At 37.3% G+C, this 220,419-nt stretch overlaps 13 protein-coding genes and 3 long non-coding RNA genes across 25 annotated transcripts; 7 read left to right on the top strand and 9 right to left on the bottom strand.

The window, feature by feature from the left end:
* Positions 1–2,620: 2,620 nt before the first annotated feature.
* LOC135071858 (uncharacterized) lies at positions 2,621–54,412 on the bottom strand. The gene is made up of 8 exons (XM_063965699.1): positions 54,204–54,412; positions 45,862–47,633; positions 20,543–20,607; positions 7,812–10,192; positions 7,264–7,389; positions 7,012–7,093; positions 6,415–6,579; positions 2,621–4,216 (listed from the first exon to the last, which is right to left on the bottom strand). Exons 2-8 carry the CDS (start codon positions 47,571–47,573, stop codon positions 4,053–4,055), a joined length of 4,695 nt encoding a protein of 1,564 aa, XP_063821769.1. The 5' UTR covers positions 47,574–47,633; positions 54,204–54,412; the 3' UTR covers positions 2,621–4,052.
* A 7,706-nt stretch (positions 54,413–62,118) lies between these two features.
* On the top strand, positions 62,119–71,970 carry LOC135071820 (neuronal acetylcholine receptor subunit alpha-7). 3 transcript variants are annotated; one of them, XM_063965657.1, is made up of 11 exons: positions 62,119–62,200; positions 63,303–63,442; positions 65,683–65,727; positions 65,965–66,074; positions 67,802–67,982; positions 68,169–68,244; positions 68,326–68,520; positions 68,750–68,946; positions 69,241–69,449; positions 69,763–69,865; positions 69,942–71,970. In XM_063965657.1, exons 1-11 carry the CDS (start codon positions 62,122–62,124, stop codon positions 70,092–70,094), a joined length of 1,488 nt encoding a protein of 495 aa, XP_063821727.1. In that variant the 5' UTR covers positions 62,119–62,121; the 3' UTR covers positions 70,095–71,970. The 3 variants fall into 3 exon arrangements, with proteins under 3 accessions (XP_063821727.1, XP_063821720.1, XP_063821734.1); XM_063965650.1 differs by having other exon boundaries at positions 69,241–69,482; XM_063965664.1 differs by lacking the exons at positions 62,119–62,200; positions 63,303–63,442 and adding an exon at positions 63,770–63,776 and having other exon boundaries at positions 65,682–65,727; positions 69,241–69,482.
* Positions 71,971–73,771: 1,801 nt separating this feature from the next.
* On the top strand, positions 73,772–79,344 carry LOC135071767 (acetylcholine receptor subunit beta-like 1). The gene is made up of 9 exons (XM_063965567.1): positions 73,772–73,833; positions 74,743–74,879; positions 74,966–75,120; positions 75,200–75,290; positions 75,366–75,713; positions 75,793–75,986; positions 76,309–76,467; positions 78,063–78,330; positions 78,611–79,344. Exons 1-9 carry the CDS (start codon positions 73,773–73,775, stop codon positions 78,773–78,775), a joined length of 1,578 nt encoding a protein of 525 aa, XP_063821637.1. The 5' UTR covers position 73,772; the 3' UTR covers positions 78,776–79,344.
* Positions 76,911–77,935, bottom strand: LOC135071772 (uncharacterized). Its single transcript, XR_010257320.1, has 2 exons — positions 77,706–77,935; positions 76,911–77,400 (listed from the first exon to the last, which is right to left on the bottom strand). It is a non-coding gene; the product is annotated as an uncharacterized LOC135071772 (long non-coding RNA).
* A 3,789-nt stretch (positions 79,345–83,133) lies between the features above and the next one.
* On the bottom strand, positions 83,134–91,014 carry LOC135071760 (DNA-directed RNA polymerase II subunit RPB1). Its single transcript, XM_063965553.1, has 7 exons — positions 90,908–91,014; positions 90,334–90,603; positions 89,582–89,888; positions 88,929–89,220; positions 85,418–88,845; positions 85,129–85,314; positions 83,134–84,708 (listed from the first exon to the last, which is right to left on the bottom strand). Exons 1-7 carry the CDS (start codon positions 90,986–90,988, stop codon positions 83,588–83,590), a joined length of 5,685 nt encoding a protein of 1,894 aa, XP_063821623.1. The 5' UTR covers positions 90,989–91,014; the 3' UTR covers positions 83,134–83,587.
* Positions 91,015–91,629: 615 nt separating this feature from the next.
* LOC135071751 (potential E3 ubiquitin-protein ligase ariadne-2) lies at positions 91,630–94,997 on the bottom strand. Its single transcript, XM_063965543.1, has 9 exons — positions 94,928–94,997; positions 94,568–94,833; positions 94,241–94,490; positions 93,930–94,105; positions 93,651–93,836; positions 92,745–92,930; positions 92,453–92,569; positions 92,216–92,368; positions 91,630–91,959 (listed from the first exon to the last, which is right to left on the bottom strand). The coding sequence occupies exons 2-9, from the start codon at positions 94,787–94,789 to the stop codon at positions 91,786–91,788; spliced, it is 1,464 nt and encodes a 487-aa protein (XP_063821613.1). The 5' UTR covers positions 94,790–94,833; positions 94,928–94,997; the 3' UTR covers positions 91,630–91,785.
* A 280-nt stretch (positions 94,998–95,277) lies between these two features.
* LOC135071725 (ATP-dependent 6-phosphofructokinase) lies at positions 95,278–118,934 on the top strand. 3 transcript variants are annotated; one of them, XM_063965508.1, is made up of 15 exons: positions 95,278–95,362; positions 95,479–95,787; positions 95,981–96,185; positions 96,274–96,428; positions 100,081–100,189; positions 100,826–101,014; positions 101,463–101,606; positions 102,028–102,162; positions 103,021–103,184; positions 103,703–103,844; positions 105,405–105,587; positions 105,859–105,928; positions 111,909–112,133; positions 116,269–116,470; positions 117,107–118,934. In XM_063965508.1, exons 2-15 carry the CDS (start codon positions 95,507–95,509, stop codon positions 117,246–117,248), a joined length of 2,346 nt encoding a protein of 781 aa, XP_063821578.1. In that variant the 5' UTR covers positions 95,278–95,362; positions 95,479–95,506; the 3' UTR covers positions 117,249–118,934. The 3 variants fall into 3 exon arrangements, with proteins under 3 accessions (XP_063821578.1, XP_063821586.1, XP_063821595.1); XM_063965516.1 differs by lacking the exon at positions 100,081–100,189 and adding an exon at positions 97,820–97,928; XM_063965525.1 differs by lacking the exon at positions 100,081–100,189 and adding an exon at positions 97,596–97,704.
* On the bottom strand, positions 96,924–112,492 carry LOC135071744 (uncharacterized). The gene is made up of 2 exons (XR_010257317.1): positions 112,420–112,492; positions 96,924–97,310 (listed from the first exon to the last, which is right to left on the bottom strand). It is a non-coding gene; the product is annotated as an uncharacterized LOC135071744 (long non-coding RNA).
* A 2,414-nt stretch (positions 118,935–121,348) lies between the features above and the next one.
* Positions 121,349–122,722, top strand: LOC135075729 (uncharacterized). The gene is made up of 4 exons (XR_010258102.1): positions 121,349–121,648; positions 121,733–122,043; positions 122,145–122,208; positions 122,416–122,722. It is a non-coding gene; the product is annotated as an uncharacterized LOC135075729 (long non-coding RNA).
* Positions 122,723–123,174: 452 nt separating this feature from the next.
* Positions 123,175–129,168, top strand: LOC135071714 (translocating chain-associated membrane protein 1). Its single transcript, XM_063965499.1, has 9 exons — positions 123,175–123,285; positions 123,370–123,526; positions 123,631–123,819; positions 123,903–124,056; positions 124,297–124,474; positions 124,782–124,897; positions 126,806–126,951; positions 127,908–128,022; positions 128,160–129,168. Exons 2-9 carry the CDS (start codon positions 123,392–123,394, stop codon positions 128,252–128,254), a joined length of 1,128 nt encoding a protein of 375 aa, XP_063821569.1. The 5' UTR covers positions 123,175–123,285; positions 123,370–123,391; the 3' UTR covers positions 128,255–129,168.
* Positions 129,169–132,578: 3,410 nt separating this feature from the next.
* Positions 132,579–143,160, top strand: LOC135071850 (dachshund homolog 1-like). The gene is made up of 4 exons (XM_063965688.1): positions 132,579–132,685; positions 133,777–133,935; positions 137,018–137,141; positions 142,169–143,160. The coding sequence occupies exons 1-4, from the start codon at positions 132,634–132,636 to the stop codon at positions 142,293–142,295; spliced, it is 462 nt and encodes a 153-aa protein (XP_063821758.1). The 5' UTR covers positions 132,579–132,633; the 3' UTR covers positions 142,296–143,160.
* On the bottom strand, positions 143,157–144,299 carry LOC135071840 (uncharacterized). The gene is made up of 2 exons (XM_063965677.1): positions 144,136–144,299; positions 143,157–143,950 (listed from the first exon to the last, which is right to left on the bottom strand). Exons 1-2 carry the CDS (start codon positions 144,170–144,172, stop codon positions 143,388–143,390), a joined length of 600 nt encoding a protein of 199 aa, XP_063821747.1. The 5' UTR covers positions 144,173–144,299; the 3' UTR covers positions 143,157–143,387.
* An 8,766-nt stretch (positions 144,300–153,065) lies between these two features.
* On the bottom strand, positions 153,066–158,075 carry LOC135071705 (collagen alpha-2(I) chain-like). Its single transcript, XM_063965488.1, has 3 exons — positions 157,953–158,075; positions 153,522–157,337; positions 153,066–153,241 (listed from the first exon to the last, which is right to left on the bottom strand). Exons 1-3 carry the CDS (start codon positions 158,053–158,055, stop codon positions 153,225–153,227), a joined length of 3,936 nt encoding a protein of 1,311 aa, XP_063821558.1. The 5' UTR covers positions 158,056–158,075; the 3' UTR covers positions 153,066–153,224.
* Positions 158,076–164,017: 5,942 nt separating this feature from the next.
* Positions 164,018–177,243, bottom strand: LOC135071696 (serrate RNA effector molecule homolog). Its single transcript, XM_063965476.1, has 16 exons — positions 177,007–177,243; positions 176,312–176,563; positions 175,954–176,139; positions 174,983–175,049; positions 174,688–174,883; positions 174,526–174,611; positions 174,296–174,443; positions 173,878–174,209; positions 173,613–173,753; positions 173,269–173,475; positions 170,147–170,431; positions 169,315–169,428; positions 169,062–169,205; positions 168,470–168,582; positions 166,742–166,855; positions 164,018–164,169 (listed from the first exon to the last, which is right to left on the bottom strand). The coding sequence occupies exons 1-16, from the start codon at positions 177,144–177,146 to the stop codon at positions 164,094–164,096; spliced, it is 2,601 nt and encodes an 866-aa protein (XP_063821546.1). The 5' UTR covers positions 177,147–177,243; the 3' UTR covers positions 164,018–164,093.
* Positions 177,244–183,364: 6,121 nt separating this feature from the next.
* LOC135071796 (uncharacterized) lies at positions 183,365–199,306 on the bottom strand. Of its 3 annotated transcripts, none has more exons than XM_063965627.1 (5): positions 199,177–199,306; positions 185,566–186,631; positions 185,281–185,481; positions 185,065–185,184; positions 183,365–184,540 (listed from the first exon to the last, which is right to left on the bottom strand). In XM_063965627.1, the coding sequence occupies exons 2-5, from the start codon at positions 186,590–186,592 to the stop codon at positions 184,311–184,313; spliced, it is 1,578 nt and encodes a 525-aa protein (XP_063821697.1). In that variant the 5' UTR covers positions 186,593–186,631; positions 199,177–199,306; the 3' UTR covers positions 183,365–184,310. The 3 variants fall into 3 exon arrangements, with proteins under 3 accessions (XP_063821697.1, XP_063821711.1, XP_063821703.1); XM_063965641.1 differs by lacking the exon at positions 199,177–199,306 and adding an exon at positions 189,367–189,467; XM_063965633.1 differs by lacking the exon at positions 199,177–199,306 and adding an exon at positions 188,503–188,626.
* Positions 189,633–214,714, top strand: LOC135071777 (sphingomyelin phosphodiesterase). 4 transcript variants are annotated; one of them, XM_063965608.1, is made up of 13 exons: positions 189,633–189,947; positions 207,404–207,490; positions 207,664–208,148; positions 208,949–209,180; positions 209,361–209,521; positions 209,703–209,875; positions 210,125–210,319; positions 210,944–211,197; positions 211,601–211,710; positions 211,839–212,023; positions 212,381–212,572; positions 213,357–213,435; positions 214,306–214,714. In XM_063965608.1, the coding sequence occupies exons 2-12, from the start codon at positions 207,427–207,429 to the stop codon at positions 213,385–213,387; spliced, it is 2,082 nt and encodes a 693-aa protein (XP_063821678.1). In that variant the 5' UTR covers positions 189,633–189,947; positions 207,404–207,426; the 3' UTR covers positions 213,388–213,435; positions 214,306–214,714. The 4 variants fall into 4 exon arrangements, with proteins under 4 accessions (XP_063821678.1, XP_063821659.1, XP_063821686.1 ...); XM_063965589.1 differs by lacking the exon at positions 213,357–213,435; XM_063965599.1 differs by lacking the exons at positions 189,633–189,947; positions 213,357–213,435 and adding an exon at positions 198,821–198,840.
* The last annotated feature ends 5,705 nt before the right edge of the window (positions 214,715–220,419 follow it).

Raw genomic sequence — 220,419 nt, 5'->3', positions numbered from 1 at the left:
CGCCCGCGTGGAATTTTGTCTGTCACAGAAAAACTTTATCGCGCGCGTCCCTGTTTCAAAAACCGGGATAAAAACTATCCTATGTTCTTTCCCGGGACTCAAACTATCTCTATGCCAAATTTCATCAAAATCGGTTGCGAGGTTTAAGCGGGAAAGCGTAACAGACAGACAGACAGACAGACAGACAGACAGAGTTACTTTCGCATTTATAATATTAGTTGGGATAACTTAACCCATCGATATAACTGGCTCCTAATAGAATTTAAACAATAAGTACAATAACAATGTATTAGCTGCACAACAGCCAAATCTTTAACTAATTAATAGGTGCTATCTCAAATCTTCTGATATAGAGATAGCACCATGTCGTTTATTTCACTAAATGATTTACACACAAGCAGATCTTTCTAAAAATAGGTCCATTGATAGTTCGTTTTCTAAAATAACATGTACTTAGGTAACGGTTTAGGTAAAAACATAATGATGATTAACAACGCTTGTAAAGATTGTTGGTCATTTTAGAAAACATCAGGCAGCTGCCGTTAGTAAAAGTATTTTGATTCTGTCTGTCTCATTAAATCGTACAATTATAACTTTTTTTTAAGATATAGAAAAAGTGATATGAATGAATGCTCTATTTTATCTCGACTTTTATCATGTACTATGTTCTCAAATTACTAAAAAGATTTCATAGGTATAAAGTTTATATTATTGTCTATTTTTTAGGGTTCCGTACCTCAAAAGGAAAAAACGGAACCCTTATAGGATCACTTTGTTGTCCGTCTGTCCGTCCGTCTGTCAAGACCCTTTTTCTCAGGAACGCGTGGAGGTATGAAGCTGAAATTTATATCAATTACTCAGGTCTACTGTCCCTTGAAGCTGTGAAAAAATCAAACTTCTAAGCCAACGCAATCAAAAGATACAGCCGTTTATGCCGCAAATTTTCGACACTTGCAAGGGAATCAAAACCTACAGGGTGTTTCCCGTGAACTCAGAATCTTGAAATTTGGTACGAAGCAACGTCTTATAGCATAGATAAAGGAAAAATTACGAAAACCATAAATTTTTAGTTACATCACATAATATATATTTTTTTAATAATTTTAAACTTACTACCCATTTCCTCATAAACGCGTAGAGGTATTAAATTGAAATTCATACCAAATACTCAGGTCTATAATACCTTTAAGCTGTAACAAAATCAAACTTCTATGTCAACGCAATCAAAAGAAACAGCAATTTAAGCTGCATATTTTGAAACTCGCAAGTACTAGCAAGGGAATCAAAACCTAAAGGGTACTTCCAGTCGACCTAGAATCTTGAAATTTGGCATGAAGCAACGTTTTATAGCACACATAAAGGGAAAATTCCGAAAACCTTAAATTTTTAGTTACATTACAAAATATATATTTTTTAATAAATATAAACTTATTACTTTTTTCCTCATGAACGCGTAGAGCTATCAAGTTGAAATTCATATCAAATACTTAGATCTAATTGCCTTTAACCCGTGAAAAAAAAAACATAGTTATGACTCGATTGTCGTAATGAACGAACTTTGTAAACCTTGCAGGTTTGTACGGAACCCTCGGTGCGCGAGTCCGACTCGCACTTGGCCGGTTTTTTATACATATACCTTGATCTGACTAAATAAAATATGATTTCTATCAATTTTGCGCCCCTTGGATAGTAGTTTCGTAGGCCTCTTTAGTCTCTAATGTAAAACTTTTATATCCGTGCTACGGTTGTAGTAAATTAATGTTAATTTTAACATTAAAATATTTTTGCATTTGTCACAATATACAAACAACCTTCTAACGCTGTACAATAGCTTTAAATAATTTAATAAATTAGCACTTAACAGTTTTGTAGGTTTTTTATTTCATTACTAGCGGCCGCCCGCGACTTCGTACGCGTGGATCCTGTTTTACCCCCTTTTCCCGAATTTTCTTTGCTATAAACCTCACGGAGCCCGAGACCTTTCCAACGAATGTAACACCGTGGAAATCGGTTCGTGCGTTCTGGAGTTATAGCGTCAGGGAGGAAAACCCGACTTATTTTTATATAGTAGATGATTAACTTTGTGTCCTTCCGTGGTTCCGTACTACGTAAGCCATCTCCGGGCACACCAACGCCGCCAAGACAACTAGGAGTCGGAGTGGTCGCCATGGCCGAAATCGGTTGGATGGATCATCATCAACATCACTACTATGTAAGTAATCTTATACGACCAATATGTCACGTATGTGTATATAAGTCAAGTCAAGTCAAACAGAAAGAAACAGAAAATCAAGAAGCGAGAAGAAAAGTCCACATGGCGGTATCTCTGCAGACCATACGAAGCTCAGATCATCGGAGATACGAATAGACTGATGCTGTTCTGAAGCTGCTCACTGCTTTATAATCAAAAATGATTTTTTTTTATATAGACATCAGGCCTCCCTAATCCGGCTGAAAAACGTAGTGGTGACATAAAGCTAAACCCTCTATTTGTATCTAGTGTAGAGAGGGTCGTTTCTGTTCGTGGTAGTGGTCGCCTCACGATCGTCTTAATAACCTGATGATGATGATGATGATGATCTTTTTATTTACCCTTCGTTTTAAAATAAGAACAGCCATGTTCATGTATAAAGAGTATATTTTATTTCAATCAGAAATACAGATATTTTATATTAAACAGGTAGATAATAACATTTCGTTGATGTTCTCGATGTTAAAAGTATACACAGACTATAACTATGACAAGAATTAGTACAAAACTAATAATAAAAAAACAAATATTTACACTTGCCAACTTATAAATAGCAGATTAAAATAAAGTCTAAGATTAATAATACGATAAAATATATTATGGTAAGATACGGCTTTTTATAATTTAATCATGGCATAAAAATATTGAATGTGTACTTCCCCTACAGTATGCAAGCATAAAAATACATTATGTATCAAATATTTTTTACTTCAGTCCTACAAAGTTTAGTTTCACTTCACTTCAAAGTTCACTGAGAAAGCTCAAAAAAATTATGTGTATAAGTATTATGTATTGATTTGTCTTTATAATAACTGAATAAACATAAACAAAATATCTACCAATAATATCGTTCAAAGGAATAATATATTAAAGGGTTAAGAGTGTAACATAAATTTTATTCATGTTCCACACTAATGTAACGAATAGCACCAATTTACAATTATTTTTATGTCTTGACTATTGTAGGGTATTTTTGACTATTATTACACTATACACAAACTTATTTAGATATTTATGAAATGTAAATAAGTATCTGTATGTATACGTTCATATATTGTTAGTCTATACGTTACGATTTTGCATATTATTATGTTTAGGCATACATGGAATACATTATTTATGTAGATGTATCATTATTTTATTATATTAGGTTGAAAAGGAATGTAAAAGGCATTCTGAATTATAATTTAAATAATAACTTATTAGACCAATATAATCTTTAATGTAGTTCGTTATGAATTACAAAAATGTCCTTGCATTCGATTACAGATCTAAAAGTGATTTTTGTAAAAGATGGCACTCAAAACTACATCAAAGAAATTTTGAAACTCGTAGTGTACTTTAAGTACCAGCGCTACGTCATTGCAGCTAACTGCTGTAACAGCTACTGTCCCAGACTAGTACTAATTCTAACGAATTTATAAATAACTCAACAAAAAGATTAGACGCAGTCTCAGTCTCAATTTGTTTATTCCACTTACTCGAGGCAAGGTGTAGCGCGCCAACCCGAGCACCTTATTGACTAACGAAGTGAGGCTGTAGGTGCGATTTACTGGAGCGTTTGCCGCCTCTCTCGCACTTCGCCAAATTGAACATTGTTAGCAATCAGCATTTTCTATCCTTCGGCAAACATTCGCAAACAAATGACTCTTGTTAGTCTGAGCGTTAACGAAATTCTGAAAGGTGTTCACGTGTCACCGGGCTAATTCGGCCGTGGGCGGGCGGAACAGTTCCGTGTAATTTCGGCAGTCGAAAAGCTGAATCAAACCTTCACGTTTGTCAGTTGTTTCTGATGAATAAGTTATGTGGTCTTTGGGTTTCGGAGCACGAGCGTGACGGGGCCGACTGGGAGTGACTTTAGGGCGGCCCAGGCCTGTGTTCTGGTGAACCCTTCCATGGATTGCCCGCCCGCCGAAAGCAACTCCGCACCTACCAGCACTCGGCCACACTGGGCGGCGGCACCTCCTGAAATTCAATAAGTAAGTTTAAGAAAACATAAAAAAAACAACTGAAGAATGGTTTTCGATTATGCATTTACTCGTATAACAAAGTCGTGCTATGTGCGAGATATTAATATTTAAACTAAATAAATCATTTTATTACCTATATCATCTCTTCGCAGGATTTAGGCAGCACAAAAAAGATACGACATTGAATGATGTTAATTATTCCAAGATTTCATTTAAAGATACAATAGATGAAAATTCCAGGTGCATTTTATTAGATCCTACCTAATATTCTTAGTTATTTAGAGGTAGAGTCTCCCTAGACCAGATAGGAATGTCATTTTGTAGATATTGCTTTTCCAATTTTGATGCTTTCTGCGTACCTACGTGTACTTTAGAGCGACTTAGAAACGATAGCTAGCATTTTCCATATCTAAGCATGATTCCATAAGTATCTGAGCATTGCTTCAGGTAAGACACGAGCCCCTGATATTCTCTTTCTTATACACAGCGAACAAATATTCTAATAACAATGTTTTAAATTAATGTTTTATAATAACCGAAAAGTTTCAAGAATATCAAGTTACCTATCAATTAAATAGAAAATAAATCTCTTGTAACGCTTCGTTACACTATTCTTAAAAACTAAAATCGAAATTATTAAAAACAACTATTTTATAATTTAAAAAAAAAGAAAACAATAATATACAATTAAATCAGAAAAATACTAACATTTAATAAATTATAATATTTATAGAAAGAACTGTTTTTGTAAGCAAACTGCGCGATACCATTGTTATTATATCTTTGGAGCGAACGAACGAACGCCGAATGAATCAAGGCGCGGCGAATGCTCGCAGCGATCGCGAATCCATCACTGTGTCTCGCGAAACATCCGTACGCAGACACGTACCACTTTAACTGCAGATTTTTTAAATATAAGGTTTACGAACTCGTGAAGTTTTTACGCCTCAGAATCTAATTAAGTCTGTGTACGTCACCCCGATAACGGGTAAGTGTTGCAAATTAATACATGATAATAGTACTTAGTGCTTGGTAAATTTATTGATCACCTACCTGCCAAAAAAATAATTAAATATACTTCCTATGTATGCACTACATTTAAGTATTTGAAAAGTACATAATAATATCTTAAGGTTTTAGAAAGCAGAATGTTTAATAATAAAATAATAGTCGTTTTTACTTCAATATGATAAATACAAAAGTAAATGTCATGCATACATGACCTTACATGACCTTCAACGGTCGTTGTTAATTATTATGTTAGGAAATTATTTATCTTTGATTAGATTAAGCTTATTGTAGTAATATTACTATAGTTATGCACTTAGAACTGTAATTCATTAGTGGTAATTTTGTAAGATGTTTGTGACTATTTAATTACATGTTCATTATTTAGTACAAACATCGCATTGTTTAGTCTAAGGATGATTGTGTATAACTGCCACATCATTAATCACTATTTATTGCCATAATCATTACCATATCCGCTTCTTCTTCTGATCCGCTTGTCTTCACTTCCGGTTGATGTGGCAGTCACACAAATGAAATCAGACTTTTTAAGAAGTGTCCGATTTCCGGAATTCCAGGGATCCAGTACCGGATTTCGATTGCTGCTCCCGGCTCACTCTCCATAATCAGGCTTACGGCGGAGGTGATTGCTTCATTTTTGTCATCGGACTACCCTAGGATATCACAACTTCGTGACCCCAACTTCGTGTCAACGCTTCTCCACGGATAAAAGGGCAGTGGTTTTGATTGAGCTTAAGACTGGTGATTCTTCGCGTTGCAATTGTTTATCCACTCCCTGAAGAGTCGTAATTAAACCTTTTTGTTAAATTTAAAATTACTTTTTCATTTCTATAATTTTTATACCTCCCATCTAAAATGGTACGGTACACTCTCCATGATTTACCTAGAGCAATGACGACTTTTACATTTCTCTTGTCTAAAGGACTGTTTCATCACTTCCTGTTATGATCCTGATAGCCTATTAGAAAGTTATCAGTCAGATATTTTGCAATTTACAAGTTTTAGTCTCAGATAGAGATTTCTCGCAAATAAAGACGGCAATCAGCAAACTTTATTTGCAAAATAACTTTGGACATTAGTTTTCATTGACATTCTGCAGGCAAAAGTACATAATGTGTACACAGAGCACCACCAACACTGACGTAATATAGTATGCGTATCTACCTGCAAACAGTTTCTTGATCGTGAGCGGTCGGTCTCCATGCGGCGAGTCGCGGCCTCCGTCGAGGCCGAAGCCTAGGCCTGCGCCCCCTCCGGCCTTTTCTAAGACCACCGACACCACTCCGGCGCTATCCTCAGCCTCCTCCTCTTGTCGGACCTTCGACTCCGCTAGAATAAGAATGTCAAATGATTATAAATTAATTACTATGACAATGACAATGTCATTTAGGCTCCGCTCCAGGAGCACGACCCACTACGTTTGTCTAGTAGGTAAATAGTAGGTAGGTACGCCTGTAGTATATGGATGCCTAACTTGGTAGATACAGGTGAAAATATGTATAAGATAAATAAGTCGCACAATATAAGGTATTGTGTTGGTAAACTAAATGTGTAGGGTATACACAAAAATATAATAATATTTTAAGTACATAGCTTATAAATTGTATCAAGTAATCGGCAAATGAAAGGTGCGTCAACGTGTTCTAAATGAAAAATGAAACTATAGATGCTATTTTATCATTATAAAATCTCAATAAGCATGGATAAAATTATTTTCAGATTATTTAAAGTTTAATAAATATAAATATTAATATGAATTACCATTTTCAGAGCCGCACCCTGTTCCTCTTGCGATTTCTTGAGTTTCGTTCTCTATTTCAATAACAACTTCTGTACGTTGTTCCTGAAAAATAACATCAAAAACATTAAAATCGCAGAACCGTCATACAATGTAATATTATCGGTATCTAAATAGCCATGAGTAGATTGTTATTATTATGAGATCATCTGTAACTAAATAACTGGACTGAAGACTGTGGTTAGACTATAACGTAACTTATAGGCATTAATTACCTTTAGTATAGTAACAGACTGAGCATGTGTTATTCCAGTCATAGCGAAGCCATTGATACTTCGCACTTTAGCTCCGCGCTTTAGTCCGGCCTTTGCTGCGATGCTATCAGCCAAAACTCTATGAACCTGTAATTTAATTTAAAGTATTGTTAGCATGTGTTATAAGACGTAATGTACCGAATGTATTTGAAGAACAAATAAAAGACGGTTGAAACAGTGTCGTATTCATACAAATTGTGTTTGAAAGATTAAGCTGGACCGTTTGCTAAAAATAATGTAGTTAAAACATGATATGATTACAATCCATAAATAAGACGCTAATGAGAATAAAATGTGTAAATACATAACAAATGACAATGTACACAAATAAACTAGTTATTCATGGCTAACAATTTATTATGCTTAATTATCAGTCAAGAAGACGTCATGTCGTTTAGGCTATAACAAACCGACACTGTGACAGAATGTTTTGCAATTCACTATAAGGTAATAAAAGATAAATGTATATCTTACTTAATTACATGTTAACTATTAAAATATGTACGTACCGTAACGTCCTTAGCTTCACAATCTATTCCACCAGCTAAAATAAGACCAACGCCAGTACCGGCGCCACGCTTTAGTCGTATCGTATGAGTCTGTATCTTAATATCTTCTGCTGGGCCGTCGATTTTGTCAACAGCAATGACATCGCTCTTTTTGTTTACATGTACTTTTGTATCCTGCGGTAATATAACCGGTTTTTCAACATCATTTTGTTTATTTTGTATCGGAGTGTCAATAATTGCAGTCTTTTTAATCGTTTCTTGCTTCGTTTTTGTCATACTCTGCTTAATTATGGGCTCATTATTAATTTTATCTGCTGACTTAGTAACCTTACTGTTAAAGTTGTCCAATCCTGCTTTTTTGATTTCCTTTATAATTTTCTCCGAGATAACTTTAGGCCCATCTTCTATTTTCGGTGCTTCTGAATTAATCTCGTTTGGTTTAGCTTTATTTGCTGAACTTGAATTCCGCTTTAGTCTCGTATTTTTAAAATCAGTCTTTCTTTGTCGAACATTGATATCACAATCACTATCAGAATCAGATTCGGCTATTATTTTGTTACGTCGTCTATTTTCGCCTTTATTAGATACGGCACTCACTGATGACGTGAGCGTAGAAAGGCGATCAGAGACTTTATCGGTCGGACTTGGAGACCTGTCGTACGACTCGTGTGAGAATTTAGTTTCAATAACAGGAGATTTGAGCTTCGCGTCTCTACCACTTCGACATTTTGCTGAAGCTAGAATATTTCTCCTATTTATTGTATCGATATTATACGTTTTTGAAACTTTTCTCTTATCTGAGTCAGCAACAGAACTTTCAAGGGAACTGCAACTAGCTTGGGAGCCGGAAGTCGCTGCTGATCCTGCTGATGAGCTTAGTGATACATTCGTATCAGATGATACAGATCGACAGACTTTTCGCTTCATATATTCCTCACAACTCTTCTCAACTACCGAAGACTTAGTGGGAGCGTCAGTTTTGATAAGTGAATAAGGCGTGTAATGTGATATTCTTGGAGAGAGACGTGAACTATCAGATTCAATGGTGTCAAGATTATGCATGGGTGATGATGCTGATGATCTGTAGCTAGACTGTGTTGAACTCATTGCAGAATCATTGTCACTATCTACAACATCAGTAGCTGTACATATTTTAATCTCAACATTTTTATAATCTCTCACATAATTCATTATATCTTTATATTCTTTTTTTGGCATATTACCAACATTTTGCAATGTAGTTTTTGAAGGTAACGTAGATGAACCTAACCTTACATGTTCACTGTTTACATCAAACGACGTTCTAAAAGGCTTTGCTACATATGAATGAGTATTCATTTTATTAATAAGGTCCACCTTATCATTAAATTTACGTTCTGGCGTAGATTCCTTTGATAGTGAGGATGGAGTATACACCTGTAAAGATTTTCGTTTAAACGCAGGTGAATACTTGGGCAGATTGTTTGGCAAAAGGTTTGCTTTCCATTTTATCTCATTTGCAGTTGCCGGTGTGTTGTTATTCGCTTTACTGTCTTGGTTGCTAATGTTAGTTTGATTAGGCTTAGCAAGGAATGACTTCGTAAAAGTATCTTGAACTTTAATTTCAGGTAAATCGATTATTGGAGTTTGTACTTCAGGTATCACTAAATCTTTTAGTTTTGACATGCATTTTTTCCTTTGCTCAATTAAGTACTCTAAATTCGATTTATGTACAGAAGTTTTTGCATTTGTATTATCATCACTTATGCTTCGTGCATGGTAAATTGGTTGTTTAAATGATGTATCTATACTCGATGGTAACGTAGTGGTACTCCCATAGAAGAAAGGTTTGCTTTCAACCTGATGAGATTTATTATTTCTTGTCATGTTGAAGGTGCTCGCTCCCGTGCTTTCAATGGCACCTAAGACTTCAGGTCTATCTACAGATATCTGCTTCTTATAAGATCGAGGTGTTTCATCCAAATTATCCTGTGACTTTGTAAGTCGTCGGTCTAAAGATGAAACTTCAGGATAGCTGCTTGTATAAGCGACTGTACTTTTTCTCACAGTGGAAAGTACTCGTGTGGGTAAGGTTCCACATTTATCCAAGCGTTCCGAAGAAGTGGCGCGTCCGTTTGAGAACATCGCAATTTTGTCCTTAACGCTTGCTTCACTCCTTGCATCTTGGGATCTTGATGAATAAGAATAACGGGATCGTGTGCCAGTGGCAGTGGGCCACCCAGCTGTCAGGCGTGGCGGTAGACGCGTCGGAGGTTCAAGTATCTTCTCAACGGCATCTGATGGAGTTTCCACTCCATCGGGTGGCTGCCGCGGACACGAAGGTAATGGTGTTTCATCATTTGAGAGGCTTTTGTCTTCCGCATCACTTTTGTTGATACGATCTGAAACAAACAAACATTTAATGTCAACATCTTTCTAAATATACAAGCAATATTGAGAGCAACTAAATTACTATAATTCTCCAGGGTTACTTCTCGGGGCGCGGCTACCACGTTTGAGCTATTATCAGCACGCATGGTGTGTCTGCGCGATGTCTACAAAGTCAGCTGACGTCTGATTTTATAAAAGTAACCTTTTGTAAACTTTTTACCAGCAAAAACGTGATGTTTTACGTGATTTAAGAAATGATATCACACAGAATGACAAGTCACATCCCTGAAGTCATAACATTATGCGAAGGTTGTGTAGAGGTTTTCAACAAAGAGACTGAGATAAAATGAATCATGCATTTCGTGTCCTATTACATATGACCAATATGTACGTAATATTAGCTTAAACGATGCGTCATCTATTCCATCGAGGCATAGATACGCATTTAGCTCAATTAACGGATGATAAAATACAAACACCATAATTGAAAGTAGAAGTGATCATCCATCCGCTCTACACTACACTTTTTCACAATACTATGATTGAGATATTAATAAGTAGATATAACTAATTTGTCTAATAACCTTCCCTCTCTTCTTCTATCGGATGCAAACAACGGGAATGACGAATTTTCACAATACTGTATGATGTCGTGTCTAGCACTATTACATTTTGCGAATACATCACAATTTAAACAAAGGCTAAATGCTTACTTGAAGCAGTATTGAACACAACTGCTGTTTTTCCTAAAACTGCGTACATTATGTAGGTACCTATGTACGTAATCTTCAATAAGTTTATTCAGACATGGCACGCTTTATTTTATTTGCTCAGGTGTATCTGAAATTTAGCCTTACATGTGGCCGTGGACAGGCTACAGAATTTCCAACAAATGAACAGTTTTGTCATAAAAATTTAACTAACAAAGACATTGAATCAGTTTGATAAGTTGCACTCCAGAAACTGAATTTAACATTTTCCACTAACTTTAGGCATGTCAAGACTATTCAAAATAAAATATACAAATATTGAGTATTAATCCAATAACTTTAAAGTAGAGATGGGCCGACTAGTCGCCGACTAGTCGGGAAAGCCGACTATTCGGCATCATTTGTAGTCGGCCGACTAGTGACGACTATTCGGCAAAATATGCCGATTATAATCGGCGCATTACAAAATTAAATATGTGAATGAAATAAAACTCATAATCACCAAGATTATTATGAGGTAGACCAAGGGCGTTTGTCTAAACCACTTTTGACTGAAAAAAATCAGTAAAAAGTGGTATCACCATGTTTAAAATTTTGCCAATCAGTCTAAATTTATACAAAGTTAAGATTAGTTAAAATTACCAGGAAATCATCAAAAATGTGTAAAGTTCATGTAATTTGTCCATATAAAAATTGTCTTTTTTTTTCGGGGAAAATTTATGTATGGAATTGCATACATATCATGCGGGGAAGTTGTAGATTATGTGGGGCTCCTCTCATCGGAAGGATGAGGAATACCCACATAAATAATAGCCCTTTAGCTCCGTCGATCGCCTAGAAGAACTATGGGAATCCGGACAAAGCCATCAACTATCACAGTCCGTCCCGGCAATCGCCCACCTGTATGGCGGGCCCTGCCTATCTGACGGTGGTGGTAGTCTGTGCTATGCAGGCGGGGGTACTCCCACGCCCCCAGTTCGCTGACCATCACCGTGGAGGGTGGAGACTGGAGAGGAATCAGTGGGCCTAGGATGCGTGCCGCTATAAGCGAAATTTTATGTCGATAAGTAAGAATAATATCGTGGAGGCGATCATATTGTCACCTCCTCTGACCCCTCCACCGTCGAAAATTATGACATCATTGACATCTACCTTGATTGTAATGTTGCTTTTTATTTTTTCTCATATTAGAGAAATCTCATTCTCAAGAAGTTACATTTATCTCTTTAGATAAAAAAACTAAAAACTCATAAAACTCATTTATTTTTGCAAATAGGCTTTTAAAAAGCACTTTTACACGTCCCAATATTAACCCTACCACTGCTTCGGGACAATAAATGGGCCAGTGCTGAGAAGAAGCAGCGCAAGTAACTCAGTCACTATTGTCAGCCTCCTTTTCAAGTCTTTAACCCATTTAGACCTACCGTACCCTATGTGGTACGGTATCTTTTTGAAAATATTTTGAAAAACCAAACTGTTGTTATTTTGTAAAAATGATTGTGACAGTAAGCTTAAAGTGATTATTTTACATAAAAATATTTAAAAATACGTTTTAACAAGTGGTTTCGGAAATACTTTTGAAATTCCTAGACAGAAAACAAAAAAAATATTTACAATGTATTCAAGAAGGCATATTTCATATTATTTATGGTAAATTATATTATTTATCAATTTTTTTTTAAATAGAGTACAAATAGATATCACGACTACAAAAAAAATATTATTGAGATTATTTTTATACTGTTTTTTCTAGTCTAAAATAGGTGTACCGTATAAGGTACAGTAGGTCTATGCATAAGCAAATCATGTTAGAAAATATAATTTATTTTTTATTATTTTTCTTTATTTAGGCTAATGATGCTTCACAGTATTGCCATAATTCTTGAAAAAATAGATAATTTCAGCAAACATAAAGCAATATTGGTATTTTTCTACTGCTGTTTTATCAGATGACTGCTAATGATGATCAGACTAACGAAGATTCAGGCGATAAAGATAATGTCGATGTAAATAATTACCCTCAGAGTTTTCTGCGATGGATTAGCTAATTTTCCGTCATCGTATTGTTAAATGCGGTTATTGATAGCAATAAACGTAACAAGTCAGAAGAAGCCAAGCCTTCATCAGCTATCCTCACTAACTTCGGAAAAGGTAGAAAAAAAGAACCAAATGTGGTTAGTGCCACAGAAAACGTCTTAAAAGGTATGCCAAGTGTGATACTAGTGATTATGTGATTTTATTTTTATTTTATATCATACAAAAATAAATAAAAAACTTCTATGAACAACTAGTATATTTTGCATGCATATAGACCTACTGTACCCTATATGGTACGGGCTCCCCACGGCCCCCTTTTTTAGAATAATTTTTTTAAAAATTTTTTCATGATTTTTATGCCTTCCTTTGTAAGTTCTTGCTGAAAAATCCATTTTAATTTACAAAAATAATTATCGGTCTAAATGGGTTAAAATATACAAATTATAGTCATAAGTATTGATGCGAGCTAGGTAGTTAAACATTCCAAATATTTTTATCTTTTATATACCTAATCATCAACTTTATAGTAGCCCTTTTTCATTAAGGTGCTTTTGATATGTGCTTTAAATTTATGAATGGGCAATTCTACAATAGTTTGTGGTAAATCTAGATATTATAAAAGAAATCTAGATATTCTTATTTCTTTGAGAAATCTAGATATTATTCTTCGGACAAGTATTAGAATGATCGGCATTGCCGATTAGTCGGCCGACTAGTCGGCAATTTGAAAACCGATTAGTCGGCTAGTCGGTTAGTCGGCAAAGACCATAGTCGGCCCATCACTACTTTAAAGCCATGTTATCACTGCAGGAAGCAAAGTAATGTAAATAGAAATTTCGCAACATCCGTTCCAATTTCAATCTTCTAATAGGTATGCAAATAAACGATTTATATTCGATGTACACGTAACGTAAAATTATTATTGTGTAAGCTGAAATAAATATCAGAGATCGGGGGTCTTGGGAATTCCAATTCCTTCATTTATTGGTAAATCTTGTGGAAAATCCATTCTGAACGACTATTTAACCATAAAGCTACCTATTTATTAATCGAATAAAAATAAAAAGATTCGGAAATTCTAAGGCAATGTGTTAAGTCTAAAACAAAGACAGTGGTGTTGCATATAAAAGTTAATAATGAAAGTAAAACACAAAAGAAAAATAATTAAACTTTTCAACATTTCGAGATTTCAATTGTAAGAAACATCCCGTAAAATTGTTTTACCTACACAATATTCAATTTTAAACCTAATGAGATATAATTGTTATTTGTGATTTTTAACGAGTAGCTTCTACAAAAGCCAATAACTTTAACCATGTGCTTGGGAGATTTTCACATACCTAATCATGGTCAAGCATAGATCAAGCATAGAAAAGTTTTATAACGTTTACAAACCGTGAAGAGACATTGATCGCCTGGGCAACTTCCTCATCTCCAACATGATGAAAAATTACACACTGACTATCTATTTCATATCACAGCACTGTCATACGTTTTATCAAACCAGTTCTGGTTTCTGATCAATGAGAAAAAATATACTTTCATTGTACCATTAATAAAACTGTAACACAACGTAATCAACATCACAAGAACAAAAGGCAGTCCACTTTGTTAACCGGCAAGACGAATTCGGAGTTTCTCCCGGTTCGCGAAAAGAGGATCGAGTTAAGAATGCGGAACGTGTCCATTAACGACCGAAATAACAGTTATTTAACATAGGGCGGTGCGTGTGGTGTGCGCGTGCTTCGGTGGACGGCGGAATAGCGAGCGGCGTGCGCGGAGCCGCCGCGGCGGGGCGCGATGCACTGAGTCGCGGTGGACTTGCAGAAATTTGCAGCGTCGCCGCCCTTGACGGGGGCGTTGCTCCGAGCCAGGGACGGACACCGAGCTGCGCACGCGACGCTCCCCCGCATCCCACCGCCCGCCGCGGCGCCCTCTCCTCACCCATTTCAAACGCCTGTTCGCCGAGCCTCAATTCTAACTCTACCACAGCTAGTCCACCAAGATGGTAGCTTACATTCAAAATCCAAAAATAACCCAAGAGAACTACCTTACAACACGCATACTTAACGATGGTACTCTAATTTCAATGCTGTGTGGTTAGGTTTAGTAAGTAGTCGATTGGTAAATCTTAGGTTATTTTTAGCTCAAAGGCGTCGGGGGCGGCGACCGTAAGCGCTCGCGCAGAGCAGACGGTGTGCGCACCACAGATGTCAGGGTCGTGGCGCCCGCCATGCTCATCGCGCCCTACTTCCGATGTAGAGAAAGCCAGTTTTGTCCTCCCCAAGTTAAGATCCGGGATCTGTATGCGGAATTTCAGACGCGCTTTTCGAATTTTGCGATGAAGCAACAAGAAGCTTCGCGTAGTGCGGCGAGCTGCACGTAGGTAGATAGAGGAGTGACGTCGCCGCGGCCGCGGGAGGCTGGAATGTTGCCTGCGCCCTCCGCCGCCGCCCCTCGCAATCCGGACGCGGCCTTTAAACTGCTCCGACGTGTTTGCGGAGTTGTTTGCACATTTTTTTACATTCCCGTCCTTTTATTAAACTCTCATACAACAACGTCCATATATGCAACAAGAAAATACCGGTACGTAAGCTAGGCCACTGGAAACTTCTAAGACTGGATTTCATTTGTCTCGATCGATAGCCGTTCCTCAAAAGGAGTAGATAACAATATTCGTTTCGTGTCGTGAATTTGAAGTAATTTAATTTAATGAGTCCTAAATAAGATTGTTTTGTCTGAAGATGTGAATAAATTGACAACACCTTTTTGGGATCTTTTGAATAATCGATGGCTCGAATAGCCAAAGTATAAAATGGATAAGTGAATGAAAGTGCAATCGATTTCACTTTCAAAACTAAATTAACTTTCTCCAGTGACATGTCTTACGTAATATGAACAAGACAAGACAGTCATAACCACAACATTTGTATCTTGTAAAGGTCGTCGGGCAGCTTTTATTAATTCAAAACGTTTCAATGTTTTGTTACGTGATCATCTGCCGATTTCCGACCAAAACAACTTGTGAGAGCATTGTGCTCGAGACGACCTCTTGCCCAAAGAGTACCATCTTCTCAATTTTGTCTTATCCAAGTGGTATCGCAATAGTCGTGCCAGCCAAAGCTTAGCCAATTAAATTAGCCATTGTGAGTCTATTATAACAAGTACCACTTTATTCGGTTGCAAATAAAATGTTTTCTTAGATTAGGTGGAACTGTTACAATTTTATTGAATATCAATTGTTATGGCTATGAGAACTCACAAAGTGGTACTCCAATACACACATCCCACATACTAGAAGTTCGTCTACCTCCTACTCGTAAGTAATAATATTACCTATCTGACGATTTTTACGCAAAATTGTTTGTTCAGTGCTAATAGAAAATGGGCATCTGTAAATCAGCCACCAGGTGACCCGCTTGCTGGTCTAGCTTTTTCTACAAAAACTCACACATACAATTATATTAGCATAGCGGAAACTGTGAAGATGGAATTTCTAATTACCATCTCCTGGGAAAGAACCTGAGTGAATGACCGGTTCATTCACGAACAGAAAATATTAAACGATTAAAATGTGAACGAGTTGTCGCCGCAATAATTATTAAACTTGAATCGTCATGAGCACAAGGACTCGTTTGTGCGACTTTTTATTGAGATGCTTTCGTAAAGTGAATGGTGTTTATTATCCCAAATCATATAGGTAATGCCATTGGAATTCCTGTGCAGGTATTCGCTCCCCCTGGAATCCGTCAAACGATTCAACCGTTCCTGCCATCGCTTATGATAATCGACTTTATATGTACGACGGTTAGACCGCCCTACCTTGAACGTTTTAAAGGTTTTTGTTACATCCTTAAAGGAAATTCCAAGACTTGCAATTTTAAATGGCGACCAAATAAGTAAAAGACCATCAGCGCTTTTTGACAGCAACTCTCTACTTGATGCCGACGTTTTTTGTGGTTTCCGTTTTCATAATTTAACATACATAATTAAACTACAATCATTGTTTTTACTCAGAAATAGTTGTACTACATTGATTATTCAACTGTGCTACAAATAAAGAAAGTCTGTCAAAATACATGTATGTAAAGGGATGTCAATTTTCGATGATTCTCGGCGATTCTTGATAGGTACCTACTACCTAAGTAATTATAAAAAGTTATTGCAGTAATTAGTATTATTGCAATAATTATAAAAAGTTTTAAAACGTGAATTTGGTTTGGTAGTAAAAGAAAAATACATTCAAACAAAAGAAACCTTAAATGTTTATGGTTCAAAAAGTGTGATCAACTTTCAAAAGATGGCTGAACATTAAACGTGGGAATTTAAAGTAAAATTACTTAGATAATAATAACACTAAAAATAGAAATGTAAATCCAAGCTCTCCTCGCTCAGAGGCATTCAGCGAGGAATGTAGCCCACATCCTCAGCTGTGTAGTTTTATTCGGTCATTATTTTTAAATTAATATAAAACTCTTTTCATAAACTTTAAATAATGCTTTGACTTGAGGATTATCTCGATTTCACAAACGAAGACCCAATAAATGATTCCACATGGGTAATCGAAATGAATGAGAGTCATGCACATAATCGTAAAATGACTTCGATTCATAAAGTAAGTGTTTGAAATTGATGCCGTGGCATTCAAAGCGGTGGGCGAACAATGAAAGCTGATGGACAGGTCGCGGCAGTCATGACGTCGGGATGCCAGCCTGTCCGGCATACTTTCCACGAGGGAATTCATTTGTAAGCACACTTTATGATTGCAATATTTCGTTTCAGGCGAAACAAAGAATTTAAATACACACTCACATTCCCAGTGACTGGTATTTTGCGCAATCAAAATATTTATTTAAAAGCTTTATACGAGCTGGTATAATAAGGTATTGTCCTGTAAGTTCCGCGTTGGGCCGAGCACGATGCCCTACATGGTCACATTTTATTTAACTTACAAAAATGTTTTCTGTATTTTCAGGCTGCACTTGACTTTAGTTTTTATTTGACTTGACAGTTGCATATAATACACATTTTTAAGCAATTAGCTTAATGATTTAATCCAAGATTGATTAAATCAAATTATTATTATATCCTTGATGTCTTGTCATATGCCATTAGGTGGGAGTTTAATGATGCTTCAGGTAAAATTATTCTGAGATTTGGATTTGATTAATTATTTAATTAATAGCCTCCGGATAGTATTGAAGGATTGTTTAGATTTTGTCTCAGAATCTAAAATCTGTTTCGGTTCTCCACATTTAATTTATTCGAACAAGTAATGCGAATAGGAAGCGAGCAAAGGAATTTACCTGTCGCACATCTGTCACAGCGAGTTCAGTAACATCCCACAAGCGTTCATAAAATATTTATGGAAACAAAGTAGGGAAGCGAGATAATTGACCGTGGCACTTCAAAGGCTTAGCAGTCCGAAGGCATCCCCGCAATGCAGTCCAAGCTTGCGCCGAAACTGCATTACGCCATGTGCAAAGAATGAGCAGGTGCGACCAACGTCCGCAGCGCCCGCGCATGCAAGGTGCACTTTCACAACGACCCAAGGATTTCAACACAGCTATAATACTATACATAATATGGAAATGATAGGAATTCGATAAATATCCAATTTCTCTATGGGTTCAACAACACGACGACTATTAAGAAATTTACATAAACATAATTCTGCAACGATTATGCTTTTTCTAATAGTGCCCGCGAAACAAGTTTGTAGAGGCGTGCCTTAATACGCGCTTGCGCGGACATTTTTAAAATTGGATAATTAAAAACGGTTTATTTCACAGTTATAAAACCACCAAGGTTAACTTTTCTTAACAATTTTTAATAATTATCGCTATTAAGTACAACTGGTGCCTTTGGTGTGATTTAAGGACTAAAGTTATTACGAACTATACGGTATTCCTATAAATTAGATGTATGGTTGTCATCATCGTCCACCGACACCATCAGTTCAAACGTACGTGGCCTCTTCTATAGGTTTCTCCTATTGACTTCGAAGGTAACAGTCCATCCATGGCCATCCTGCATCTAATAGCGGAATCATAACTTCAAACAGGTCGTCTGTCTGTCGATCACGTCTCCGTGCTTTAAGGCTGTAACGGTTTCAAGTCCGCTTATATAATTGTGTCTTTATATCCAGTTATATAATTTGTATAATTACATAACCAGGTAATGATGATCACAAATGGAATGGGAAACCAGTATACATTCCCAAAGACGTGGAGTAGCATACTTGCATAGTTATATCCAAGTCGCTTAAAGCATTAAATATGAATAAATGTGTTCAAATTATATTAAGGGTAGAAGTTTCGTTTCTCAGTACCTATAAGTAATATTTTAATTATGAGGTTCTTTTTTTACAAAAGAGGATTACAAGGTCAAATAACTGCAACCAGGTGCATACGAATATTTGCATAATTAATTTTAGTAAATACTTGAATTCTGAAGGCAAAGTGACGGGCAAAATCGAAAGGTAAATATTTCTATATTCATTTTTATAAAAAACCTGAAACTTATTTTAATACCATCGTCAACTATTAAGTCTGCTCAAGCTGAGCTGACGTAAATACATTTTAATATAACTAACCGTTACGAGTAGATGTGTAATTGGTAAAACAATAAAATAATTTGCATTCGATATCCCCTAAGACTCCCAAGGCGGGACCATTACATATGCTAAGCGTTTAATACTGGCGCGTGCGCACGATTACTACGATTATCAAACAACTCTATCGGAATTCTAACGACACATTTGCAAGTATGATGCACTTGACCTTAAACGAAACTAATTGATTAGCAAGTACAATAATTTATTGTGATTGAGGGTGTTCCAAATCTTTCACAAACTTTCGTTAACTTGCATACAGCGCCTTCCTGTAACCTTTATAAGGGCATCTTGTCCACCTTGTGAGTTGCGGTAGCTTACTCTACCTAATTTTAGAAACTATACAGATTACTTCAGCGAAATTAATTTCATACATATTAAAACACCTTCCTGACTGTAAATCATTCTTAGCTGACTCAGTTATGTGATCTGTGGTCAGCTTTGGAATTACGTCAGCCAATCAAAATGTTGGCTATACCCGACGATAAGATCATGGACTGATACTGTAATTATAGGATTAGTATTATTTCATGTATAGTTTTTAACTTTTTAACCAAAGTTTACAGGCGTTACAAGATCCACATGGTACCTGTATATTTCAGTATAATTTTTGATATACTTATTAATTAAAGAATCGCTGTATATTCCAGACAGATATTTCGCTACAATTATATGATTGAGTATTTTTCTTTAATGTGAACTGTAACAATAAAGGTCATAACCCGTCAGAATTTATAATCCGACATGCATGAGATCATAATTTTATTTGCGGACAAGAAGTAACTTTATAAACATACAATGCTACTACCACACCTACCTACTGCCGTGTGGTCAGCCTAGAAAATGAACTCAGAACTTATGGTAATCTCAAAATCTCTCTTGATAATTATTTTTCATCTACTGAACTATGGAGCCCAGTGTTATTATAATGTAAGCCCTATAATGCAGACTCTCAATAATAAAATCATCATTCAGCGTTGCCGTAGCAAATAAACACTTACCTTCCCAAAAGCTCCTCTCGAACGTTTTTCTATCTTTCGTTTCGTTTTCTATCGCAATCGGTTTCCTGAAACAAATAAATGCAAATATGTAATAAATACCTGCATAAAATTTACATAATGGAAATAGGCGTGCTAGCTAAATTACAGGCATTGAACGCCTTCGTAAATAATCGTGACTTGCATAATAAGGACATTTAATATAGAAAATACACTACCTACTTGTAATAAAACTTTTTAGAAAGTAAGTAGCTTTATGTACCAGAAAAACTTAGGTCTTATTTGAAATCACGTCAAATTATTTACCTATTTGCTTTAAGTATCACATACAGGTATGGGTAAAAATAGTTATATAATTGCAGATAATGTTAATCCATTTCTAACATCTTAAAGTTTAGTTCAATTAGGTTTAAATTGTTGAGCACTTAATCCTCAATGTCGATAAATCATTTAACTCGACTCGTAATAACAAACGAATATGGAGAAAAAAAGTATCTGAGATAATCTATGTAAGTAGGTACCTTGTACCTTTATCTTTGCACCGTGATTGCCTTACGTTAGATTAATTAGAGCTATATAATTTAATTCTACAGATAAAAGATGTATACCTATAAAGTGTAGCCTATGAAAATGTCCTTACACTTAATCGTCATCGACTCTACTCAAACTCGAAAGGAAATAATTTGTGCCACACCACGCCCTTAACAAATTACATAAATTATTAGCACATATCGATTTCCGATCCGAGTGAGGTCTAAGCCTAGAGTAGAGCTATAGATATAATAATATAATTAGTAAATTGCCACTAATAGCCAGTTTAACGCTCAAACATAAACACTTTAAAATTAGCTTAATTTGATTTATATCTTAAGTATTGTTTGCGGACGTTGTTTATGCATTTAAATTATGCCTAGTGACTCACTGTAACGTAAACCTCAATGGCATAATAAGTAAAATTAGCGTCAGTGCTTTATTTGCAGGGCGTAGCTGTATAAGCGTCACCGGCGTCGCTGGCTAGTGATTTATCGCAATTCAGCTTAAGCTAAGTGACCAATTTCTTTAATAACGACGATTAGTGCACCGCCACCCGCCTCTACTCAGCACTTCCACTGAGCTTTGAACATAATCGTTAACCCCACAAAATCCCAGGCCTTAGAAAATGACAGGTTCATAGTAACTAATAGCGGAATAAAGTGTAGTACATTTGTGTAGTATTTTTTATAACCATCGGTAGGTACCTACTATTGTAGAGAAAAATAAAGACAATTGAAAAAAACGTTGTTTGGGAGAGTCTTCTAATGAGGCTTAAAGCTAATTTATCTAATTTTTTTTTCAAAGAAAATAACTTAAGTTATACAAACTTAATTATCGATATTTAATACATAATATTACATTGGTGGATAGTTTCAATTTATTTAATTGTACTAAAAACACGTGCAACCAATTAATTGGTAATTATTAGTAGAGTTAGTTTAACTAAATGAGAAACAAATAGGATATCTTGTTTTATGACCGTGTTTCAGTAACATTCAATTATTAGATAATTATTTCATTTAAAGTGTTTATAATCAAACAATGTAATGTTGCCAGACATTTTTTGTCATTTATGTTGGTACAACTTGTACAAAACATTTTATTATGAATTAGAAGTAAGGCTTCATTGTTATTTTAAATCATTTCCCATGTATTTATTATTCTTTAAAGTTGTTGACTTTCTCAGTGAGAAAAGTATTTAAAAGTTACATTATTTGCACTTAATTGGACTCGCTCCTTAAAAATTAAAACATTAAATATTATAATACTGATATTGCTTGCGTGATTTTAAAATGCGAACATTATAAACGCTTATATGACGCTTATGCAGACATTCTTGGGTGTCCAATTTCTTTAATGTCGACGATTACTGAAGCGCCACCGTCTTAAGCATTTCTCCGTCCGACAATGATTACTCCTTATTACATGTCATTAACCACATCAATTTACTCGTGTCACACATAAGGGGTCCGATCTCATTAGATGGCATATTTATGGGGGCAAATGAGCTCATTAATCAGATGAATTTTTAAACAGCAAAACTCGTAATTAACCTGCCCATATAAATTAACGCTCTTCGATGATATGCATGCGACTTGATTGGGTTTTTATTGAACTCTCAAATATTTGTTCGTTTTGATGAGCATATTTGCGTTTTGATATGGCCTATAAAACAACAGATAAAATAAAAGTTTCAAAATTAACGATAACTTCTAAACTACGAAAAATCGCAGAACAAACATGGTATGTGGTCCTCACCTTTCACCTGGCTTGGACTTGACACCTTACAGGAAACACGTGTTATACATATTATATTAATAAACATGATAAACGTGTACCCAATGTTACCTTAAAATAAAAATAATTGTGTAAGTTGATTAACGAAGCATCAGGCAACTAATTAGTGACCAAAATAGATATCATAATTAAAAGACAAATCAATTTGTAAACCTACATAATTATTTCTCGGTCTGTGTCACACAGACATCCCACATCATGTTATTATTAAAACTGTAGCATACAACAGTTAATGCATTTTATAAAACGGTTTTTATGACAAACAATTAAAGTGTTCAGACACACTTAATCACATAACATACAGAGTGGCTTATCTTTAACTTTCTGCTGACGTGACTGCAAAGAATGAGTCCATATTCATCTTCTCCTAGGGAAAAAACTGTTGGTACTGAGTTAAGTTAAATTAAATATTTTTCTGTTAGCAATAAAAAAAGAAATAAATTATTAAATGACATACCTACTGCGTGAGCAGATATTATATTTATTGATTTGTTATTAATGTCTTGTGTCTGCTTGCCCACACGCATGTTGTGGTTAACTGTTATTAATTTGTCAACCGTAAATGTTATTATACTTCGTATCTCTCCCGAAGATGATTACGTTTTACATGCAGCAGTACCTGGGATGATGCCGTCCTTATCACACTTTTAGAGAATATTTATTTAAAAATATAAGTTTTAAATATAATAAAGTACGTGTTTTGACACCTCAGCACCGTAGTACATTCCGCGGTCCGCCATATTTCTTGTCATTACTTGTGTTGGTGTTCGTCCGACTCACACGTACTTTTTCAAGAAAAATAACTTAGCGTGAAAATGGGATAAAGGAAACGATCAAGTAATGGTGATAATAGTGATATGGTGAAAAGTTTCTTAAGAAACCTCGTATGTACATAGACAACGACAAATTATAGTTTTATCTGATGAACCAGAAAAAACATCGTTGTCTCCATCGTGCAGTCACTGCAGATTTGCAGACATACATACATACATATTTAAAACATTCTGGTAAGTTGTGAATCGTGTATTTTGAAATTGTTATGAAATAATGTGAATAATTTCTATTTTTTTAAAAATGAATACTTTTAACTACCCTCCGTGGTAATACTTTGTGTCCCGACTTAATCGTGTGTGGATACTAAACTACACGTACAAAAATCGTGTTATATAAAATACATAAACATCCCGACGTATATCGTGTGTGGATGGTTTATTGCTTATCCCGGCGTATATCGTGTGTGGATACTAAACTACACGTACAAAAATCGTGTTTTACAAAATACATTAAACATTCCGACGTATATCGTGTCTGGTAACATTCTGGTAAGTTGTGAATCGTGTATTTTGAAATTGTTATGAAATAATGTGAATAATTTCTATTTTTAAAAAAAAATGAATACTTTTAACTACCCTCCGTGGTAATACTTTGTGTCCCGACTTAATCGTGTGTGGATACTAAACTACACGTACAAAAATCGTGTTATATAAAATACATAAACATCCCGACGTATATCGTGTGTGGATGCTTTATTGCTTATCCCGGCGTATATCGTGTGTGGATACTAAACTACATGTACAAAAATCGTGTTTTACAAAATACATTAAACATTCCGACGTATATCGTGTCTGGATGCTTTATTGCCTTTGAGCGTAATAATTATCCCGGCGTATATCGTGTGTGGATAAGACATTTTTAAACTGATTGCATTTTGCTTTGATTATTTTCCTAACGTATTATCTTATAACGTGGGTAGACGTATCAACACGTCGTAAAATAGTATAACATAATTATAAATATAATATACAATATACATGGGGTATTTTATAATTTGTTACCCTATCAAATACAAAAATCTTCATTGTGAAGTATCACTAAAAGAGCATACAATAATTACCTACATCAGACAAAAATACCGGGTATTTTTCAAGACAACGCCTTTCAAAGATTTTCACAAGGATCTAGCAACAGGTTGGAAAATATTGATTAATGGATTACCTACCTACAAATAAAAAGGACTTGATGAAACATTATTTACTTTCTAAAAATTGCGCATAATAATTACTTCAACAAAGGCAGCAATACAACTGAACATCTGATTCTGCTTCTGTTTGCTGTACGCATCCTTATTGCGACTGATTTAACCGAGCCTTCAATATGATTTGATGACCTAGCTATGTCACAAATGGAATTATATTCCGTAAGGAATTATAAAACCTTGAGCGATGCTGGCGGTTACTTTATGACACTCATTAGAGAATCAATGTCAAGAAGATACGCTATCACAAATTCCATTAGCAAGCAAAAAAAGAGATATCATAAAAGAAATTAAAACGAATCTCTTGTTTGGTTCAGATTTATCAGACCACTCGAAATGATCTATGACTAATATAATTCAGTAATACCAGCCCAGCACGTCTACAACTCATCAGACTTTAAACGCAAGGGGGGTATTGTGAGCGGCAGCCGCTGAGCAGCGAGGGAACCCCGGCCAGCCCAGCAGCCGCCGGCTCCGCCGCCGCCGCCTGCGCCGCGGGGCCGTCTCCGGCTAGCCCGAGACCCAACTATCATCAACCGAATCGGAGATGATAATTTTCTTCAGCAGATAGGCACCAAGGTGCTAGTAGCTGGTAGACTTAAATACTACTAAAATAAATGGCTTACCTAACATAACAAAATTAAATGATACTACTATTTTGTCCTGGATCAGGGTTATAAAATTCCATGTTATACTTATCCATGCCAAGTTGGAGTACCCCAATGTAGGTCACATACTACACCTGAGGGGAGTAGTAGGTATATTCGACAACTGTACAAAAACCAAATTGCAGACATAGATTTTATTCTAAATTTAAAGGAATTAAATAAATTAATTAATTTATTAACTATTTTAAAATGCAATACTACCACTGACTTTACATTATTCATTAGATAACAATATATTTTATTATGTGGAAACCTTAGATTTGAAAGACTCCTATCTTTTATTACCAATTGCAGAAAATGGATGAATTTGGCTTCGTTTGTCATGGAACTCCAAGCACTTTAATATTCAGTTGTTTGAATTTCTTCGTGATCGATCGTTTTTGTCTTACATCCGCACGGTGCCTTTTGTCTTTACAAAATTATTAAAACCAGTTTTACACATTTTGCAATCACTCGGCCATCTATCTGTACCAATACCTGTACCAATTTGTGTATTGGAACGGTCAGAATGCTGGAATAATATTCAAACAACGGGAGATTTATAAGAGCAACTAGGGTAGGAGGACAAAATAATTTTTATCCAATAAAAATAATAATGTTACATTTAATACGATAGAAATGAATTTAACTTAACAAAAGTGCAATACACTAGTAATGCTAAAAACTACAAAAAATATCATTCGAGTAATTTGCTTCATTCTTGGGGTTGCGTGCCCCGCCGTTAAAATTACGGCTGGATGTACACGAAGTTACCGGGAAAAACATCTTGGCACTCAATTACTCAAATAACTACAATAAACATTATAATGCATCTGCCAAGTATTTAAAACATAATTTAGCATAGTGGAGACTGGAGAGATTACATTGACACAGCACATCATGTACCGTGCAATCAAATGATTTGTTTCGATGCCTCAACCACTGGTCAACCTCAACCGCAATCGCGCAACGTGTAACAGCCATCGGAAATTGGTCCCAGTTACAGTTATTTTTACATTTAAATACCCTGGAATTTGATCTCTATGATTTGAACACTCTATGATCTTGAAACATTTGCATCTCACCTACTTATTAAGAATAGACAATACAACGGTTATTGCCTAATAAAGAAAAGGGGTAGTATACAGCACACAAATTTAAATAATATTGCTCGAGAGTTATGGAATTTGTGTGGTTGGGTGTGAAAACGTGGTCACAGATTTCGAATCTAGTCAATCAAATATAGACACGTACTATGAATTTAGCAGACTACGCATTTACAGAAATTACATTTTGGTATTTCAGAATTCGTCTTATTTGCAAGTACATTTACTATTCAAAATCACCAATGTTCTACGAATGCATCTTGGGAGTTAGACCCTATTTCCGAAGTTATTGATACTTTCACATTTAATGTAACTCTAAAAAGTTTTATACAAAACAAAAAAGAATGGCGCTAAGGGCATTGTAGTAGTACCATTCTGACCTATACTACCGTGGTACCTATTGTGGTCAAAGCTCCTCGTTTCAAAAGTCATACTTTTCGAACCTAACAAAAATCTGTTGTGTTCGCCCTTCAGAGTTGATCATCTTCTCCATGCGGATTTAACCCTGATGGTCGGCAACTTATCAGGCAATCGCTGTTGACGCGGGGCGCACCTACTAATTCTCCGGATATGTTAATGACATCTTTCTCACATAGTACATACAATATACTTCAGGTCTAAAATCATGGTTGTAATTCAAATTCAGCTCATTTATTGGAATACTCAACGGACAAATTCAATTATTCTGGTGTTAGTTACAGTACAGTACTCTCAATGGTTACCGTTTGACTTTATCTATACTGTTATTATTATATTGCTACTAATGACTGTATCAAAAGTTTTATCAAAAGCGTGTTTCGCCTCAGACCGCCTAAATATGACACTACTTGGTATTAAATTATCATTTCCCTGAAAAAATTTACAGTTAAGTGTATAACTCTTCTAGTTCTGGTTTCTGCACAGATAATGAATACTCCGAGTTTATCTAATAATATTACTAATAATATTTCATAGTATCCAGACTAAATATAAATTAAAGTAGGTATGAAATTGATGAAAACATTAAAACCGGTCTCGATTAATTTTATCAACCATTTATTATTGTACCTATATATTACCGTACATTATGGAAAACCTTGCACTGCCTCAACACTTAAATTTTACATTGACAGGACTATTGGTATACGCACAGATGATAATCTTTTTGTCAGTTACCAAAAACCACTTAAAAAGTGGTAACTCAGTAGAACTTCAAATTTGATAATATCGATTTTTATAGCGCTCATAATACCCGCCATTCGGGCTACGTCTGCGCCCACCGGGCTGGCGTTAATTTAATAATAATAATAAATAATTTAAAATTTGTAAGTCATTCGTAACGCTTGCAAGCTGGTGGACCGAATCCTGTCAAGTAGGCATTTCTTAAATATTAGACTAGAAACTTACTTAATTTAACTTTTTGTGTGATTGTGATTTTGCTAACTGTTCGTTTCAAAACCATCATTAATTATTACAAAAGTAAACAATGTTTTGTTTATTAACTAAAATACCTTGAACAACTTAATAGTTTCTACGGTTGTAATTTTTTCGATGCTCTAAACATCTGCATGTAAAACGTAATCATCTTCGGGAGAGATACGAAGTATAATTAAGAATCAAACGAACTTACCTGTGATGTTTGATATCTAATTATACGAGTGTCTTGACCGAAGATGATTACAGTCCCACCTCACCCGAGAATAATTACCCTTAACCGATCGAAAAAATTTGCTCTAAAATAATGACAAGAAATATGGCGGACCGCGGAATGTACTACGGTGCTGAGGTGTCAAAACACGTACTTTATTATATTTAAAACTTATATTTTTAAATAAATATTCTCTAAAAGTGTGATAAGGACGGCATCATCCCAGGTACTGCTGCATGTAAAACGTAATCATCTTCGGTCAAGACACTCGTATAATTAGATATCAAACATCACAGGTAAGTTCGTTTGATTCTTAATTATTCATAATCTCTATTAAAATAAATAGTTAATTAAATTAGATAGGTAATATGAATTTAGAATCAAACTGGGCAGCGATATTTAAAACAATTTTACGTTGCGCAAAGCAGTCATTCAATTAAAACAAAAATGCGCACTAAACATTAATGGAATGTATTCGGAAACATTTTACAGCGAATAACTTCGAATGCAGGTCATCGGGCGCCTCATCGAAATGTCAGGGTCCGCCGCCGGCATCGCAGCTAGTATTAAGAATGTCAACAGCTTCACCAAAATCTTGATGCACAACCTGTTTTTAACAAATCGATCGTTTTTATAACGAAGGTTATTTCAGGCACATTAGAATCAGTGACCGGCCTTCTACAAGTTGCTCATCGGACTTTAAAGTGGTTTGCGAGCGTTTATAGACTTGAAACTTGTGATCGGCAAAAAAGACAAAGCGATCCGCGAAAGGCAAGTTGTAGCGAGGCCTAGGCTAGCCAGGCGGAGCGCGTCGTGACTCCCCGCGGCCCTCTTTCCTCGGCGCCGGCGCACGGACCCGCGCCCGTCACTCTCCGGAAAACCTTCACGTCGCTATTCAGTTACATCGAGCTACCAGATCACCTAAACCTTTAGCAAAACCGGTATTTACGATCCAGTGCAAATGCAACCTTCCCTTTTGTTCCAATAGTTTTGAGGCCATGAAAGGCAATGCATGCTTCGATAGATTTCTCTCGACTTATTATTACTAATTGATTTCACCTTCATTTAATCAACGTATTGATTTCGACGTTGCTCATTTTAATAAGAGTAGTTGAGTAACAACCCGGCTCGAACATAATTATTACAGCGTATTAGCATAAACAGATAATAACAGTTCAACTAAGCAGACAGAAACAGTTTAAAAACCTTTCGTTGGCAATCGAAAAACTTGTTTGCTCTAGTATTGACTGACTAAATTCATAAGAAGAGTCCTCCCACACGAGCACACCATTAAAGCGTTCGGTATGCTAACCAGTTTATTTATATCAACACAAACACAGAACAAAAAACCCGTGAATTATTTCCCACAGAGACTGGACAGTCTTGTTCTCTGGATAAAAAGAACATCACACAAACACAAATATTGTTTTGTAGTAATTAATATGTGATTATTCTACATCCATACATTGGCGAGAAGCCGGTCAAGTTTTTTACTAATTTATCATCTCTGTACGATGACTCGTAGTTGACATCGTATTAACCTACAAAAAACCTTTCAACTGGACGTTAACCGTTCGTGGACTGGTAATTAAATGTGTGAATTCATTAGGCCGCAGCCTCTGTCGTAAATAAGGCATTGGTCTATAATTGTGGGAGATGACGATCAAATATAATGAGATAATAAAATACGTGGGTGTCTGGTCTCGTAGGGGGTTGCGGGTGGCGCGGCCGGGACGAGCGGTCCCGTTAGCGCGACACTTCGCAGAACCGCGCAGGGCTCATTATCTGCAGCCTGTCCGTACACGTATGCCCTCACATAATATAAGGCAGCCACTAACGAACACGCTTTATTTGTATGCGCCATACAGATTGATCTCAATTTTATAACTACACAACCCGTTCAAATAAACTATACGAGACGGGTTTACGTTAACATCTAGACGACTATTGCGGAGAGAATTTATGTGAATTTGCATATTTTGCAACATGTTTTACCTTGAATCTAGAACTTATTTGGCATTACACGTTCTTTGACATCGTTCGCGAGCACTCTACATTTCAATCCTGAACATTTTAAAACGCAATAAAGATATTTCTGTTTGTTTATATAAACTTGTCTGTTTTCAATAGACGCATTAAATTTATGTTAAGACGTGGCAGTGACTTTTTGCATTACAATAAGTTGTGTCCGCAAGGTCTACCTTAGGCCTGTTACACTGGTTGTATCAGATTTTTACAGCTCCCCTGTTATGGCTAGATGAACGAGAATATAAACTAATTGGGTTACCACTAGCGGCCGCCTGCCGCTTGAGCCACTCCGAATGTGTAAATAACTAAATAGCCCCTGTTATAAACAGGGCAGTGAATAAGTCGATAATGGAGACAGGGACGAGCGTGCGAATAGGGTCAAACGTGCCATTGTCACCGCAACGTCACTTCGCGATATTTCCTAGACGAGTAATGTTTGCAGACGATACCCACGCGCTTTTCATTGCATTGTATGCCAACTTTCAATCATTATCTACGCGCACGGTATCCATTTTAATTGCAATGTTGTAAAAGTTAACAGAACAACTATAGAGAAATTCATTTTTATTCATGAATACTACCTTCTAACCCTGGTTGTAACCGGTAGAGATTTATTTATGGAAACCAAAGACATGGTCGTAAACTACGTGCAAAAAGTTTAATACATATTAATACAAGTCCTAATGTCAGTTACTAGTCAGTCAGTAGGTATTGTTGTTTGACTGGTGACTAGTTTTTATGCCAGAACGTTATTTCCATAACAATAGCAATGTAGTATATCTACCGCGAGGAATTAGGAACAGTCTCTAATTCAAAGAAAATTTGTATTATGACATTCTTGAAGTGTGTGACACACACGGAACGTAAATTGTAGAAGATCAAGGCGCCCCAGCGACTTCCGCCCTCGTGTAAGGCGGTATACAAACTGGGCGTCATTTGAAGCGCAAGCTCTACAACAGTCAATTATTTTAAGTTGAAACGAGTACACACCTACTTAAAAAAGTAGGTGTGTACTCGTTTCAACAAATAATCTCTTAAGTGCCCAATGCCCATATACATTTTCATGCACGTCCACACGAACCAATTTGGGTCAGTCAGTATGTTCGTTATCTGGCTTATGGTTGGTATTCGGGATCATAAGCGCGCGTCCGCTTGACAAGATTCTGACAACACCATAGGACAGGCCATAAAGGACATTGGGAACTTTAATATGAGAAAATGCCCCACGGCGAACAAAGATGAAACGTATTTTATTTCAAAGCTTTATACTTGTAGGTATATTCACTTAAAGCGCTATGTTGTGACTTATGGGAATTCTGAGATATGACGAGTCTAAGTTGAAAATATATTTGTCTAAAATGATTTGATATTTTTACATGTTATGTTGTTTGGCATTGCAGAGTAACCAATAAAAGTAAATAAAATAATATAAATAAATAAAAAATATAAATAAAATATTATAAATACTTAAATTAATATTAGACAACATCTCATATATTACTCCAACCCAAAATAAGTAGCTAAGGCATTTGTGTTATGGAAATCGGGAACGACGAACCACAGCACACCCAAACCAGAGACAATGTGAAAAGATCGTTTTCTATATTGTCCCGGCCGAGAATCGAACCCGGGACCTCAGGATTGGCCCGGCACACCTTGAAAACCGGTGTTCTCTCCGCCACGGAGGTCGTCAAAAATGTTACCTAAATGTAAAATAAAATAAAATATTAAAACTTCATTTTCTCAATATTCCCATATAAGAGAGAAAAAAAAATGCACAGAAATTCATTGGATATTAGTATGTATCATCTGTGATAGGTTTCGTTTGTGTCCGCTACTTTTCGAAAAGTGGGGCAAAAAGTTCCCAATGTCATTTAAACGCGCATTAAAAACGCCCAACCCTAAGAAATTCCTTACATTGTAAAAACATCGATTGCCGTTAATTAAACGAATGCTCAAGTAAGTTTACTTCGTTATTAGCAGCCGCATTTCTGCAATAACATTATCTTTTCACTTCGGCGATTAATGAAAATTATAGTTACTTTAATTGCAATCATTATTATTTTTAAATCTTTGTAATGAATGAGATAGGAACATCAATAACGGTTCTACGATGAATAGATATAATTTGGTATCGTTACAATCACAAAACACTTTATTTTGTTTCAAATAATGTTTTTCATTCCGTTGCTAAATGTGTGTTAAGTGGTTAAGAAAATAATATCGGCATCGTTGCAGTGATAGATACTGGTGATTATCATCATACATGAGTGAAAGTATGTATAGAAAGAAAACATAAATTTAGTAACAGTATTAGATGTATTGGATTGCAGAGACATCGCTCGAGAGCTGCAGGGCCGATGGCTGCGGCGAATATACCGTTACCCGCGGCCGAGCATCGCCGAGCCGACAATACACGCGGAGATCAGACCAGTCAACCTACTTAATACCAGATAATCTAAGCCACCAATAATGTAAGATAACGTCTAAAACTTTGAGCGCCCATGATTTAACATGCAACCGCAAGAAATCGTTCTTGATCAAGATTGTAAGCGAGGCGATGCAAGACAGAAACTCTAGGTTTAGGCTATTTTTGAAATATCACTGAAATGAGTGTGCAAATTCCGTGTAATTAAATCGCAGTTTCATTTGCGAAAGCAATATCGGCATTAGAAGCGCTTTTGAAATTGATCAAACACGAACTACTCGTAAAGATTTGTCCGAATGTAGAGACAGTATACGTATAAATTAGAACGCGTACTCACACAGAATGCTTCGAAAACTAAGAAGATGGCCCGTTACAGAGCACACATGAATGTGCGACCTCGAGCACTGCTTCGTCACCTTGCCCGCAGTGACTTGCACGTTAATAAGAAACAAAACCGCGCTCTAATAGGTTAAATGCAACGGCCACGCCCAGCCGCATTCTGGCACAGAACAATATTAGTATAACGATCATTCACTTTAAATTACACGTATTAAATTTTATCAACCCATCGATTGAAAACACCGAAAGTTCACATTGCCATTGTCCCGCATTCGTTAATGGTTATGTTTTCTCTTTCAGATGCCATTAAGTGGATCATTTCGTGAACATTACCAGCGTCTATGCACAAAAACAAGTGGTTATGATCAAAATGTAGAACCGACGCAAATCAGTCGGCAACGCTCGTTAAGATTCCCCGACGGTTGAGCTTGTGATATAATCGAATCCATATCTAATGATCAGTTGGCGATTAACCAATACACCCAAAATGACCTCTGACATCGGATTCTCAAAAGTCATTTCACGAATACATTTGTGACGTTATTAAAACCTGAGAAAAGTCGGTCAATTGCTTATTAGGTAGTTATATCGAAATACAAGTAGAGTCATAGTCACAGTCATAGTTGTTTCACAAGATCCTTAACCTATGTCGTACATTACTTACTAATACTCTTGCAAGTTTCTTGCAAAATAGCAATATCTTCATTAAAAAATACTTACTAGGTTACATTTCTTAATTTGAGAAATTAAAATTGATTGCTATTTAGTATTTCTAAAAATAATGACATTTATCTTTCTGCTTGTTTTTTACCGAGTTTCCTTTTATAAACATTTATTTATTTTCAGGATACATACAGGGTGGAATTTTGTAATGCCACCTGGAGGGAAAGTACTCTTAATATTGTAGATAGAAAAAATTTCTCAAAGAAAACATTCCTTTATTTTTGAAAAGAAATATAACTGCATTCAAAGATTTCCAAAAATTTGCTTGCCACACCCGGGAATCGAACCAACTAAAATCTGTTAAAAATTACACCCTGTATTTTTATTGCATCGATCGTTAGGGTCAAGTATAAGGATGAAATCTCTCCAACAAACTTGATAAATCAAATGAAAGGAAATCCATAAAATCTTAAATTATTTTCGTAATTATGTATACAGAAAATTGTTATGATAGTGAATTTTCGAAAAAAAATTGAAAATCTATGAATGCAGTTCTCTTTCTTTTCAAAAATAAAGGAATGTTTTCTTTCAGTAAAATTTTCTATCTGCAGTATTAAGAGTACTTTCCCTCCAGGTGGCATTACAAAATTCCACCCTGTATAGGTCGATCAAGATCGGGGCAATCGTAAGTTTAGTACAAATAATGTCAAAGTTATAATGCAAAATGCAATACCAACGCACTTCTACTACATCATATAAACATGGCAAATATTGTACCAAATACCAATTTAAATTTTTGTTTCCGAGAACGGAATCTTCCTTTTAGTGTCACATGTATTTACGACACCTAACGTTATACGAAATAACTTACAACTGCATTTACTGCAGCATTTTCGAGTCTTTTTAGTATGGTTTGCCTTTTAAAGTATTTGGAATTTGCTTTTTCGTCAGAGTTACTCAGGAACTCCTTATTTTTAGTAATGGAATGAAGTCAATAGCCTGATTCTGATTGAAGCCTTTAAAACTGAATTAATGGCATTAAAATGCATTTGGAAAAAAATAACCGACGACCTTGGCAACTTCATTTATTAGTAATTGATGTTAATTTTATGAAGATTGCCTAATCACTCACTTTTTGCAAATGTTAACCTTAATTGTTAATTAATCAAAACTTAACACAGACAGTATAAAAATATCTACAACATTACAAAAAATAGTGGCACAAATGTCTCTCTCGATCAAGGACTTCATCAGTTATTGTCAAACTTTGGACCATCAATCCAAATCTTTACTTAATTTTCTTATTTTTAAACTTTTCGTCCGCTTTCATGACCAGAGTCTAATGTACTGTAATTAAACTAAAGTTTTCTGGGGCCATTACACTTGCCTACTTTAGTGGCACAATATAGTAGCCGGTCCTACAGGGATTGCCTAAAACTGGCTAACGACTAGCGCATTGCGGTAATTAATGCAACCGCATTCACCAGATATCTTTCAGCTATAATTAATCACTAGTGTGTTACGCCCACATTTCTTGATTATACTGTAATGAACTTCATACAATTTCAAATGTTAATAAGGCATAACTCTAATTAACTGACAAAATAATCGGTACAAGATAAAAGGTCGATCTTCCTCTTCAATCAAAAATTTTAATTCGGTGATATCAAAATATGCTACAGCACTTTCGAATAAGACTTAAAATGCCATTAGATGCTTTATTCCACTTTTAACACCTGTTAAGTAATATGTAGATGCAAAAATGTAACTGTAACTATATTATACCTATTCGTGTTTTTTAGGAAACTTTAAACTAAATAGAGAGCTTTTATAATGCCAAAGATGGAAAGCAACGGTTTTATTCAAGTTTTTTTAAAAGATTGTTCAAGAAGAACATCGTATCGTAAACGTATCATATTAATCACGTAAATAAGTTGACGATGTTTCACATAAAAATATACCTACAATACATTCAAAAGCTTCATTCAAACAGAAGACTGTGTTCTTGAATCAAGTGGCTTGAAAGTCTCCTGGCCTATTTGGGCCATTCAAACAATACCCCACTCTAATTTAGATGGAACATCTTTAGAAACATTATCTTAGTCACTAATATCGGCTTGTCATTCCTAAGATTCAAAGCGTTCTCAACTATCAAGTGCTCATTCATAATCTCTGACGACTGTCGCGAGAGAGTTTGATAAACAAAACAATTGAATGTAGATGGCAAGAAATGATAATAGTTATTATGGATGTTAAATGAGTACCGTTGGTTCCGTGGGTGTAACACGGGAGCAATTAGAAATGTCGAATTTAGTATGCAGTCGTTAAGTATGTATTCACACGGCAGCGGCGCGAGCGAACAAGTTTGAGCAAACCGCAGCCAATGAATTAGCCGTTAGCAAAGAGTTAGTGGAACTGTAACACAGAACGAGTATCACTGCCTAACCTATGTTATGTGCGAAACCCGCTCGCTTTTACCATCATTACGAACATTCTTGGAGAAAGCGATTAATCGATAACTTTTGCTCTTTTGTGTAAAACAGGACGCCTGTCATTATCATAGCCCGGAGCATGGTCTACTCTTAATAAACAAATAGCTGTTTTCTGATTTGATTTTTCTAGTTCATGCAAATATATTAGAGACTAATGAACACGAATAGTACCTAATTTTACACTTTTAGTAAAAGTAAACTGATAAGTCTGATACACATCCTCAATAAATTTGCCTTATTAATCACTTAACTTAGCACTTTATTTTCAATGACAAGAAAGTGGTTTTATGAAATAGTGTTATGGCAAACATTTTTTGATGTCGCAATTAATCAAACACGGCGTTTTGTATGGGTTATCTGTGAGCATATACATTTTCTATTTGTCTTCGCCGACGAGAGTCGACCCATAAAGATGAAACTTTGCACGCTCACTACATACAATTCCCAGTGCAAAATAAGTTAGCTTTTAACTTTCTAGTTTCCCAGAGAACGAGCTACCTGAATATGATGAGTTATGAGTTTTTAATTCGCTTTTACCTAAATGGTATATACTGCCGTGGTCGTAGCTACATCCAAGTTAGAAAAGTAAGTAGTAGGAACTTTTAGTAGTAAGGTCAAGTCAATAGTAATTTTGTTAAATGTAAGTTTTAGTTGGCATTTTAACACTTGAAACTATTACTATTTTATGATTAAACTAACAGTATACCTGCCTACACTGGTACATTAATTCTATCGATATAAAAACCGGAATTCATTTATCATACCGAATTGGCTGGTTCAACTGAAATAGATGGGCATTAACACTATTTATTGCTCAATATGTCATCTTATCTAGCTTTATTGATGTTTTGCAAGAATATTTTCGGACGGTAAGTTAATCACGCGGTGGAAAAAAAGAGGCAGACGCATCAATCACCTCGCGACACATGACCATAAGCGGGAGTGAGGCCTGATATCAAATATTTCCTAGTCATGATCTTCATAACAGGTCATTACGAGCCTCAGCTGAGGTTACGGCGATCAAACTTGCTCGATCCAAAAAAGATATTACTGTCGATTGACAGACGCCCCGCATGGCGAACACTGATTGCAACTGACTTTCTATTTCATGTTCTGAATCCGTGACCATTTTCTGTTTCTGATGAATATTCTTTTGCAATACATAATCGTTCAGATCGTGCAGTGCCCGCACTTGTTACGTGTTAAGGGTCAATAACTCCTGTTTGATACTTTGGAATTGTAATAATAGCTTGCTTGTTCGCGAACGCTCTCGGCAACATTGTTACTTGGCCTATTAAACTTGCAACAACACATTATTTCCATATATTCAACTGTGTGGATAGATTCTGATTTCATATAGGTACCTTTCTATTCTAAAATTTTGGTACCGGATTACGAACATCGATCGTCGTACGAACTTTGTTTGAAGATAGAAGCTAGGGCTGTTCAATTGGTTTCTGTGCACAGGATACCAAGTTCATTTAATTCTTAAAAACTCTATTTTACTTTAACCTACTTCTTGCCTTCAATCTTAACATAGAAAATCCAGTTCGCCTTTTTAATTTCATCCTTTTTTTAACATGTGACACAATATATCTAAATGGAACAGAGATTGAGAGACTTAATTTATGATCGTTGCCGTTAAACTATCTACTAAACTAGTGGTGTTAGAAGACAGATTACCGGAGTTTGCTGCAGCAAAAACATTACCATTATGGAGTATCAAGTGTGCCGTATCATATTTTACATGTTATGTAGGTACTTAGTATTATTTATTAGCATAACTTCTCTTCAATGAAAAAATATTTGGCAACAGCCATAGCTGGGCATTAACTCGTTAATCCTTTAATCGTTAATTAACGAAGTTAACATTTCTATTAACGAATTAACTTTTAAGTTAACTTTAAAAAATGTTAACGGACTCGTTAACTTCCGTTAAATTATCCTAAGTCCGTTAATCGTTAATCCAGTACCTACTATTTACCAAAAAGATACAGCAGGCACGCTGAAAAATGCGTTCTGACAAGTACGTTCGGGCTTCCAGAACTTCCAGAATCCAAAACAACAGTTTTTGTAACCAGATCACTAACGACACTTGTTAGTATGTGTGGGATAACTCTTGCAACTGAATTTAAGACCAGTTTTCCTTAACCGATTGAGCTGAAATTTGGTATACTTATGTAAGTACGATGACAATGCAATGTTATGGTACCATTGAGCTGGTCTGATGATGGAGTCATAAGGTGGCCATAGAAACTCCTAAATGAAACGGCGGCATCGCATCGAATTTGGGTTCGTTTGATTTGTCTATTCGAGCACTTTAGTACTAAATGATGTCCAGGGTCCTGATGATGGAATCAGGAGGTGGCCATAGGAATTCCTAAACAAAACGGTGGAAACTTATCGAGTTTGGGTTTGCTGGATTTGTCTTTTCGAGCACTTTGGTGCTAAATTGTATTGTAATTGAACCAAGGCTCTGAGATTGAGATACTACTAAAAACCGGCCAAGTGCGTGTCGGACTCACGCACAAAGGGTTCCGTACCATTGATTTATGAAATATATATTTTTTTAATTTAAGTTATTTGTATGAAAGATTACGCGGTAATAAGCGGTTTACGATTTACGAGGTATTAAAAAAACTACTTACTAGATCTCGTTCAAAACAATTTTCATTGGTAGTTTTTATAGTAATGTACAGTCGCGGAATGAAAAGGTTCGTCACCTTAGTGTCGGTTTTCGCTTGCACTTGGTACTGTAAGAGTCAAACCTGCCAACATAACCGTGCAAGAAACAGTGCTGCTAATATTTAAATAAATATGACGTTTGCTAACGAATAAGGTTTTACTTGTTTATTTTTCTATCCCATCAGTGCAATGTTACAAAATGTAGTTTTTTAGTAATGGCAGGTTGAACCAACAAGAAGGTTTTAGTTTATCAATCATAATAATCTTCTTGACAAGTTAAATCGTCAAACAACTTTGATCTGAATAATTTTGAACTTTACTGGCGAACAGTTAAAGATTATTTTCTCTAACTCGAGATTATTCTGTAACATAGTTTCAAAAGGTAATATGTGCTCGCGATTCGTTGAAGGAATCAATTTGAAAACTGACGAACCTTTTCATTCCGTGACTGTAGGTACATCATATTTTATGTTTTTTTTAGATTTTTCATTTTCTTATTTTAGAAGTTAGAGAGGGGGGGACCAACTTTTTTTCCACTTTGGAAGCGTCTGTCACGCAAACTATTCGGTTTAGAAAAAAAAATATTTTAGAAACCTCGATATCATTTTTGGTGACCTATCCATACATCCCACACGTATGTGTTTGATGAAAAAAAAATTTTTGAGTTTCAGTTCTAAGTATGGGGAGGCCCCCCAATATTTATTATTATTTTTTTATTTTTGCATCAAAATCTTAATGGGGTTCACAGAATACATCAACCTACCAAGTTTCAACAGTACCTACCTATAGCTCTTATAGTTTCGGAAAAAAATGGCTATGACATACGGACGGACAGACAGACATGACGAATCTATAAGGGTTCCGTTTTTTGCCATTTGGCTACGGAACCCTAAAAAGTGTAAAATAAATTTATAATAATTAAAAAACTTCTTTAAAAACTAGCTTTTATTCTGAAATGCAGTTGTACTAAAACGAAAAAAATAATTGTACTCATGCAAGGTTCAAATAATTTCGAAAGCTTGTAGCACAAACATAAAAGAGGAATAAATTCCATGCGCGACAGCGCGATACAAGCTTTCAAAATTATTTAAACCATGCATACAATTATTTTTTTCGTTTTATTATTATGTGTTTAGGATTAACGATTAACGTTAACTTGCGTTAAATCTTGCGAAATGTAACGTTTTAACGTTTAACGAAGTTAATTTTTTTGTTAACTGTTTAACGATTAACGAAGTTAACTATTTGATTAACGGTGCCCAGCTATGGCAACAGCTACCTATATTCAGGAAGTTTTTGACTGTAGCTTTCTTCGCCCGTATTCATTTCTTCAAAATGAATTTCATACCAATCCTTTATAGGCCAGTAGAATTAAACACAAAAATTGATTAAATCGGAAATAATTCCTACAAAAGATTTTTTTGCTTTAATGGCTTCATTGGTTGCCCATTAAGACTCTCCTAAGTTTTCGACTTCGACGGAGTTGTGCTTAAGTGGTGGGGGCCCCCGATAGCGGCGTTTTTTCGGTTTTCCGGTTATACCACGTAAAGGACTTACCCTATCGAAAAGTGGTCTTTATGACGGTTAAAGGGCACTTAATCCTGCATTGAATAAGACCAAATTCATATGTTTTGGACAAACCGTTCTCGCGCTTAAGTTCGGCAAAGTAGAAAATATACGTATAATTAATGACCCTCTCCACGTCCAATGGCTTGTTACCCACATGCTTCCAAGCCTTGTAAAGGGTCGCCTTAACCAGTGTAACCCTAACAAGGCTCACGAGTTTGATTCGCTTATCCTTGTTCGTCCCAGCCGTTCCTTAACTGCGGTTGCTGCACCTCTTCCTGACACTCTCCTGGACGACTCTATGTTACCTAATGTGGCTGCCTCTCTTCCTTGTACCCTCCTGTACGATTGCATTGCTTAGCTATATGCCTGGTCCAAGGTTCGACGCCACAAAATCAACTTTGTACGCGTGAAAATAGTTTAAATACTATTTTCCGTGCTTGCAACATTTTTCTTTACTGCTTCGCCTCTATTAGTCGTAGAGTGATTGTATATATCCTATAGCCTTCCTCAATGTATGAGCTATTCAACACAAAAATAATGATTTCAATCAAACTAGTAATTCTTAAGATTAGCGCGTTCAAACAAACAAACAAAAAACTCTTCAGCGTTTTAATATGAACTTGTTGTTGTTGATTTTTGGCGTCGAACCTTAGACCAGGCATACGGCTAGGCAACGTAGTCATGCAGGAGGATACAAGGAAGAGGTGCAGCCACAGTAGGTAACACAGAGTCGTTCAAGTGAGTGCCAGGAAGAGGTGCAGCAACCGCAGTTAAGGAACGGCTGGGACAAACAAGGATAGGCGCATCAAGCTCGTAAGCCTTGATAGGGTTACACTGGTTGAGGTGGCCCTTTTCAAGACTTGGAAGCCTGTGGGTAACAAACCATTGGACGTGGAGAGGGTCATTAATTATACGTATATTTTCTACTTTGCCGAACTTTAGCGCGAGAACGGTTTGTCCAAAACATATGAATTTGGTCTTATTCAATGCAGGATTAAGTGCCCTTCAACCGTCATGAAGACCACTTTTTGATCGGGTAAGTCCTTTACGCGGTATAACCGGAAAACCGAAAAAATGCCTCTTTCGGGGGCCCCCACCACTTAAGCACAACTCCGTCGAAATCGAAAACTTAGGAGAATCTTAATGGGCAACCAATGAAGCCATTAAAACAATAAAATCTTTTGTAGGAATTATTTCCGATTTAAAAGCTAATTCTACTGGACTATTAAGAATTACCTCAATCATCAAAATTTAAATATTTTCCCTTTCAATAAATAAGTACTACAAAAAGATAATATTATTATGTAGAACGATGACGTGCGTAGGGAGAAAGGTATTTTAGGTTAATAGTTTACAGTATCTTACTGAAATAAAAATTTCAGTCTTGAAAACGAATGAAGCCTTAAAAATAATAATAAGGCTTCATTCGTTTTCAATTCGTATGTCAGTAGTAGGTACGTACGTTAGGGTGTCCCGTCGTTGTATGGGAAAAATTTTTTTTTGAGCTACGGTTACGCAAGAGGTATCAAAAGTTGCGTTTTGAAATATAGATTACGATTAGCATTAAATTTAATGAGATATCTGTCATCTTGAGGCCTCTACCTGTCCTTAAAAAATTTTTAAATTGCTATTTTAGGGGTTCCTAACAAAAACTATTTATAATACAAAAATAACGTTTTTATTAAATTTGAGGGTACACAATGAGTCACATCAAGGTTTAAAATAGTTTAAAAACCAATAAATCCATAAATACTTTCAAAACAGAATTGGCTTTTTGACCAGAATTAGGCATTTACGCGCGCGATTTTAATGTATTCCTAATTAATCCATGGGTCAGCCAAGATATCGATTTAATTTGAGGATACTCAATTCCCTTCTTACAGCAGGTTAATAATTTTATTACGCTATTATAAAACAATGATTGGCATCTCTAAGTGGAATCTAACAAAAATGGCTGTCAATTTTAGAAAATCAACCATAACTTGAAAACCATTTGTCCGATTTCATTACTTTTTTATTTATATGATAGCTTTACGTGTGCGCTTGATATTTTGTGGTATAAATTGTATCGATAAAATCAACCTTTAGTTAGTAATTAAAGGAAAATTGAATTTTTTTACATTGTTGTGATACTACTTTTTAAATCATTTTTTTACAAAATGTCTTATACTCTACTAAAAGTTTTACATGAGCCAATGAAGTATATTAAATTGTCTTTAATTTGATATATAATATGTATGCGTTTCATAACTAAAAATATATTTTTACTTCCGTTGAAGTTCACTATTGGTAAAAAACTGCGTAGACAACAAAAACTTCAGCTAGAAAGTGTATATAACGTACATAAATGTTATTTATATTTAATAGTATGCTAAAACTATTTAACATGTTAATTAGTATTCTGTTTAAATATAATATTATAAAGATTTTTGGCTAGGTAGTTTTTACCTGAAAAACATCAAAAAGTATATTACTACCATATATTGCTAAATTTTTGTTAAATTTATGCTAAAAGTATGTAATATTATAACAATAAACTGCGGTGCGATACCTTACAGCAATAAAACCACAACAGAAATAATACCAACAGCTTCGCCGAAGGAGTAGAAAATTTGAGAAAAACAAGTCAAAATATGAATTCTGCTAGTTCGAACCAAACCTATTCCTCACTGGAAACAGTCTGTCATTGCCTGCAAATCATAATATCTTAGGGTTCAGCTGCCACTGTTATTACAAAATAAAATGAAATAATTGTGAAAAAAATATAATAGATGACAAACAGTGAAGGGCTGATTAAGTGATTTTTTGAGACATAAAAATGCCGGTAGAGCCCTTGAGACATTATTTTATATTTTTTTAATTATTTTTACGGTAATCTACATCTTATGACGCAACTTTTGAGGGGTCTTGTGTAGCGAAAATATAAAAAAAGACATTTCGGGACACCCTAACGTACGTACCTATTGGCGGCAACAATTGTTTTTTACTTTGTATCCATATTTGATGTGTTTCGCCGGCAGCCCTACAGACAGCTGCATTTTCAGCGAGCTACGAGGGCGGCGCAGATGGCGCCCCCGCCCCGCTGCGGCACCGCGCCATTGTTGCTGTACTTGTATGAAAATAGAGAAAACTCTCCATGTGTGTCACCGCTCCGAATAAAAAATTATTTTCTTTGTTTACACCCGTTGTTCCTGTACAACTGGTAAATGTATTGTTTGCAGAAAACAATGAAGACGTTTTTATCATTAGTTATTAGTCTTTTGAACCGAAAACTCATTTGGCACGAGCTATTGTTTATTAGGCGGTACAATGTTCTTGTAATTTTTAAGGTTGTTTTACGATTTTTTTTTTACAATATTTAATTTAAATCAAAAGCTCAGACACACAATCTAATTAAATTATATTGATATAATTTTTATAAATTGAAATTAATAAATGAAGTAACAAAGCTACCTATAGCTGGTGCGTGCATTGAGCTGCGCACAGAAAGTATTGTTTTTGGCAAAACAATTAACTCATTAATATTGAAATGTAATGAATGAATTCTACTTTCCAATTACGCTGATTTGATATTCCTACTAACATGCATTGTTATTCCATGTATAGAAAGATCTTCATTATCCATAAAAGCCATAAAATGCCGCAGTGGCGTATAAGCGAACTGTACATGTACGAGTATGAGTAAACCTTTTGCTCTCCAAATCTTCGAGTGTCAGACGTTACGCAAGTGCTAGGGGTCGCCAAACTTGCAGCTATGCTTTTATGAAACTTGAACGGAGCTTAGGCACTTTGTATTCAAAATGTTTTACCAAGTCTTGCATACTTTCTGTACCTCTAGCATGAACAACTTTCGTGTTCGAATCGTTTGCGTACTCGATAAAATTCAATACTTAACGATAACGTGACAATATTGATTCTCAAAATAAGTTTCGTGCAACCACATCTCATACTAAGTTCACTTTACGACACGTTCACAAGGGCGCTGTTGTAGTTTTCTTACTAAATCTTTTGATGGCGATTCGAGTACGCAAACGATTTGAACTCGAAAGTTTTTCGTGCTAGCCGTACAGATGTGTAGCTATTGTGAAGTCAGTTTTCATAAATTCCCGAGCACTTTTGCCAACTTTAATTAAAATAATTTTTAGTGTTTAAAGTTTGATACCGCTTAGTTATTTGGCTATATAAATCAAGAAAAACACAAGCGTATCTTCAGTAAAATATGTAGAGGTACTTTTTTTTAAACTGCAGAACTGCATATAGGCGGCTACAACTTGTATTAGTGATGGAAGCTAGGAAAATGAGTTTCTTCGGCGAGTAATAAGTTCCTAGTAAGTAAAACATTGACACACTTAGCCCCTGGGTGAGCTCATTACTGGCTCAAGCTGCCCGATGGCCGATGCCCAGTTGCATTACCTATGAGAACCAAGAACACATTAGCTCCAATCAGCTCCATCACCGTTAGAAATGGCCGATTATTTCTAACCACAGGCTGGAGTTTGAATGGATGTTTTCAAATGAGACTGGGCGATTACCTACCCTTGCTCATAATCAAAGTCCTCATAATGTCCATCATGGATCTCTACAAAACAGCATTATTAAATTAAATGCATTAAATATTCTATTTATCGATTATAATTATTAGTTCATAGCTTAATTATGTTAATAGAGTTCTTGATTGCACATCATTTATGGATTGATCTACTCGTGAAGCTACAAAGAATTACCCATTCTAAAAATTATCCATACCCTAAAATAATTTTATAGAGTTTAGCCATATGAACCTAAAATTAAGAGTATATTTTTTTACATGTAAAGTATTTTATGCTTGAATACCATAACAATAAACTTGAAATACTCTTCGAGATCCCTTTCATTTAATAATACCTTACATTACATACATACTCGTATGTGTTTTACAAAGAAAAACAAACAACCTGAAATCTGTGCTGTAGCATCCTCTAAACATAAAATATTCAACAAGGCTTTCATGCAGTATTATGTTCTGTTTACGAGAGACATATTCCATATCATTTTCTTTACGGCTATGTAAGAACACCGTGTGCCATACTAAAGTTTCTACAAGGAACACTTTATGAGAGAAACGACCATTTGCGGGGACGGATAGTCAGGTTTACGTCGGTTACGTCGGAATGACGGGAATTTGTTTTAACAAGTAAACGGACTCGGTGACGAACACACCGCAACAAATCCCTTGACGGCCCTGATTTGTCGCGCAACGATGTCCATTTTTCAACGCGGTTTGAATTTATTTTTACTTTTAGAATCACTGTTTCGCTTCAAAAACGTTTAATCTTCGGCTTAAATTTATTACGTCTATTAAATAATTTGAGGAAGTTGATGAAAATACTTACACGTTATCGGTGACGTCGATTGATTCATCCAGTTCACCGATGGTGTCGAGGGATGCCCCAGAGCCATCTTCCCGGGTCTCCACCGGAGGCGCTGGCGGTGGAGGAGGTGGTGCAGTGGTCGGCCGCGTCAATGGGACATCATTTGGCTCTCTCTCCTTGAATTGTGGCTTAGGCACAAAATCTATAAGCCGAGGTAAGGCTTCAGGCAAAGCGTTTTCTTCGACTTTCTCAATACTTTTATTATTCATTTCAGCTTCAGAACGTTGCAACCACGTTTCTATGCAATTCTTTTTGGTTGGAGTCAATAAAGGTTCAGGTACAGGAGGCGGCGGAGTTTCTGGCACGGGAATTGGTCTTAGCTTTTTTTCACTGACCGATCGCTCAACTTTTGCGTTTCTTGGCATCGGCTTAGGTTTCTCAATTAACGGTTCAATCTTTATTTCCTTTTTTGTTTGTGATTGATGAGTGACTTCAACGGGACTGGTATTCTGAACTAGAGTGTTGTTGTTGTTCTTGTCATTTTGCAGTAATTTCTTTGGTGATGGTATAGGTTCTTCTGAAATTTGTGACACTTGGTTTGAGTTTTCATGATTATTAAAACCATTTGCTATCGTATTTTTTTCTAATACTGTCAATTCTTTATTTGTTTGCTTTTCCAAGAACTTACTACTTGTGATATCTTTTAGAATATTTGAGTCAATATTTTCTACACAGTTTAAAACTTTTTGCAGATCAATTGTTTTAGGTTGCATGATTGGTGTAGAGGGTATACTATTTTCTACAGAACTTGCCATGGAACCTAAACGATCAACTACAGTTGATATTGAACTTCCAGTATCATCAGATTCGGCATCAGCAAGTAGAAGACATCGCTCCCACTCTGTTGACAATAAATCAATGTAGACTTCAGCTTCTGGAGGCATTGCTTTACCATCAGACAATCGACGTACAAGACGTCTTACTTCTTCAGGAGATCCCTTCTTTAGGCAAGCTATACCTTCCTTAGATTGGCGATGGATATGACTATCAAATGAAGACTTTCGTGATAATTTTGTCATTGTGGTCATTCCGTTGTGCTGGCCATTAGTCGTGGGCTCTTTTTCGCCAAGTATATGTACATCGTTATTTACAGTATTTTGTTCTCCTACAGTTTGAAGCGTTTGCTTGTCCTTAAATGAGTTTTTCTTGCCAAGTTTTCTAGGAGGTACTGGTGGAGGCAACGTTGTTGGTCTTACTAATTCTGTAACCACTTTCGTATTCGTTGCCATTTCTGAAATATCTGAATTATTTACTTCAGTATTTCCCGGAGACTCAAAGTGTCGCACCAAAAGAGTCAGTGACTCGTCAGAATCTTTAAGTCGTCTAACGCAATCTATTCTTGTCAACTCAGAAACTGATACGCCATCTATAGCTAGTATCTCATCACCAGGTATCAGTTTGCCCCAGGGCGTAACAGCATTAGCAGCAGGACTATCTTCAGCGCATGACTGTACCAAAAGCCTTCGCACTTTTTCGGCGGCCGCTGAACCACCTTCAAATTTAAGACCAAGACCAAGACGTTCCCCGCGTGATCTTCTCACCACGACCTCCGCCGCCCCTGCAGCGGCACCCACTGTGAGTACCGTGACGAAGGTGTTTTCCTTAGGCACTGGCCGGCCCTCGCCTACCGGAACTATGGTGACAAAGTCCTCAGCCACCACGTCCGTCGCCATCCCGCGAGAAACGCGCTCCGGCGCGTTTCAATGGGCTGCAGTCCGTTTTAGGCTCGCTATCTGTAGACAAAAAAAAATATTCATGAGGTTGCGTAAGAAAAATGCAATAATAGTTGAAGTTGCGCCCGCGACGAGCGGCACGCGAGGACTGCGCACGGCCTCTCTCTTTCACCGTTGCACTGCACTTGAACATTTCGAGATGAGCCAATATCGGAAACGCTCGCCGTTATTCTGGGACAATCGTACTCCGCCAAATATGGCCTCACGTCCACGAAAATAATTGGATATAATTCGACCATAATGTAATCAATTTCTGGAAACTAATAAAAACGGACACAGATTTGGGGCGATGACCATCGCTCGGTACGTTTTTGGTAGCGTATCTATTTACAATAATAAAATAGTTAAAATAATAACTATCATTTTTAGTCGTCGATGGCCGTACGCCTACATCCTACTTACGGTCATTGAGAACTTTCGTCGATCGATATGAAAGTATAACAAGCGTGTTTGGGAACGCGTTGACCACAAACAGTCGCATCACGGCGTGGCGAGATGTGGGTTAGTAGCACCAGAGGCAGTCTCGGCGTCCGCGGAGCCGGCGCATTAGCATATCGCCCGGGGCTGCGGCCCGGCCCGTTACTCCCGGGTCCCGTTCCGAAGGGCCACTCATTCTCACGGCTCTCGACAATTTTCGCGTTAAGTGCTTACCGACTAAATTCGCGGAACCCGACGCTGCATCATAGATGACATAAACGCCTAACAGTACTTAATGCAGATGCAAGCGGACTAGACGAAGCTATTTTTCAATTTTAGTCACTACTAAGAACTATGATAAACGCAGTAAGTACGGTACCACTAACGACTCTACCATAAGGACGTGAAGCATCCAAATGTCTGATAGAATTTGACGTATGATATTGAGAAGAAGTAAACAAAGAGCGGTTGCCCCATCGCTCAGTATTGTTCGGCCGTATCTTTAATTTGAATCTTTACTCTGTAACCTACTAAAATGAGTGAGGTCATGTTTATTGAACACACATTCTTAATTACACGAAAATTATAAACGATGAGTTTGCGTACGGAGCAAAAGTGAATGTGCCATAAATATGCAAAGGCAGGGTTCTCAATAAACATGAAATATATGAACATTAACAACATCCTTTTATTTTAATATTGTGAAACACTCTTATTTTCCCTTGAACTGACCATATTTGTTCGATTGATTTTACATAATATGTATGTACCTACCTATAGGTTCTTAATATCGTTACTTATGTACGTAAAAGTAGGTACCTAAAAAATGCGATGAATTGTAGAGCTCATCCTTAAATTGATTTGAAAAACATTATAAATGGGCGTTACATCACTAACACAATCATCTTACCCTATCGCGAATAATAATTAAAACACCGTTACATTATCATCATCGGACATATCATAAATAAAACCATTCATATAGTCAGATTAACGGTATACGAATATTCAATGTGCTCCCCGCTGTAATCTGGCATCATAAGTGTGTTATTAAACTTAGAATAAGAATAAGCAATTATTCAGTTTGTGCACATCTGGGTGAAGTGTAATATCCACCTTTTGTTTTGACATTTGTAAACAGTTATGAATGTAGCAAGTAGGTACTTAAGTAGTATAGCACCTGTAGAGTTATACGATTTTGTTTGTATATCGACAATTGTTTTATGTAAACAATCTTTTAATTCTAATTGGCTCACCACACTAAGAATTTCTACTGCAACAATTACAGTGAATGACTTATTATGTGCCCTAGTAACCATAAAATCTTATTTCTTATTGATCAGCTAAACCCATTCAAGCCTGCGATATCGAAAGCGAAAAACAAACCCAGAAACACCTCCTTACTACGAGTAACCACGACGAAAAATATCACAGAAGCGTTAATTAGAAAACACTATGTACCTAACAGAAAACATAACTTCAATTAATATGGTAAGGGTAATTAAACTTACGTTCTGTCTTAAATTTTAAAAATTATTCAGTTTGCAACACTCACTTTCTTGAGATTTTTAATACACATGACAATCACGCAATCTTCAAACTTTTCCGTTGTTTATTTACTTTTTATTTGTTTCTATTACACATAACATTTGTTCTAAAAACCGACTCTGACAAAAGGATCCGTCCCTAGTTTCCCAAATAAGTTTTATCTATTCTGTGGGCCACTCAGGTTATCATTTTATCAGTCATGCAAGCGGGCTTATCAGTAAAACTGCAAGATTGTTCTTAATAACGTGCTATCTTTAATCAAGATTATGTATTTAATAACAAATGAAGTTCAAAGCCTCCGACACCAGTACCGGTGACCGGCATAGATAAAATCAATGTGCAAATATTTAATAACAAAATGCACGTCTGGAGAAGATAGAGATATCAGGCATGTACATATATTATTGAAAATTACGAGCTAAGGTGTTTACAGAGTACTAAATGAGGTTCATGACATCCTTGCACAGGTGGTATTACCGTATCGTGGCTTAGAAATCACACGCAGTGCCAAACTGGCCATAAAATCGAGGTGGCGTTTGCGGGCTCAATTCGTAATAGGTACCTATAACTATGCATGGAGGTATAGGTCCTATCAATACCCTTTTCCTTGCATAAGGAGAGCAACTTCGTCATGATTAGGGATTAGGGATGGACCTAGTACTAATAATGCCTAATTTAAAGGATTTATCACACTGGATGCGGTCTGCGGTCATTCATATTTCAGGATAGGTATGTTCGCTCACAAAACCTTCTATAGGTGCCCACTAGTCAATCTATCTAGTGCCAGCTAAGAAAACTCCTACACGTAGGTATAACTAAGCAAAACCTTTAGAAAGCCGTAGCCGCGTGCAAATGTTTTGCCGATGACCGGTTGGTGCGCAACCGCCGCGTGAAAACAAACAGGACCACGCCACTAACAAAGCAATATTTGTAGTAAACAGAAGCCAATCGTAGTGGAACATCTAATTAGGCAACTTGTGCAAGCGGTATGGTAACAGCCGTTGCCGCCGACATTGCTCGCCTTATTTATTGTTCCACTCTTTGATAAGCTAAGCATTGCATTTGCAAGCAACGTTACGTTTGTTTTGCATCCATGTTTAAATAGTAAAATTTTGAATGGTAAGTTACTTTGTTCTGAAAAATGCCTGAAGTTAGCACTCCAAAGTTGAGTGAGCTTGTAAGTTATTTATAGCAAGAGCAAGAAAACTTATAAGCAATTATTAAGTGACACTCAACTTTAAATTAATATTAAATAATGATTCAATTGATTCCAACAAAAAAGGCTTTAATCTTGTTTTGAGCTTTAACTCATGAGGAGTTTGCACTGATGTAAATTTTAAGTCGAGATTAATTTCAGTATTAATCTAAATAAAGTATATTTGTATTCCTAGACTGTATATTTAATCTGAAACTCGGATATATTTAATAATATAGCATTTTGTTGGCGGAATCCTCAGTTTATTACCCACAGATGCATTTATGAATAATCTCGGTTCTTGAATTCTATTTTTAAAGATTGCGAAAACACTTCCATGTTCCGTTATCCGTATTATGTAAAATCATTTTCTACACAATTTTGCAATTTATATGTATTGACTTTCGAACCTATGACTCCATCGGCACGCGACATTTACATAGCGGCCCGGCGAGTCAACGCGTCACAAACGGCGGACGGCGGAACACAGTGCCTCACAGTTTATCACGAGCGCCCCCTTTCAAAGTTATCGTACACGAAATTGAAATAAGTCGGATAAAATCTTCTCTTTCGGTGAAGAGTCGGCCGCAAAAGGCGAGTGTCCCGGACGCTATCTAGATGTGTGTCGCCGAAAACAGCGCGCAGGGAGGCGTCACAACGATAGTCACTGATCGCGACCCCAGATATCCAAAATGAGCTCCGAAATGACTTTTATTTCGCATGAATTTTATAAAAGGTTAAGGCGGATCTCTTTGTAGTTGATTCTTTGAGAAGAAATTAACAATTAATTGCGAAAATATTTTACTGTTGGCTACTGTCCCACTTGTCATAATTGGTATGTTAAGTAGTACCTACTTCAAAAATTCATACTTGTAAGTAGGTAGGTACGTTATTCAAGTTTGTACTGAATAATTTATTGACGAGCAAGTAAACGAAAAGTTCGACATATTTTTTAATATGGCATTCTTCAGTTATCTTAAATATCATCGCGATGTTCGGTAAAATAATTTTCAAAGTGAAAATTTAATAAGATGGCGTCCTGCTGAGCAATGGCGCCCACGAATTTAGGAAGTAGCTATGCAAAATTAAATTGTGTCTACAAAAACATCCAATCTAAGACATAAAATATTAAGCCTTTAAAAGGTTTTTTAAATAAAATAACTTTATTAAACAGTAAAACCCATTACAATATTGGAATGTCGCCATTTTATATAGAAACTATACCTACTTACCAAATTAACAGTCAACATTAATTCAAGGTAACTTAGCAATAGTATTGCAATTTAACAGGTATATTGCACTGAGAATTAAACGCAATATTTAAAAGGCTGTGCCAAAATAAATAAAGTCAGGGCACCAATCAAAATATTGTTTCTTAAAAAGTTGTTTGTCGTATTGCTGAATTTTCATGAAGGTATCTATATAGCATGTGGCATTATTACCTAATTAGTACGTTAAAACATTCGTTTAAAAGTACCGTTACATTTTTATTGTAATGTTAATGATCTCATTCATGGCTGATATGAAGAAGATCACTAAAATGTAAATGACCATTATACTATCGCGAAGTGTGGTGGGCGGCGACATCGTTTGCATATGACATCAGAGGGACGCGGACGCCTCTAGAGGTTAACATCCCACGATAATCTGTGTCTAGCGAGCTTAAATCACCCAAAGCTACCAGCATCAAAAATCTTGTTAGCAGACTGCTATAATTCAAAATCTTCGCCGGCCCCGATAACCAGTCTTTAACGACTGATGTAGTATTTATTATCAATAAATTCGAAACGCATTATTCATTGTACAAAACGTGACGTCTTTAAATCTACATAAACAAATACATTCTATCCTTGTTTTTCTTTGTAATTAAAACATTTCGTGGAAAATACTCTTCAGACTGACATTAGAGAATATCTCCTTTCAGTCTCTCAGTATAAAAATAAAACATTATTATTGTTTTTGCAGCAATTATCATTACAAAGGCGAGAAAATTTTAAAATATTGTTAACTAGTTTCATGTTCGTTTTTAATCAGATCAACTTTGAAATACCTAAATAAAATAAAATACTTACTTTTATTTCAGACATGGGCCATAATAATCAAAATTCTTATCTTCAATTTGAAAAGAAAATAAATGCAATTTTTCATTAATTAACAAAAAATGTTCGCCAATTTGTCATCTCAAAATCTAATTCTTTTGTGAAAAAATTAGGCAGATAAGTATTTGACGTGTGTTGCGTTTTTTGTGTGAAATTAATGTTACTATTGCCTACAACACAAACCAAAACAAGACCACTTACTTAAAATGTTTGTATTTCTCTTGACGCCGTAAATTACAGAGAAAGTAAATTTTGAACTTTTTATTGCACGTAAACGTTTATCAATCAATTTAACGATAGAAAAGAAAGTTCCTACATCTAAATTCAATGATTATCTAATTTAAATCGTCTAATTATGGCAACAAAGGTACATAGCCGAAGCACAATTTGTGGGATCAATGCTTTCACTTTACTCGCAGACGCAAACGCGATCGACTACTGATAATATTTATTGTGTGGGAAATGTCAACGTTGTGAGAGTCCCGGCGGAATCATGATTGAATATATCAAAGTATAACAAGTAAACAAACTGAGCTGTGAGAATGAGTGGACGCGGGATGACTTCATTGTTGAAGTTCGCACTGCTAGACAACTATTAATTACTCGTACTTGATAAATCAGCGCACAAGTGTTTCCCTGATCATTCAACTGATAATAAACTTAAATATTTCGCACTTATGTCATTGAGAATGGTAGCAAATCAATTCTTGGTTTTATAATTATTGAAGAATTGGTACTTATCTAGCGTTTTAGTAATCAATAAACCTAAATATTGTGAAATAAGATTAATGTAAAAAGCGTTTAGTCATTAAACCTATAAAAACACTTAAATGACTTCATTAATTTGATGATTTAAAACAGGTAAGCAATAATTATTTAGTCACTTTACTTAAAGACTTTTAAAAACAAACAAACCTTTTCACAGTTTATTAAATTTAGATTTGAGTAAGCTTTAATTTCCCCAAACATCGTGTAAAGGTGTCCCTAAATAAATGTTAACAAGTATGCCAATATAGCAAAGCAAATACTAGTTCAAGCGCATAATCGCTAAAAGAACGTTAGTTGCAGTGCAAAGGCGGGCGGAAAACTGGAAAAGGGGTCGGATACACACGCGCTAGGGCGCGAGCGGGCATTCGGGCGAGCGCGGGACTCCGGGACGCCCCTAATCTCCTCGCATACCACGCGCGCCGCTGACCTTACCCCGCTTTACGAGAAACCCGCATAATGGCACCTTGCGCTTATACATTGTTTACGTCGTGACACAACAAATCCCATCGTAAGGTCGCAAGCAAAGATTAAAATTCCACTCACCAGGATTCCGAGCAGAAAATCGTTTACAACTCTCGTTTAATTCACCACTAAGCTACATTTAGGACCGGCACTGATTCAAAGCATACTTTTGTATTGTCTTTCACAAGATAGTTTTCGTAACGTTCCGTCAACAGAAAAGCGCGATTGCAACGTTGAGTGGGATGCGCGACCGGGTGTACGGGCGCAGCGCGAGCGAGCGTCGCGACGTCGGCGGCGCACAGCGGCGTGTGCGCGCGCGCAGCGGTGGGGCCGACCGGTCGCAACCGGGCCGCACTCTCACCGCGCCGATCGCCCTGCCACAATGTTGCCTATAAACGCACTTGACACCGTGCCGCATTCGAACTACAAGAAAGTTTCACATTTCTATGCCACTGACGCTAGAAAAATCTGTGATACCTAGATCTTCGCGGCCGTTTTCCGACTGCTCCGTTTGTCAACGCTGCCGCGTACGTGCTCGACTGCCGGCTGTTAAGCTGAGAGCGAAGCCAGCCCGGCAATTCTAATTGAATTAGGTAATTCCGTAACGCTATAATACCTATCTGGTAGGCTTCGTGCCGCACCTACATCGCGGCGACTGAGAACTTTCCAGGAACGAGGTGTTGACGGGCTGAAAGACGGTGAAAGTGCATACCTGCCAATTCTCGGCGTTCAGATAACACAAACGATAAAGTTTGAAGCCACTTTTCCTTCTTGTCATGCTAGACCATCATCTATTCAATCCATAATTCAATTATACAATACTCACTCATAGTACAAAATTGTATAGATACGAATAATTGCATTACAACTAAATACAGACGCTGTCTGTCATTCAATAAACGTACCGAGTAAAACGTCTTTATATAAAATTAACTCGAATTAATATTATTACTGTCACATTAAAGTTATCTTTAGTCAATTTACGTGCATTTAATTTTAAAGCTGATATACGATATGCACTTTGTCATGTTTTTACCGATATTGCTTTCTTTATTAGCATCTGATTAAATTAGTGTTATAAACACTTTTCGTTCACGTTTCTTACGTGAACGCATACAAATCATACTACTTATAACAGCGTGTAAAATAATGTCGAATAATTACAATACACTCTGTTACATAAAATGTGACGTATGTAAATACCCCTACATTATTAATGTTGATTGCTATTATGTTTTCAGTACAAGATGAGATATAATTATCATCGCGGCATATTTGCAACTTCACAACAGCATTTATACTTTTTTTTCTTATCTCACTGGTACATAGCTACGAGAATATAATAAAGCATTTAGAATTAGATGAAATATTAACGTGACAGAAGAAGACTAAGTAACATTCGAAATCGAATTCGTCATCCATCACTGTCGAGCGTTAGTGGAAAACTTCTAATATCCCAAACGCGTTCGTCTCCGCGCTCGGATCTGAGGGACGAATGCGTCGACAGCTGCATTTTTCTCATTTCAGGTTAATGAAAATCGCCGGCTGCCTTACCGGGCGCCGAGCCTCGCCCAGTTACCTCCGTAAGGCTACGACAAGCTTTAGCTCTCTACGTACGACATAGCTCAAGTTATGCCCTGATATTTACTGGAAACAACACATGCAACATATCTCTAGTGTGTGTTACATCGTATTTATTTATCCCTATTTGGTTTAGTAGTTAACTATTTGAAACTACATAATCACTTTTTTAGGCTTTATCCTTTTTGGATAATTAGTATTCCGTAATTATTGCAATTACTCTTCGCACTTTTCCTTAACGAAAGCTTACAATCGGGAAGAAAGTTGAAATATTCATAGCTCATAAATAATATGATCAAATACAGAAAGAATCGTACTTTCGCATAGTTTTGCCAATTACAATTATTCAAAATTACGCTCCGTCTATGATTTTTATGAAGTGTGACGTCGGTCGTCTGCGATCGTGACCGATCATAGATTCTATCTTATTGCTTATCTTGTTCTGCGGTATCCGCTGTCGATCCATAAAACTTTCGCTACGGCGGTCCTCGACAACAAATTTTGCTTCGTTTTTTTTTTGACATACCTAGTTAACAAACCATAGCATTGTTTAAGCCAAACAGAAAGATAGAGATCCTTTTTCATTATTCATTTTTTTCTGCACATTAATATTTTTGTTCTTGGAATCTGTTTTAAGTACACATACCTACTCATACATTGGCACACTTATGGCAAGGTTTTGCGATGTGCATATTGTACGTAAAACGACACAAATGACTAGGGTAAAATACGGTCCGTATTGATCGCTTTCGAAATGGAAATGTTTCTTGCAAACTCATGCACCAGGCCATAGTGTTAAGCATTCATTTTATGAACCTGTTACTGCGTTGTTAACTAAACTACAGTAATTTGAGAAGATTGAAGAAATGACTTTACGAATAATACACAAAAGTCACGTAAATATCTACCTCCATATATTAAACCTAAACCTAGAAAAGGATATCTGTAGACAATTAACACTGAAATGTTAGTCTTTGATTCCTACAGTAAATATATGAAATATGAATACAATATAAAAACGGTGATTTTCTTCAAACTACCTAAAGGAAACATAAACATAAGAAATATGTTTTCAGCTGTGTCGATTATCAATACTTCATAATGAAAGGCGCGTAGATCTACCAATATTTGCCATAATTATTTATGAAACATATGAAGAACAACTAAAAAAACTCTACATACCTAATACCTAATTAATTATTTTCGTGGTATTTGAATGGTTTGTGTAGTTCGTATGATTTTTTTTTAACAAATAAATAGGTACCTACATTTTTGAGTTACCTATTTATTCTATTATGTAAGTATGTTTATAATACAAACAATTACCTTAGAATTTAATCAATAAAAATACCTAGTATCTTGACTTGAAATTATTTTGAAAAGTCTTACTCAATAAATAAAATAACTGATCGATTTAATAAGGAACATAAATGTAACGCCTTAATATAAACATTTCCAAGACCAGAATCGTTGACTTTCTCACTAATCAAGCTTGAAAACGACGCCAAAATCGATAAGGATCTATTGAGCCAGGAACAAATAGGTAAGGTGGGTTGGTGGCTTTACCCACGTTTCATACATGTGGAAAATATTCAGTGGCCTGATTTTTTGACCGCTGGCATTTTCCCTTGAAGTTTATGCTCTCATTACAAGACGCTTGTAAAAAGGACATTTCATGGACTTTTATAAACTTTAAAACCTACATTTTATGATTTTCCTTGTCATATGAGCTGTATCAATTACCATATAGCTGAATAGAACTTAACATTGTGATGATGAAAAAAATTGTTAAAGCAATAAAATTTGAACTTATCGACCATTCTAAGTACACGTGTCTTATTGCAACAAATATTTAGATAACTTAATAATCTTATTTCCATTTCAATTAAATACGTGACGTGGAATGCGGCTACTTTGCATTAAGCCATAAAATTACATGGAACTTAAGCCCTTCGGTAGCTAACGTAAGCCTAATCTCTAATAGAGAAAGCTTTCCTTTGAATATTATAAAATTACTCTTTATTGCTTGATCGTGATCGCGTAACAATTTAAGAATTACATATTTATTTTTCATATTTAGGTAGGATTATTGAATCGTGATGCTTAGAGATTATAGGTATAACTTATAATCATTATATTTCCGTTCGTTTTAAGATGTATTCGTAACTTTGGTAACTGTTTCTTGGAATTAACGTTATATTGTTTCCTTTAATGCACTTACATTTGCTTTCACCATTTTAAAATTAATTGATACCTACCTATTAATTACTTAAAACTTATTAATGTTAGTTATATTTTGATTGGGTTTTTAATAGCAACATGGGATAACTTTGCAGCCTGATGCTGTTAAGATACGTTTATTAGTAGTTTGGTTTTGATGGTGCAGTAAATGCAGTCATCGTTTTATTTTAAACGTAGGTAGAGTCAACATAGTCTTTTCGTAATTTAACTTGACGAAAAATGAAAAGTAGGTAAGTTGAATACATTTAAATAGAGAGCAAAACGGCAGGTTTTAGGTCAAAAATAAATGCCGGCCAAATTTCAGCTCCAATTGAAAATCCAACGGCATCGACGGCCAAATCGCTAGCCAATGCAGTGGGTGACCTAAAAACACATTCCTGAAATAATTTCGTTTAGGAAAATAAAGGTTATATATGACTTTTACAGTGACACAATTTTCGATCCAGATTTATCAACGGCCGAGGGTCGGTGGTCCCGCAGTCATCAATAAGTAATCAGTGCTGCCCTCCTCACAGCTTATGTCGCCTCTAAAGCAAACTGTAATATTTTTTGCCCATGCAATATTGATTACGAAACCCTTCCCATTCTAGGAAACGTATTGGTTTTATAGTTCTCGCCATAGCGCATTCCTATTTCATAGGTGAGATGGAATGGAGGCATCCGTTACTCTATACAGTGCAATAAAGTAACAGAGGAAAATATACCCTTGATGCGTGAAGAGGATGAATTTTCCGTATTTCCCACAGTTTAGTCATTGATGTTTTCAGTTTGGATGTTGTTTTCAATAGGTATTTATTTTAATTTTATAAGTATAGTTTACAATCCGTCGTAAAATACAATTCAGTGAAGCAAGCAAGTAGGTCATTGGGGTGCCTATTATGCAACTGAATTTTACAATGGGTAGTATAGTGTGGTCGGTCAGATAGATAGGAATCTTGAAGTAATTTCGCAGGACTGTAAAAACTGTAACAGATTGTATGCTCGGCTCGCTATGAAGTAATCTGCGGGAATGCATTAATGGTCGCTTGCAGGCCGAACGCCGCGTGTAATGTGCAATTTGCAGCCAGCCATCGAGTGGTCACGCGACGCCGTGACGCCCGCGCTAGTGTTTCGCGATCACGATAACCTCAACCAGCATTTAAGAAAAATAATAAACAAACGACTCTCGTTATGCGGCCGTCCACTCGATTTTGTCAACATAACGGGACATTAGTGTACCCATTAATGAGGTAGACGCGGTCGATATGAATAGCGTTTTGATGACTTCCGCAGCTTCAACTTTTTCGGCGAGATTTCGTCTTAATCATGAATTATAATTTAGATATCATGTACTTTCATACGTACTTAATGTTAGTTTAATTTATAAAATGTATGTTTGTTTACCTAACATTAGATATCAAATGGCTTTATACATTAAACCTCTATGCACCGCCTACTTTAAGTGATCTGCTTAGCCCAAAGGTCAGCTGGGAGAGAATACCATATGGTATTAAGTTTGCCTTTGCCCTGTTCTGTGCAATAAAGTTTTAAATAAATAATAAACTCGTAAAACATACATGTTTTATTACAGTAACATCAAAGCTGCAATACAATCGATAAAGTTTGGGTCGTGAAGGTGTTTGAGCCAGCAGTAAATTCCAACTACCTGCAGTCAATGAACACATTAGCATTTTGCGCCGTGTGTATGGGCTTTTCTTGCATTTAGAGACAGCCTAGTTCGGATAACGTCTAGCGGCACGTTGGCATATGGCACTACAAATGCGGCGGGCAGTCTATTGAAACCGCGCCCGTGCACTCGTAACTTTTAACCTTTACTTTTGACATTTCACTCTGGTATAGGACGTTCATTATTTCGCCTAGTTTCTAGCAAATGAACCGCTTTTGTTCTTAGTGCGCCATTCAACGGCGCTCCTTGGGCGCTTTCTCCGAGTTTCGCAAACTTCCCGGTTCTGAACACATTTGCCATTTACCAAACACATCCAGCGCCTAATAAAGACAGAACTAGAGCGTGGTCTCCGAGAACAGTATTGTTCCCTCTATTGCTGTGGTTTAATTAATGATGTGCCAAAGTGTCTACTTTTGTCATTAAATAACGCTTCATTCATGTGACACGTACACTTTGCCGAAAGTGAATAATCGCACACATTTTAGAGACGAGCTTAAAAGGGCTCTATTTCTTAATGACAATAGCGATAATGGCATGTCTAGATTGGATTAAGTCCTTCAAGATAAATTGATCGGATCGTGTCATTTCTATTTTTTAAACTCTTTCTTGGTAAAATCTTCTTGACATAATAGAGTTTCTTCTTCCGAAAGTAGAAACTGTGTTATCGATGGTCACAGTCAGCGAAAACTGTTCTAATTGGTGTTATCATTATCGGGTGTGGAAAGTATGAACGGTAATGAGTGGGTAACCTTTATTAGCAGTTCTAGAACATTAGCCACGGCATGCATGAGCAGCCGCAAATGGTTTGTGAGTTCGCGATAGACATCGATTTTAATTTTGCAAACTTAACTACTTTTCTATCTTTAGTTTGTTTTCAATTGCGATATATGTACTTATACTTTATGTGTTTTAGTTTGGTATATGATGTAATGTTAATTATTACAACTTCTGATGGGAATTTTGATACAGCTGAGGGCAGATGTTAGTTTGAGTAGTTTTACGAGTCTTTCAGGTTTGTGAAAACTACGTCTATCCTAACATCATTTTCCAAATTTGTATCAAGCAATCAATATTCATGCACAAACATTAGGTACTGCTTGAAAAATAATGTCGGGTAAAGTACATCAAACACTTATCCTATCCCCAGCACACGCTCTATCGCTGATATTTTCACTACGGAAAACTTTGAGTGAAATACGAAATTGAGGATCAAGCCGAAGTGACGGCTGCGCTGAAATGATGAGCTACGGGTCTAGCCCTTACCAAGGATGTGCTATCAAATATCATTCGCCTCGTTAGCTGACACCTACAGAGGTCGAGGATCGAGTTCGAAAATTCGTGGGTGTCTGGTACGTAGAGTATGCGGGCTCAGCGGAGGAGAGGGGGGCGCAGAGCACCCTCATTGATCGCCGGCGCGCAGCATCCCCGCGCGGCCCGGCATCCCCGCAGCCTCCGCTGAACAACCACACAATACTTGAGCCTCTAATCGCTAGATTTCGAAAACCCATCACGGTCCTCGACCTACAAAATGGGCGCAGTAATATTAACAGTGTAAAGCCTCCGTACGAGCTCTACACACACTCGTAAAATGCGCGATGAAATAGTACTGACTGAAATGCTCTCTGATCTTCCTATTTCGTATCAGTCTGAAATATTTTCAGAAATTTTCCGCTAAAACCTATGTATTAACGAATAAATTGTTACATCAATTACGTCGCAATATTAACATAATTAACAAACTGTAATTAATGTAGTTCGATAAGTTGTAATAAGGTAGGGTAGGTAAGGGTATAAACTAGTGCAATTTTGAACAAACGAGATGCAAAAGACAATTTGTCTCCTAATTAACATTCATTTACGCGTTATCTTACGCTGTTCTAAACGTTTTTCAAGCAAAAGTGAAAAATGAGAGGTAGGCAAATTTTGAAAAGGGCCAAATAATTAGCATAATAATAGGCAGTGGCGGAGTTCGGTGGTGCGGGGGACGGGGATGTGATCGGTGCGGGTGCGGGCTCGGGCCGAAGACCGCGGCCGCGTGAGCCCGCGAGCGAGACGAAGGTCGGCGAGAGGAGCCGCGCGCGGCGGCGGGCGGCGGGCGGCGGGCGGGCGGGCGAGGGCGGGCGGCGCGTGAATGGGCGGCGGCGCGGCTGCGCGCCCGCGGCGCCTCCGCCAGTCCGCACACCGGCGGCTCCGCTGCCCCACGGTCGGCCGCACTCCGCTGAACAACAATGCTCAAATACGCGCCGTGACTCGAACCAAGTACGCGCGGCGGTCGGCGATGCTCGAGAATCGGACGGCACGCGTTGCCGTCGGCGAGCGGTCGTGAATCGTCGATATATGAAAACCGTAGGATTGATTTTTAAAACGATCGTTTTCGATTCCGAATAGGCGGGAGTGCGGCAAAGGGAGGCGGGGGTCGGTGTCGCGCGGTCGGGCGGGTGATGGCGCGGCGCGGCGGGGCGGCGGCGGCGGCGGCGGCGGCGCGCGGCGCGGCCCCCTCGCGGCGCTGACATGGGGTGGCGGGCGCGCCGCTCGCTGTTGGCGGCGCCCGCGGGCCTGCTGCTGCTGCTGGGCCTGCTCTGGCCGAGGGGTAAGAATGCCGACGATGTTACGACTACGACCCGTAGTTCATCCACCATCCTTCCCATCACATAAAACTACATAAAACAACATAAAATAAGTAATATAAAAAATCTGTTATTGCGCAGCCTTAGCATTATATTTATATTTAATCAATAATTAATAATAATATATAATTAGCTCTGTTTTTGTCAAAAATACATAGCAAGTCATAATTACCCACTCCTATTATTTGCTACATAAAACTGATTGTATCATTGTTTTAATGTCTCAATTTACTGAATAACATGCAATGTAGTGATATTTTCGCTATTCAACAAAAATATTATTTCCCATGAACTAGAAATCGTGGCTAAAACATTCCAATAATCGCATCTCGTTCATGTTCTCATCAGCAACATTTCAGCTTTCACCCCGAGCGTTGACACGTCGGGACTTGCAGACATTTTCCTTATCAATGCTTAGTCACGCACGAAAGATCAAAGAGTTTCAGCTGAAGGGGCCCGGCCCGAGCTACGTGCACAAAAGATCGAGCACCTCTCGAACCGCCATCGAAAAGTGAACAAGATCGCAAAAAGTTACAGCGAAAAGGTCTAAAAGCCGTACATCTAACGATATCACGTAATTCACGTAGCTAAGCAAAAACCAAGTCACTTGTAAAACTGTTACATTATGTCCAGTAAACTAGTTAATCCCACATTGTTAGGAAGCACAATTCATCACTGCCAGACACAATAAAATGATCTATTGCATGAAAATGCAAATGGTAACGTGTTCTATCGAACGTTTCTTCGGCTAGCGCTATTTATGAGCATTCATTGTTAAAATATTTTGTCTAATATTTATAGGTAACACCGACAACCGAAAAAGCGGTTTCTCTTAAATTCTTTGCTATATTTGAAACTAGCGACCCGCCCCGACTTCGTATGGGTGCTAAGTAAACATATGTATAAACCTTCCTCTTGAATCACTCTATCTATTAAAAACCGCATAAAAATTCGTTGCGTAGTTATAAAGATATTTTATAAGCATACATAGTGACAGACAGCGGAAAGCAACTTTGTTTTATACTATAATGATGAAAATACATCACAAATGAACTTTTCAACCAGAGGCTTGCGGCGGCTACCACGAAAAGCGGCTGCTGCACCACCTACTGGACCACTACAACGTGCTGGAGCGGCCCGTGGTCAACGAAAGCGACCCGCTGCAGCTCTCCTTCGGCCTCACGCTCATGCAGATCATTGACGTGGTAAATATGAGCATCAACACACACAGTCAAGTCACGAGAACATTATTATTATTATTGGTTTTGGGCCTTCATTTGCGCCAGCTCGACCAGGTTTGATCTATTGTGGCAGCCCTTGTCTTTAGAGTTCACTGCTTAGTCTGCACGAGAACATACACAGCCAAATAAAAAATAAACACTAAACACCACACCACCACCACGCTATATTAGGCCGGTCAATGAGTGCAGTTCTTCTTCGGACTCACTTTCACGATACATATAAAAACAGAACGTTAAAAGACAAGAGACATCTACTTCAGCTCTCCTTCGCTTTCATATTCATTCAGATCATTGACGTACATAACGTCATTCATCGCAATATCCAGGCATCGATAACACAGACAGTAGTTATCATACTAAAATATAATACATAGAAAGATCATAGAGATAAAAGCAGCTCTCGTTTCAGCGCCACGTTTTTGCATTACATTGTAGTGGTAAACACATAAAAAGCCTATCATAACACGAAGAAAGTGATGCAGTTCTTCTCAGTCTCCTTCAGTTTACACACATTCATGGTCATGAAAGATACTGAAGCACAGAAATACTTACTACAATGTATACAGCGCCCAGCCCCAAAAATGTATTGTGTAAGACGAGAGATTAATCACTGCAGCTTCCCTTTATGTAACATGCTTAAGTAAATCGTTGGCACTAACACAATTCTAATCAAATAAGACATGCTAACAACAAAAACCTGCGACAGTTGACGAGAAAACTCTACTCGGCATTACGCTCATGCTGATCATTAACGTGCTATATTATAAAAATACTTAGATTACACTAACACGATACACATTCGACCAAATAAGTATGACAACCAAACCCAAAAACGTGCGGTAGTAGACGAAATTAACAGAGATCCACTGCAGCAACTCTCTTTGGCCTGTTCATACATCGTTGACGTGGTAAGCAGGGATGTTATGGATATCCGTAACCGTAACCGAAACTTTCGGATATCCGAAATAAAAAAATATCCGAAACCGTAACCGTAACCGATTTAAATGTTTCGGATAGTTTCGGATATAGACAGTTTAAATTGTTTTTTGTATAGCATTATATAAAGGTATAATAGCCTGATTTACCTTTATACAGGGTGTTAGATAAATGGGTATATGAGCCGACACTAGCCCATGTTAACATATGCATATAAATGGTATGGTGAAGTCAGGATATCATCATTTTATTTTTTTAATTTTCATACAAAATGAATTTTATAAAATCTGATTTGTATGAAAATTAAAATAATTAAAATAAAGATATCAATTTTCTGACTTCACCATACCATTTATATGGCCATGTTAACATGGGCTAGTGTCGGCTCATATACCCATTTACCTAACACCCTGTATAATGCCATCTAGTATCAATTTTTATTTTTTTTATTACTTTTTATTCGATGTAAAGTGTGCGGCCGTGAATGAACCGTGTTGGAAAACTATTGCAAATTGCATTCTAAAGCACAGATATCCGTAACCGAAACTTTCGGATATCCGAAATAAAAAAACATCCGTAACCGAAACCGGTATAATATTATTCCTATATCCGTAACCGTATCCATAACCGCAACTAAATATCCATAACATCCCTGGTAAGATCTTCATGAATCTGTTCCACCTCCTTTAAACAATTGGAATTCAAATCGAACGATAAAAATATTAGTAATATCACAACACATAAACAACAGTTTCAGTCACAACTGTAAACACTCAATAAAACGAAAAATACCACAAAACAAATTACTATTTGGTTTTCACTTTGTTACATGGTAAATCGGTTAGTGTCGGTTTTGTAACAGGTAATTGGTTATGTTATAAAACCTATAATTACACACTTGTGGTGTTAGGATGAAGGAAGCTTTTGTGATTCTGGTTGTTTTACTTAATTAAAAAAAGTACATTGTGTAATTGTAGTTAATAAATATTTATTAGTTTCTACCTATAACTATATCTATAACAATGTACCTACTTCAGTGCACCTGTAACTTAACGTCTAAGGATGGGTTGCACCATCTTACTTTGACTTTAACAAACGTCAAAAATCTGTCAGACTCCATACAAAAAGCACCTGTTATCGTTAAAGTTACCGTTAAACACTGTATGTTTTCCGAACAAAATAAAATAAAGTTAGGTGGTGCAACTTAGCTTAAGTATGTATATTTAAATTATTAGGTGCGTTAAATAAAAAAGTATTTTCTTCTACAGGACGAGAAGAACCAGCTATTAATAACAAACATCTGGCTTAAGCTCGTAAGTATAGTGGCACAATATTGGCTCTGCAATTAACGTGCACCTCATCCATTAGCTGTGTTTGCACTGGATCACCTAACGTACTTTAACGGCACGATATTGTCATGGGGTGGCGAATCATAGTTCATTGTACTATTATACCCACAGTAATTTGAGTGATCATCATACTCAAACATAATTTAGGTACTGGAATATTTTTACGTACCATATCGACTTACACTAAATATTTTACTTCAGGAATGGAATGATATGAACGTGAGATGGAATACTTCAGATTTCGGAGGTGTAAAAGATTTGCGAGTACCACCCCACAGGCTATGGAAACCAGATGTGCTTATGTACAACAGGTAAATTAGCATTCAGAGAACTTCTTAACTTTAGGGCGATGCGACTCTTATCAAAATTTGCTTCTCATGTTGGGTACACCCATGTCACAGAAAAGTCTTAAAATTGCACGTTATGTGAAAACTCTTTATTTCTTACCAAAAACACAAATTAAGAATTTAATATCCTTAAATTAAAATCTTATGAACTCGATATAAATTACTACAGTACTTATTATTATTCTGTGGTACTACGAGGGGCGGCTGAAAAGTTTTGAGCCTAAGTATCTTCAAGTGTTATTATTGACTCGCGTTAAATTTAATTAATTTGCCAATAACCTCTTTAGTATATGTACAAAGTTTCATTACATTAGCGTCATCACGCTTTTAGTAATTAATCCGTAAACATCATCATGTCTCAGTCATCCGCGCAATGTACGAAATTGAAGTACACGGTTGTCATAAAATGCCTCAAAAAGAGGAACAAAACGCTAACGGTAGCATTTGAAGAGATATCTACAGTTTATGGGGAGTCTGGGCCTTCATTTGCCACCATGAAAGATTGGATCCGATAATTCAAGCATGGCAGGGAATCGCTAAAAGATGACCGCAAGTCAGGGCGGCCAGATTTCGCCATTAACGAATAAAATAATGAAAAGTTAAGGAATCTTGCTCTAGAGATCCGTAAATTAAGCCGTGACAGATAGCTGAAGCCATAGGCATTAGCAAGGAACGTATCGGCGATATTTTTCATACTCATTTGCACATGAAAAAGGAGTGTGCGCGATGGGTGTCAAAAATGCTCACGCCACTCGACAAACAGCATCGAGTCACAACTTCGCAGGAGTTTTAGGACATCTTTGGCCATAATCCTAGCATTTTTTTTTCTCACACTGTCACTATTGATAAATAATAAATCCGGCAGTACGATTCAGAGTCAAAACAAGAGTCAATGCAATGGATTGAAAAGGGAAAACGCCGCCGCGGAAATTCAAAGCGGAGCGATCGACACCTAAGCTCCTAACCACTATTTTTGGGATTGTGGAGGAATTTTATTTATTGACTACCTACTTAAAAAAAACTACAATAAACGGGGATTATTTTGCTGTACTGTTGATAAGAGTGCGTCAAGTGGTTGTCGAAATAATAAGAGGCAAACTGGCGGAAGGAAATCTGTTATTGCCAGACAATTCGCCCGTGAACACCGCGCATGTTGCAAGGCTTGCCCCGGGTAAAACTGGATTTCAAGAAATTAATCGCCTACCACACAGTTTAGTCCGGATCCTTAGCTTTATTTTCTAATTCTCAAATTGGAAAAATGACCTCCAGGAACGAAGATTTTTGAGTGACAAAGAAATGAAGGCGGCGTTAAAGGCTCATTTCGAAGGCAAAGATTGCGAATTTTTTTCAGTGGATTAAAAGCTCTTTTACACAAATGTAAGAAGTGCGTTGTAGTAGAGGGAGATTAAATAGAAAAATATATTTTTTATACTTTTCTATCGGCATTTTTAATACCCTAGGCTCAAAACTTTTCAGCCGCCCCTCGTACTACTGAAGCTTACTAATAATTGAAGAAATAGGATTTTAAAATATTCCCAATTGACAAATGCGTCTTAATCCTCACCGTTGGGCAACTAAAAGTGCAATTTAGTTCATCAACTATGAAACTCTACTATAGTAAATCTATGCATCAGTTCTTTCAAATTGAAGCCTTTTCCGTTACGGATTTCGACGAAAGAAATATTTTTCAGTGCGGACGAAGGCTTCGACAGCACTTACCCAACCAACGTGGTGGTGCGAAACAACGGCTCCTGTCTGTACGTGCCGCCTGGTATCTTCAAGAGCACCTGCAAGATCGACATCACCTGGTTTCCATTCGACGACCAGCGCTGCGAGATGAAGTTTGGCAGTTGGACTTATGACGGATATCAAGTAAGGCTGGGAATAAACGTAATCAAATTAGTGCCATTACAACTAAAACGAAATTACTTTAAGTAACCAATAATCTACGAAGGTAGAGCGTTTGACCATATTTATTCCCAGCAGGGTAAACCAATGGTTTAATATATTTTTACACATTTTGAAGTACCTATACTTACAAATTAACTACGATTTCAGTTGGACCTTCAACTTCAAGATGAAGGAGGCGGAGATATAAGCAGTTTTGTCACAAACGGCGAATGGGAACTAATAGGTTGGAAGCTTATTTTGAACTAATTTTGAGTCTTATTTTCGAAAACACTGAACTTTTTTCAATATGTTTTCTTTTGTTTAGGCGTACCAGGCAAACGCAACGAAATATACTACAATTGTTGCCCGGAGCCGTACATTGATATCACATTCGCGGTGGTGATCCGACGGAAGACGCTTTACTACTTCTTTAACCTTATAGTACCGTGTGTGCTCATCGCCTCCATGGCGCTATTGGGCTTCACCCTGCCACCTGACTCCGGCGAAAAACTGTCACTGGGTATGTGTTAAATTAATTTAATAGTAATAATTATGATCAGCGCGATACTGCATGTAATGTGTTAAAAAAATTTCTCACCTACGAGGGTTTAAGCTGGTCCAATATTATTATTCCAATCATATGCTCCACTTTACCTCTCCCTCTAAACTCTAAAGAAATCATATTATGAAATACCTACAAAAGTGTTTTACATAGAGCCACGTGTCGTCAAATGTGACTTCCATTACAGGAGTAACGATTCTGCTGTCGTTGACGGTGTTTCTGAACATGGTAGCGGAGACGATGCCGGCGACGTCGGACGCCGTACCGCTCCTGGGCACATACTTCAACTGCATCATGTTCATGGTGGCCTCCTCTGTCGTCTCCACGATACTCATCCTAAACTATCACCACCGCCACGCAGATACGCACGAAATGAGTGATTGGGTTCGTATAGGTTAATATAGGTTAGGTCCTAAGGGGATAAGTAGACCTGAAAATAAATAATAGAACAATTTTTACTGTTATTTATGACAGTGTGTAACTTTTGACAGCTAAGGCTGTCTCCTAATGTGACGTACCTATATGAAAAATATGGCGGTCAAATAAATAGCCCTGCAATATCATATTTTCTTGCAATGATACAATTGATGGCCCTTCACCTCGGTGCGCCAAATGCATTATACTCGTTTATGTAACTTATACGAACTGACTTTGTTCATAGTGAATTAATCTCCGTAGATTCGCTGCGTATTCCTGTACTGGTTGCCATGGATCCTACGCATGTCCCGGCCGGGCTCGGCGGCCACGCCCCCGCCGGCGCGCGCGCCGCCGCCGCCGGACCTGGAGTTGCGCGAGCGCTCCTCCAAGTCGCTCCTAGCGAACGTGCTCGACATCGACGATGACTTTCGCCATGCGCACGCGCAGCAGCCCTGCTGCCGATACTACAGGTCCCTCGACGATCTACACGAACACTACTCACCGTAAATAGCACGGTTACGATATTAAACCCCCGCCTCGAAAGTTCCGCAGTTAACCCGACCCTAACAGCTTTTACAATACGAATCATTCGATCATGGGACAATATCATACTCTATCTTAAATTACATTTCACTTCTCGGTAGTATCTTCTATGGGTCTGGTTTGATCTTGTCTACTTTGAACATTAACAGCATAACTCCCGTAGCGCCCTTCGTTCCTCGGCTCTACCTGTAGTATAGGCATCCCGTTTGAGCAGTCGCTACAGACTTTTGCCTGTTTCAGGGGGGGCGAAGAAAACGGAGCCGGGCTGGCTGCGCATAGCTGTTTTGGTGTCGACTATGAGCTCTCGCTCATACTGAAAGAGATCAGAGTCATCACAGATCAGGTATAATATTGGCCAAAACTTAATTATTCCCTTTTTTTGGTGAGATATTTTCTTCATCGTGTGTTTTCTTTTTTAGATGCGCAAAGATGACGAAGATGCGGACATTTCGCGCGACTGGAAATTCGCCGCCATGGTCGTGGACAGACTGTGCCTTATTATCTTTACCCTGTTCACAATCATCGCCACGCTAGCCGTGCTGCTGTCCGCGCCACACATCATGGTGTCGTAGCGACCCGCCCGCCTGCGGCTGCGCACGCGTAACGTTCTGTGATACCGCGAATACTTGTTAAGTTGTGATGTGCGAACCGGCGCGGGCGCTGACACCGCGACGAAGGAGTTGCCGCCGCTAGCCTCGACGCCCGCGCCCCCTGTAGATGTAAGTTACCGCTGACTGCCATCCCTGTGCGTTCAACCGAAAACTGCCTATCCGACTAATATCCTATAACCTCTGAGGTCGTCCTAATCGACTCCTATGCTACTTCTTCCATGTTATGACGAAAGGTCGTCACTATCAAGGGATAATAATATTTTACACGCAACTGGTCCCCAAAGAACAGCAGAGTCAGCAAATGTCTTAAACTACGTCAAGTGGTTTGGAGCAGTAGTTCCTGTCCTGGAACTGATAAGCAATAGCGGCAGTACACTGCCGCGCCACCGCCAGCGCCGTGCACGCTGGTCTTGCTTGAGAGGTCCACGCTAGAGTAGTCACCGTTTCAAATGGCCGTAAGTTACGATTGTGGCCGATACATGAATTTTAGCACAAAAACGTCTTCCTTCAAACCGTTAAACGACCTGATTCGCATTTAAAATTTAAACTTTGTTAGAACTTTCTTGATTCTTAAAATCTATTGTACAGTCTAGGGTTTGGGCAGAAACGCAAAGGCCCTTTGTTTCCTTCTTGTTCGATTCCGTGAATCGTGGTTATGATCCCTAACTTTATTTTCGGAAGTATTTGTGTCATTAGCTAGTATAGAACTTTACAAACAATGTTGATTCAATTGGTACAGGTTGTGATATGCCTCGTTGTGAACGGGTCGATATTGTTATAAATGGTAAAATATCCATGGCTATAGCTTAATAAAACGTTCGTTAAAAGTTGTAGTTAATCAAAGTATTATTTTGTAAAAGTCATACCTGGGTCTTTCGGAACGACTTATACAAATAAATTGAATTACATATTAATAATCAAGTTTGTACTTCTTTCCATACAGTAACAGTGAATTCATACGCTGAAATAATCTTAGCTTTATGCAAATTTTCTCCTTTATCAAAATCTTAATTGAGGCTAAAGTCATTTTTTCAGGTGTACATATTAAACATATTAATTACTACATGAAGTTATACATCGCCATCAAAATTATACAATTTTTTCTACTGTTGCATCAGACAATATTTATGGAGACAGTTAATAAAATATTATACTGTGCATTATTACTGTGAATCCAAACAGGTGGGTACTATTGTTGAAGCCTGTACAGTACAGTGCGCACATCCTTAAGTTTTACATCAGCCAGAACTGCCGCTCTCATCCTTTACTTACTGACAGACATAATTATTGATCTTTTAACCGAATTCATCCTACGGTTCTAATAGGTTGGACCTAAAAGCGAAACCCTGTCTTCATTTCGCCAGGGTTTATTACGCATTGATTTTGCGAAAACATTGTAAACCTCTCAGAGCGAAAACGTCCAATCGTCATAGCTCTTGCGCGGATACAACTACGGAAAATGTATCCTCGCGAAGCTCACACTATGTTTTCCTTCTGTGAGGTGTCATGAATAATTGTAGGCGGTCCTTTGGAAGTTGCGGAGCGACTATGATTATGAGCCGATGTTTTCTTACCTATTTTATTTATTGTTGTTCTATATTGTGTCATCAACCACAAGATAGCGGTTGTGTGCCGACCCGGGCGATGGATGCCGCGCATCGTGTGACGTAACAATTAGAAATCTAGAAACGAATTCTTCTAATATTGTTGCCGACAATGCGTGGCGTCTTTACGTCGACATTGGGAAGACCTGTTGTCTCCACGATTTGTTCAATTGTTAGGGTTAATACTCTGAATTGCATTTTGTTTATTAAATATAAACGAATGAAACAAATTAGACTTGTGTGTCATTTACTTCAATATTCCTCATCCCTAGCCACTTAAAGTCGGGGTAAAGTAATTTACGAAGTTAAATTGTGTTCATGCTAATGAAATATTCAAAAAGCTCATTCTGCCTCTCAAATTAGATTCTTTTATGAACAATGCATTCGTTGGAAGCGAGTGGGGAACCCTGACCTATATAATTCTCGGTGAGTTTGGTAGAGAACCGAACGACTGGAGACAATCGATGCTATCCCATGGGATAGCGGCACATGCGCACTAAATCCTGGAGTCAGCCTCTGGGAGGGATCGGTCACAGGAACTTTGTAATGCAAAATGAAACATAGCTGTTCTCCTAAATTCATATAATCATTGCTTTTTTACTAATTATAAAGGACCGGTAGAGTCCTTTAGATTACATAACAGTTGATTGCTTTTAACTTATTTGATAGTCAACTGTAGATAGTCACACAAATATGAGCTTAGCAAGCTCATATTAAAGCTCCTATTTTCTGAAAAATCTGAACAGCTAACAAAATCTCAAATCGATTTGAAATAAAACTCTAGGCGTGGCTAATATCTTTCCTCTGAAAGCTGAATATAAGTAGGTAGTTTGAAAATAAACATCTAATTAATGAAAGAAATACTCAACATAGTTAAATTCCACATAACTCACCAATATGAGAACATAATTATGGAAAAGTAGAATTTATGATATTGTTCGATTTCTCCAAACCTCTTTAGTTTAAATCAAATTTTAATCATCATACCAAGGTTAAATCATAGTAGCGTGCTATAGCTAGGTACCTACCTACTTGCTACTGAAAGAGGTTGTGTATCGTTTGCATCGGGCACTCACTTCCTGGCGATACAAAGCCCATGCAACCTGGCTCTTTATTAGCACGAGAGTGGGCGTGCGGCGGCATGCAGGTGAGTGCAGGGAGCGGAAGTGTGCGGAACAATCTTGGCATCACTCGAAAATCATTTTAAGGTTATGATACTTAATATTGTCTCATGAAAATACTCAATACCTACTATCTACGATTCGTTTCAATTAAAGTATAGGTTTACACCTATAATTATAACTACCTGGTTAGTCCGATTAGTTTCTATTGACCTAATTAAGACATATCGAAAAGTAACTTTGCCAGTTTTCCAAGAAATTCAGAGCAGTGTGAAAAAAAGCTTTTACTTACCTACCTACTAAATATTAGATAATTTTAGGCCATTTTGCTGACTCTTACAGCCACAGTGTTTCATCTCGACGTGTGGTCAAACATCATGGAGTGTTATTCAACTGACCAGGTTTGATTTTTTTTCATTGAAACATTTACTACATTACATAAAACAAGACAAGTAAGGAAAACACAATAAGAGACAAGTAATGAAAACATAATAAAGAGACAGTAACGAATACAAAATGACAATCGTTTAATGAGTAGTACGAGTACCTAATACTAAGGCCCAGTTTTTTGATTCATAGTTAAAATAACAAATTGTTAAATTTTGCTACTAATGGTTAAATATTAACAAAATGTTAACTAATAGTTAAAAAATGTATTAAAAGTCGAGCTAACCATTGTTCGAAAAACATTTTTTTCTGATATTTAACCACTTGTCATTTGACATCTGTCAAATTTGACCATTGGTTATTTTAACTACGAATCAAAAAACCGGGCCTAAGAGTAATTCATTTTCAAATTACCAAAATTTTTATATTATTTTAAAACGATAGAGAATAGTCGAGCGATGAGTGCATCGCCGCCCAGCGTAGAGTTCAGCTTGGGCGGGCGGCTGCGTGCGGCAGTCCGCGGCGCCATGTTGGGCGGGTCGCGTGCCTGCCTTCTGGCGGCAGCGCTGCTCACCGTGCTCTACTCAGGTACTTGCATTATACGATTAATAACAAACCATTAAAGGAAAAATAATCAAATCAAAAAATGGCTGCTAGAGTTGCACTTTTTATTTTAATTAGACAAAGTTTCTTCACAATATCTCTCATTTCAACTTATTAGAATTAATGATCAAAGTTATTAATTGAATTTGTGTTAATAACAACTGATTAAATACTTTTAATTAAATAAGCCGCTTCATAAACTTTAATTTATTCATTTGATGTCTCTGGAAAATCACTGCTTCGCGTATAAAATAAATCTTTCAGTAAAACCAGTATGCATTAATATTTGTAAGAGTCGCAACTGCACTGGTCTACTAATTTTACAGTCAGTTAATATTGTACAGTTATAAAAGTATTATTATTTAACGATTTAATGAAATTAAGCGATGTTCCGCTCTATAAAATGTTGACAAGTATCAGATGTGACATTTATCTCACGGCTGTTCCCTTATTGATCTGTCGTCGCCGCACAGCATCACGGGCGGAGGATGTTTTCTTACGATGTGTTCAAAATAATACTACGTATGCTGCTGAATTAGTTACCCCATCTTCGTATAAAATCGATCAATGATTCAGTTTCTCTTCTCTAGAGAATCTTTTGTTTTTGAATCATTTATTTTAGTCTTACGCAGAGCAATATAAAAGCTTTTCTGTTTTGTGATTTGAGTTTTGCTTAATTATTTTCATAATTTAAATTAGGTAGGTATACATACTTTCACATTCCTAGTTTCTATCGTAGTTTCTCTACACTCCCATATTTACTGCGAAGGTTTTTTCAATCATATTAAAATGTAAACTGCACCACTTTTCCCGTGGTTGTGCTCCTAAAGTGGCTACTAGCCTGGTGTTGATGATTATGAAAAAATCACGTAGCATATGTTTTTTTTATTCCAGGATGGTGCTCGGAAGACGAGGAGCGGCTAGTCCGCGACCTGTTCCGTGGGTACAACAAACTCATCCGCCCTGTGCAGAATATGACCCAGAAAGTCGATGTGCGATTCGGACTCGCTTTTGTACAGCTTATCAACGTTGTATGTATCACATTTGTATTAAAGTTGAAAACTAAACCTAAGGAACCATAACATAGCATGAAGGTAACCACATGCCTTATTTTCAGAACGAGAAGAATCAAATCATGAAGTCGAACGTATGGCTGCGTTTAGTATGGATGGACTATCAGCTTATGTGGGATGAAGCTGATTATGGTGGTATAGGCGTGTTACGTCTACCTCCCGACAAGGTTTGGAAACCTGACATCGTGCTATTCAACAAGTATGTGCTAATTACAGAAAGTTAATTAGCATTTTATGAATTTGATATTAAAAATCATTGGCCTATCTATTTGTTACAGCGCTGACGGTAACTACGAGGTGCGATATAAATCTAACGTTCTCATATATCCAAACGGCGAAGTGCTATGGGTACCACCTGCCATTTATCAGGTAATAAATATTCGATAGGTATTATTTTAACCTTATCTTTAATGCACGAGCTAACTACATTTATTTTTTTTGCAGAGTTCTTGCACTATTGACGTGACATACTTCCCGTTCGACCAGCAAACTTGTATTATGAAGTTCGGGTCGTGGACGTTCAACGGAGATCAAGTGTCACTCGCGCTGTACAACAACAAGAATTTCGTGGATCTCTCCGATTACTGGAAATCGGGAACGTGGGATATAATCGAAGTACCGGCTTACTTGAATATTTATGAGGGAAACCACCCCACCGAAACTGATATTACATTTTACATCATCATCAGACGGAAAACTTTGTTCTACACTGTGAACTTGATCCTGCCTACTGTTTTGATTTCGTTCCTTTGCGTCCTCGTATTCTATCTGCCTGCTGAAGCTGGTGAAAAGGTAATACTTTACCTTGCATCTGCCATGAAATGCTATTTTCAATTCAGAATTCAATTTGTTTAATACATTTATCTTTCAGGTAACCTTGGGTATCAGCATTTTACTGTCACTAGTTGTGTTTCTGCTACTGGTGTCAAAGATTCTTCCGCCGACTTCGCTCGTGTTGCCTCTGATAGCCAAGTATCTGCTCTTTACATTCATCATGAACACCGTCAGTATTCTTGTAACTGTCATCATCATCAACTGGAACTTCAGAGGTCCAAGGACACACAGGTATAATAATATTTATCACTTTTGTATCATGAAATTGAAAGTGTCGCTCATTTAAACGTCTATTTACAAAAATGTAAGCTGAATCATATCTAAAGAGACACAATAAACTTCACGCAACTCACCAATGCTCGACTAAGTACTGGGTGATACTGGTACATAAATTAAAATACGTTATCTTTTGGAATTACTATAAATAAATCTTCTAAGGCTGATAGATAACCACCGTGGTGATATTAAACCGCTACACAGCTGCTAACAGTAATGTTTTAAATATTTATAGGACCTGTTATGCAAAAGCCTTAGCGAATCATGATGTTCTCAGGATGCCCCTGTGGATACGGAGCGTCTTCCTGCATTACTTGCCCGCAGCGCTGCTCATGCGGCGGCCGCGCAAGACGCGCCTGCGCTGGATGATGGAGATGCCTGGCATGGGCGCTCCGCCCCACGCTGCTGCACCCCATGATTTACCAAAGCACATAAGGTTAGTTTTAATTCATCTTTATGTAAACTTACCTAAATAGTTAAGTTACACAGTGGTACTAAGCAATGCCCTATTAAGTATGGGTACGATCTCGCAATAATATAGCTTGACGTGACGTTTGTACCTATACCTATTTAAAAATAAAAAATGAATAAAATACAATTTTCAGGTTTAGGTACTACCATAAAGTTAATATTCCTTCGGAATAGAGCAACAATCACGAGCTGTCAAACGAAACCAAAAATGAGATGTCATTTGTGTGTGTAAATATAAATATGTGTGCATGCTAGTGATGTATGTCGTTACTTTTCACATGAATATCGATATCGATTTATATTAATTAACACCTAACAGTAGTAATATTAATGGAACTAAAATAGGATAGAATGTCCATATACAATCCGTATATGGGAGAGTGGAAAATAAAAATAAAACTCAGAAGATTAAAATGATTTAACTGATTTAATTGAAAGAGCAACAAACATCAAGACATCCATACAAACTTTCTGATTTCTAATTAGTAAGAGTAAGTCAATAATTAAAAATGATAATTCTGACGATAATGTAAAAAATAATGTAAAAATTTCATAGAAATCATAGTTTAATTATAACTTATAGTTAAACATTTTTTATCAAAACAATGAAAACAACCAGATCAAGGTAATAAATTGACATTACTAACCAACGAAACATCATCAGAAGAAAATGAAAATGAAAATATTTATTGCCAGAAATAGTATTATTTTAATTAAACTTACCGGAACAAACTCTGTAGGGATTGCACATTTTTTCAACGTGATTCTGGCTCCAATTTTTCGAAAACATTTACTATCAAAATGTTTGCTACATAAAGTGGCATATTTAGTTGGAATCCAATTTGGACGATTAATTAATTTGAGCCATGTTTTTCTTACATCTTCGTTAGTCGGAAATCTGAAAGATACTTTACTAATTAGTACCTATTATAATAGTCAGAAACTCATATTATTACATTCCCAGGTGACTGTGATAGACAGTGCACAAAATATATTTATCGATTGTGGTACAGCCCTAGTGTAAAACGAAAATTATTTCTTTACACAAAATATTCATAAATTCTGGATTATGTGCATGAAATCTTTGCTTACAACTTAAATTAATGTTTAAAGAACATAATTATCACACTTAGTGCTTAAAATTCTAAGCGCATTCACAAAAATAAAGCTAAAGTTTGGAGGTGTCGATTTCAATAAATTTACCTGTGAAATGAATATTTTGCGGGATTATTTCTCTGGTTTACATCACAATCAAGGACGGAACAGGTCACCATTGTATTACAATAAAAAAATTCCAAAACTATACAGGATTTTACGAAATTTTTAGAAAAAACTGTGATTTGAAATTCTGCTTTGTGCCTCTATGTGTCACTGCCTGTCAAATCTTTTGCAAAAATGGTTCTATTGACGTGACGATGATAGAATCACACATCTCTTTTTATCACACAGGGTTGCAGATAGTGACATCTCGCTCGCTCATTCTTTGTTGCTCTATTCCGAAGGAATATTAACTTTATGGGTACTACCTACTTTCATTCTTACCTTGTGTTTAATTTTTAGTGCAATTGGCGCCAAACAGAGTAAGATGGAAGCGATGGAACTATCGGATCTTCACCATCCAAACTGCAAGATTAACCGCGCAGCCGGTGGAGGTGGTGAAGTCGGAGCCCTAGGCGGCCTGGGAGCTCTTGGGGGCCTGGGCCTAGGCGGGGAGAGACGGGAGTCCGAGAGCTCAGACTCACTGCTGCTGTCGCCTGAAGCAGCTAAAGCGACTGAAGCTGTAGAGTTTATTGCAGAGCATTTGAGGAATGAAGATCTGTACATTCAGGTAAGTTTCTTTTTTATTGACTGACATTAAGGTAGTACGACTCTAGTATTTTCCATAATACATCGTTAGACTTTAGAGTCGTTAGAGTTCCGACTGGATAATTTTAAAGCTTTGGCACGAGATTACTTCCGGGTAAATAAGTATTTTTCCGTTCCTTGGTAGGTACAAGTACCGGTTATTGCCCCCAATAGAGATAGTAAAAATAAAACCAAGGCAAATGCCTGATATGGCAGCTTCAAACAACACAACTAATTGTAATACTTACCTTACAACTTTCCAGACGCGCGAGGATTGGAAATACGTGGCTATGGTGATCGACAGACTGCAGCTTTACATCTTCTTCATCGTCACCACGGCGGGAACGGTCGGCATCCTGATGGACGCGCCGCACATCTTCGAGTATGTCGACCAGGATCGAATCATCGAAATTTATCGAGGGAAGTAAGGAATCTCTCTCCAATACGGCTTCAATCTAGGCTTCCATACCAGTATTATTTTTAAGGAGTAAGAGTAAAGTAAAAGAAGTCATCCACCTACTACAGGAAAATTAAAGTATGGAAATCTTTAATTTGAAATGTATGCTTGCCAAGGTAGAGTTTTAGGTTTTTCTGTTGAATTATTTGAATTTTCAATTAAAATAAATATCTGGGTAGGTACATAACCACTAAAAAGTACCAAGCCTATGTCATTCTTTCTGAAAAAGTAACATATTTTTGCTCATGCGTATACTAATTTTGTATTTTCTTTAGTGAGTCTATTCTCTATCTACGTATTAGTAATACATAAATGTGTAAGAAGTAGATTAATTGGACAGTAACTTATAGAAACTAAAATGGCTGTGTTCGAGAATTAAAAGCACAATAGTTACGGGTGTATAAGTTGATGTAAATTTGTATTTTAACAACATAATATTGTTCATGTTAGTTAAGCCACATTGTAAATAGTTTACAATATTTTAATGAAATCGGATAAATCCTCATTATTTTAACCAATTCACAGAATTGGTTCCTCTTTATATATTTTTAAAATTAATGTGTTTTCTAGCTCAAATCGCTCAAGACATTGTTTCTGTTATAATATTTCTTAGTTTAAAGTTTTGTTAATTAAATTATAAGAATAGTTCTAGTTTAATTCAAATGTAACCTACGTAGTTAATACACAAAATGCACTCAAGCAGAACTTATCTTCCAAAACTATAACACACTAATTAAGATTTCAATGGCATTTTGTATCGGGCTAGGGTAAGTAATATTAACTGTTAGAACCGATTTCATAATAAATTGATTTGAATAAAAAGATGTATTTATTTTTCCTTTTTTAAATAAATTAATGGCGTCTAATGTTTGTCTTCTGCTTGGTTAGTTTTTTTCACCCACATGAGATGAAAATGAAACAATTCATATTCCAGTATATTTCATTTATTTAAATCCTTCACATTAATTGGTATGTTTTACAATCCCAACTAATATTATAAATGCGAAAGTAACTCTGTCTGTCTGTCTGTCTGTTACGCTTTCCCGCTTAAACCTCGCAACCGATTTTGATGAAATTTGGCATAGAGATAGTTTGAGTCCCGGGAAAGAACATAGGATAGTTTTTATCCCGGTTTTTGAAACAGGGACGCGCGCGATAAAGTTTTTCTGTGACAGACAAAATTCCACGCGGGCGAAGCCGCGGGCGGAAAGCTAGTATTAAATAAATGTACTCAGAAGAAAAATAAGAAGAAGTGCTCTACACCAAATGTTTGGTTTTTCAAATAAGTAAGGGTAGGTTTCAGACGTGAGCGCTTCTCTTTCGATAGCATTTTCGTGATCGAGTATTAAAGACACTTCAATATCAAGCCTTAATAGTTAAAAAGTTGAATACATTTAAGATACACTAATATCTGATCTACCTACTTATTATGTTCATTAGTGAAACAAGGGTTGTCTTATCAATCCATTAAATGTCGATTGAATTCCATGGTGCGACATTATGTAATATAGATGTTACGGCTAAAGATAGCTGTGAACATAAACTTAAGATTAGCCGGCTAAACTTAAGTTTATCTTCGACGAGGTGTTAATGTTAGTTTCTTCTATCTTTAGCCGGCTAAACTTAAGTGTAACCGCAGGCCCTTGGCTAAAAATGTAGAAGGAAATGGAAAAGGAAACAATGTAATAATGTTTACTATTTTGACACGAAAACTTTATTAACACGTTCCGACGCTGTACTCCAGTCCACTATGACACTAACAATCTTCACATAAATGTTTCATACACCTATATCTACCCGTACTGTTGTTCAAAATATTTTGCAACAACAAGTCTGCTCTCTATGAAACTCTAATGTAAAATCGACGGTTGTTGCCGTAGTGATTTTTAGATTGATTTTCGTGAAAACGGCGAGACCCGTACTGCCATAATATGAATGAATTCCACCTTTACTTTACCTATGTGCCGTCACCGCGGCGGAACGTGTTAAAAAATAATCACTTTCATTACACATACTTTTATGTACCTATGTAGGTAATAGGTATTCAAAATTACAATTATTACAATAACAAAATATTAATCACTTAAAACAATATCTACCTAATCATTAAAATAAAATAATAAGAAACCATTTGGTCATTACAATTGAATCTTCTGTAGGTATTTAAAATTACAAATTAAAACAAAGTAAAACTGCGCGCGCGTTGTCTCCCACCGCCCCCTCAAGCCCTCCGCCGGCCTGGGCGCGCCCATCGAATACATTTTTAGCCGTTTCGTTTTGGCTAATGTGCACATTAGCCGGCTAAAGATGGAATATCACGACGCAAACTAACATGCTATCGAACTTTAGCTGCTTCTCGAAGATAAACTTAAGTTTAGCCGGCTAATCTTAAGTTTATGTTCACAACTATCTTTAGCCGTAACATAGATACTGTTATAAACTACAGAATAAATGACACTATATCCTACCCTTAAACAAATAAAATGAGCTACTTTATGTATGTGACCGTCCGAATAAGATCACATTTACCTATTAAACATACTTATCTGTTAGCCTAGGCGCAGATCACCGACTTTTAGTTGGCCGATAGTTGGACCCGATTTTAATTTGTATGAAAAATCGGCCGATAGCAAATCGGTGTAATGTGCGCACTTTCATACATCTCCGTTTAACAGCCCGACCCAACTCTCGGCCAACTAAAAATCGGTGGTCTGCGCCTAGGCTAACATGGTTTTAAATTTCAAATACAGAGTTGTACATAATAAAACGCAATGGGCTTCTACCTAAGAAAAATCGTTAGTGTTCGGTTGCATCAAATCCTTTATTCATTTTTTTTAATTAAGGATTACAAGCTAAAATATGACACTTTCTTACGTAAATGTGTCTCTGGTTTTAGTCATTAAATTTTTTTTAAAAATAATAATGCAATGAATTTGTAATTTTAATTCACGATTTAAATTCGTAAACTAAAGTAAAAAAAAATTACAGTTAAAAAACCGGCCAAGTGCGTGTCGGACTCACGCACAAAGGGTTCCGTACCATTGATTTATGAAATTAATTTTTTTTTATTTTATTTAAGTTATTTGTATGAAACATTACGCGGTAATAAGCGGTTTACGATTTACGAGGTATTAAAAAAAACTACTTACTAGATCTCGTTCAAAACAATTTTCGTTGGTAGTTTTTATAGTAATGTACATCATATGTTTTTTTTAGATTTTTCATTTTCTTATTTTAGAAGTTAGAGGGGGGGGGGGACCAACTTTTTTCCACTTTAGAAGCGTCTGTCACGCAAACTATTCGGTTTAGAAAAAAAGTATTTTAGAAACCTCGATATCATTTTTAAAGACCTATCCATAGACACCCCACCCGTATGTTTGATGAAAAAAAAATTTGAGTTTCAGTTCTAAGTATGGGGAGCCCCCAATATTTATTATTATTTTTTATTTTTGCAACAAAATCTTAATGCGGTTCACAGAATACATTTACCTACCAAGTTTCAACAGTATAGCTTAGCTCTTATAGTTTCGGAAAAAAATGGCTGTGACATACGGACGGACAGACAGACGGACGGACGAACGGACAGACAGACAGACAGACATGACGAATCTATAAGGGTTCCGTTTTTTGCCATTTGGCTACGGAACCCTAAAAATGGGACAAAGATTATGAAGGTTATTTTTTCATGTTCGACGTTCACGTTGGAAACGGGAAGTGGAAAAGAGGGATTATGATGAAAATTAGAATACACTAAGCTAAAATAGTTAAAGTTAAATATAATACCTAGGTACATAGATTTCTAAATTCGTAAATGTAATCGTAATTTATATTCTGTGTAAATGACATCTTATAGGTTTCTCTCTCCCGCGTTTGATCCCAGGCGACGGAAAGGTGTACTATCGCCAACAGTGTTAACTGCCCATTGAAAGTCATGTCATCTCGTTCTATCGCAAAGAATCGCCATTTGTTTAGAGCGAGAGCAAAAACGGAAATGGATAGTTAACAGTGTGGGCGTGTGTACATTTTTAGAAGAGATTTTAGATAAAATATCGATTGCGGTCAAATACCTCTCATAAAAAAAATCCTGGATCCGTTTGGTGCGGGGATTTCGATGCAATTAATTAAAAATAGATTATGTAATTACGTCTTTTTGTCATAAAAGTATGACCAATGGCGTTAATGATATAACGCGTCCAAAACAAATTAGCAACGTACGGAAATAATTAAAACAAGTCCGATCTGGAAATACTACTTAAGTCAGTAAATTCTTTAGAGGCGCGGATAATAATATGGAAGAAGCTGACGGCAATATAATAGTAATAAATAGCCTTAAAAATATACGTATTGTTTATTCATAAACATTTATTAACAACATGTAATTATTTTCATTTAAAGTCATTTTTGGTCAAGTTCAAGAAGTCTTGGAGCATATTTATAAAATACGAATTTGGAAACCGTCTTTCGCACGGGCACTATCATCGGTAAGAATGATAAAATCACTTACATTAATTTTTTTATGTTTTTATTACTCTAAATATTAAATTATAATTACCTTAAAAATAAAGATAAATGAGAAGTGAAACATCACAAATGCTGAACCGTAACAAGGTAACAAAACAGGTTTACTTAGATTACATAAATTGTATAATGGATTTTTATAATGATTACATTATTGATATGCTCTACTTACAAGCTTATAAACATCGCGTTCAGTACATTACTTCATTTGTAACAATATCGATTATCATTATAATCAAGAAAAAATAGGTCACTAAAAAGCCGTTTAATCGTCGCCATCATCGTAATTGGGTGAAGTCGGAGTGTACGACGGAGAGTTGGGGGAATATGTAGAGGGCCCAGCGGAGGACGGCGAGTAGGCCGGCGACGACGGCGAGTAGTTAGGCGACGTCGGCGTGTACGTCTGCGACGTGGGCGAGTATTTGGTGGACGACGGCGAGTAGCCCGGGGACGACGGCGAGTAGTTCGGGGACGACGGCGAATAGTTCGGCGACGACGGCGAGTAGCGCGTGCTGCCCGGGTGCTGCGGCGACGACGGCGAGTAGGCCGGGCTCGTCGGCGAGTACTGCGGGCTCGTCGGCGTCGAGTAGTTGGGGCTGGTGCCGGCGAGCGACGGCGACTTGGGCGAGTAATTGGGCGACGTCGGCGAATACTTCGGAGAGGACGGCGAGTAGCTGTGCGAAGTCGGCGAGTAAGTCGGCGAAGTGGGCGAATACGAGGGACTGGTCGGCGAGTACCCGGGCGACGTGGGCGTGTAGTTAGGCGACGACGGGGAATAGCTGCGCGAAGTCGGGCTGTAGACCGGACTGGTCGGCGAGTAGCTGGGCGACGACGGCGAGTAGCCCGGCGACGCGGGCGAGTACGACGGACTGGTCGGGGAATACGACGGGCTCGTCGGCGAGTACGAGGGGCTCGTGGGCGAGTAGCTGGGGGAAGTGGGCGAGTAGCTGGGAGAGGTCGGCGAGTAGGCCGGGCTCGTGGGCGAGTAGCTCGGCGAGGTGGGCGAGTAGCTCGGCGACGTGGGCGAGTACGAGGGCGACGTGGGCGAGTAGCCGGGCGACGTGGGCGAGTAGCTGGGGGACGTGGGCGAATATATCGGGGAGGTGGGCGAGTAGTTGGGCGAGGTGGGCGAGTAGGACGGGCTGGTGGGCGAGTAGTGCGGGGACGTGGGCGTGAGGCTGGGCGACGCGGGCGCATACACGGGGCTGGTGGGCGAGTACGAGGGCGAGGCGCCGGCGGGCGAGGCGTAGGGCGACAGCGGCGGGCCGGGCGAGCCTGGCGAGCCGGGCTGCGGCGACCACGCGCTGTACGCCGGCGACAGGCCTGACGCGTCCGACGCTCCGGACGGCGAGAACGACGGCCCGCCGGGAGTCATGCTGCTGCCGACTGGAAACAAAGTTGCATGTTCAGTACTGATGCTCAATTCATTCCAGTCATTTAAATATTTTTTCCAAACCATTTATTATGTGTTTCAGATCGATCCAGAAATGAGGAGATCCGTAGGAGAACTAGAGTGACTGACATAGCCCGCAGAATCGCTAAAATCAAGTGGCAGTGGGCGGGGCACATAGCTCGTAGAGCTGATGGCCGCTGGGGCAGGAAAGTTCTTGAGTGGCGACCACGAGCCGGAAGACGTAGCGTGGGCAAGCCTCCCACTAGGTGGACCGACGATCTGGTGAAGGTCGCGGGAGGTGCCTAGATGCGAGCGGCGCAGGACCGGTCTTTGTGGAAATCCTTGGGGAATGCCTTTGTCCAGAAGTGGACGTCTTTCGGCTGAAACGAACGAAGGAACGATTATATGTTTACCTTGTCCAGGAGACCACACGCTACTGCCGTATCCCGGAGTGTTCTGCGTCGACCAGGGCGTCATGAGTGGCGTCATCGACGGGGTGCCGACACCGAAGTACATGCCGCCCGCGACTCCGACGCCTAATCCTCCCATTTCCATTCCGTGTTTACATTTATCAGCGTCGAGAAGTAAATCGAAGCATCCTGAAACCAAAGAAACGGCATTTAGAATATACAAACTTAAGTAAATTTAAAGCAACACGTTATACAAATCAATGTTACTAGAATATCAAAGAAAAAATCTTACCGGTTCCCATACGGGGCAATTGACCCATAATAATGTTCTCAGACACTCCCCTCATAGGATCGACTTCAGCGTGGCTTGCAGCGTCCAAAAGTACGTCGACTGTTTCTTCGAATGAACATCTCATCAAGGCACCAGTGTCTTGCCTGTTGATACCGTGACGAGTGATAGCCATAAGATGACCTTTAGCAGTCATGACGTCACAAAGCAAAGCGAGATGACGGTAGTTCACGTAAAGACCGTAGAACTGCAGCACAGCGTTCATTTCTTTCTCTACTGATTTTCGGACAGCCTCTATTCCCAGTACTGTGAATATCTCACAGATGTCGTTACTGAAAGTCCTAACGGGATCGACGTCGCGCTCAGACAATACTTTCATCAGAGATGTACCGTCAGTTTCCAACAACCATTCAGCGATGGCTTTGAATTCACCCTGCTCAGTGATGACGATTCGTTTCTTAGCTTCTGTCTGAGGCAGATGCATGTATACTTTAGCAATGGCCTCAATTCCTTGGAGTGTCATGTCAGACAACATATTGGCTTCAATGCACCGGAGGAACATGTCGTCTTCCATTTTGTCTACGGTTTCTTCGTCATTATCCTGGAATTTGTTGTCTTCATTGTTCATAATTCTTATACGCAATACCAGCTTCTCGGCATTATCGTCATTGAAGATGCAATTCAAGTCATCTCCAAACCCTGCATTGATCTTTTCTGCAATCTGTTCCATAGTCAATTTTTTGTCTGTCATTCTCTTGCGGTCTAATTCAATACGCAACAGCCACGGCGAAATTTTAGTGGGATCAAAGTCCGGCATTTCGTAGTAAACATTGACGAACTCCTGATCTTCAGCAATAACTGTATTTTGAGGATCAGGGTCATAGTAGATAGCAGTGTTTGCTGTCACTTTGCGCAATGTGGTATGTTCCAGTCGGCAGAGAACGTTTTTAGCTTTCTCGGCATCTCTGGCTGCACCTCCAGTCAAGAATACGGTTAGAGAAGGAGCCTTGGGTTTCTTGGAAATGTTGATGATTTCCTTTAGACGCGGCACACCGAGAGTTACGTTTTTGGATGACACACCAGCAAAGTGGAAGGTGTTCAGTGTCATCTGTGTAGCTGGTTCTCCGAGAGACTGAGCAGCCAACGCACCGACCATTTCGCCAGGGTTTACTTGCGCCTGCTGGAATCTAGTTTCGATTTCTCCAATCAACCATTCGAAAGCTTCTGTTGAAAGCCTGTACTCCTCTGACACAAACTTGGTGCACAGAGTAGACCGCACCAAGCACTGGAACAGCAATGTCGCGTTCTCATTAGCTTGCTTCGACAAACGATCATTTCCAGCTACGATCACGCACTTCTTCAGAAGATCTTTCACTCCTTGGATCACTTTAATGGGACTCAAGTCTGTGGGCATCCTCATGTTGATGTGGAAGATCTTTTGCACATTCCAAATCATTCTCTTGAAGTTGCATGGCAATACAACTTTAGATTCACCACTAGGGAAAATCTGTCGCAAGATTTCTCGATCTTTGCATAGCTGTTCCCATTCGCTTTCAAGGTCCGCAATAACGTATCCAGACTCTGTGAGCTCTTTGATGATATCCTCATTGAAAATTCTCTTCAAGTACCTCTCGTTAGATGGGTCGAATTTGAATTTCTTTTCGAAAGCTTTATTAGACAGTTTAACAGTGGGAAGATTCTGGAACTCGACAGTTTCACCGGCGAGACCGTCTTCGCCGTATCTCAACTGGATCAGTTGCCCAACAGAGTTACGGACTGTTCCGTCATAATGGACCATTACAGACTCCATAGCCTTTATCAGACGACGCTGGATATATCCTGTTTCAGCAGTCTTCACGGCAGTATCGATAAGACCTTCACGACCTCCCATAGCGTGGAAATAGAATTCAGACGGGGTCAGGCCGGCAAGATACGAGTTTTCTACGAAACCTCTGGATTCAGGACCATAGTCGTCTTTGATGAAGTGGGGCAGTGTTCTCTTACGAAAACCAAACGGAATACGTTTACCTTCAACGTTTTGTTGCCCTACACAAGCAATAACCTGAGAAATATTAATGTTGGATCCTTTGGAACCTGCCACCACCATAGCCTTGAGGTTATTATATTCTGTCAGAGATTTCTTAGCAGAACCACCAGTTTTGTCACGAGCGTCGTTTAGGATACGATTTACTTGATTTTCGAATGTCTGTCTCAGTGTATTACCAGGAGTGGGCTCCAACTCCATGTTGTGGGCTTTTTGAATGACCTCTATGACATCATCTTTAGCTTTGATGATAGCTCGCTGAATTTCTAAATAGGTTTGGGGATCAGCAATTGTGTCTCCGATTCCGATTGAATGGCCTTCTAATAGAAGCCAATTGTTGATTACAGTCTGAATGTTACCATAAAATCGTCCAGCAGTTTCATGACCCAACTCCAACATGCAGATGTGAAGCAGAGACCCTGCTGAGGCACCAAGTGATTTCTTACACAAAATACCCATAAGTAGTTCTCCATGTTCCACAACTACTTTTGTGTCTCCAGGTGAAATCCACTTGTATGGTCCATCATCTTCTTCATCTGGATGTGTAGAGTGGGTTCTAATCATGTTTACGTTTCCAGGAATGATCAAAGTAAATATCTGTTTGCCTGTCCAAAGTGGTTGAGGCTTCAAAATGCAAGGTTGTGGAATTTTACCATCCCATGTTGGCAAAAACATGAGAAGATTCATTACTTGTTCTTTGGTCAAGAATACATCTCTCTTGGTCATTTTCCTTACAGCAGTCAATGTGTCCTGTACAATACCCATGACGGGTTTGTTAGCTTGTGGCGTAATAATTTGTCGTGGAGTTATGTGAATATTTTCTACTTCAGCTCTGGTTTCCATAGACTGTGGCACATGTAAATTCATTTCATCTCCATCAAAATCAGCGTTGTATGGAGAAGTACAACTCAAATTCATACGGAATGTGGACCATGGTAGCACTTTAACCCTGTGCCCCATCATACTCATTTTGTGCAGAGTAGGTTGACGGTTGAAGATGACAAGGTCATCATCCCTCAGATGCCTTTCCACTTTGTAGCCATATTGCAGATGTAAATCTGATGGCTTAGGATGAAACCTCAAATCTATCCTCTCTCCATTTTCCCTAACAATGTATTTGGCACCTGGGTACTGAGCATTACCACGCCGTACAAGTTCTTGCATTCTGTCAATGTTGAAAGGAGTGACCAACTCTGGGAAGGTCAAATTTTGTGCAATAGACCTGGGCACTCCCACTTGGTCAATACGTAAATTCGGGTCGGGCGTGATTACAGTACGTGCAGAGAAATCTACACGTTTTCCCATCAGGTTTCCTCTGATTCTGCCTTCTTTTCCTTTCAGACGGGCTTTAATTGCTTTGAGTGGTTTTCCAGACTTTTGCATGGCCCTGAAAGAGATAATGAATTTTAGAAATATTCTTGGAATTAAACTCATAAACAATAAGTCATTTTATAGATATTATAGACTTACCTTGGCATTCCAGGCATATCATTGTCGACAAAAGTGGCAACATGAAACTGTAGCATTCTTATATTTTCAGCCAGGACATGAGCTGCTGCTCCTGACTGTTCATTTCGCATCAATTCATTGTTTGATTTGATGATGTCAGCAAGTTTGTGTGTCAAGTCATCCTGATTTTTAGCAGCCCCAAACATAACAACTGCAGGCCTTACTGACAGTGGTGGAACTGGGAGCACTGTTACGATCATCCAATCGGGCCTTGCAAATTTAGGGTCCATACCCAGTATGAAGGATTCTTCATCTATAAATTGAGAAAAACATGTCAGTTTACAACTTATCAACAAGGTTAAGAATGCAAAAATACTTGTTTAAGGAAAATACATTTTAATTGCATGTAAGGTTGCCAACCATATGTTTCAATTTAGGTTACATTGTAGTTTTCCCAAACATTTATTTTAAAAAACTTTAACTTTATTGTCACCATATTATGTGTGCCATGCCATGGAAACAAATATGTACTGTGTAGTGACTTCTGAAGAAAAAGGTGGTTCTTTTCAATATTATTCTATGCTTGCCAGTTGGCAACCCTAATACGTAATATACATAAGCATGATAATAATCATTATGCAATAAATAAGTTAGATTGAGCAGTATCAACACACCTGTTATGTGTTTGAGAATTTCCCACACTCGCTCTGCAGTAATTATAATCTTTTTTTCCTGTGTGTCTTCATTTGCATGTTTCCATTCTGCTGTGAGGTCTAACCCTTGCCGTCTGATGGAAGGCTGGTAGTGACCGCAACCACCATGACCAGAGCCTCTTTTACCTTCTTCACCCTCTTTTCCTAAGTCCATGTCTTCACCTCCTTCACAAATGTTTTTGCCTTTACATAAGTCATAGACGTAAGTCAGTCTTTTACGTGGCTGTCCTTTTGATTTCATAACCACTTCTTTTATCTTTGGATTTGTCTAAAATAAACAATAAAAATATAATTCCTAACATAATTAAATTCAGTTCATAAACTAAATATGAATAGTATTGATTGTTTTCTACAACAATATGAACTAGAACAGGAATTTAAAATAGACATCAACAAAAGTGAAAGGTCACATTTATTGAAATAATATTGCATCACACATGAGGTTCCAAAATTATGAAGGCAAAGAAAGGGGAACCAACTTTTGGGAAAATATTTGAAATCTCAATAAGTAAATAGAACAGTGTATGTCAAGGCAAGGTCAATTTCTTTTTTGATCTAAAGAAATAATGCAATGGCATTATTCATTCACAAAAATTCATTACAATCCAGCCTAATTATACACAGTATCAAAAATTCTTAAGGTTAAGTACCAAGATCAACATGTTGTTGTAACTAAACATCTGAATGATAAGGTTATTTATTTGTATACTTACTGGGCTGACAAGCAACTTCGAACAATAAAAGCATACACATCTTAGTATTTTTATTGTTTTTGTGATGAAACCAATATGAAAGACTGGTTTAGCTAAATCAATGTGTCCAAAATGTCCAGGACACTCAGTCATATTTCCTGCACATGTCTGACATCGGGAGCTCCTATCAATCACCCCTTGTCGAGGATCCATAAGGCCACCCAACTTTGGACGACCACCTTCCATCGTCTCGGGGAAGCGGATGCCCCCCTCCGTAACTGACATACGTCGCTGGAAAGTAATGTTATCTCAAACTTACTTTGGGGAAATACCACGCACATACTATTGAGTAACATTGAGTCACAAAACTAACACGAGTTTTGCTTACAAAATCCATGTAATGGTATCGTTTAGTTATTATAAGTAAAGATATGTAGTGTGTAGCCTTCACAATATTATTACAAGCCAGCACAGAACAATAACTGCGTGCCACTTTACACGAGCTTTTTCCTCAACGTGTTAGACATTACATGGTTTTGTTTTCATGCAAATAATTCATTAATTACATCATAGATGTAATAAATAAACAACTTACGATTTCATCTGGTGATAATATACCAAATTGCACTCTTTTTACTTGGCGCACAGGCGCCTTCGAATCGTTCGTGGTAGCCATTTTGATGGCCACTGATGACTGACCATAGACAAGTAGAGGTTTTGATTGATATACTAACTTGGTATTGCCATAATAAAAAAATATAAAACTACTATTTAACTTTAGTAAACCCTATAGCTCGTTAGCTCAATCATAGAATAATTAAATACAGAAGTATAATATGTAAATAATAAGGCAAATGTGGTAAAAGTGGCTGACTGACTAAGCTCATTATTTAACCAAGCCTGGAATACTTAACTAAAATAAATATTGTTTAAAATGTTTGTTAGTAAGTTGATAGTATTAATTTTGTATTTTATCTTACTATTAAGTATAAGTGAAATGTAATTTTCTTATGAGAATAAAGTTCTATAAACCTAAACCTATTTTATTTATTTGTAAAGTTCCTGTAATCACTCATCTGAGGTATTAAAGAAAATTGAACCTATTTAGTACCTACTTTCATTTAAACGGCAGTGTTGTTTTATAATTTTTTTAACCTGAAGTTCAGACCGGAAGTCACAATAAAATTTTCACAATTAGGTATTTCCGGTACAAACGCCTCTACATAAGACGTGATTTTACAGTGAATGCCCGAATAGCCCAAGTTGTTCCTATTTAATTTAATGACAATTTATCATAGAGAATTAAAACAAACACACTAATTATTCACTATTTTATTGCAAATTTAATGTTAATAAATATACTTTGGCAGAACAAAAAATCTAGCTTTTACAAGTACATAAACAACATGCTGGTTGATGTTCTTAGTTATGGTTATAAATGCGTTTTATTAAGGTTTCGAGATTTCTGGTTATTTACACCTTACTGCTACTGGAGGCAAAGTTTGTATTCAACTCTAGAAAGTCTTTCAATAATGTTGTACGTCTCTTTTCAGCTATATCCATTTGATTTTCTAAGTCTCCTCTATGAGTGGTCTCTGCTCTTTCTACTTTCCATGATAAATTTTCTATTTCAGCTTCCAATTGAGCCTGAAACACAAAATAAAACTGAAATAGATACAAGTACATACAACTAATGAGCAATAGTAGATTACAAAGTATACTTCAGTTAACTATGTCAATTGTTTACTCGTTAAGTAAACAAAGCATGTTGACAGTATTATTCACTATTTTTATTTATTTAACTATGACCAAATCACTTACAATCTTAATAAAATAGTATAGTCACTCATTAGTTAGACACCAATTAGTATTATTAACATAATGACAAACTGCAATAACAAACCTGTTGATATTCAAACAGTTCTTTTCTAGGTCCAACTTCCATATAATATGCAAATGGGTAAGTATATTGGAGGGTGTAGCGACAGCGTTTCAAGAGCCTAGCGGAGTCCCATAGGTACTGCCAGTCAATCCAAGTACCCTCTCCTGCCATAACCTGATATATTGGGTAAAATTATGTATAGCGTAAGTTTCATTTGGATTAATAGCTAAGTTTCATTTAGAAAATAGCAGTATATACCTTTTGATTAATGCGACTTTTGAGACTAGCTAAAGTCTGCTCTTCCAATTTCAAAGATCGAGCATGATTTTCCCATCTCTCATAGTAATGTAAATATTTTTTAAGAGCTTCTCGTGCCTACAAAAAATAAATTAGGTTAGGTATGGATATGGATATAAGTAGGCTATGTGTATACACATACACTTAGCCTAACCGCATACAGACTTTTTGTCGGCCAATAGTTCGGTCGGGTTGTTAATCAGTATGGACAAGTATCGGCCAACAGAAAGTTGTAGTCGGCTGGGAGTCATACTTGAGCATGTTGACTATCATTGGCCAAATTAGGGTCTTCTTTATAACGACTGCATTCATAATATTCCGAGCCATGCGCCTTCCAATCACCCAAACAAACCCAGCAGAAGTCGAATCTACAAGCTCCACATTGCATATGATTACAGCCACCATTTTTTTCTATGCAAATCTGACATTTAGGGCAGTCCTGTAAAACAAATACATAATAATAATAAAAAACAAATCCTACACTCGACATCAAATAAATCGCACCTCCCGCGACAAGCCCTTTCAAACGTATGCATCCCCACTTCTCACCAATATTGGCACCATTTAAAAGCCTAGTTCTAACCTTCATTTCATTAAAGGAAAGGTTTTTACCCCAAAAATGTGTCTTTAGAAGGATCCAGAGTCACTTCTTCAAAAAATAGGTAGTTACGCTTGAGTCAACTTTTATGGATATAAAACTGTTAATTTGGGATTAATCGCTATCCATCTGTTAAAGAGGACACGTGTGATCATTATTTGGTTTTATAACCATAAAATTTGGTCTAATTGATCCCAGAGGTGAGCCCAAAGTGAGGTCTTTTTTCAAGTCACATTTATGGTATATGTTAATCATTTATGAAAAAATTAAATGTGTTTTTCTTAAAGGATATTTGTTGGGCTTTCAAATAACACCAATATTGTTGGAGCACTATGATTGTGTCAGAAGAAAATCTTTAAAGTTCGCGTCGCGGAAGGTGCGGTTTATTTGATGTTGAGTATATTTCATCCTCTATGATACTGGGTAGCTGGGTACAGGCGATATTTCCAATAACTGAACTTATTTTTCTGGTATAGTCTTGTAAAATACGATTTGGAAAACATTTCAACAAATTGATGAAAAATTGCAGTTAAGTTCTATTTTCCGTGTGCTTTTACCTACCTTGGTGTGAGCACTGATATAGTTAGCAGTCTCTGAATCATCAGCACATTTGGTCAGCCAACGTCTGATCGTAGAGCAATCAGTAGGAGCATGATGAGGAGCTCCACATGAAAAACATGTCAGCAGTTCACAGCCACGACATTCTACACGGCGAGCACCTTCACGCACCCACGCACGGAAAATCCACTACAATAATGATAATAACATAATTGACTTAGAGTACTATTTATAAATTTTTCAAATATTTGCTAGTTATACCATCAAATAATTAAATTTTACCTGACAATTAGGTCCTGGACAAAATCTTAGTTGTGGATGAGATTTCACATGATCCTTAAACATAAATTGTTGATAGCGTTCACGCAGTGTTGATTTTGGAACATGAGATATAACAAAGTCTTCAGGAGCCCGTACTTCACAATCTTGAGCCATACACTGTATGGTATTTGACACACCTAAAATGTGCAATAAACATAGGTATACGAAAAATTTAAAACAGCTAAAAGTACAGCTTGAAGTACGTATGAAGTTGGACATAAATCATCAAGCTAAGAAATACGAATATGCAAGTTTTATGGTATATCTCTCACCTTGCATAATTTGTACTTCAAAGTGCATAGCCCAACAGTCATTGCAAAAATAATGTCCACAAGCTAAAGCACTGTATTTATGAATAGGAGGAGTGTTCGCACACACGGCGCAGACAGCACGACTTGCGCTGGCCTGCAGCAGCGAGGCCACACGGGGCTTCACACGACTATAAACCAACACTTCGTTCGCATTTTCCTTATACTTATTTATTATCTCTTGAGCATTCCATTCATATGCATGTAGCATTACCTGCAACATACACAAACTTAAGGAATTCACCGTGAAAAACAATTAACACATTATATTGAGCCTAAAATTATACAAACCTTGGCAAGTGAAGGCGTAACTTGAAGGCTGTTGCTGAGCAATTCAATCGATTCATTTAACAGCTTTTCTACCTCTTCCACTTTGAGACAGGAATATATAAAATATTCAGGATCCGATTTACTACGATCCACTGCTTCCATATCACAATCGTCCTGTTCGCCATAATAGTCGTAGTCATCGCCATCGTTGTCAGAATATTCCATATCAGATTCAGCAGACATTTTGTTTGGTTAGTTCGATTGAAAAATGCTAATATTATTGCACACTAGAACATTGACAAAAAGAGGATTTTTATAAAGCACCAAATTTTAAGAATGAATCAAACTAGAGAGTAAATAAATAACAATAAAATCTATTACTTGTTTTGTAAATAATAAAACGCTAATGAGTTTGCGATGCAATTAGAAAAACTACTAAAGTCAATTTTATGTTGCTCTACTAATAACTAAAATTTCTACTAAACATAAGTAGCTCATTACTAACTCTTTTTTTGTGATTTCTATAAAAATGAATTACATGCACAGTTTTTTAAGTAACTGAAATCGTTTTTTTAAACTAACAATGAAAGCTAAAAACCATTGCTAAAAACAGACACTGAAACTAATTTACCAAAAAATTTCTTGAAAGTAAAACATTGTTAAAACAGCTCTATATAGATCCAAGGAAAATTGGTAGAAAATATTAAAAAGCATTCATTATGTCAAAAAAACTTTTCTGTCATTGCTGTCATTGAAAGGTCACCTTGGTAAAGTTCAAGACAAATTCAAATTTGTAAGATTTCGAAAATTATTTTGGTACGTACAATACGTTAGGCTTTAAAAATGAGATAAATGTTTCTTCATCTCATTTCCTATACATTCGTGCAGTAGAATATTGTCTGGCACTAGTAAATACATAATTATATTTAAAGGTGTTGCGGTAATTTTGAACCCTCAAACATGGATCCTAGTACTCAGAGGTTTATTGAGCGTGGATCGCATAAAGGAAAAGGTTTAGCTGTCTTTACCAGCGGAGGTGACTCCCAGGGTATGAATGCAGCAGTCAGATCTGTAGTGCGAATGGGAATTTACCTGGGATGCAAAGTCTACTTCATTCGTGAAGGTTACCAGGGTATGGTAGATGGCGGAGACAATATTGAAGAAGCCAACTGGTCATCTGTAAGCTCTATCATCCACAAAGGTGGTACAATAATTGGCTCGGCACGTTGTATGGATTTCATGTATGTATTTTTATTGATGTTATGATGAAACTTTAATTATTTTATGTAACTTGATGAAACAGTGTATCATTCTGTTCTTTCTTTCTTTCTAATGGTTTTATTAGTTAATAATTTTTTCTCAATAAATATTTTTTTAAATGCATACTAACTAAAATATTCTTCAATATTTTTTAATTAATTGTCTTATTTTCAGCACTAAAGAGGGTCGCTTGAAAGCAGCCTACAATCTTGTGACTAGAGGTATCACCAATTTAGTAGTGATTGGTGGTGATGGTTCTCTAACTGGAGCCAACTTGTTCCGTGAGGAGTGGTCAACCTTGTTGGATGATTTACTTGAAAACAATAAAATTACTAAAGATCAGAGGGAGAAGTACAAGTTTTTGCACATAGCTGGAATGGTAAATAAATAATATACTTTTGAAAATATAAGCTTGTTTATGAAGTTTCTCATGCATTTACAAAATGTTTATTAATTTTAAATTACAGGTAGGCTCCATTGACAATGATTTTTGTGGTACGGACATGACAATAGGCACGGACTCCGCCTTGCACCGTATCATTGAGGCTATTGATGCCATTGTAAGCACAGCTTATTCCCATCAGAGGACATTTATTATGGAGGTCATGGGTAGACACTGTGGGTAAGTTTCAATTAGGGAAATTAATTTGACACAATTATATCACAATATTAACTTCTTATGGTATCCTTCCGTTTGGCCAAATTACTTTTCGCCAAATTTCACTTCGCAAACAACTTATCGCCAAAATTTCACTTCCCAAATGAACTTTTAGCAACTGTACTTTTCGCAACTAATTCACTTGGTCAAATTATCATTTGGCCAAATTTTACTTGGCAAATGTTTATTTAGCAAATGTTTTATGTTGCCAAATATTATATCCCAAATAATTTGTTTGGTCAAATTGACACTTCACATACTTACCCACCGTTACCCACAAATCAAAGCATAAGGCACATGATCATGGTTTTCACAATAATTTTATGTAAAACATTGCAGAAAATAGTATGGTTGCAAAAAGTAGGTATTGCAGAAAATAGTAGGTTAGGTTAGGTTAGAACAGTGACCCTTAATGCGCGAAGGTGAGCGAAGCGTGCCGCGGCAGCGGCCGCCGAGCGCTAGAATCACCTCTATTGTTAATGAATCATTTGGAAATTTCGATACAAAGAATGAAATAAGGAAATTAATGTAGAACAAATTTTATATTAACTCCCCACTAAACAAAATAATAACCACAAGCTAATTTGTATACCATTCTATGCACCAATCAAAATAATTTATAAATAGTTTATCGTGAAATATTTTTGCCTAATGAAACGTTTGGCAAACCATACTTTGCCAAACAATAATTTGCTAAACAATAATATGCCAAAAAAAACATTTGCGAATTAAAAGTTTGCAATAAGTTGCTTTGCCAAATGAGAATTTGCCAAATAAAAATTTGCGAAACGTTGTTTGCGATGTGATAATTTGGGAAACGTTTTTTGGCCAAACATTAGTAATCCACTTCTTATATGTATATTTCAAACATGATTTTGTTACTTTAAAATATACTGCCTCTGGTGGTATTTGAACCCATTGCTTTTATTTGTACTATTTATGTATAGTAAATTAACTTTAAATACTGAAATTATGCACAAATGTTTTACATATGTTTTGTTTTTTGTTTCATGAAAGGTGTTTTTTGACATTTTTAAGGCTATAGTTAGTTGCAGTTGATGAGTTGAAATAAACTAACTAAAGTTTGATACTGTAATAATGCTGGAATGTAATGACAGTTTGTTGGTTTAGATATCTCGCTGTGGTCACGGCTTTGGCATCTGAAGCGGATTTTGTCTTTATACCTGAAGCACCCCCTTCAGTTGACTGGCAAATTAAACTCTGTGATAAGTTAGAACAGGCAAGCTACATTTCATAAGCACCTTGCCCTTCTCATGAGTCAGTTGTTATGGATTGCTGAGTTATTGTATAGCCTGAAATCACTGTTCTCTTTCCTTACTCAAATATCATTTTAGTTTTCTTGCAGTATACACCTCCCTTTGTACGGATGCTACTTATAGTTTCATTTGCGAAGACCCAGCGCCCCTCAATTGGGAACATAAATTGTGTGCAAAAATAATAGAGGCAAGGACTTTATTTTGTTCATAATATGGGAGCAGGATTCACTTTTGTCATTTCACTTCTTTGGATTGGATTTTTCATTGATACTACTACTGTGCCTTAAAATCAGGGTTCGAAAATATCCGATATTTATGATATATATCCGATATATATCGGATATATATCATAAATATCCGATATTTATGATATTTATCAGATATGTATCTGATATATATCATAAGGATATTTTCGAACCCTAGGTTCGAAAATATCCGATATATATCCGATATTTATGATATATATCCGATATACAGGGTGGCCAAAACAGTGAGGTCTAAAAGAAAAATTTAGATTCCTTACATCAAGGTGTACCTAAATCACCCCTATGTATATTATACGATTGTGCTTAGTTTAGGAGATATAGTTAATTTTGTGATATTTTAAAATTTTATGACCTAGTAGGCTTCAAACATTTTTATCTTTTTTTTGGGTTGACTTTTTTCAGATTTCTTTTTTTCGACAGATTTGTTATGAATTGCAGATGTTTGAAAAAAATAATCACCTTTCTATCTTTGATTCAAGATACAAAAGTTTTGCTAGAAACATTAAAATTATGCTTTTATCAGAACACTATCAAATTTTCAACTTAAAAGTTTAAGTAAAAAAAAGAACTTCCATAGGTCCAACACCATTTTAAAAACTGCGCCGTTTCCTGAACATTCATAATAATACAAAAAAAGATCTACTTAATAGGCCACTATTTCCTATAATCGGTCCACTAAAGTGGTAAGTCGGAGATTCCGTTACATGTTTTTGTTTACATTACGTAGAACAGATTTAGAGCAGTAACTGGACAGAACTTGTTTTTATTCTCAACGAGGAAGCTCTTGCCCTTCATCACACCTGGTGGAAACTGATGATTATGCTGAAGGTGGAAGGGAACTTCAACTACAAAGGAACTATGGCTTCCTACCTTCAAATTCCGGAACACATTGTTATTTTAAGTAAGTTTTGATGAACATAAACCAAATATTCCTCCTTCTTCTTCTCACTGTAGTAGGTATTTCAAGGGTAATAGTAAAATGTAACAACTGCCTCTGTCTTCAAGTGGTAAGAGGTAAGCTTCAGAGGTCCCGGGTTTGATTGTGTGTGGCCAGTGGAGGTGAAATTTTCTGCTCGGTTTGGTTGGTGGTAGGGTTTGATCTAAGTCTGCCTGGCTAGCAACTCTATTTTCCTAAGTCTGTCACTATAACAATAATGTTAAAAGCATTACTGTATTCCGGCATTTGGAGGTAGGAAGCCATAGTTCCTCTGTAGTTGAAGTTCCCTTCCACCTTCAGCCTAATCATCAGTTTCCACCAGGTGTGATGAAGGGCAAGAGCTTCCTCGTTGAGAATAAAAACATGTTCTGTCTAGTTACTGCTTTAATTCTGTTCTACGTAATGTAAACTTAGAGGATTCCCAATATTAATTCACTCTAAGAAAGTCAAAAACATGTAACGGAATCTCCGACTTACCACTTTAGTGGACCGATTATAGGAAATAGTGGCCTATTAAGTAGATCTTTTTTTGTATTATTATGAATGTTCAGGAAACGGCGCAGTTTTTAAAATGGTTTTGGACCTATGGAAGTTCTTTTTTTTACTTAAACTTTTAAGTTGAAAATTTGATAGTGTTCTGATAAAAGCATAATTTTAATGTTTCTAGCAAAACTTTTGTATCTTGAATCAAAGATAGAAAGGTGATTATTTTTTTCAAACATCTGCAATTCATAACAAATCTGTCGAAAAAAAGAAATCTGAAAAAAGTCAACCCAAAAAAAAGATAAAAATGTTTAAAGCCTACTAGGTCATAAAATTTTAAAATATCACAAAATTAACTATATCTCCTAAACTAAGCACAATCGTATAATATACATGGGGGTGATTTAGGTACACCTTGATGTAAGGAATCTAAATTTTTCTTTTAGACCTCACTGTTTTGGCCACCCTGTATATCGGATATATATCATAATATCAGATATATATCCGATATATATCGGATATATATCATAAGGATATTTTCGAACCCTGCTTAAAATTGTACATGTCAAAATTGTTGCATCAAAATTCTTCATTGTCACCTTGTGATTTGGGCTCATGCATGTCTCATTAGCACCGGGAACTGCTTGTTGCAGTTATCTGGCATTGGTAGCCGCTCTGGCGAGCGAGGCGGACCAAGTGTTCATTCCTGAGGACCCTGTTCCCAATAATTGGGTTGAAAAGCTTTGCAAACGATTACAACAGGTATGAAAGCTTAATTGAGTGGCACTGTAATGTAACACACAATCTTGTACTAACTTAAAAACTAAATGAAGTGTCACTTAACTAATAACAAGCTGGTCACATGCTCTGGTGAGATCATTTAACAAAAAATCTTATTCAATTGCTGAATATTCTGTTGTCATCTCAATCAGTGTTTTCACATTGAAACAATTGAGATGCTGGCACTGATGCCTACAAGAAATATGATTGCTTTGATTGTGTGTTGGTTCTGCTATTTATTTCTGCTAATATACTTATCTTATAATTTAAAATATAATGCAGGTCATACTAAACAATTTCGAAACTCCAGTAAAGCTCATAGGGAACATTATGCCTTTGCACTTTGGACTTCTGCTTTGGTGGTCTCATGGTAAACAAACTGATCTTTCGTTGAACTTATTCATTTATATCTTTCATATTTCTTTTATTATATTAATTGACAGTGTTTTATCATATTACTTGAATGAACTCTTAAAAAACATTGAACTTGCATGAGGTGATGGTTTGTACTATTCTCAGTTTTTTGCAAAAAGTGTGTTGCAGTTATTGTAATGATAGTTTAGATTTGTTAGGAAAACTTTGGCAAGATATAATGTAATGTGAACTGTTTGGGTTTAGGAAAGGAAATCAGGCCAACGATTGAACATTATCATCGTGGCTGAGGGTGCGATCGACCGCGAAGGTAAGCCGATCACCGCCGAGCTGGTGAAAAAGGTGGTGGTGGAAAAACTTCAGCAAGACACCCGCATCACCGTCCTGGGTCACGTGCAGCGCGGAGGCTCGCCATCTGCCTTCGACAGGATCTTGGTAAGATCCCAAATAGTTACTCATTCAATTGATTGATAAATTGGTATGAATGATATTACAGTACAGTGTTGTTCACCTTGAAAATAATCACGCTAAATTAGCAATTTAAACAGTTAAGAAATCTATGTGTATTATTCTAATATAAAGTAGTAATAAACAATATCAATTTAAAGTTCAATAAACCGATTGATAAAAGATAAAACTGTAACGCGGGGGACTTTAAATCTATTTTTGTATTATTTTAATATAAAATGTCAATATAAAGTCGACAGGCGATAAATCCTCTTTTGCAAGATGGGATTGCCCTATAATGCCCTATGAAAAGTTAACTAAATGTCCTTCAAACAATTTACATAGGAATTTAGAACAAAGGCAATTAGAAACACACTTCTAAATTACGCGTAACGAATATGCGTTTAACAAATTTATGTTATAAACAATAATGTAGGGTTGCCGCATGGGAGCTGAGGCAGTAATGGCGCTAATGGAAGCTACTCCTACGACGCCGGCGTGTGTGGTGACCCTGGATGGTAACCAAGCCGTGCGTCTGCCCCTTATGGAGTGCGTGCGAAGGACCAAAGCCGTTGCTCAGGTATCAATATTATTTTAAACATATAATGCCCAATCTTTTTATCAAAATTGTAGCAAGTTAGGTATCTCTTAGCTTAGTACGAGGGGCTAACGGGACTATTAGTAATTTGTGCAATAGAAATTACTAATATAAAAAAAAATCGATCTATTTTACTTGTGATCTATCAAGGACACATACAATACAAATGAAATCATAATTAATATGTTCTTCAACATAGAAACTGTTGCCTAATCCCGTTGGCCCCCACCTACTGACATCGCGAAAAATGTACTGTATTCACTAGTGCGCGACGACGCCATTGAAATCTTTCCATTAACCCCTACTGGCGGACATAGGGATGAAATGAGCTACTTGTCCTTCAGTGGTGGATTAATGGTGGAAGTTCTCTGTGAAATAGCCAATTTTATTATTATATTTTTAGGCCATGGCTGACAAGAACTGGGATCTGGCAGTGCAACTGCGCGGACGCAGCTTCGCTCGCAACCTTGAGACCTACAAGATGCTGACCCGCCTGAAGCCGCCCAAGGAAGCGTTCGACCAATCTGGAAAGCCCGCTGTAAGATTCTATGATAGGACTGAAGGGTGTAAGACATTGTTGAAATTAATATTATTTGTTGTCAAAGTCCAGCTACAGACATTATCTAATCATCGTCAGGGAAGCAATTGTTATTTAATCACGAAGAATATTGCGATTGTGTGACGTCTAAAATCAGCATGAAAACTCATATGGTTTTGTATTGAGTTATTCGTCATCTCGCACCTCTAAAAATGCGAGTTGGCACGCCTCCTGTGTTTACGTTTTATATTCGCTTTCATACTTGGGATCACATGCAATTTTGCTGCCATGTTGCTGACCAATATTACCGATACATAAATAATTATACTTATCATTTGACCTGAAACTTTACAAGTGTCATCAGTACGTTGCTCACGCGAACAGCGTGCAACGACTCTGATTTACTCCGACTTTATAGTTATAGCAAAACTGCCAGATGGCATCAATATAATAGGTCAATGTAGCGTTCATTACTCCTGTTCTTTGACAGTTTCTCTCAGTTCAGAGGGTAGTTAATTAGTATCTGGAGTTGATGAACTGTGTCTGATGTATTCACACGGTCTAATTTACTGTAAACCATTGGTTCCCAAAGTGGGGGGCGCGCCAAGACCTTTAAAGGGGGGCGCGGGCCATCTGTAAGAAACCTGCGACCGCTGAGAGAATGCATTCCAGACTGCTCGATACGACCAATAAATAATCTTGATTGAAGGAGGGGGCGCGGAATTTTTTGTACGGTCGAAAGGGGGCGCGTGTAAAATAAGTTTGGGAACCAATGCTGTAAACTGTTAGCTATCCTAACATATAATACGCACACTCTTTTAAAATCTTACCTAAAATGTCCTACTTTGTTCTTTCTAGGAGGGTTACACGCTAGCGGTGATGCACGTGGGCGCTCCCGCTTGCGGTATGAACGCGGCCGTGCGCTCCTTTGTGCGCAACTGCATCTATCGCGGAGACACCGTGCTCGGTATCCACGACGGTATCGAGGGACTGATCAGCGGAAACATCGTCAAGATGGACTGGTAAAGATCGCCATTGTTTTACATTTGTGTGTTAAGTTTTGAGAAGAAGCAGAAAACTAGGAGTTAGCTGCTTTTTCCCATGTGATACTCTTAGGCAGCGGTTCCACCGGAGATGTGCGAGGATGCGTAGCGAGGGATGTGTTTGTAAAGAGCCAATAGAGTCACTTCATTTACCGAGGCGAGGTAAATGAAGCGATTCTATTGGTTCTTTTTTCTGGTGGAAACGTAGCCTTACATGGCCAAAACGGCTGACCTACTTAGTTCGTTAAAAAGGGTAAATGAAATGAAAAAACAAATTACCGTATTTGAAATACACTGTCCTTAAACACAGACAAAGTAGTGAAGGCTACAAAAAATATTTCGACTTGGTTGTGAAATTAAAAGTTATTTTTATCTTGTTTATACAGTTAGTATAACAATGACTATACATTTTTGTTGCAATATCGCACTTATTACAACGACAGAAGATACCACAATATTGAAAATATTTGGTTATTTAAATTGCGATCTTCAAACAGGTCTGATGTGACCGGCTGGGTAGCCCAAGGAGGCGCCTTCCTCGGCACCAAGCGCACCCTGCCTGGCGATAAGAAGGCCGACATTGCTGCCCGCATCAAGCAGTTTAATATTCAAGGGCTGCTGCTCATTGGTGGATTTGAGGTAAGGTTGTCTGTCTCATTTTGACAAGCTGGATGAATCAGTAGAAATTGGAAATCTCACTTAAAATTAGATTTGACAAATGTCAACCATTATGTGTAATATGCAATCACACATAATTTTATTGATACGCCTCTCTGTTCGCACAATAGCCCAATCAGAGGGCTAAGTGCGGAAAAGTAAAACTCTCTCTTTCCGTTCTCGTCTATGATTCGTGCCTGTACTCTACGGAAATTTTATAAAAAATGTATAAACCGAAATTACGTATCAGTATCCGCAACGCCAACACTATTTTACCTTTCAATCAACTATAACTTTTCAGGCAGTTTGGTGCCAATATGATTCGGTTACATTTCTTTGCAAAATTACGTGTATCTAACGGCAAACTATTTATCAAAATTCTAAAAGCGTCTTATACAGTGTGAGTCACGTTAAAGTGTACATATGAAAATAGATGAAACAAAACCTATTTTTATCGACAAAAAAGAGGTCAAAAATTTTTTGAGATTTTTTTTAAATTTTTTGTAGATTTTTTTTCTTCCAATTACTGATTGTAAAGAAAACGTAATAACTTTTAAACTAAGCGGTATATCCTGATAAAATAAAAACTGTAATAATGCTAAATAACAGGCGATACTAAAAAAATACATAAAATACACAAAAAATGCCAACAAATAATAAAAAATGATACTTTTTGAAAAAAATCTGCTTTTAAATTCGTGTTTTTTTGGTTATTAGATAAATTTCTCCAAAAAATGCCCCTATAACCGGTAGTTTTTATTACTTTGTATTATTCTCTATCGTATTACCTTCGTAAAACCAAAAATCTCATGTCTCTATCCCTATCACAACGTTTGCAATGATCGTTTGAACTAAGCCTCTCCGGGCGCGCCACTCAAAGCTTCGTTAACAATGAAACTGATAATGGCTCTTGATTTGTAATTTTGATAAAGACAAGTTAGATTTCAAATAAAAACAAAAGATTTCGAAGTATAATAAGCATTTTAGTTAAAATTAAAATTTTCTCTACCTGTAGCGGACAATTATGTTGTGGCAGGGCTTAGTTCAAACGATCATAGCAAATGTTGTGATAGGGATAGAGACATGCGATTTTTGGTATTACAAAGATAATACGATAGAAAATAATACAAAATTATAAAAACCACCTGTTATAGGGGCATTTTTTGGAGAAATTTATCAAATAACCAAAAAAACACGAATTTAAAAGCAGATTTTTTTCAAAAAGTATCATTTTTTATTATTTGTTGGCATTTTTTGTGTATTTTATGTATTTTTTTAGTATCGCCTGTTATTTAGCATTATTACAGTTTTTATTTTATCAGGATATACCGCTTAGTTTAAAAGTTATTACGTTTTCTTTACAATCAGTAATTGGAAGAAAAAAAATCTACAAAAAATTAAAAAAAAATCTCAAAAAATTTTTGACCTCTTTTTTGTCGATAAAAATAGGTCTAGTTTCATCTATTTTCATATGTACACTTTAACGTGACTCACACTGTATAAGTTTCATTTCACATCGTTCCTTTCTAAATATTGGTTTAGGCGTACCAAGCGGGCCTAGAGCTGTACGAGTCCCGCGCCCAGTTCCCGGAGTTCTGTATCCCGCTCGTGGTCATCCCGTCCACCATCAGCAACAACGTGCCCGGGACAGACTTCTCTCTCGGCGCCGATACAGCTCTCAACGAGATCACCGAGATCTGCGACCGCATCCGTCAGTCTGCTCAGGTATTACAAACTCCTATGTCAAAACGATGTTTTTCTTTTGTTTTTTTAATTAGATGTGGAACTTGATACTGGCTGTATGTGAAAACCATATGAAGCCATAATGAAAGAAGATTATATTAGGTTTGTGACATTGTGACTTCATCGTTTATTGGTGTCAACTGACCGAATTATCTTCTGGCAATCATTTACTGTAGAATTATTGTAAAAAGTGTTAATATCCTTATAATGTGTTCAACTCCATGATATTTACTATTGTTTCATTTCTGTTTAGGGTACTAAACGCCGTGTGTTCGTCATTGAAACCATGGGCGGATACTGCGGTTATTTGGCTACTTTGGCAGGTAAGATTTAATCATCGATATCAATCTCTTTAAAGAGTTTTAGACACCATTTTAAACGAGGGAGAGAGAGAAAGCAACAGACAAGCTTGTATGGACAACTTTACGGTTACTCTACTAAAACCGGCACTTATTGTTCTGCCTCAATTCCCTTTTATTTTTCAAGAACAAAAACACTGAAAGGACGAGTAAAAAGAAAAACAATTATGTAAAGGTTCGGCCAAACCAACGCGATCACACGCGATCATCCGGCGTGCAGCGATGGCGACCAGACTTAAATGCATTGATCGCCGTCGCTGCAACCCGGCTGATCGCGTGTGATCGCGTTAGTTTGACCGAACTTTTATTGGATACTGCAACGGGGCGTCTTAGCTAGCTCAGTCTGACACCCCGCTGTTTAGTACTAAGTCCCAGTTCGCCTTCTGCGATGAGGGATGTGTACCTATCCAGGATGCCTACAGGGATATTGACCAAGGAAACGCACAATCAATAACACAATGACACTTTGTATTTCTAGTTCCACAATGGTTCCTTATTCTAACTTCACTGACTCTAAATTTATTATTACTACGAGCAAGTACTTTACAGGTTATTCAACAATTATAAATCAATGGTAATGAGAGGTATAGCGACGCGCCCGGTTCGCGTCCCGAAACTAGTTTACGTATCCGCGAGAGGGGCGGCGCCCTGTGCGAGGTTTAGCGAGTATTAGTGGATACTTATAACTAGGGGGGTAGGACGTGTTTTCATACGCTACGACCAGAGACCTAAGTCGTCGGGGAGCTGAAACCGTTAGGGAAAGGCGTCGGACCTACGTGGCGAGGGGGTATGAAGTTTAGGATGGGTGGCAGCAGGATTGCTACCGCGGGTTCGGGATGAGTATCGCATGCACTACTCGGTAGGGATGAGAATAGGTAGCTATCAACGATAGAACGTTTCAACAGCAACACGAAGCTTTATGGCTCCGCGGAGGTAAACGAGGTATCGAGTCAAGCCAAGTTAGTGGGAACAGTGTGGGTAGCAATTCGCTAGGGACTCTGTGCAATGCAACCGAGGGAACAATAGACGCGCGCGCGAACGTCTGGTTGTTGCAATGGCTCCCGAGCGAATGCTAGGCGCCCGCGGTCGCCGCCGTCTCTTATATTAGCTCGGTCCGTGCGGCGTGCGGCCGCGCAGCCGTAGGGTTGTCAAAATCTCTGCGCTCGGTGCTAGGGCTGTCGATGCGTCGCGGGGCGCGTCACATCCTCCCTTGTTTTGGAGATTTTTACCTGGAAAAATCACAAGTCTGGTACATAAAGGTTCTTCAAGAACAACTAAAAGTCACGTCAATAATAAGTTATTTTTGGGTAACTTCATAACGAGTGAAAATTAAAATGTAAAACATGACTGAACTTGTACTTAATCGTTAGCCCAATAATAACTCTTTATTTAAAACATGACAGTACATTTATTTACTTATAATAATATTAGATAACTTGGTCTTGAAACAATGTTATTAAGGTACCCTTAATTTTTTTTTGCTTACAATGAACTAATCAAACGCTAATTATAGCTAACTTCGTTTTGAAACAATGTTATTAAGATACCTTTAATTTTTTTTGCTTACAATGAACTAATTAAACGTTAATTTTTGCTAATTTAGTTTTGAAACAATGTTATTAAGATACCTTTAATTTTTTTGCTTACAATGAACTAATTAGGCGCTAATTTTAGCTAACTTAGTTTTGAAACAATGTTGTAAGATACCTTTGACCTTTTGTTTACAATTAACCAATGAACTAATTAAACGAGTTGTTTACTTTGTTATTACGAGTATTCAATTTTTACTTGAAATATTTATTTAATACAAAAATAGTATGCATGGCACTTGTTATTATTATTTCTAGTTTACTAGTTTAATTATTTAAATTAGCATATTCAGAATAGGCATCTGATTAATGTTAATAATTTTTACAATTATTAAAGTTATACAAGACAATGGCAGTTAAGGGGTTAAGTTTTAGTTACAATAAACAATATTCCTAATGTAAATGGAATGCAGCCTGGCGCGGCGCGCAAACATTAGGCAGGTAAAATCTAGTCATGAGTCATGAGTCATCTAGTAAGCGAGTGCTGTTGATCGCCCGTGGCGTATAGAAAAAATGCGTTTCACTGATAATATGCAAATGAGTTCGCTCGGTGAATCGTTCTTACAATGTTTGTTTACTATTTAAAAGTTATCGAGGAACTGGTAGTACTATTGGCGCGTAACAAACCGGTTTGTTATTTATGTGAGTTTAGCTTGCGAGTTACGAGTAAATAACAATACGATTTGCTTCAATAGTTATTTAACGAGATTAAATAGAACAATTGAACGATTTAAACTATACAGGGTTACTATCTAATGATAATTAATACTTATAGGTTATTGATATGTGATATTTAACGAGATTAAATTCAAGAACTGAATGATCTAGACTATACAGGGTTGCTATGTAATGTTAATTAATACTTATAGGTTATTGGTATATGATATTTTAACGAGATTAAATTCAAGAACTGAATGATCTAGAATATACAGGGTTACTATGTAATGTTAATTAATACTTATATATTATTGACTTGTTTTTAAATACTGAGAAAGTTACTTAAACGAGAACTGACGAGACATTTACTATGTACTTTTTATCTATCTATTGGAAACCTAACTTAGGTATAAAGTTAAGCTACGAGTAATTAACGTTACTGGCCTTGTTCAGCTGGTTCTGGGTTTGGCCGCGCCTCTTCTTTCTCCCCGGCCGCCTCCTGGTCTGGTCCTCAGCTCGGGTCGGCTCTTCTCCAGGGCCGGACTCGCGCCAGTCCAGGTCTTGTGGGTAGTCGACGGTGTCGACATCGAGGATTTCGGTCCAGTCTGTGGACCGGTTTGATGATCTGGGTAGTGATCTACTTGGGTCTGTAGACACTGCGTTCCAGGGTTTGCGTGCGTTGCTAACTTGGCAGATTTTGCAGTTCTTGACGTACGTTGACACATCTCTGTACATACCGGGCCAATAATATCTCTGTGATATTTTGTTCAGTGTTTTTGCTGTTCCTAGATGGCCTGCGGTTGGTGTATCGTGGTTTTCTTTCAGAATCTGTTTTTTTTCATTGTTGTTTATGCATAATTTCCAGTCTGGTGATGTTTCTGTTCTTGGTCCGTATGCGTGATTTATTATTTTCTTGTATAATCTGTTGTTTGACATTTTATAGTCCTTGTTTCCGGTTTTTTGTATTTCTTGAATTTTCTTTTGGATCCAGTCTTCTTTTGTTTCTTGTTTTAAGCGTGTTACGTGTTTATTTATTACTTCTTGACATTTAGGGTTCCGTGAATAGTCTTTTTTCTTGATTGGTTTTTCGTGTGCGAGTTTAATCTTGTGTTTTTTCTTACTTGTCGGTGTTTCGGCCATTTCGTATGTAGGTACGATGTTGGCTTTTGTAGTTTTTCTTGACGTTGTTCCCACTTGTTCCCCTTGCTTGGTACTATCTTTAGGCCATTCTATTTTGGCTCCTATTCTGTTCAATATGTCCATGCCGATCAGTATAGTCGTGATTTGTGGATGATATAACACTTGGTGGTTAATTGTTTTTCCTTTTATATTAATTTGCAAGTCTAGTGCTTCTTTAATTCGAGTTGTGTGCCCATCTGTCATGCTAGCTGTTATGCTTACTGTTTTCGGTTTCAGATTTCTTTTTACGAATTTCTTGTATACTTGGTCGTTGATGTATGATCTTGTGGCGCCGGTGTCTACGAGTGCATGATATTTTTCGCCTAGTATCGATACATCTACGAAGGGACGGTTATCTTTAAGTTGCGGATTTGTGTTCATTGTCATGGACTGTGTGTACTCACTTGTTTTCTTACAACACTGTTTACTCATTTTGCCGATCTTGCCACAACCGTTACAAAATAGTATTTTCTTACTTCTGCAATCTTTCATAGAGTGTCCTTGTTTTCCACAGCTCCAGCAGCAAGTATTTGTGTTGTAATTGTGTATGTATGATGCCGTCTCCTTGTGTCCTTGATTTGTGCTTGTTTCGTGGTAGTTATTTCGTGGTTCTCGTTCTGTGAAGCTAGTTTGACGTTCTGCTGTGACATTTTCATAGTCGTTTGCCAGTTGTATTAATTTGCTTACCGAGTCTGCTTCTGATTTCTTGATATAGTACTTGTATTTTGCGTTCATGTTTTCGTAGATTCTAGTTATTTCTTCCTCTTTTGACATTTTTGCGTATCTGCGCATGAGTGTTTGTATTTCAATAAGGTAGTCTGTGAATTTTTGGCGGTGATGTTGCCTATAATTCACTATTTTAGCTAACAGGTCACTGTCACGGCTCACAAATGTCAACTTGAAGAGTTCTATGAATTCGTTCCATGTAGTAAACGAGTTTTTATTGTTTCTATACCACAGCACAGCTTTACCTTTCAGGAATCTGGGTAGCACTTTGAGCACTTTATCTGGCTTGACCTCGCCCGATGACATTAGTTCGTCCAGTTGCTCTAAAAACTCCACTGGGTCGTTGCATGTGTCAAAGCTTAGGTTCCATCTGGATGTTATGTTTTCGGTCTGATCCATGGTGTACGGCATGTTTGGTGCTTGGTGCATCTCTGTGTCTTCAAAATCGGTTTCTGACTCACTGTTTTCGGCGGATTTACTGGCGGACCGGATTGGTTGATGGGACTGCTTGGTTCTGAGTACTTCTGTGAGGTTCTGTCTTAGTTCTTGTACGGTTCTGTTCTCCGTTTTTATGTTTCTTCTTTTGCACTCGTTCTCAAGTTCTGTCTTCTTGAGTTTGTATATCCAAGATGTCGGTTCTGACATGTGTGATTATCAATTTGGTGCGAAGTTTTGCTTTCCTTTTGGTCTTTCGCTTCTCTAGCGCTCTGGTGATCCCTGTAGGTTCCGTGGGTTATTCAGTTGGGCGCCATTGCAACGGGGCGTCTTAGCTAGCTCAGTCTGACACCCCGCTGTTTAGTACTAAGTCCCAGTTCGCCTTCTGCGATGAGGGATGTTTACCTATCCAGGATGCCTACAGGGATATTGACCAAGGAAACGCACAATCAATAACACAATGACACTTTGTATTTCTAGTTCCACAATGGTTCCTTATTCTAACTTCACTGACTCTAAATTTATTATTACTACGAGCAAGTACTTTACAGGTTATTCAACAATTATAAATCAATGGTAATGAGAGGTATAGCGACACGCCCGGTTCGCGTCCCGAAACTAGTTTACGTATCCGCGAGAGGGGCGGCGCCCTGTGCGAGGTTTAGCGAGTATTAGTGGATACTTATAACTAGGGGGGTAGGACGTGTTTTCATACGCTACGACCAGAGACCTAAGTCGTCGGGGAGCTGAAACCGTTAGGGAAAGGCGTCGGACCTACGTGGCGAGGGGGTATGAAGTTTAGGATGGGTGGCAGCAGGATTGCTACCGCGGGTTCGGGATGAGTATCGCATGCACTACTCGGTAGGGATGAGAATAGGTAGCTATCAACGATAGAACGTTTCAACAGCAACACGAAGCTTTATGGCTCCGCGGAGGTAAACGAGGTATCGAGTCAAGCCAAGTTAGTGGGAACAGTGTGGGTAGCAATTCGCTAGGGACTCTGTGCAATGCAACCGAGGGAACAATAGACGCGCGCGCGAACGTCTGGTTGTTGCAATGGCTCCCGAGCGAATGCTAGGCGCCCGCGGTCGCCGCCGTCTCTTATATTAGCTCGGTCCGTGCGGCGTGCGGCCGCGCAGCCGTAGGGTTGTCAAAATCTCTGCGCTCGGTGCTAGGGCTGTCGATGCGTCGCGGGGCGCGTCACAATACTATTCACTTATTATTTCTTACTATCTTTATATCCTATTGTTAATAATTATCTGCCACCAAACCAGGTGCGACAACCACGACCACTCTGGCAAGAGTGTTGCGACCAAGAAGAAGAAGTTAATTATCTAACTCAAAAACGTGTCATCCAGGTTTGGCCGGCGGCGCCGACGCAGCCTACATCTACGAGGAGAAGTTCTCCATCAAGGATCTCCAGCAGGACGTGTACCACATGGCGTCCAAGATGACGGGCGGCATCCAGCGCGGCCTCATCCTGCGCAACGAGAAGGCCAACGATAACTACAACACCGAGTTCATTTACCGCCTGTACTCTGAGGAAGGGAAGGGACTGTTTACCGCCAGGATGAATGTGCTTGGTAAGGCGTTTTGCATATTTATGTATTTAATTGGTGTTATTTATTGGTCTAGGATGAAAATGAAGTAATGTATGAACTCTTATCTATTAAATGTAGTGTAGTTAAATGTAGTCCAGGGTTTCAAGCGATTACGTGGCGACTTAATTACCTGATGAGAATGATTGTATACCCAATCAAGGCTTATTTGCGCTCACCAATGAGGGTTTTCGCGATTGAAAAATCCGCCAGATGGCAATACGTAGACGCGAGGTCCAAATGCTGCATGATTGGTTACTTTTGACATGACATTGACAGATATGTCAAAATCCACCAATCATGCAGCATTTGGACCTCGCGTCTACGTATTGCTATCTGGCGGATTTTTCAATCGCGAAAACCCTCATTGGCGCCACTGTGGAGTAAGGTTACTCGCTGGTGGCGTAAACAGTGGTGTCAACTGGTGACCGAAGCGGTCGCGGTAGGAGGATTATCACATTTGCACTCACCAGTAGGCCTAAGATGCGCGCATCGACAATGACATGATATGATAAGACAATTTTCGATCACGTAGATAATTTTATCATTTTCCCTAACATGGGACCATCGATAGAAAAGTCTATCGACCGCTATCGCGTGATAACCCAATTGTTGCCATATTAAGAAAAATTTGCGTTATTATGTTGGCCAACCTTGAAATATTTTAGCTCATTCGTTCAATCTCGTTCATTTCTGCTATTAATTCGGCTGAAAAACATATCTTAAAGCAGTGAGAACGTCATTAAAAAAAAGTTATGTCAATTTTGTTGACATTACATGACTGCTTGATTGTATTTGTTTCTGTTTTTAAAATTGTATTTTTATATTTCCAGTCTTATTTTTAATATTTCTAAAGTACGGAAAATATCAAACGAAGAGATAACCAAGTTAAAGAAAAACAATGAAGAATTCCTAATCATACCGATAGTATTAAAGAATGAAGTCTTCAAAATTAACAGAATAACCGAACTCCACTACCTATCCCATAATGCGAGGTTTACAGTAAATTCAACGTACATGAAGCAGTCAGAAAGTTTATTGAGATTTGAGAAATAAAGTTACACTCATAAGTAGCAAAGTAAGTACCTAAAGTCTAAAATATTAGCTATACTCCGCACATCTTGATTTTCATAAGTAATAGCACCTGATAAAAGGAAAAATATCTTTATTCCTACAAATAAGCTTTCACCTTCTTTCCTATATTTATTTCACATAGTTCTTTCACTGTGTAATAATATTGATGATCAACATTTTGTATGTAAACTTAAAATACAAATAGGATTAAGTAAATGTTTGTATTTATGAACTGTTTATGTAATTGTAATAATTGTGTTTAAATAATATTCTTTCTTTTTTCAGACAGTGGATGAAGAAGTGTGGGATTATGGGTGATTATTTCATTCTAAAGCAGACATAAGCAAGTCTCGCTCACTGTCATGAAAATTCACAATAACAATCAGCAAAAAACTTCAAGGATACTGGCTAGTCTAACCAATTCATGGAATTCTGTTAGTGTTTGAAATTATCAATAGCTATTGTAAAACAAAAGTTTTCCAAATAAAGATTTTGTAAATAATGGTTGAATTATTTTGAAATTACACTGCAATAATGAATTTATTGCCTGGTTGGTAGCGACCTGTGTGATGTTGTCGGTCCACCTTGTGGGTGGATGTCCCACGCTGCGTATTCCAGTACCCGGCCTCCACTCCAGAACCTTGCTGCCCCATCGGGCAACATGGAAAGCATTACAGCAGTGGACGTCCTATGGCTGAGATGATGATGAATGAATTTATTATAATGGAATAAATTGTACAAGATTATCATCCTGTCACATTAAAGCCCTTTAAAAAGTCCAAACGGAGGAATTAGATTTATAGTAATGTGGAATGTATGTATGGTATCACCGTCAAGTTATAAAATTAGTAAAATTCATTTATTCTCATTGTTATTATAGCAATTTTTTATTGATTACATATCCCACCCAATGCTAATTTCTGACAATGACCTTGCCACTGTTTGAAAATAATGTAGACATAAGAAGCTCGGTCACCACATTCCGCCCCATTTTCAATAATTTTTACAAGATTATGTACAGATGACAGTAGGTACTTAAATCAAGCTAAACACTATGGGGTATCTCACGTCATTTGCAACTTAATATTTGTCTGATGTACCTACTGTTGTTGACTGCCTACCTAAGTAGGTAAGTAAGTAATGGTTATTTTACAAGGTAGGTAATGTAATAATTAAATGTGGGTGGGACTGTGGGAGCACTTAGATTTTGCAGTTAATGATTATAAACTGTCGCAAGATTCGCCTCACATCCATTGCAATAATTACAAAATGCTGCTTTTGATAAACTCTTGAACTAAAACTCAATCTCCACCTAGAAGTAAAAGTATCACAAAGGTGCTAGATTCCTTTCTTTGAATTTTTCTAGCCTCAAATTAATCGTAAAATGTCATTTACCATTGTAAATGATAAATAAATAAAGTTAAAGTAGCTTGCAAAAAAGTTAATCTCCTATCGTCTTGCTATCGTGGGCAAGGATCGAGGACGATAAAAACACCACATCCTATCCTATCGTGATGTCAAAATATGATATAGTTAGCGCTTCATGTTAGGGCTTGCCAGGTTTATCACAAAAAAAAAACAAATCTATCACTATCACATTTTGACAGATGACATGATAATTTTCGGGGTGCCATGTTAGCGCCGGTAGATAAAACGATATAGTGACGTCAAAATCGATATGACGCCGCGATAGCAGTTTATCACGGCGCGCATCTTAGCCCTGCAGGATGGCACCACTGTAAACTAAGTCTGAGTTGCACCACCTTATTTTAACCGTAACAATAGCAATAACCGGTGCTTTTTGTATGGAGTTTGACAGAATTCTGACGTTTGTCAAAGTTAAAGTAAGATGGTGCAACTCAGCCTAAGAGTAGGCGCACACCGTTGATTTTCAACCGACTTCAAAAAAGGAGGAGGTTCTCAATTCGACCCGTATGTTTTTTTTTTTTTTTTTTCTATGTTTGTTACGCGATAACTCCGCCAATTATGAACCGATTTGAACAAATCTTTTTTCGGCGTATAGGTAATACCTCAAGGGTGGTCCCAATTAAATTTAATAATAAAAAAAACAACCCCCAAGGGTGGAAAATTGGGGATGAACTTTTTTATACGCAATATCTCCGCCGATTATAAACCAATTTGAACGATTATTTTTTTGTTGAATAGGTATTATCAAAAGGGTGGTTTCATGCGAATTTGAAGAAAATATTTCACCCCCAAGGGTGGAAAATTGGGGATGAACTTTTTTATACGCAATATCTCCGCCGATTATGAACCAAGTTTTTTTGGTCTCAGTGTACTGCCTACCTTCAGTGGTAACATCAAGGTAATAATTAGTTAACTGAAAAGCAAGAAATAAGTAAAATTTTATAAAAAAAAATAAAACCGACTCCAAAAAACCTACACTAAAACGTAGAAAAATAATTACTAATTACCTACTTATTTATTAGGACGAATTATTAATATTTATGTAGGTATACTATGATTGATACTTTTGGAGTCGGTGCAGGCAAACTTTACATGTTTCATAATCTTGGCACCGACTCCAGAAGTATCAATCATGGTATACCTACATAAATATTAATAATTCGTCCTAATAAATAAGTAGGTAATTAGTAATTATTTTTCTACGTTTTAGTGTAGGTTTTTTGGAGTCGGTTTTATTTTTTTTTATTAGTTGGCCGATAGTTGTGCCCGATTTTAAATTGTATGAAGAATCGGCCAAATCGAATCGGCGTAGTGTGCGCACTCCCATACATGCCCATACTGATCAACTGCCCGACTAAACTATCGGCCGACGAAAAATCAACGGTGTGTGCCTACTCTAAGGGAGCGTGAGCAAGAGTGACTGACAAAACTGTTATGTCACTCACTTCGCTACGTGCGTGCACCTCCATACATCTTCATAGACTTGGTATGAGTGACGAAACAGTCACGCCCACAAAAGTCACCCGTGTTCGCGAGCCCTAAGATATTGATTCTCGCCAGTAGTGCCAACTGTTAAGCATAAAAACTATAATACTGACTAACCCCTATAATTCCACAGGTCACATGCAGCAAGGCGGCTCGCCGACTCCCTTCGACCGCAACATGGGCACCAAGATGGCGGCCAAGTGCCTGCACTGGCTGGTGGAGGCGCTGCAGCGCGGGCCCTCCAACACGCCCGACTCGGCCTGCCTGCTCGGCGTCGTCAAGCGCCAGTACAAGTTCACACCGCTCGAGGACCTCAAGGCGCAGACCAACTTCGCGTGAGCTATAATACTCCTCACCATAGAGATCTAGAGAGGTGCCAACTAAAGCGCTGAGTTCAAAACACAGTGTCGCATTACAAATTAACTCACACAAAGTAATCAAAATAAACACAATACATCGCGAAGAGTGTGTGTCATAGTAACTACATTCAATCAAACCGAAGAGCAATGTCCAAACCCAAGATGTGGGTCAAGTTAAAGAACAGCGGCGTCAGGCGACGCCGCACGATCACGCCACCGCTGACACCTCAACTCACCGCGTCATCGGCGCGTTTTCCTTCAATATTTCATTTTTATTAAACTTTATTTTTTATCTTAATCGATAGGGTCAACTAGGCTTAGCAACTGAGTGTCATGCACACATTACGTTAGTGCGACTATTTGTTCACATACCAGTCATTAAGATACTCCTTTAAGGCCCGATTTGACCTAACTTTTATCCGAGAATAACTCCTGGTATAACTGGCACATTGACAGTTTTCAGTATGGGAAATATGTCAAAATGACAAGTTTATTCTGAGATTAATATTTACTCTTGTTTGGTCCACCCTAATTCTTCTAGATCTGAGATTTTAATTGTTATACCTGCATACATGGTTTATAGCAACATTCAAATATTAATGTTGATTGCAGGCAAAGAATACCGAAGCAGCAATGGTGGATGAAACTCCGCCCCCTGCTGCGTATCCTGGCCAAGCACGACTCTACGTATGAAGAGGAGGGCATGTACATGACCGTCGAGCAGGGCGAGATCGACTCCGAGAGCGTCATATAAACGTTCCATATCAATGAGTAGCTTCAATGTTGTGCTATCACTTATATCACAAATAGCTATAAGAAGACTTCTTCGAAAAATTGCAAGATCGTCTTGTATTGGGCTTGGTTAAGATTAGCAACTCTTTGTTGATATTTGAACGTGTGTGGACATTATACAAAATAAAACCGCGTGCTATTGTGTGTAACTAGCGTCTCGTAAGCTACTTTAACGACATGGAGAATTACTCCAAGTCGTAAAACTTATTACGTACGAGCGATTTGTGACGACTTAATTTTTTTTTTGGTGCTGGTAACCTTTTATTGACCCGGGAGTTCATTAATGTGTGATGTGATTACCACTGGAAATGCGTCTTGCAATTTTAGGAATAAGCCGATATGATAAACACCATCGGTAGTTTGTTTGTATCATCAAAAACATTATGACTAATGAATGTTGCATTTTAGAAAATTTGCATGTAGACGTAGCATTAAATTGACAATGTTTTCGATGTGGAATGTTATTTCGAAGTAGATGAATTTATTTTGAATTAATAAATACTCCATTGAAGCGGAAATATTACTAGTAGGTAAACTATTTGTTGAAAGTAGCAATGGACTAGAATCTAGATAGGTATTGCGTGGTACATTTGTACCTAACTTTACCAAAATATACTCCTACAATCTTAGCGCAATGATGTGTTTGCCATCTTTCAGTAACCACAGACCAATGATTTATTTAATATTTTATTTAAGTTAATTTTCGTAAATAGGAAATGTTTAATAATTGTATGATAAAATTTATGAAACAATAGAAACAAATGGCTGTGGGTTGACATTGTACTTTTTTTATTTATTTTAAACTGATTCTGTAAACGACAATTTATTATCATAGAATCAGTTTATTTATTTTCAACCGACTTCAAAAAAGGAGGAGGTTCTCAATTCGACCCGTATGTTTTTTTTTTTTTTTTTCTATGTTTGTTACGCGATAACTCCGCCAATTATGAACCGATTTGAACAAATCTTTTTTCGGCGTATAGGTAATACCTCAAGGGTGGTCCCATTTAAATTTAATAATAGAAAAAACAACCCCCAAGGGTGGAAAATTGGGGATGAACTTTTTTATACGCAATATCTCCGCCGATTATAAATCAATTTGAACGATTATTTTTTTGTTGCATAGGTATTATCAAAAGGGTGGTTTCATGCGAATTTGAAGAAAATATTTCACCCCCAAGGGTGGAAAATTGGGGATGAACTTTTTTATACGCAATATTTTTAATTTTTAGTTTTTTTTGTGTTCACGCATTTGAAGTCGGTTTTTTTTTTTTTTAAAGTTAATTATTGAGACACATTTTTTGAATAGCCTGTATGTAATATTTCATAGAGATTATATCGGTGTTGCTTGCTGTTCGAATGGTGACAAAAGTAAAAAAATATAATATGTAGCCATAATTGATTTGTCATTTCTTAGAAAGTTTAGATAAATAGATTTTGACTGGATTGTATCTTTTTATAAAATAAGTTTCCTAACAGTATTTTTTTATTAAATTGGTATAATAACGAAATTATAAAGAAATTATTTTAAAAATCGTTAATATGTAAGCGTAAATGATGATTAATATTAAAGTTTGTGAAATTTTATCATCGCTAAATGTATTGGTATTTATTTACACACTATTAAAGTGAATGCACTTTGGCTTTATTATTAGTTTTTTATTGTATGATATCCCCTTATTAACACTTGACGGCTTGTTGGTATATTTGTTCAATTCCTAGTCATATTCAGGAATAACACGTACATTTTCTCCGAAAGGACGTGCCCACAAAATTGAGTTGGTCTTGCACGGATTCCGTACCAAACTTGCTAGAACTACGGCAAAACGTGCGCTGGAGACCCGGTTTATGTTGTAAGATTTCCTGTACATACAAATATTACGTCACTAGCTTTCCGCCGCCCGCGGCTTCGCCCGCGTGGAATTTTGTCTGTCACAGAAAAACGTTATCGAGCGCGTCCCTGTTTCAAAAACCGGGATAAGAACTATCCTATGTCCTTTCCCGGGACTCAAACTATCTCTATGCCAAATTTCATCAAAATCGGTTCAGTGGTTTAGGCGTGAAAGCGAGACAGACAGAGTTACTTTCGCATTTAGAAGTATAGATTGTAAATACAGTGTTTGCCTCAACTCTCGTTGCTCGACCTACACCGCACCGGTTCGCATTGGTTGGTCTATCTATAAAATATGTCGGCGCCGGACACAGATGCTGCAAATTATTATTGATGATTAATAGTACCAATCTTAATATTATGTTATCTGTATAAATCTGTAGAGCAGAAGGTTTGTGATTCCTAAACGTAACACCCGACTGATGCGCAGAAAAAGATAACTGTCAATCAGTTGTGTCATGTCAAGTGTGAGCAGGCGGCTGCGAGGTTATCTTTGAGAGCGTGTTGAGTTTGGTGGAACGTTAAATTGTAGGAAAAGTGATTGTCAACCATCCAAGATATTATCTCCTTGCCCGTTAACCCACGCCAATGGAGATTCCACCCCTAGAGTTCCTTCTGATAGAAAACTAGTGCCTTTATCAGAAGTGGGATTCGAAGGGCACTATTCAAAGGAGATGAATCTTTCAGCATGCACACCTACGCTACGCAACTCATCAAGTTTTACATGGAGGATGCTGGCTCAGACATTGAGAGTTGGTGCAGGTTGACGGAAATTATTGTGATTGACGTAAACTGGAAGGGCCTTTGTGAGTGAGTGAGTTAAGGGGGCCGGGCCAAGGGCGCCCGGGCCGCCCTGTTGCCGTGGTTGAAGGGGCTGTTTACGCCCGGGCCACGCTGATGTAATGTTGGTTTCCTGGTCGCATGGCTGCATGCCTGGATCAGCAGTAGTAGTGGTGCGGTTTGAGGTAAATGGTTGAAGGAGCCTTGGCTTATGCCTTGCGCGTCGGGCCATGTTACCTAAACCCTGGTTTCCTGGTCGCATGGCTGCATGCCTGGATCAGCAGTAGTAGTGGTGCGGTTTGAGGTAAATGGTTGAAGGAGCCTTGGCTTAGGCCTTGCGCGTCGGGCCATGTTACCTAAACCCCGGTTTCCTGGTCGAAGGGGCCTCACGCCCGGGCCAGCTGTAATGTTTTGGTTTCCTGGTCGGGCTTCGCGCCCGGGCCAGCTGTAATGGTTTGGTTTCCTGATCGAGGGTCATCACGCCCTGATCAGCTGTATTTATTGTGATTCTACGATCTGATATTCGCACGCTCTGTAGTCAGGAATGGACGAGCTGTGATAATGAGAAATTGAATGTTTACAGATGGACAAACCCTGGACTCAGCGCACGAGGCCGTGCGATAGTCAGGCTGGCCGTGTCGGCGCCGGACACAGATGCTGCAAATTATTATTGATGATTAATAGTACCAATCTTAATATTATGTTATCTGTATAAATCTGTAGAGCAGAAGGTTTGTGATTCCTAAACGTAACACCCGACTGATGCGCAGAAAAAGATAACTGTCAATCAGTTGTGTCATGTCAAGTGTGAGCAGGCGGCTGCGAGGTTATCTTTGAGAGCGTGTTGAGTTTGGTGGAACGTTAAATTGTAGGAAAAGTGATTGTCAACCATCCAAGATATTATCTCCTTGCCCGTTAACCCACGCCAATGGAGATTCCACCCCTAGAGTTCCTTCTGATAGAAAACTAGTGCCTTTAAATATATCTTTTTATCGATACCAAGCGAGCATCGATACTCTTTAATAAAACGGTACAACTAAACCACGGGGTGGAAACGCCATAGAGTTTGACAGCTCCATAGAGAGTGAATTTTTTTGACAGTTCCGAGAGGAAGTGACTTTTTTTATAGTTGTCGTTTGTATGCGACAATGGTCTTTTGCGTGTCTGGAATCAAGTTAGTAAACATTTTCGAATTACAACTTCAACTTTTATTTATAAATTATTTTATTGCATCTATTTGCATTCTATAAATGAAATGATTATTTAAAAGTATATTAATTCAAAGTCGTAATTTTCACTTTAATCAATTTAGTTCCGTCTCAAGTCTACAACTGTGACATTATTAAAAAAAAAAACGTCAAAAATTTTCATTCAATATTAATACAAACAAATTTTATCTAATTAAAATCAATAATTTCTCAATCAATATTAATAAGAACTACATGTGCATGGATTGCCAGTTGGATTGATGTTTGTTTTAAGAAGAAATTTCTCTCAAGTAAGATATCCACTCGAGAAAGGTTATTGCAGCTTGCAGCAACATCATGTTTCATCAAGTATTGAACCTCACAAAGGATTAAATCTTCATTACAATATCATTCATAACTCCATTTAAATCAATGGAAACTAAATATGGATCGTTTCATGGAGTAACAACATACTTTGGAGTTTGGACCCAAAATACAATACACGTAGGTACATTGCAGGCATAGATTGCAGGACACAGTGAATGATACGTGTTTTATACAGTGAATCTAAGTGCCTATTTGTTTCAGGTTAATATCGAACTTATAAGGTGTTAAGCTGCAATTACAATAAAAGTGCTTGCTATGGAATCACCGGTGCTGATCATTATTGTCAACTGTTACTTAAAATCCAGATGAACCAACCTTTACTTCCTATTCAAATAAGTTTAGAAGAAACCTATATAAGCAAAAAAACCAGACCAAGAATGCTTGATTACAAACGATGAACTCATTTCATTTGCAAGTTATGCCATGACATAAATGCATTAAATTAGGAAGATTTGTATTAGATGAATTACCCAGATAACAATTAAAACAACTTCTGTTGATAAGAACATTTGGTAAGTACCTTTAAAATTTAAAACACCCTCAAAATGATTCTAACCTTATCCTCTGACGCTTTTCGACTAGGATCAAATAAAAGTTAATTATTTAATTACAGATTGGTGGAATCCAGATTCTGTGAATGTACATGTAATTGATTGACAAGTACACCATTTGACAAGGTAAATTAATTTTATTTAACAAAGTAGTGCAAATCTAGAAACAAAACAGACAGTAAGTAGGTATGGTAGATAAGACAGATCACTTGTTCATCTGCTGTACTCTTCATAATATTAGTGTAGAATGTAGATGATGTAGGAGATTACAGTCTTACGGTGACATTTGCATCTTTTTGCTCTAAATTTACAAATATTTCATATATTTTACAGGTGGTGAGAAACGTGTAGATCTGGCCTGCTTACAGTGGCTATTGGATTGGACAGAACCAAAGTGAGAGTGAACGTGTGAATTTATGGAGAACATTAAAAACTATTTTACTATAAGTCATAATGCAACTTATTTTGTATGAGTTACATACAAATGTCAAGCCGTGAGTACATTATGTAAAAACTAAAACAATGTACTGTAATCACAACAGTAACTGTAATCTTTTAAAATCCAATAGTTTTAATGCTTATTGATTTTCGTAAACAAAATATTTCATGTTATATTTCATCAATAAAGTTTCATTTGATACTTCAATAGTTTTATTTTTAACCGCAATACATGAAAAGGAACGGAATATAAAAAAGTATGACAGGTATATTTAATCTGTGGGCGGCAGACGCCATATTGTATTCAGCGCCACCTACTGGACAATCTAGCTCGGTACCAGTTTGTTTATCGTTTAACCAATACTAGGGCCGTTTCCTATCTGTCTTTAGACATACTCTCTAATCTGTGAACTAAACTACCTTTGCGCAAACGATTAAAAAAAGCTATACCGAGTAGTCTATGTAAGTTCCGGTCAAAATAGATTTTGTTAAAACTTAATTTTTCTCTTGCTTCAAACTTTTTTGTATCAAGCTGTGGTTGAATTTTAAAATTAATTTGGTAATGAAAATTGTTAATATTAATTAATAGTTTGGTTTATTCGATAAATTATAATAATTAGTAAGTTAGTTGACATTTCCGGGTGCCAACACAACAACAAAGAGTTGACGTTTCACCGCGTAGCAAGTGAAAGTGTCACGTCGGTGTAATTTCTGTCAGGAATATTTTTGTTTCGCTAAAAATTCTTATTGACTGTCTAGTGAAACGTTAGTTTAGTGGTTTTTACAATTAAATTTTGTGTTTATAATTTATAAAAACGATATTCTAGTGTCATAATGTTATTCTTTCAGATATAGGTTATTGCCGGGGAAAATGGGTGTAAAACCTGCAATTGGAAGAAAATCTAACAAGAACCCACCTATTTTCAGTCATGAATTCGTTATTCAAAACCATGCAGACATTGTTTCATGTGTGGTTATGTTTTTCTTAGTCGGATTGATGGTCCAGGTGAGCTATCAGAATTGCCACGTACACCGTGTTTTTAAGGTTTTAACTCACTTGCGACTGGCCACATAACTGTGCATTACATAAATGAGTGCATATTATTGCAGGCGACAAGTCCCGTTGCGAGTTTGTTCATCAGTCTTCATCATAATGTCAGTGGCGTCGAGCCGACACGAGAACTGCCAAAGGGAGAGCCTTTCCTCTATGAAGCAGGCTGGAAAGATGGTTGTGCGGTGTTTTTCTACTCCCTCGTCTGTATTGTCATGCATGCTATCCTTCAGGAATACTTTTTGGACGTAAGTATTAATGAGAAATAGCTCTTACGTTGGTTCCTTCTCATAAACTTACTATGTATTTACATTCATATAATTTCTTGCAGAAAATTTCGAAAAAATTTCACCTTTCAAAGTCAAGGTTGAGTGCACTCAATGAGTCTGGACAACTGATTGTGTTCCACTTAGTGACTCTTTTCTGGGGAGGAGATGCTATTATGCGTGAAGGCTTTGTGTTCAACATTTCCAAACTTTGGGATGGTAAGTATTTTACAAATGTTACACATTTCATTTTAATATACCTTAAAGAGTGTGTCTGTTTCCTGGCTGTAAAATTTCATAAAATTTTTCATTTTAGATAATCTTATCAAATGGAATGCACATTATATCCTGCTAATGCATATCTAAAAAATGTTTAATGAATAACACTGTTTTATTATTTATCCATCCATAGTAATTACCTTTGCCACCCACCCCTCAACTGTGTTTGTTAATCCATAGCATACCCCGACCACCCAATGAGTTTCTTGCTGAAGCTGTGGTGGATTGTCCAAGCTGCATACTGGCTTCACACTATCCCTGAACTCTACTTCCAAAGGATTAAGAAGGATGAGTGGGCTGGACGCACTCGATCTGCTGCTATCGCCTTTGCTTTTGTTGCTGTCGCATATGGATTCAAGTAAGTTCTGTTTAATTTTATAAAATACTAGCGGCTGCGCGCGACTCTGTACGCGTGGATCCTGTTTTACCCCCTTATGGGCTGAATTATACAAAATCACATCTTAGTGAGCACATCTGTTCTAAAAGGAATCCCCATGCAAAATTTGAGTCTCCTAGCACTTATAGTTTCTGACATTTCATGATGAGTAAGTCAGTGACCTTTCGCTTTTATAGATATAAAAGAATGGAGCTACTACTAAAAGCCAGGTTTTTCTCTTGTTAAAAGATGACCGGGTATGATCAAAGTGTGGTTTGTTTGGTGACAGGTTCCAACGTGTAGGAGTGTGCCTTGTGGTGCTCCACTCCCTGGCTGAATTCGTCGCCCACAGTTACCGCCTCAACAATATCCTGAGGGGAGAGAGGGACGACTTCTTGGACAAATGTAATTATCATTCAAGTTTTAATTAACACTTTCCATTATGAAACAAGCTTCTTTGTTATTCAATTGTGTTCACTGAATTTATTTCATGCTAGCTTACTTAGGAGGCTTGTGTAATTAAGTGGTTTCACAATTTAAACAGCTGCAGTTTGCACCAAATGTTTTTAACATTTATGATATCTTAATACATTTTTTATGTACCTACTCTTAATTGGTTTATCAGCAGAATATTCTACCATGTCAATATCATATAATACAGTGTGTCACGTTAAAGTGTACATATGAAAATAAATGAAACTAGACCTATTTTTATCGACAAAAGAAAGGTCAAAAATTTTTTGAGATTTTTTTTAAATTTTTTATAGAATTTTTTTTCTTCCAATTACTTATTGTAAAGAAAACGTAATAACTTTTAAACTAAGCGGTATATCCTGATAAAATAAAAACAGTAATAATGCTAAATAACAAGCGATACTAAAAAAATACATAAAATACACAAAAAATGCCAAAAAATAATAAAAAATTACACTTTTTGAAAAAAATCTGCTTTTAAATTCGTGTTTTTTTGGTTATTTGATAAATTTCTCCAAAAAATGCCCCTATGACAGGTGGTTTTTATTACTTTGTATTATTTTCTATCGTATTACCTTTGTATAACCAAAAATCGCATGTCTCTATCCCTATCACAACGTTTGCAATGATCGTTTGAACTAAGTCTCTCCGGGCGCGCCATTCAACGCTTCGTTAACAACGAAACTGAAAATGGCTCGAGATTTGTAATTTTGATAAAGACAAGTTAGATTTCAAATAAAAACAAAAGATTTCGAAGTAAAATAAGCATTTTAGTTAAAATTAAAATTGTCTTTACCTGTAGCGGAGAAAAATGTTGTTTCAGGCCTTTGTTCAAACGATCATAGCAAATGTTGTGATAGGGATAGAGACATGCTATTTTTGATTTCACAAAGATAATACGATAGAGAATAATACAAAGTAATAAAAACCACCTGTTATAGGGGCATTTTTTGGAGAAATTTTTCAAATAACCAAAAAAACACGAATTTAAAAGCAGATTTTTTTAAAAAAGTATCATTTTTTATTATTTGTTGGCATTTTTTGTGTATTTTATGTATTTTTTTAGTATCGCCTGTTATTACTGTTTTTATTTTATCAGGATATACTTCTTAGTTTAAAAGTTATTACGTTTTCTTTACAATAAGTAATTGGAAGAAAAAAAAATCTTTAAAAAATTAAAAAAAAATCTGAAAAATTTTTTGACCTCTTTTTTGTCGATAAAAATAGGTCTAGTTTAATCTATTTTCATATATACACTTTAACGTGACTCACACTGTATATTTCTGTCCCTCAAAACCAATGAATTTATCAAGGATTAAAAGCTTACAAAATCTGCAGCAGCTAAATTGCTAGTGTAACTATTCTCTAAATTTCTATACAATTTAAAAGTAGAAACTGCTAGGCTCGGCATCCGCTAAAACGCGCGGGCACGCGTGTACCCGTTTTAAGGCCTATTCAAACCTGAGCGATATTCGCTGCCGCTGTGGGTAGAGGTACATTCCACGCGGGTTTCGCTCAGGTATTTAGTATCAAGTACCGCGGCTAGAGCGTTTTCTCTGCCGCAGACGGTAGCGAATACCGCTTAGGTCTGAACAGTATTATTACCGCATACCCACTGGGTTTTCTCTGCCGCAGACAGTAGCGAATACCGCTTAGGTCTGAATAGGCCTTTATACAGGCGGGCGCTCGCGGCTTGTAAAGGTCTGAGTTGGACGAATGGTGCAGGCATGCGCTCCCTGCACCCTCGCAAGTTTTAACGGAGGCCCTAAAAGCATTTCAGTATCCTCATTACCTTTACGACTTCGTTTGTTTTTAATTTAAACGCAATTTTCCTCGCAGTCGTGAGCCTGGTGAACGGCAGCGTGTTCGTGGCGGTGCGCCTGTGCTCGCTGGTGCTGGGCGTGCTGACGTTCTACTTCGGGCTGGCGGGCGTGGCGCCGCTACTACAGCGCGTGGCCGCGCTCTCCGTGCTCGTCACCTTCCAGGTGAGCCACCGACATGTTCCACCGAGGCGGAGACGAGACTAGGCGAGATGCGCGGAGACGACCAGCATAGCGAGCGCGTTATAATAACACTTATAGGGAATATGCATCGATTTTAAAAGTTAATAAATTATAATCATTTTAGTTAAATCATAGAATTTCTGAAAAGTCAGTATTGAAATCGGACTTGAAACAAAAAAGTTACAAGTGTTTCAACTTTATCTGCAAATAGCTGAGCGTGACGTCAAATCTCACCCGCCCATAGTAAGGCGATTATCACACTGCGCCGCGCTCCGCCGCGGTACGCGGGACGACAGATTTAATCATTGTATGCAAGTACCTCAGTTTGTATAGAAAACACGCGCGGCACAACACACTGACAACGCGTCCGCGCGCGGGAATTTTTATAAATATGAAATCACGCGGACCGCGGCGGAGCGCGGCGCAGTGTGATAACCGCCTAACTTGTATGGGACTCTGCGTGTCGTTCTAACATGACCAATGACGTCATGAGATCTCTAACTTCTTAGGTATCTTTTGAATTGTTTGTTAAAGAAAGGCACTGATTGATTTGATTTCAAGGCTACTGTAATGTGAGAAATAAAAAACCTTGCATATTCCTTATTATTCGGAGCGGAGATGTGCCTCGACTTCGTTTATTAATATTATTAAGTATGTACTACATATTAATCGGTCTGATGTTGTCTCACCACGTCGCGTGCTTAAAACGTTTCCGATGGATCTGAGATACTCGTAGCAACCGATGCACGGCTGTATGTTTTAATAGATACGTTGTGTTCTTTGTGACATGTGCTCTTAACCTTCATTCGTCTATGGTTGGTGTCTTCTCACAACTGAGAAACCAGCAGGGACTCACAAATTCTCAGTAAATAATCGCTCAATTAAAATTGAGACTCCTAAAATCTGCAATTCTTGAATGCTTTGTTTATGTTTGGCAGGTGTACTTGATGTACAACTTCATCTCTGAGACAATCAAGCAGAGGCAAGAGTCCCGCCAGCTGGCCCAGAGCAGGCCCAAGAAGGAAAAGAAGGAGAAACCCAAGAAAGAAAAAGGTAAATAACTTTCGAATTCCAAAACTTCTTTCACTATTTGCCTAAAGATTATCAGTACTGCAAATTATTATTTTTTTAACGATTTGTGACTTATGTAATTAGCCAATGTCACTTACAACTTGTTATTTTGTTTACAGTAAAGAAAGTCCCCACCGAGGAGTCAGACCTTCCCGAGGTGGACCAGAACACCAACAAGACCCTACGGCAGCGCCAGGCCACCAAAGCCAAGTGAAGCCGCGGCGCGCGCTAGTATCCTAGGTTGTCTCCATCCCGTACTGAGTCTTTCCACTACACTTCATTTTCATCCTCTTTCTTCAGTCTGTCTACAACTTCACCGTTATCGTCTAAGCACAAATACCTTCGTTCTCAGACTGTCCGACGGCATTTATATTTTACGATATCGTAGTCTACCCTCAAATGAATGTTAATGGATAGATTCAAACGTCTCTGTGTACATGACATAATATTATTAACAATATTTATCATAGCGTAACATAATATAACATAGATGTGGTGTCGATATCTTTTTAATCATACATTCATTTAGACTGCGTACTACTATTGTCATTAAAAGTATAGTGGATACAGGGTTGTAAAAATATCTCCTAAAAGTGTAAAAATAAAAACTCTAGGTTTAAATGTTGTTTATATGAATATATTGAATAAGGATTATGAAGTACTGTGTGTTCATACACATTAAATGATGAAAATTCCATTTTTATTTTGCATTTCGATTTTAAATCAATATGTTCTTCATAATGGATTCCAATAAAGATAACGATTTAAATGATTTTTATTTTATTTTTATATGGTTGCTATATTTTTATCACATAAAATTTCTATATTTTTAACTCGATACTTAGTTTTCTTATGTGACAATCTTTTGGTGCTCTTGAATTTTATTATACTTACCTCAATCGAAATTATCTTTGGTTTTTGAATGGGGATAGGCGTGTGTTGCGTGTAACATCATGAGATGCGATCTAAGTTTGTTGTTACAACCAATACCTGTAAGATGGTACACAATGAAATTATACTTCCTAATGTAAAATTGTGCTCATAAATTATTATATAATTTTCGTGAGATATGTCAATTTTAAAAGCTTGATGTTATTTTTATTTCTAAATAAATTTTTTAAGAACAAATTTTGATTTTATTTTTTATACCTCTCCATTTTACACCTCTTACGTGAATAGCTTACCATTTTACGATAAGAGTTGTTACAGGGATGTGACTTTTTATGAATAAAACATTATCGTAATTGGTAAACGTCGAAGGCAAAAATAGTTAAATTACGGACACTTCACAATACTCTGCTTCAGGGCGGCTATGTTATGAAAAATTATTAAATAGTAACACATTTCTTAATTAACACGATGAATCTTCTTGTTAGAATATAGGTATTTCATCCTACTAATATTATATGCGAAAGTTTGGATGTCTGGATGTTTGTTACTCTTTCATGCAAAAACTACTGAATGGATTTTGATGAAACTTTACAGTATTATCCCAACTAGTCCCAACTAATATTATAAATGCGAAAGTAACTCTGTCTGTCTGTCTGTCTGTCTGTCTGTCTGTCTGTCTGTCTGTCTGTCTGTCTGTCTGTTACGCTTTCCCGCTTAAACCTCGCAACCGATTTTGATGAAATTTGGCATAGAGATAGTTTGAGTCCCGAGAAAGAACATAGGATAGTTTTTATCCCGGTTTTTGAAACAGGGACGCGCGCGATAAAGTTTTTCTGTGACAGACAAAATTCCACGCGGGCGAAGCCGCGGGCGGAAAGCTATTGTTTATAACTCAGAATAACACATAGGCTATAATTTATGACGATATGTGAAAAACTAAATTTCATGCGGGAGAAGCCGCGGGCAAAAGCTAGTTTATTATATTTTGCTCAGGTATATTCAGTTCTATGTTGTCTTTGAAATTAAAACAGACGTAGGTAATTATCTTCGTTCGTTCGTTCGTTTCAGCCAAATGACGTCCACTGCTGGACAAAGGCCTCCCCCAAGGTTTTCCACAATGAACGGTCCTGCGCTGCCCGCATCCAGGCTCTTCCCGCGACCTTTACCAGATCGTCGGTCCACCTAGTAGGAGGCCTGCCCACGCTACGTCTTCCAGCCCGTGGTCGCCACTCGAGAACTTTCCTGCCCCAACGGCCATCGTCTCTACGAGCTATGTGCCCCGCCCACTGCCACTTGATTTTAGCAATCCTGCGAGCTATGTCGGTTACTTTGGTTCTCCTGCGGATCTCCTCATTTCTGATTCGATCACGCAGGGAAACTCCGAGCATAGCCCGCTCCATCGCCCTTTGGGTGACCTTGAGCCTTCTTATGAGGCCCATAGTGAGCGACCACGTCTCAGATCCGTATACCATCACTGGCAACACGCATTGGTCAAATACTTTCGACTTGAGACACTGCGGTATTTCGGACGTGAGTATATGGCGAAGCTTCCCGAACGCTGCCCATCCGAGTTGGATTCGACGATTGACCTCTTTCTCGAAGTTGGACCTACCTAACTGGACTGTTTGTCCCAGGTAAACATAATTGTCAACAACTTCGAGTGTAGAGTCTCCAACCTTCAGAGGTAATTATCTAACGTACGCAATTAAATCAGCATCAGCTTAAGTAAATGTTATTGAGAAAAACAATTAAAATAAACATGTAAGCTAGTAACAAGCCCAAGAAACAATACTAGTCAAATAAATTAATGAAAGAGTTATGTTCTGCTTGACTTTTATTAACATATTGTGTCGTTTTAATTTGAAAAACAGTACTTCAATACAAGAAATATCCTCTATGCGATACAGTATGTTCATAATTATTCATATTTTTTGCGAAACTATGTGATACAAGATGCGCAGCTAAAAATAACGAGAAACCTTGACTTTATAATGTAAAGCATGATCTTAAAGAAAGTTACCTATTTTTAGTAAGACACTCGGACAAGTATTTATCAATTATACTTGTAGATTTACATTTCAATACCATCAAGTGCGTGCGCAACAAATGATAGGCAACTAAATAGTGCCCACCTGACAAAAATAAATCGATCATTTGCGCTGTGTTTTTTGTAATCGATCATTTGCGAAAATAGTGCTTTCGCTTCACCACGAAAAAAGTAAATACTAGCCACAAAATAATTTAATAAATATTTATTGTTACAACTGTACTACAATTTCAATTCTTTCAACCCAAATAGACGACCTGCCTATCTTATGGATCATAGGGCCATTTTTTTTTACAAGCTTTATATTGACTTCACTTGTTAGTATGTGTGGGACAAATCTTGCAACTGAATTTAAGACCAGTTCTCCTCAACCGATTGAGCTGAAATTTGGTATACTTATGTAAGTACGATGACAATGCAATATTATGGTACCATTGAGCTGGTCTGATGATGGAGTCGGGAGGTGGCCATAGGAACTCCTAAACAAAACGGCGGAAACTCATCGAGTTTGGGTTCGTTGGATTTGTCTTTTCAAGCACTTTAGTGTTAGATAATGTCCAGGGTCCTGAGATTAAGATATAACTAAAAAGTGTAAAATAAAATAATAATAAAAATAAACTTTTTTAAAAACAAGCTTTTATTCTGAATTTCGAAAGCTTGTAGCGCAAACAGAGAAAAAGAGGAATAAATTCCATGCGCGATACAAGCTTTCGAAATTCAGAATAAAAGCTTGTTTTTAAAAAAGTTTATTTTTATTATTATTTTATTAATTTCTGGACAATTAATAAAATTGCTTCTAACGCGTTGAAGTCTTTCGTTCTATGAATACAAAAATTGACACGCTCTTAGTTAAATTATGATTATGTGAATCTTATCAACAAAAACTACACAGGCAATACAGTTTTTAATTTATTACAACTTTTTCAAGTCAATATAACTCTATCATTACAAATAGTGGAACATACACGAATAAAATTGATAACATAATAAGTTAAATTAGAGGTCTAAAATTTGATAAGTCCTTCCTACCTATTTTCCAAGTGGCGGTTATTTTTTACATATTACCTAGATTTAACTTGTAATCATCCTGTTAATAACACGGCACGGTGATCTAAGAATGCAATATTAAAACCATGGTTAGTGTTTCTGTTTCTATGAAAGCAGCGATTTAATATGTTTTTTATGGTCTCAAGTAATGTTATGGTTTTAGGTTCAGCTTCAATCATTTGATTGGCATACAATGATTTTTTATTTACATATTTGAAATTTTAAATCAGACCAAATAATGTAATCTAATCTTTAATGCAGAAAATTACCGAGTGCTTTAAAATAAAAATGATTGATTGGTTCATTCGAGTGCAGTGATTTAAGTATTCTGACATGGTTTATTTTTAAAGTAAGAGCTCTTCTACATTATTTACATCCTCGCAAGTCTTTAATAAGGAGGTGTTTATATCATACGGTAGTTCATTTTTTAGGCGTCAAATTGGCAATTTTAGGTTCCTATTCAGTTCGATGATAGGTTTTTGCAGCGACAACCGTTAGCGTGCGGCGTGTGTTGCGCGCGGTCCGCGCCAAACGTTGTGGCATATAAAGCTGTGGGTGGGTTGGACGAAGCCAGTTTGTTTGGAACGCCAGACGAAACCGCCGCCGGAATGCAGAGTGCCACAGTCTTCTTCCTCGCACTGGTCGCCGTGGTGGCCGCAGGTTAGTGCCCTGCACTTTTTGCTGCCCTTCGCGACGATTTGCACTCCGTGTTTTCCTTTTCGAGTACCACGAAAGCAATTTACGATCGGTTCCATTGAAAGCTTCTGCTGTATCATGGGCTTTTTGTGTAACGTACTACGTGAGCGTGACTCATTATGCAAAAAGTTAAGTTCGTCTTCATGGTTGGGTGCTTCGTACAAATAAACCATTAAGTCATTTGTCTGAAACCATTACACCAAGCACATGCGCTTCGAAATTATTAAATGTTATTTCAATATTTAACGGTTTGCTAGGCTCTATAGTGCACTTCGTTGGTATAAGACAAGACCTCTTTAAATATTTTACAAGTCAAATAAAAAAAAACCTCTGCCTTCCTGAACTCTAACAGCAGACAGAAATAGGTACTAGTAAATAATATGTTTAGGATGAACATGAACGTATAATGTGATTCTAATTGGTAATTTCTACGGTATGATTATTCATACGCGGAACTATCGGCTTTAAATTAAAGTTAAGTAATTTACCACCAAGTAGTTATTAAATGATTTCATCTTTTCCGATCTAAGGTTTAAGTTACAGTCACGATTTGTAGAGGTCGGCCTGAGTTCGGCGCAGATTATTGAAAATAAACTGTTGGGATCGTGACGGTCAGCTCATGTGGATATAGAATGATGATCTCAACTTTTCCCGGTTAACAAGATTTTTTTAATGACTGTAATTAAATGAACTCATCATTGCTCATTGTAGCCTCAGTTCGATATAGTTATTAATAAGTATGACCATTACTTATGGGGAAGGTATTTTACTTACATATCTACATGGAAGTTTAATAACTGTGGATACTTACATAAATTACGTATGTAACTGACTAAGATCTGAATAAATAGCGACATTAAATGTTATTGTAACAAAATTATTAATAAATAGCTAGTTAAAATATTGAGAAGGTGGTTTATAAATCTAAAATGGATCAGTTTCAGTATGAGTAAAAAATCTCTATCAACAGATTGCTTCACTAATTTCATCTCAACATGATCCTGAATTCTAGTGATATACTCACATTTACTCATGCATATACCCCATGCTTCCAGGAGGTCAGTTCTACGTGCCCCGTGCATACTACACCATAGACGCGGAAGGCCACGCATCGCACCCAGTGCCGCTGCGGCGCCTGCGCCGTTCTTTCAACCCCTACCCTTACGGCAGTGAGGCCAATGCCAACGCTAATGCCAATGCTGAAGCCAACAGCTGTAAGTATCACTAACCTCTCTATTGTTTATTAAGATCTACAGGTCGCAAAACAAGCTTAAGACACCCCTCGTTGTTATAGTTAGTTACTTATCTGTAAGTCTCAAAACAAGTATGGTTTTCTGAGGATATAAACTTTACTGGTTGGTTTTGACGGAGATCTACAAGAAGTTTGCATATCAGTTTATGAACATTGAAACGACAAAAGCAAAATATTTTTCTTCTATTGTTAGAATGGTAGAGTTTTTTCCATCTCTTGTTTGTTGCACCAATTTAGTTATACACTATTTCCATCACGTTCAACTGAAAGCAAGTATACATGTAATTGAGATTAATTAACTCAAACAGCGTTCTTGATAAGTTGCTATAAGGTCAACTGTAAACATTGTGATGACCACATGTAAACATTCACGTGGAAAGCTATTGCAATTATCGTCACTGTGCAAGTTAAAGTGGGTCGTTAGTAAGTTAATAATATGTATTCGTCTTCATCTACGATAACCAGTCGACAACTAAGTTTATGTTACGGGTACATATTTAGTTTAAGCGTTCTAGCACGTCCACAAGCATCGGCACTAACAGGCTTCCGTTACACCACTTAAATAACCTCAGGCTGTGTAGTTAATGCAACTTGTGCAAACACAATGTGCCATAAACTACACAAACGTACTTGCAAGAAGTAATAACTTAGAGCAGTATTTATCACAAATTACGGGTTTTAGCGTGTAGGTACGTAGAAACTATAACTTTTAAGTCATTACATAAGTAACAATGCCTCATTCCTGTATTAATTGACATTTATGTGTATTATTTTGTTTTGTTTACAACGGTTTTCCATGTTATTAAGTTACGCTATTTTATTTAGCATAATGCTAAATACCAAATTGACATAAAGTCTGAGATAGCCAGGTTACATAACGTAAAGCCACTCATTTAAACTTGATTGACAGTTATAGGCCAGCCGTGATACTTGTGGTTCATAGTTCATAGCTAACGTTAAAATCAAGACAAACACCTACAAAACTGGTAGATACAAAAATACGATATCATTTTATCAGAAAAGCTAAGCTAAGCTCAAGTTCTACTGGCGACTCTACCACGTGCAAATGGTAAAAAACATCGCTTTCACGGTTGAACGAGCAAGTCATTGCCCGACCCACTAGTACATCCGTAGGTAGCCAATTAAAATCTCATTTCCAATGTTATAAATTATAATCATTGACAGCGGAAGTCCTTGAATTAAACGCCTCTTGTAAAGAGTCACGATGTGTTGAATGTGATATCATGTTGAATGTCCTTTATATTTGAAGATGATTTGTTAGATAGGTATATTGGGTAAAATTATTTTTTGTAAAGTGACCTTACTTATTTTACAATCAGTGAATAAGAAACCTTCTAAACCTAATAGGTATATAGATTGTCCATCAATGTAACTTTAATTCTGATTCAAGATCATCGCAACCGCTTCGCCGTCTTTATAAAGTGCATATTAACTAGTAAGAGGCGTAGTTTATTGAATATCATGCTAAGTAACCCAAGTTACGGACTTGCATATTTATTAACTATCAAAGTTAATAAAAATGTAAAGTAAGTAACATGAAACTGGACTGGTTCTAACTTATTAATTGAAAAACACCTCAGGTTATGCTCTTGGAAGAGAAAGACATTTCCATTCACGCTAATGTAGGAAACTGTGCATACAAATGCATCGCTACTCATTGGTATGCACCGGTGTAAGCTTGAGTTGTAGGTACCCGTATGTAGATCACTATAACAGTATAGCCAGGCGCGTTGGGAACATTCATAAAAGCGAGCGCAGTCGCCGGCTCCGTTCGTCTAACGGTCCACTCTCAAGCAACTCTGCAATCTACATTCACAAAAAATGATCGATTGAACCCACTTTCTATGAAACACAGCCTAGTTACCTACACTTTACTTATGCATATTGAACATAGCTTTCGATGGCAACTTTCAAAGTCGCAAAGCTTGCGCTGAATTCTCGGTTTACATAAATGATCTTAAACAAGCATTTTGAATGTAAATGCTTTTCTATTGTTTAAAAAGTACCGTTTGGTTTGAAACTAAGAGTAAACGACTGTATTTATGTCACACAGAGATCACAATTCACACACAGGTGCTTGGGGGTTACCTACGCCATATCGAATGACAAATGATCGAAAATCTAAATATCGAATACGTTTCATCGAACGATCAAAATATCGAACGATCAAAATATCGAATGCTCAAAATATCGAACGTTCAGAATATCGAACGATCAAAATATCGAAATATCAAAATATCGAACGATCAAAATATCGAAAGTCGATATAGAATTTTATTAAATTTCATCTACCTTGCTCGGCTCCGGTGCATGATTGTGTTGTTCATTGCCATTACAAAGCCCTCTAAAATGAGGACTGTTTTTCCTTTTTGGGACAGGCTAGGCTTATAATAGGTCCCCACGGACATTATTCTTCAAATTTATAAACTTTTCAGGCACAAAAATACTTAAGGCACACATTAACTGGCAAAACAAAACTGTACGACCAAACACAACCATGCACCGGAGCCGAGCAAGGTAGATGAATTAAATAAAAACGTCTATATCGACTTTCGATATTTTGATCGTTCGATATTTTGATCGTTCGATATTTTGATCGTTCGATATTCTGAACGTTCGATATTTTGAGCATTCGATATTTTGATCGCTCGATATTTTGATCGTTCGATGAAACGTATTCGATATTTTGATTTTCGATCATTTGTCATTCGATATGGCGTAGGTAACCCGGTGCTTGGTGGTACGCTATTGCGGTACCTACGAGTAGGTACACCTAAAACAAAGCAACAGAACAGAACAGTTAGTTAATTATCATTTAAGTATATCAAGAGGTACTTCTGCATTTTTTTTAATGTAATACAAGCTCTATTTTATATCACTTAAATGAGAAATTAAGTCTTGGGGCCTTGTTATTTTGCTCTATCTATATCTATACATTTTATAACATTACATTTAGGGCCAATGATAAAATACAATTTCTATTCTGCATCTTAATTAAAACAATGTTTCTGTATAATTTTCAGGGGGAGGTGGTTCAGCCAGCGCCAACGCGAATGCCCACGCTAACGCTAACGCGGGTTCAGGCGGCGGCGGCTGGGGCCTGCCATCCTTCAGAAACTATGGCTCTGCAAACCCAAACGCACTAAGGTAAGAATCATTACTTTTTCCATCATTATGACCATAAAAGAATACGAAAAACAGAGTCAAAAGCTACCTGCCACTCTGGTAATCAAGTCTATGTTAAGAAATTCAAAGCTGAAAATCGACATACTCGTACAGTCATCATCAGTGCAATGAGTGTAAATAACTGCTTTTGAATATGGTTTACGGTTAAACCTCGTAATTTACATAATTAAAAATAAGCTCATAAATACGAGCTCGCCAACAGAACAGAGTTTAAGAACTCGTATAATAATCGTTTTGGAAATTAAAGTCAACTTTTGCGATTTGTTGGTGCATGTTTGAAAAAAAAAGTAGCTTAAAGTTAATTAAATTAAATAATTAAATCCAAAAGAAGTTATAAATATCTTCTAATTAAATTTACACGTCAAAACCGTTCATTCGTGATGGCTTAGTTGTTTTTTGTTTAAATTAAATAACATAATGCAAAGAGTTATCGATTTAATTATTTAAAATAAAAATACTTTTCGTCCAGCATTATAAATAATTGATCACTCATATGTGCTAACGTTTTTTTCTAGGCATTAAAGGCGGCTGCGACGTAACTAGACTAACTTGGTGTTGGCTCATCCATCCTGAACGAGAATTTTCCACCAGTTGCACGCCTGCGCGCGCACAGCCTGCGTCCGCCACTGCGGTGCAACTGCCGGAAGATACAAATATTTATTGTAATTAATATTTTAGGATAATAAATGTGATTTAATAGTTATGAAGTGATAATCTTGTTTTAATATTTGCTGACTACATCTATTAAAAAGTACCTACTAGCTCTACATTTTAAGCTCTAAAATATTTGTGCTAACGTACTTTTGCTTTACGAACATTTACGAAGGTGAAGGTATCATTGATTCAATAAAATCTTACAAATAAATATAGGGATATTAAAAATGAAAATTACCATTTAGTTAAATAGATAAATTAGGCACTTGATAGACATTGCTCGTAACTTCTACACCATATTTATATCTAGTGGCCTACAGGCTATACACAAAAGCTAGTTCGTTATAAAACTTACCTACATACGATTCTTACATAATACAGGGTGGAAACGATAAGTGATCTCCTTCGATTATTTCTAAACTATACAAGATATCGAAAAACTGGTTACTGATCCTGAAAGTGCTTCACGAGTTCTATCCAACGGTACCAATAATAGGTTACAGAATTAACTGGATCTATCCTAATTATTTTGTAATTAACTCTATGCGCGATCTAGTTAATCCAATAATGTATGCATGCACGTGTATGAGTAGGTTAGTAGCTAATGTAAATAGTTCAGTCGCCTTTGATAACAGAGTAATTGAAATATTTTTTGGTTACAATTTGACCCCCTATTTTTTTAATGGAATCAATTCTAGTCTCGACTCTGAAAAAACTAATTTCAGGTTTTGCGCTTTTTTATAACACGTTGTATAGGTGATTCAATACATACGAGTTTCCTTACAGAGAGCAGTAACGAAGTTTGTAGCACGCGACATTGCTATACATATTTTTTACGGTAGCGCATTTTCTTACATAACTTTTCAATTCCTATCATTGGAGGTCCGAAAATATTTCTCATACAATTTGATACCATAATGATCATTCTTCATAAAAAATTTAAAACCTACATATTTAAAAACATAATCATTGATATTCATAATATCACTAATCATACACTTAGTTTTTACTAATATTTGTTTTCATATATTTTTCTATACTAATGATCGAAACTCATAATTATTCGAATAAATAACTATAATATTCATAAATGTGATGTATCCTAATATTTGTTTTCATAAATTTATTACTCATAAGTGTATTTATCCATATTATTGAAAATCATGATGTCTGTATTCGTATTAAATCGTATTTTAACATTAAATTAATTTGAAATGGTCCAAAACAGGCAATATTTTGTGCCATAAAACTAACGTGACAGAAACGAATCGCTGCAAAACCGACTCCACGTAGTCTTGTCTGCCCTACCCCTAGAGTGTAATTTAAAAGCCGAAGGCGCGGAGGGAGGGCAGCCCTCGCCTGCTGTAACGAGGCTCAGGCGCCCGGGTGAGCTGGAGCGGCTGAGGCTGGTCGCCGAGGCGCCGAAGGCGCCGATGGCGATCCAAAAAGCCGAAGCTGCGGAAGCAAGCGTGGGTGCCTGAGCCTCGTTACGCAAGGGCGGAAGGGCTGCACATCCCGCAGCGCCGGAGACGAGGAGATACCAATGCATGCTGCATGCTTGCTTTCGTGCTGCATGATCTGCATGCTTATCTACTCTATTAAATTATATATGATTTTTTTAAAGATACGAGTATGTCTGTTATAAAGTAAATTATTCTGAACAACAACATTATGAGTTGAAGTATGTTCTTAGTAACAACATTATTAATTAAAACAATATGATCAATGAATGTTATGAAGAAAAAAGATCTGAAAATAAAAATTATGTATTTTAAATGGTTCTTGGTAGTAACAGTATTGATAAAAAAATTATGATTACTAACTGTTATGAGCTCCGATGGTAGTAATAAAAATGTATGAATAAAAAAAGTATGAAAAATAAAATTATGAAGAGAGATTATTATGAACAGAAATCGGTAGTAAGACAAAGAATAGGATTTAGAATTTTATGTGAGCCAATATAGAACCATTTTTTACATTTTGGTACCGACCGACACAGGAAACTAAAATTGGATGCCCCAATGTCACAGAAGGGACTTTCAGACGAAGAAAGTACCTACTGACGGGACATAAAAAACGGGAGGCAAATATTTACTCCAACTTTTTGTCTGCCATTACAGCGAAAACATTTCCTAGCAGTCCCTTTACTTAGAAATATGTAAGTATATTGTTAAAAAAAAATTGGCCAAGTGCGTGTCGTGCCACGCGCAGTGTAGGGTTCCGTAGTTGTCCGTCGTTACCACAATATATTTCAGAAGAAGGAATTACTTCATCTAAAGTCACTTTTAATATTTTCTTCTAAGGAATTTTTATTATAATATGAAATTTTATAATAAGTACATAAGTAAAACGACTATTACTTTTGAACTAACTGATTTATCTTAACCGCTATAGTTTTTCTTGAAAATTCATGAAAAGCACTATTATCATGAATTTTTCCAGATTTTTCGAGCCAACAGTTTAGTTTTTAGGGGGGGGGGGGACAAAAATTGTCACTTTCAACTTTAACATTTTTCAAACGGATCCCTAAATCGAAAAATGGGCTTAGAAACCCCTAAGCCATTTTAAAAGAGCTATCCAACGATACCCCTATGGGGTAGAAGATGGAAAAAAAAGGGGAGCTACCCTAAATATTTTGTCGGCGTGATTAATATACATACCTCTAAAAAATTACAGCTCCCTAGTGCCAATAGTTTCCAAGCAAAACCTCGGACAGACAGACAGACAGACAGACATATCGAAACTATAAGGGTTCCTTGTCAGGACTACGGAACCCTAAAAAGTAAACCCTATGGTTTAAACGGGTAGAAATTTTTACATAAGTTTTACATAGTATTGTTACATAAGTAAAAGCATACCCCCTTACTAATAAAAAGTTACACACACATACTAAATGTCACTTTAAACAAGTGTTCAACGAGTGAATAACTTTTATTGGTAAGGGGGTTAGGCTATAACCGTATTTAACGTATCATTCTCATGATGGTTATAGTACTGTAAGTGTAAGAGCTAAAAGCTCTTACCTGCCTTAATGTTAGTCTGCCAATAATTCAAATTAATCTTAAGCTTACATGCATTGGAGCCTATGTTAACTTGAGTGTATATTCATTGTTCATACTTGAGAGTTGTTTCAAAATAAGTATGAGCTTTAAAAAACTTTAAATCTCGCTATATTTATCTCCAATGACTTATTTATACATATTAACATGCAGACCTTTAAAAGTTAATTGCATAATAATATTCGGTGTACGAAAGTAACTTCTCTACATGCAAGTTGTAATTAACTCATTATTTATTTCGCCACTTAAATCTCAACAGGCTATACAAAAATATCAAATTAATAACTTTAAACTTACAGTACATAACGTACCTACATAAAATGATTCATAATATCTTTTAATCATTCACAAAGCCTCTACACACGAATCCAAAAAAAAGTTGATTCACATCATTACCGGTTGAAGATACTTAAGTGGGTGTTACTAGCGTACTTACTGGTTAAAATTGTTGTGGGTTAACGTAGTCAACTTTTTACTTGTAAGTACTCGTAAGTCATTTACATTTTACGTGTTATGTGCGCAATTCATGGTTCAGTTCGACATTTTAAGGTAAAAACCTCTAGGAAAATAAACTAAATGATAATACATGTCTTACAATGAATATAGTACAAAACACCAATATAATTATTTAAAATACAGAATAAAGTATACATGTGTACTGTGCAAAAAAGGTTCTTGATACAGCATTAGACGTGACAATGTAGGTGCCACGACGCTGATTTTCAGCAAAGATCTTTGGGGCACTGGGGTCGTCGTAAAATGCAAATTAAATTAACAAAGATAAAATAATAGCAATTAAAATATAAAAGTAAGTTTGCTAATTGTATTAAAATAGTGCCTTCGTGCCATACAACAGTGAAAACCGTTTTCAATAGGTTGGTACATAAATAATTTAAAAGGAATGAAATAACGAATAACGGAGTGAAAAAACGGATGTAGTTGTAGGTAGTAGATAATATACGAGTACCTACATCCGTTTTCTAGGAAACATGTAAGGTTTAGTACAACGTGAATATTGGATGTGGGGTGCTTGGGGTCAAACTAGATTCAAATTCAAGGATAGTTTCAAGGCGGTGATTGATGAACTTCATACTCAAGTTCCAATCCATTCATAACACCAGAGTAGAGTTCCAAGACTTGAATGTCGCTACCGATGGATCAATCTGGGTGGGCTTGGTTGCTATCCTGTACTACATAAATACAATAATTCTTGTGTTAAACCGCAGATTTCCTTCAATGCTATATTCGTAATCTTAATGTCAATTTTAATTACAGTGCCGGAATGACCCGCCGCATGTCAGGCCCCGTCTCGAGCGGCCGCTCAGTCCTCGCCAGCTCATCCGTCGGCATGGACTCTTCAGGGAATGGCTACTACGATCAGTACACCTCTGTGTCCCACTAAATATGACCGGCATCTATAAATGAACCTTATGAAAACAGTATCTTGCGTTGACCTCCATAAATTACTTACTACAAATCTATTTAGGTATAATTAGTGGACTTACAATCATGTGACACTCTCTACCACTCATTGGGTGAAGCAGAATTACGAGTATTATAGTAGGGTGCATTTATAATTAGTTATTTTGTTTAAAATAAAAAATAATTTCGTCGTTTCATCTCGAAAAATCACTAGGATTGAGGTTGCAACCGCAGTTTCTCCTCATTAAAACATAACCACAACTTTTTTAACAATATTTCGTTAAGTGCATTCATCGCATATGTATGAGCCACGTTATTGGAGATCGATGCCTTCATGCCATACTTGTATGTTTGACCACCTGATGCCATAAATCAGGCAAGCAGATAAATCGCACGAGACAATCAACACAATGAAGATTCTTGGGACGTTACATAATGTGATTGCAACGCGTATTATTTTCGGATTAAAAGGGCAATCATATTATGAAACATTTCCTTTCGATAAGTAAGAAAGTTGCTACTTAAAATGAACTTAATTAATTCAAAACTAGTTAAGATTCATGGATGTCAATATCAATCTAGACATAATTATATCCTAGAAATGAAGTTCTACATAATTATATTACATTGTACTCGTGTTTAATAAATGTATTACTGTAGTAAGTATGGTTATGTATGTATCATCAGGTGAGATACAAGCCAAGAGCTTCCTCGTTGTGGATAAAAAAATGTAATATGTTAAAGCCTACTCTATATTTCTCTATTTAAGTACATAGATGATTATTTTTATAAAAGTGTTAGGAAACTCAGAATGGATGAATATTAAAGTGACTCAACAATATGAAGATTTATCGTTTTTATTAATCATACAATGCTTACATTTCTTTGGGTTAATAAATTGTCGGTGTCGCACTACAATACGCCAAATAGGTAGTACAATGCATTATTCAACAGAGAGCCTCTTAGAAGGTATTGTTGTCTTAATTATTCTTAAAAATAGATACCCGTTAACTTTCGTCGTTTCAAAAATACTATTGCTACATCAAAGTGAAACGCTGAAAACTATGTTTACCTATTTGTGAGGTAACTCAAGGCGATATTGAGGTTTGTTATATTGGTAACCAGGGTTAGGCTCCGGCGAGGGAATGGGCGCAGGGGCTGGCTGAGGCACTATGGGTACCTGAGGAGGAGTGATGATGACAGCATCATCAGTCAACGCCACGTCGCGTCCAGAGGGGGCAAACTGACCCGATTGCTGAAACGGCACTGCTTGATAGAATTGTGGCTGAAACCTTGATGGGACGCCATACTGCGTCTGAATTTGATTTGGCACGCCATACTGGGTTGATAGTTGCTGAGGCGGCACGCCATATTGCGTCGACACCTGCTGATTTGGCACTCCATATTCAGTAGGCACTTCCAATCGACCGAACATATTTCCAAGGAACGGGAACTTGTTGGTGAGAGTGGCCCACCACCCCGTACCTCCGACTTGGTTGCTGCCCTGTCCGTTACCCCAGAACAGTCGTTGCGAAGGTTCCTGCTGCAGGTACGGGCTCACTTCCACCGGGTACGGGTCATTTGGCCCGATGTTGTAAGGGGCTTCACGCTGCACGTAGTATCCTAGGGTACTACCTAAAACACCAAATACAAAATTAAGTTAGTTAATTTAAAAATCCAAGAAACTAAGTCCATATTATGCACAAACTTTGAAGAAAAATTAATGTACATATTTATTTTTTTAAATAATTGAAGATTTTAATAATTTATTATATTTTGTTTATTGGATTATTAAATAAAATCACATTCACTTCACGTACCCACAACACTGCACAGCAAAATTATGAGTGTATTCATTTTGTCGCGCGGGTTTGCGAACGTCAACTGCGTGCCATTGTTGCTCGTCTTTGCATTTATACCATCTCTATTTGTTCCCCAAAGGGGACCTTGAAGTAAAATTCTCGTAACCCAATATTGAACGTATGAGGTAATGGCGAGGTAGGGGCTCACCCAGCGGTCGCGGCGTGGACAATGGGTGCGACAACTAGGTGACTCGTGCGCCGCCGCCGCAGCGATCCACGCACAGGCTGTCCGAACTGCCAAATCTGCATGTTTTAATGCAGGACATCCAACTCGGAACTGCCGTGAAATGAATTTACAACCGAAAGCGAAGATTACGTACAGTAAAAGAAATTGATTTATGCATCTGGGTAAATACAGTCTGATGGAAAATGACATAGCCCGAGGCGGGTTTAAAGGTCTTTTTAGTATTTTATAGGCTGTAATGAGTCTGTAATTATATTAAAAACGTAGTTAAGGGGGCTGGCTACATGATTGCAATGGGTTACCAGTTAATACACTGGCATTGGTGCGGTGAGTACTTTATGTTATAACTTTGATGTTGCGGACTCTACATTTCAGAAATTATTTACTTCCCTGTCCTGTGAGTGGTGTTTTATGGACAGTAATGTTATTATAACATTATTTAAAAGTAATTTATTATTATTATACTTATTTTGTCTGCTATTAATTGTTTTCTTAAGGAGCTGAATATTTTCGCTGATGTCATTATACATACTCGTAAATACGTAATCTAACAAAATTATAAAATGGCTGATCGCTAGACCTCAATGAGAAAGCTCCACCAAGACAAAGCTCTATTTATTTAGTTCTGGGTCTTGTGCTATAAATAACTAAAGTAACTCAAAATTATGCTACGAATCATTTAGCTGCCAAAATAAGAACATACTGTGAATGATAAGGTTTTGTGAAAAATACAGTGGACTGCGTGCGTGCTTGTTTACCTAACATAATCGGCATTATTCATAAGATAACAAGTATTTGTCTTGCCGCGTTGTCACGGCATTGTCGTCCGCGGCAGCGTTTTGCGAAACGTTGCTTAATAGCAAGCTTTGCATGAAGCCGTTCCGAAGGAGTGACTAGACTTCAAACAAATAGATAAGAAAGTTTACTTATTGACCGTTTAATACTGACACTACATTCTATTTCGCGATAAGTTTTTGCTATGAATTAGGCCTACGATGACTAATGAAGGACATTTCTGAAATTATCTGACATACTTTTGGTAAATGTGTATTTAAGTGATAACAAAGGTGTTTTCTAATTGCTAATTCTCATTCCTAATTGTGCCCACACTCAGGGAATATGCGGTTTATGTGGTAAGGAATCTTTCATGAATAAGTAGGTACTTGGAAATATAACATAATTTAGAATAACATTGAATATTTTTTTGTGCTTATGTAAGTTGTGCTCTTGGAGCTTACGATATCTAATACTGAAACCATGAAGTAGAGTTCACATAAATAGAATTGATGCACTTTTTTCGTATTCTTTGGTTTAAGGAAAATAGCTTGTGTTTTAAGTGAATGAGGATCAGTACTGTTGTAGAAAATTCAATAAAACTAGTATCTACGTTAATCTTTAAGACATAAGAAAGATATATCTTTTTAATTATCCAAATCGGACCATTACTTACGAAGATATTAAGTAATAAACATAGGCCGTTTTTGCCGCTAAAAGTCAACGTACGCAGGGCCGCGTGACGTCACTATATCCGAATCGAGCGCAGCCGGCGTACTATTGGGATGGAAAATATTTTTTTCCAGCTAAACTATCAGTTTTAGAAAAAAACTTTTAATAACATTTATTCATCAAAATAAAGTAACCCATCGACCAGTAATTTTTAAAAATAAAAATTGTGAAAAATAAGTATCGCTATGTCCAAAAACCACATTTTCATCGGATTCGATGGAATGCGGAGACGCGGTTGGGGTGAGTGTAACTTAACCTGGCCTTGGTGGGAGGGGGGGAGAGGCAAGTCAAAGCCAGTTTCTGGCCTGAGGGGGGGGGGGGGTAAGTCATACCCAGCTTCTGGCCGAGGGGGAGTCATACCTAGCTTATGCTTATGGACTGGGGGAAGGGGCTAGCCTTACCCAGCTTCTGGCCTGGGGGAAGGGGGGGGGGGGGGTCAAGTCATAACCGGTTTCTATGGGCTGGGGGGAGGGGGGGGGGTCAAGTTATACCCAGTTTCTGGCATTTCTGGCATGGGGAGGGGTGTCATACCCAGCTTCTGGCCGAAGGGGAGTCATATCCAGCTTATGCTTATGGGCTGGGGGGAGGGGGGGTCAAGTCATAACCAGTTTCTATGGGCTGGGGGGAGGGGGGGTCAAGTTATACCCAGTTTCTGGCATTTCTGGCATGGGGGGGGGGTGTCATACCCAGCTTCTGGCCGAAGGGGAGTCATATCCAGCTTATGCTTATGGCCTGGGGGGAGGGGCAAGCCTTACCCAGCTTCTGGCCTGGGGGAGGGGGAGGGGTCAAGTCATACCCAGTTTCGGGCCTGGGGGGGGAGTAAATCATACCCAACATCTGGCCGAGGGGGAAGTCTTGCCCAGCTTATGACCTGGGGAAAGGAGGGGGGCGGGGGAGTGATACCCAGCTTCTAGGCTAAGATTAAATAGATTTCCAGGAAGGTGCAGGTGTAGTTTCCTGCAGCAGCTGGCCCGCCCATGGGAACGGCGAATAGATAGGTAGGTACGTAGGTTTAACTCAGAAAAACTAAATAACAGGTAGGTATTGCGTGTACATCGAAATGATCTTCATAGCAATGTCTTGTAGCCTAGGCAGAGTGTATCTACCTCAGCTATACCTTATTGTTAGAAGGAAATAAATTAATACCTATACATTTTTATATTTTACTTGGAAGAAGATATGACTCTAACAACACTTATGAACACTTTATTTGAATAAATCGCCAAATATACCACCGCGGAGACCCCAATCGCGTCTCTGCGTTCCATTGAATCGTATGAGCGTATGGATTTTTTGCGATATTTTTCACAATTTCTATTTTTAAAAATTACCTATCGTTAGCTTACTTTATTCTGATGAATAAATGTCATTACAAGTTTTTCTCTAAAACTGATAGTTTGGCTAGAAAAAAATATTTTCTATCCACGCAGTACGCCGGCAGCGTTCGGATCGGATATAGTGACGTCATTGTCCCCGCGCCGGGCGGTCAGTGAACTTTTTTAGTAATTTGGCCATAACTTCGTCAATTTTTGTCGTAGAACAAAAATTTTTGGACTGTGTATTAAGGATTTCTTAGCCCTATAAATCTGCATTCACAGCTAAAAATCGAAATGATCCTCATTATGTCATCTTTGGTGAAATCATTGTTTAGCAGTACTTGCACAGTTTTCGGTAACGCACTAACGCCATTCGTTCGACTGTTTGCAGTATTGTTGACATAGATTAACTTCCAGCTTTTATCATAAGTATTATGGTAATTTAATTCACTATTTCCAGAGATCACGCTGACAGAACACAAAATAAGTTTAATATTCAAGTGGATTTAATTATAAATATGTATGTCACTTACATAAATGGGTAAAAATAGGTACCTAACTAACTGAATAAAGTATGTACCTTACGTGATCTTGCACTAATAATTATTTTCTCAATCATGATCCTGAAAATTATTTATTTACAGCTATAAATAAAACTGTTATTAACGCAATCGCTTAGGAAATCAGGCACATGCCACACGCAATGCAGATTATTTTGACAATTACTGAGTCGAGAGCGAGACCCGTTTTTTATCCGAGTAGATAATCATGTTATTAAATAGATAAGAAATGTAATGCTCGGTGAAATAAACAATGGTCAACAAATCTCTGGCGATAAGTTACCAAATTGACGCCTTCGGGGTCTAGCGGTTGGAGTTGGACTCTATTGAGCTCTGGGTTTAATTTCCAGGGAGGACAAACAGTATTTTACGTTGTGCATTTTTTGCTATCATCATTCACCTCAATTTTTACATTTTCATGGGATAAAAATAAATCCTAAGTAGGTATGCAAGTATACGAATGGTTTTTTTAATAAACTACTGCCAGGTATACATTTCAATGGTTTTCATCAGGCCTTACTTTTTTTCTATTAGTAAGAGCTTTTAAGAAACTAGCGCGAAGTCACAATGGTGTCTAAAAGGCATAGTCAAATGTTTTACTACTGAAATTATACATTCAAACTTAAATAAATGTGTAGCTTATTAACCTCTTGACAGATTCACACAGTACTCCAGAGGTCATTGTTAACTACACGCGTCGACGACTACTGTAGCAGATATCTTGTATTCTATTGGTCAATGTACTTTGAGAAGGTCATTCAAACCCAAGTTTTTATACTATGTCAATGGCAATTTATGGTAATCACGCAATACTTACGGATTATGTTGCTATGAATGAGCGAGATGTCTATCAAACTTTAATCAGAACTTGTTGGTAGTGATATAAAAACAATGTCAAGCCTTCATTAACTAAATATGGATACCCAAAGTAGAATAAAGAAATAAATCCATGATTTTTGGGATGATTCTGGTTGTTTCCGCTGTATACTTATCGCCTATATACTCATAGGAGTAGTCATTAAGTATTCACTATTATTTATTATTATTGGTTTTTGGGCCTTCATTTGCGCCAGCTCGACCAGGTTTGATATATTGTGGCAGCCCTTGTCTTTAGAGTTCACTGCTTAGTCCCGTTGAGTCTATAAATGTCCAGATTCTTTGGAGCGTGATATCTGCTATCTCATCCGGGTGCATGTGTCGCCCGAGATGGATACTTCTTTTGCTCATAAGCGGGCCGCATGAGCAAAGAACATGCATTGACTAGAATACTAACCGGCCACTGCAAACTAAACAAACACAAGTAAGTATTCACTAAGGGAATGTATAGAGACAATTTAAGTTTTTAATCGATGCGTTTAGCATTATTACTTGGCTATTGGTACGATGCGATCACTAAGTACAAGATATGAATAGTTTTTGTTAAAAGTAGGTCAAAGTACTAACCTGATTTGGAATACAAATCGACGTTCATAAATTATTCATTTAATCAACAAAGGTAGGTCTGGTTTAACTATCTTTCGACGTCGACAGATTAGATTGTAAGGCCTATAAACAAACAATTATTCACATTTAAATCGTACCTTTTACAAAAGCTATCATTCCAATCAAAAGAGTTCTTGGTAGGTACATTTTAAAAACACTTTTTCGTGGCTCTTGATCTATCTAGTCTACTTAATTAAAGTTCTAATGGAAAATCTCTAGGTAGGTATGGAGAAGGTACCGTATACTTACTTTAATTGTTTCTTTGTGTTCATTCCATGCGACTCTCGTATCAGAATAATACATACCTATTTAAGTTTTGGTGTATTAAACATATTTTATCACTGTAGTTTATGAAACGCACTCCGCAGGGGTCATGATGGCCAAGTGAGGTTCTTTATATAAAATTTTATTCCTTTGTAATGTCCAAAATGTATTATAAATTATAATAAACAAACCATATTTTAATAGCTTCATTAGACTGGGTAAGTATGCATATATTCAGGTGTTTGCTAACAAACATTAGTGACCACCAGTCTGTCACCTTCCATCAGAAATGGAAACAATCACACATACATATTCATACGATTGACAAGTGGTTCTCTTTTGCAAACATAATGCATTGATCGAGACCATTGTTGAGTAATCCTGAAGCACCATTACCAGGCCTGGCTCACTCCGCGCGGTACATCCGATAATTACCTACAGCGAAGCGCCCCGCCGGCGGGTATTATATCAGTCGAGTGTCACGCGCGCGCCCGTCAGGACGCTGGCGTGCGTTGTAGTATGATTATAATTCTATGATCGAAGTATTATTTAAAAATGGACATAAAAAGAAAGATATATTGTGCGGCGTTCGGGTGTTTAAATTCGAAAAGAAATCTACCGGGTTTATCTTTTTTTTTCGCTTCCCAAAGATGCTGAAAGGTATGTTGGCCATGTAGGTAATCAATAATTCTTAGGATAGTATAGGAACCTAACCTACCATGACTACTGCTCAGAATTCGTTCGTTCGTTTCAGCCAAATGACGTCCACTGCTGGAAAAAGGCCTCTCCCAAGGTTTTCCATAATGAATGCATACTTACCTACATACGTACCTCATTACAAATAAGTAGATTAATTATTTTTTCACTAGACAGCAACCCTAACAGCGTAAGAAGAGTTCAGAGGCACGCGATAGAAAGAGACAAAACTTGTAGGTGAATAAAATTGTAGGTACGTAGTGCTATGCGAGCTGAATTCCACTGTATCGCGTCGTGTATAAAAAAAAAGAACACCAAATCTTGCTATAATAAATAAAGACAAAGATGTCAGTACCTATTTATTTCCGTCCGACGTATTTTTAATAGTTCCAATTACCTCAAAAATATAATTGATGGCACAGGTTAAACCCGAACAATTAAGAAATTCTCGACGCTTTTTCAATTAATAGTGACATCAATCACCAAAGTCGTGACCAAATAAAAATCGTTGTTTTTTTATTTGAGCTGAGATGTTTTTAAAACCGGTATTTTGAACATGTATACAATCATAAGTATTATGCATCTACTAATTATCTCACACTGATATAGAAACTCAGAATCCTAAAAATGCCTTAGTTTCCTTCTTATTTTAGTTTTAAGGCAAGAAAAGTCGGATTCACGAGTAAGTAGGATATTAATATATTTTTTAAAATTAACAAATATTTAAATAAATACAGGAGAAGAAAAGAGCTCTACATGTCGTCTAAAGTAAGTCCAAGTACGGAATCGCGGGGATAGCTAGTAAAGTTGCAAAAGAAACGATTTTGGGAAGATAATAGGTATGAGGCGAAGATAGAAATAGAAATGAAGGCGAATGTATGAAATATTTTAGTCTTCAACTTAATTTTAGTTTATTGAGTACTCACCTAAGTGGATTAGAATTCATGTTACGAAGGTCAAGCAAGATCACAAATCCTACGCAAGTCAGATAGTCATGCTAGTCATTGTTATTATTGATACTATTATTGCTATTATTACCTACAAGTTATAGACGACATAATTAATTTAAATACGAAACACCTAATGGTGATGTTTAACAAAGTATCTGAAAAAATCGTCTTCGCCCTGCCTTGCACATAGAGTTCAGAAATTTTTTAAATAAGCTAGCTGAAGGCTTTACATGTGTTTAAATTTTCCAAGTTATTCCTAAGTGTCTAAGGTTTTTCTTTGGAGCGGCGCAATTTAAGCGATCCTCAATTTTTCCAGGGTAGAGTTATTATTTTCACTTAGCGATAAGGCGAAAAGTCTTATTCATCTAGCTAGAGGGTCCCATTTAACAGCAAGCAGTTTCCTTTCTAAGTTCGTAGAGTCACATATTTTATAAATAATCTGTTAGTGGCAATTGTAGCTTTCTAGACGAAACTTTTGCCCTCATCATCATCATCATCATGTCAGCCATAGGACGTCCACTGCTAAACATAGGCCTCCCCTAATGCTTTCCACGTTGATCGATTGGTAGCGGCCTGCGTCCAGCGCTTCCCTGCTACCTTTACGATGTCGTCGGTCCACCTTGTAGGTGGACGTCCCACGCTGCGCCTTCCGGTACGCGGCCTCCATTCCAGAACCTTGCTGCCCCATCGGCCGTCAGTTCTGCGCACTATGTGCCCTGCCCATTGCCACTTCAGCTTGCTAATACGTCGGGCTATGTCAGCGACTTTAGTTCGTTTACGGATTTCCTCATTTCCGATTCGATCTCGCAAAGAAACACCAAGCATAGCCCTCTCCATAGCACGCTGTGCAACTTTGAGCTTCTGTATAAGGCCTATAGTGAGAGGCCACGTTTCCGAGCCATAAGTTATCACTGGTAACTAAAAGTAAAACTTTTGCCCTGGTAGATTATTATTCAGTCAGGCAACAAACAATTTCATAAATAGTAATGAAGTTTATAAATAAAATCTAGAGATATTATAGAGTAAAGAATATAACGAGTGTTACTATTATAATGTCCATGAATTATTTATTTTTTGCCAACATCCGCAAACTCAGGTCATGAACAATGGTTGAGTGCGTGATTGTATCAGTAAATATATGAGTCGCCTCGAATGATTTACGGCGGTCGTGGGAGATGAGCCAGTCCTTAGAAGGTTTGCTTGTTAGGTGTAACGAGAGTAGGCAATCATCGTTACCACTCTGTTTATATGCTAATATATTCTTAATATAAGACGTGCAAATGGCATTTGATTACTACGAGTAGGCATCAATTTATGTGATAAATGACAATAGATTCCAACAATAATTTGTGTTTAAATTCTGAACTTTAAAATAATAATACACTCGACGTCAAATAAATCGCACCTCCCGCGAAAAGCATTTTCAAACGTATGCATCCCCACTTCCCACCAATATTGGTACCATTTAAAAGCCTAGTTCTAACCTTCATTTCATTAAAGGAAAGGTTTTTACCCCAAAAATGTGTCTTTAGAAGGATCCAGAGTCACTTCTTCAAAAAATAGGTAGTTACGCTATAGCCATTTTTTATGACTATAAAACTGTTAAGTTGGGATTAATCGCTATCCATCTGTTAAAGAGGACACGTCAGATCATTATTTGGTTTTATAACCATAAAAATTGGTCTAATTGATCCCATAGGTGGGCCCAAAGTGAGGTATTTTTTCAAGTCACATTTATGGTATATGTTAATCATTTATTAAGAAATTAAATGTGTTTTTCTTTAAGGATATTTATTGGGCTTTCAAATAACACCAATATTGTTGGGGCACCATGATTGTGTCAGAAGAAAATCGATAAAGTTCGCGTCGCGGAAGGTGCGGTTTATTTGATGTTGAGTATATTATTGAATAAAACAAACATTTTCCACAATACTCTTTTTTATTTTATTATTTTATTTTATATAAAACTACTATTATACCGTTTATGTTGACTGACTACTTAATCTAATTTAATTTTATCACAAGATACGTCACAAACAGTTTCGTTGATATTACAAGTCCATAAAATCTCCATTATTTGGAATAAAGTTTATCTTCTACCGTAACCTGAAACAAAAAAAAAACATTTTTATAAACTTCTGTATTGACGGTCTATAATGACGATTGCTAGTACAAAGAGTGAAATGGTTAAGGGAGACACCATTTTAAATATTATGTTATTATGCTAGGCACACCCTAAACGTTAAATTTGACTGAATAATTTATTTTCAAGGTCTAACTATTATTTATTTATTAATAACATTTCTCTAGCATACCATGACAAAATATAATGATAAGTAAAATGTGTTATTATAAATAGAGGTACCTACAAATTAATATTTCTCACCTCCTTTTGTTGCCGCTGATGATGAAGCATGAGCGGTGGCAAAGCTGCCTCCGAAACTAGCAGCGTTGGATTTAGCTACAGCACCCGCTGCACTGATTCCTCCATACAAATCATCGTTGTATCCACCTTTGTGATGGCCAGTATTAACATTCAAGCTTTTCCCAGAGCCATACGATCCGCTTCCATTGCATCCACCGCCACAACCGCCAGTTGATCCCTGGCCACCAAGAGCATTGTGACCATAGGAAGATCCGCCAAATGCACCTGCACTAGCCCCAGCGAAAGCAGCTGATTGAGCTCCAGCCCCGATCAAACCTCCGTTGCTAACAGTATTATGAATTCCACTTGCTGGAAAATTACCACCACTTAAGCCTGATGCACTGACAGGGATTTTACTACTTGACAGTGTCGCACCACCCGCGGATTTTCCGTCATCGAAAGGTTTTAAAAACCCTGGTGGGCCACCGAATCCTCCAGAATAAGCAACTGCATTAGCTGACGCGACAGCTCCTGCTGCAGCATTAGCACCGTTTAAGTTCAGTGTACCGCTTTGTTTATTTTGAGAACCACAATTTCCTGATGAGCACGGAGCCGAGTTGTATGTTCCTTCTGGTTTGGCAATTGCATTTCCACCTTCAATATGTCCATGTTGGGGCTGACCAGGAGAAGTGTTACAGTTACCAGTTGTACATGGGACTGAGCTAGGCACAGCAGATGTAGTCGGTTTGCTATTAGTGGTTGATATGCTACTAGGCAGGGTGAAGTCATTTGGTTTCAGCAGTCCAGGAGGAGCTCCAAACCCACCCAGATATGACTTCTTTTCAGGTTTTTTGGGACCTACATTTTGACTTCCAGTGTTGTAAGTTCCAACATAGTTGGAACCGGTTGACGAAGATCCCGCGGAAGCGGTGCTTACAGCATTTTGGTTGTAATTAGGTTGTTTCAAGGGACTGTCAGGACATGTAGATCCACTACAATTTGGTGGGGTCAGAGCAACGAAAGGAGGAATAGAACCATCGTCTTTTGGATTATTGTATACAGGAGCAGATGTTGCTTTAGGGGGTTGATTCGAAGTATAAGTTGGAACTGATGGAGCGTCTTGAGGTGAAGATGGTTTGAAACTAGGAACACCTTTATGTGGTATCTGTTGTTGAGTAGTTGGGTAATTACTAGGCTCATTTACAGGGACATTTGATGGTGCTGAAGGGTTATTTGCACCACAGTTTGCTGAAGTACATTTAGGCTCTGATGGTCTATAGGCAGAGTTTTGCTGACTGGGAATCAAGGGTACCGAGTAACTGCTAGGGTAGAGTGGTTGAGTTTGACCACAGTTACCGTTGGTGCAGATAGGTGTTTGCGCAATTGTTTGAATATTAGGATAATCTCCAGTTCCTGGTGTAATAGGTCTAGATGGATTATATCCAGGGCTTATAACAGCTGGTTGACAGTTTGGCGACGTACACGATGGTGCCTGTTTAGGCGCTGTTAAATACGTAGCAGGTTTATTATAAGTTGGGGCTGAAGCGCTGCTTGGAGCAGACGCATGAGGGTTATAAGCGCCATTATCGCAATCGGGAGTAGTACAACCTACTGAATTTTGATTGGAATAGTTTGGTTTAGAGTAGGTGTTTGTTGAACCCTGGACATACGAGTAAGTTGTTGTAGGATTTGATGATGGCAATGTTCCACAGTTTCCAAAAGGACACCCAGAACCACTTTGGCTAGTAAATCCCGGATTATTATTGAAACCTTGAGATGGATAGTTATTTGGTTTCGGAGTAGTGCCTCTAGGTGTATTTATAGGGATGTCGTGTTTATTGTTTGAAGCGTAATTTGGAGATGAATTACCGTTTGCTGGCAAAGATCCACATTGCCCTGAGGTACATTTATCGTTAGGTTTATTGGAGTTATAATTTTCGCCAAAAGCAGAAGGTACACTTCCGGAGCCCTGTGTCGGTCCACATTGTCCTGATGTGCATTTTTCATTAGGGCCACTGGGGTAGCTGTTACTGCCAAAAGCGGGAGCTACATTTCCGGAACTCTGAGCTAGTCCACATTGACCTGATGTGCATCTTTCATTAGGACCGCTGGAGTAACTGTTGCTGCCAAAGGCTGGAGTTACACCTCCGGCTCCTGCTGACGGCCCACATTGTCCAGAGGTGCATTTTTCATTTGGACCGCTGGGGTAACTGTTGCTGCTAAAGGTTGGAGTTACACTGCCGGTTCCTGTTAACGGCCCGCATTGTCCTGAGGTACATTTCTCATTAGGGCCGCTGGGGTTACTGTTGCTGCCAAAGGTTGGAGTTTTATTCGAGCCACTGGGGTAACCGTTGCTGCCAAAGGCTGGAGTTACACTCCCGGTTCCTGTTGACGGACCACATTGTCCTGAGGTGCATTTCTCATTTGAGCCGCTGGGATAACTGTTGCCACCAAAGGTGGGTGTTACGGTTCCGGAACTTCCGGATCCTGGTGATGGCCCACATTGTCCCGATGTGCATTTCTCATTAGGGCCGCTGGGGTAACTATTACCGCCAAAGGCTGGAGTTACATTCGGGCCGCTGGGGTAACTATTGCCACCAAAAGCTGGAGTTACACTCCCGGTTCCTGTTGATGGCCCACATTGTCCTGAGGTACATTTCTCATTAGGGCCGCTAGGATAGCTGTTGCTACCAAAGCTGGGTGTGACACTTCCGGATCCTTGTGATGGCCCACATTGTCCCGATGTGCATTTCTGATTAGGGCCGCTGGGGTAACTATTTCCGCCAAAAGTTGGAGTTCCATTCGGTCCGCTGGGGTAACTATTGCCACCAAAAGCTGGAGTTACACTCCCGGTTCCTGTTGACGGCCCGCATTGTCCTGAGGTACATTTCTCATTAGGGCCGCTGGGGTAACTGTTGCCGCCAATGGCTGGAGATACATTCGGCCCGCTAGGGTAACTGTTGCCACCAAAGCTGGGTGTTACACTTCCGGAACTTACGGATCCTGGTAAAGGCCCGCATTGTCCCGAGGTGCATTTTTCTTTAGGGCCGCTAGGATAGCTGTTGCCACCAAGGCTGGGTGTTACACTTCCGGTTCCCGGTGATGGTCCACATTGACCTGAGCTGCATTTTTCACTAGGGCCGCTGGAGTAACTACTAACGCCATAAGCGGGAGATACACCTCCAGTGCTTGGAGATGGTCCGCACTGCCCAGATGCGCAGTTGTTCGAGGGATTATAACTTGAAGGTGATGCCTCTTTATGTGGCGTTGTACCACAATCACCCGATGTGCATTTACTATTGTACTCAGTATTCAGATTGTTACTTAAGCTTGAAGAGCTGTCTTGTGCTTCTGCCGATCCTCCTTTAATTTGATTATTATACGTTGAAGGTCCACATTGTCCAGATTCACACTTATCAGAATCACCACTACAATTGGGGCCTTTACAGTCAGCGTCACTTTGTTTGGGGCAATCAGCTCCCGAGCACGATGGAACTACGCCGCCTTTGTTATATGACTGGGATCCTGCAATAGCACCGGCTTGTGCAGCAGCGAGACCGGCCGCCCCATTATGTGTGAACCCATTCAAATTTCCATTCGAAGCACCCGCGTTTGCACCGTCACCATTTTGACAAATGCCTGACGTGCAACCTCCAATTGCTCCTGGTATTCCTGAACCAGAAAAACTGAAGGAACTTGAACTGGAACTAGCGCTAGATGACGCGAAGCTGGATGAAGAGGACTTGGAGTAGCTGCCTGAGAAACCAGCGCCGTGGGGCAAGGCGATGGGCAGGGCGGCTGCCCCGGAGAAGGCACCAGCAGCAGCACCGGCCACGGCTGAAATATAATAAACATTTTTCGTTATTTGAATGTATACTAGCACTACAGGTTATTAAAGCACTTAGGTATTTCTTATTTTTATTTTTCAAGCATATGTTTTCCTACCTAATGCTAATTTAATTAGGTATTCTGCAATAGCATCGTTTGGATACTTGTAGATCCGCACAATAAAACCTAATATACCTCAAGGATGTCTGCCTGTCATTAAATAGGATCCTAAATAAATTATTACACAAAACGAAGTTAAGTTTAAAAGAGTAGGTACTCATCTAATCTATCAACGATTGAATAACTTAACAAATAGGCGATCTTATCGCTGAAAGCGTATTAGGGAGTATTAGTACCATCTATAGCAGAAACTTGTTTAAGAAATAATTAAGTGTAATTAATAATAAAGAGAATCCAATTATTTCTTAATTACAAAACAAAACTTTGAAGACAGTCACGCAGTAGCTTTGACTAATATCATCATTATTACATTATTACAGTTACAATTATCACTATTACAGCGAAACATTCACTCAAATCGGGAATTGAATTCGTTATCATTTCTAAATAATCATCACTTATTTAAGACAACTACGGGTTATTGATACAAAGGGAAAGCCATACCTTGAGCAACCGCGCCGTTCTTCACTCCATATCCATGGGGGGTGCCCAACACAGGTTGTAAGGTCACCAGGACCGACACAATGGCACACACTGCGAGCTCCATAATTGCGAAGCTCCCGAAACGTAATGCTCTTACGACACCGCGCCGAGTCTTTATAAAGCGATACACAAATAACTTGACTATGCAACAAAAAAACAAGCCGCGCCGTTTACCGCGAATCGGAGGCTGTGCTCATGTAGGTGTTTCCCATATCTATTACAATTAACATAAATATGCCTGCACGTTTGTTTGGTGCTATGAAGACGGGATTTACAACATTGTAATTTAATCTATTGAAAAAAAGATCGTATAAGTTAACTTAGATATCAACAAAATGTAGAATGATCATTACGTACGCATGAGAGCTTTAATTACTACTCGTATAAATAAAAAAAATCAGTAACTTTTAAAAAATCAAGCTCATAATCATCGCTAACGCGTTGATGTCTTTTACCACCGCATACCAGTGTTTTGAATTCAGTGACAGATTCCGTCATGAAAATAGGTTTTAAAGCGATTGCTTTGCGATTTCAGTGGAAAGGTTCTACGATAAGGCCTCTGAGTGAAAATTCCAAGATGAATCTGAAATTATAGGTAGCCCATTGAAAAAACACCAACCCACTAACTAGGTACTACTTGCTACTGTTCTCTTTACTCGCTAATCTATTAAATTAAGTAGAAAAACACCTTAACACCCTAGCTAAATACAATCAGAATATCCTATGGTAAAAACTAATTAGATTCCAACTAAAAGGTGATCACAAAAATTATAATAAATACGTACTACGTCATGCCTTGAAATATTTCACTAGTGATTAGAATACGCATTCTCCCGGGCGAAGGTTCGGCTGCCAGTGGGGAAACACGTTGACTTCATCGCCAGTCGCCAATACATGTCCGTGTACGCATGTAATAGTCCAGTCAATAAAGCATTATAGATGGAAAACTGTAGAACACAATTTCTGACTTCAGGACTTTATTTAGACTAGTTAGGAGGTGAACATAGCAAAAGTCCCCGTCCTTAGCCCTTGAGCCGGCGGGGAGAGGGGGGTTTAAAGGTGCCACTTTTCGGTTTTTCGCTTAATCCTCGGAAACTATGCGTCCTAGTGACATGACTACTATGAACCAAAAAAAGCATATTCAATTTGCTACAGGTGAGATAGTCAACTTTTTTGATAAATTGTATAGTTTTCGCGGCATCTGCTCTAGAAGGTCTGTAAAATTGGAAATTTTATTTTTCTCTTACATGTTCCCATCAGGAGAAAATCGACTAAATCAACATTGAGCAATCATTCTAGACATGCGGGAGCATGTTAAGCCTAGTTCCAGGGAGGGGCTGCACCGTGCGTATATTTAGACGAACCACTTTGAGCCACTATTGATTCCTCATCACTCAAAAACTACTGTGCATTAACACTTCAAATTTGGCTCATGTGTTGAGACTTGCAAGATAAACATCAGCTTCAAATTTCATAAATATGCCTCAAACGGTTCTTTAGGTATTGACGTCCAAAAATCTACATGTCTGATCTATATACCAAATTCTAACCATTTCCAGATGACCTCGAAGTTTCAAATTTGGCATCCAGAAAGGTAGTTATGTAAATACAAAGGAACAAATAAAAAACCAGTAAATTTTAACATTTCACAGGTGATAGATAGATTTTAGTGTTCTAAATGTCGATTTTTGAACGTCAATACCTAAATAACCGTTTGAGGTATATTTATGAAATTTAAAGCTGATGTATATCTTGCAAGTCTCAATACATGAGCCAAATTTGAAGAGTTAATGCACAGTAGTTTTTGAATGATGAGGAGTCAAAAGTGGCTCCAATTGGTTCGTATAAATATACGCACGGTGCAGTCCCCTCCCTGGAACTAGGCTTAACATGCTCCCGCATGTCTATAGTGTTTGCTCAATGTTGATTTAGTCGATTTTCTCCTGATAGGAACATGTAAGACAAAAATTAAATTTCCAATTTTACAGACCTTCTAGAGCAGATGCCGCAAAAACTATACAAGATATAGAAAAACTTGACGGTCTCGCCTGTAGCAAATTGAATAAGCTTTTTTTGGTTCATAGTAGTCATGTCACTAGGACGCATAGTTTCCGAGGATTAAGCGAAAAACCGAAAAGTGGTACCTTTAAACCCCCCTCTCCCTGCCGGCTCAAGGGCTAAGGGCGGGGACTTTTGCTATGTTCACCACCTAACTAGGCTAAATAAAGTCCCGAGGTCAGAAATTGTGTTCCACGGATTTCTCTCTACACCGTCGTTAAGGCATTCATTGACTGGACTAGTAAATGTTATTGTTGTGGCTTTAGAGATGTGCCGTGAATATTATGGTCTTTGATATAAAAATAATAAGATCCACAGTTGGGATATTTCTTATATTTTATGTATTTTCATTATCATCATTTCAGTCACAGGACGTCCACTGCTGAACATAGGCCTCCCCCAATGATTTCTATATTGCCCGGATGGTAGCGGCCTGCATCTAGCGCCTCCTTGCTATCTCTAAGCTCAATTCATAAGCTCTATAAAAACTTTTGGCGAACTCTCGCATCTATATTTGCAAGGTCCTTTAGCTATTTTTAAACGCATCTAACGATAAATTATAGCTTTCGACGGATAAGGAAAATTTTGATGTGTATAGATTTTTTTTTAGTTTTTTAATTCAGCCTGTTTTTCGAAGGTAAAACTATACAGTACTTTAAAAGCTGAGTCAGCGTCGGATACGGAAAAAATATCTAAAATGATTACCCAATTTAATTTGCTCATAAGAGCATTTAATGTTATCGTTATTGGTTAAAGACGGAACTGGATGACTAAACCGGTGCGTGTATTTGTTTTTATAATTTAAAGACATGTCCGATTGTTCCATATAAGTAAAGGAATTAAGTTAAAGCATAGCATCATAATTAAGTGTTATATTAGATGGGTATATTTTATATTGATTACCATTTTAATGTAATATGATGGGTGCGACAAGTATTCCAAGACGAAGTTGTTCGATCATCCACTTTACATCGTGAGACCGCAACCATCAATGTGCAGTCGCGTCCCTGGTACATCAGATTATACCTAAATTTTTGTTGCAAAATGACCTCTATTACAACTATAAGATGTCACAGATTTAACTAAATGTTCTGTCTGTACATAATATTATGTCGAATGTATGCAGTCGTTGAATATCCGGGTGACGCACCTTTAGACTGCTCTCCACGCATTCCTCATACTTACTTGTACAATCATACATAATGTCATGAGGTATTAGAATATTTATAATGCTTATCGTAAACTTTTATGGCTTAATCTAGATCTAGGAGTATAAGGTGATTGCTATGCATGTGTCGTATGTGTAAGACATTGTGTCAATACTTATCTATAGCACCGTTTGCTATGACTAACCAGACAAAGCACAACCGACTGAAGTTACTTTAGAGGTCAAGGTTTGACAATTTATCTGCAAGTACATACATAGCAAATGTGAGGACGTTATTTATGAGATAATTTAACGATTCTGTGCAATAAATCAAATGTTTTATGCCTATGTCAATTTAATAATTTAGTGGCAGAAATCATAACCTGGTAGCCTTCTCGTCATTTTAATAAAGGGACTTTATTTATTTATATGGAACCACATGATGGCGTAGTGGAATGAAATCTTAAAGGTCCGGACTTCCGGAAATTGAATTCTGGACAGGACCATTAGTTCAACAAAACTTTTCTGATTTACAAAAAAGGAAGAATGAAGTTTTTTGATTATATTTAGGGCCCAAGTCTAGGCGAAGGATTTTCCTGTTTAGGCGTATTTATTTCAACGAATTCGCCTAAAGGTTACTTCGTAGTAATTTATTAGAAAGGCGAGGGCACTGTGCGCTACTCTGATCTTCTCGGAGATCTTTTGTGGTTATAATACACACGATTTTATTGTAATGACGATCTTCTCAATAAAATTATGGTAAATTATCATGTTTCCGAGACAGCTATGTTATAAATATGTGGTCGTGATATGTATTTACTTTATCCTGAATCCGGTTTTTATGTTTGAAGTAGTTACTTTTTGGTATCCATTTATAGTACATACTTCTTTTTATTGAGAATTTATAGGCTAGTAGCGTGGAGCTTGGCTTTGTACACAATAAAAATCGAACAGTGAACATCATCTGCCAGCCGGACAAAGTAACATGAGTGATAATTAATAATCGCTTCGCTAGTTTGCTCCAGACTTTTTTGAACTTCGCTTTGTGAAGAAGCTCCCGAAATTGAAATCTTTGTCTAGGGGAGATAAGTAAGAATCCTCGTCGAAAATCAGCTCTTCAAAATTTGCTTGCGTAGGTTTAGGTCACCGATGATGACCCACGACGTCGGATTGTTGTTGTCAAACAAGGAAGTATGTAGATCCTTTTATGAGACCATGACAGTTGGTGTACCTACCTATGTCTGTCGCATTTTATTTATAAACGGCATATGAGTGTGTGAGCTGTTGAAAATAGCATTCACTCACCTTGATTCTTAATCTGCACGAATTCTCTAATTCTATTGTCTGGTTCCTCATGTCTTGAGTATAAAATGGCGACAAAGGTGGAAGATGATTCCATGGTTTTAGTATAGTATATTACATTGTTTAATAATTTTATTTATGCATAAATTAAGCACGCCCACTGCTGGAAACTTAAACCTCCCCTCAACTTCTGTCATTACATGTTTAAGATGTAGACGATGCTATTCATCGAAAAGGAATTGTAAAATATGCTTGGAGTCGTTAATATTTGGAATTAATCATTAAAATAGCCGTATTCATTTCATGTCCATATATTTCAAACTAAAAGTTACCTAAACCATTGTGACAGTTTCAACTTAAACCTAACAAAATGTAAATGAGCGATGTTATCTTGTGGATGACAAGTATACAGTGTGAGTCACGTTAAAGTGTACATATGAAAATAGATGAAACTAGACCTATTTTTATCGACAAAAAAGAGGTCAAAAAATTTTTGAGATTTTTTTTTAATTTTTTATAGAATTTTTTTTCTTCCAATTACTTATTGTAAAGAAAACATAATAACTTTTAAACTAAGCGGTATATCTTGATAAAATAAAAACAGTAATAATGCTAAATAACAGGCAATACTAAAAAAATACATAAAATACACAAAAAAGGCTAACAAATAATAAAAAATTATACTTTTTGAAAAAAAATCCGCTTAAAAATTCGTGTTTTTTTGGTTATTTGATAAATTTCTCCAAAAAATGCCCCTATAACCGGTAGTTTTTATTACTTTGTATTAATTTCTATCGTATTACCTTCGTAAAACGAAAAATCGCATGTCTCTATCCCTATCACAACGTTTGCAATGATCGTTTGAACTAAGCCTCTCCGGGCGCGCCATTCAACGCTTCGTTAACAACAAAACTGAAAATGGCTCTAGATTTGTAATTTTGATAAAGACAAGTTAGATTTCAAATAAAAACAAAAGATTTCGAAGTAAAATAAGCATTTTAGTTAAAATTAAAATTGTCTCTACCTGTAGCGGAGAATAATGTTGTAACAGGCCTTTGTTCAAACGATCATAGCAAATGTTGTGATAGGGATAGAGACATGCGATTTTTGGTTTTACAAAGATAATACGATAGAAAATAATACAAAGTAATAAAAACCACCGGTTATAGGGGCAATTTTTGGAGAAATTTATAAAATACCCAAAAAAACACGAATTTTTAAGCAGATTTTTTTCAAAAAGTATATTTTTTTATTATTTGTTGGCATTTTTTGTGTATTTTATGTATTTTTTTAGTATCGCCTGTTATTTAGCATTATTACTGTTTTTATTTTATCAGGATATACCGCTTAGAGTAAAAGTTATTACGTTTTCTTTACAATAAGTAATTTGAAGAAAAAAAATTCTATAAAAAATTAAAAAAAAATCAGAAAAATTTTTTGACCTCTTTTTTGTCGATAAAACAGGTCTAGTTTCATCTATTTTCATATGTACACTTTAACGTGACTCACACTGTATACAAGTGCTCTGACAGCTACGCAGTGATAACATTGTCTACGTGCACGTTTATCCTTTGGCAATGCTGATGCAACGTCGTCTAAATGAACTCGTCGGGCTCCCGCGGGGCGTCCAAGTCCCGGTAGTGTATCACCGGGCGGAACTCGGCGCCACCCCTTTAACAATCAACACCACAGTTTAAAGCAACTCTCGCCAGTAACAAACAAAACACAATCACTCACACTACTTTTCTATTGCTTTCTTTTGGTGACCCTAACATTTTGCTCTCGATAATCTCAGCTTCCCGTCCGAGTCACAAAACTTAAATTAGGACAAAGCAGGGTTAATAAAGGAAAGATATGGTCAATATAATTTTGCTGATAGTTTATTATAAAATTTACATGGTAAGACGAATATAATTTTTAAAATAATCATACAAATATCATGTACTCTTTTTGTCAAGTATGCATTTATCATTAGGATCTTAAGTGTACATTACTTTAAATTACATTCAGTAGATTAGTGACGTAAATCTTAAAAATAAATTATGCAGATGGGTTAACTGAGTTTGTAATACTTAAATGATAAACGTTGTAAGGATTTATTTCCTTTGTGAGGTTTTTTACTTCCATGTAAAATAAAACCAGAATACAGATGTATGAGCAGTATCAATTTCGGTCCAAAAATAACAGAATCTAGTGAATTAAAATTTTGTACAATTAGTTAAAAAATATATGAATAAAATTTGCATTTATTTATTTGTGCCTAAACAATTCGGTCTATTACAACGTACTATACCATGACCAAGCGAAGGACGTGTCAGGCCAGAAACGCTACAATAGTACAGCGGGTCAACAGCTGTTAACAGCAGCATATGGCTATAGAACGTACACTACAGTAGATTAACAGTACATTTAGAACGGAAACTTGAAGAGTATACGGGACAATAAGGCACATCAGTATAGGTGATGATGATGAAATAGGACAAGGACAGGCATTGAGTACATGTGCGAAATATTCAGAAGATCTGGGTACAGCTCTTATCAGTGTTAAAGTGGCACTGAACCTTTTGCTTAGCGGTATTTTTATATCAATAAATATTCGGTACCGATGTGGCCACAGTATAGTATGTTGCATTGCTCAGAGTCCATTAAAACAAAAGGCACAGTTGTGTTTTAAATATAAAATATATCAAGGCTATAATTGATAAATCTTTACATTCCATTATCGGCACCAGCCTATTTATGTAGATATTTTTATAATATTTTTAACAATGCTATATTTATCTATACATACAATAATTTAAATTCGGCTAAAATGGTATTGAGTAGTGAAGTGATAAAATTACAATGTTCATATTGTTCTTAAACGACGGAATGCTTAATAACGGCATAGATATCGATAAAGGTCATGATGGCATGTCAGTATATTCTAGAATATGTCACCACTGTCCGGGAAGTCAAGATCGTTGTACGCGATAATAGGCCGGGACCGATCCACATTTTCCCTGAAAATTATTTCTTTACGCTCAAAACAAATTCTTTACATATCGATTTTAAGCAAAGTTCTGTCTATTCATTGCGAGTAAAATATTGTTTTATCATAAAAGTGAAGTCTGATTGACAGGTGCATTAAAAAAACTGATTCGACATTGGTCGTTTTAAGACTAGATGGCTAGATTATAGGATTGAAGAGAAAATGATAAGTTCGTAAGTTAAATACAATTTAATATACATACAAACGTCCTATCAATCAGACTTAGATGTTTTGGCACCAATGATACACATAGACGGCGTAATGTCCGGATCAAAATGTTAAGGTCATGCAAAAAGACAACGAGTGCACTATTGGAGCATGCTGGAAATACCATTCAAATCAGCTATAAGCAATATATTGATATTCCTTTATTTTGTGAATAATTAATGCTAAATGCCCAAAGCTTGAGATGAGCATACACTGTGAATCAGTGATTATGTGACCATGCAAAAAATTAAACAAAAACATGTGACATGTCATACGAGTAAGTATGTTGTGAGAAAAAGAGTTGCCATGGAATTTGTGAATTATTAAACTGCTGCAAGAACAAAGATTTATGTAATTAACGAACCTTTTGTAAATTGCTAATTCATAAAAGCCCTTCTTTTAGGAATGAATAACATTACTTAAAGAAAGGGAGTTCGTATTACGGGTAGAGTTGGCCTCAAAGTAAAAGCTTATACACATTCATAAATAGATCAACTAAAACTGCTACAGTCTCTTCACTATTTACATCTATTTCACATGGCAAATCTTTGGACTATGATAATGATTCTCATTTAAAGTTATTGAAAAATCATACGAGCATTAGCTTTAGAGTACTAACTGCGTTAATCATGAAATATGAACCTAGAAATAAGGTGAATTACAATATTTGAGGTTTACAAGATGAAAGATTAAAATTAAACAGTTTTGAAGTTAAGCATAAAATGTTGTTAGATATATGAGGTGAATCTGCACCTACTGCAGTTATACGTCTTTTCATCAATAAATTAATCCCCAGTTATGGCCTAGGTGCTAAAATTGAAAACAATGTTATCACAGCTAAAAATTAGGCTTTTTATTAAACTTTAATACGATTTTTTGCCTAGCAACCGGGGGTTAAATCTGTACAACAAGACCGAATAGTGCTGACCAAAAATAAATCTAAACATAGTAAGAATAAGGTGTAAACTTTATTTCTAGGTCCATTCGTAGGCGGTTGTCGCTCACCTGGGTCGGGAGAATCGCGGGTGTCGCGGCTGGTAGGGCGCGGGCGGCGCCCAGTGCGAGCCCCAGCCCCAGCCGCGCGCCCCGCCCGGCGCCGCGGCCGGACCTCCGCCGTACCTTTGAACAAACACCTTATTGCAAAAGCCATTTGAACTAGAATCGTAATGATTGCACGATGGCATCGTTGGCTCGAATTTCAGGGTTACTACTTGCTTGGGCAGGGCTGCAGGGCACATAGTACGCAGAACTGACAGCCGATGGGACAGCAAGGTTCTGGAATGGAGGCCGCGTACTGGAAAACGCAGCGTGGGACGTCCACCTGCAAGGTGGACCGACGACATCGTAAAGGTAGCAGGGAAGCGCTGGACGCAGGCCGCTACCAATCGATCAACGTAGAAAGCATTAGGGGAGGCCTATGTTCAGCAGTGGACGTCCTATGGCTGAAATGACGATGATGATGACTTGCTTGAAATGCGTCGCAAATAATGCAGGTTCTCTGGTGTAAAACGCCTAGCCTGTATGAAGAGAGGTGTGTGCGGAAACTACATTGGCTCCACTGCATATTATTATAACTGATCTTGATTGAGGATAAATGGTCTATCCATTAGATAGTAATCATCACAGGCGGTAATAGTCTAGTTTTTAAACAGCTCCATACGTTAAGACTATTAAATACAAGATGTTGTCGCGCCATAATGAACACAAAAATCGAATCATCAATAACAATCGCTTATCGTTGGTGCATTCGCGATTATTCCTGCGCTTTGTGTACAGCCGTGTCCAGATTGGCCAAGTATAGTATGGCCGAGCACGGCTCACGACGAGGCCCGCTAGACTTCCAGCTCACTCAAAAGCAGAGCTGGACGTAAGGCGGAAGCTTGTCAGCATATGCTCCCAATATATCATAAAATCTGATTTTTATGTATAATATTTGGGCAATGATTAGAAGTTGTTTCCACACCAGCCAGACAGTTCTGGCAGTTCCAACTCCTTGCCAGACAGTTTTTTAGGATAGCTGCCAAAGCTACGATGACCCAAACCAGGCCTGTTCATCTCCGCGAGTTTGCATCGAAAACAAAACACGCGCGACTACCCCTCCTGAGATACCAAATCGACAGGACAATCACGAGCGAGTATTGACGCACGCACGTATTCTTCACCCATTTGCATTGTAAAGACAATAAACCATATGTAAAAACGGTGGTGCAATTAATACTCTACAGTATTTTTTAACTGCCTGAATAATATTAGAAACACAAAATATAATTTATGCTTATTCATGTATTTCCTCCGCCATTTTTCGCAGTTTGGCACCTCACGTCACACATCATTTTACCGAAGTCAGCCCTATGTCTTCGGCGCAGTACCGATCACTGACGTTTGTCAACAAAATGGTGCTCGACTCTTGAGACAAGCTAAATTACACCATATTGTTAACGACATTGAGCATACATTTTTTTAAATACCTTCGCGAAGAAAATCTTCTGTACGAAGTACTTATTATTATTCTGTGCCCAAACTTCATAATTCACCAACATTCTATCCTATATTGAGAGCATACGCTGACAAACTTTCAACTGTTATAAAATGACGTTGGTCTGGCGTTCACCAGACTTAAGTCTTAATGAAATTGACAGAATGAAACGTGATTGGATTCCAAAGATTTCCCCGCTCCGCCTCGTTTTGGCCCGGGCCTAAGGAAGGGTAGGGGCGGGTATGATGTGTACTGACGGCTGCGGCGGCGCGTGCTGCGGCGCGCGCTGCGCGGGCTCGGGCTGCTGCGGGCGGCGCACGTCGCGCACGTACGCGTTGAAGTACGACACCTCGCGCCGCACCTCCTCCACCTGCGCCGAACATAAATATTAACCACCATTATATGTATTACCAGTATAGAACATTCTAGAATTGCAAATGAGGTAAAACTATTACCCTATTTTCACAACTTTTTGACTCCAATACAGAAAAAAAAGTTTGGAGAAGGACATGTATATGAAAATAAAGGTAAGTTAATGAATAAACGTAACATCATTTTCCGAGCATAATCAATGTTACATCGAATGACATCGAGGCAGCTCGCAGACCGTGAAAAGAAATGTAAGATGTAGAAAAGTGTAATCATGTGCAACAGTTCACACTATAATTTCGAAAGATAGTCAGCCTCAAACAGTTGGTGACACGCAAAGTAGCCAAAAAGTTCGCAACACGTCTTTGTTACAAGTGGAATAAGCGTGTGTTATCAACTTTTAGTCACTTTGAGTGTCACGATCTATTTGACGCTGACTGTACCTATATTAGATTACATTTATAGGATAGTAGCACTTACCTTCTCTCCATGTTTATTGAATATGTGTTTTCTGATAAAGTCAGGGCCCTTGAACTTCTTCCCACTTAGTGGGCACAGCCACTTGTCTTTGGATAGTTCTTGAGTGTTGGATTGAATGAACTTTTCAACCTCAACAGTCGGATCCTGTAACAAATGAAATAATTGAGAACTTTCTTTAAATTGCTGAATATTATGATGGCAGAAACATTGTCACCAATGCTTTGGCTGTGATCATTAAACTCTTCAAACTGACCTTGATCCCTAACTTTTGCAGTTCTTCATCAGACAGTGGTTTTACATCTTGTAAAAATGCTGACATTTTGCCCTCAAATGCCTTGATGTAGTCTTGAACTTCCTGCTGTGAGGGCTGCAAGAAAAAGAAAAAAATAAGTACAACGAGCGTAAACAAGGATACTAAGGTAAGACTCGGGGTTGTTTTTAAATAAATATGGAATGTACTGCAATGACATATCATATAAATATTGTACCTACTCAACACTGTATTATTGTTATATGTAAAGTTATATGTCGTTGGTGTATCTTTTTCAATAAATAAATAAATATAAATAGACACGTTATGCGCCTACATTATTGTCTTTTAAAATGGCGCAAGTAGTCCTATTTTATGACAGCTATTCATTATGACATTTTGCACAGAAAAGGAGAATGGGGTAGAGTGAACCTCACAGATATGGAAAACCTAAATTGTGTTTTCGAATGAACTATCAAACTAATATTTAAGGAAAAGCCAGACAAAACGTAACTTATTATTTTCCCTCAAATCAACTTGAGTCTTATGCCTTTTTTGTCTTATACTATAAAAACATCTTAGATGTACTGGGGTTATTTTTAGATAAATATGGAATGTACTGTCAACATGGTAAATTATATGCACGGTATGCACCATTACATTTGCACTAAGTTTTTTTCTTGAAGCGATTACGCCAAAACAGGCTCAAGTGCTGATGGGAAATTGGGAAAAGTATACATAATGCTTATCACTTTGATCTAATAAAACTAATCAGTACATGGAGCCAAGCTTGCACCTATCAAACAGTCCAAATATGAATGTTAGATATACTGACCTTGTTGGCGGGCGGCCCGCTCCTAGCGTGCATGATACCACAGCGGTTGGGCATCTCGTCTTCGTACGGGTATTCGCAGTGGTTGTAGTAGTCCACCGAGTGCACAATACGCAGGTACAACACGAGGCGGTCCAACACGCGCATCAGCTCGGGATCCGGTTGTTCCTGGATGGACTCCGCCGACGCCTCCAAGCCGAGAAGTTCCTCTTCCTCTGTCGATGCTTCCTCGATAAGATGCTCTGTTATCTTGTGGAGCACCGGGTTTTTGGAGTTGAGACTGAAGTTCTGTTGAAAGATAAGGGAGTATTACTACAAAGGTTAAATGAAAGGTAAATAGCTAAACGATGATTGCCAAGAAAATTTCTACAACCTTAGAAACAATAAATCTACATGCAATAGATCTCTCTAGTCTATGATTATGATCTCTAGATCTCTCTTATAATCTCTAGTCTATGATTTTTTTTCGTTTATGCTCAGAATGCCAACTTCTCAAAATGCCAACCGCTCGCAAAATGACAACTTCTCAGAATGCCAACTTCTTAAAATGCCAACTTCTCGAAATGACAACTTCTCATAATGACAACTTACAATTATAATAAAGGCAGGAGCAGTGAATGCTACCACAAATAATAAAAATAATTAAAAAGTCCATATATTTACAATATCTTTATTTGTTACTATACAATCAATCAATACACTAGGATCGTATCGCATCAATCTCTCATCTCAAATGTCGATTGAATGACATACACCTATATAATTGTTACAATTATTGTCAAAATCAGATAAACAAAAACCAGGTACGGTCTGTAACAGCAAAACAATTATTTTACTAGATTACAAGGGCGATATAGTTTTGACAAGTATAACTTGTGCATTTTTTACAACTACCCTCTTAACGTAACATTATTTTCGCCATACACTAATTTATGATTTAAAGTGTACTGTGACCTTATCTGGTTTTTGTTTATCCGATTTTGACAATGATTGTAACAATTATATAGGTGTATGTCATTCAATCGACATTTGAGATGAGAGATTGATGCGATACGACCCTAGTGTATTGATTGATTGTATAGTAACAAATAAAGATATTGAGATATTGTAAATATATGGACTTTTTAATTATTTTTATTATTTGTGGTAGCATTCACTGCTCCTGCATTTATTATAATTGTAAGTTGTCATTATGAGAAGTTGTCATTTCGAGAAGTTGGCATTTTGAGAAGTTGGCATTTCGAAAAGTTGGCATTCTGAGAAGTTGTCATTTTGCGAGCGGTTGGCATTTTGAGAAGTTGGCATTCTGAGCATAAACGTTTTTTTTAACTGGTTGGAATGCCGTTGCTCCCCATCTTTTAGCTGCACTAAGTTGAGGGGCATCTGAGACTCATCTAAAATTTGATATTTAAACATCGTCTAAATTGTAGAACCTTCAGTGTAACGTCGCGTCGTCATTTTAGCTCACGTTGCATTGCTGCGCTGTTGATTGTTGTTGCAAATGTTTTACGACCCCACCTCAAAATAATGATCCTCACGTCAAACGACGCTCCAGCGTCACGCCTGACACCGGCCGGATGCGCCGCTGAAGACCGCGGTCACTCGCGCCTGCTCGCGCTAGCTAGTGTCCTCACCTCGAACGACGGCGCCTTCTCCCCGTTGGTGTCCTGCGCGTCGCCGTCCTCCCACAGGCGCGTGCGCGTGTCGAGCAAGTGCGCGAGCCGCGCGGCCAGGCGAGCGTCGGCGCGCAGCACCGGCCGCTCCAGCGTCACGCCTGACACCGGCCGGATGCGCCGCTGAAGACCGCGGTCACTGTCGTGCCTGCTCGCGCTAGCTAGTGTCCTCACCTCGAACGACGGCGCCTTCTCCCCGTTGGTGTCCTGCGCGTCGCCGTCCTCCCACAGGCGCGTGCGCGTGTCGAGCAAGTGCGCGAGCCGCGCGGCCAGGCGAGCGTCGGCGCGCAGCACCGGCCGCTCCAGCGTCACGCCTGACACCGGCCGGATGCGCCGCTGAAGACCGCGGTCTCTGTCGCGCCTGCTCGCGCTAGCTAGTGTCCTCACCTCGAACGACGGCGCCTTCTCCCCGTTGGTGTCCTGCGCGTCGCCGTCCTCCCACAGGCGCGTGCGCGTGTCGAGCAAGTGCGCGAGCCGCGCGGCCAGGCGAGCGTCGGCGCGCAGCACCGGCCGCTCCAGCGTCACGCCTGACACCGGCCGGATGCGCCGCTGAAGACCGCGGTCACTGTCGTGCCTGCTCGCGCTAGCTAGTGTCCTCACCTCGAACGACGGCGCCTTCTCCCCGTTGGTGTCCTGCGCGTCGCCGTCCTCCCACAGGCGCGTGCGCGTGTCGAGCAAGTGCGCGAGCCGCGCGGCCAGGCGAGCGTCGGCGCGCAGCACCGGCCGCTCCAGCGTCACGCCTGACACCGGCCGGATGCGCCGCTGAAGACCGCGGTCTCTGTCGCGCCTGCTCGCGCTAGCTAGTGTCCTCACCTCGAACGACGGCGCCTTCTCCCCGTTGGTGTCCTGCGCGTCGCCGTCCTCCCACAGGCGCGTGCGCGTGTCGAGCAAGTGCGCGAGCCGCGCGGCCAGGCGAGCGTCGGCGCGCAGCACCGGCCGCTCCAGCGTCACGCCTGACACCGGCCGGATGCGCCGCTGAAGACCGCGGTCACTGTCGTGCCTGCTCGCGCTAGCTAGTGTCCTCACCTCGAACGACGGCGCCTTCTCCCCGTTGGTGTCCTGCGCGTCGCCGTCCTCCCACAGGCGCGTGCGCGTGTCGAGCAAGTGCGCGAGCCGCGCGGCCAGGCGAGCGTCGGCGCGCAGCACCGGCCGCTCCAGCGTCACGCCTGACACCGGCCGGATGCGCCGCTGAAGACCGCGGTCTCTGTCGCGCCTGCTCGCGCTAGCTAGTGTCCTCACCTCGAACGACGGCGCCTTCTCCCCGTTGGTGTCCTGCGCGTCGCCGTCCTCCCACAGGCGCGTGCGCGTGTCGAGCAAGTGCGCGAGCCGCGCGGCCAGGCGAGCGTCGGCGCGCAGCACCGGCCGCTCCAGCGTCACGCCTGACACCGGCCGGATGCGCCGCTGAAGACCGCGGTCACTGCCGCGCCTGCTCGCGCTAGCTAGTGTCCTCACCTCGAACGACGGCGCCTTCTCCCCGTTGGTGTCCTGCGCGTCGCCGTCGTCCCACAGGCGCGTGCGCGTGTCGAGCAAGTGCGCGAGGCGCGCGGCCAGGCGAGCGTCGGCGCGCAGCACCGGCCGCTCCAGCGTCACGCCTGACACCGGCCGGATGCGCCGCTGAAGATCGCGGTTCACTATCGCGCCTAACTCGCACTCGCGTAACTGTGCAATGAGAAATTTTACATTATTTCCATAAAGTAAAAATAACTGGATAGAAAATAAGATACAAATTCAATAGGACCTTTAATACAAGTACTCAATAACAATAGACAGAAACTTAAATGTTTTTGAGGACTCACTCTTATGTTGTTCAGGTTCCAGCAGATATCCTTGATGTTAACTTCGCGGCGGAAAGTAACCCAACCGCGACGGAACCAGCGCCGCTCTGGTAGAGGATCTGCTAATGCCACGCGCAGGAAACCACCATAACGTTTGCACATCTAGACAACAGATAAATTGTTACACATGATTTCTATTGTTTATATCTATGACTACATCTAAAGCTAATACCTATTTGGCAGAATTACAGTACATACTGATTTATTATTAAGTAGGGACATTTACCGCTTCAACTTCAGCTTTAGTTATTGTAGGCGCCAGATTCCTCAAAAATATCGAGGTAGTCTTATGTAACGCTCTGGTTTCTTTCTTCTCAACGACAACGTCAGTTACTGATTCTGCTTTGTCGTCACCCGTTTTCTCCTTTTCCTTGTCTTTTTCTGCAGATTCCGGAACTTTTTCCACACTTGGCGACTTTTCTTTCCTCTTCGGCGATTTGTCGGGGGTTTTGGATTTGGACTTGGATTTACGCCTGGTGGATGTGGTCTCGCCCTCGTCTTCTGAACTAGATGACGATGAACTGGATGATGATGAACTAGAGGAAGAACCTGGTGGTGCTATAAAAAAAGAATATCATAAATTTTATTATTAAAACATTTGAAGAGATCCAAGCTTAAACACCATGGATTAGTATAATGCTTACGTGGTTCTTTTTCCTCTGCTTCTGGCTGCGAGTCAGTAGTGGAATTGTAGCGAGTGAACATCTTAGCTTGCTCCTGTAGCTGTTTCAGATGGGGATCCAATTCGATCGTCAAAGGCGCGGTAGACTTGGGCGATTCGGCCTTCTTCTCCTGAGAATAAAGATGAGTTTTCATTGAAAATACAGCTGAATGTGTTTGTTATAACAAGTTGTCTTCTTGAAAATATACAAACCTTGTCCTTCTTTTCATCTTCTTTTTCTTCCTTTACTTTTACTGCGTCAACGTCAATAACGACGGGTTTATCTGCATCTGCTTTATCTATAAAAGATGTAAATTATGACATATTATACACAACTCACATCACAGCATTTAAACACACAGTAATAGAACTTACCGGATTTATCATTAGTTGTTGCATTTTCTGTAGCTGGAGGTTCATCAAGTGCCTTCAGGTCTTCCTCTGTGCCGCCTTCTAGCTTGATAACCACTGTATCAAGAAGACGGATCAGCTTTTCCGATTTATCAACGTCTACAGACACTTTGTCCAATTCACCTTGGTCCAATAGTTCCAGGAATACATTCAAACGATTCTGAAATAAAAGAAATATTTTTTACTAAAAACCTACTCAGCTAACAAAAGGAAAGTCATGACTAATTTCCAAATGTGCCTTTACTTTAGTTTATCATACCTTTAACGCAGTCAATTGCTCTTCCTTTCGTTTCACAGATTCTTCAGGATGGTATTTGATCTTGAACCTAAGTAAAAGTAAAGTCAATAATTAGAATTTAAACTGAATGGATTGTAAGTCAATATAACTAATATGTATTTGTTTTAAAATAAACTAAAAAATAAACCCAAGAGTAAGTATCTTTGACTTTAATGTTTTTTTTTCTATGAACATTATTTTTGCCACAGAAAATGATAAACCTTCATAGAGCTAAATGCCTATAAACTATTATTTCTAATAACATTGATTATGGTAATTAAATTGAATATATCTCACAATCCTATTAATTCTTGCAACAACTATAAAACAAAATGATCATCAATGTTATCAGTCAATCTACAATTTAAACCATTTTTAGCCGTGCCCTGACTGTTGAACTTTTGGTACTTAAAATGAACTAAATGGCTTAGTAAATATTTAAAAAATCTTCAGTCTCACCTGTTCCACACATGTGAATGTGGAATATCATAGCCCTACCCCTAACAAAAACGAAACCTGTAGCATTGCGCGCTACTGGTCAACGCGAAAATAACTAGCTACACACACATTATTGTTTGTGATAAGTTGAAATATTTTTTCTCAATGTTGTCCAGCATAACGATCCTTGTGAATACGCTGTAGACTGTAGGGAAAAAATGTTACGTTAAGATTTGCAAAGGATACATAAAAAAATCTAAGCACAAGAGTGTATTAGTTAAACGAAAATAAGTGTGATATATTTCCCTGAAAACAAAATTGTTGGTGTTATGCTTAGATTTTTTTAGTTACCAGCAAACTAATTTAACAACCATAGCAATCAAAGACTTTACATGGAAAGAGCTAAATGGTACTACTTTAAGACAGATATTAGGAAATATTTAATTATGATCAGTAAACATCTGGAAGCTAAGTCTGTCTTTTTAGGTAGAGAGGGAAATAAAAATATAACGTACCATTCTTCATCTTTATGAGCAACGAAAAACTCATTAAGCTGTTGCCTTCTGTACTCCAGCTTGTATTCATTGTACTTCTGGATGGCATCGTCTACGGTTATGGAGTCATCTTGTGCAGCCAGGAAAGCCTTGAAAGACATCATAGACCCAGGCCCGTCAGCTGGAGCCATTGGTACAACAGCATCCCTATTCATTTGGAAATAAATAATCAGAACCCCAAGTCATATTGCCAAGTATTAAATAGGTATAGTTGAAGTTTAAGCCACTTAAGAAACATCCCAGTCTTATCCAATAACATTAGATAAATTGTCAGTTATTAAAATTTTAGTATCCGGATCCTTTAGAAAATTTTACTTACCGAGCTGGAACTGGTGGCATTGGTTGCCCATAGCCCTGATGAGCAGGATGGGGGCCGAAATGGTCGTGAGCCCATCCATATGAACCATACGAATCGTGCGGCATGCCACCATATCTTCTGTCTTCCATAGGCCAGTCAGGCCTAATGCGCTTGCTCGGCGGCCCCTCTCCCCTAACAGGCGAGTACCCGCGGCTTGCACTGGCTCCACCACGGTAATCTCTGTAGTCAGGGCCAGAGCGACCTCCTCGAGATCTTTCCGCCCAAGAATCTCTGTTAAATTATTTGGTAACCATCAATTGGCAAAGAAACTAATTTGATGATTATTACTTATACATTGACATAGTTATTTCGATAATAAGTAAATTACATGTTTGAATTTCTTAAACAAACAGTAATTAGGCCATAATTATCTGTAATTAGATGAATATTTTTCTATTTGCACATTGTTCTATAAGTAAATTCACTAATATTAAATAATTATTTGAATAAACAGCTGCTACCACTACTTTATAACAATTGCCACTTAGAATTACCTGACAACGATAGCTACAGAACGTTTTGAGGGCTTGGAAACTTGGATGGGAATTTTAGGAGGTTCATAGGATTGAGGTTGGGATCTGTAATAAAAATGTTAGCAGAACGTAGCAATAATGATTAGGGGTATTTTAGTAAGGATAAAAACGTCTTCTTAGTACCTCTCAGACCATTCATCACGACCTCTGCTACGTTCTTCGCGCCGATCGCTGCTTCGGTAGCTGCTGCCTTCCGCTGCACCTCTTTCACCGCGAAATTTATCCCGTCGCTTGCGATCATATTCATCATCGCTGTCAGCCATTGTATTAAAAGTTAAATTATACTATTTGTTTGATTAATTTTCACTAAATAGCTTGAATGAGATGACGCGTCGTGCTGCTTTTCGTGAGACAAGAAAGTGACAGATAGTGACAGGAAGGAAGGTAGGGATATGGTTTCTATCGATAAATTAAGTAGCGTGCAAGTAGCGTGGTTAATAATCGATTATTTATTCGATAAAAAATAAAATGATACTAAAAAAATGTATTTCAAACGTCTTTTTTTATATTTTCAAGCATAAAAACTAAATTCATAAATATTTTATCTCACCCATCTAGTTAATTTCGTGAAACTCAATTTATTAGAATAAGCAAACTTATCTGCATAATTTTGGTTACAGAACGTTGCGTTGCTGTCACCTGTCATTCAAACAAGTTTCATAAATTAATCGCCAAGAATGTACAGATTTAAATCATTATAAGGAAATAGCGTCAGCGAATAATGATAGTGAGTAAGCTCTTGAACGTTTATTTATATGTAGTAATTTATGAATGATTAAAGTTTATCTAAATAATAAAGCTAATTTGACAATTTGATATGATTATGTTACTGATAACAAGTAATGATAATCGATTAAAATTATTAAGTTATCATTTCTTTATCGATTCAACGTATGTAAGTACATCCCTATGAAAAAGACCAAGTGACAGGACTAGGGCTACCAGTACAAATATTTTTCTCCCACATAAGTAATTTATTACCGGATTAAATCAAAACCTATTGTTTTAACTCATCGCAAATTATTTTTATTTTAAATGATAATAATACTACTACTTTGCCTGGCCCATTCCCATTTTATTTGGGGTCGGCCCTCCGCGTCATGCGTCTCCAGGCGGCTCGGTCCTGGGTTGTCTTACTGTTAACTTGGGCTTCTTTGAGGTCGTTATTGATTACAGACATCCATGTAATTCGGGGTCTTCCTCGTCCGCGGGGCTTAGTTTGGATGTCTAGCACTTTTCTGGTCATATGGTCGGGTGGTCGCCTCATGACGTGTCCGTACCACCGCAAACGGCTCTCCTGCAATTTAGCTGGGATAGGTCTCACTTTAAAGGTGCCTCTTATGTGTGTGTTTCTTACATGGTCCAGCCTAGTTACACCACCTGCCCATCTGAGCATCTTCATCTCAGCGCAGTGCAATTGGTTTTCGTACTGCTTTTTGAGCGGCCAAATTTAAATTTTAAATGATAATAATATGCGCTAAAATTACTATTTCTAGTCACAGTTATTTATATAAATAAGGAAGGTTTTTTTTCCAATGTTAATGTTTGCTTTAATTTTCAATCTTTAAAATGTGACACGTGGGGAAAATTATAAGATGGTAACATTATTTGTCACGCAAAATGACAAAGACAATCTTTTAAAGTTTTTAATTTACATCTAGGGGAAGCTGGCATAGAGGATAATGGTACGCAACTGTGTAGTACTTAAATAATAATAAAATAATTTAATTTTTCATTCATTTACATACGTATATTTTAAACAAAAAAAGACTAAGTAAATATAGAACAAAACAATAATTGAAAAAAAAAACATCACTAAATGAGATTTTAGCTTTTTTGTTTCTTGGCGGGAATATAAAGCGTCATTCTCATCCCACTTGGTCCCATTCTTAGATTATATTAATATTATTAAAGCGTCCCATTTTGTAACTCGTCTCACAAACTTGATGAAAATGGTCGGCCTCGACGTGTATTGCCAACATCAAAAAAGAAAAATGTGGTAACTAAAATAAAGTTAGGTTGCATTGCACTTTTTTGGTTAATTTTCCTACACTGTACGAGGCCATCAACTTTAGTTAGTACCTAATTGGAATTTATTGTTGATCCATTGATTGACTGTCGGCCGTTTGGTGTAGTGGTTCTAAAACGGAGTTCTATGGCGAGAGGTCCCGGGTTCGATTTCCGGCCGGGCAGAACTTGAAATGATGAATTTTAATTTCTGTGACGGGTCTGGGTCCTACTATGTATTTATGATGTATTTAAAAAAAAGTATACATGTAGTATACCGATTTGCTAGCACCCCTAACACGCGTCTTTCCATTCTATACATAGCCAGAACGCAAGGGTGTGAAACTAATCGAGTATAGTTTGGATATGACTTTTTTTACTAAGCTCCTCCAAACTATACACGACCAGTACGCATACGCTGCGTACTGCTCGCGTATACTTTGTAGTGACTTAGGTCAATTATCTTCCTCCAAAATATACATCGTCAGTACGCATACGGACTAATCATGTATGTATTGTAATAAGTTCGCGATTACAATGTACACGCGAGTAGTTGCATGCTCGTCATTTTGACTTATTTACCTCTCTTTCTATTACATATTAATTCATAACTGAGTTTTTTGGTGTTTGTATTCTGCCATAGAAAATATATTTGTTTTGGGGCTGATATTTTATCAATTCTCCAATAACTCTTAAATTAAGAATTATGTATGTCAAAATGATTTTGTTCTTGAGATAAAAGCTTATAAATAAAAATAAATATCCCTGGACATTTTACACTGCGCTTCTAGTCCCAAACTAAGCAAAGCTTGTACTATGGGTACGAGATAACGGATATAAACATACTTAAATACTTTTTTTTGTAAATACATACTTATTATACATAGAAGACACCCAGTCCAATACAAAAAAATATGTTCATGCACACAAATTAATGTTTGTACTGTGCGGGAATCGAACCCGCTACCTCCGGAACAGTTATCCGTTTCGAACCACTACACCAAACGGTCGACAATTTTAGTTAATAATGCACGTTTAACTTTCTTCATTCACTCTCTCTCATTTTAAATGAATTTATGATTACACTAATAAATAATTGTTATTTAATTTGAAATCTACCTAATCAATTTAATTTCAGAAACCACTTACATTTGTGTTATAAATCTAGATTTATTATATGTAGATTCAGTAAAATAATAATATTTTATGTAATAATTAATTCATTTAAAAATGGCATCACCGTACGTGATACTGATAGGTAGTTCTTATTTCTAATCTCGAGGACAAAGCACGAGCATAATATCTAATAAAAGTAATAATTCCATATTTTACTAAATCAAATCAACTAAACACACTCTAGTCAACTGTAAGTGGTGTAGTATAGTTTGGAGCGAAGACGGAATCCATCCACGATACAAACTATACACGATCAGTACGCAAAATTCGTGTATAGTTTGTTGTGACCGATTTACAAAGGGACATTCCAAAATATACACGAGCAGTTTCCTATGGGTGCGTTCTGGCCATGTATAGAACGGAAAGACGCGCGCCTGCTAACACAAGCATATTAATTTGCTTACTTACATAACAAAGCCTACCAGAGCCAACGCAAGCCTTGACCACTTTTTTGTTAAATCCTCAGATCAGGCCGTAGGTTTGGTATGCCTCACAGATATCACGGATCATTATACATGCTTACTAGGGATGAAAACTAGTCAATATCAAAACAATTCTCTGCGTTACAGACTTAGGGTAAACCATGAGGCAATTGTAAATGAAATATCCTCAACTGATTGGACACCCGTCCTTAACTCCCAGGACGTTAACGAAGCGCAGTCTTCTTTCAGCGAAATAATCAACTCTATTTTGAAAAGTAACACTACACAGACAAAAATTAGTCGATCCAAATACAATTTGAAACCCTGGATTACACCCGGGCTTATCAGGTGCCAAAAACATAGAGACCGTTTGCATTTAAAAGCTAAGAGAGATCCGGAAAATAGTATTATTCAAATTACTTATAAAAGGTATCGAAACTTTCTCAATAACATTCTCCAAAAAACTAAATCCGAGTACGAGAACCATATTTTAACAACCAATAGAAATAACCCTAAAAGACTCTGGAATACAATAAAGGATATATGTCACTTAAATAAAACTCGTAAAGCCCCTACTGAATTAACAAGTTCCAATAACGACCCGTCCTCCTCTTTAAATTACTGCAATAGCTACTTTGCCAATGTAGGAAAGGACTTGGCTGACAAAATCCTTACTACGCTCGCCGTAACCGAAAACTCGCTAGCGGCATCAGCAGCACCCGAAATATTAACATCGAAATCATTCTTCATGACTCCAACAGACGAAAAAGAGGTAAATAACATTATTAGCGACTTAAAATTAGACAGCTCTCCCGGCATTGACAAGTGCACACCCCTGATTATCAAACTTCTTAGGAATCACATCATAAAACCGTTAACTCACATTTTCAACCTCAGCCTAGCTTCAGGAACTTTTCCTCAAGCTTGGAAATTAGCTCTAGTTACTCCGGTCCACAAAGGCGGAGATAAAAGTTGTCCGTCCAACTATCGACCCATTTCTCTACTCAACATCTTTTCTAAAATGTTGGAAAAGGTAGTTAACAAGAGAATAGTTGCATTCTTAGAAAATAACGATCTCATTCCGGAGAGGCAATTCGGTTTTCGATGTGGAAAATCAACAGAAGACGCAGTATTGCTGCTCACAAATAAGGTTGTAAATGCACTAGATGAAAATAAATCCTGCCTTGGTGTCTTCTTAGATCTCGCGAAGGCATTTGACACGGTCTCGATCCCAATTCTTTTGCAGAAACTAAATGCGGTAGGCATTAGAGGAATAGCTAATGATTGGTTTTCTAGCTACCTCTCAAATCGCCAACAGTGTGTCCGTGTCGGTGCTGAGATAAGCGATGCTCTCCAGGTCGAGTACGGTGTCCCACAGGGAAGCATACTAGGTCCAACACTATTTATCGTATACATGAGCGACATCCTAAATCTGAAACTAGAGGGAGCCGACATAATGTGCTATGCTGACGATACAGTGATTCTTTTCCAAGACTCCTCGTGGGATAGAGTTTATGAAAGGGCAGAACAGGGTTTGAAGACCGTCGCTAACTGGCTCAGTAGTAACCTTCTGACATTAAATGCCAAAAAATCTAAACATACCTATAGCTTTCCACAAAACAATAAAAACACAAGCACCTGCCTCGAAACAACTTAGATTACACCATTGTGACATGATAAATGCTTTAAATTGTAATTGCAACAGAATTGATCGAACTGATAGGATAAAATACTTGGGAGTCACAGTAGATGAAAACATGTCGTTTAAAGCCCACATCTCCAACCTTTCATCCCGCATTCGCAAAACTATTTATATTATGAAAAACCTAAGGTACTCGGCTACTAAAGGTACTCTACTACTAGTACCTATACAAGGCTCTCTGTCAATCACTATTAATGTACTGCATCAGAGCATGGGGTGGTGCCGGAAAAACCTTTATGATTGAACTAGAAAGAGCCCAACGGGCGGTAATTAAGGTAATGCTGCGCAAACCTTTCAAATTTAATACCAACCAATTATACGATGAAGCAAAAGTCCTAAGAGTAAGACAGCTGTACTTTTTAAAAGCAACAACCAGTATGCATAGCATTATTCTAAGGTCTCCTGAATACGAACAATTACTCAAACGAAGAATTTTTAAGATTCCAGTCCCAACGGTTCGAACTGCTTTTGCTAAACGCCACTCCTGCTTCCTTCTGCCTCATCTTTATAATAAAGTCTGTCGTAATATAAACATAAAAACGCTTACAACACCAGGTGCAAAACGCGAACTCGAGTCATGGCTGCTAGGCCTTGATTATCTGGACACTGAAGCTTTACTTCCGCGCTGAGCCTCCATATAAATAGCCTTAAACACACTACATAACATCACAGTACATCACGCACACATTACCACGCACAACACACACACACACACACACACACACACACACACACACACACACACACATTACACCCACTACCTCAGTTACTTTTTGTTTAGTTTTGTTTAGTCTAAGTAAAAAAAAAAAATATTATTCTAGTTATCTTAAAGAGTTTAATAACTGCTAGTTGCCATGTACCGTTCGTCCTCACTATATTTTATCAACATTGTTAACCTGTGTTACAAGGCTGCCGCGACACAAGCACAGCTTAGTGCAGCAGCCGCTAGATAAACAAACTGTAATTCTTTTGTTGGCAAATAAAATACTTTTTACTTTTTTTACTTTTTTTTTACTTTGGGGCTAGATAGCGCTGTGTGAAATTGTCCAAAGATATTTATTTATTCATATTTATTTGTTCATACATAATCATTTTGGCTAAAATTCGGGACTTAAAATGTATTAATTTAAATAAGTAAGTTGGGTAGGTAGTTGAAAATAAATAAAAAATATAGTATTTTAAAATATTTTATAGGTGATAATAATTTTTGTTGAGAGATCTAAGTCCAAGGGTAAATAATACATAGGTAAATGGAAGTAGGTAAGTAGGTACTTTGTGTACCCAGTAACTTTCAAGAAATCATCACTTAAACAAAAAAGGATTTTATTTATTACCTATTAAATAATCGGGATTCTGGCTTAAACAATATTCAAAAACACAAAACTTTGCTTTAAGTAAGTAAGTATTTAGCATACTACAGTTAACATTACTATTACTCAAAGCAATCGAGAATCATCGTAATTAAATTATTTCAATTAGTTAGGTATGTAGGTAGGTGCCTACTTAGTCAAAAAGTTGAGAGTGCCCGGGTATCCTAGGTTCGATTCTCGGGCGTAGCTCACTAAATCGTGATGAGATTTGCGGATGCCACTACTTTATTGTTTTTTGAATTTTTTAAATATTTGTATCAACCATAGGCATTCCTTAATTCCTCTATAAATCTTAAGAGGCAATACTTTAGATAAGAATTACAAAAAAAAAAACCAGTAGGTACGTAGCTTAGGTTAACATTCTTTGGACTATGGTGAATTTTTAAATGGCACCTAGCAATCTAACGAATGACTCCAAAAGTTATAAGAAAGAGGTACACGAGTAGGTATGACTCGTGCTTCATTAAAATATATTGCCTACATTTTTTTATTTCTAAAGAAAAAATATCTCTAAATAGGTAAGGTATGCAATCAAACAGAGCAAAATATAATAATTAAATAGGAATTAAATAAGTTCACAGTCGACAGCATATCGGGCTATACATTTTTGTTGCAATATCACTAATAACACCACACATGCAGTGTATCTTGATGTGCAGTCGTCTGATTCTGATACACTAAAAACTATGCAATACAGTATTTTTTTTATAATCAGGTAGCGTTGTGTTAATTTTGTACTCTGAAACAGTGCTAGGAACAATGCAGTTCGTCGCTGGCGTCGCCGCAGTTGTCGCGACCGTCGCAGCGCGCCGCGTTGGGCACGCAGCGGCGGTTGGCGCAGCGCATCTCGTGCGCACCGCACTCTCCGTCGCACCCTTGCGGCTCGTCGCTGCCATCCTCACAATCAGCCAGGCTGTCACAAAACCTCGAGGACATAATACACTGGCCGTCCGTACACGTAAACTGATCCTGGGGACACTCTGAAACAATAAAATTAAATGCACTTGGCCGCACAATAACAGTGTCAAGGTAAAACACAAAAGCGATCAGAATTCGTGTATCGGTAGTAAATCAATGTCAGAGTGAACTAGCATGCGATGCTTTATTATTGTTTTCACACGCACGCAAGAGTAAAACAGTCGAACATCTTGAATTCTTGAGGGATATGACCATTAACCATAGGTATGAGTTGTGTTTTATAAAGCCATACATAATGCATGGACAACTTGAATTCACGCCGTGCAATAAATGTTTGTGGAGAAGTATAATTTTTGTGCTAAAGTGGTTTTCCAATAAGGAGGAAGTGGCTATAGGAAGCCCCGTTAGGTCTGAGTGAGCACATTCATAACCCAGTTTCGTGAGCTGCTGAACGGTATAAGTGCGATTTACATTCCATTATAGGTACTTTGTGTGTCAAAAGTTAAGTGGTTATCAAATCAAAAGTATTATTTTAACTCATTCTAATTTAAAATTTAAACAATAATGTAATTAAAGTGTAACATACCTGCAGTACAGTTCAATTCATCGAATCCATCCCAGCAATCGATATAACCATCACATAGTTTCGTATTAGAAAAACAGGATATGGAATGGCCGCATCTGAATTGTTTTGTTAAGTCGCAGTCTGAAATAAAAAGGTTTGTCTAAAATTACGACCATTAATTTGTAACTACAGTATCTTAATTTTTAAATTTAATCAATAAAAGATCAAGAATCTTACCGCAGTGCATTTCATCAGAGCGATCATAACACTGAATAGTGCCGTCGCAGCGATGTTCAGCTCGCACGCATAGCCCATTCCTGCAGCGCCACTCTTGAGGTGAACAAGTCACCAGTGTCAGCAGCCTGCAGACACGTACTCCACGAGCTCTATCCACCAACTGGCAGGCTTCCGTTTCCAATGCACATAATCCGCCACAACCTGAAATAACTTATATTTTATAGCGCTATCAAACAATAATATGATTCATTACGGAAGAACTAAAAATATGAAATGCATGATTACCTGTAGGGTCGTCGATATCAACGGCTTTTCGGCAAATCGACGTTCCACTGTTTTCATCTAGCATACAAACTTCATCTGTTTGGCACGAGCAAAACCTTTGCGATAAATCTCTATTGATGATATCTTTTGGTATGCGAGTTTCTTTTTTTGTTTCCTTTGGGAAAGTTCTGACATTTTTTCGTATTTTGTTTATTATATTGGAAACAAGTGAATTATTGACCGTAGATGTAGTTAGGGGTTCCATAGTTGTACTTACTTCTTTTATTGTAACATCTGTTCGGAGGGTTGGATTTGCGTAAATATTAGTGATTGCTGATGACGTTTCATTGGAATCTATTATATTATTAGTTGGCACTACAATTGTACTTGCTACACTCGTTGCACGTGTAAAATTAGGACTTGTAAAATTTACCAAAACAAAACTAATTACTACAATTGCCACAATCATCACACTTATTGAGCAAGCCTGTATTTGAGTTCGTTTCTTCACAGGGCTATCGTTCAGTGCTAAATTTACAATACATCCGATCCCTTTGAGGCTCTTTCTCAGTCTGCGTTGATTAATTTCATTAGGACGCATTTCATAGGAAGTATATTTTTGGCGAAAACTGGAATCAATTTGACGAGATATAGTTGGAATGCATTGGTTACTATCCACATTAGTGGAAATGTCTTTTAAAGGTATACTGCTCGACGGTAGATCTTGTGATATAACACTGAAGGAGTTCTCTGGCGTATAACTTGACGTTGATTCGTTATGTCTCGACTCTACCTTTCCGTTTGGAGTAGAATGAATATTTGGAATAAAATTATCTTCAGAAGACTTAATTTCATATTTTCGTATCTTTCCTTTGCACGTGTAACAATATTTGATAACTCTGTTATCTGGATATGGTGCTGTCAGGATAGCTTTTCTCAGATTGCTGTTCGACCACAGGTGTGAACAGTAAAGCGAATTCCAGTTCGAACTGTCTGTAATTTCAGTCTTCGTTACAAAGCGGTCACCGCTATCCTGCGATAAAGTCATTATGTTGATGGAGTCTTAGCATATTTACTATTTTAATACCTGCAACAAAACATAAAAAGCAATTAAATTGAATCCTTATGATGTCCACCCGCTCTTGATAGTGTAACATTACTTAAAAGGGGTTCAAATGCTGTAATTAATTGGCAAGCGATCCTCCCTCGTAATTTGTTACGGGTATTATTTACCCCATTACCTCGAACCGTTATTTTAAAATGGCTTCAAAAAAGCACTACTATCTTCTACTTAAAGTTGCTACAGAAGCTCTAGGTATGTAAGTAAATATTTGTTACCATTTGTATTTTTAAAAATAGAATCAATCAGCATTCATATTTCATCGTAATCAATTGTTTTTAATCTACGTATACAGGGTGGAATTTTGTAATGCCAGCTGGAGGGAAAGTACTCTTAATACTGCAGATAGAAAATTTTACTCAAAGAAAACATTCCTTAATTTAGGAAAAGAAACTGCATTCAAAGATTTCTAAAAATTTGCTTGCCACACCCGGGAATCGAACCAACTAAAATTTGTTAAAAATTACACCCTGTATTTTTATTGCATCAAATCTCTTAACAAACTTGATAAATCAAATGAATGGAAAACCATGAAATCTTAAATTATTTTAATTATTTACAGAATATTGTATGGTATGGTGGTGAATTTTCGAATAATTTTAGAAAATCTTTGAATGCATTTCTATTTTTTTCCTAAATTAAGGAATGTTTCCTTTGAGTAAAATTTTCTATCTGCAGTATTAAGAGTACTTTCCCTCCAGCTGGCATTACAAAATTCCACCCTGTATATGTAACATTTAAAAAGTAGAATGGTAAAAAAAAACGATTTTAGTATGGTTTGCCCATCTATTTGATTCGTATAATCTCCGAAACGGTCGCGACTGGCTGGACGAATTTTGGCGGTAATTTAGTGGCAGATGTTGAAAGTCTTCTTTATTTTAGAAAAATAATGGATATAGCATAAAAATAACCCACGAAATCGGTGACAAACGAAATACACGTTACGGGAAAAGTTACGGGCAGAAGCAAAAAACTGGGTAGCAGTCAGCGTTGCCAGACGTCCCGATTTTGGCGGGACGTCCCGATTTTTAAACAAAATTTATATGTCCCGCGCGGGACAGGCTCGGTCCCGCTTTTCGGAGAGAGACATTCACTTCACCAGACTATTGTTTGAAACGCCATATTATTCTAAATATTTTTTTTTATTTCGATTTGGTTTATTTTTTCTTATTTTATTCTAAAGACGAATTTAACGATAGAGTAAATCTGATTTAAAATATTATTTTTTTGTTAAAATACATTTTCTATGGCTACTTTTGCTATCTATTGTCACGTAAACGTAATTTTAAGTCAAATAAAAAGATAAATATTTGAAAATCTTTGATTGTATACGTTTTTTTACTATGTCCCGCTTTTGACGGAAGAATCCCGCTATTTTCACTCAAAAAGTACCAAAGTCCCGACTTGGCGAAAAAAAAACTGGCAACGCTGGTAGCAGTACACGTGAAGAAAGACTCGTAGCTCGTAGCATATTTATAATCTAGCTAGAGTGATGTGATTCGATTGGAATGAATTCAGAATTTTATTTTGAGATCTATTTGTCATGTTATGTCTAGTTAATCATCACATCTGCCATGTATACATATGTGGTTTCTTACTTATAGTTGGTGGAAGTTACTTAAAAAGGGTAGAGTCAGTTTAATAAACAGTAAAACGAGTTGTTAAACTTATGAAATCGACTGCGAATCTATTTATTGCCGTCGAGAGGGCACTAATTTGTCTTTTTTCTATAAAAATAAATGGGACAACGTTTAAGCACTGATTGTAACAAGATTGATCAGCTGTTAATCCGAATTAGCACAGCGCTTAATTTTAACTAGTCATGTAACTTTACTTACATTTTATTTGTTTGTTCACTCACTTGTTTTTAACACTGAATATTGAATGTAAAAAAATAAGTAAAAGTGTATTGTCGAGTGGAAGCTTTCGTGCACGTCTGGTTGCTTTGCCCCCGCGTGTCGTGTATCGTACTACCGTTGCCGTGGACAACGTCTAAACAACTTTGCACCAACACCAGCACCCTGAATAGCGTACCATTGTATGAAAAGGATGGAATATACAAAGTGAGGTGTAATGGTGTGAGAGAAATGCATGGGGTTGGTGGTGTATGGAGAGCCACCAGGCCCGTGCTCAGCCAAGAGTGACACGTTTTTACGATGGCAACCGACCGAACATCTGTTCGTCCAGCACCCTCATGTAAAGTAGCGCAATTTAAAACCGGTCTTAAGCCGACAAGAAAGTATCTTACAAGGTTTTATATTTAAAATAATTACATTAATTCATGTTCCACTTGGCTTTCATCGATGGAATTGAAGCTGAAACTTGGGCTTTCTATAGGACAATTAACTATCTGCCTAGGTAAATCTAGATTTAAACTACAGAGACCTCAAGAAAAAGGGGCGATTACAAAATCTTCTATATCTTCAAAAGTACCTGACCTGGCTTTATGAAACAAAACATACGGGAAAAACTATCATTTTTAAATGTGTTACGCTTATTAAAAATAAATAAAAAGCTTGAATTAATTTAGTTTTTCTTCCCGTATAAAAGTTTCAGCCGAAACTTTCGTCAAAACTGAAAACAGCCGATTAAGTACTAACTCTACCTCCGCATACGTACGCATACTAGATCGTAAAAGTCTGGACGGTTTGGAGTGACATTGATGAGCAACGTTTTGTTAAGTTACAACTTATTTCACCTACCACAATTAAAGCAAGAAGTTTTATTCATTGCAAGAAAATCTTGAAATTTATCTGTCTCGCAATAAAGTTTAGAACAGACAGAAGTTCCCTCTGCGGGTAGCGCGTTGCGGCAAAAAGTCGTGCGGGTGCGCGGCGCGAGAGCGCTCCGGGCCGCGGCGGCTGACAGCTCGCGATGGGAGTGCATGTGCAAGGTGCATCTCGCGGATCCCGGGACTCTCGCCGTATGGGCCTCGGCAGACGGCCGACAGTCAGCAGGCGGCGAGCCAGGCGACACAACTCTCACTGCGCGCGCCGCGTGCGGTTGTGGTCACTTGCCAGTCGCCCACCTCCTCGCCTCATTCGCTTCGTGTTGCGGCTCGTACCGAGCACACACCTCAGTGTTCTGGCACACAGCGATCTGTATGCTCGTAGCAACGTACATCGCGCAGTTTCTCTCGAAAATAATTAGTATGTGAATGCGACGTTTTTGTTTGTTCTGCATGAAAACGAGTGAAATGTTATTGTTCGCACACTAATCGACGCGCGTTCTCTTCACCTTTGGATCGACTTCATGAGGAACTGATCACTTCTGTTTTGTTGAGGTGAGAAATTGATATAAATAAAAATCAACAATAACTTTTGATTGATAAAGTTCAAGTGTTCAACTGTCATGCAAAGGTCCAGATAAGAATATAACGGTGTTTACAAGTTGACCAACTATGTATTTGTAAATAAATATCGTATTGTCGTTAAAAGTTGTGTAGGTCAGAAAGTCAGGTGTGCTACTTCTCATCGCAACGACATTTGATCGCCAAGTGGCTGACTGTTAGTCCAGCCACTTTGTAGGTCGCAATTTTGTGACAATCTTATTTTGCAATGACGCTACATTGGAAATATCTTAAAAAATCTTGTGCAGACTTGAATATTATGGACATTGGAGTCAAGGAAAACTTGTGAAGTACCAAACTGACAAACACATACAGCATCAGCATGACCATTATTATACAACACAACCATTAAAGTTATGAAAACGCGGTAACTTTCGCCGCAATTCAAATTAATTGGTAACCCAACTTTATGTCATGATGACTGACTACGTTTGCAAACAAATTAAAAGTGACTGCACACTTGCAGCTATCAACATAGATTCTACAGAGGTACCTACTGGTTTTGTGAATGAATTGAAAACTTCGCACACATTCTGAAGCTTTATGAATTCTTTAACTTTATTGTTCTGACGAGTGAACACGTGGTATTACAAAACGGTGAACGTAATGAATAAACGTTGCTCAGGAAAGTTTACGTTTCATAAGAAATTAAAAGTATAATCATCTAAGCAGATAATTGAATTATTTTGTGTCAACACGATATTGATCGCAAGCGCTCTTTTTGAGAAAGTAATACACCGCAATATTTTTTCTAACCAGTTTCTAAGTTAATAACTATGTATAACATTCTTAAGTAAAGGGGCATAATTATATTACTCTATTTCTTTTATTATTATATTTGCCAATAAATAAGTTTACACGAGATATTTGTAATTAACTAGATAAATATGTAAAGTAATTATTAATTCAGTCGTAATTGGGTCGGATAAGGACCTGCTAATAGATAGGATAGAGACCATTATTCTGTGCCTCTAGGTCACTAATCTACGTATACACGCCTAAAGTGACCAAACTTCCGGGGTTATTAATTACTTAATAGACTCTCACTCTACTCGGTCCTTATTGTCGCTACTAAATGAATGGATAGCTAGTGATCGAATGTAAAATCTTTCAAAGACATGTGTTGGACATCGAATTTACATAGCGTATACTCATACGGCTTCGCTTGAATAGTGAGCACTGCGTCAACTGCATGCCAGAGCTAGAAACTAGGCGTTTATATTGATAAATCAAGTAATACACTAATGTCAATGCCAATTTATTTAATTTTATTATTTGTAGAATTAACTCTTTATTTTAAGACAACCGTCCTCTTTGGTTATTGTCTGGTAGAGAATTAGAGATCGCTTCATAACCATAAGTCCGTCTAGATTGTATCTCTTATGTATTTCTTCCTATTCTTGATTTGTGTGGTGTATGTACAATAAGGTGTTTTCTATCTGTTTTAGATTTATAATTACACTCGCCAATACAATGCACAGTGTGTAATATTGCCTTAGATGCGGACGACATCCATGTTTTAAGAATTCAATCGTTAGATATTGGGGAAGAAACTAGTAGTTGTTTCTGCTTAGTTTCGAAGAAATATTTATTTTCTGATTTTATAAAAAAAAACAGTTTTAGAAGCATATTTTCTGAAAAATTAACATGAAGTCAAAATTTCGTAAATAAATTGACCTATTACTATAACGTCTACCTTTAAGCAAATAAATGGTAAAAATAAATGTTAACTGTGCAATGCTAGCTTACTTGGTGGCTCATTTTAGTTAATGCGTAACTTTCATTCAAAGTGTAGGAAATAAAATGGGGTTTCATTGCCACAGTTTTTACCAACTAAAAATATTTAATATTCAGTATTTTTATGCTTGTTATTATTTTAGTCGCATGAAAGTTTAGCAGCGAAATTAAACATTAATTGTTACAATTACCCTACTAGGTAGTACCTATGAGTATTGTATTGCGTCTGAATGATTTAGGAACAGTTTTATGTAGAGCAAAATACTTGTCTTTCACGGATGGCACATCAAGGTGTCTAATGTACTTGTAATAAGTGTGATTTTGCTATAACCAGCATATTAGGCTGGTGTGATGTCTGAAAGTGATTAGGTACTACAGATGATTCCTGGAAGGGATTACTATTGTTTGTAAATATATCTTTGTAATGCTGCTACGACTTGAGCTCGTTTGGAGATAGGGATTTTGACTCATCATGTGACTTTAATTTCTAAAGCATATACTTAACAGTGCAATCAAGTCATGATCACTAAAAATACGTAGACATTGAACTTTGAGGTATCTTACATTGTTGAATTACAACATGTCTCTGCTCGTCAGATGTAGGTAATTGCTAATAAGTATTTAAAGAAAAGAAAATACATCAATAATACACGTGTAACACGTTTCTATAATCTTATGTTAGCTCCGTAAGTAAGTTTATGTGGGTAAATAAAATTAATCTTTAAAACACGTTTGGACACCGGAGAGTTGCGTCAAATAGATGGCCATTGGCGTCGATTCATGTCAACCTTTATTGTTAGCAGCTACTTTCTTTCTGGCACCCAAATGAGGTTAACGGCCAGATTCGATGTGGATAGAATCCATGATTTGATTTCATGCGTTATCTGTACCAACACGGCATATCAATGGCCGTTCTAGTTGCAATAATATGATTATATTTATTCTATGTTCAAAAGCACCAGTATATATTCAATGCTTTATCTTATTCGTTATGAAATCAGGTCACAAAGTATGAACACACTTGAAAGTTGATATAGAAATCTTAAGCTCAACTGAAAAAGTAATTGGTGATAGACTGCGAGTTATTTGCAATTAATCTTGACATACGCGAATCAAACAGCTGTAAATTTCAATTAAACGCACAATAACTACATACTCTGGCTGCATATTAATAGCTTTGTTAAGATTTTTTAAATATGCCTGAAAACAAACGACAATTGTTTAATTTCAATCCTATGAAAAGTAATAAACAGGTAGAGACAACAATTTATACTTAGTCGTAAATAAATTATTTTTACTGTGTAGCAGGAAATTTAATTCTCTCTATAGGTAGATAGGTACTTCGGTAGAAAAAATATTCAGTATAATATTGTCAGTTTGACTTTTATTCAATGTAGAGTGCAGTAGAGGTATTACACAGAAATAAGCTCGTATTCGAACTCTATTCAAACCAAAGTTTAGGGGGAATGCAGGGATTGTGGGACTCACATTTTAATTACTTGTTTATTTTCATATTACATGTAGTAAAAATGTTGCCTACCTGCAATGTTTATTTGTTATTGTATAATCATGACACTATCAGACGATTTAAAGTTATGGCTTCCCAAAGAAGAGTCGATAAGTTACGTCACCGTGAGCAAAATGAAAGCGTGCCGAGTGTTGTAGGTCAAGAACTAATAGTTGATGACCGATGCGATGGGTGACGAGGTGGCGGTTAGCGCTCCATTTAACCATTAATTACTCATGCTGTAATAGACATTCTTTGTTTCTAAAGCAAATAAAATTATTTATTTCGAATACTACTTACCTATACCTACTTTTAAATGTTAGCATTTTATAAATGCGCTTGAGCTAGATAATTAGTAAAAAACATGATTTTGGAAAAACAACAAAATCAAATTTATTTTATTTTAATGATCACAAATAGATGTAGGAAATCGATAAATTAATTCAAAATAAATTTTAATTCATATTATCTAGGTGTATGTTCTATTGAACCAGATTTACAAGGAGCAAATTAGTTCGAACCACAAATTAATTTTAAATTACTTCAAGGAGAGCTAGAGTTTTACAAAAATCCTTGATTTTTTAATTTATTTTATTTAATAGGATTATGTTAAAGTTATATCTAGCGCGTATTTTTTTAATTACGACGTATTACGTGGTATTACGGACCGAAATGATTTTCTTTCAAACTGTCACCGAATTATTTTATAAATGCAGTTTCGATACATTTTCTACGCTTTCGACCTCCAGTTAGCAGTTAATAAAATTGACCTACATCTGCGCATCTGTTAATTGTTCGTGACAATCTATCTCCTACAGATGAAACTCCACTGTCTTTACCTTCCAGAGATAGAAAACTGAGGAGTTGTTGAATATCGCTAAAACGAATATTTTAGCGATATTATTATAATAGTAATTTTCCTAGCTGGTTAATTTATATTCTGATTTATTTGTCGATTTCCGGGTTAGAACCAAATATGGTTCGGCATCGGCACTTAACGATGTAAAAACGTAATTTACATTTAGATAGTTTAAATTGAAGTAGGCGTATTAACCATTATACTACTTACGCTTTATTATTTTCAAATAATACAGTAGCAGATGGTTTTCCCTAATTAGAGTAAGAATGAATGAATAAAGACTTCCCGAATGTACGCGAACGTCTAACTAGGCGATGGTTAGAAATCGACCATTGCTCGTCGCAGTTCCTCACGGGACATGGCAACTTTAAACATAAACTTCACGAATTCAAACTAGTTCCGTCTCCTTTTTGCGAGTGTTCCACTGATGATGTCAGTCATGAGCAGTCTGCCCATCATATCTTGTGGGAGTGTGATCTTTGGAAACATGAACGTGATATAATGCTTAATTCAATACAACATACATCTGTTTCCGCAATTTATTACACCGATCTTGTCGCGACAAGGAAAAATTTCCGTGCTTTTAAGCGATTTTGTGAAAAATATTATTGGCAGGTAGTTGCTAATTGCTCATAAGATAGGCCCCCTTAATTTAATTTATTGTCCGTGGTGCATAATCTTTTTCTTAAAGGTTTTAAACCTTTGTTTGTCACCTGTCATCCGCTTTGCAATGGAGGGAAGTCGAACCTTAATTTCGAACTCCTCCTATGTTCTTCTGATTAATTTCGTTGCGGGTCCAATGACAGTTTAACTTTCCCCCGGGACAAACTTGACCTTCATTGGTTGGGTTTTTGTGGCGGTCAAGCTGTAGATCCTGGCTACACAGGAGTTGCAGTGGTGGGAACGAGAGGTGGGAATAGTCCCGTTAATTAGAGTAAGACTAACTGCCTACTTATTTCAATTTGTAAACAGTTTATTTTAAACTAGCGGCCGCCCGCGACTTCGTACGCGTGGATCCCATTTTACCCCCTTCATCTATCTTACGCGGTTTAGATTTTTTCATACAAATGTTTTTTCCCGCTAACTCCCGTTCCCGTTGGAATTTCGCAATATCCTGTTGTAACTAAGCTTTAAGTTTACTAAGAGACCTTCATGCCAAATTTCAAGCGTCTAACTTAAGCGGTTTAGATTTTTCATACAAAAGGATTTTCCCGGTAATTCCTGTTCCTGTGGGAATTTCGGGAATTCTTTTCTTAGTGCACCTCTACGGTACCTAAGCTACGTCCCTTATAAATTTCAAGTGCCTACGTTTAGCCGTTTAGGCTGTGCGTGGGTATGTCAGTGAGTCAGTCATACAAAAGGAATTTCCCGCTAATTCCAGTTCCCGTGGGAATTTTGCAATATCCTGTTGTAACTAAGCTTTAAGTTTACTAAGGTACCTGCATGCCAAATTTCAAGCGTCTAACTTACGCGGTTTAGATATTTTCATACAAATGTTTTTTCTCGCTAATTCCCGTTCCCGTAGGATTTTGCAATATCCTGTTATAAATAAGCTTTAAGTTTACTAAGGTACCTGCTTGCCAAATTTCAAGCGTCTAACTTAAGCGGTTTAGATTTTTCATACAAAAGGATTTTCCCGCTAATGCCCGTTCCCGTGGGAATTCCTAAGTATCCTATAACCTGCCCAGGAGTATGAAGAATAATTGTACCAAGTTTCGTTAAAATTCGTCAAGTAGTTTTTGTTTCTATAAGGAACATACAGACAGACAGACAGACAGACAGACAGACAGACAGACAAAAATTTTACTGATTGCATTTTTGGCATCAGTATCGATCACTAATCACCCCCTGATAGTTATTTTGAAAATATATTTCATGTACAGAATTGACCTCTCTACAGATTTATTATAAGTATAGAAGATTATTACAGGTGATTACACACATACTGACTAATGAATTAAGTTATAAAATAAATAAGATAAAAAACGGGATACAAATTTAAAAAAGCTCAAAACGTTCGAAAATTTAAGGTCCCTAATAATACGACTACTTAAAGATTGGTTAGGTTAGATACGTTTCTGTAAAACAGGTAATCTTTTTTATATGCTTGTGTTTTTTGCAAAACAGGTAACACCTTTTATAAGTGACTGTAGGTAGAGTCACCGGCAAAGGTTATACAACAATAGCACGGATTGTGGAATCGGCGCTAAAAAATATAAGAAAGAATTCAACCTTAGCAGTAGAAATGAATAACTTATCATTCACTTGTCTGCAATTGTGTACATTATTTTAACAATAATATAGATAATATCATGATAATAATGTTAATCGATATTTATACTTAAATAACAGCTTGTTTGTTAAATAAGTATTAACAGCTCAACTTTATATACCTCCTAATACCGATTTGTTTAAACAAGTTTTCTAACGCTGTTTTTTTGTGTTCAATTACTTGATCAATCGTTTTTAAATCACCATAACCGTGTCAATTAATTCAGTTTACAGGATAATATAGGAAGTATTGTAGTTGTTTATCGTAACTACAATAAACTTTAATCACTAGGCTGTGTGACGTCTTAACAATGGCAAAGAATAGGCTAGATAAATAGATTAATTAATAAAATATAACTAACGGATTGGTTTAATTATCCCACAAAATCTTGTGATTGAAATAATATACTACTAAAGTTAAATCAGTTAACTTGTTAACAACAAGTAGATACATAACACGCTGTATGTACCTAATGTAGAGACGCATTTCAGAAAAGTACATTCTCACTTTTTGAGTTCGGCTAGTAATGGTCACAGAATATTAATATGGTATGGCGTACTTACAAAACTATGTAATTAAATTAGTTTCTAACAAATCGTTATAAATTAATAAATCAGAACAAAAGACATTATAAAAAACACAGATAAATGTAAAATGTAAAAGATTAAAAATGACACATAGATAAAGTTAATTAATAAAAAAAATAATTGGATGCACTTTCGATTTAACACTACGTGAGTGCTAGCGTTCCTATTTTGGTACATCGAGTTTCAGAAAGCATTACTGAATTCGAGAAGCGTTTACAGTTTATATTTGTCTAAAAATGGCGATTGGAAGCAAGTGAAACCGTGCCAGCAATGTGCGGTTCAATAATTTTGCATGCATTGTGCGTGTGCGATAGTTTACAGCATTGGTAATGGCCCCTCGAAGTGAGTTTGAACTTGCCTGCCACATCCTGATGATTCACCCTTTACTTCACTTTAAAGTGACAAACAAAGGAGACAATGCTCTGCGAAGTAGGATTTGTGATTTAAATTGATTCTCGATTTTCATAACAGATTAATCACGTAAGGCTGGGTTGCACCATTTTACTTTGACTGTAACAAACGTCAAAAATCTGTCAAACTCCATACAAAATTCACGGGTAATTTTTTGGTTGGTGGTGCAATTCAGCCTAAATATACCTACTTTGTTGTCCTATATTGCTAAACATAACGGACCAAAAATATGCTGAAAACAAAACGCCATGACATAGTTTATAATAGTGATGGTCAACTCGAGTAAGTAACTAGGGTTAACTCGAGTTGGGCGTAACTCGAACCCACTCGAGTTGAATTCTCTCTGACTCGAGTTCGTATCGTAAACCGGATGGAACCGACATGGAGCGAAGTTTGCCGATCATTTGAGTGATGAGACTATGTTCATTCGTCCATTCATAACAACAAGTGTTACAATATAATTTAGGTTTGAAATTAACTTTAAACTGCCAGTTATTGTTGTAGATTTTCGTGTTTCATGTTCTGTTTTTAAAAATTGCCAAGTGATAATAAATATAAATATTTTTTTTAAATAAAATTCAAGCCAAAAATACATAAATAATTATTCTATTTCAAACAATCATTTTCTTTCTTACTTTAGTTAAGTTTAGTTAGTATGATTCTCCCAATTCAATATAAACTGGTAAAAAATAAAATAAAAACATTCACTTGTACATCCAGTTAACTCGAGTTACGTAACTCGAGTTCAACCCGAGTTACGTGGATTTTAACTCGGGTCAAATCGAGTTTTGTTTTTCCCGAGTTGGCCCATCACTAAAACCATTTTTTTTTCTCGACATAAAGGGGCTTACATATAGGATTTAGCATTTGAGCTGTAACAAACAGTCAAGTTACAGATTTCTAGGATTCCTCTGATTCATGCATAATAATATTATGTGGGTAGTATTGCGTATGCAAGATAGATGATGAAGGTTTTTCTGACTTGTTTACCTTTGAAAAAATTATCAGATAACAATAAATACAGGATGCTTCAGTAAAGAATTTGAATGAAAGTGACATTGAATATTATGAATATGATATACCTCTCTATTCATTTGTAGTTCTTGTATTGATGACGTGTATTTGTTAAGATTAAAGTAGTTCCACTTATTCTTGACAGTTGCGTTATAATATGTGTTTGACCTATAAAGCATTATGTTTTACTTATTAGATAAAGTTCATGATTTCAATAACAACATATCGTATATTATGAGCGTGTGTACTACATAAAGTCATCAACATACCTACTATATCAGCAGCAGGCCATTTGGGTCAATTGAAGTTTGATTTTATTAGTTTATTAGCTTTGGAATTGCGCGGGAGTTAATTCAAAAAAATTGCTCTTTCTGATACCAAATCAAAAAGTTTTGTTGTCATTTGAAAGACGACGAACAACATAAACGGACGTTTGTAAGGTAAATTACTATTTCACACTCTTTTAGATTTACAATATTTTAAGATTTCTCATTTTCTTTTTTATTAATCATATTGATTCTGTCATTAGAATGTTGAGAAAATTGAAAATGGGCGGGAACAAACAAATGTGTAAGACATAACGTGCACGTTTCTCTAATAAGTATTTATTAATGTGATAACGAACTGCATTGACAGAAACAGTGGTGAATGCGGTAGAGGTTTTGTCATAAGTAAAAATCTTGATCTAGCACAATGAAGGTATTACCTAGTCATTGTACGTGTTTGTAGCTCCAGTTTCATTGAAAACACGGAAGCGTTACGTTGGCATTTCTTACCTTAGCGTGTGAAAAATTTCCTTTATAATAACACTTTAGTATTTACATGGTTAGAACACGTTTCCACGGCGTCCAGGCCGGCAACCCACACTATTTATATGCCACTATAGATAGATCGGGCAGTGCGACACTCGACTACTGAATAGCAAATGAGAAAAATCTTCGCACTTTGGGTGACCAGCTTCACTCGAACATAATTTAATTACAGTCACCAGCGTAGAACGATAAAAAATATACTTAATCAGTTTTTGTTATATTAATTTATGTTGATAAGTTTAATGAAAACGTAAAGATACGATTTTATCACTGAAAATAATATCAATCAATGAATGAATGAACGTATGTAGAGATGAATTGTGAGAACGAGAATCCCAATTAGTATTATACTATATTTTCTATTCGTACGTCATTTCAGATATTATCTACTGTACGCAACAAGAGCTTAGCGTGTGCAATTAACAAACGCATTTCACTAAATGAATACACAGACACAGGTAGTCATCACAATCTACGAGAATATCGTACCTATTAGCAATTTACATTTGCATTACGGTCAGCTGCCATATACATAGTGAATAATAATATACTCGTACGGTCGAAGACTCTACCATAGGTAGGTTACTGCATTGTTTTTGTAGGTAAACTTCTACTTCAGTTCTTTTCATGATGATTTTACTAATCTTAGATTAAGTCAATTTTTGTTTAACTCACATGGATTTATTATCCGAAATAAACAATGTTTATTTTTATTTAATTTTTCCTGAGCTAAAGAAACAAGATGCTTCTAACTTTTACTTGTACGGAATGAAGGCTCTTCTCCCTAAAATACACCAGGGTATACAAAGGCTGAAAAAATATGGTTTGTTTTACAACAATAGAAATAATTTGCGTAACAATGAATATGTAGATTTTTATTTCTTTCTACGCGTCCGTATACACGTGGGACATTATGAAATATGACGGCAGTGCATTCCAAAGAGAGCATGAGTACAATTGAGGTGAAAGTAAGTTCGATGAACTAAATGAAAGTATGTGTTAAGGGTGTCTGGATGCGGGCAAGGACCCTCATCCAGAAAGTAAAAGGCATGGTCTGCCATCGCAATCTTTCATCTCTTCTTTGTGAATGGGCGGCTGGTCATTCACCCACTATTTTGTCGATTTGTGCATTTGAAGTTGTGTGACTTAACGAGTCACGATTGATGCAACAAAGTCACGGCCCTAAATATAAAATGACCAAGGCGACCTTTGTTCATTTCTTGGTACTTATGAATGAAGTGCTTATAGTGAAGCAGGCATTACTTAACAAAGAGGGCGACTGTTTATAGTCCAGTAGAATTAGCTTTTAAATCGGAAATAATTCCTACAAAAGATTTTATTGTTTTAATGGCTTCATTGGTTGCCCATTAAGACTCTCCTAAGTTTTCGACTTCGACGGAGTTGTGCTTAAGTGGTGGGGGCCCCCGAAAGAGGCATTTTTTCGGTTTTCCGGTTATACCGCGTAAAGGACTTACCCTATCAAAAAGTGGTCTTCATGACGGTTGAAGGGCACTTAATCCTGCATTGAATAAGACCAAATTCATATGTTTTGGACAAACCGTTCTCGCGCTAAAGTTCGGCAAAATAGAAAATATACGTATAATTAATGACCCTCTCCACGTCCAATGGTTTGTTACCCACAGGCTTCCAAGTCTTGAAAAGGGCCACCTCAACCAGTGTAACCCTATCAAGGCTTACGAGCTTGATGCGCCTATCCTTGTTCGTCCCAGCCGCTCCTTAACTGCGGTTGCTGCACCTCTTCCTGGCACTCACCTGAACGACTCTGTGTTACCTACTTTGGCTGCCCCTCTTCCTTGTATTGTATCCTCCTGCATGACTACGTTGCCTAGCCGTATGCCTGGTCTAAGGTTCGACGCCAAAAATCAACAACAACAAGTTCATATTAAAACGCTGAAGAGTTTTTTGTTTGTTTGTTTGAACGCGCTAATCTTAAGAATTACTAGTTTGATTGAAATCATTATTTTTGTGTTGAATAGCTCATACATTGAGGAAGGCTATAGGATATATACAATCACTCTAAGACTAATAGAGGCGAAGCAGTAAAGAAAAATGTTACAAGCACGGGAAATAGTATTTAAACTATTTTCACTCGTACGAAGTTGATTTTGTGGCGTCGAACCTTGGACCAGGCATATGGCTAAGCAATGAAATCGTACAGGAGGGTACAAGGAAGAGGGGCAGCCACATAAGGTAACACAGAGTCGTTCAGGAGAGTGCCAGGAAGAGGTGCAGCAACCGCAGTTAAGGAACGGCTGGGACGAACAAGGATAAGAGAATCAAACTCGTGAGCCTTGTTAGGGTTACACTGGTTAAGGCGACCCTTTACAAGGCTTGGAAGCATGTGGGTAACAAGCCATTGGACGTGGAGAGGGTCATTAATTATACGTATATTTTCTACTTTGCCGAACTTTAGCGCGAGAACGGTTTGTCCAAAACATATGAATTTGGTCTTATTCAATGCAGGATTAAGTGCCCTTTAACCGTCATGAAGACCACTTTTCGATAGGGTAAGTCCTTTACGCCGTATAACCGGAAAACCGAAAAAACGCCCCTTTCGGGGGCCCCCACCACTTAAGCACAACTCCGTCAAGGTCGAAAACTTAGGAGAGTCTTAATGGGCAACCAATGAAGCCATTAAAGCAAAAAAATCTTTTGTAGGAATTATTTCCGATTTAATCAATTTTTGTGTTTAATTCTACTGGCCTATTAATATAAATGTGTACAGAAACTCTACTATTTACGCAATTTAGATTCAGTTCAATAGCAGTCTGACGGTTGGACCAGTAGCACTCTAGCAGATCGTAATAAAGTACTGAAAGGCGTTTTTTACCATTAGCTCACCCGTAATCACAGTAACTGAAAATCATACAGTAGTAGGTACACAGAACAATATAACAGTATTATTTCGAAAAACGTAACGAAAGTGAAATAAATAACGGCAGCTACATTAAGATTTAAGCCTAGTATAATAAACATAATTATCCTTTTTATTTGTAATGAGAATTACAACCACTTTTTTGTTACACTATTGGATCCATGGATCAGTGGTAAAAATATTGAGTCTGACTATGCTCCTATTTAATTTATGTAATAGTGCAATTTGTTCTACATAGTGTACGCAGAGCTGCAGCTAGGCAATTATTGACTTCAATTATACTAGTCAATAGCGGATATGCGGTTACATAATCATAACAGTTATAGAAGGCCTTAGGGTAATATGTAATATGCACTTAATTGTTACGGTTAAATGGAAATACGTTGACTGGATGAATAACTATCCACAGAAATGTATGTTTAACAAAGAAACATATTCAAGTTAAAGTTTGAGATGTGCCTACATGAAACAATCGTGGCTCAATGTATAATGCGATGATTATCACATGCAATTATTTTACCCTTGATCTGGAGATCACCGAAGTCAGAACGTGAGGTAGGTAGCTACTACAGTCCACGCCAATATTATTGAATACAATACAAGATACATCATTATTACATACTGGAAGGTAGTTTGAACTGTCTTAACTATGTCAAAACTGTTCCATGTGATAATTAATATGCACATGTCTAGAGGCACAGATAATCGGTGTCAATGTTAGTCGGCCATGTTTGTTTGCAAGATTGCTAAAATCGATTGGCGCGAACTATACGAATAGTTTTGCGCAAGCACATTGTATACGATAGCGGTACAAGCGAGGTTTTTCTCCATATCAACCACTACTAGCAAACAAGTTCTGCCACTTTAGTTGGAAGGTGCGTGATAGAAATCTAGTCTTGGGACGAAAAAGCAACGACATTCAGTAGCATTTCAAAATCATTAGGCAAGGCACTGTTAATGCACTCATATGTATGTGTTTGGTGTTAACGGCGGAGAATCGTGAAGAAATATTTTATTTAGATGTCCCTTGCCCAATTGATGACTAAGTAACAATTGTGTTTTTAGTTAGACATGTAATCAATAATAATGACATCACTATCTGATATCGAGGTTAGTGAAATTACGAGGATATAGAGAAATGCTACGGTAAGTGAAAGTCGATGAGACATATCTGGTCTTTAGAAGGCCTCTTACGAAAGTCACGCTAACGTATAATCCTTCGAGCATTGACGTCGGTGGAAGGCACGTGCCAGCACTTACTGTTAGTGTAGTTATTATAGATTTTTGCCTTGCCAGCTGTATTGAGATACCTAAGGTTCTCAAATAAACAAGCAATAGTAACCCACCCCGAAGTCCCTCCCTCCCTATAAGTCATTAGAGATAGAGCTAGTGGCCTATAGAATATTCGCTTCAAGTCATCGCAACTCTTACGCCTCTACATGAGCTCATTCTTACGTATTAATGTAAATATCGTTTTATATTGAATTTATGTGCAAGTGTTTTACTAATATGGATTTTAATACACGTAGAGCAGGATTTAGGGATGGGGATATTTATGAAGGCTCCATCACAATACCTTAAAAAATTATTTTTTATAGTTTCTCAAACAAAGCAAATGAAGAATAGCATTATAAATAATACTCATCGAAACACAGTAGAAACATAATGATAAGGTAGAGACAGCAACAATTTAACGGCCCGCCTCCTACATCTAAGAAATTATGTAAATATGCAACTACAGCAGTAGGTATAATGCAGACTTGGCTGCACAGCGCGCAATGTAAATGTAAATGCTCTCCTGATGGAAAGTGGAGATAGGATTTATCTGGTACCACATTGTATACTCAACAAATGATTGGCTCTATTATTATGAAAATCAATGAAAACACGCGGATAATTTACCGTTACCGATAACCAAAATATTCAAGTAAGCCTTGAGACTAAGTGCACTTTTCAATTTTGAATAATGTTTTCTAGTTTGAAATCTAACCTACTAATTTTAAAATATAAACAAATAGTTTACTCAAATGATACACTTCAGAAATTCTGCTTGTATAGTTTCAATGCCAGTTTTACTTTTAGCAAGTCTTACATAACGAAAAATGTGCCAAGAAAATGTGTGAATGTTTCCGAAATTTCACTTTTTGTTTATACATACATAGATTAGATTATATTTTTAAACTCATGGTGCAGGCACCAGGATCCTACCTATAAAATAGATATTTTACATTTTTATAATAGAGAGCGTGATAACTATACGGGTAATAAATAATACACTTATTCAGCCTAGTAACTTACGATTTTGGCAAGGAGCAAGAATAACAATCATTAAAGTTAATATGTAAGCACCTACTGTATGATTTTGAATATAATGTAACAGTTTTATTGCTTACACAGATAACCAAACATTTCTTAGGTACTTATCTAACACGTGTTCTGGCGATAACATAAAGCTAAACTCTGTTGTATCTTACTTAGTAGTTTTTTTATAGATGCGATTTTGTAGCTAAAATGTAGGAATACTTAGTCTAATGTGCTGATAAGACTGTATATTTACAGTACGAGTGTCCATAACTTATGCAACTTGGAAAGAATTTAAAATTTCAACTACCTAATACTTAAAAATATAATTAGCATAAGATAGTGAGTGACTGTGTGACAGTAACCATTCATGAAGATTTCAATACATCAGAAAAAAGCTTTGTGTCGTATCGCTATTCCTGGAATTCAAAACTTATCGCCGCAACTACTAAAGTCCCAGTATAGACTAGTCAGTTTTTAAAATCGGATCAAAAGAAAGGAAACCAGAAATATTTTTTATTTTATTTCGTGTCATGTTTGCATCGGAGTTATTTTAAGAATAAAAAGATATTCGCAGTAGCCAAACAATTCAATGTAAACATTTTTACAGTTAAGATTTCATAGAAATTATGAGCGCAAGAATTTAATATTTGTACGAATATGCTGTAGTCACAGTTATGGTATGGGACGTTTCCCATGGACAATTGTTCGTTGGCAATTGTTTACATAGGCAGTTAAGTCGAATTCCACAGATGATCAAAGTAGTAATGGATTGTGGCAACGTAACAATCGTTATTGTTGTAATGCATATGAGCGCAAAGTATTTAACGTATTGTTTGTTGCCCAATTTAGAAATAAACTTTATCAAACACAAAATACATATTTTCAGCACAGAAGCTGAAGTTTCAGTTACTCCTGTTACTTTACTTATAATACGTGAACCTACCTACCTATTTGTAACGAAGCTAGTTACTTCCGTGTACAAGATTAATTAACACAGTGGTAATTAAGCCATGTAAATATTGGTTTTAGATAGTTAACATAAATTATTACTTCAGTATTATGAAATAAATCGTATGAATGAAGTCGTTCCATTTATAGCTTAATTGATTTCAAATACAAAATAAAAGAAGAGGACTTCAAGGGAGTATTACAAGAATACCTACTAGATTTCATCAAACAAACAAGTAGGAACAGCATAGTTCAGACAGTATTAGAAATCTATTCTTTCAGACAACCAAGGTCCAGGGACAGAGTAGAAGATATAGGTACACAGAGAGCGTAGATGGTTAAAAGGATGGCTCCACGCCAGAACACGTACCTAGTAACAAGCGTTTAAGTGCAGTTTGTGCGCGTTGTGTGCGATATACCACCGTCACTTTCCAACAAAGTCAATGAAGCGCAGAGAAAGTGCCGACCCCACGTCCGCGTACTACAGCCGACAGTAAAATCCGCTGACTCATATATCACATCACCGTTTCATCATGATACAGATGTTATGTATGTTGACTTGCACAAAAGCAACAGCTGGACCATTGTGTACGAACCGAGAGAGAACAGGGGTGTGTCCAGTGCACATAGAGTTTGCAAGTCGTTCAAACCTATTCTTTCACTTTCCAGTGGGTATACAAAATCAGAAAGTTATTTCAGACATGTTTAGGATACCTACGTAGCTAGTGAATTAAAAACTTGAACTTTATTTTGTAGAGTACCTAATTTAGTTACACTGCAATGTTTGAATCTTACTAGAAAATCTAAGTACCTACCTACCTGAGGATTAATTCTAAGGTCTTTGATATTGTAAAAACCAATAACAAACAGAATGACTGTTGCATTAATATGACTTAACGATCTAAAGCGGTCGAAAATATTATGGGTAGAACTAAAACCAGATCAACGCAACGGTAGCCACATAACAGGTGGATGCGATTATGTTGTGTGTGGTGGGTGCGATACTTGATAACAGCTGCAAGCTACTGAAAAAGTTTTTGTAAGATAATTATGATTAATTATAGACAATCTTAATATTCATTAAAAGAACTCTACATTGTAATAAAATACCTACAATTTATTAACTACATAAATTGATAACTTCGGTATCAGCATTTCAATAGGATTAAGAATAATATGAATTTATGATGTGAAAAAACGGTAACATTAAGTAGCCCTGAAAAATAAAATAATAAGGAAATTAGTATATTATAAAAAATATGGAATTAATTTTATTATCTGTTTATGATGACCTTTTAATGGAAGTAAAAGGATAAAAATTCAGAGATTTAGGAATTTTAATAATACTATAATCATTGGAACTTTCCAAAAACTTTCTATACAACCGCATGAATTTAATATTTGTCCAACTCATGCAAGTGCATATTATGTTTTTATGGATTTTTGAGTTTTACTGCTAAGACGTGAAGAATGTTACAAAATAAGTATTGTCACATTTAAAATATAGGCGTCATAAAAATAATAATAGGTCGTGCTTCGTCCATAATCCATATAACCTACTTTCACTGTGATTTTACGTACTTTAGAATGAGCTCTACCAAGATTGGAAAGCATAATAGAAAATTACCAAAATTTTTACGGTATGTTCACGATGGATTAACTGAACATTTATAGAGTTCTTGATGGAGGTCAATTTATTATAAGAATGAGTGTCGTTAATTCAAACCTCTTTTCGTAAGGATCGTTAACAACTTTCTCGACAAGCGTTTTGAGTAGATCTTTATAAATGCATAGAGTAATAAAACTAAATTAGGATGGTAAACAACCTGGTTTTTGAGTAATTGCGCTTTACCTACAATTCAATTACAAATATATGCATGTCGACGTCTCTACTTATCTCACAAAATAAGGAAAACAACAGGATTATAAACGAGGGAAGGTCAAACGTCCATCCAATAGTCACGCCACCATTGCTCCATTTGATAACTTTAAATAATAATATCTAATTGACCGTTTAGTATAATTGTTTTTGTTTTGTTTCAGATATTTCTTCTTCATACTAAGTTATGATTATAAGATCACTATGGCTCTTAGAATTAATAACCATTACTATATTTACGACGATATTAGGTGAGTTTTGGAAATTTTTTCTATAGTTAACTCTCTGACTTCTCACTAACCGTTAGCATTATCCCAAAGTAGTGGGAGAGCAAGTTATAATTCATCGTTTAAAAGTACACTTTGAAATGGAAAATGTAAGTGTTTACACTTTGAAATAATACAATTGCGATTTTGCCTTTCAGGTAGCCCAATATTCTTACAACAAGGTAGAAAACTTAGGCCTGTAGTAAAATGGCGACCACCCCAAGACAATTGGGACTGGACAACGCCTGGTCAACATATGCACGAAGTACCATCTTTCAAACCGTCTAACTTTACACACAAGTTGCCGCCATCTGCCAGCGAGACTGAACTACTTGCTCACATGACCACTTTGAAAAGAAATTACTCACGATTATTGTGGGATAACGATAAGAGCACTAACCTTCCACTATTCGTAGAGAAGGCACTAAAATTATTAAATTTAAAACAAGTCTATTATGAAGTAGAACATTCTGTGATGTCCAAAGTATCATGCACTGCATGCAAAGCGGGTGCTGGTCTTTTGCAGCACTATATTCAACTTGGAAAGAGCAAGGAAGAGATTACCAAAATGATATATCAATTCTGTGTTTCCTTGAATATTCAATCTGTGAGAGTTTGTGAGGGTGTCACGCGATTGTTTGGCGTAAGTATTTTTAGTATTACTTTAATGGTTCGTTCGTTCGTTTCAGCCAAATGACGTCCACTGCTGGACAAAGGCCTCCCCCAAGGTTTTCCACAATGAACGGTCCTGCGCTGCCCGCATCCAGGCTCTTCCCGCGACCTTTACCAGATCGTCGGTCCACCTAGTAGGAGGCCTGCCCACTTCGATTCGGTCGAGACCTGGGCAGTGCTACAGTCTCTCCAAAGGTGCCAAATTGACTATCGATATATCGAAGTGTTGAGGGGTTTGTACAAAAACGCCACAATGTCGGTCCGCCTCCAGGATCGGGACTCGAAACCTATCCAGTTGCAGCGAGGGGTAAGACAGGGAGACGTCATATCTCCAAAACTGTTTACCACCGCCCTGGAAGATGTCTTCAAGCTTCTGGACTGGAACGGATTTGGCATAAATATCAACGGCGAGTACATCACCCACCTTCGATTCGCGGACGATATCGTAGTCATGGCTGAGACCTTGGAGGATCTAGGCACAATGCTCGATGGCCTCAGTAGAGCCTCTCAACAAGTGGGCTTCAGAATGAACATGGACAAGACAAAAATCATGTCTAATGTCCGTGTTGCACCCACTCCTCTGAAGGTTGGAGACTCTACACTCGAAGTTGTTGACAATTATGTATACCTGGGACAAACAGTCCAGTTAGGTAGGTCCAACTTCGAGAAAGAGGTCAATCGTCGAATCCAACTTGGATGGGCAGCGTTCCTTTAATGGATATCCTATAATTATCATTTTCTAATATACTGATCAGTTTTATCTTATTTCAGAGTGAGGTGGTTTATGTCTTGAAAAGAATATCAATAGGCCCCAATGAAATCTGTAGTTTTGTAATCGGCGACGCGTGCGGTGACGTGTACAACCCGTACCACGAGTGGGAGGTGGCTTTCCCGCCTGTGCCGAAGCCTGCTTTAAGAACACTAGACGTTCCACTAAATACAGAGCAGACTTTCAAAGTTCTTCAGATATCAGATACACACTTTGATCCCTATTATGCTGAAGGTAAGGATTACGATTAATTAAAATAAACTACTAGAGACTATGCAATAATACCTGTAGAACCTATGACGTTCAGGAATAATGTCCTCAATCCAAAACTTAAGCGTTTGTAGAGTTGGGGTGCAGTTACCAATAATTTTGATAATCTTTAGATATTTTGTTATCATTTGGATATGTCTATAGGTGCTAATGCAGAATGCAACGAGCCTCTATGTTGTCGAGCGTCCAGTGGGCCCGTCAAGACCCCGAGCAGCGGCGCCGGCCGCTGGGGAGACTACCGCAAGTGTGACACGCCGAAGAGGACCATCGACCATATGTTGAAACATATCGCTGACACACATACCGTGAGTTTTCGTTGCCTAACATCCGTAAACAATTACCGACTCTATGTCTAACTTCCTATCAAAACGTAGCTGGGAATCAAGAGACTAATTACTCATTTCAAATGCACGCTTTCAACTTCAATAGCACTAATTGGTATCTACTACTTGTTAATTAACTTAATAATTATGTTTATTATTACAGGACATAGATTACATTCTTTGGACTGGTGATCTGCCTCCACATGATGTTTGGAACCAAACAAAAGAGGAGAACCTGAAAGTTTTACAAGAAACAGTGGCTCAGATGTCGGATATGTTTCCGGGCGTACCAATTTTTCCAGCACTGGGCAATCACGAGTCATCTCCAGTAAATAGGTGAGCAATTATATTACAATTTTAATGTAATCATTTATATCGTTCCAATGAATGTCGAAGTACATAATTGTGGACATCCTACTGTCATACTCGTAGTTAATTTCCACAATAGGTATTGTGACATGGAGGTTCGAGGATCTTTACATGACTCATAAAAATACTCGTTCTATGGTTGAGACTAGTCCTGTGAATTTCAATCAATTAATAAATGAATTTTCTAAATACCTGCATTATATTGTCACTTTTCAGCTTTCCACCGCCGTACATCTCATCCCCAGATCAGAACATCGCGTGGTTGTATGACGAGCTGGACGCACAGTGGAGACGATGGTTGCCCGCCGGGGTCTCCCAAACGGTCCGGAGAGGCGCATTCTACTCCGTGCTCGTGAGGCCTGGCTTCCGCATAATTTCGCTCAACATGAATTACTGCAACAATAAGAATTGGTGAGATCTTGTTATGTTAAATTTGACATTTGGTTAGGTGTAACATCGAAAAGGTTACTATCATAACGAAACCACAACATTCCTACATATTAATTAGTGCCCACTTCGCCCTACAAAGTTATTGTACCGAAATTCATGTGCAGTGCTTATTGGGGATAACTTAAACTGTAGGCTATGCTGTAATGGATTAAATTTAGTGAAGAATTTAATTAAAATTAAGTGGCGTGATTGTTCTCCATGCTAATTTGATGCGTAAGTACTAACAATTTTTACAATTGTTAAAAAGCAAGTGGCGTGATAACTCTTAATGCTAATTTACTGCTTAGAAAAATAATGTTCCGTCACATTCAGATACGTTTAATCTAGCATTTTCAAAATTACGTTCGTGAGAATAATCAAAATCTTTCATTGTTCAATGCTGAACAATGGGAATTGGTGTTTTCTTCAAAAACGATTACGATAAGGCGATTAGTTCGTGGGATGTCTGTACTTATAGTCACAATAGAAATGTACCTAAGTAAAGAGAACAATGCTTCGCGAACTAAATGCTCTGGGAGTTTACTAATAATGAAATGGAATGTCTACATTAAGCTATAGGTAAAATACTTTCATGCCTTGTTTCAGGTGGTTACTAATGAACAGCACAGATCCCGCCACCGAATTGCAGTGGTTGATTTACGAACTTCAGACAGCTGAATTCAGCGGTGAAAAAGTTCACATTATCGGACACATTCCTCCAGGTCACTCGGACTGCTTGAAGGTTTGGAGTCGGAACTACTACGCTATCATCAATCGTTATGAAGCAACGATCACTGCTCAGTTCTTTGGACATACTCATTTTGATGAATTCGAGGTATTCTACGACCCTAATGATCTTGGTGAGTTTAAAAATATTCCAGTAAATGTTTAACTCTTATTGTTTTATCATAAAGCAAGATCTTGAACACGCGTTATTATATGTCCTACCTATATACAGGGTGTTAGGTAAATGGGTATATGAGCCGACACTAGCCCATGTTAACATGGGCATATAAATGGTATGGTGAAGTCAGAAATTTGATATCATCATTTTATTTTTTTTTAATTTTCATACAAAATAAATTTTATAAAATCCGATTTGTATGAAAAATAAAATAATTAAAATGAAGATATCAATTTTCTGACTTCACCATACCATTTATATGCCCATGTTAACATGGGCTAGTGTCGGCTCATATACCCATTTACCAAACACCCTGTATATACGATGATGTCCTTTATAATAATAAATTCCTTTTGCAGGAAGAGCTACTAGTATTGCATACGTCGGCCCATCTGTATCACCATATTATGATTTAAATTTGGGGTATCGAATTTATTACGTCGACGGAGACCATCCTGATACAACGAGAGTAAGTTTATTATGAAGCTATTGTATTATTTATCATTCCTTATGCGACTGAAAAAGACTGGATTACATCTACTTTTACTTTACACACACCCTGCATAATATTATAAACTAACCATAAACTGATTGCAGCAAGTGATCGACCACGAAACGTGGATAATGAACCTGAAGGAAGCTAACCAGTTTGGGTACCCAATATGGTATAAGCTGTATTCGGCGCGCGCCTCCTACAGGATGAACGCTCTGCGGCCTCAGGACTGGGACCGCTTCATCGACAACATGACGTCCAACGACGACGTCTTCAACTTATATTACAAGTAATTAAAGAAAATCAACTTATAACCAAAACGCGATAAAATAAAATCAATTTCTGTGACTGATGCTACTAGAGAGACTAGTAGACTACAGTATAGACATGATGGACAAGCGGTTAATTTGAATACTCGTACCCTTACATAATGAAGGTAGCTTTTATCTCTACTTATATCTACATGAATAGCCATTACGGGCAAAAAACCTCTAGAATGTGCTCTACATTTACTTCCATTTGATAAGTTTTTGTGAAGTGGGAAACAGAACAGCATAAAGGTTGTTTTTACCAAAAGCTTTTTACAACTAAATCCAACACTAATTGAGTACCTAAGTTTGCTTACCAGTGCATGTTTCATTCGTAGACATTATTGGAAGAACAGTCCCCGTCGTGGCACCTGCGACAGCGAGTGCCGCAAGCGGCTGGTGTGCGACGCGCGGTCGGGCCGCTCGCACGACCGCCGCGCCCTCTGTGGTCACATAGAGGCGCGCATCGACGGCGCTGCGCCCGCGCCTCAAACGTGGCGGGCGTGGTTCTATAACGGACTCTCCGTCTCGTAAGTTCCTGTGCAGACTAACGATTATAATACTATTTGGTGAATGGGCAAATTTCATTAGTAAGCGCCTTTTTAAAGTAAAAGAAAATAATGTAAATATTTTAATTCTTTCACTACTGTACAAAAACTACACTGCTTCTTTAATAAGAATCGAGGTGACTTATACAAATCCATGCAAGTAGAGGTGTAGGCAAATATGCTATAGGAATAATATTGTACAAAGGAAAAGGTTACTTACATTTAATGTAGTTCAAATCTGAGTTTGCTAGTAGGTAGTACAGGGCTTATTTAGATACCTGAACTTTTACTAGCTCTATTAAAATAATAGAAGAATCAACTTTTGGAAATATTAAAAATTGACTTAGATATTACTGGTATCTTAATCGACAACCTTGTTTAGTACCTGCAAACAGCTAAGCAATGTAAATATATTATTGTTTCGATCTGTGTACCTAAACAAGTTCACGTGATGCAAACGATAACAATATCGTACGATGCTATGTAGCTAAACAACCATACCTACATTGCATGTAGAGACTATGCGATTAATTTATCTTTTAAAGTCATCGTATGGACATACCTACCATTGAACTCTTTACAAATGACCTACGATACTCATATGTATTCAGAGTTTTTAAATAAAAATGTACGAATGTTACATAGTTTTCATCGTCATTGTTATCGTTGTGTTCGCGAACAGTTAAGATAAAGCGCTAAATCTGTTTTTTTCTTGTGGTGTTGGTTCTAACTTTTCTTAAAATGTATATTTTTTGTATACCTACAGAGATAATATTCCTAGTGTACAGCAAGTATAAAGGTGGTGGATGTAACCAGTAGGTTAGCAGCACAGCTCTATAATCAAGGTTGGTATTCTTGGTGTGTGTTATGTACAAAATAAGTTGATGTAAGGTATACATCAACTTATTTTGTACATAACACACAAGATTATTATTACTCAATACGATTGCCTAATAAATCTTTCTGTATTTCTTCGGTGAATGCGATAGATCTCTATTATATTAAGCTTTCCCTATAAAAAGAACATAATAATCTTATTTAATTACGGTAAGTATTTGCTATATGTATCTCTTTTGAAACTAAAATATGTAGAGGAGTTAATTTGAAATTACTTTAAAATTACAGTTTAAAGACAAATAAATGTAAAGTATAGAAACAATAGGTAAGCTCTGAGAAATAAGGTAAACGAGTTGTTATCAGTTTTTTTACTGATATCAAACGGTCGATAGATTTTAGACTTATACAGGATGTCCTAAAAAGTAGTGTCAAGCTGAAGCCCAGAGGTAGAGCGTCACTGGGGCTATCCAAATCACCTTTCTATTTTCGAGATTTTTGATAAGTTTTCGAGATAAGATTGTTTTACATTTCTGCGCTTAGACACTTTTTGGTCACTGTGGCGCGAATAGGCAAGTTACATGCCTGATTTTTTTATTATTATTAGATGAATACTAGGCCTAGCTGGTTCAGAAGTATTTACATCTACATATAACACGAATGTAAACTAAAATCCTGTACTTATGTTGTAAAAAAAAACATAACTCGAAAACTATCAAAAGTCACAGTGATTTGGGTAGCTCTAGTGATGCTCTACCTCTGGGCTTCAGCTTGACACTATTTTTGGGACACCCTGTATAAATTCGTGTTTGTAATACACATTGTATTAAATAAAATTTTCAGTGGTACTAACAAGTTAATTATGTACGCGTTTGTTTCAGAATGTCAATGATAATGCAATTACCTCAAGTGGCCTATCAAATACCAAAATTTGTGATGGGCCTCGGCTGAAAGAAGCGGAGCTCACATCCTGGGTTATATCAAATCACATCACCGGACTAGCCATTGATTAACAAGCTCTGTTGTTTCAATGTAAATTATTTAAATACATTAAATTATTGCAATCCCTCAAAGGAATTGCGCATTTTACTACATTACGACAAATTTTATTGTGAAGTGCCTGGTTCAAAAAATGTTTAATAGATTTTAATAGTCTATTCTTGGAACACAAATATTAAAATAATAATTAAGTATATCATTTTATCGATGGTAAATAGAAAATACATGTGTTATTCTTGTGTTTTACTTTATAAGACTTTTGTAAATAAATAATGTAAATGGTCAAACAAACACGTACTTTGATTTTACCCAAATGTAAATGAAAAATACTATTATTAAATTAAGAATTTATTACGATCTAATTACTAATTTACAAGAGAGCTTTTCAAGCGTATTATAGTTAAAAGCAAAGATCACATCATTGTATAGCAACCATACTATACTGTACATGCCTAGCAAAAATGAAAGTCCAAAAGTATTCATCATTATTTAAAAAAAGTTTACTTAGTTTCATGCAGACAGTACAGTATCATTGCTATAATATGGCTGACATTTGCTGAATTTAAATTAATAAAATATTGGTCCCGCCATTGAGGAATTCATGACTTAGGAGTCAAAATAATGTTACTTACTAAATAATAATAAAAAGAGGTATCTTGCCACTGGTAAATAAAATTACAAACAAATAGGTTACCCATACCATTTTGATAGAAATAAGGCATTTGATACTAAACACCAATTTTAAATTATTAAGTAGGTAAGTAATCTTAATCAATGCCACATAAAAATAGTTTTTGACGGATTTCCATTAAATGTTCGATTTTTTTTACATTATGCCAATTTTTATTAATAAATCAAGTCTCTACTTTAATTTCACACATACAATATTTGGAATTTGCGTTTATATTAGTAATTTTTGTATGAAAAATTGGACATATTTTCATTTCAATTAAAAATCTGACTATCTATTGAATTTTTGGTTATTGAAATTAAGCATGTGAGAATAAATACCAATCAAGATTTATCGAATAAAATAAATAAAGGGCTCAAATAATATCAAGCATTAAGGAACCAAAAAAAGTTAGAATAAAACTTTTCGATAGACACCTATTATAAAATAATAATAATAATAGCTGACCTAATTATTTAAATTAAAAATTGACGAGTGTCGCCTAAAGAACACACAGTTAAAAGTCCAGGCCGAAGTAGGTAACTGAACATCGCTGACTGCCTTTTTAAGATGCGAGTTAAAAGCTGACTACAGACCACAACTACAGGGTCTACAGGTGACTTTTCGACCGGTTTCACGGAATTCAGGTTCAACTTCGGTTCGTTGTACCGAAGTTTGGCGAAATTCGTATGTAAAATACGCTGCAGATTGTCCTTGCCATAGCTACTACTTCACTAAAAGCGAGATGATGTTGGTATGGGAACGCGACAACTAATCCGAAAAGAAAAACAAGGACGGAAGTAGCCTTGCAGACAAATTAAAATTTTGTCAAATTTCGCATTCGGTTGAATCGGCCCATCAATATCCAGGAGTCTAGGACGATAAGAGCAGAAAGTGGGATTTAATATTTGTGACGGGTGTAATGTGTAATGTAAGATTACGTGAAATGTAAACACGAATTCTACGTGAGGACGGCACTACGAGCATCACGTGTAAAGTGCTGTCCATACTATTTCCATTACATTACACGATACAAACATTACGCGTTACACCAGTCTGGAGCCGGCTTTAAATAGGAGCGCTCTGTAGTTGCTGTAAGTATGCAGTCGGCTTCTTGATGCAGAGGTTTGTTTTAACGTGTGTTATTTAAGGATCACTCTCAGAAATTGTAATTAAGAGAGGCAATATGACACAGTTTTGACAATTAATGTTATCAATTTATATAAAAGAGACTTAAAACTATTTAAAGTGATGTATACTGCAGTCTTTTGAATAATTTAATTGATAAAACAATTTTAGAGTGGAAATTTTCAATGAAGATATTTTGATTCACAGTCTCTTTGTAAGTACCAAAATTTAACAAGGAATGCAATGAGCATTCAATATTATGGCAATTTTTTGAGATATATCTTCTTCTTATTGGGAAACTCATTCCTTAATCATCAAAATAATGAACAAAGAGTGATATTCGAGATCACAGATTACCAAAATCGTAAAGTATTATTAAAATTATGTCAAATATTAAAACATATTTAATACAAGCAATTAAAATATGGAATGTTGGATTCAAGGATAATGTCAGGGAAAACAAGTAAATACAAATAGACAAACACACACTCACATAATATGTACACAGAGAACACAGAATTTAAAAAAATATTATTATTACTAAATTATACATACTAAAATACTAATAACTAAAACCAGACTATCCTATGGAAAAATTAAAATCCTAAAGAAAATGCAATCATCATGGCATAAAACTGTGTAATGGTTTTTGTTATAATTTATTGGTTGAGTAAATACCAAATCACGGTAATACTATCATACAGTATTGTAACTTCATATAAACGGTCGAAACGCGAGCTTTCCTTCGAAATTCAAATCTCGGTATGCGCTCGACATGCAAAAGTCGGGGGTGTCACGAATGTGCCGCAGTAATAAACGGACGATGTGGTTTTATAAACAGTAAGCGCTCTTTTTTTTATAAAAATAATTACAAGTACCTATTTATACAGGGTGTTAGGTAAATGGGTTTATAACGACACTAGCCCATGTTAACATTAAATGGTATGGTGAAGTCAGTGATATCATCATTAAATTTTTTTAATTTTCATACAAAATAAAATTTGTATAAAAATTAAAATTATGATATCAATTTTCTGACTTCACCATACCATACACATGTTAACATTGGCTAGTGTCGGCATAAAAACCCATTTACCGAACACCCTGTATAATAATCAAGCATTTTGTTCGCCTCAGTAGAGGCTCATACATTTTACGGTCGCAATTTCACGATTTGTTACTAAATCTTAACACAAATATTTTTTTTTTAATTAAATCCTAAACTACATGCATTTTTATCCTATTTCATTCACAAAGTATTTTGTTTGTCAAAATACAATCACAAAATACATTTACAAAACTAGCTATAGAAATTCTAAGTAGGCAGATCACGGCAGATGTAATGAAAATAGGGTCGGCAGGTGGGCAGCCCTATCGCATGTTGTCATACCGTGACGTTCCGCGCGGCTGTTGACATTTATTTTAAAAATATGGTCGAGTTGGAATACTGTATAGATAGTATTACCGTGACCAAATTGTGGATTTTTTATGGAGGAATTTACATTAAATAAAAACTCAATAAAACATCTTCTTGCCACTTCTAATTTAAAAAATACTTAATCAAACCTTTTAAAAGAAGTTGGATTACAAATTAAATCCTGATTAAAAGTTATAAAATCAAGTCGGTGTAAAATTAGGATATGAGTATTTACAGAAAATTTATTTCTGATAATAATATACTAACTAGAAATCATGGCATTATGACATCAGTCTACATGTTTCAATTTAATCATCTAAAAATGGCACCTCCTCTGCTTAAAAAATAGAGGAAACTTAATTAAAAGAAGTTGTGTTTGTTTGTTCTCTTCTCATAAAAAGCTATGCAGTATTTGTACTTTGCAGCATTAGAATCACTGCGACACACCATAATCTCAATGAGTAGGTACAGTCTTATATCATAATAACATTATCAAACTGCTTCATTCTTTGGAATTGAAGTACAAAATATTTACATAACCTACTTATAACAATATATCACTGGTTTCTAAAATAGTATTCTAATTCAACTTAAAACAGTAGTCTTTTCAGTTTCTTTTTACTTTTATTCGAACTCACAGGACATGTATTTTTCTTTCTTTTGGATGGACTTGGACCATCAACAAGATCATATTGAAAACAGTTTCTTCCCTTATGTCTTTCATATTTACATAGTCTACAAAACTGATGTGCACATGAAGTACTGGTACATTCTCCCCATTGCTCACCTGAAGACTCGATGGTGACCTTGGCAGGATACCCACAGTTGGTGCATACCATTTGGGAACGTGTATCAAGAGAGGCAGCCTGGAAATGGAAATAATCATAAATATTACTGGTAATAAAGTAATCTCATAAAACAGCAAAATCATTCTTATTTATATTAGTTACCTTGGTGAATTTGTGAAATCTAGTTGATCTTGGGCTTCGAGTAGGACTATGGGGAGTGCTTTGAATAATGTTGATGTTTTGAATCTCCTTCAGAGTTCTGATCTGGTTACCACCAGATACCTTAGGTGTATCACCCCAGTTTTCCAGATTGCTTTTGATTGTACAGAAGAATTCTGTATATTTTTGTTTGGTGTTTACAGCTTTAAAAATATTACACCATATTGGGCTCACTAATGTGAAGTTATAAAGGTCTTCTTGGGATAAGTAGTGAAATATTTTTTTGATTGATGTGCTACAGTAGTTTTCATGACTATACAACATTTTGATGATATCAATCTTTTGGTTTGGTTTATACCCAAACTTGTTGCTAATTGATTCCTTTGATTGTATTTTAGGTTGGGATTTTAACACTTGCTTCTCACATGATAGGGAATGAATGGCAAAATCTACTTTTCTAGCTGATCTTCTTCGATTAAAAGGGCTTAAATTGCAGCTGCTCCTACAAATCTTTTTGATTGGAGTTGAAGGATTAGAGACAGAAGATCCATAGTAATCTTTGCCATACACATCATCAATAAATCCAGAATCAGCAGAAGTTGCTTTGATAAGTTTGTTGTCATTTACTTTAAGTTTTTGTACTTCTTTTGCTATAATACTGGTTGGTGTAGCAACTGTAGTAGAATTCACTTCATTGGCGCCATCATCATAGGATCTTTTCGTTCCACGCCTTGCTATTGGGGTAGACTCAGAACTGGAATCTGTATTAGTCAAATTATAGCAGTTGTAATACCGACTTTTACTCAATCGAGCTTCTGTTGCAGGAGTTATATAACAATCCACTTTTATTTTGCAATTGATGTTGGGAACAATATGAGAAGGATCCAAACTATCATTGGACAGGCTGGAGCTTTCCAATGAAGGCGTTGCAAAGGATGTATGATAACCACTGTCTTCCGCTTTGTAAATCTTGTAGGATAATGGAGTTGCAAGTTCTCGTGATGTAGATTGAATATCCATGTTTAACAAAGTAGTTGGAATATAACTAAGCCGATTGTAATTGTTGTAAACGAATGTTAGCCATTTACTTTCTGGAATCACTGAAGGAAGATAGTATAAACTGTACAAGGAGACTAAGCCATTTTAAGGCAAATTTTCACATTAAATGTGATTATTCTCCACAACAAACGTTAAAAAACGCCACAAGAACGACTAAAATCTAAACAAACCAAACTAACCACGAAAAACCACAAACTATGCTATGCTTCTGTCAGTGTCAAAATCTGGCTCGAATTTCGAGTCAGTTTTTGGGTCTAAAGCGCGCTCTACACTCGCGGCGCGAAAGGCCGCGAAAGCCGCGAAACGCGTGTGTAGATGGTTTCGCGGACTTTCGCGCGTTCACGTTCACGCTTCGCGCCGTTCCCCGTTCGTTGTCGGTTTTTTGTCCCGCGACAAAGGTTCGCGCTTGGTTCACGGCGCGCGATCGCGAACGCAACTACACTCGCAGTTTTTCGCAATAGCTGAGAAGACGCCGTCGCAAGTGGTTGTGCATTATTGCGTACTTACTAACGTTCTTTTTTTTTAAATGAGTACTAGGCATGGAATAATGAACTTGAGTTGAAATTTATCGAGTGTTTTCAATCCGAACCAATACTTTGGCAGTCCAAACACAAGGACCATAAAAATAAAAATAAGACCCACTATGCCTGGACGCGGATAAGTGACATTTTAAATATTCCTGTGGGTGAATTTAAAAAAAAAGGACTCACTTATGTCCAGTTATAGAACCTATAGAAAGAAAGTTAAGGATTCCACTCATAGTGGGGCAAGCTCA

Source organism: Ostrinia nubilalis, chromosome 1 (assembly GCF_963855985.1).
Source record: "Ostrinia nubilalis chromosome 1, ilOstNubi1.1, whole genome shotgun sequence".
NCBI lineage: Eukaryota > Metazoa > Arthropoda > Insecta > Lepidoptera > Crambidae > Ostrinia > Ostrinia nubilalis.
This window is presented reverse-complemented; position numbering and strand designations above follow the sequence as displayed.

Bases quoted from the DNA above. Each gene is read 5' to 3' on its own strand.
- LOC135071820 (XM_063965650.1), top strand. From the start codon at position 62,122: ATGGGGTGGCGGGCGCGCCGCTCGCTGTTGGCGGCGCCCGCGGGCCTG. The intron at 62,201-63,302 runs GTAAGAATGCCG...CTTTTCAACCAG, and splicing joins GGGCCTGCTCTGGCCGAGGG to AGGCTTGCGGCGGCTACCAC. The intron at 66,075-67,801 runs GTAAATTAGCAT...AATATTTTTCAG, and splicing joins GATGTGCTTATGTACAACAG to TGCGGACGAAGGCTTCGACA.
- LOC135071714 (XM_063965499.1), top strand. From the start codon at position 123,392: ATGGGTGTAAAACCTGCAATTGGAAGAAAATCTAACAAGAACCCACCT. The intron at 123,820-123,902 runs GTAAGTATTAAT...AATTTCTTGCAG, and splicing joins TTCAGGAATACTTTTTGGAC to AAAATTTCGAAAAAATTTCA. The intron at 126,952-127,907 runs GTGAGCCACCGA...TATGTTTGGCAG, and splicing joins CCGTGCTCGTCACCTTCCAG to GTGTACTTGATGTACAACTT.
- LOC135071767 (XM_063965567.1), top strand. From the start codon at position 73,773: ATGTTGGGCGGGTCGCGTGCCTGCCTTCTGGCGGCAGCGCTGCTCACC. The intron at 73,834-74,742 runs GTACTTGCATTA...TTTTTATTCCAG, and splicing joins GCTCACCGTGCTCTACTCAG to GATGGTGCTCGGAAGACGAG. The intron at 74,880-74,965 runs GTATGTATCACA...CCTTATTTTCAG, and splicing joins TTGTACAGCTTATCAACGTT to AACGAGAAGAATCAAATCAT.
- LOC135071850 (XM_063965688.1), top strand. From the start codon at position 132,634: ATGCAGAGTGCCACAGTCTTCTTCCTCGCACTGGTCGCCGTGGTGGCC. The intron at 132,686-133,776 runs GTTAGTGCCCTG...CCATGCTTCCAG, and splicing joins GGTCGCCGTGGTGGCCGCAG to GAGGTCAGTTCTACGTGCCC. The intron at 133,936-137,017 runs GTAAGTATCACT...TATAATTTTCAG, and splicing joins CAATGCTGAAGCCAACAGCT to GGGGAGGTGGTTCAGCCAGC.
- LOC135071858 (XM_063965699.1), bottom strand. From the start codon at position 47,573: ATGGCGACGGACGTGGTGGCTGAGGACTTTGTCACCATAGTTCCGGTA. The intron at 7,390-7,811 runs GTACGTACATAT...ATTAAATTACAG, and splicing joins GTGAAGCTAAGGACGTTACG to GTTCATAGAGTTTTGGCTGA. The intron at 7,094-7,263 runs GTAATTAATGCC...GTTATTTTTCAG, and splicing joins AGTCTGTTACTATACTAAAG to GAACAACGTACAGAAGTTGT.
- LOC135071725 (XM_063965508.1), top strand. From the start codon at position 95,507: ATGGATCCTAGTACTCAGAGGTTTATTGAGCGTGGATCGCATAAAGGA. The intron at 95,788-95,980 runs GTATGTATTTTT...TCTTATTTTCAG, and splicing joins GCACGTTGTATGGATTTCAT to CACTAAAGAGGGTCGCTTGA. The intron at 116,471-117,106 runs GTGAGCTATAAT...TGTTGATTGCAG, and splicing joins AAGGCGCAGACCAACTTCGC to GCAAAGAATACCGAAGCAGC.
- LOC135071705 (XM_063965488.1), bottom strand. From the start codon at position 158,055: ATGGAGCTCGCAGTGTGTGCCATTGTGTCGGTCCTGGTGACCTTACAA. The intron at 157,338-157,952 runs GTATGGCTTTCC...ATTATATTTCAG, and splicing joins GAACGGCGCGGTTGCTCAAG to CCGTGGCCGGTGCTGCTGCT.
- LOC135071777 (XM_063965589.1), top strand. From the start codon at position 207,427: ATGATTATAAGATCACTATGGCTCTTAGAATTAATAACCATTACTATA. The intron at 207,491-207,663 runs GTGAGTTTTGGA...TTTGCCTTTCAG, and splicing joins TATATTTACGACGATATTAG to GTAGCCCAATATTCTTACAA. The intron at 211,711-211,838 runs GTAAGTTTATTA...AACTGATTGCAG, and splicing joins ACCATCCTGATACAACGAGA to CAAGTGATCGACCACGAAAC.
- LOC135071796 (XM_063965627.1), bottom strand. From the start codon at position 186,592: ATGACTTTATCGCAGGATAGCGGTGACCGCTTTGTAACGAAGACTGAA. The intron at 185,482-185,565 runs GTAATCATGCAT...AAGTTATTTCAG, and splicing joins TGATATCGACGACCCTACAG to GTTGTGGCGGATTATGTGCA. The intron at 184,541-185,064 runs GTATGTTACACT...TTATTGTTTCAG, and splicing joins TGAATTGAACTGTACTGCAG to AGTGTCCCCAGGATCAGTTT.
- LOC135071751 (XM_063965543.1), bottom strand. From the start codon at position 94,789: ATGTCTGCTGAATCTGATATGGAATATTCTGACAACGATGGCGATGAC. The intron at 94,491-94,567 runs GTTTGTATAATT...TGTATGTTGCAG, and splicing joins TTACGCCTTCACTTGCCAAG to GTAATGCTACATGCATATGA. The intron at 92,570-92,744 runs GTATGACTCCCA...TATTTTTTGTAG, and splicing joins ATGATAGTCAACATGCTCAA to GCACGAGAAGCTCTTAAAAA.
- LOC135071760 (XM_063965553.1), bottom strand. From the start codon at position 90,988: ATGGCTACCACGAACGATTCGAAGGCGCCTGTGCGCCAAGTAAAAAGA. The intron at 90,604-90,907 runs GTAAGTTGTTTA...ATTACTTTCCAG, and splicing joins TATTATCACCAGATGAAATC to CGACGTATGTCAGTTACGGA. The intron at 88,846-88,928 runs GTAAGTCTATAA...TATCTCTTTCAG, and splicing joins GATATGCCTGGAATGCCAAG to GGCCATGCAAAAGTCTGGAA.
- LOC135071840 (XM_063965677.1), bottom strand. From the start codon at position 144,172: ATGAATACACTCATAATTTTGCTGTGCAGTGTTGTGG. The intron at 143,951-144,135 runs GTACGTGAAGTG...TTGGTGTTTTAG, and splicing joins TTTGCTGTGCAGTGTTGTGG to GTAGTACCCTAGGATACTAC.
- LOC135071696 (XM_063965476.1), bottom strand. From the start codon at position 177,146: ATGGCTGACAGCGATGATGAATATGATCGCAAGCGACGGGATAAATTT. The intron at 174,210-174,295 runs GTAAGCATTATA...CTTTTTTTATAG, and splicing joins AGCAGAGGAAAAAGAACCAC to CACCACCAGGTTCTTCCTCT. The intron at 173,754-173,877 runs GTAAATGTCCCT...TCTGTTGTCTAG, and splicing joins CTAAAGCTGAAGTTGAAGCG to ATGTGCAAACGTTATGGTGG.